This window comes from Conger conger, chromosome 1, assembly GCF_963514075.1.
Source record: "Conger conger chromosome 1, fConCon1.1, whole genome shotgun sequence".
Taxonomy (NCBI): domain Eukaryota; kingdom Metazoa; phylum Chordata; class Actinopteri; order Anguilliformes; family Congridae; genus Conger; species Conger conger.
The window spans coordinates 64,362,590-64,598,283 of record NC_083760.1 but is presented as its reverse complement, the minus strand read 5'-3'; the positions used below and the strand labels follow the sequence as shown (position 1 = coordinate 64,598,283).

General features: G+C 41.3%; 8 protein-coding genes and 1 pseudogene across 24 annotated transcripts in view; 5 read left to right on the top strand and 4 right to left on the bottom strand.

Annotated features, from left to right (window-relative positions):
• Positions 1 to 889: 889 nt before the first annotated feature.
• On the bottom strand, positions 890 to 33,213 carry ddc (dopa decarboxylase). Its single transcript, XM_061250540.1, has 14 exons — positions 33,180 to 33,213; positions 28,656 to 28,863; positions 17,078 to 17,191; positions 16,170 to 16,289; positions 13,384 to 13,518; positions 11,577 to 11,720; positions 10,244 to 10,310; positions 9,099 to 9,193; positions 7,984 to 8,051; positions 5,649 to 5,725; positions 4,571 to 4,590; positions 4,082 to 4,180; positions 3,493 to 3,594; positions 890 to 3,397 (listed from the first exon to the last, which is right to left on the bottom strand). The coding sequence occupies exons 1-14, from the start codon at positions 33,185 to 33,187 to the stop codon at positions 3,197 to 3,199; spliced, it is 1,458 nt and encodes a 485-aa protein (XP_061106524.1). The 5' UTR covers positions 33,188 to 33,213; the 3' UTR covers positions 890 to 3,196.
• Positions 33,214 to 38,218: 5,005 nt separating this feature from the next.
• Positions 38,219 to 103,663, bottom strand: grb10b (growth factor receptor-bound protein 10b). 4 transcript variants are annotated; one of them, XM_061218682.1, is made up of 18 exons: positions 103,100 to 103,662; positions 99,726 to 99,782; positions 81,740 to 81,857; positions 75,770 to 75,866; positions 66,229 to 66,424; positions 65,694 to 65,832; positions 51,298 to 51,454; positions 49,434 to 49,549; positions 48,274 to 48,348; positions 47,658 to 47,795; positions 47,256 to 47,366; positions 45,882 to 45,980; positions 45,362 to 45,439; positions 44,844 to 44,960; positions 44,118 to 44,184; positions 43,929 to 44,016; positions 43,727 to 43,820; positions 38,219 to 41,914 (listed from the first exon to the last, which is right to left on the bottom strand). In XM_061218682.1, exons 3-18 carry the CDS (start codon positions 81,788 to 81,790, stop codon positions 41,768 to 41,770), a joined length of 1,770 nt encoding a protein of 589 aa, XP_061074666.1. In that variant the 5' UTR covers positions 81,791 to 81,857; positions 99,726 to 99,782; positions 103,100 to 103,662; the 3' UTR covers positions 38,219 to 41,767. The 4 variants fall into 4 exon arrangements, with proteins under 4 accessions (XP_061074666.1, XP_061074674.1, XP_061074657.1 ...); XM_061218690.1 differs by lacking the exon at positions 99,726 to 99,782 and having other exon boundaries at positions 75,770 to 75,863; positions 103,100 to 103,663; XM_061218673.1 differs by lacking the exon at positions 99,726 to 99,782.
• A 3,697-nt stretch (positions 103,664 to 107,360) lies between these two features.
• Positions 107,361 to 161,911, bottom strand: cobl (cordon-bleu WH2 repeat protein). Of its 14 annotated transcripts, none has more exons than XM_061248072.1 (18): positions 161,873 to 161,911; positions 161,182 to 161,351; positions 148,966 to 149,163; positions 143,852 to 144,062; positions 143,192 to 143,233; positions 141,903 to 142,131; positions 141,268 to 141,312; positions 140,310 to 140,398; positions 139,378 to 139,452; positions 134,183 to 134,356; positions 127,353 to 127,911; positions 121,799 to 121,939; positions 116,477 to 116,774; positions 115,267 to 115,391; positions 113,366 to 115,137; positions 112,494 to 112,613; positions 110,570 to 110,908; positions 107,361 to 109,531 (listed from the first exon to the last, which is right to left on the bottom strand). In XM_061248072.1, exons 2-18 carry the CDS (start codon positions 161,226 to 161,228, stop codon positions 109,448 to 109,450), a joined length of 4,548 nt encoding a protein of 1,515 aa, XP_061104056.1. In that variant the 5' UTR covers positions 161,229 to 161,351; positions 161,873 to 161,911; the 3' UTR covers positions 107,361 to 109,447. The 14 variants fall into 14 exon arrangements, with proteins under 14 accessions (XP_061104056.1, XP_061104047.1, XP_061104037.1 ...); XM_061248063.1 differs by having other exon boundaries at positions 161,848 to 161,910; XM_061248053.1 differs by lacking the exon at positions 161,873 to 161,911 and adding an exon at positions 161,729 to 161,868.
• Positions 161,912 to 168,705: 6,794 nt separating this feature from the next.
• On the top strand, positions 168,706 to 170,995 carry LOC133140282 (C-C chemokine receptor type 1-like). The gene has a single exon (XM_061260086.1). It carries the CDS (start codon positions 168,717 to 168,719, stop codon positions 169,746 to 169,748), a length of 1,032 nt encoding a protein of 343 aa, XP_061116070.1. The 5' UTR covers positions 168,706 to 168,716; the 3' UTR covers positions 169,749 to 170,995.
• Positions 170,996 to 172,745: 1,750 nt separating this feature from the next.
• On the top strand, positions 172,746 to 179,241 carry LOC133140128 (C-C chemokine receptor type 1-like; annotated as a pseudogene).
• A 4,484-nt stretch (positions 179,242 to 183,725) lies between these two features.
• LOC133136652 (C-C chemokine receptor type 5-like) lies at positions 183,726 to 188,123 on the top strand. Its single transcript, XM_061254298.1, has 3 exons — positions 183,726 to 183,979; positions 184,330 to 184,394; positions 186,649 to 188,123. Exons 2-3 carry the CDS (start codon positions 184,373 to 184,375, stop codon positions 187,710 to 187,712), a joined length of 1,086 nt encoding a protein of 361 aa, XP_061110282.1. The 5' UTR covers positions 183,726 to 183,979; positions 184,330 to 184,372; the 3' UTR covers positions 187,713 to 188,123.
• Positions 188,124 to 189,571: 1,448 nt separating this feature from the next.
• On the top strand, positions 189,572 to 192,403 carry si:cabz01093077.1 (C-C chemokine receptor type 4). The gene is made up of 2 exons (XM_061262712.1): positions 189,572 to 189,768; positions 190,910 to 192,403. Exons 1-2 carry the CDS (start codon positions 189,764 to 189,766, stop codon positions 191,937 to 191,939), a joined length of 1,035 nt encoding a protein of 344 aa, XP_061118696.1. The 5' UTR covers positions 189,572 to 189,763; the 3' UTR covers positions 191,940 to 192,403.
• Positions 192,404 to 195,892: 3,489 nt separating this feature from the next.
• glb1 (galactosidase, beta 1) lies at positions 195,893 to 212,332 on the bottom strand. The gene is made up of 16 exons (XM_061262567.1): positions 212,221 to 212,332; positions 211,226 to 211,395; positions 210,867 to 211,017; positions 209,869 to 209,929; positions 209,615 to 209,709; positions 208,417 to 208,597; positions 207,690 to 207,748; positions 206,102 to 206,223; positions 205,522 to 205,562; positions 204,605 to 204,717; positions 203,876 to 203,950; positions 202,661 to 202,750; positions 202,192 to 202,305; positions 201,906 to 202,037; positions 200,299 to 200,526; positions 195,893 to 198,081 (listed from the first exon to the last, which is right to left on the bottom strand). The coding sequence occupies exons 1-16, from the start codon at positions 212,281 to 212,283 to the stop codon at positions 197,839 to 197,841; spliced, it is 1,938 nt and encodes a 645-aa protein (XP_061118551.1). The 5' UTR covers positions 212,284 to 212,332; the 3' UTR covers positions 195,893 to 197,838.
• Positions 212,333 to 222,479: 10,147 nt separating this feature from the next.
• dnah5 (dynein, axonemal, heavy chain 5) overlaps positions 222,480 to 235,694 on the top strand; it is a 70,268-nt gene continuing 57,053 nt past the window's right edge. Inside the window, exons 1-18 of the mRNA XM_061243308.1 lie at positions 222,480 to 222,536; positions 226,720 to 226,854; positions 227,679 to 227,768; positions 227,838 to 227,873; positions 228,750 to 228,757; positions 228,962 to 229,076; positions 229,357 to 229,575; positions 230,072 to 230,209; positions 230,298 to 230,474; positions 230,700 to 230,813; positions 231,031 to 231,138; positions 231,227 to 231,349; positions 231,581 to 231,796; positions 233,632 to 233,739; positions 233,826 to 233,911; positions 234,039 to 234,360; positions 234,905 to 235,111; positions 235,379 to 235,588. Of these exons, the coding sequence (XP_061099292.1) occupies positions 222,480 to 222,536; positions 226,720 to 226,854; positions 227,679 to 227,768; positions 227,838 to 227,873; positions 228,750 to 228,757; positions 228,962 to 229,076; positions 229,357 to 229,575; positions 230,072 to 230,209; positions 230,298 to 230,474; positions 230,700 to 230,813; positions 231,031 to 231,138; positions 231,227 to 231,349; positions 231,581 to 231,796; positions 233,632 to 233,739; positions 233,826 to 233,911; positions 234,039 to 234,360; positions 234,905 to 235,111; positions 235,379 to 235,588 (2,469 nt within the window). The remainder of the gene's footprint in view (positions 222,537 to 226,719; positions 226,855 to 227,678; positions 227,769 to 227,837; positions 227,874 to 228,749; positions 228,758 to 228,961; positions 229,077 to 229,356; positions 229,576 to 230,071; positions 230,210 to 230,297; positions 230,475 to 230,699; positions 230,814 to 231,030; positions 231,139 to 231,226; positions 231,350 to 231,580; positions 231,797 to 233,631; positions 233,740 to 233,825; positions 233,912 to 234,038; positions 234,361 to 234,904; positions 235,112 to 235,378; positions 235,589 to 235,694) is intronic.

Genomic DNA, 235,694 nt, shown 5'->3' with positions numbered 1-235,694 from the left:
ATTGTGGTATGCTAGTTTGGAAGTTGATTGTACTCTTCAAGGGTTCTGATTATCTGTATGTTTACACTAGGACTCGGAACTGTACTGTCCTCTCAGGTCCTCTTAGCACTTATACTTGTGTTTGATTTGCACTTCATTGTACGTCCCTCTGGATAACAGCGTCTGCTAAATGCCATGTAATGTAATGTAATGTATATAAACATTTTTACCTACATCATTTGAATTACATTTTTCAGATACAAAAGAAATGCTTCAGTTGGGTTAGCAATAAACGTGTTAGTTGTAGTCTCACACAGCTCTGTTTAAAGATGATCAAATAAGAGAGGTTACAATGTGTTTTATTATTATTATTATTATTATTATTATTATTATTATTACTATTATTATTATTATTACAACAATGGACAAGGACAAAGCAAAATAGCTACTCTGGCAGACCATATGGAAAAAAATGACTGCAGTTTAAAGACTTCACGATGCATGGTCTCATCGGTTTTTAGTACATTTAAAAATGTTATGTTTTAGCACCACCAAGTGTCTGATCAGTGTCATGCCTCTGATGAGCGTCTCCTCTCATCAGTCCTGTGACTCATAAGGACGTGATATTGGAGTATTCAGTTAAATATGTATTTCTTTTTGGAATTATGTGACAAAATTGTTTATGGTGAGACGGATGTTTATGATGTATGCTTTTAAAATAATTTTAGAGAAGCTTAAATAAAATTCACTCTTACAGTGCCTCTGGTGTTTCTGATCACACAGGTGGTGCATAGTATTGGAGTGGAGATTTATTTGTGATTTTTCATTATTCATATTTGTAAATACAACAGTTATAATCAATGTGTGTAATAATAACATTTTAATGAAGAAGTAGAAAATGATTGCACACTTTAAACATAACTTTCAGACTCAGGGTATGGACTGAAAGCACATTTATTCAGTCACAGGTAAGCAAGATGAGAAAACAGCAAAATGGCAGAACAATACTACAGTGAAAAACAAATAAATACACAGAACTTATCGCGCAGAAACAATCTAAGCATGTTCATCACCTTCAGCTACGTCACGCACACCACACACGCACGCAATGCACACAGAGCTGCCCTCGCAAGCTCATGCAGAATGAAGGAACCTCCATTTTAAAGAAGCATGGGGGCACGCCCCATCAAAAACAGCTGATCATTTCATGTGATTCAATTTAAATATGTCATCATGATTTCATTTGCATAACTCTAAATTCACTCCATTTTAGACACATTAAATAATGCTACATCTCTTCGCAGCATGTCGTCTTTGTTTATATTACAAGCTGAACCTGAATAAATTCACATGATAAAGGATTGTGACAGATCAACTGTATGATAAGTAGCTTTGAGACCTACACAGGCGGTAATAAAAGCAACTAGATTTCTCTTGAGGCTCAGATCTTTGGAATGTTTCAGAATGAACATTGTGATTTAAATGTCCATAACTTTGTGTTTATACGAGTTTATTACAGGGACCGTGGCCTTGTAACTTCATATATTTCATGAAAAGAAAGAAAAATACTGTTGTTTGGTCGACGCAAAATCCATAGACCTCCCATCAGGTATTCCCACACCAGTAGATTATATTTTTGATTACTGTGTTCATAACTCAGAATTATACCTCCATTTTATGTTGAGATTCATTTAGAAATAACCCTGAGTCTCTCAGATAGGACTGACACAGAGGCAAACTAGCTCTGAAAGGCAGTGTTGTGTGGGGGTTAGGGAACTGGGCTGGGAGGTTGCAAGCTTGAATCCCTGATGGCATGCTGCTGTAGTCCTCTTGCCAAAGGAACTAACTTAACCTTTTACCACATGGGCTACAGTGTAAAATTTATACTCACTATGACAGGAAGGGACAGATGAGTATTTATACTGAGAAATTGTGTTTGTATTCTTTCTGAATCGTGGACTTGTCTGGGACTGATGAGTATTAAAACGTATTACCTAAATCTTCCAAAGGGAACAATACACATACACTTTTCATTTTCACTAGAATTTCTCAACAATCTGTATTGACCACTTTGGCATATTATCATCCAGCTGTGTTCTTTTCCCCTTCTTTTTGGTTTTGAGATTCACAGAAAAATGCACAATAACAGACGTAGGATGTAGAAAATGTCTGTAGATATTAAATGTACTACAACACTGATTCAGTGTGTATGTGGGGTTACATTATTGGAACCTCTCTCCTACAGGATCATATTCCCATCCACCATTCCTCCTCGCTACCTGACAGGGTTATAGCCCTCTCTTCTCTTCCTGACCAGGTCATATCCCTCTCCTCTCTTCTTAAATCCTTCTCTTCTTTTCCTGACCAGGTCATATTCCTCTCCTCTCCTCTTAAATCCCTTTCTTCTCTCCCTGACCAGGTCATATTCCTCTCCCCTCTTCTTAAAACCCTCTCTTCTCTTTCTGACCAGGTCATATTCCTTTCCTCTCCTCTTAAATCCCTTTCTTCTCTCCCTGACCAGGTCATATCCCTTGCCTCTCTTCCTGAAAGTGTCGCAGCCAGACATGGTGATATCCATGTGAGAGGGGAAGGAGCAGCAGAAGTATTAAGGAGAAAGGGAGAGAGGCAGAGGGGTATGAGAGAGATGTATGATTCAGTGTAGGCTCCACACAAGTCCTGAGGGGAAGTGAGATGCGGTGCTGTCAGTACTCATAACCCTGGTCAGGTACACACAGAGAGGAAGCAGTGACAGAAATTCAGTCTGACAAGAATCACATGCTGCAATGAATCGCACTGATCTGGTCACATCCATCAACTGGGTCATAGCCCACCATTATAGGTAAGGCCTAAACAGAGCAGTCAAACACAGCTGGTCAGATAAGTGGGGAGGTATACAGCAGGAGTGTCAGTCTATGGAGTCAAAGGGGAATCACATCTCTAATGTCATTTCAAGCTCTGACTCTATCAGTCTGTGTTGAACTGGGCTCATCCTCAAATAATTAAGCAAAGTGCTATCAATCTAGACAAAATTCAATTGCATTTTATACCATAAACAAGAGGGTGACTGAACATATAGGACACCTTTCAGAGAAATGCACCCACAGACATTTACAAATGTACTTACTTGCACAGAGGCACACAAGCACACACACAGAGGCTGAGAGGCAAAATGTTTGGCATGTAACATTGCAGTGACAGGGCAGTGCCCTCTTGTGGGTTAGTTCGGCAGGTCCTGCAGAACCTTTGAGGCGATCTCAGAAATGTGAGACCAAGCCTCCTGAATGTGGCGGGACTCAGTGGTCCGGGCACAGATGGCGAAGCGTAGCACGAAACTGCCAGCCAGCTGACAGGGTACCAGGTGGATCTTGCGGGCTTCATTTATCCTTTTCAGCAGTGTCTTGTTCGTTTCATCTGAGCCCTTTAAGAAAATAACAACATGCAAGGTCAGTACAGCCTGGCCTGACAGTGCCCATGTCCTGATGCTAACAATTTGAACTGGGTGAACTGCATTACCTTCAGCCTGAAACAGACCAGGCCCAAGACAACGTCTGCACTGATCTCAAAGCGCTGGTCCTCTCGAACCCGCCTCTCAAACTCCTTGGCAAGCCCCACATGCTGTAACGTCAGAGAGGGAGAAAGAAGGTGAAGAACGGCAGATGTGGATTTCAGTTCTGGTGTGCAGCAGTGATATTGATATGTTCTTTATGGAAAATTCCAACTGTGGTCACTAGATGGCAGCCTGATCATTAAAACCCTGTAATTAGGTTTGCTCTGTTGACTGTAAGTGAGGCAGTTGGGTCAGCCCAGGGATGTATTAGTCACCTGCCATTCAGTAGAGCAGCTTTTCACAAGATAATCTCCACACATTTATAGAAACTGAATGCATGAAAGAAAGCATCCCGGGGGGAGATGTGCGATTCAGAAATGACAAATATAAACAGCAGTACTGTTTGTAGTGACGTGAATGTGGACAAATAAGGTAAAGAACCCTGGAGAAATATGGCCCATTGTGACATGGGTGGGCCTCATTGCTGTGTCTATTTAATGTGAGAAGCAGAGAGACATGGACTTGTGATTGACAGCAGACAGGAGGGCCCTTTACCTTTCGGATGTACGCCTGTAGACCCTTGAGTCCATACAGGCGGAACACAAACCACATCTTCAGAGAGCGGAACCTACGCCCCAGCGGGATCTGCCAGTGCTGTGGAGAGGAAATGATGTCATTAAACCTGACAGAACCCCCTGCCCCTCCATCTATAACAGATTAGCCTAAACCTCTTTATTATTTTCTGTAGGCTAAAACGTTGCTGGTTTCTCAGAGATTGGAGGACTGGTTTATATTCGCTGTCTGAACGCAACACCACACTGCCACATGCAGCCCCGGGCCATGGAAACAGACACTGGTCAATGTAACATGTCAAAATACTGTCTGTAGGTTACGCTACACGAAGAACACAATTCACCTAGGTCCAGCCTGAACAATAGCCACCCGCCAACCATTATAGACAAGGACTGCTTTTTTTACTCCTGATTAGACAGGCAGAAAGACACAACACACACAAAAAAAATGTAAAACTATCATTCGACTTACTCTGTAGTCTGTGACCAGCCCTGCGAATGAACAGAAAATTGTAAATATCCTTTATAAGACATGGTGACAATCATCCTTTTTAACACAAACTATAAAATAAGTTGTATTAATTAAACATAATTTGATATTCAGAGGACAGCAGCATCGGCCAAACTAAAGGTTTCACCATTAAAAACACCCCTTTCTCTCAGCTGGAATCGCCTGCAGCTCTTTGCTAATTTGACAGAAAAGCCTTGTGCAGTCGTAATACCCTGTAATTTGGTTTGGCTATTATTGCGCATCATTTGTCTGACGTGCAGTTACTGTGAGCAGAGTGAGGCAGAAGTACCGCACACAGACAGACAGAATGAAGCTCTCTCTGTCCTGCTGTCAGCACCATGATGGGCTATCAGCATAGACAAAAGAGACAGCTGTTTGCCGCTGTGCTCAGTACAGACAGAGCCGACTGCTTGCTTACAGAGAGAGGGAGACATTTTTGTTTTTTGTTTTTTGTTTGTTCGGACACTATGCGCACTGATATATGCGTGTGTGGAGAGATGGTGTGTCTATATTCAGCACAGATAGTGGGTTCAGCCTTGATCAGAAGAGTGAATGCATCTTAAATAGATAGAGGAACCATTCCTTCCCTTAAGGTCATTTTACATGATGGTTAAATTGCCAAAGGTCCTATTTGTCGATCTCCCTCTGAAACATAGACGATGTTGACAAGCTTCTGTGTACCGTTCAAACATGGGTCCAGGTTGCCTCAGTTTTGGCTTGATATAAAACAAGATGTGCTAATGTGTCCATGTGTGGTGAGTGCTTGCTATTGTTATTGGTGATCATGGTTAATTAATCCCACATCCAACCAGAAGGACACAGACAGCAGGGGAGCAAGATCAGCCATTTCTGAGAGGCAAGTAAAACCGTATGACGTGAGCTCTTACCTCAGAGCTCTTGCAATCCAGACAGGAGATTATGACCTGTTTAATTTACTTTAGGGGCACAGGGGGAGGCAGAGCGAAAGCTACAGACATCTGAGTGTGTAAAGTTCCCTATTATACCCCTATGTTTCAAGACAAGCGATGATGTGGCCCACCTGATTCCTGGTGATCGTGCTTTAGATACAGGGGATCCATTTTGAAAGCCCCGATGATATCAGCTCGTTTCTTTACCCTGCAGAGAGACAGACAGTGAGACAAAGATGCCATTTCATCTTAATGTGCTTGGCCCTTAAATAAATATTTCTATAAAGCAATTTTGTCATTTGTATTTGAGTTTGTAGTTCCTGTGTCCAGTCAGGCATCTGTGGGGTTCTTTCTTTACTGGAAGAGGGCTTAAGTCCAGATTTGGATGAGCTTTCCATAATTAGTACAGGGGATTTGGTGACATTGGAGTGCCACCACCCAGTGAAGTGCAAAAGCCTGACCAGACAAGTGGGAGCTCCCAGGTAAAACATCTACAGATTCACTTTTTCTTTTTCTGATATTATTCAACAAGAAAATGTAAACAGAATATTTTACAATTCCCCCTACCCCACCCCTCCTAGTTTCTCCTACCCAGCATGGCATGCCTTGCATGTGTGAGGAACTCGGTTTATCTACAGATTCACACTAGTAATCCTATTACTCCTGCACCAAACTGAGCAGAGCTTACTTTTTGAAGGGTCGCTGGGCACACGCTCTGTTCTGATAGCTGAACTGGAGTGCAAAGTGATCACTGTCATCACAAATTGACAGTGATCACTTTGCAACAGTAGAAACATTTCCCATCGAGGTGCCCGAACTCAAAGCTTTACTTCCAGTCTCCTCTTCACTCATTTTCAGGGCTGATCAACTGCAGCTCTTCCACAAAGATACATTAATTTTAGAGCTGAACGATCTGAAAGAACCTGATGACTTCAGAATGATCTGACATGATCTGATGAGCGATACTGTGAAAACACTTTTTCTTCTATTCATCAACAGATATATGGACAGCAATAACCAATTGCGCACCTCACTCATTTCCGAATAGATGTAGGTGAAGCAGTTCAGACCAGTGGGTATGAAATCAGGAAGTCATTCATCTGCGAGGGACAAAAGGAACCGACTCGCCCGGAAATTAAGTTTTTGAATCTGGGGCTTGCTCGAGGTCATGGAGACCCCTATAATGTTGATTAGTGGGGCAGCAATTAAGGTTTTTTTTTTTTAGGGAATGATTTACCTGGAGATGGAGATCTGGTCTGGAAAGGTGTTCTCCCACCCTAAAAAGTTGCTGCCTCCCCACCTTTCATAGCAGAGCTGTGTGCACAGCTTTGTCTCAAGATGTTCACAGTATGCACTGTACAGTGACGCATGCTATGCGAAGTGCTGAATATGCCTATCAGCCCGCAGAGCAGCCGATATGCTGAGCAGCTCTGATCGGTGCGATGGGTCTGACTGAACGTCCATTAAAATGGGCAAAGCTTTTTTCATTTGTAAGACTCACCACACCGGTCAGAGCTGCTCAACGAGCTCTTCGGATAAAGCAACTTCATAACCAAAGTTTATTGGGCCTGTTTCATCCTCCTGGTGAGTGTCTGCAGCCTCATCTGTGGGGGGATGTTTGGCTGCTTGGGTGACATTGTGTGGGTTAGGTCTTGTAACACCCACACATTGTGGGAGGGAGTGTCACGGTCCCCTCCATTCCCCGAGGTCTTTTCTTCTTGTCTCTGTGTTGCAGGGCATCAGGTGGCCAGTGAGTGATGGAAGGGAATGCAACTCCCTTATTTAAAACACCTAGCAGCGAGGGTTTAAAAGCCATATCTCTGACCTCCATCGGTGCTTTTTTTTAAGCATTCTTCATTTACCTCCCATTATTTTTAGAAGTATACAGTATGGCACTAAAGACTGCCCCCCGAAAAAAAAGGGAAAACATAGGGATAAAGAATAAAAAACACTGTGACAACATTACTGCCACCTTCCCAGGTCACATCCAACCACATGGCTTATTTTAGCCCAGCTGGCACTGTCTGAATGGCTGTGATGATGCATAAAGGAGTGGTGCGTGTGGGCCGGTGTTTGCAAGGTGATGAAAGGCCAGGCAGATGTGACAACGCCACTATTCTCCAAATAACCCTCTTCTGAATAAACAGAGGCACGGATGGTGCAGTGGGTAGCACTGCCGCCTCACAGCAAGGAGGTCCTGGGTTGGAATCCCCGTCGGCCCGGGGCCTCTCTGTGCGGAGTTTGCTTGTTCTCCCCGTGTCTGTGTGGGTTTCCTCCGGGTACTCCGGTTTCCTCCCACAGTCCAAAGACATGCAGGTTAGGCTGATTGGAGAGTCTAAATTGCCCATAGGTATGAGTGTGTGAGTGAATGGTGTGTGTGCCCTGCGATGGACTGGCGACCTGTCCAGGGTGTATTCCTGCCTTTCGCCCAATGTATGCTGGGATAACACTTCTCAGTTCACTCACCACATAGCAGAGCAGTCAAAGTTCACCAAAAGCCACTTGTGAGGATTGAAGTTGAAGGAATCTGCAAACTAAACCAGAAACAATTCCATTCCAACCAAATCATTGGCACAACAGAGTACTCTGTGAACCAATTACAGTTAATACATTTTATTAAATATAATATAAGTATAAATATAAGGAGGATTTTAGTTTGAATCCTCCACTGACTGTGGCGTGGAGTATTGTGGCTGCTATTTGTGTTTTGCCTCAATTCAAAAACAGAAAGATGAAATGTTTAGGGATGATGCCATGATTAAACACAGCACACCTGTACCAGCTTGTAAGCCACAGTCATTTTGCAACACCATCGGCTAAAATGCACGGCAGTGAGACAAAAATAGGACCACATTAATTTCAAGCATCTCAGATCTCAAATAACAAAACTATCACGCGTCTGATCTCTTTGCTCGCTATCGCATTCATAATATCCTCCTGGTCTGCCCACGTCGTCTGAGACACAACCAAGGCAGCGACAGGATGCAAGCCACATCACAGATGCACGGAGGACGGACGACCGGTTGCTATGCGGACGGATGCGAGGTCCTGTCCATCAGACATTTCCTAGCAACCGGCAGAACAGCAGGAAACCCCAGACTGCTGCCATTCTCCGAGGATAAAGAGCAGCTCTTTTACAGCCTCTCCACCTTTTCAAACATTGTTTGAACTCATGTTGTTAATAAAATGGGATATTTCTCTGACAAGGTGGGCAGAATTATCTAAAGGTCTATCGGCTCCTCAGGAAATGAGCTGTGCCTTATCTGCACACGGCCCGATCCACAGCGGAACAAACGCTGGCCTCAAAAGCAGTTTGACGTGTTTTCATTTAGCATTCTGCATATTATTCATGCCATATATCTATTGCCATTTAAATGCTGTGGGAATAATAATATTTATTAGCTCTTGATATGACAAACTGCCAGTGTAATAAAACACACCAATGGAACTGTGAAGACTAAGCATTGGCAGAAAAATACGTTTTGTTTTTTATAACATGATTTACAAATGATGGACATTGTAGTAAATGGAAGTCATTTGAATACTTGTTTGAGATTATGTGGAGTGTGCTGTTCACTGACCTCTACGCCGTTCAGAAGAGGTCTAAATTCTGGGCAAATGAAGGCACTCCCTGCATATGCAGCATCAATGTGCATCCATATATTCTCTGCATTACCTGGAGCAGACAGGACATAATGAGCTTAATGTCCACACATGGTGTCCTCTCACACTGGAACATACTATCCTGACACACACACACGCTTGCACGTGCACACACACACACACACACATACACATTATTATTGTTATTATTGTTAATATTATGATTATTATCTATCTGTGACCATGTATGGATAGCTACACTATCATTAGTATGTAGATATAGGTAGGCATCGAACATTTTGAGCATACATATTCACCGAAACAATTAGTTGTAACAATTCAAGTGTTACAACTACACTGTCTTAGAAGTGTAAGGGTAGTTTTCTTAATTGATTCTTAATTGACAATGTGTGTTAACATGAAGACAATAATATAAAATAAAAAAATAACCTTTTATTTTTAATCCTTATTACTATTAGACCACTTTCTGAATTAAGTGTGTCTTTCTCTGTCTCTCACCCAGCAGACAGCCTTTAATCTTAATGTCTCTGCTTCTCCTAGAAGGGAGTAGCTAGCACATTCTGGTCTTGCAGCAAGGTCAACAAGATTCAGAAAACAAAATACTGATAAATGTTAGTGGCCAGTTTCATGTCTTTTTGTTTTGGCAAAGCCCCCCCCTTCTGGAAAAGTGTGTGTTACTATGTCTGATTCAAATCAGAAAGCCTGCAAGCTTTCTCACTTTCTGTCCTTTCTTTGCAAATAAATACGAAAGTCAATTCAAGCATAGCTATTGTTATTTTTACTGGGATCTGTTTCATCAGACGATGCTCACCTGTGAAATGTTAGGGCATTTTTCCCTAACAGAAGAAAGACATATCTAATCTGTGTTCACAGAAAGCCACACAGTGTCCTCATACTAAGTGTTCTCAACAACACTGTAGGCACTCAAAATGAGCACACAGAGAAACCAAACACACAAACATACAACTACACAGTACACACATACTCACACAAACACACAGAGACACAGTATGAGGAACCACAGAGACACACAAAGAAACCAAAGGTTTTGAATATACACAAAAATATAGTACATTGCCACAAAATTTGAGGTTATACTTACATATGGGACCCAATTCAGTAATGCAATCAAAGGCACAGGATGGGGTGGTGCCAAGCGTGGCACAAAACTGAAGACCAAGAAGAATCAGCACCCAATTAATGACACTGCACCACAACCAGCACAAAATTCAGAACAAAGAAGAACACAAAGTGGTCTATTTAAACACAATGGTTAACAGAAATAACATAATGTCATTTTGTAATCCCTTTCAATATTGTCGGGTGTAAGAGGCCTTGTGCACAGCTACACATGGATTCTCTGGGCTTCTGTGGAAGGAGCAGGTGCAGAGCGACCTCTGTACCGTTTGTTTTCATTGCCCTCGTTATCTGAGAATGATCAACTTCAGAATCACCTTAGGTGATCCAGCTGATTTACACAGGCTTCTCCCTGCAGTCAATCTTCCTGGACGTTTGGCTAGATGTGAGGACTTGCAAGCCCGGCCACAAGGTAATAAGATTCAGATTTGTTCTGGAGCGACAGACACAGGCTTTGCAAACAAAATTAGTGGCCATAAAGACCTCAGGAGATGCAGGAGAAGAGAAGAAGAGAGTATTGTTCACAAGTGCATTTTTTGAAAGGCTGTTGCCACAGAGAGGTAGAGTGAATATTCATGCGACCTTTGCGCGGCTATTGTTCTTTGTAGGCTGTGGGCTTTCAGAGTACCTGGTCAGTGTCAGAGCTCTGGTGCTGACTCACATTTTGTGGAAGAAAACATCACAGCTTAAAGACAAGCTGAAATCTAAATTCACTTTTTCCTCAATGTAGCCAGTTCTTCAACACCATATGAACAAGTATATATTCCAAAAATATATAAAACTTTAATATTTTAATACAAAAGTTTTTTTCCATCCACTTCCTGGAAAAACTGATTTTACAAGACTTGATGTCATTGTGAACCATTGGGCTTGTATATGAAACAAATTTCCATCAGTTTTCTGTTCCCTGCCCCAGTCAATATCCTTTTCACACAGATCCTGATTTGACATCGCCCTCTTCATTTGAGATAAATTAAATTCCCCCAAAAGGGAAATTGAGTTTAACTTGTGTATACTGTACGTCATATCACGGAAGTGTTGCTCTAACCATTTCATCTTGTCTTCAAGACCACTGACATATTTTCTGCTAATTCTTTGTACCTGCTAGGCAATTGGGAATCGGACCGAAAAGCATCTTTCACTCATGCACAAAATAGGAACAGGAAATACTGAAGCCTTTTGGCAGCTTCTGTCTGGGGGCTTATAATATGTGTATGCTTCATACATGTATTTATCATTGTAACTGGACAGCAATATTAGAAATCTAACACACAATATGATTAGGTGAATGTCCTTACATAAAAAGGGATGAGTCCTGCCTCCTTGTCTTCCTTCAACATGGCGCTGAATGTTTCTCCTCGAACCGCAAATGTCTTATCTGCGGGTACCTTCTTCATCCTCACTCCAGCAATGAGCCCTGCCCTCTCCACTGATGAGTGGGCCTGTACAGACATCAATTCAGACAGACCCGTTTCAGGAAAGGCTATCCACACAGGGACATCTACCCATCACACTGAACATTTTGCGAGTAAACAGTGCCAATGCTCTTCAAAATACATAATTACATAATGCATAAAATACATAATATAACATCTATATTGTAGAGCAGGGCAGCACGGATGGTGCAGTGGGTAGCACTGCCGCCTCACAGCAAGGAGGTCCTGGGTTCGAATCCCCGTCGGCCGGGGCCTCTCTGTGCGGAGTTTGCATGTTCTCCCCGTGTCTGCATGGGTTTCCTCCGGGTACTCCGGTTTCCTCCCACAGTCCAAAGACATGCAGGTTAGGCTGATTGGAGAGTCTAAATTGCCCATAGGTATGAGTGTGTGAGTGAATGGTATGTGTGCCCTGTGATGGACTGGCGACCTGTCCAGGGTGTATTCCTGCCTTTCGCCCATTGTACACTGGGATAGGCTCCAGCTCCCCCTGCGACCCTGTTCAGGATAAGCGGGTTAAGATAATGGATGGATGGATGGATTGTAGAGCAGCATTATGAGATTATTTAAAGTACAATGTAAAGAGTAGTACAGTGGCAAAGGCTGTTAGGTTGAATCCATGAAGGTCAAGGAGTTTATGAAGTAGTATTTTACCCTTCAAAAAGAGTATGGAAATCCAGGTCTGATATAAACCCTTTTTTCCAGCATATGGGGGGACTTTGTATTTCCAAAAAAGGTTAACTCTGCGTGCTACTTAAAGGTCATCTCTGCCCGCAGGATAATTTACTCAGACCCAGATGAGCTGCAAGAGAGTACTGTCACTTTCCATCACTGATCAGCTCCTCTGCAGCAACACACACACACACCCACTCACACACAAACACACACACACACACACACACACACACGCACGCACACAGACACAGACACACACACATACATGCACACATACATTTTCATTCTTTATTTAGGTCCACATTTACAAAATACATTATAAAGGCCCAAATATATTTCAATTGCATTGTGATGTCCTTCACTTGAGTAGAAGAAAGGATACAAGTAGGGATCAGTATGCAGAATAAACATTAGAACATCATTTTGCAACTGACTACATTAGTGAGAGTGTGGAGTTAAATATTTACTTGTGCTTGCACATACAGCAAGGATCCACGCACACACTCACGATAATGTTTAGAACATTCTGGGTTCTAAAAGACTTTGATCCTCTGTTCTGACTGATTTTGTATGGATGCTACTATCAGATGCTGGAAAGGTTGAATTTAAAATAGCATGTGATTTAAAGCTTTAAGAATATTCTCAAAGTGAAAGCTTAACTGTATAAATATCATGGCATTAGAAATTCATTTGAACATCAACACCTACACTTTACCCTTACCTACTGTATATCCCCAACTGTGACTAAAACTCAATATACAATTTCTCAGAGGGCATCTTATAGTTTTGTTCTGTTGTTTTTCTTTTATCGCTTTATGAAGTTGATAGGCCTGATATGAATGGGTGAATGGAGAAGCATCAATTGTACAGCGCTTTGGAAAAAGGTGTGATATAAATGCCTGCCATTTACCATTTACACAAATTTTTACATTGATCTAATTAACAGGCCTGACTGAAAATGTCAGCTACTGAATAAATAAGTGAAATGCAGCCTCACCTGATCAGAGGAATAGGCTACCAGTCTGGATATGATGTCTAACTCTTGGCGGTCTGGATCGTCTTCTTGGATCTTTCGTACGATCCTGGAGCGAGCGGCCAGCAGAGCGACAAGAGTGGCCTCACTGGCGGTGCTCTGCAATGACGCAGTCAGTCAAAACTAATGTACTCTCAGGCCACCATTTTGTCTCTCACACTGTGCTTCAGTCCTCCGCCAGCCAGAGGTCACAATAACCTCTTTGTCAAGCCCCTTCTCAAACAATTATCCTATTTGTTCCACCTGAATAATCAAAGTTGATAAAATGAATTGGTAATTAATTAGAGATGATGATTGACTGCTATATTTACAAGTGACACTCGCATGAACTCGCGTTAAATTTAGTTCAATTAGTTACAACCCTCGACATGCTGCAGTATAAATGTACTGGGGCATGATAGGTTTTGTTTGTTTTTGTTAAAAAAGAGAGCAGTTAACATCATATAACATTGCAACTTGCATACAAAGGTTAAATTAAAAAAGATTCCTGGTCCAGAATCAGGGCCACATTCCACCCAGACAAAGCTTGCCAAAAGGTTTATTTAAACAGAAAGGGTGGTGCGTTGAGCATCCTGCTGCAAACAGGTTTGCTCCTATGGCATCTGAGAAGTCATTCTCCTTGCTTTGAAGTTTAAAGCATAGGCCTGTGTCAGTATGGATTCGGGCTACACCCCTCGACACACCCACCAAACGGGAGCAAAGTATCTGAGTGCTGGGCTCAAATCAAAACCTGCAGCAGACACTGGTCATTCTCAGAAAAGATTGGACTGCCCTGGTTATGTGGATGTGGAAGCTTTATGTTCACTCCGATGATACTCAGTCCTGGTACTGGAGAGCCACAGAGTCTGTGGGTCTTTGGTTTTTCCTTAAGATCAGTGATGGATTCAGACCCTAGAAACCAAGTGACCTGAGTTAACTGCGTAATCAATTACTTTAACTGATTGTTGTGTTCTATTCAAGTTCTGAGTAACCACGAAAGCCAGCAGACCCTTTGACTCTCCACTGGCTCAACAACATTTTCTTTCATGTTCACTTTCCTTCCTGACACATGAGATTAAGTCATTGTTTTTAAAACTATCTCAATTAGAAACACAATAATACAATTAGTCACTTCACTGTGCCGTTGGACTACCTATGGGTACCCCTAAGGTTAACCATTAAAATACAAGTTTAAATCCTTGCAGGTCACATGGTGGAGAGTGGATGACAGAGTGGTGGCCCTACCTATGAGACCCACATTTACTGCATTGTTCAGCCACAATCAAAAACGTTACACCAGCAAACAGAGAAAAGAACATACAACTAAACCTCAAAATAAGGAAATACATTTAAAAGCATGTATCCTGAGATATGATATAGCAATCACTCATGCACTTAACTGCAAATCAAATGAAGAATACGAAATGGGAAATACTGTTTTAGTCTGGCTTAGCTAATGTCATTCATCTGGAAATGTAGGCTACAGGCTGTATCTTACAAACAATAACTGAAGCCTACTTGTGTTCTTGCTTGGGCTGTATCAATAAGTGGGTCCAAAGAGATTTCTATTTACAAAACCTTCCAAAAAAAAACCAGCTTTGGGATCAATAGATCTCTGTCAATACTATTGATTCTCTAATCTCACACATTAGCAGGATAGCATGAAGCTCTGCACTGAATACGTAGTAAGACATTATTTCTGGCAGCAGGTGTTAACATGTCCGAGACCATAGGAAGAAACAAAAAATTCCCATATATTGGAAATTCTGAATTATCTACCTTTTCTTCTATTTATTATAACAATTCATGCGTGTGTCCTTATTTTGGACACATTTCATTTATAGGCTATCTGTATGTATGCATAGCCTTTTCCATCATGAGTTATATTTTACATGTTGCTCATTGCCATAAAATTATTTATCTTATCTATGTTGTATATACAAACCCAGGTAGTAATCAATGTCACAATTTCACCCTTAATGCTTGGGAGAAAAAATAATTTAAAAAATGGGAGTAAATAGACCAACGTGCTACAAAACTAGGTACATTCAGTGTTTCTCGTGACCTCAGTTTGTATTTGCTATAGTGCTCCGTTACTTTTAGCCTCAATTTTGAATGCGCGAATCTGTCAACACTGTCATTCATTCAGCAACAAGTGAGAGCTGCGTTTGTTGCCATAGTGAATGAACCTTAAAAGCATGACGGTAGCAACAATGAGAGAAAGCCAAGCTCCGCCTTATCCAAAAAGGACTGCCGTGAAACGATCCGCCGGCAGCCATTATTTGGCCTCATCAAACGGCCCGCGTGGAGTGCTCTCAGCAGCAGCACAGGACGCCGGTAATGAAGGGTGAGGCGTACTCAGCACACTTCTGCGTCACCTTCGCAACCACCAGCTCACGGCGTAGTGAAAGCAATTTCCTGCAGTTTTCCGACGTTGTGCAGGAGACCAGAAATCAATTTCTGACAAATTGCTGTCAGACATATCCACCATATGCCTTTTTATCCACCACCAAAACAGCAAGACAATGCCCACGCATACTAAAGTCAATCTCTGCTCGCGGGTGACATTCAGAGGCTCTGAATCATCTATTCTCATCCAGCCCTCTAATGATTTGTCAGGTTTACCGTAGTCCTACATGTTACACAGATTCTTGCATATAAATATTGAATAGCACTGTATATCTTAAAGGAACATAGCTATTATAAAAATGCAAAGAAAGCTTCAGTATCACAATATGAAAAATGTCCGTGTGGATCACCCTACAGCACACCTGTATAACACCCCCGCCCTGCCCGGTAGCTTCAGCCAGGAAGTCATCAGGGAGATGGAGCATTTTCCCCAGCCAGTCCAGCATGACCGTCTCCAACTCAGTGCAGGCTGGACTGGCAGCCTGCAGCAAGGGAACACCATTTTTTAATGAATCCTCCTCCAGTTCATTGCATTTAATTTAGCCTCAAAGTCTGATTGACTGGCATGGAAATATTATTATTTTGGCATATTGCATATACACTCAGTGAGCACTTTATTAGGTATTTATTAGACTTCTTTTCGGACTTATTGGTCTTCTGCTGCTGTAGCCTATTCATGTTTCATGGGTATGTGTTCAGAGATGCTCTTCTGCATACCACTGTTGTGTGGTTATTTGCGTTACAGTCACCTTCCTGTCAGTTTTGACCAGTCTGGCCCTTCTCCTCCAACCTCTCTCATTAGCAAGGTGTTTCTGCCCATAGAACTGCTGCTGACTGGGTTTTTTGTTTTTCGCACCATTCTCTGCAAACTCCAGAGTCTATTGTGTGTGAAAATCCCAGGAGATCAGCAGTTCCACCCTGTCTGGCACCAACAATCATTCCAAGCTCAAAGTTACTTAGATCACATTTCTTCTTCATTCTGGCATTTGGTCTGAAAATAGCTGAACCTCTTGACCATGTCTGCATGCTTTTTATGCATTTATTTGCTGCCACATGATTGGCTGATTAAATATCTGCATTAACAAGCTGGTGTACAGGCCTACCTAATAAAGTGTTCAGTGAGTGTATATTATTAGTTTACATACTTTCAATATTCATCTTTTAATCTATCTCTTTAATCTTTTTTTCCCTTAATCAAATCTTCATTATGCAATACAAAATTTGAACATTAGAGAGAGAGAGAGAGAGAGAGAGAGAGAGCGATACACACCCAGGAGAAGCCAATACAGCCAATACCAGTACAGAGCATGTCTGCCAGCATAGAAGGATAGGAGCTGGCTGTGGGGAAGTAGGCATAGAAGTAGGGGCTATGCCAATGTGTCACCTGCAAGACAAAGGCACCAGAGGTAAATGAATGCTTTGCTTTGAATGTACTTTGTCCAGGTTTTCATTGGTAAGTGATTATTGACAGATAATTCTGATAATTTCCGACAGTCCTGTATAAAATGAGAGGTTGGGGGAATATGCATACCGGGAAAAATGCTTTACTACTGATTGACTACTAATTTGGCCGTGAAATTATAAAAATGTCAATTGAGACCAGTGCTATGAAAAGTTTATCTGCTCAGTTTAATTATTACCTCAGCATGAGTGTTATGTCTCAGAACACAAACACAGACTTTGAACAGAAATAAATGTGAAGTGTTTTAAGACTTCTTTGTGAAAATAATTGGAAGCAGAACTAACTTGAAAGACGTGATTTTGGTACGCACGAAGACACATAGAAAACTTTTCTTTGAATGAATGAATCTCTTTATTTTCAAAGATTGGATTAGAAGGGATTTTGAATGAGACAATCAGCTTAATTCATAGTGGGCAGACAGAATGTAGCAGTGCTCCTAGAGTGTGTGCCTCAGTAGCAGCTGCAACCTTAATGCAGGTGAAGGCAATAGTATAGTAGAAACATACCCTGCGAAGTGGGAAAAGACACATTTTCCCAAATATTAAATGTTAGTGAAATGAACATTGTGAGCCTCCTCTGATGAGATGGGGCACAACTCTACATACATGTGCTCTGTATGAACTCTACATACGTACACCTCTGTATGAACTCTACATACATGTGCTCTGTATGAACTCTACATACATGTGCTCTGTATGAACTCTACATACAGTTGCAATCAAAATTATTCAACCCCCATTGCAGATTAGGTTTATTGGCAATTTCTCAGCTGTTTGCAATAAACAAATTACACAAGAACTGTTTAAGTAGTTCAATGAAACATAATATTACAAAATATTACAAGGGTTTTTATCCACATTCAACACAAAATGCTACTTTTAATCACTACTGCAGTCTCAAAATTATTCAACCCCCTGTCTCAAAATTATTCTACCCCCTGTCTCAAGCACACCTGATGCAACTAATCAAAATTACCCAACCCCCTGTTTCAAGCACACCTTGTGCAACTAATTAGTTCAGGTGTGCTTGAGATAAAACACATAAATACCTGGACTGGCTAGGGGTTTGTTGAGAGTGACTAAAGTGGCTAAGTCAAAAGAATTGTCCAAAAAGTTCAGATCAGGTCATTGCCTTGCACAAACAAGGAAAAGGATACAAAAAGATAGCAAAAGCACTGAATGTTCCTAGAGATACAGTTGGAAACATAGTTCACAAATTTAAAGTTAAAGGAACAGTGACTACACTACCTGGACGTGGCAGAAAGAGGAAGCTATCAGCGGCTGCCACCAGATTCCTGAGTAGGCAAGTGGTCAAAAACCCTAGAGTGACTGCAAACCACCTGCAGCAAGACTTGGTGGCAGCAGGCACTGAGGTTTCAGTTTGCACAGTAAGGCACTCCCCTGGACTCCAAGACGTACACCACTACTGACCCAAAAGCAGAAGAAAAGTCGGCTCCAATATGCTCAAAACCATCTAAATAAGCCACAGAAGTTTTGGAATTCTGTTCTGTGGAGCGATGAAACAAAACTGGAACTTTTCGGGCCTATGGATCAGCGGTATGTCTGGAGGAAGAAGAATGAAGCATATGCTGAAAAGAACACCCTGCCTACAGTGAAGCATGGTGGTGGCTCAGTGATGCTCTGGGGCTGCTTTGCTGCCTCTGGCACTGGAAACCTGCAGCGTGTGGAGGGCACGATGGATTCAGTCAAGTATCAGGAAATCTTAGGGAAAAACCTCATGCCGTCTGTGATGAAGCTGAAGCTTGGGCGTCGTTGGACCTTCCAGCAGGACAATGATCCCAAGCATACCTCAAAGTCCACCAAGGTTTGGTTTCAGAAGAAGAAATGGAAGATTCTAGAGTGGCCGTCACAGTCGCCTGACTTGAACCCCATAGAAAATCTCTGGTGGGATTTGAAGAAGGCGGTTGCCAAACGCACACCCAAGAATATTACTGAACTGGAGGCCATTGCCCATGAGGAATGGGCTAAGATTCCTCAGGAACGCTGTCAGAAGCTGGTGTCTGGCTATGCATCGTGTTTGCAGCAGGTCATAACAGCAAAAGGGTGCTCTACTAAGTACTGAAGATGCTTGTCATGAAGGGGTTGAATAATTTTGAGACTGCAGTAGTCATTAAAAGTAGCATTTTGTGTTGAATGTGGATAAAAATAATTAATAATATTTTGTAATATTATGTTTCATTGAACTACTTAAACAGTTCTTGTGTAATTTGTTTATTGCAAACAGCTGAGAAATTGTATATTTTGCCAATAAACCTAATGTGCAATGGGGGTTGAATCATTTTGATTGCAACTGTACACATACCTCTGTATGAACTCTACATATGTACACCTCTGTATGAACTCTACATATGTGTGCTCTGTATGAAATCTACGTACATGTGCTCTGTATGAACTCTACATATGTGTGCTCTGTATGAACTCTACATACATACACCTCTGTATGAACTCTACATACAGTTGCAATCAAAATTATTCAACCCCCATTGCAGATTAGGTTTATTGGCAATTTCTCAGCTGTTTGCAATAAACAAATTACACAAGAACTGTTTAAGTAGTTCAATGAAACATAATATTACAAAATATTACAAGGGTTTTTATCCACATTCAACACAAAATGCTACTTTTAATCACTACTGCAGTCTCAAAATTATTCAACCCCCTGTCTCAAAATTATTCTACCCCCTGTCTCAAGCACACCTGATGCAACTAATCAAAATTACCCAACCCCCTGTTTCAAGCACACCTTGTGCAACTAATTAGTTCAGGTGTGCTTGAGATAAAACACATAAATACCTGGACTGGCTAGGGGTTTGTTGAGAGTGACTAAAGTGGCTAAGTCAAAAGAATTGTCCAAAAAGTTCAGATCAGGTCATTGCCTTGCACAAACAAGGAAAAGGATACAAAAAGATAGCAAAAGCACTGAATGTTCCTAGAGATACAGTTGGAAACATAGTTCACAAATTTAAAGTTAAAGGAACAGTGACTACACTACCTGGACGTGGCAGAAAGAGGAAGCTATCAGCGGCTGCCACCAGATTCCTGAGTAGGCAAGTGGTCAAAAACCCTAGAGTGACTGCAAACCACCTGCAGCAAGACTTGGTGGCAGCAGGCACTGAGGTTTCAGTTTGCACAGTAAGGCACTCCCCTGGACTCCAAGACGTACACCACTACTGACCCAAAAGCAGAAGAAAAGTCGGCTCCAATATGCTCAAAACCATCTAAATAAGCCACAGAAGTTTTGGAATTCTGTTCTGTGGAGCGATGAAACAAAACTGGAACTTTTCGGGCCTATGGATCAGCGGTATGTCTGGAGGAAGAAGAATGAAGCATATGCTGAAAAGAACACCCTGCCTACAGTGAAGCATGGTGGTGGCTCAGTGATGCTCTGGGGCTGCTTTGCTGCCTCTGGCACTGGAAACCTGCAGCGTGTGGAGGGCACGATGGATTCAGTCAAGTATCAGGAAATCTTAGGGAAAAACCTCATGCCGTCTGTGATGAAGCTGAAGCTTGGGCGTCGTTGGACCTTCCAGCAGGACAATGATCCCAAGCATACCTCAAAGTCCACCAAGGTTTGGTTTCAGAAGAAGAAATGGAAGATTCTAGAGTGGCCGTCACAGTCGCCTGACTTGAACCCCATAGAAAATCTCTGGTGGGATTTGAAGAAGGCGGTTGCCAAACGCACACCCAAGAATATTACTGAACTGGAGGCCATTGCCCATGAGGAATGGGCTAAGATTCCTCAGGAACGCTGTCAGAAGCTGGTGTCTGGCTATGCATCGTGTTTGCAGCAGGTCATAACAGCAAAAGGGTGCTCTACTAAGTACTGAAGATGCTTGTCATGAAGGGGTTGAATAATTTTGAGACTGCAGTAGTCATTAAAAGTAGCATTTTGTGTTGAATGTGGATAAAAATAATTAATAATATTTTGTAATATTATGTTTCATTGAACTACTTAAACAGTTCTTGTGTAATTTGTTTATTGCAAACAGCTGAGAAATTGTATATTTTGCCAATAAACCTAATGTGCAATGGGGGTTGAATCATTTTGATTGCAACTGTACACATACCTCTGTATGAACTCTACATATGTACACCTCTGTATGAACTCTACATATGTGTGCTCTGTATGAAATCTACGTACATGTGCTCTGTATGAACTCTACATATGTGTGATCTGTATGAACTCTACATACATACACCTCTGTATGAACTCTACATACAGTTGCAATCAAAATTATTCAACCCCCATTGCAGATTAGGTTTATTGGCAATTTCTCAGCTGTTTGCAATAAACAAATTACACAAGAACTGTTTAAGTAGTTCAATGAAACATAATATTACAAAATATTACAAGGGTTTTTATCCACATTCAACACAAAATGCTACTTTTAATCACTACTGCAGTCTCAAAATTATTCAACCCCCTGTCTCAAAATTATTCTACCCCCTGTCTCAAGCACACCTGATGCAACTAATCAAAATTACCCAACCCCCTGTTTCAAGCACACCTTGTGCAACTAATTAGTTCAGGTGTGCTTGAGATAAAACACATAAATACCTGGACTGGCTAGGGGTTTGTTGAGAGTGACTAAAGTGGCTAAGTCAAAAGAATTGTCCAAAAAGTTCAGATCAGGTCATTGCCTTGCACAAACAAGGAAAAGGATACAAAAAGATAGCAAAAGCACTGAATGTTCCTAGAGATACAGTTGGAAACATAGTTCACAAATTTAAAGTTAAAGGAACAGTGACTACACTACCTGGACGTGGCAGAAAGAGGAAGCTATCAGCGGCTGCCACCAGATTCCTGAGTAGGCAAGTGGTCAAAAACCCTAGAGTGACTGCAAACCACCTGCAGCAAGACTTGGTGGCAGCAGGCACTGAGGTTTCAGTTTGCACAGTAAGGCACTCCCCTGGACTCCAAGACGTACACCACTACTGACCCAAAAGCAGAAGAAAAGTCGGCTCCAATATGCTCAAAACCATCTAAATAAGCCACAGAAGTTTTGGAATTCTGTTCTGTGGAGCGATGAAACAAAACTGGAACTTTTCGGGCCTATGGATCAGCGGTATGTCTGGAGGAAGAAGAATGAAGCATATGCTGAAAAGAACACCCTGCCTACAGTGAAGCATGGTGGTGGCTCAGTGATGCTCTGGGGCTGCTTTGCTGCCTCTGGCACTGGAAACCTGCAGCGTGTGGAGGGCACGATGGATTCAGTCAAGTATCAGGAAATCTTAGGGAAAAACCTCATGCCGTCTGTGATGAAGCTGAAGCTTGGGCGTCGTTGGACCTTCCAGCAGGACAATGATCCCAAGCATACCTCAAAGTCCACCAAGGTTTGGTTTCAGAAGAAGAAATGGAAGATTCTAGAGTGGCCGTCACAGTCGCCTGACTTGAACCCCATAGAAAATCTCTGGTGGGATTTGAAGAAGGCGGTTGCCAAACGCACACCCAAGAATATTACTGAACTGGAGGCCATTGCCCATGAGGAATGGGCTAAGATTCCTCAGGAACGCTGTCAGAAGCTGGTGTCTGGCTATGCATCGTGTTTGCAGCAGGTCATAACAGCAAAAGGGTGCTCTACTAAGTACTGAAGATGCTTGTCATGAAGGGGTTGAATAATTTTGAGACTGCAGTAGTCATTAAAAGTAGCATTTTGTGTTGAATGTGGATAAAAATAATTAATAATATTTTGTAATATTATGTTTCATTGAACTACTTAAACAGTTCTTGTGTAATTTGTTTATTGCAAACAGCTGAGAAATTGTATATTTTGCCAATAAACCTAATGTGCAATGGGGGTTGAATCATTTTGATTGCAACTGTACACATACCTCTGTATGAACTCTACATATGTACACCTCTGTATGAACTCTACATATGTGTGCTCTGTATGAAATCTACGTACATGTGCTCTGTATGAACTCTACATATGTGTGCTCTGTATGAACTCTACATACATACACCTCTGTATGAACTCTACATACAGTTGCAATCAAAATTATTCAACCCCCATTGCAGATTAGGTTTATTGGCAATTTCTCAGCTGTTTGCAATAAACAAATTACACAAGAACTGTTTAAGTAGTTCAATGAAACATAATATTACAAAATATTACAAGGGTTTTTATCCACATTCAACACAAAATGCTACTTTTAATCACTACTGCAGTCTCAAAATTATTCAACCCCCTGTCTCAAAATTATTCTACCCCCTGTCTCAAGCACACCTGATGCAACTAATCAAAATTACCCAACCCCCTGTTTCAAGCACACCTTGTGCAACTAATTAGTTCAGGTGTGCTTGAGATAAAACACATAAATACCTGGACTGGCTAGGGGTTTGTTGAGAGTGACTAAAGTGGCTAAGTCAAAAGAATTGTCCAAAAAGTTCAGATCAGGTCATTGCCTTGCACAAACAAGGAAAAGGATACAAAAAGATAGCAAAAGCACTGAATGTTCCTAGAGATACAGTTGGAAACATAGTTCACAAATTTAAAGTTAAAGGAACAGTGACTACACTACCTGGACGTGGCAGAAAGAGGAAGCTATCAGCGGCTGCCACCAGATTCCTGAGTAGGCAAGTGGTCAAAAACCCTAGAGTGACTGCAAACCACCTGCAGCAAGACTTGGTGGCAGCAGGCACTGAGGTTTCAGTTTGCACAGTAAGGCACTCCCCTGGACTCCAAGACGTACACCACTACTGACCCAAAAGCAGAAGAAAAGTCGGCTCCAATATGCTCAAAACCATCTAAATAAGCCACAGAAGTTTTGGAATTCTGTTCTGTGGAGCGATGAAACAAAACTGGAACTTTTCGGGCCTATGGATCAGCGGTATGTCTGGAGGAAGAAGAATGAAGCATATGCTGAAAAGAACACCCTGCCTACAGTGAAGCATGGTGGTGGCTCAGTGATGCTCTGGGGCTGCTTTGCTGCCTCTGGCACTGGAAACCTGCAGCGTGTGGAGGGCACGATGGATTCAGTCAAGTATCAGGAAATCTTAGGGAAAAACCTCATGCCGTCTGTGATGAAGCTGAAGCTTGGGCGTCGTTGGACCTTCCAGCAGGACAATGATCCCAAGCATACCTCAAAGTCCACCAAGGTTTGGTTTCAGAAGAAGAAATGGAAGATTCTAGAGTGGCCGTCACAGTCGCCTGACTTGAACCCCATAGAAAATCTCTGGTGGGATTTGAAGAAGGCGGTTGCCAAACGCACACCCAAGAATATTACTGAACTGGAGGCCATTGCCCATGAGGAATGGGCTAAGATTCCTCAGGAACGCTGTCAGAAGCTGGTGTCTGGCTATGCATCGTGTTTGCAGCAGGTCATAACAGCAAAAGGGTGCTCTACTAAGTACTGAAGATGCTTGTCATGAAGGGGTTGAATAATTTTGAGACTGCAGTAGTCATTAAAAGTAGCATTTTGTGTTGAATGTGGATAAAAATAATTAATAATATTTTGTAATATTATGTTTCATTGAACTACTTAAACAGTTCTTGTGTAATTTGTTTATTGCAAACAGCTGAGAAATTGTATATTTTGCCAATAAACCTAATGTGCAATGGGGGTTGAATCATTTTGATTGCAACTGTACACATACCTCTGTATGAACTCTACATATGTACACCTCTGTATGAACTCTACATATGTGTGCTCTGTATGAAATCTACGTACATGTGCTCTGTATGAACTCTACATATGTGTGCTCTGTATGAACTCTACATACATACACCTCTGTATGAACTCTACATACAGTTGCAATCAAAATTATTCAACCCCCATTGCAGATTAGGTTTATTGGCAATTTCTCAGCTGTTTGCAATAAACAAATTACACAAGAACTGTTTAAGTAGTTCAATGAAACATAATATTACAAAATATTACAAGGGTTTTTATCCACATTCAACACAAAATGCTACTTTTAATCACTACTGCAGTCTCAAAATTATTCAACCCCCTGTCTCAAAATTATTCTACCCCCTGTCTCAAGCACACCTGATGCAACTAATCAAAATTACCCAACCCCCTGTTTCAAGCACACCTTGTGCAACTAATTAGTTCAGGTGTGCTTGAGATAAAACACATAAATACCTGGACTGGCTAGGGGTTTGTTGAGAGTGACTAAAGTGGCTAAGTCAAAAGAATTGTCCAAAAAGTTCAGATCAGGTCATTGCCTTGCACAAACAAGGAAAAGGATACAAAAAGATAGCAAAAGCACTGAATGTTCCTAGAGATACAGTTGGAAACATAGTTCACAAATTTAAAGTTAAAGGAACAGTGACTACACTACCTGGACGTGGCAGAAAGAGGAAGCTATCAGCGGCTGCCACCAGATTCCTGAGTAGGCAAGTGGTCAAAAACCCTAGAGTGACTGCAAACCACCTGCAGCAAGACTTGGTGGCAGCAGGCACTGAGGTTTCAGTTTGCACAGTAAGGCACTCCCCTGGACTCCAAGACGTACACCACTACTGACCCAAAAGCAGAAGAAAAGTCGGCTCCAATATGCTCAAAACCATCTAAATAAGCCACAGAAGTTTTGGAATTCTGTTCTGTGGAGCGATGAAACAAAACTGGAACTTTTCGGGCCTATGGATCAGCGGTATGTCTGGAGGAAGAAGAATGAAGCATATGCTGAAAAGAACACCCTGCCTACAGTGAAGCATGGTGGTGGCTCAGTGATGCTCTGGGGCTGCTTTGCTGCCTCTGGCACTGGAAACCTGCAGCGTGTGGAGGGCACGATGGATTCAGTCAAGTATCAGGAAATCTTAGGGAAAAACCTCATGCCGTCTGTGATGAAGCTGAAGCTTGGGCGTCGTTGGACCTTCCAGCAGGACAATGATCCCAAGCATACCTCAAAGTCCACCAAGGTTTGGTTTCAGAAGAAGAAATGGAAGATTCTAGAGTGGCCGTCACAGTCGCCTGACTTGAACCCCATAGAAAATCTCTGGTGGGATTTGAAGAAGGCGGTTGCCAAACGCACACCCAAGAATATTACTGAACTGGAGGCCATTGCCCATGAGGAATGGGCTAAGATTCCTCAGGAACGCTGTCAGAAGCTGGTGTCTGGCTATGCATCGTGTTTGCAGCAGGTCATAACAGCAAAAGGGTGCTCTACTAAGTACTGAAGATGCTTGTCATGAAGGGGTTGAATAATTTTGAGACTGCAGTAGTCATTAAAAGTAGCATTTTGTGTTGAATGTGGATAAAAATAATTAATAATATTTTGTAATATTATGTTTCATTGAACTACTTAAACAGTTCTTGTGTAATTTGTTTATTGCAAACAGCTGAGAAATTGTATATTTTGCCAATAAACCTAATGTGCAATGGGGGTTGAATCATTTTGATTGCAACTGTACACATACCTCTGTATGAACTCTACATATGTACACCTCTGTATGAACTCTACATATGTGTGCTCTGTATGAAATCTACGTACATGTGCTCTGTATGAACTCTACATATGTGTGCTCTGTATGAACTCTACATACATACACCTCTGTATGAACTCTACATACAGTTGCAATCAAAATTATTCAACCCCCATTGCAGATTAGGTTTATTGGCAATTTCTCAGCTGTTTGCAATAAACAAATTACACAAGAACTGTTTAAGTAGTTCAATGAAACATAATATTACAAAATATTACAAGGGTTTTTATCCACATTCAACACAAAATGCTACTTTTAATCACTACTGCAGTCTCAAAATTATTCAACCCCCTGTCTCAAAATTATTCTACCCCCTGTCTCAAGCACACCTGATGCAACTAATCAAAATTACCCAACCCCCTGTTTCAAGCACACCTTGTGCAACTAATTAGTTCAGGTGTGCTTGAGATAAAACACATAAATACCTGGACTGGCTAGGGGTTTGTTGAGAGTGACTAAAGTGGCTAAGTCAAAAGAATTGTCCAAAAAGTTCAGATCAGGTCATTGCCTTGCACAAACAAGGAAAAGGATACAAAAAGATAGCAAAAGCACTGAATGTTCCTAGAGATACAGTTGGAAACATAGTTCACAAATTTAAAGTTAAAGGAACAGTGACTACACTACCTGGACGTGGCAGAAAGAGGAAGCTATCAGCGGCTGCCACCAGATTCCTGAGTAGGCAAGTGGTCAAAAACCCTAGAGTGACTGCAAACCACCTGCAGCAAGACTTAGTGGCAGCAGGCACTGAGGTTTCAGTTTGCACAGTAAGGCACTCCCCTGGACTCCAAGACGTACACCACTACTGACCCAAAAGCAGAAGAAAAGTCGGCTCCAATATGCTCAAAACCATCTAAATAAGCCACAGAAGTTTTGGAATTCTGTTCTGTGGAGCGATGAAACAAAACTGGAACTTTTCGGGCCTATGGATCAGCGGTATGTCTGGAGGAAGAAGAATGAAGCATATGCTGAAAAGAACACCCTGCCTACAGTGAAGCATGGTGGTGGCTCAGTGATGCTCTGGGGCTGCTTTGCTGCCTCTGGCACTGGAAACCTGCAGCGTGTGGAGGGCACGATGGATTCAGTCAAGTATCAGGAAATCTTAGGGAAAAACCTCATGCCGTCTGTGATGAAGCTGAAGCTTGGGCGTCGTTGGACCTTCCAGCAGGACAATGATCCCAAGCATACCTCAAAGTCCACCAAGGTTTGGTTTCAGAAGAAGAAATGGAAGATTCTAGAGTGGCCGTCACAGTCGCCTGACTTGAACCCCATAGAAAATCTCTGGTGGGATTTGAAGAAGGCGGTTGCCAAACGCACACCCAAGAATATTACTGAACTGGAGGCCATTGCCCATGAGGAATGGGCTAAGATTCCTCAGGAACGCTGTCAGAAGCTGGTGTCTGGCTATGCATCGTGTTTGCAGCAGGTCATAACAGCAAAAGGGTGCTCTACTAAGTACTGAAGATGCTTGTCATGAAGGGGTTGAATAATTTTGAGACTGCAGTAGTCATTAAAAGTAGCATTTTGTGTTGAATGTGGATAAAAATAATTAATAATATTTTGTAATATTATGTTTCATTGAACTACTTAAACAGTTCTTGTGTAATTTGTTTATTGCAAACAGCTGAGAAATTGTATATTTTGCCAATAAACCTAATGTGCAATGGGGGTTGAATCATTTTGATTGCAACTGTACACATACCTCTGTATGAACTCTACATATGTACACCTCTGTATGAACTCTACATATGTGTGCTCTGTATGAAATCTACGTACATGTGCTCTGTATGAACTCTACATATGTGTGCTCTGTATGAACTCTACATACATACACCTCTGTATGAACTCTACATACGTGTGCTCTATATAAACTCTACAAACATACACCTCTGTATGAGCTCTGTTTTGAAAAAGCCACAGAGAGTGGGATTAATCACTCACCCCAGGCATGATCACCCTCTCGATGTCCCTGATGACATCTTCATAGGCGTCGGGCTCCTCAGGGGCCTTGTTTGGGATGAGGGACCTCAGGTATCCTGGCTGCACATCAGGATATACATCCCTCTGCTCAATGTTTTCCAAGTAGTCAGCAATGTAGTCCACCATCTCCTTCCCTCTCCTTCTGAAATCTGCAGTGTCCATCCCACAACTGAAAAACAGGGTGCGTCTGAATTACTGCATTGCCTCACCAGATCTTCTGGATTCAAGACAAAAATTTTAAGATGAGATCTGGAATAATAGTATTGGATTAATTTGCCCCTACCAGGGTCAGGGTCAGAGGTGCCCCTAATGAGAATCTAGAGATATAAAGATATAAACCATGACATACCGTGCATATACAAGAATGTATGACACTTCAGGGTGGTTAACAGCCAGAGTCTGAAAGTATTTTATCAAGTACAAAACTAAAACCATTACGTACACCCTTAAATATAGTTCCTTTGGCAACGATAGATGGAACTAGAGTTATCAGCAATCAAAAACATAAGAAAAGACCTTTGCACAGTACTACGTGTGTAGGAATTATAGCCCTTTCCATACACAATCCTTATTAAAGTGCAAAGTTCAATTTATATTGCGGTTAATCATATTAAACCCCCTGACCTGTTGCAGAATCAGCTGTATGTACTGTATGTAATGATTTATTACCCCGGTTCTCAAACTCAATCCTGTTGTACCACTGTGTACCAATCACAATAGAAATCCCAGAATTATAACAAGCTTTCTTTCTTAATATGATGCTTGCCATATTTAGTGGTATTATTTACCCACTTAAGTCACTTTATGTCAGATATATCTATGCAGGTCATGAAGAATAAGTCACATATTCACATGGGCAGTACCCATATTACCATGCCGGATTGTGCCGCATCTAACTTACTGGTCATGACTCTCCCAAGAGCAGTCTCTGACCCTTGACCCATCACTGGCACCATGCTAACCTGGTCCTTCACGCTTCCTTGCAGACCACTCGCACCCTGTCCTTGCTCTCCGTTCTCTCAGGCTGAAAGTGCTCACCAGTCTTTGTGCTATAAACTGGATTATCCCTGTCTCCCACACCTGCTCCAGCTCATCCTCTTTGTGTTTGGCCTGCTGAAGAACTAGGGCATCTGGAGGCTCTCAATCAACAGTATACTGAACTTATGCTAGAGGTTACTTTTTACATTTAAACTCATAATCATTCTCTCTATGTTACACCACCTAATAATGTCTTACACCAGGGCTGCCAAATCCAGTTCCTGGGATCTACCATCCTCTATGTTTTCACTTCAACCCTAATGTGACACACCTGATTCTACTAATTAGGAGCTCAACAAGCTGATGAATATGATGTGCTTTATTAGGGTTGGAATGAAAACCTACAGGATGGTAGATCTCCAGAAATGGGGTTGGGCAGCCCTGCTGTAAACAATAAGGCCCGCTGTCCAACCTTTTACGGGAATTTCCTTACCCAGTAAATATTCAGCAGTATAAGATTATCCATCCATCCATCCATCCATTATCTGAACCCGCTTATCCTGAACAGGGTCGCAGGGGGGCTGGAGCTTATCCCAGCATACATTGGGCGAAAGGCAGGAATACACCCTGGACAGGTCGCCAGTCCATCGCAGGGCACACACACCATTCACTCACACACTCATACCTACGGGCAATTTAGACTCTCCAATCAGCCTAACCTGCATGTCTTTGGACTGTGGGAGGAAACCGGAGTACCCAGAGGAAACCCACGCAGACACGGGGAGAACATGCAAACTCCGCACAGAGAGGCCCCGGCCGACGGGGATTCGAACCCAGGACCTCCTTGCTGTGAGGCGGCAGTGCTACCCACTGCGCCATCCGTGCCGCCCAGTATAAGATTATGTTTATTATTATTATTATTATTATTATTATTATTATTATTATTATTATTATTATTATTATTATTATTATTATTATTATTATTATTATTATTATTGTGGTTGTTGTTGTTGTTGTCATAATCCTAATCCTCATTGTTATAATTATCTGTGTGAATTGTCCAAACATTAGGATAAAAATGTCCAATCACAGTCCCTGCTAAAATATAAATATGAATCAGTAATTGTAATCTTACTTATTTTGACAGTCAATCAGATATCATTTATACCAGGGCTGCCCAACCCCAATTCTGGAGATCTACCGTCCTGTAAGTTTTCATTCCAACCCTCATATTCACCAGCTTGTTGAGCTCCTAATTAGTAGAATCAGGTGTGTCACATTAGGGTTGAAGTGAAAACATAGAGGATGGTAGAGGAACTGGATTGGGCAGCCCTGTTTTACACAAATAGCTTGTTTAAATGGTACCACTATCACTAATATTAATAATAATAATAATAATAATAATAATAATAATAATAATAATAATAATAATACACAGTGTAACCTCAATCACTACTTCGGCTTTAAACAGAACTGTGTGAGACTAAAACTGATAGGTTTAATACTGTCACAGCCCAGCTGAAGCATGCCTTTGTTCTATAATGGAATTATAGAATTCCGTGAGACATTGGCCACAAATGTATCTTTAAGTTAGACAATGATCCCCAGCATACCTCAAAATCAACCAGGACAGGGTTTCCCTGACCACAAAATTACTGTTTTCAATGCCAAGTTCACCCTCTCACTGCCCACTTAACCCTTTTCCCTCTGCCTCTCTCCCTGTCACAGCTGCAGGGAGAGTGCTCCATAGGGGATGTTTTTTTGTTCCTACTTTTCAGGGCTGTGATAATGCACTTGTAGCTGTCATTGTAGTAAATGCAATAAATGTCCATGGCAATGAATGAAAATACAAGAACATTCTAAATGATACTGAACAATCTGAATTGTACGTATGTGTCCAATCTGTGACTATAACTTCATTGACATTGGATGTCAAGACAAAATAATTCATGTAAAAACAGCAATGATTTTATAATCATAATGCTTTGTGGCTTTTTTTCCTTTTCCCATTGAAATGTATCCATGTGATTATGTCTAATGATATATAGAAACACAAGCATGGTAAGAAATATTCATGGTCACCTCAAACAATATTTCTCCAGCAAGTAATGGATTTCTCCCTTTCTGTGTTTTTAATTATTAGCTCTATATTTGGTTTGCTTGCTTTTGTAACGCTTTATTGTAAAGTTAATGTTGCAGATTCAAGGCCCTTGTAAATGAGATGCATCTCAAAGGGGTATTTTGCTGATACAATTAGTAATGATGGTTGTGTAAAGCCGTACACATTACAGGAGATCGGAAGAGGCAAATCAGGTATCTCGAGAAAACATTGGAAAGTGCATACTGTACTGTGCTGGGTAAACATTTGCATTTCCTAATCTGGAATAATGCCTGCTAATTTAAATGTCAGTAATCTAACCATGTGGACAGGTTCAGTGTTTGATTGCCTGTCAGTACACAAAATTACATGTATAACATGTATTACAGCCTTATTGTGTCTGCAGGCTATTTAGAATCACAAAACACATTTTATTCTGTTTTACTGACATGAAAGGTCAGCCCACACCATATACAATAGTAGCAGGGCCATTCCATGCCAACTCCCTTCTTATGGGTATGCACTTTGCACTTTGTTGTACGTTGCTCTGGATAAGAGCGTCTGCCAAGTGCCAATAATGTATTGTAACTCCAGGAGGTTGCACCAGAGCACATCTTGGATTTTTCTCTTTTTCTGAATGTTGTTAGACAATTTCCTGCACTTCATTCCTTGCACATCATACTGTTTTCCTGGTAGAGCCATTTATAATTGGTCCCCAGAGAAAAAACATGCATTTTTAGGGCAAAATATCTCCCAATGAAAGTAGATGGACATGTTTTCTACATACAGAATTCATACTTTTCATCAACTTTTCCTTGCAAAGTTATGGCTCTTCTGGTAAAACAGAACTGAGTATGAATCTCACATTTACAGGAGTTCTATATCTCATCATTATCTACCAACACACCTAGCATTATTTACTGAAACCATTGAAAAAGAATGCAGTTCAAAGTGCAAGGTCTCTGTGAAAATAGAATTAAAACAATTATTTGCCTGCTACATTTAACCTTCTCTCTTGTCTGCAATGAAAATGTTGAATGTTGTCTGGGAAATGTGGAAAATGGAAGCAGTGTAGGCTTGTGCAACAACATAATTTCATTTCATTTCATCAACAAATGTTTGCTAGATGCCAGTTAGCATTCATGATTAAACACAATAAATCAACTCCGACAAACAAATAGTGTGCCTGTCATATCATATTAGTGGGAATGATAAAATACAGAAATATCAATACCAGTTGCATCTGTGACATCACCTACCATGATCCCCCATGTCAACAAGTGTCTCATCTACACTGCTACCAGGTGTCCCATGCAGCCCCTACGTACCCCAGGTTGTGCCGGGGGGCTGCCTTTCAGACCTCGCTCGCAGAAAGATCTGTCAGGAGAGCAGAGAGAGAAGGTACTCACGTTGTCATGGAGCACACGCAGTCCTGCTCCTCGTCAGTTCTCAGACAACAGTAGCGTGCACACAAGGCAGACCCACTTATATCTGCTGAGAGCCCTCTTCAGGCAGCCAATGGGAGCAGGGCATGCAGCAGGAGCAGCCAGTGCAGAGCAGCCAGTGCAGCAGATGCAGACAGCGCTATCTCACAAGGAGTTAATGAGAAACTGCTCACAGCACACACACTGTATTCCAAAGCCCCATAACTCAACACTGTGAGGGCAAACAGACAACCAATCACCCGGTCTCACAACAGGCATAGGCATACATAAACGCTATCTGCTCTCGGAAGCAGTGGGGGATCTTATCTGTCTTAACTTGTTGCCCAGAGACTCTTATAGGCATTGGAGCTGAAATTACCATGTTGATTTTACAATCAGCATAATTATATTTGAGAAAATATAGTGTAGGTATTAAATATTTTTTTAATAGTTTGATAGATAGTTTGTTCGTCGTTCATAGGTTTTAGTTCCTAATCTTAGTGAAATAATTATAATCAAGGAAAATGAATGTTTAACAGAATCATTTTCACAACTGATAAACTATATATGCATTATGAATGATTTAACTCTTTGATATATCTAACCATTCACTACATGCGATGTGCTTGGGAAAAATGAATACATTTCAATGACCCTTCAAAGCAGTAGCTCGCCACCTAGTGGCATTGATTTGCATCTGCATGCCTCTTTCAGTACATTCAGCCTTACAGTACACAAGTGATTTATCTGTTATGGGTGTCAAGGCAATCCATTTTACATGCCTTCCCCCTTTTTACTGAGATTTTCTAGAACAGACAGAATTTATGGTCTACACAAACAAATTGTTTAATCATAGGAGAAGCATGTTACAACAGTTTATTATTTTGCACCAACCAATGGCCAATGGTGGCAGATTCCTCTTAATAATGATTGTCCTGGACCACAGCTCTGCCTCTCATTTTCTCAGTTCGAAATTACTCCTGGAAGCAACCATGAAATAAAAAAGGAAAATATTTATTTATCAGCTAGGCATGAATTGTTGTCGGTCTTTGAAATTCTGAAATGCTTGTACTTTTGTTACAATATCAGTTGAAACTGACAAGGCCTAGGCTATAGTGCCTAGGTTGTGAGGTATACTTTTGTGTTTTGTCAATTTTATCAGGTAGTTAACATTGAATTCAGTTCAATCCAGTTTTATTTGTACAGTACTTTATTTGGACAGAAGACTGTCACAAAGACACTTACCAGAGTAGCACAAGTACAAACACCAGACCAGATCCCCAAACAAAGTACAGGTTCTTACCAGGGACCGGCAAGCAGGAAGTGAAGCTTCTCTGGAACATCAAAATTTACCAGCCCAAGATAATTTTTGAGAAAAGCTAGCTGATCATTTGTTTGGTGCTGAGAGCTACTTTGAAACTAGATCCCAGTGGTAAGTGATTTCACCAGTGGGCTTTATCATCTCCCAGCTTTGCCGGGTTTCACCATCTACTAGCGGTAGAAGGTTAGCAATTCCACTCATTTTAGAAAGGTACAGTACACCTATGGGGACATGATCCCATGTGTGCAGGGGTTTGATCCCTGCCATGGCACTTCTCAGTTGTGGTCTCATCTCTTATTGTCAGGGCTGTGCAGAGACATTTTGACCTTATTTGGAAGATTAACCTAGAGAAAGTTAATTTTTTTTTTAAATATTTTGTTTAGGCTATCAGTTATTGTAGAGAACATATTTTACCAAAACGAAAGAATGAAAATGAATGACAGCAAAACATAATACTAAGACAAAAATACAATAATCAAATGGGCACATTGGTCACTTAAGGCAAAAGGGGCAGGCACGCAGAGCCACCCTCTCTGCACGTGCTCATCTGTTACCCTCTGTGAATAAACCACTGGACTGTCCCAATCTCTCTTTGACGGATTTATTCTAAGTAAGTAGACCTAGAACAGGGGGGTGAAACTCCAGTTTAACCCTACTATTATTCTTCCAGCAACACCAGAAGGACAAGCATGCAAATACCTTCGGCCCGCACTAAATTCCGTCGTTGGGTTAGCGTGGGGTTTTACACCACAGTGTCTGCAGGTTTAACTCCAGTCCTGGAGGGCCACAGTGTCTGCAGGTTTAACTCCAGTCCTGGAGGGCCACAGTGTCTGCCCGTTTACGGTAACCCCAGTCCTGGAGGGCCATTGTAAGCCGGAAATCATTAACATTTGGTCTCATGCGGGAATACTGGAGACGGCATAAAGATGTTTCATCATAATCCCAGGTCAGAATATAGTAATGTTTGGTGTTATTCTGATTAGTTCAGTGCGACTGGTGTAATGGTCTAGTTTTTGTAACAGTCTACCTTTAATATCATAACCGTCCATGAGCCAAGGGGAAACTGGGCAAACGCTGTCTCTATAGAAGCCATTTGTTTTAGCCCCCTGACCACTGCCTGGTGGGGGTTTGGCTCTAAATTCCAGATGGATGGCCCATTATTAGGGTCAAGAACTAAGGCCTGGATTTTGGAGATAAGGAGAAGAAACCAAGCAATCTGGGGTTTTGTCTCCTTTTGTCTCCTTTCCTTTAATTCACCCAAATCAGGTTTATCCATGAGAGGCACAAAATTTACAGCATAATGCAGTTATCATGAAAACTTCCAACTACATTCATAGATATAATATCTTGCAACCTTTTCCCCCCAACCATCCGACATCTGATCCGCTCCTTACAGAACACACCTCAACCCACAGTCAGCCCTACGACCCTGGGTATCCAAAGGCAAAATGGGACTCAGGAAGGGCTGCCTTGTGTGAGAAACCTGAGAGCTGGGGCTTATGGTATGTGTCAAAGGAACAGAGGACAAACTATTTGGACTAACTTTGGGGGAGTCAGACCATTGGCTCCCAAGAATGTCTGCATCTAGAGAGACTGAGATATGGGGAAGATGGACTGTGGCTGTGGTGTGGGGGTGTTTTGGTTGAGGGGTCAGTAAGTTATGGGAAAAGAATGCTCCATGACTCACCACCTGGACACTATGGGAAAGGCTCAGGACACTCCCACAGTGCCCCTATTTGGACACTTCTGTCTTTACACCCTACACTTCTCCCCTGGGTTAATGGTGGACATTTCATGATAACTGCACCATAATAAGACATTAGGATAATCTGTTTGGTATGGATGTGATCCAGTAAAATCAAAGAATCGGATGAGATACATTTCATACCAAATGGAGTTTAATAAACCATAGTTTCAGTAACTCAAGGGAAAACCTACATATCCTCTCTGGTAATCATCTCATTTTCCCTACTTAACAACCCCCAAGGGTGGGGGTCTAAATTCCAGATTTGACCACCCCTCCAGGTTAATTTATGGCACTGCCGCCTGGTTTCAAACGTATGATTTGGCATAAAAGCAAGGGAGACAGACCAATCTGGGAAGATCGCATTTCCCACACGGCATATTCTATGTATGTGTAGCAGCGGAAGATCGCAATCGACTTCCCACACTGCAGATTCTGTGTATGTATATGTGTATGTATGTATAGGGAAGACCGTAACCGCCTTCCCACACTATGCACGTTCTACTGTATATACATTCTGTGTTTGTGTGTAGCCAAAGCAGGCTAGGTATGATTATTTACTCTATCTCTATTCTTAATTTGTGTATTTTGTAATTGACTATTGGTATTCTAAAGCTAATAACCTACCTGACTGCGAATAAATTAATTTATTTGTAACTTGGGTGATCTCCATGACTCTAATTCATCTTGTACTTTTTCAGCCTAAATTACAACTGAATACTCAGGGGGACAATATTGACCAAAAACCAACTGATCAGTGGCTTGGTACTTTAGTGGTGTTTCCAAGCTGGGAAAGGCAGCCAAGTTCGGCCCATAAAAAGGATTGGTGGTGCATGGCTCTTGTAATTTGATGCGAAGGGAACCCATGGGCGTTTCTACGCTGGTTCCTGTCAAATTAGCTCTAAGGAGCCCTCTAAATGCACACCGACCTGGGCTCGCAACCATCATGTCAATATAGTGCATGTATTGTGTTGGCTAGACCCTCAGCCTCTGAGTTCTCCACCGAACTGAGATTCAGCAATAATGCTAATCCCGGGAGCATATATTGAGTAATGGTGGCGCAGGTAAGAGACGAGTGTAATCACTCCCGAGGTTTCAAACCCAAATTTCTAAATTATACCTTAAATGGAGTCAGATAATGAAGGTAAATGTATTGGCCCTACTGTGGAGATTCTTGGTCAGCCCGGACCAGTAAAGAGCGGAAGGCAGAGTGGTACTACTGTTTTTGTAACGTGGCTTATTCATTGGCTGATCTAGACTCTCCGCATAGCGGCCATTATTATTTAACCCTACTATTATTTTTCCAGCAACACCAGAAGGACAAGCATGCAAATACCTTCGGCCCGCACTAAATTCCGTCGTTGGGTTAGCGTGGGGTTTTACACTGCAGTGTCTGCAGATTTAACTCCAGTCCTGGAGGGCCGCAGTGTCTGCAGGTTTAACTCCAGTTCTGGAGGGCCACAGTGTCTGCAGGTTTAACTCAAGTCCTGGAGGGCCACAGTGTCTGCAGGTTTAACTCCAGTGCTGGAGGGCCGCAGTGTCTGCAGGTTTAACTCCAGTCCTGAAGGGCCGCAGTGTCTGCAGGTTTAACTCTAGGCCTGGAGGGCCGCATAATCTGTGGGTTTAACTCCAGGCCTGAAGGGCCGCAGAGTCTGCAGGTACAATGAAGTTACAGAGAACAATGTGTGTGAAATCTGTAGCCAATCAATTACTTAAATTAATAACTCATGGAGAAATGAAGGTTGAATTGAAAAAGTTGCAGACTGGCAGACTTAATGTGTTCTCTCTTACCTACTTCAATTCATCAAGTAGGTAAGAGAGCTCACATGGACATTCATACAGTCTTCCAGAGTCCACCTGGGTGCAGACTTGACCGGATTTTGCCAGAAATCATGTACAGTACCGACTATAGATGCAGCCAATATTGAACGATTCTCTCCAAGAACAACAAACATAAAGCAATGTATTAATGTTTTATTCTAATTACAATAAACAGAATATATCAGTCCCTTGTTTGTACAAAAATACCGGAAAAGGTTACAATTAAGATTCATAAGCCATTCAGCTATTTACAGAATGAAGCAAAGCACATTATGAATACAGGATTTACCTCTTTAAAAAAAAAAAAAAAAAAAATCTTTTTTTTATTTCACATTCCCTGAAATTATATTATACATGTCTTGCTATTTTCCTTTTTACAGTGGCAAAGTCTTGCATTGTGACCGTGTATGCAAAGACCAGGACTGGGAAAAGATCAGGATTGGCGGAATTGTAGAATAAAAGTCAGTGTAGGGCGAGGTGTGGTAATGGGTGACCTGCTAAGATTAGGCTCCATTCAACTATACAGTAAAGAAAAATTAACTGTAAAAACCACAGTGATTTCTGGGAAATGTTTTCAAAGAAAACTGTGCGTCAAAACAAAAAAGGTATCTTAACAAAAAGTAATTAGCAGTTTGGTGTATTGTCAACTCAAATTCACCATGATGTGTGGATCACAAACAAAAAATGACACTGTTCAAAAAGACCAGTTTTCAACAGGCCCAATGTTCAACCCTGAGCAACCCAGTTCCATTCATGTCACTTAGAATTAGTCCATTCTTTTGCACTGGGTTTTCACTTCAGAACCAGTGAGTGATGTGTTGAGGTGATATGCATGAACAGTGAACTGTAACAAAACATATCTGAGGGTAGTGTTATGACTGGAAGTTGTGAAACAAATAAAACCTGTTAAGTTTAATAATGCTAAGATAAACATTTCAAAACTTTTATGAAAATGAGCTTATAAATTGAATTGTAGCTGAAGATAATCTTAAATAGCTTGTAACAATGTAGGCCCTATGCCTAGGGTCCAGTTTGTGATTTATAAACCAGCTTAATCAGCACAGATATACTCTTAAACAGTCATTTTATGTGACAAATGCCAAAAGTAATCAAATACAATAATCTTACTATGTACACATAACCAAAATCTTTAAAAAATGCACTAAAATAAATCAAGTTTCTTCATTTTATATGCAGTTATGATAAAAATTCAGTAAATAGTGATCTGTAACTTAAAATACAGTGTTGCATCTAATGTTACACATTTTACCATGTATTTATAATGTTCAAGAGTCATAAGGAGGGAGCATTTAACATTATAAAGCTCTGCATGATTCCAAGCTGGAAGACCATCACATATTTCATTGAAATAATTCTGAAGAATGGTGAGTATCAATGACTAACCTGGTGGGATGGAATTTTCAGGGTGAGAGCAACTGTGCATACACAGTGTATGAACAGACCTCTTAAAACAATACCTAGTGCTAACAATGACACCATACACATAATTCAGAGAAATTCTCATTTTTAAGCAAACACAAAAACAGATTATAGCCTGTTCCAAACTCAAAACATGGGTCTTGACTAAAGGCATATATAATGACTTGAATAGCAGGTGCCGAGTCACCTGCATCACACAATTCCAGCATGAAGCATAAAACAGATTGCCTTAATACTTTCAGAAGGCCACGGGTCTGAGAGTGAGCATGTGCATGCGTGTTTATGATATGTGTATGTAGTTCTCTAAATGGATGTAATTCAACATCACTTAATGAATAACAAAGATCTGAACTTTCTTCCTTTCTGAAACAAAAGCGTAGAAATGTACTGACATGCTGAAGGTCATCTGGCCAGAACAGCCTGTTAAGACACACCAGAGAATGATCAGGACATTTACAAAACATGTGCTTAACAAGTGAACAGTCGCAGAATATTTTGAAACTCAATCCATTTGAACAGTAACAACAACCCAACATTTCCCAACCCAACCCAACGTTTTGTTTAAAGGGTATGTGATTTGGTTAACATTTAGAAAAGACGTAGGGGTCTACACATAGTTTTCTGAGGGGTACTCTTTAAGTGCAGACCTGCCGAGAAATTCAATTGTACTGAACCACGTGAGACATGACTGTGAGCTCTGGCAGCTGAAATACTAGCCATTACCATCAACTGAAAAGATACATTTTAAATTTTGCTTCATTGCTGAAACATGGGCCACAAATGGTGTATCTTGGATTGTTTCAACTAAAGAGGACATAATCTGCTTAGCCTATTCTACAAATGAAACTAGAAAATTAAGCATGTGTGTGTGTGTGTGTGTGTGTGTGTGGGTGTGTGTGTGCATACGTGCATGCGTGTGCATGAACTGACGTTCAATAAATCGCTGGAAACAAAAAAGAGAAAAAAACCCTACATTTCAAGTAATTATTTAAATCCAGGTAAATAAATACAATTACTGAAACAATACTTAAAAATTGTTGAGTCATTTGCATTTCATTTAAATAATTTCACCCAAAGGAGCACTTTGTTAGTGTGGCTACTATAGTTCTCTCACTAGATGGCTCTTTCATCACGGTCTCAGTCAGAGGTTCCTTCCCGCTCAGTCCACCAGGCCCCACAGCACACTGCACTGCTGCTGTGTCTGACTTACAAGTAACTCAATCAGAGGAACACAAGATGTGAACAAACATCCATACTAGGCATTCACAGCAGTTCCAGTGGATTTCCCATTTCACCAGTTAAACCCAAAGTGGCCGTCTGCACGTCCCACAAATCCGTTCTGTCTTTCCTAACAAACTGAGGTCACAGCAGTGTGTTAGCGGGGATGTAGTGGTTATAGAGTAACTCAACATCCTGTGACAGAGGGATGGGGGGGGGGCCTCAGATTACCACCCACCCTCCACCCTCACTGGAGAACAGGGTCACCTGCTCTCCCGGATCACAGCAGACCAAGTGATTACCTTGCGGGGGATGGGGAGGCTGCTACAGGAATTGTCTGAGAGATGAAGATAAAATATTCCTGAATGGGAAATGTCATAAAGAGAACATTTTACCCACATAACTGAGCGAGTGAGGAGGAAGTGGAATGAGCACACTGTAACACTGCAGCAGAGAGCGGCGGGCTGAGAGAGAGACTCCTCCTCCCATCCAATCTGGGGAGCAGCTCTACAGACGGCTCACTGCCCAGGGAGTCGCCCCATACTTTCCCTGGGATCGAGGATTAGTCTCAGCCCAGATTTTCTCACAATCCAATTAACCGAGAGGGCTTTCTCATGGAAGGTGAAGAATGTCACTTAGTTTGCAGAATGTCATTTTCAGCTCCACGGAGACTGTTCTCGAGCCAGCAGGGGGAAACTTAATACTAAATGTCTAACAGATAAAAAAAACTTTAAAACGTAAACAACTTTGCATCTAGAAGAAATGGAGAACGGTTAAAAAATCCTATTGCTATTGGATTGTTGTGCATTTCCTGCCAGGGCCAAAGCAGTAGCTTGCCGATAATGCGGTCCCTGTATTGACACCACTCTGCTCAGTTTAACAAAACCAAAAACATACATTTTAATGAAATTTAAGACCCACCCCCCACTCATCCCAAAGGCAGGTCCCCACTGCTCATGATCAGGGGACTGTCAAGCTTTCAGAAAAAGGAAAAGAAAATTCAGTTTGTTGTTTGTAGGCAAAGTCAGGTCATAAGGCCACTATGGTGCACGGGTGTTTCAGCCTGCAAGGCAGAACTCCCCTGTTGAGCTGGTAAAACTCCACCAGCTGGATCAAGTCGGTGAATTTGGTGGAGCCATCATCAAGACTGAAGAAGATCTGTCCATCCTCTTCACACTGAAGTGCCAACAAAAGAACAGAGCAAAGCAGAGAGGGATTATCAAAGGAAACTCCAAATTTGATATTTTATCAGATTCAAAAAGCAAACCATTTCATGTAATGATTTTCTTTCTGAATCATATGGCAAAGAAGAAACATTTGTGCAAAGAAAGTTGTATTTCATACTTGATGCATAGAAAATCATCATCAAACATCCAGCATGACAAGAAATGCTGCATCACTTTTTATCCCATATGGCTAAAATGGACATGTTCTTTCCAACTTTTAAATGCCAATGCAACATTCACAACTGCCACAACCTGACATAATTAAGAGAACAGTAAATATGTGAATACAGTGAGCTCCATAATGTTTTAGACATATTGTTTTTCTGGATTTGGCTCTGTATTCCACAATTTGAGACATGTGATCAAACAATTGCACACACTTGGTATTTGTATATAGAGGTTTCACTAGATTACATTACCTTACAGCACTTGTTATACTTAGCCCCCATTTCAAGGCATCATAATGTTTGGGACATATTAATGTCATGTAAATTAAAGTATTTATGTTGCTTGAACCCACCAGGTGCAACTGTATCTTCTCAGGTGATGCTCTGCCAGGCCTGTACTACAGCCACCTTCAGCACCTGCTTGTTTTCTCTTGCATATGAAATGCAATTGGATTCAGGTCAGGTGAATTACCAGTCAAGAATATTTCAGCTTTGGGCATTGAAAAACTTGCTTTAGGAGTGTTTTTGGGATCATTGTCTTGATGTAGAATGAAGCACTGTCCAATGAGTTTAGAGGAATTTGCTTGAACTAGTGCAGATAATATGTTCCTGTACACTTCAAAATTCATTCTGCTAGTTATCAGCACTTATATCATCAAGAGAATTGAGCCAGTCCATGTTGCGCCATACATACCAAAACTTTAACACCCACACAACCGTATTTCACAGATTAGGGGGATGCTTTGAAACTTGGGCAGTTCCTTTTGGTCTCCAGAAAGTGAATTTTGGTCTCACCTATCTACAAGCCTTTTTTTCCAGAACACTGCAGGCTCTCTGAGAAACAGACTTAGCAGACTAACCTGGCCATCCTGTTTTTGTAACTTTTGTTTGTGAAGTCACCTGCAGACAGTAGTCACAGACACATCCATACCTCTCTCCTGAAGTGTTTCTGATCAGACAAGTGTTTGTGGCTTTTTCTTAATTATGGTCATCAACTGTAGTTGTATGGTCATCAACTGTAGAGGTCTTGCTTGGCCTACCAGGCCCTTTACTGAGCGTACCAGCGCTCTCTCTTCTTACTGATATTCCAAATAGTTGATTTTGGTAAGCCTATTCTTCTCTTTTTCTTACTTTGTCTCAGCCTCATAATGGCTTCCTTGGCTTTCACTACCTCAACCCTGGTCCTTATGTTGACAAAAGCCAATAAAGGCAATCAAAAGCCTAGAATCAAGGCTAGATGCACAAAGCTCTCTTATATCTACACTGTGTGATTGACACACAGTGACACACCTGACTAGTCAGAAACACCCATGAAGTCATTTGTCCCAAACACTGTAGCAGTGTTACAGTCGGTGAAATAAAAATACTCTGCAATAAAAGCTGAGAGTGCAGAGCCAAATCAAGAAAATACCTTTGTCCCAACCATTATGGAGCTCTAAGTGCTAAACGAATTAAATATGTTGCTAGTGAGTTTAAAAACATCTAAAAAAAAAAATTATTAGGTACGGTTCAATTCAAGTGACAGTAAATATATATTTACACACATGCACACACAGAGTACTGTTTTTACAAAAGTTCCGAGCGGGGGAACTCACCGGCAAGATCTGGAAATGTTTGATTTTCTGGTGATGGCACAGTGTGAGCACAAAAGCCTTGGGATTACTCTGGCTGTCCCGTAGGAGGAATAACCTGGCTCAGAAACACAGAGAACACAGCCATGAAAACCCCTGTAAACTGAGCTTTCATGCATTCCCAGTGTTGTCCCCCCTAGCGTGTGAGTGCAGAGGCTCCTCTCACCCGTCCACTTGGCCCTGCTGCATGGCCATCCGGTGCGACTCTTCTCTAGTGATGCGGCCGTGAAACCACAGCTGGGTCCTGTGAATGACTGAGCCCACAGAGACAGAAACCACTCAGAAAGCTGTTCAGAAAGGCAGCGTACGCCCCTCTGCATGAGAAGCTGGAGCATGACTCAGAAGGCAAGCTCACCTGTGCTCAGAGAAGAGGGGTGGAGCGGACTGGGGCTCCCGAGGATGTTCATTCTCTGGCTCCGCTTCTGAAACAGACAGAAGTTCATATTACTCAAATCACACCATAGCGTGTCATGGGGATACTGTGAAGTAGGAGACTGTCTATCAGATGAGACGTTGAAACAAGAGGTTCTGACTCACTGTGGTCATTACAGATCGCATGGCGCTCTTCACAAAGAGTAGGGGGTTCACCAATAATGTCCTGGCTAAATTCCCAACCCTGGCTCTTTCAACCTGCCACCAAATTATCCCCTGATTCAATTGGCAAGAAAACATTGTTCTCTCCCTCTCCACCTCAGCTTGTGCGTGGTGAGTGTTCTGGTGTAAAATAGCAGCCGTACATCACCCAGGTGGGTGCTACACATTGACGGTGATTGCGAGTTTCCCTCTCATCACTGGAAGCTCTTTGAGTGTCTAAAAATGGTTATAAAATATAATGTAATTATCTATCTATCGATCTATGCCACAGCCCCTGGAGTACTGCTCTTTCCGTCTTACACTGTAGGTTGTAATAGTGGTTACCCTGCATTTGTACCAGCTGCCACATACCAACATGAACACTGAAACATATTCTCCTCCACATAACCCCTGACCTGCTACAGCTCAGTACATTACAGTTATTTAGCTGACCCTCCACAGTTGAGTGGTGGGTGTGATTATATGGTGTCAGGCTGGTAAGACTCACCCTCCATGCATGTCCTTCCTCCATGGCAGCACTCTGAGCCTCCAGAGGGTTGGCGATCACCCGCCCTATTCTCCCTGAGAAATCCATGGCAACCAGAGAATTCTCTGAGACACTCCGCTAGGAAGATACGCAACATAAGTAACAGCACACTTAGAACACTGGAATAACAGTTGGTGTACTGGAGCAAAAACCACCAGCATGCCACACGCAGGACCTAGAAACATAATTAACACATTTTTGAATCAGTATAGCAGACAAAATGAACCAGAGTGACTTATGATTCACTTTTATAAATACACGCTTTCCATTTATTTTTATTTGAATGTGTTTTTCAAAAGAATATTTACAGAAGCAATTCATGCCATCTCTTGCTAACAGGCTAATAGGAACAGCAGCAGTGTCTTACCAATCACAAAATGCCTACCAGCTGTTGAGCGGTTTATGTTAATATGATCTGGAAACATTGCCCTGCAGCCCTCATATACTGTATACACTGGGAATCAAAAACAGGATCTTACCACCGGTGTGGAAAAGTGGGACAACAGTGCCTTTCTCTGCTGCGGGATCTTGTAGTTCTGATAGAGCAAAATGCCATACTAGAAAAGGGGAAGATCAACCAGAGAGAGATTATTAATTTTCTTTATTGATGTATGAATTTCAGATTTTCTTTACTACCAAGTATAATACCATTCAGTCAGTATACAACAGTATGAGACAAGGCAAAAAGAAAAACATACAGGGATGATTTCAAAAGCCTTATAAAAAAGGCATTACTTTTCAAACATACTTTATACTGAGAGTGGTATTCTGCATTTGACAAGCACAAAGACGCATTGGATTGGAGGAAGAAATTACAAGTGAAACAGAACTCAGAAATACCACACTTACCTATAGGGGGAGCAATGCCCCACAAACACAGATGGCGGACTCTTTAACACAAAAGACTTCTTTATAGAGGGGAATGTCTGAGCCCTTATAAAAGACTGTAAATATTTGTCTTCCTCCCAGTATGAGCGTGATTGGGTTTACTCCGTATACCTTGAAGAGCCTGAATGCGGTCATCCAGCAGGTCCGACTCTGCTCATCCTCCGCACACAGCATCCGCGACTCCTTTCCCTCATTCCGCACCTTATTGGGCTGTCAATCAATAGGGAAATGTTTCAAAAATTACATTGTAGTTCTTATATTCCAACATATTCCCGTATTCCAACTGCTATTCGAATAGTCAATGCAAATCTGCAGGTTGAATCATATTTATTTTAGCATAGACAAGGTAGCATAGACAGTATGCTTAATAGTTTGTTGCATTTAGCATTTTATTTTCTGCTACTTTATTTTACTTGTATTTAAAGGTATTCAGTAAAGTATGTGCTCATTTTTATTTATGTATTTTATGTTCTTGGATGCGTCATAGTACAGCAATGCTGATGATCATGTTAATGTTAATCTCTGCACACTTCTCCCTATTATTGCACTGCTGCTTTTTAGTGCTGTTGTCTAACTGCTACATACTGGAAGTTCTCCCGTTTTCTCTGCAGTTTGACATGCTCGACCTCAGCAGGCCTATGTGCTGTCAGTTGGACCCAATCCTGAAACCAATCCTACCTCTGATATTGCTGGCAAGTGACAACTATACAACCTAGCACTGTCCCCACAGGTTAGCATGGTGTTCTGGCATGCTACTCAGATGTCACCAGATCACCGTTTCCAAAACCTGGTTTTACCACACAACCTAACGCTCCTTGCCTAGTGGCCTTGGTCAGCTCTGTAACAGCAAGTGTAACTTTGTCATATGTCTTTTGCGTAACAAAAGCTGGAGAAAATAAATTAATAAATTAATAAATACATGAATTAATGAAGCAACCATTATGTTCCCACACCTAAATGCCACCTGGCTCCTCCCCACAGCCCCACTGAGGAGGATTGTGGGATTTGGTAGGTGGGGTGATGCAGGAAGGTCAAACACCCTGACCCCACTGAAGCTGATCCCAATCCTGAGGGATAAGGGCTTCAACAGGACAGGTCTTGGATTTGAGGAGGGGGGCCCCCATTTTAAGAGACAATTTGTTTTTGATTAATTTGAAATCTGAAAGTGGGTTGATGGAGAAGGATGACCACAAAAGCCCCATGCAGGCGTGTGAGATTAATCTGGCTGAGCTGAAAATAAGAGGCTCTTCAATCACCGCCGATAGCTAACAGGTTCTCCAGGGGATAATACAGAGGAACGGAGGGAAAACCTCCACTTCAGAAGTGTGACAGTAGCCCTGTCATCTGCATTGACACTGAAGTGAAACATCAAACAGGCAGATTCCATGTATAGCAGGCCAGAGAGAGCAGGGCACGTTCCCATCAGAACATGCATCAGAACCCCCACTCCTATGATGTTTAAACTGAGCAATACCACAAACTCACCTTTATACAGAACTCATAGTCAGTTGGTGCACTGTGCAGCTTCCTGCCGGTTATGACAGTGAAGATGTTGCTGTCCTCGAAGTCTGATAGCAATTGCAGATGCCTGGGCTCCTGTAAGTCAGCAGCTACATCGTTTTACAGCAAACAGAGGAAATAACATAGCTAATAGCTACTACTAAGACCAAGCCAAGGCTAATGCTTATAACAGACTGTGCAGAGGTCTGTTGGAGAGCACACTGTATTTCCTGCAGGAGACAAAAATAATTTTCCCACTGTGCCTATGAAGCAAAAATTCACATGCCGTACACATTGTTAAATCCCATGCAACATAAAACATGAGCTGTTTGATGGGGAATCAATTCAGTAAGAGAAAGAATGTATCAAAAAAGGCAAAGTTTGTACCTTTGATGTTCCTTTTGTTGAATAGTACAACCCTGACCGTCTGAGAAACATATACATCTTCTTCCAGGACCTCCTGCCCATCTCCTTCACATAAAGGAAGCCCTGAATTTCAGGACAACTGCTGGAGTTCAAGAAATTCTGAAAAGGAAGAGATGTTGGTAATACAGTTCTGATTATGTGAGCTCATCATATGACTGGATCCAAGGAGCTGAATCTGTAGAGATAAACTAGACAGCCATTTGAATTTCACCGCAAATGTAGTTTTTTCATCTATCTAGTACTGCAGAAAAGACAGAATTCTTTCTGACAGGAATTCAACAAGGAGCTGGAAACATTCCGGAGGGATTTTGGTTCATGCGGACTCATTTGGAGTCAGCAGAACTCAATTTGGAGATAGCCAAGGCCAAACGTGTTCCAGCTGTTCAGTGGTAAGGGGCTTTTATGACCCAGCCTGGTCCCAGTTGTACAGTGGAAAGGTGGTATTATAACCCAGCCTGGTCCCAGCTGTACAGTGGAAATGGGGTAGTATGACTCAACCTGGTATTATGACCCAGCACAGATTGGTTATTTTGAGGACTGTGCCAGCGGTACAGTGTGCTAGTATGTGTGATCATACCTGTAGAAGCTGTGAAGGGGGGATTGGGCTGCTAGTCTCCTGACTCCACGCAATCATCTGGTCTGGGAAGAAGTTCTGTTAATAAAACAATAGACGTTTACCAGGAAATATGGATTATTAATGGTCCCCACATATACCAAGCTTGTAGTAAAGGGCACACTTTTTAAAATGGTTTAAAATACTCATATACGGTAGAGAGACCTAAATTCATGAAGGTAGTACTAAGACGTCATGACCCTAAACACTGTGGCCCTGTCTTGATCCTAGTTACCATGACCACAACCCTCCTGGTCCTCTCGGGTCACTGTAACTAGTCACTGTAACCACAACCAATCTTCTTCAATATCAGTCATTGTGACGGGAAACAGGGATGACTTCCTTCCAGCAATACAACAAATATAAGTGAAAATATTATTATAATTTCGCTGATACCACAATCACAAAATATGCAAACAATAGAGTCCAAAAAACATAATCAGAAAAGAACAGATGACAAGTGTAAAGGGGATAAATGACCATTGGTGTGTGGTTCTGAGCAGATCTATCTGTAAGTTTCTTACAGATGCTAAATTAAATGACTTTTTGCAGTCAGTCACTGGTTACATAACATTAAGCCATTTTGCACCATTGAACTGAAGCAAGCTGCCAGTTCACACACCACACCCCTTTGGAGAGCGACACCCCCTTGACTCAATGATACATTCCTCTTCTCTGTGTTGATGAATCACTTTCTGCTTCTGCCCATTTCAGAAAGTTGTAATTTTCTATACTGACACTTTTCTTAAAGATCTGTATCATGCTTTATCAGAATTCTTCAGGCATGTTCCACAGTAATTGAAAAGACAAGCAACAAGAGCAACCAAGTCTTGGCAGGTACTTAGTACTCCAGTAATAGTCTGAATACATTAGCCTTTCAATTTCTTTTCTCAATTTATTCTCTTAAATTGAAAGAAGTAATTGTCTTAAATCTGGAAGTAGGGTATTTTTGTAGCCCATACTCACATTCATTGTGTGGAAACAAACAGGGAGCACACAAAGTGGCAAAAATGCATGAAATTCTTGACCAAATTGCTTACACGTGTGCACACACAAATGAAGCAATTGCTCATTTCCTTGGACAGGCAAGGACATTTTAGGAAATGCAAGGAGAGAAAACTCACCAAGGGATTTGTAAAGAATTCGTATTTGGCGTAGTTCTTCCTGAAGAGAAACCTGCTTTCGCTTGTCATCGCTGCCTGAACGTGTGCCACCATCTCGTGGTCTTCAAGACACCTCTCTGTGGTGGAGAGAGCACTCAGCTAGGGACAGAACCTACACAGAGCCTACAGTGCACACACAGCCATGCACAGCATGTCCGTGCTGTTCAGCACTCCAGTATAAAACAATATAAAAGTGATTTTTCAACCGCAAAAATTCCGCAATCTCAATGACATTTCACAGGTGGACAACAATTGCCACAGGCTTGTCAAATACTGAAGTTGGCATAGCTACATTACACCATTACACAGTGTTCTGCTTCACTTATGCACTTCCACTACCACTTTATGTCTTCCATCCTTCCAAGCAGAGGAACAAAAGTTGTTACCAAAACTGCAGATGACATTATGTTTGCCTTCAAAAGTTACTAACATTCAAACAAGCAACTACCCAAACAAACTTTGGCTGCATCGGAGATATTGTTGGAACTCCAAAATGGCTAAAGGAGATATTTTTTGACGATGAGACAAGATGATTCAACGGCACAATTTTTTAAAGGAGAGAAGCCCACCGATTTTCTTCCCATTTTTTACTCTATCCAGACAGGGGAAAAGCCAAAAACATAAGCGACAGAGAACGGATCACAGATTAGATGCAGCTGCATGAGGAAAGTGAAAGTGAAAGGAAAATAATTGCTCGAAAACAACTATCAAAATCACACAGGCACTTAAAGATTTATGTTTGAGGAAAAGTAAAATGAAGCTCCACAAGTGTTTCTGTCAATCCTTTCGCTGTCAGAAAACAGCCCAATGTGATGGGTCCGAATGGATATGCAGCTGTGAAAAGGCTACTACTGAGAAAAGAGAAAATAAACTAAATGGAAGAAAATTTGCACTAGTACACGGAAACCGGACTGAGTAAGGCCTTATGGGCCGATGAGTATATTAGCAGTTCATGCTTGAAAATCTACCACTTTGTCAGAATTAAGGCAGTTCTGCAAAGAAAAGTGGGCTAAAACCCCTCCACAATGATTTCAATTTTTGATATCAAGTTATAGGAAGCGTTTAAGTTTAAGAGGGCAATTACTTTTTCACATGGGTTATATGCATTTCATGTTCTCAGTGTAGGTGCTCAGTATTTGGACAGCGGTACAACTTTGTGTTCTTTTGGCTTTGTACTCCAGCACATTGGATTTGAAATGAAGCAACGAGTAATGAGGTTAAATAATGAGGTTAAAATTCAGCATGTCACCTTTAATTTGAGGGTATTTACATCCATATGAGGTCAATAGTGTAGGAATCACATCCCTTTCTATACAAAGTCCCTAGATTTTAGGGAACCAAAAGTAATTGGACAGTTGGCTTCTCAGTTGTTTCTGATTAGTCAGGTATGCTTCTTTAGTGCAGGTATAACCTCATATTCAGTTTAATTTTAAATCCAATGTGCTGGAGCACAGAGCCCAAAGCACGGAAATTGTACCACTGTCCAAATACTTACGGATGGCACTGCCTTGGAAACGGGGCTGGGTAATGCGGTTTACAGTTTCACTTCCATCTGGGGCACTGCAGATGTACCCCTGAGCAAGGTACGTGATCTGTATAAAGGGACTGCAAGTACAAATGTGAGCATGTAAATCACAATGGAGATGAAATTACCTCAAGCAGACAATGCGCTTTTGTTTTAAAATGGCACTCTAAATGCCCCCCTCTCTCCCCACCACAACAGCAGCTCCAGAGAGGCTCAGAGCCCGCCTCTCCTCCGCCCACCAGACGCATCCGCCCCGTTAGCGTAGCGAAGCAGGCGCAGTGTGAGCTGCTGGGCCCTTACCTAGCCCCAGGACGGGGTGCTGCTCCACCAGTGCCCAGCTGCTGTCGTTCAGACAGTGGCTCTTGTACACCAGCAGCTGGCAGAGGTCGCGCGCTGTCATGTCTGCCGGGATTTCCACCACTTTCCGCGTACCGTCTTCGCTGAAAACTTTAATGATCTACAATGGACAGAAACGAAGAGTCAGAGTGTATCCAGCCTGCGTTCAGCGATCACACAACAGACAATATGTAGGGCTCGACTTGCAGTACATACACAGAACATGCGCGGAACGCGAGACACATTCTGGAAATGCGGAGAACATTCTACGTGTATGTAGATCGCACACAGAACAATGGGCACGCACACAGGACATGTTTGATCACTCGTAGAAGAATCGAGCACAATGTTGGAGAGGTGGAGCTGGTCCGCTCTGCGGAAATATCCACATTCCTTAAAGGACGTTATTCCCTTCAGCTTTTTTCTCCACCCCCCCATCACAAACAGTCACTTCTCAAACTACTGAAAGCACTGCGTTCCCTCGAATAAAGCCCTGAATTTAGACCTGCAGCTCTCATCAGAGTCCTGTTTCCGGTTCAGACAGCACAGGCTGCGTCTGAAACCGGGATCGAAGACCACCTGTTCCTGTCCTGCTTCTAAACAATCCCGGCCCTGATAAAACCAGGCATGGCAAACAGCCCCTTTAATGAAAAATAAACAGAAATAAGCACAGCGTCCGAGAAAGCCCTTTTTCACCACCCCCCCCCCCCACCCACAGCACACTCATTTCCTCTGCTCTCAGAGCCTCTCAAAATCTACTGCTCTCCCTCTTTCCCTCTCTCTCTCACTCCTTCTCGCTTCTCTTCAACTACAGGAATTTCCCAAAAATAAAAGTCTCTTTAAAGTAAAAGGCAAAGCTTACCTCTACAGCCCGCAACAGACAGCAGTCAGGAGAACAGGATGGCATTTTCACAGTGAGTTTCTCCAGAGAGACAGACAGAGAGGAAAAAAGACAGCGAAAGAGAGAACGTTTCTCCACTGCCTGCAGAAACACGGATCCCACACAGCTCCACAGCGTTGGTGTCGCGTTCCTGTCACATCATTTCCCTCCGTCTTACTTCACAGACAGAAGAGCTGACACAGGCCACTGCTTTAGCCAGAGCCCCTCACAAACGGCTCCCAGCAGAGGCTCTTAGGTGCTGAATCAAACCACACCTCCTTGACCAATCACATGGCTCACTCACGCTGATGTAATCATCTCCCACATTGGCCGGGAGACTCCCACTCACTCACACACTCACACACACACACACACACACACACACACACACACTCACTCACACACATACACACACTCTCACACACACACACACACACACACACACACACACACACACACACACACACATATGCGCGCACCCACACACACTCACTCATACACACAAAGTTTGACTATCACTGGCAGAAACATAGCTTCATTTGCTTTCTACAACAGCTCTATTTATTTTAGCAGATCATTTTAAAAATGGAAAGGGAAAAAGCTCTTTAATTTTATTGATGTCTCAAGCTAGTTTCAAGTAAGGACTTGTTTCATTTTTCGACCGCCCCAGCCCCACCCCCAAGTTCAGCTTTGAACTTGGCAGCCAAAAAGCTTGCTGACAACTGGCCAGTGCTCATTACAGGAGAGGGGGAACAGACCTGGGGGGCCTGTCCCCTGCCCCCGCCTGTACTAAGCCAACATTCTCCCTCTGAAAACAAAAAACCTAGAAACCCCCCTCGAACCTATAGCAGACTCACCAGGAGTCAGACCCACCCCCCGCCCCCCAAACATTCAAACATTCCTGGAATAGAAACACACCATCTGCTGTTTAAACTACCTGCACACAGCTTTCCAGATACTACTTTCCAGCTGTTTCCAGCTACACCAACTGCTTACCTTTATCAAAGTAGAGTCTTCAGCAAAGTAGAGATCCAAAAAATGCACAGGCATGCATTTGGAGGAAGGCACAAATGTGGGTTAATCTCAAATATTTTAGAGAGCAAGAGAAGAGGAGACTGTCTGCATGTGAGCGCACATGAATGGCTATTATAGTTTACGACCCAGGCAGGAAATGCATGAAAGCTCTGCATTACCATTATACAGCAAAATCTCCCTCATCCAGGATCTAAAGGGTCAAGAACTATACTAAAGAGGACATAACTATATGTCTGTGCTCTCAACTAGAGAGAATATACTACTATTGTTCTATATTTAATGGTAATGTCTAATAATCAAAACCAATCTGAGTGCTGGTATCCACATAAGACAGACCAATAGCCAGCAAAGACTATGAGACTCAACTATCAAGAAAAGGTCCATAATTCACATCTAGGCTACAACCAGTAATTATGTTTACAAATGGCAAATCTATACAAATAAATAGGTCAAGAAACAGTAAGACAATTCAATAAACCACAAAAGACATAACAGCATATAATTATTCTGTATTTATGTGCCTTGTTACAAAAAGTACCACAGTAGAATTGAATGAGTATTTCAGGCTTGTCTGTTAAAATGGGTTTCACAGCTGCTGCCTCAAGTGTCTGAGAGTTTAAACATGACCACTGGCTGTTCAGGGGCCATACACAGCCGTTACTCCAGGGTCTATTAAAAATACCCAAAAGCAGAGGGAAAAAGTGAGGGGGAGGGGTTTACAGTAACAAGGTTAACCGTGCCCTCCTCAACAGCGCTCCCTGATCGCGCCCCACTTCCTGTTCACACCCCCGCTCCTCAGCCTTCCTCATGACTCAGCTTTAAGGTCTCCTGAGCGGGCAGCAAACAGCACTGACACTCTGATTAATGCCAGGCCAAAAACCTGAGCTAACAGGCTGCAACTCCGACTGGGAGCCAACGTGGACTACTACTCCAACACAGAGCCAACATGGACTACTACTCCAACACAGAGCCAACATGGACTGACTACTACTCCAACACAGAGCCAACATGGACAACTACTCCAACACAGAGCTAATACGTCACCATTCCAACATGGAGCCAGCATGGACTACTATTCCAATGCCACTACTCCAAAATGGAGCTAAAATAGGCCACTAATCCATCATCCACCTAACTTTAGATTAAAGTGCGGGAGCAGAATCCATTCTCTGTTATTCTAAGATCTAAGGTGCTTGTTTTGAGTAAGGCTAATCCAGTGATTAATTCCTTTCTGAATTAATGAGTTCAGAAAGGATCAAAAAGTCAGATTATATTATTGATCATGGTCTATGGGACCTTGAATTCATTGTGCAAATGACCAATGATTAGGCTAATTGGAATGCAATCAACATTTGATGCCATTTCTAGACTTTATAGCATAAATAATATAAAACATTGCAAATTGAAATTGTGTCAGTGAATGTAATATGACACTCGCAACACAAAGTATTAATCCAACAACAAACAAAAGCTATTGGCAGGTGACAGTTTGTATGCCAAAAATACAGTGCCTCAACACAGTAATCTAACTTTAACAGAGCTTTCTTTGTGAGTGAAACATAATTCCTTTATTCAATATAATGATGATTCCAACACAAAATGGTTAGGCCAGGTAGTTAAATCGGCAGTGGTTACATGGCAGTGGTTTACTGTACATGTACTATAAAATAGCTCATAAAAAAGGATGTAGGATGTAGTTAATTTACCGTCATGACAACCCCATTTATGTGTTCATTGAGGTTTCCACATTAAACATGTAAACCTGTTTATGAGTCATGGGCTATCAAGCACAACATGTGGTGCCAATTTAACTGGTTAGATCCCCGAAAGCTGACCTATGACCCATCAGATGAATGACCAGGGGGTGGTCCCTGAACTACTGAACTGCTTTTACTCATATTTCAAAGATGAAATACCATATACTTACAAACTACTACTTGAAATTCATTTTCAAAACAAAATCTCCAAATAGAAATAATTTCAAATTTACCTCCAAGTAATTTGCTAGCTAAGCATTTAAACACTTTATAGAGTTAACAGAGTGGTCCCCACATTACAGGGAATAAAAACCCCGCCCAAGAAATCCCAAGGCAAAACTGCATGATGGTTAGGACACAGACTAGTACAGAAGCAGGGACTAAAAATGTCAATCAAGACAGTGTCAGATCTCATTAATACTGCAATTTATATTAATAGACCGCACTGCATGTGGTGCCATGAAGCATATTTCAAGACAGATTTTCTTCTTCACTTGTTCAGCCCGTTCTTTGTGCTCTGTTAAAAGATCAAAAGAGAGGCCTAAATAACGGCATGATATTGATGTGACAGAAATAATAGTATTATGCAAATTGAAAACTATAACAGAAGCATATGAACATTCATATAATTGCTTAGAGTAATGATGCACTTTGAATCAGCACCAACATAACCACAAAAAAGTGGAGGAAGATAGTTTTAAAGACAGGAACCAGTGACACACCAATGCTTTTATGTCAGCACTGATCGGAAGCATATCACACAAAAAAGACCTGTGAAGACCTGCATCCGTAAGAAAGAACGCACTCCAAAAGCCTGTCACCAAACGGTGGAGACTGCAGCCGGGGTAGACCTGAGGTGTGGAGAGGTTTATTTAAAAACAAAGAATGAACCGCAAGATATATGGAAGGCAACGGTTTTCAGTTCTGACCTTTTTTTCCTTCTTGTTCTTAAACTATATGGGGATTTGTTACTTGCAGCTTCCAGCCCAGTCGAGCGGCTTTATTGACCCTACTGGGCATGGACACTTATCCATGACAGAGGCGAGGGTCAGGGTTCTGAGACATTAGCTCATCTTCATTCAATCAGCTCAGACCATAAGCCCAGCTGATGGAATGCCGCAGTCTGGCTCAATGACAGAAAACAGAGATGGGGGCACTGGCATATGAGATAGGAAACTCTTTTCTGTGGCCATCTGTAGATATCTGCTGCCTTTGTGAGCGGGAGAGGGAAGATAGAAGGGAAGATAGAAGGTATTCACAGCAAAGGGACCACTCTTTCAATAAGACCCAGACAGACGAATGGGGAGCATGGAACCCGAGGCACAACCCAGAACATTCCGTCAAGAGTTGAACCTGAAGCAGGAGAATGAGGGGGATTGTAGGAAAAAGAAGTAGGGATGTACCAAGATATTGACCAAATATCAGTATCGGCTGATAATAGCAAAATTGTATGTCGTCGATCATCAGACGATGATTTTAAATCGCCGATGGGTAACACCAAAGATTAACGTTTCGTTTAACAGTAGACTGTGATCCACATAAGTCACACTGCTGAAGATGTTTGTACATACTTACGCACCAAGCATAGTCACAACAGGCACTGCAAGCTTGCATCCACGGGTGGTGTGGAATTACTTCAAGCCGTCAGATGAGGATTCTAAGATGCCATTCCGTAAAAGTTTTACAAGGTGCTAGTGCTGAAAAATGAACACTACAAGTTGTAGAGGAAGGTGGACCAACCTGCCAAAACAGCTATAATGCAGAATCGGTGATGACTTCTAAACTCATCCGTAGCTTTGGGGAGAATGCAGCGGTGCTCTTTGTCTCCCTCCCTATAATGCAAAATCCTGGCTGTATTACTGAGGACTCGGAACTCCAATAAGCACAGAGCCATGAGGCTGGTCTGCAATAGTCGGCTTGTTTGTGGTCACCTGGGTTCCATACCACGTGGTGGTTTTCTTGATCAAATTAAGGGCGCAGGATGTTGAGAACCATTGTGGGGCATTGAGATGGACAGATGTGGCCCTGGACGTAACGGAGAGCATCACCTTGGCACACTGCTGTGTGAACCCAATCATCTACGCTTTTGTGGGAGAGAAGTTCCGGATGCATGTGCTGTCCAGAATACCAATCTGTGCAGCTTGGTGCCAGTTTTCAGTGATCCACAGCAAGGTGTCTGAGAATGATAGGTCCAACACGACGGGTTGACAGCAGTCCAACAGTACAACATCCCAGAAACAAGAGAACTGTTCTGTTGAGCTCCCACTTTCATCAACCATTTCCTGCATTTGTGGACATGTGATATTTGCTCTCATTATCATGTGATCTCAGTGCACGGCTTGTAATTTGCATTGGAATTTATATTTCCATGTACAAACGTTGAATATCCAATGGACACACAGTCTTTTAAAAGGTCTTATACTGTAGGTCCAAGAACAGCCAATTATATCAGCTGAAATAACAAAGGGGCATGAACGCATGTTGGTAAGAATATTGGGGGTCTATTCATTCAGTGCATAAAGTGCATATTGTCTATTGAAATATCATAAGTAAATGGAATATTGCTCATTTCCTTGATAGCTCCAAAAGTTCCCAAGTAATCTAAAGTAAAGCCCTCATAGATACTGCTGGATTAAAATCATATTCTTAAATATGAAATGAAACTGAACAATAACTGGAAGTAGTCATCACTACCTCAGTTAAATACCTTATTTACAATTGCTAATAGTAAGGTACTGTAAGCATTCTTTTTCTTGTAAATTGCCATGCAAAGGATTCAGAAATAAATCTATTTAAATGCAGCATGTTTTTTCTAATACTATGCAATTTCAATTAAATGTAATTAGATGCTTGCTTTAATTATCCTTAAGATGAGTCTAGAACTTGATTGGAGTCCACATGTGGCAAATTGAATTGATTGGACATAGTTTAGATATACGCACGCGTGTGCCTATATAAGGTCCGACAAGTCACACTACATGTCAGGACAAAAAACAAGCCATGAAGTCCAAGGAGCTCTCTGTGGTGAGGCATATATCAGGGCAAGGGCATAACACTGAGTGTTCCCAGGAGCACTGTGGCCTCAATAATTCTGAAATGGAAGATGTTTGGAAGCACCTCTTCCAAGACTGAGTAACTGAGCAAGAAGGGCCTTGGTCAGGGTAGCGAAGAACCCAACAGTCACTCTACCAGAGTTTCGGAAGTCCGCCACAGAGATGAGAGAACCTGCCGGAAGGACGACCATCTCAGCAGCACTCCATCAATCCGGCCTGGATAGACGGAATGGATAGACGGAAGGCACTACAAAGGATAGAAAGGATACAAAAGCCCGCTTGGAGTAAAAGCAACTCTGAGAGCATGAGGAAAAAGATTCTCTGGTCTGATGAGACTAAAATTTAACTCTTTGGGCAGAACTCCAAGCATTATGTCTGACTATGTCACTTGGCTAATACAGAGAGGTACTTGAAGAAAACCTGCTCCAGAAATGAAAATGAAGCATACAGTCAAGACAACACTGGAGTGGCTTCAGGACAAGTCTCTCACTGTCCTTGAGTCCTAGCCAAAGCCCAGACTTGAACCCCATAGAACATCTGTGGAGAGACCTGAAGATGGCAGTTCACAGATGCTTTCCATCCAATCTGACAGAGCTTGAGAGGATCCGCCAGGAAGAATGGGATAAATGGGCCTGAATACATGAATAAATTAGATAAAATCACAAACATTTAATACATTAAAAATGCCCAAAATTCATTTTGTCAGCATGGGTTATGGTGTAGATTGATGGGCTAAAATGGCAATTTTATCTATTTAAAATAAATCTACAGCACAGTAAAGGGTGCAAAAGTGAAGGGGTCTGAACACTTTCTGAGGCCACTATATGACTCTTTAGGTCTTCACCAGATCTATCTAACTCAGTGAGAACTTTATTAGGACTTTTTTTTTTTTTAGACAAATTGGTCTTCTGCTGCTATAGCCTATCCACTTAGAGGTTTGATACATTATGTGTTCAGAGATGCTGTTGTGCATACCACTGTTGCAATGTGTGGTTATTTGCATTACTGTCACCTTCGACCAGTCTGGCCCTTCTCCTCTGACCTCTCTCATGAACAACATGTTTTTGCCCAGAGAACTGCTGCTCAGTGGATGTATTTATTTATTCATTTATTTATTTTTAATTCTCTGTAAACTCTAGAGGCTGTTGTGTGTGCAAATCCCAGAAGATCAGCCATTTCTTTAATACTCAAACCACCCTCTCTGGCACCAACAATCATTCCATGGTCAAAGTCACTTAGATCACATTTCTTCCCCATTCTGACATTTGGTCTGAAAAAAAAGGTTAACTTCGTGACCAACTTCTGTTAGTGTACAGGTCTACCTAATAAAGTGTTCACTGAGTGTATAGATTATGTTCGCTCCAAAATGATAGGTAACAGAGTGATTATATCCATGAACTCTGATTTGTGTAAAAAAAAAAAAAAAAAGGTTACAATGTCAAGACTATTCTGAAAAGAAAATTCTGACTTGGATATGGGAGTCATTGCCAAGATATCATTACTCATCTGAAGCAGCATCACACAGTTTTGAGTAACTAATTCCTGGTTTTCCACCCTCCCTTTACCTGGGAGTCACATGTGAAGACAGTCTGACAAAGCAGTAATAGTAATAAATTACCCAGGAGAAAAGAAAACCAGGGTGCGGAAGCTAAACAGCTATATTTCTACACAGCGAATCTATGTAAAGCATGATTATTATTGGCACCCAAAGGCCTACTGTCTGTCACCCTTCCATCATTACACTAATCTGCATGTTTTCTCAGCCATGCAGAACATGTTTTGCTTGCCAATATGTTAAAAAAGGTACAGTAACATACACCCAGCTCCAGAATTGGCATCCTTCATAAAAAATAAGTAAAAAGGCTGCATATGATAGACAATAAGAATTTTTTTCATTAAATTTTTATTAACCCCCCTAAGTCTCACGCAGGGCTGGGCCGGTGTGCATTCTATCTTTTTTTCACAGAGCAATTTTCAATCAATATGGTAACAGGATATACCATCTGAAAGAGTTCAAACTAACGGTTCCATCTGTGTAACCTATTTTAAGATGCCATTGCTTTAGCAACAACAGTATCTTATTTTGTATCATTTTGAGAGTTTATATTAAAGTAGTAACATAGTAGTTGATCATACTATGTTTTTTTTATACAATTTGCATAAGAGTGCATTGGAGAAACACGACAAAATGACTTCTGATAAAAACCAGCAATCTGGGGGATTTGAACAGGCGATCTGGTTAGTCGGCCTGTTGATCACATCACTCAAAAAGATCATTGTCAGTGTTCATTTGGGCCACAAAAAGATTCCCTATCTTTTTCTTCATTTTCTGATTCCAGCAGCAGCCAAACTGACACTCACTCCAGCCCCCACCAGTGATGTCACACTGAGTGTCCCTGGTGCTGGTGCTGCCTCTGACGTGCTACGCTAGCAGAATCAGTCACAGCTGACCCTTTAACTTACAATCCATAGCTTGGTCTTAAATGTGAATGGGCAAAAGAGCACATTTTTATTATTTTAACCAAAAGCAAATTACAAAAAACACAACCATACACCGTTCCAACCATCAGTGAGTTATCTACACCCCAGAAACACCCTCTTCTCCACTTACATCTATTCCTGGAGTCCTCATGCCAAACAGTTCCCTACCACACACAGACATGGAGGCACAAAGCACTTTTCAATTGCCAAGTTCTCTCCGACTGAGATCAAAGGAGACGTGGCCCAGTATCTTCCCAATCGGCGATTCCGTACGACCCGGCGGGGGCAGAACAGAACCACTCAGCTCCACTGAGCACAAACAAAGGATGAGATAATTACATTTTGGTGAAACAATAAAACGGGCCAAAGCAGCACCGAACTGCACCGACTCCAGCTGCCCATCTCTGCAGTGTTCACGTGGACCAGCACATGGATATCGCATGGAACACGGACCAGATTATGCAGTAAACCTGCTCTCGTTTCTCAGCCCACAGAAGCAATGTCTCTTACTTAGACATTTACACACAGTATATCCGCATAATCACATGCACACACAGATATACATACGTACAGATGCACACAAAACAGTCTCTTTGTCCTGACCTCGTCTTCCTGTGTGAGGCAAATGTTCTGGTATGAAATAAATAAGCACTAATCACTGGCTAAAGATGATAAAACACAAAACGGAACAGTAAAGTTCGATGAAAATTGTCAATGAGCCAATAATAGCAGGACTGAATCAAATCTTCCTAATGAGGATAGAGGGCCAAACTGTAAAGGCCAATGTCAGGGATTCCACTTCAAATTTAAGGGAGTACACTGGGATTTACAGTTCCCACAATGTTGAGAGCCAAAAATTCACAACCCATGCATAATTACTGCCCTCTGAATCAGCTTGCCCGTCTGTATTCATTTTCCCGTTCCAAAAGTACAACTTGTAAAAAAAAAAAAAAGAAAAAAAAGAAAAAGGAAGAAAACTGGAAAGAATATCAGAATGCTTCTGCCAGGAAGACATACTGCACGTCGTGCTTGTTCTCTCTCTCTCACATGAGAAAGTCAGCTGTCCTACTTTCCTGTCTGAAAGCAGGGCCCAGCCTGAGCTCAGTGGCGCAGTGTAGCTCATACAGTTTCAGTGACCTACATGAAGCCATTGCGCAGACTAAAATTACCTGGTCAGATGGACAGTCTGACAGCACAGGCCACTGCAGAGAACATACATCTACAGTCCCCTCCAAAAGTATTGGAACAGCAAGGCCAATTCCTTTGTTATGCAATACACTAAATATGTTTGGGGTTGAGATAAGATGAACACGAGACGAGTTCAGAATTTCTGCTTTTATTTACATTTTATTTAAACTACTTAGACCATAGCATCTTTTGTATCAAGTATTGGAACAGAGATAATTTATGTAAATGAAAGTAAATAACATTAATATTTGGTAGCATATCCCTTTCTTGCAATAACTGCATGAAGCATGCGACCCATGGACATCAACAAACTGTTGCATTCTTCTTTTGTGATGCTTTTTCAGGCATTTACTGCAGCCTCTTTCAGTTGTGTTAAGGTCTGGTGATTGACTTGGCCAGTCTAAAACCTTCCACTCTTTCTCCCTAATGAAGTCCTATGTTGTGTTGGCAGTGTGTTTGTTGTCATCGTCTTGGTGCATGATGAAGTTCCTCCCAATTAATTTGGACACATTTCTCTGTAAGTTGGCAGACAGAATGTTTTTGTACACTTCTTAATTCATCATGCTGCTACCATCCTGAGTTACATCATCAATAAAGATTAGTGATCCCACTCCAGAAGCAGCCGTGCAAGCCCAAGCCATGAAACTTCCACCATGTTTCACAGATGAGCTTGTATGTTTTGGATCATGAGCAGATCCCTTCTTTCTCCACACTTTTGCCTTTCCATCGCTTTGGTAGAGGTAAATCTCAGTCTCATCAGTCCATAAAACTTTGTTCTTGAACTTTTCAAGCTGTACTTCTTTTCAAATTGTAATCTCACCTTCCGATAACTTACTAATGATGAGTGGTTTGTGTCTTGTGGTATAGCCCCTATATTGCAGCTCCTTTGAACGGTTGATTTGACATACCTTCACCCGTGCCTTGTGGAGATTGTTTGTGATGTCACGGACTGATATTTTGGGGGTTTTCTTCACAGCTCTTACAATTATTCTGTCAAACTGCTGTTGTTTTTCCTTGGTCGACCTGTTCAATGTCTGCTTCTCAGTAAAGCAGCAGTTTCTTTCTTTTTCAATCTCCAATGCTTGTGCAATGGCTCTGATCGATTTCCCCTCTTTTCTAAGCTTCAAAATGGCTTGTTTTTCTCCCAAAGACAGCTCTCTGGTGTTCATGTTTTCCAACACAAATGCAGTCTTCACAGGCAAAACCCAAGGTTAAACCAAGAGTAGACATTCAGCACTATTTCTTGTTTAACCAATCAATCTAACAGGACACATCTGGGCAACACCTGTCAGTCACACGTTCCAATACTTTTGCTGACCTAAAAATTGAGTGGTCTGATAAAAAAACTTTTGTAACAAATCTTTAAACAAATACCACCTTACAATGCTGTATGAGTAAAATGTATATGCACACACGCACACAGGCAGGGATACACACAGATGTGTGCACACACATACACAAACATGCATATGCATACACACACATGCACAAGCATACAAACGGCAAGCACAATTAAGCCTTCATTGCATGAATACTGCATTGTATAAAATATATTTCTTTATGAAAAAAGAATTTGTATAAAATATTAATACAATAAATGCAAGAGGAAATCCTACCCTTAGCAGCTGATACCATAAGATTTGGGTCAGAGACTAAAGATCAGAAATTCCTCAGTATCAGCCAGGAGGAAGTGGGCTGCACTCATGTCCTGTCTGCAGACCCCAGCCAGAGCAAACAGCCCCACAGAGAGCAGACACTCACAGTCCTGCCCTCATACTCACCGCAAAAATCTTTATAGCGTTTGCATTAACAAGCGTTTCTGTCTGCAGAACTGCTGCCCACTGGATTTTTTTTTGTTTTTTGCACAATTCTTTGAAAACTCTAGAGAGTGCATGTGAAAATCCCAGGAGATCAGTAGTTTCTGAGATACTCGAACCATCCTCTCTGCCACCAACAATCATTCCATGGTCAAAGTCACTTAGATCACATGATGGTTGATGGGAACATTAACTGAAGCTCCTGACCTGTATCTACATGATTGTATGAATTGCACTGCTGCCACACAATTGGTATTCATTGCACTGCTGCCAGACAATCGCATGACTAAGTAGGTGTAATAAGGTAAAAATGTTCCTAATAAAGTATTTGGTGAGTGTATGTACTGAATGCATTCAGGCCTAAAGAATCTTTCTTAATGTGCGATTACCTACATCTGCCTGCTCTAGGGGGCACCAAACACCAGTAATCCCCAGAATGAGAAAATTACCCATAGGGACACGTGCTGTAATATTTCACATGCAACTATTTATTTGTGCACCATATAGTTGCAGCAGGGATGATATTGTGAGTATTGATTGTGAGGCTGATCAATAAATTTGGTTCCTTTGCTGAGGATATATAAAAAAAAAGCAAAATGGATATCATTACTTATATCATGGATATCATGACTTTGATCATGACTGTCAAATAAAAGCTTATGAGAATGGCTAGACGGGATGGATCATAGACACAAATTTGACTCAAAAATCAGCAGCATTCAACTGGCTTCAGAGTAGTGCTGCAACCGCTGCCACAACCCATGCTGAATGTCTGAATGAGGAACAGATCGTCTTTCGTACATACAGTATGTGTAACAAAAGCAAAGAACACAGCTGTAGCCACTGCTAGGAGTTTGGGGACCCACACTCACGTTTTATGGAATCACAATATTCTTACGCAGAGGAACTGAGGAACTCATCTCTGCTGTATAGTAATGTTCCGCTACCAGTCACACAAGGTTATCGCTTAGCACACCAGTCATATTGTGATCATTTAGCACATAAGTCATCAGATTACACCTATCACAGCTATTATGAGATAATCAATTTGCATGCCAGGTTTGGAAAGTAATCCCTTTATACAGCAGTCATACAAGGTCTTTGTATAGCGCGGCATTCAGACGAGGTAATCACTACGCACGGCAGTTAAATAAGGCAGGCACAGAAAACAAGCTGCAGTCGAAACACTGACATACATCCGTCACAGAAGCCACAGGGAAAATATTCAAACTGTTAAAATCACTGATATCTTAAATGACATAACAATTTATTAGCTTAGCTAGTTTATCAAATAAATTGTAATAATGCAGACAAAGGCCTTAAAAGAAGCCAAGCCCTGCTGTACTACTGGCAAATCCTATCTCTCTGGGTTGGGTTTATCAGAGGGGCATGGCACGCTGATCCTCCAGAAAGCTGGGGAAAGTTCAGCCTGTCTGTGGGAAAGCCTGGCCTCAGCAGACAGGGAAACAGAATGCTGGGATGAGTAGGCATGTAGTGACGTGCTCGGGTCAGCAGAGGACAAAGAGCGGGAAAGAGGGAGAGGGGAAGCTTCTTGAGGGGAAAAGGCATTTCTTCTCAAGATTAATTCTCAGGAGATCACTGATAGGCATGAACCACCGTGCGTAACTGGACCATAGAGTACACAGACTATTACGTGTGTGCGTAGGACTGAAATACAGACTTAACAGTGTACGGTGCATCGAGTGCCTGCCTGGGCAGGATTCTAAAAATTAATTCTCAGAGATGCAGAGACAAAATTCCTGAGGAAAACTCCCATGGAAAAGTTCAATATGTCCCGGAAATTCCACCGCAACCCTACTTCAGATAAAAGGTCAGAAAACACAGACCAGCTCCTGTGTTATGTCAGTAAATCAGCTAATCAAATCATAATGGCCATTACATAAAGAGCGTTATGACACTCTCAGGTCTAAGCCCTGCCCAGTCTGAACTTCAACACTGACCTCTGATGAGAGCCTAGAGGTTGATGACCACCAAAACATTTCATTTTCTGTCCAACATACTCTTACACACACAGTCACTCACACACACACACACACTAATGTACAGAAATGCCGCGTGGATGACCTTGGGCGACCCCAACATTCCCTGACTTGGCACAGGTGTGAGAATGGCGAGAGGCGAAGCTTACGCGATTGTCAGAGGGCTGGCACTTGGGCAGAGAGCCAGGACTGAGGACAGGGGAACTGGCCGGGCTGCAGAGCTCTGGGAACGGGTTTGGGATCGCAGGCAGCGATGACGTCCTCAGCTGCTGCTCTTCCTGAAGTCTCCTGTAGGGGGAGCCAAAGGCACATGCCAGAGAGAATGAGTGCAGTTCAGAAGGGGGCACATTTCACCATGAAAGGCCAGGAGAGGCCTTTTTCTGAACTAAGAAATGAGCAATTAACCATCGTGTTTCTTGACTTTATACTGACAAATCAGCATGAAAAAAATAAATACAAAAAAAAAAGTTTTAGTTCTTGACAGTCATACAAACAGTTCCATTAATCACTTTTTTAAACCATATAGTTACTGCACTGTGGATTTACTAAGCACTTTCGGACAGAATGATCACTCTTCACCACCTTCTGCATGTAGAAAAGCAATGTGGCTATGGACTTATATATGAACAAATATTCCTAAATGTTAAGGCGGCGTTAGAGAGCAGTGTGGATGGGAGGCCGCACCTCACAGCGAGAATGTGCACGGGCTGTGAGCGTCGCACGTTCTGGTGTGGGGACGTGGGCGGCAGCGGGGCGGGGCGCTGCGCCTGCCCGTTCTGCAGGAGGGGGGCGGACTCCGACGGTGCGCTGCACGCCGAATACAGGTTCTCAAAGGACGAGTTCATGTCATTCACCAAAGCCTCCAGGTCGACATCGTCCTCTGCAGGAAGAGACACAACGCACAGCATAACTTAAAGGTAAAAAAAGGTAAGATTTTCGTGTTTAAAACACTGGTACAATCCCTTCCTATCATTGAAAAAGGGTCACTGACATGTTGACTCACCCTCTGCCTGCGTTTATAGTCCTTAAATTCAGGTTTCAAAATATGCAGCTGACGGCCGTCACTCTGTACCAAAACATTGTATAGCTGTACAATAATTCAAGCTCATTGGTAGAAAATTGGTTCTAATTGCCAGAGCCAATGGCATTTCAACGTCAGTGCGTTCACAGAGAAGGGACACACTCAGGAATTCTTGAAGCTGTTAAACCATCTCCAATAGTCTGCAAGTAATCATTACTGCAGAAGAATATTGAATACAGAGACCAAAATCCCTATATTTATTCAACAGGATACCTGTGAGACTTGTGAAAACTTTACATTTAATGGAAGAAAGCTGAACAGCATTTCATTTCTTATTAAAAACATTTCACTTTCACACTTTCATTTTCCAAATAAATGGGAAAAATCTGAGAAACAAAATTGTCTCTGGCAAACGTACAGTAAAGATTCCCATTTTCAGTGCATATGTATATTTTCAGTGCATTCAGTGCACTGGCTTTAGAAAATCAACAGAAATGAGCATTTCTGTCTAGAAAAAAAGAATGTATTATTTGAGTGTAGAGCTGTGACTACCAAACCTTTACCCCCAATTACTCCCCCATAACTCCCTCCGAGCAATGCTTCAAAATGCAGAAAACATTTTAAATACTAGCGACATAAAAAAACAGCAGAAAGTAAATATATATATATGCATATAAAAGTATATACAAGTTTGTTCTGAACATTTATATTTTTCTGGAGAGGCATCTTGATTCTTATATAAAATTGAACAAATGTCCACAATTATGGGAACAAAATGAGCTAAAATGTAGGCTTAAGGTAAAGCTGCTACCTATCTATAAGACATAACTACAATTCACACAAGTACAACTTGCACACATACATGCACACACACACACTTACTGTGCCCCTTAATCCTGGGCAAAAATTCACATGATTCACATGGGATGGGTATATTCAGAACATCAACAGCTTATATACAGTCAGAGAGCTACAAACACAACAACATCATCAGGGTCAGGAATATTTCACCATCCAAAGAATAGTGAGTTATTGTTCAGGGAATACCACTTGACCAGTCAGGACTGACATGCAATACCGCCATGTCCCACAAGAGGGCAGAGTATTTGCTATTTCTCCTGGCACTCTTTACAGTTACCATGGCCACAGGTGAGTTCTGTCATTGGCTGAAACAGTGAGAGGACATTGGTGGTCTCTCATATTCCAACATTGAACCACTGACCCACTTCCATTTTGGAAATTCTGTACGGAAAACTACAGCAAACAGTGAGTCAGCAGTTACCCAGGACTCAGATGGGAAAGCTGTTTCTGTGGAGCCCTTTCCAAACTTCATACAGTGAAAGTGCTTTTCTACTGCTAGCAATAACATCAAAAAAAGAAAGAAGAAAATTCTATATTCACAACTTAGAAAAAGCTTCAATATTCCCAAAAGATCAACTCACTGAACATAACTATTTCCACCTCAGACACATGACATAAGCATTGCCTAGTTTTTGTTAACCTCTCACATCTTTCTACATCAATGCCTGAAACAACAATAAGTGATAATGCTCTATAATTACCTGACTTGACAGCTTTTTTTAAATAGAAACTGCCCACTGCAATTCAAAATCATATCACAAGGGGCCACTCATTTTGAACATCCACATAGGTTTCCCTGAGAACTGAATTCATTTTCAGGAAATAAATGAATGAACTTTTTTGAGGGTCTTCATCCGCACAAAGACATGGTGCAGCAAACTGAGCATGTCCCTGCTTACATGTGTAATAAAAGCAAACACTGACAGTACCGACATTTTAACAGCTCAGGCTGTGAATATGTTGAGATACCTCACTGAGGCACAAAGTAAATAAAATTACAAAGCCTCCTCAAGGCTGCAGCGAAAATGCATATCGGTACTTGTACTGCAAACTCAATCCGGGAGAGCACAGACAGCCACGCACTCTTCTGTGAGCCATGTGATGCCAAACTACCTTTTCGGATCACACAGCGATCCGTCAGACAAGCTCGCACAGACAGACACGCAGAGTCGGAAAGACACCTCAAACGCAGCGAAGCAGGCGAACATGCGAGCCATGGTAGAGCCAATTATGCGTCAACCTGAAGTGCCGCAGGGCACAGTCGGCCCTGGCACAGTTCTGACTCAATGCCAGAATGTGGGGCCACAAACTAGAGCAGCATCTTAACCGGATGGGCCACACCACAGCCGCTTTGTAAACCCCACAGTATTCACCAACAGCAGTGACCATATAACTGCATGGCTGCACACCACAGCCACTTTATAAACCCCACAGTATTCACCAACAGCAGTGACCATATAACTGCATGGCTGCACACCAAAGACGCACGAGGCAAAATGGCATGGATGAAGTTCAGAGATATCGAATTTGAATATTGCCTATAGATTAACTTATACCGAATATGTTCAAAAAATGGGTTTGTTTGTGTGCCTATATGAAGGTGTATTTGAAATCGGTCCACTTGAGTTTGTGAGCAGGTCCCCCATTATGGGCCTTTGCAATCCAAACATTCACAGGGCACTTCACCCTGCACCACAGCTTGCAAATAAATGATGGCCTGAAGCAAGGGAATCCACTCTCTAGTTCTAGACCCAGCTGAATTAAAGGGACAGACACCAGCAAATACATTTTCATTGTCAGAAAAGCTTTCAAAATAGATATGATGCTGGATTTCATCAAATTGCATATGACCTTAAACAGCCTAAATGTGCTCCACTGAATCAGCTCCTTGGTCTCAGCCACTTCAAGGAGGGGGTGGATGTTCTGAGTTTTCCTGGTTTTAACAATGAACCTTCGGATTTGAATAGACGGCACGGTGAAGTAGATAAGTAGCCGCAGAGTAGGAAACAAAGGTTTGTGTCGATATTTAAGCAAACAGGCTAAGCAGTTTGCTTCCTTCAACTTCTGATATGTGATGAAATAATAACTACTGTATCACCCCCTTATATACTCTCCCCTTAAAGTTTTAAAAATAAGATGAAAAATGCCCTGAAAACATTCACGTCCATCTATGGAGGAGAACGTGTCTGATGAAAGAATTGCTTCACTACACCGGCACCATGTTGTGTGACTTTAACCACCTGCCTGTTTAAGCAAACAGATAAGGTTTGACTTGTCTTTGTTGCACAATTTTGAAGGGATGGCCAACAGAAGGGGTTGGCAGGAGATTTGGGATTTGAGAACTACAATGATATGTTGATTGAGAGTAGGCGGTTATGTGCCGTGACTGCAGGAAGCGCTGTATACCGCAGCCTTGCAGGATCAAGACTGAATAACCATAAAGACACTGCAGCCAGTTTAAAATGTCAGCCTCAGATTTGCTATTACCTAAACATAGCTTTCAAAACTACACTCCATTCTTGGAATGTACTCTATAGCAGTAGAGCTCAACCAGAGTTTGCAATAGCCATCCATACCGTCATAACTTCAAACTGACACATCACAAAATTATTGGGGGAAAAAGCAAAAACATCTATACCTTTCAGATGTAATTTACACTAAATCTTAAGGTCAAATAGACCTGATCCTAGTTTGTCTTCAATGATATTTACACATATGCTGCTAATAAAATGTGTATCGCTTATACAAGAATGGCATGGTACTTTCAGCCACATTTTCTACATGTTCCTTATTCCAAAATCATACACATTATAATAAAACAAACACTTGCACAAGACCAACAAGCAACTGCAAGTTATATCTGTAAACATATTTACTTGACTTTGCTTCTTTATTATGCTAATAGTAATGGCCAGTGACACAGATTTGTTTTGCGTAGAAATGCAGCACATGAGAAAAACAGAACGGCTCAGTCACACGCCTGTCTGTAGCAGGCCTTAAACATGACGGTTACGGTTGACAATTCTGTCGGGCAGGGCCGGGGCCAGTCAACTTCTAGCCCCTATACGTTTTCAGGGGTCAGCCATCATTTAAGAAGACAATAAAACACAAACCGTTGTTCTTAATAGCATCGTCCTGGCACGCCATGGGTCAGGTGCAACTGAAAGCAGCCAGTGGGAGCGAGGAATTCCAGTGACTCCGAGTCCAAACCCCCCCTGCATTCCATCTCAAACTCCACACTGCCCTATTGTTAAAACAAGGCTACATATTTGTCTACTGTAAAGAAAAGGCAAGACTGTCCATAATCTGCATAAAGGCTGTTGTGGATGTTTCGAATCATCGCAGAACGAGACAATGCCAAACAGCCCATTTATATTCAGTGAGGTCCATACGGCCCTTTACAAAACAAGAATGACTGCATACATTAAGCCTTAATACTATTTGCATCAGCAATGGCAAAGCTGGCCCTTCAAAGCGTGTGGACTGCTGTAAACTTCAAATGGGATTCAGAAAATGTAGGCTAGGAAAACACCCAGTACCAACTGTGTCACCAGTTGATCAGATTAGTAGCCTTATGATTTTTTCCTTTCAGAAGAAGTTCACCCTCACTGATCACTCTTGTTTGTAATTCTTTACAGAGAATAGAAAAAAAAAAAAACAGACCCCTGAAATTCTGCACTGAACTCGCACTGAAAAGTTGGAAAAGTGTTTTTCATATCCGAGCCGGACCAAAACAGGCTGAACCGCAGCAACAAATGCCCCCCCCCTCCAGCTGCCAGCAATTAACATGCAAATGTGGCGGAGACAAAAGCGGCGCAGAGGAGAAGCGAGACCCCCCCTCCCCGCACACGGCGGGCCGGACGCGAGGAATGCGCGGGGACCAGGGAAGCTTCGCTCTGAAAGGAATCACTGGACCCATTCTGTCATCCAGACACCTCCCACTCCCAGCGCCGCAGTTCACCAGGGGACACCAACGTGGGGGGGGGGGGGGCGGGCGGAGTTGCCCGTACCCCCGGGGTGTCCCAACATGCCCAGAGACGCAGAGCGACACAGGGAAAGAACGGCCTGTTCAGTTTGAAATGAAGGTCTCAGTCTGCACGCTTGCCTACTCCAGAGTGTACGAGGTGTACACGACTGGTATGCGACTTGTATATTCAAGAGTAGGCAAGTGTGCGGATTCGGACATGGCATATGTCGCCAAGATTGTAAATGCTGTTTGGTTGCTAGGCAATATATTACATGGCACAGTAAGCAAGCAATCACAGCTGAAATAAATTTCCCTTCTGCACAAATTATGGGGTAAGACATGACGTTCACATTCAGGGTATTAAAAGTACGTTCACAAATTTAAAAGGAAAAAAGTTCATACTTGTATTTGCTACCATCTTGTTATTACACAATACACTCAGTGAGCACTTTATCAGGTATTTATTAGACTTCTTTTTTTTACTTATTGGCCTTCTGCTGCTGTAGCATATCCACTTGAGATTTGACGCATTGTGTGTTCAGAGATGCTCATCTGCATACCACTGTTGTAATGTGTGGTTATTTGCATTACGGTCACCTTCCTGTCAGCTTTGACCAGTCTGGCCCTTCTCCTCAGACCTCTCTCATTAGCAAGGTGTTTTTGCCCGCGGAACTGACTGTTGACTGTTGTGCGTGAAAATCCCAGGAGATCAGAAGTTTCTGAGATACACAACCCACCCTGTCTGGCACCAATAAGCATTCCAGGCACTTAGATCATATTTTTTCCCCATTCTGATGGTTGATGTGAACATTAAGTGAAGCTCCTGACCCGTAACTACATGATTGTATGCATTGCACTGCTGCCACACAACTGGCTGATTAGATAATCGCATGAAAATGAAGGTGCACAGGTAAAGTTCTCAGTGAGTGTAATGAAGTGCTCAGTGAATGTATATCAATATCATGGTTTACACAATATACTTGTGTCAGTGGCACCTCTAAGATGGATACAGACAGAATATGGGCTAATCAGTTTTTAGAAGTTTTCATAGAAGTCTCTACTTTCACGTTTACCTATCTGTAGGAAAACTGGGAGAACAAGCATTGGCACCAGTACATCCATGTACATGATCTCCTTTCAGATTAACTATGTCACCTTGGGATGGGGGAGGGGAGGCTGTGCTCATTCTGTAATGACCAAGCGCACCGTTGCCCCATGGAGCCAACAATACCACAGGTTACCAGGTTATTACGAGTCATATAAAGCAGTCAAAACAGTAGTAGTAAGGTCTTCGCAGAAGCTGTTTTTTTGCACCGACAAATAAACCCTGTTCAGAAGCCAACACTGAAGTAAAATGGAAACATGATGGTTCAAAGAGCTCCCTGTGCAGCGACGTGGGCTGTGAGAAGTGAACGGAATAACAAAAGAATGTGGTGAGGCTGGAAGGAGAAGGGAATGAGCAGAAATCAAAGAGCGATCGTGGTCAGGGGGAAGACTGTTCCAGACCAAACCACTTAAATCAGTTTAATCACTGCAAATCATTTACACCAAGTCATTTTATCTCCACCCCCAGAGCCACTTCTTTGATCTGAGTAATTCTCACAGATCTGGGTGAAGCCCACAGTGAACCTGCAGGTCAATGGCCGGGGGCCAAATTTATAAATGGTGCGTATGCACAAAAGGTTGCATACGCCCCTTTCCCTGTGGATTTGGGATTCATAAAAATAAACTCGACATCAAAACATGCAGTTTGCACATATTTATGTCACTGTGACCCATATGGATGCAGAATTTGGAACTGCTGAATCCAAAGGCAAAGTAGTGAAACACAGAGAAATGCCCTACAGACCCGTGACATGCAATTCCTTTCCAATTTGGCATTGTATCATTATTGAATAAATAATATATGTGACTTAATTTTCCTTGTAGCTGTTCTTAACCAAAATATCAAACAGCCAGAAGTTTGAGAGTCATACACCAAGTGGTGCTATTGTTGAAATTATTGAAAATTCCACTCCAAAGTCACTTTCTGGGTAACAACACCCATTTAAAGAGCCAATATCTCTAGAATTTCAAATCCAATGAGGCCAATGTTTTGGATGTTCTTTATTTAATACATAAAGAACACGAAGTTTGAGCAAAATTGGAGTGGTCAACTCCCACACCTCATGGAGTGACAGTGATAACCATCAGCATGTACAGAAAGATGCAGAACAAAGATTTAGCCACAGGTATATTCTTCTGATACAGGTTCTGTCTTTATAAAAATGCACCGTGAGTCGAACTGTGGGTTGACAACAAACGAGTCACCTAAAGACAAAGATTTAATGCTCAGATTGAAGCCAACTTCCTTATTTTAAAGCAGTGTTTATCCTTTACTGCTGTTGAATTCCTATGTTCAGCATACTGCATGGTAATTGCAGGCTGGTCTTATCGCTGCAACGTCCCCTGTAGATTTCGAAGTGCACAGTACCAGTGGCCGCCTGAAGCAGCTGGTCACCATCTCCGCAATCCAGCGCCTCAGCTGCGCAGTTACTGCAGTTAAGGACTGTCCGACTGGCATAAGCAAGTCACACGTGATCATACAAATGAGATATTGTGGCATTAGTCGCAGGCACTATCATCCTGACTGAAACTCTGCATTACACCGTGGCTAATGCATTGCCCTGCAGGGTTGCAGTCAGTGAGGATCTTAAGAAGTATTGTCTCAGCTGGCTACATCACCCACTAGACACATATAGCAACTTCTTCATAATTCACATGGATGACAACAATACATGTTGTGACTTAATGTCTATGCTAAAGAATCAGCCTAGAATAGGGTCCTTTTAAAAGGCTCTTCATAGGGGGATGTGATTTATTGCCGTTTCGACACAGTATTTTCCCATCAGATCTTATTGCCGGATGAAATGGCCAATAAACTGCAAAGTTCAGCCTGCAAACATCAAACAATGCAGCCATTATAAAAATCTCCTGCCAGGCTCCAACAAAAACACTCAGTCTGATGGTTTCAAAGATGAAGTCAATGTATGTGGGGGTCACCATTCCCATTCTAACACTATATTATGACAAAAGTAATGGTGATAATGCATACAGTACTACAGAAGGAAGACAAACTATTCAGAGAACAAAATGATATAATGGAATAACTTTATTTATAAAAGGGTGTATTGCTTAAATATCCTTAGATATCTAACTCATCAGATTTCCCATCCCCATTGATGCTCCCGTTGTATGATGAACTTCACCCATTGTTCTATGATAACTATGCACCTACAGATACTTAGCATTAGTCTGTGTAATGTGTACCTCATTGAAATGGCACTGGCAAGACTGAATCATCGAATAGAGTTTTAGTACAGCAACAGAGAGAGTACATGGTTTTTATTGGCAGGATAATGAATATTCACTTGTCACGACCTTGCTATAATCATGGGGAGAACTTCCAGCACACCAGAAGGATTGAAATAGAGTGAAAATTCTGTCTGTCAGAAACATAGGAAAGGAGTACTTGCTGTTTTAAATCTAAAAAAAAACTAAAGAACTTAAAAGTGAGTTTTTCTCCTGGGAGGGTTTTTATATTTTGGGCCACCCAATAAATGAAAAAAATTAATATGTAATTTCTGCTCCATTTATTTCCATGACAGCACCAAGCTTTCACATCCATGTCCAGACATTGGAACATCCTTCAGGCTCTCCCTCCCATGCTGGGTCAATATTGTGCTTAAATCTCATGCTTGGATTACCTTGGATGAATTCTCTATGGAATAATTAGATTGAAAGCTTAATTATAATGGCACCCTGTGTCTTTTCAAAACCAACCCTTTGAACTGCTGAAATGTTTACAGCAGAGGAGTGCATAATACACATCCCAGTTTGAACCTAATGAGAGGAACATAAAAGGAGTCTATTCCAACCTTGCCATCTCTACAAAACACACTCTCTTCCCTCTCTCTTGCTCCAAGTGTAAAAAGCACTGAGATAAGCAATATCAAACTTTCAGGTCACACGAGAAGAGCTTTTCACAAGAAAACATGGTTACTATAGTTACAAATATGTCATGTTTATTTCAGAAACCATTTAGGAGTGTAGTGTCATTAAAGGCCTTAGAATACTCAAACAATGTGGCATTAGTATTCCGCAGAGACATGGTATTCAAAAGGCCTTTTATATAATCTACACTTCATACTGCCTGAAATCGCATGCATACATTCACACAATGCTTGATAGGACAAGCAGCAACCATTCAGTAACATAATGCCTGTCAAAATATTAACATTTATGAATAGTGACTTGGGCATTAAGTAACTGCAGGATATGCACAACCTGCTATGCAAGCAAAAACCATGGAATGTGGATGCTGTGAGGACACCTACCTTGATGGTTGGGAGAGTTCCGATTGGATGACTGTTGGAAACTTGGCCCAATTAGATCCGCTGGTCTGTGATTGGAGGCCCGGTCTACATTGTCCTGCTGGGACATAAGCCGACAGAACCGTCATGCCAAGACCATTAAATCAGAAATTCAGGGACGCCACATTCTTTCCCTGATCTCCTGTTCTAACCACTAGAGAGAGGACTGGCCAAAACAGACTTTAAAATGCAAACCACACTCCATTACTTTTACTGTACAATATAACAAACTTCTAAAACAGATACACATTTAACATACTTAAGAGGCTTTTCTACCTCTTCATGCAAAGACATCCTCAAGCATTTACTGATGAATCACACTGTTCAATAGTAAATAGACAAAGGTGTGTGTGTGTGTGTATGTGTTCGCGCATGCATGTGCTCGCATGTGTATACAAATGTAAATTCACGTTAATGTGGGAATTCCCACAGAGATGCTGTGGTCTGAATGAGCGGATTCCCTCTCATGGCTCTCAAAGACACAACTAAAGGAGTCTGGAACATAAAATTTTCTCAGGAACATTACACCTTAAAGTAGAGGAAACAACACAACACAAAAGCCATATGTAAACCACACACATGTACAGAACATGGCATGGAAACCTAGATTTACACTCTATAGAGGAACACAGACTTATAAAAATGCAGTCAGTTTGCACGAAAAGTTTGTTAAATGTGACAGAATCAACACAGAGCAGATGTAAGCCCTCAGAGTTTGATTAAAGAATAGAATGGGATTTTTGTGCCTTTAGATTTTATAAAGAAAATTCAGTCTGTCTTCATGTACTGGTCATTAAAAAAACAGCTTAAACATTAGGCTATATTTGTAAACACAAACACATTTGACCTTGTCATAGCAATGTTTTATGTGGTTACCATGGTTTCACCTTATGCAACAATAAACAGTGAGCAATAGAACAACAAAAACAGACGGACTAAATGTCATTCCTTAATTCATTCATCAACTCATTTATTTTTTATTACATTACCAGGGTGGAAGAAAGTAACTGTCCGTTTCTCCATGGAGTGATACAGTGCAGACCGTAAGTATTTGGATAGTGGTACGATTTCTGTTCTTTGGCTCTGGATTCCATCACATTGGATTTGAAATTCAACCATGAATATGAGGTTAACATTCAGACTGTGATCTTTAATTTGAGAGTATTTGCATCCATATCAGGGGATCCATGCAGGAATTAAATCCTTTTTATACATTGTCCCCACATTTTAAGGGACTAAAAGTAATTGGACAGTGGCCCCTCAGCAGTTTCTGATTAGTCAAGTGTGTTCATTCCTTAGTAGGTACAAGAACGCTTCCAGCATCAAGACTTGACTATTTGAGGGCCAGAGCTTCTGCCAATTAAAGTGAGTTATAGGCCAAACAATAGGCTTACTGAAACAAACGGTTTGGAACATCAATAAGAAGAACGAGAGCACTGATGTAGGTTTGGAAAATACCGTCCAATTAGTCTGGATGCATTTGATTGAACTTGAGAAGATAAGATGCTTCTGTATACTTCAGAATTAATTCTGCTGCTGCTGCAGCAGTAACATTATCAATGAAGGCAAGGGAGCCAGCTCCTGTGGCAGCCATACCAAACACCCCCCAACCTCATGTTTCACAGAAGAGGCGGCGAGCTTTGATTCTGAGCTCACCAGTGTTCCCTTTCTTCTGAATGATTGAATTTATTTTGATAGGCATATTGCTTGGTGTATATGTCTCTGACTGTCAGCCTCATATGGCTTCCATGACCGTCACTGGCACAACTGATGTTGAGAACTCTGGTCCTTATGTTGAGTAACACCAATAACAGACTCTCAATCCTAGACTCAGGACTAGATAATGAAAGCTTTCTTATAACTGCACTATGGAACCAATTGAATATACCTGACGAATCAGAAACAGCTAAGAAGCCATCCAATGGATGTGGCAGTGGATTAATATGGTAGGAGTTCACTTCATAACTTCCCTTCTCTCATTCTGCAGATGGGACCATAGGCTGAAACAGCCATATGAATCAATTCTCATCAAACCCTCATTCATTGGCATAGTGTGCCAGGATGCCCTTGAAAATGAAAGCCAGAGAACAGGGCTCCATAGCTCACTGGGGTCCTCTGCCAGTAAGCTGCCTCAGTTCCGTCAGTCATCCAGCATTCCAGTCCAGTTTGCCAGCACCACAGCTGCTGTGGCATCAGAGGATGCACATTTCCCTCAAAAACGTCAGGGATGTTTTCTAGTAATGAAACAGGCCTATAGTTGCAACTGAGCATTAAACGTGGATACAGTATAAATGGTGAAAAAACGCTGCAATGAGAGATTACTGGGACAAGGCTCATGCCAAGGTGCATAAAGTTTACTACCCTGTCAACAGTTTAAAAATCCACCAAAAAAAGTACATTTTTAGTACTACCAGTTAGTAGTGAAGCAGAGGCACCGACTTTCCTACGCAACTTAGACTGAGCACACACTACTGTATATACCATGTTACGGTCCATTTGGTGTTGGTGTCCATTTGGTGTTGTCTAAATGACTGATGGATATTGGAAGATGTCAGTGAGAGAACTTTTTGAATCGGTGACAACTACTTTAGTGATTAATCTTAATAAGGCTCCGGGTATGACTAACACAGGGGTGCAATCCAGAGACTTGGAGTGAAGGACTCACTTGGGAGTGGACTCAAGGTCCTATGTGATCCAGAAACAAAATGCCTGAAATAGACCCACCCAGATCTGGCTCTGCTTTGACTAGATCAGTGGACAGACTTTAAATCTAACTTAAAATTAGCCTACATCAAACTGCCAGCAAAATATCAAAATTGTGTGGGTATCAATTATGTTTGCTCAGGGTAAAAAAAACAACAACAACACACACACACAACCAAAAAAAAAAACTGTGGATAAAATCTCAATCAAAGCTCCTGGTCCAGAAAGTGCAGTATTATGTTATGCCATCAGAATGCAAACACAACAGAAAAACAGCGCCCCCTGCTGAGAAAAAAATACAAAACAAATACAATCATGACCGACTACCAAAGCCCACGACAAACAACTGACAGCAATATTTCACCTCAAAAAATAGAACCAATTAAGAAATTAATAGAAATTATATATGAAATAAACAAATATTTTTTTAACAGGATTATTCCATCACCTTTTCAAGTACTCATAATTTCTTATTTGCGAGTTCAGGCTCAGACATTGAGCCAATGCTGTCTATGGAGCAACACATTAGTCATCCCCTTCGCATTTCTCAAATGTTTCTGATTGAAAACAAAGTAACTGAGCTTTTCAAGAGATTGAAAAATAATAAACCCGAATTTTCAATCTGCCACTTCCAAGAAATCCTAGAACACAGAGCTTGACTTCCAGGAACATGAACTTTAGGCAGCCAAAAGTCCCACTTGAATCACACTGTAAACATCGATAAAACTCAAAAAAATTTATAGCTCTGAGAATACTGCCAGGCGTCAGGGAACAGCAGGTTTAATGGCTATAGCAGCACAGAAAGCAAAGTCAACATAGCAGCACAGTTGGCGATACAGACTCTTTTCAGCTGCACTGCAGAAACCAAAAGAAAGTATGTAATCCCTATCTGTTCTGCTTCACCATTTCATCAGTTCCCATTTGTTGAACCCAGATGTTGTGCCAAAAATTATTTTATCACTACACCAGTAATACCACAATTATACTGATCGCTGATGGTTCATGTTTAAAACAGAAAACACATTTAAAAATAAATAAAGGTTTACTTGACAAAAACGTATCGTCATCAAGAGATGTTGGATTGTGACACTTTTCTAAGCCCAAGCCATCCTCCTGGGTTCCTAGAAAGTCACACACATAATTTTGTCTCGCTTTGGTAATTTGCTATAAAGATAGAAACCTCATTATTGTATAGTAATGTTATATTACAGTGAAATTACTATTTTTCTACTTTTTAAAAGGAATTTGGTAAGGTCGAATTTCAGGCAGAGGTTAAAGCCAATTATAAAACACTGTGTCTGAAAAATTAGTGTCACCAGCAGACACAGCAGGGTCGAATTTACACACTGCTGGAATTTAATGACAAACGTGGGCTTTTGGTTTTCTCCGTCGCACCTATACATGCAAACGGGCACGGACACAGCACACACACATGAACACACACAAACAGGTATTTGGACACCTGTGACGACATCCGGCTCAAACTGTTGCACAATGTTGCACAATTCTAAATGGCAAAGTCATACTGAAAGTCCCCCCCAAACCCCAACAACAGTATTTCACTCTTTTCTGGGGAGGGGGCCTTTGGTGGACAGTTAGTGCCGTACACTGAATGCTACTCCACTGCCAACAATACTCCCACAGACCAGCACATAAATCTTTGCTGAGCACCTCAGCTTCAAACTGCTTATGTCATTACAGCGTTCGGAAGGTTTTCCGCTCTTCTTCAGCAGACGGGAGAAAAGGCCGAGCTGAGGGCCGGGAGATCCGGTGAGGACAGCAGAGACAGAGAGCTCATCCCAGCGCCCTGGCTCTGCTCCAAAAGGCTGTGGACTCAGGATCCCATAACATTTACTAGAGTTATATAACCCCATACAAAGAGGCCTTTTCGCCCTCTTATTTTATGTGCAAAAAAAGCTGTGGCAGTTTAAATGGATCGGAAAAATACACATGTACAATGTCAGACTCCCATACTGTTCCAGTTAGATTTAGGAGTTTTAATTTGGTGCCACCGAGCAGCCCGTTTGACATAAGCACGGCAGTGCCCTTTTTTACCCTGAGCTACAGGTACACAGGAACAGGGGGGCTACAGGGGCCACCAGCTGGCTCCCACAGGGAGTCCCTTAGCAGAGCAAGCTTCACTGAAATGCCTGCCCAGACGGACGTTTCCTCCTGCTGCACGTGGTAACAAACAATGACAAAAAAAAAGGCTCTTCAAAACAAGCCAGTTAATCCTTTGATTGAGGCCACGGTTTCAGTTGCGTGAAGTTGCACCTCGTGAGGCCTGATGCGGTCAGCTGAAAGGAATGTGCGTCTGTGTCACTGACATTCATTCTGCCTTGGGCTTCATTCATGCCCTACTCCTAAATCTATTTGTCCTGACAGGTACATTCAAACACAAAATTGTGTATTCTCAAGGTCCATGAAGAAGTATCGCTCACTCGCTCACACACACACTTTAGAGGGCTTCATTCACTACTTGCCTAATTGGCTTTTCTATTAAGTAGACCGTAGATGAAATCGGCTGTATTTGAAATAATGCTGATGTTCTTACCAGTAGGGACATTCACATTCTTTCACTTAACTCGAATAAGGCCTTGTCCAATCCTTCAATAAATATAAATATTTTTCACTGTCTTCACTAATTGTTATTAAAGACTTCTGTGCTTCTTCTTTAATCAATTTTATTTGAGGCCCTTTTCAGTGTTTTAAAAGTACTGGTTTCTAAGAGGGGTAAGGACAAAAACCAGTTTACCATTGAGTAAAATATTCACATTGACCATTTTCAGAAATGTTTTCAAAGCAAATTCAACATCAGCCTACATATGGTTTAGATCAGCCTACATGTGGTTCTAATCACATCTTCAATGGGAGATGGGTCACATTAACACATGCGTGGCTCAGTAGTGCTTGACCACTGCATCCTATAACATGTACTGCACAGTACAATTGTAGCACAGACAAAAATCCCTTTTTCCTAGTACCATGCTGAGAGAAGCCTGTCTAGCATTTAATCTAAATTGTTTGATTTGATCTAACTGGCTGCTCTGATAGCATGAGCACAAACAGAAATCCAAACGATTTACCAGTAGCATGATACCTGGGTAAAAGCTAAACAATAGAAATGAAAAAAACTTTTTTTTCAATCTTGGATTTGTAATTTTGTAAGATGGATTTTGTTTCCCTTGAGACTGACGAGGCTGTGCGGTGGAGGGCAGGCAGGCGTATTACCTGGTAATTTGGATGGTGCAGAAAATAATCCGGACATCCAGCCACAGCCATGTTAGACGCTTTAAAATTCTGTCTCTCTCTCGGATATCACATTCACTTTTGATTGTTGCCACAAATCCTGCAAGAAAAAATAAGTATTAATTGAAAAACACCAGACCAATCAAACCACATTCACATTTCAATTCTAAGATCACTCATATAAATTTGAGCTGGGGATAAAATGGCATATTAACACCCATTAACCCAAGTCTACAGGATAGCAAAGAAGAAGTCAGTCCTCTCACCATTATGAAAGGATTGAGGATAACTTATTTTAACTGTCAAACAGTACTTTCAGTCATTTAGAAAAAGGCCTGCAGTTCCTACACAGTTCACCCGATGGCTGTACATACTCGCAAATTAAAGCTGATTTTAACCTCATATCCGTTTTATTCAAATCTAAGGTGCAGCAGTATAGAGCCGAAACAACCAAAAATGGTATCCATGCATCAATATAAAAGGAGGAGGCACTATCCAGCATGTGCATGTACTAAAAGCAACGGGGATCCGGCACTTTAATGAACTGACAGGACTCTGGAAGCCATCAGTGAACTTGTACACAGAGTACACGCTGAAATATTTTATGTAGATAAATATGACTTTTTCTGAGCTGAGCTCATCTTGGTATTAAATTGTTTTAAGTAACACCAGCTTATCTCACAATGAGGAAGTCTATTGGGGCAGCACTTATGTTTTGGTCTGAGTGTACAGAACATTTTGACTTGTACCTTTTATTCCATACCATAGCCATCCCCCACCTACCACACACGGCCCCCATAGTCACTCCCTCAGGCTCAAAAGCAGGACTTATGCCACATGAAAGACTCAACTTCTACTGAAACTCACAACTCCCCAGGACATCTAAAAGAGTCATAAAAACATGGATTGGCAAAAGGCTAAATATAGATGTTTTGACCTTGCTCTGAAATACTCCCAAGACACACTTCTGCAAACACTCTGAATGTCATTTGGGATGCTACTGTGTCCCAATGCTGCACAACATTCAGTCAACTCTCAAGAGAGCAAATCCCATAAAAATCACTTCAATAAAAATGTTATTTAAGACTATGCACTGGGAATGCTGTAAAAATACATGGCTGACCAGGAACAGGTGATTTAAAAATCTGTGCTGCACCCTACCATCCCACAGACAGTCACTCGTGAAATTTTGGAAAAATGTTACTTAATGACACTTCGAACATTTCCCACATGCAGTTGCCCCAAAACTGGCATGTGAACAATTCATGGTGATGGAAAATTATTAAGAAAGTGAAGTTAATGAAGTTATTATTAATTCACCAGTATACATATAGTGAAATGAAACTTCAGTCCACATGAAACTTTGAGCCATCTTGGCATATCCAGCCAAGTGAATACATGGAACATTAGTGTGTTGGCACGATCTAGCTCGCTGTGGCAACTAGATTTTTGTGGTTCTCCTTTCCATATATCTTTACCCTAGTTAGCATGCCAAGTTATGTGGCAACAGTATGTGTCATCCACTTTACATATTTTACTAGATTCTTATCTCTTTTATATTAAAGCAGTTTCACTGATAGCCAATTCTGCACAAAGAAAGTGAATTACAGTGGTTACACCTGTTTTCTTGGCCTACAAGTTACATCCTGCAGTACCTGGGACCAGGCAGGCACACCTGGCGCTATTCACCTTCTCCATTTACCCAAGACTGTGTGAGATCAGCTTCAGGTCCTGACTGCTACCTCCAATTCTACCTCAGCGATTGCATTTGTGTAGAAGGAGGTAATCATTGAGTACATTGAAACATGCACACCATGATAGCCTCTCTCTGGGAATGACTGGTTTCACAATTGGTAAACAATCGTACCCACATTTTTAGGGAGTAAATGGAAAATGCTTAGGTGCCGTTGTGAGTTAAGAGACCAGAGAATATAATCCAAAAAAAGAAAGTTTGAAAAGGATTTGGCACAGTAAACGGACAGAACGTGAGGATGAGTTCCACTGCATGCCATGCAATGCTGGTTATGTCTCTTTAGTCGGAGCTGCCTTCACCTCATTCGCACATACAGAGATATTTCGGTTGGGTGACATATTTTAGCATGTGTACTAAAATACGGAATATGTAATCGCTCATTCACGGGATACCATAAAGACCAAGTAGAGGATTATATTAAGGTTTGGATTTGACCGCCACCTTAAAAGAGCAATTAGCTGTGTGCATATCAGCTACAGTCAAGCCAGTAGTACAGAATGTACCAGCTCCATTACCACTGTGCTCATTAAACCCATTTATACTTAAGCTTACATGAACAAGTATGCAACATCAAACAGTGTTCACACAATGGAGAACATCTGAGCTCTTAATAGCAGCCTAAAGCCAACAGGGTAAGGGTACATGTTGATACGCTTACCGGCATTAATAACAATAATCGGGGGTTCTCAACTACGGTGAATGTCAACGATTCAAGCATTGGTACAATACTGGACCAGGACTCAGGCCTCATGAGGTACAGGCCCTAAAATTGCAAAAAATGTAATTAAAGGACAAGGGAATTGCAGCAGTACTAGACAAATAAGAATAAATTCTCATGTGCCCTTTTTTGAATACTACAAAGTCTCTGTAATCACTTTATCCTTATATATCCTATTAACTAAGAAATGTAAGGAAGTAGAGTACAGCTGTGGAGTCATGCAGAATAACTTAGAAAAACCTAGTAAGCCTAACCAATCAGAAAAGCCAACCACACAACATCATCCAACGGGAAAGCACTGTTTTCAGTTCAGTCTTAGTGACAAAATGCCATTTCCCACCCATATAGACTACCAAAGGCAAAGTAGCACCAACAAGGATTTACAAACAAAAAGGGGAAGAAACAATGTTTTGACTTCTGTTTCAATGCTGGAACAGGTTCTTCTGGGTCAATACACCTTCCCTATTTACAGTAAAGTATGAACACTGCTAAGCTGACCACTTTGGACAGTACATGAAGCCCACTAAAGACGGTCTGCTCATTGTTTTGGTATTTGGTCTTCTTTTTTTTTTTTTAATTGGGTGGGGTGGGTACATGCATATAAAAAACAATGCTAAGAATGGTAAAGTGAATTTGCCCAAGGGATTATAAAAAAAAAATCTGTAAACATTGTACACAGTAGTACACAATGTTTAGAATAACATACTGTGTTTATGACAAAAAGTGTATTATTTACAATATTACACTCTGCATACCCTTTACAGTTCAGTAATACACTATGTTCATCATAGTTCAGTATTTCTACACTAAACCACATACTTTTCTAGAGCTGCATGTACTGTAAATATTTTAATCGTTCATTAGAATGATAACTAATAATCAAACAGGCTTTCAGCGGGGTCCGATAGGAACATCATGTCTTTCTGCATCTGCTTTGAGAAATATGAAGAATAATAAGATACAGCCTAATATGCTATATGCATGACAGCCGGTCTGATAACTAATGAATAACTGCTCTGGTTATTTGTCTTTTTTCATGTGGCTGCTGTGTTGGCCCCACTGGTCCTCGCTCAGACTTCAGCAGTGTTTTCTCTCACTGGGTGAGCTTTAATGTTTGAGAGCGATTATGGAGCTTAACGAGAAAAGAGGGCTAGGATCACCATGAGCAACGGCTATTTAAAGTAAATCTTAATTGAAACTGTACCTACATTCCTCTGAAGAGAACTATTCTTCAGCATGGCAAGCCTTTAGCAAGAGCAGACATACTGGCTAATTCAGTTCTAACACCACACTGAGACAGGATGGCCTTTCTAAAATGCTGCCATTTCAAGCAGGTTATTTATTTAAAGCATAGAGCATATAGAGAACCACGTGTAAGAACCACTTTCTTTTATCATTTCCCACCCCTCCACCTCACCCCCACTTAAAATTACACAAACCGTTTTCTCATGCACTGAAGTGCAATTATCCTCATTTTCAAATCAAAGAAATTCACATATTTTAGCAGATCTCATTGAGTCTCTTCTTTAAAAAAAAGTACAGTATAGAAGAGATAAGTGGCTCATTCAACCTTAAACTTGGCATAAACCTCTGGGACTCATTTATGGTGCTTAAGAACAGTACATTTTCCATATTATTCAGACAAGATGGGGATATCCTATTTATGATTATGCAGTAGACATGTGCTGGGGATACAAAAAATTCCACAAACTGCAATTTGAATGAACATTAAAATAGAATACATTTATTACATTTTCATGAATTTATGATTAAGTTTTACAGAAAACCTTGGGCATGTTGCAGTTGCAGTTGCAGATACTGACACATTTACCACCAATCAAAACTGGGGCTATTGACACAATCAAATGAATTCAACGCTCTCATTCAGCATAGGAATAAAAAATCTCACCAGAAGATCAACATTTGGAATGACATCACATGCAACATAATTCATTACACTAGAGCAGCGCTACTCAACTCCAAATCCGGTGGGCTGCAGCGTGTGCTGGCATTTACTTCTACTGTGTGCTACACCAATTTCACAATTAGCTTATTACCTGAAACAAGCAGGTAAAATAATGAGTGAAATCAGGCAGCGCAAAGTAGGAGTAAATACCTGCGGCCCACAGGACCTGGATCTGAGTAACACTGCACTAGAGGATGTAAAGAAAGATGGCATGATGTTAGGGTATAGCGTATAAAAACACTTTCAGACAACTTTAAAAGTGCAAAAGACACAGGTGGTGGAAAGAAACAATGATCGAACAAGTAGAAAATCCCTGCAAAATGAGCACAAAAAGTTGTTGGGGTGAAAGGAATAGGCAAGGATTAACCACAGGGTGCCTGAAGGCAAAAATGCATTCAATCTGTTATACACACTCCTGAAGGCATACATAGAACAGCAGTTTAAATAGTTTCAATTCAGAACAGTTTTTATGCCAACTGCCTGCGGATGATTTGAACAGAAGTCTGAAAAGAAATGAGCAGTGATTGGTATAAACATGCGGGAAACACGATTTAAATCAGGGCTCCTTTCCAGAGTGTTATGCATCGGAAGAAGCATCCGTTCATCTCCACCCAATGCAGTCCACAAGGGAAGCCGATTTCACTGCCAAGGATGTGTGAACAGCCCAACACCCACCTCAGGCATCCTGTGTTTGAGTGATAGGCTATGTCACTGCAAATGACCACGCAAAGAGGGAAAGAGGGAAGTCGCAATTCAAGCAGTTTTAGTAAATTAGTCGGAATACTTAATTAGCCAAATTTACATAATCTCCATGCTGTTTTAGCACATTCACTCCAAGTATATATATGATAGCACAGATTTACCTATGCATCAATAAAGTTGCAAATATGCAGAATACCTCCTAATAGCGGGACAGTTAATTAAGTGCACATGAACACGAACATGCAAAGTAGGTAGCCTACTTACGACCACACAAACTTCTTATCCTTTAGATCTACAAGAACACCATTTTACTAGACACTCCTGACAGTTAAACCCACAACACACAAAAGCAGAAGCAGCAGTCGCGTGGGTGGACTTGGTGAAACGGGATGTGGTTCAGAAAACTGTATGAAGATGTTATGATGACAACATAAAAAGGGATATCTACTTAATCCCAGGCAAGAGTTTAAACCTCTGAAGTTACTCTGAATTTTGAGGAAACAACGAGTAGCATCACTCAAAAGGCTCAACATGTATGATGTTGACTTGAACAATGTCTAGACCAGGCAATACAGCAATGACGCACTGCGGACCGTGACTGCTAAACTACGGATCAACTTTAAAAGGGTGTTTGTTTGAAACATGGGGCTGATCTAGCACTGCAAGCCACCCGCCATGTAGCTAGCTTATTCTGATGATAGTCAAAAAACAGCAACACGGGAAACAAAACCATGCCTATAATCCCGAGACACCCGATTCTCCTCCGGTGTGAGGTCATTCCGTGCCAGGAACACTGTGACCCCACGCTGGTCCAGGGCCAGACTATTGGAGAACAGCCAGTCAACATCAACACCAGCAGCTGTCATAAATCCTGCTTTCACTAAATAAAGAGCACCCCCCCCCCCCCCCCCCCAAGCCCCCTGGAAAACAGACACTGCAGAGAGAGAGGGCCAAACACCAGGTTGCATTCAGTTTTCCATGACCAGCCACAGCCATCTGTGTCATCATCTGACCACAGGTAATAGGGATATCCGTACTCTAACCGCCCGGCGAGTGAATTAATTTGCCTTAGTGCATGTTTGATCTGTCTAGGGGGAAAAAAACCTCAATGATTTTAATCCTCAGCTACAGATTGAAAAAAGAGTTTTTCTTCCCCCCCGGTGACATTCAAACATCTTCTAAGGCAAATGTATTCGCTTTCCAGGTAGCTAGAGCATGAATATCCCAATAAGCTTTGGTCAGATGACACAACCAGTTCATGGGCAACCAGTTCATGGGCAACATACAGACAGCTGATCAACGTTTAGGCCTTCACTACAGAAAATAATCCTTAATGTAGTTAGAAGATCATCACACCCTCTGAGAAATTTCAGTGCGGTTTTTATTGGAGGCCAAAATAAAGTACTTGGATGTCCCGAATGGAAGGTTACAAGCTAGCCTTTTATGCTCAATTTGCCTCAATAGAGAAGTCACAAGAACAATCACTAAAAATCAACTGACAGCAGGTGGTGTGTCACTTTGGAAAATCCAAATGTATATTGGGCCTGACTGAAATAAAAATCAGGGTTAAATATTTCCCTCTGCCCTCATGCTGGTAATCCCTCAGGATACTTTTTTTATTGAGTGTAATTCCAGGAGTAATTCAAACTGACCTCAGATGATTGATTCCAGGATTGCACAAGATGCATGGTAAATTAATAAGACGTTTCCTGGAACAGTAAATATTGCCTTCTCATATATTAGAATCATATTACTTTGCTTCCAGGCATCTGGTCTTATTATTATGAAGGTAAACTCTGTTAACTGAATTTTTTTTCTACCAGGCTACTTGAATCATACAATCGGCTCATAGAGTCAGCTCATCACAAGGCACGATTATCAGTAGGTCACCAGACTGAGACCACTAGTGGAAATGCTTCTATCTTGCATTCTTTTCTCATTTAATTTTTTTTTTTAACTATCAGCATAACAATTAGAGTGAAAAGTTGAATCTTTGGAAAAATTACATTAATTTCAGAATGTCTACCTTTTGCTTTAATGGCAACGTGCATTCAAGCTGGCATGGACTCCACACATTTGTGCAAAACCTGATGATTCATGTTATTCCAGAATTATTTGGCAATGTTCTGAAAATCTTGTGATGCTACTGAATGTCTTCAAGGGCCCCCATATATGTTCAATGGGGATGAGGTGATGATTGACCAGCACTTGCTCCATCTTCGAAGCAAAGCCTTGAAGTAATTTTGATTTGTTAGAATGTTTTTTAAATCCTAAAACTTTCTGTTTCCAGGATTACATGAAAAAATAACCCCAGATTCTCAATGTGGTCTCACTTTTGGACCCCACTGTATCTGTAACCCACTGAGCAAAACTATGCAACCAGGGATACTTAACCCATGTCCACACTATTCTGATCCAACATTTCCAACTTAAGTTTGTAAAAACAGGCAAATGTGTGCCCACTCACATGCACACGCACACAGAAATACCGGTGGTTCTGTGTGTTCAGACATTTATCTCTGCACTTCCAAGAAAACCTAAATATTAACAGACAGAATACTTTAATACTATGTCTCCATAGCTAAAGGCAACAATAGCTGCTAATCAGGACAACTTACCGTTTGAAAAAGAGCAAGAACAGAATGTTTCCTCTGCATTAAATAGACCACAACTATCACTTTATGTGTGTGTGCGTGTGTGAGTGCGTGTGCATTTTAACTGTTGTTGTGTACTGATGAATGCTATACAGATCAAAGTGTAATTGCAGATATCATACTTAGTATCACTACACATCTTATAGCTTCATAAAACATAGGGTTTCCGACTGCAACCAAAGCAGAAAACTGAGATTTGTATTCCTGGTTCAGACCCCTCTCCACGCTGTTGGTCCCACCCACTGACCCTCCAGAAGACACGTACGCCCAGCCTTCACAGGGACATAAACTCCCATCTCCTCCTAATTGGGCTACACTTGAAAATAGCGCCACCTATTTATAGCTTCAAAACAGGAGCTTGTGAAATCCCACGAACGACACAGACCCCTCAAAACCCCAGCCAATGCTGCGGACTCCTCCCCCAAAGCAGGAAGACATGCTCCTACATTAAGCAAACTGGTTCACCAGACTCTCAGCTCAGCAGCAAAGTACACATTTAATCAGATAACAGAAATTGACATAAAACTATCCACGCACTGTGGCATTCCAAGGAAACGATTTACCTTCCTTGTGTGAATGTACACAGTAATCTGGCTCTGCAAGCGGATTAGTCGGCGTGTAATATGCTGTAACTTTCTGTTGGTGAAAATGGAAAGAGTTTTTCACTGGAGCGTTTGCATGAATAAATCTAAGAATGTGAATAGTAGAAATTGCATTTACTTTGAAAAGGAGTACCTAGAAGTTCCTTTCATTATCTAATCTTTACTCTTAAATCAGTTTATTTTTATTTTTTATATGATTAGAAAAACAAATGTCTATAGAAATATACATCTACATCATTAACACGCCATTCTGCAGATTTAGAAGTTCCTTCTTTTGATGAATTTACACATCCATCACAGAAACATCTCTTCCACAAAATCTTTCTTTCTTTCTTTCTTTCTTGATGGTTGCATCAGCAATGGGCTCACTTTAGTCACTGGCCCTAGGGGTTGCAGGTGTTCACACCCACTGCCTCTGTATGCCTCATCAAATCATAGCCTTTTTATCTTACAGCCAGGGGAGTAGTGTAGTCAGTCAATAAATGATAGATCCTGGAATGAGTGCAATCTTCCGGGTGCAGCAGGCTGAATGTTCAGATGGGTACACTAAGGTGTGGGGTCAGAGGTTCAACTCTGATCCTCCCTCTCTGTGATAAGAAGATCAGGAGCTCACAGACGTGCGAGATAACCAGTCCTGAGCAAGCACCATGGGCTCCATGTTGCACACAAAGAATATGCAGCAGAATGTTTGTGTGTATAGCTCCTATTGTTTGTGTGTATAGTTCTGTGCAGCACGGAGCCCATTGTGCTTGCCCAGGATTGGATATCTCTCACTCCGGTGAGCTCCTGATCTTGGGTTTGTGTGTATAGTTTCTAAAGACACAAACCCAATATGGCTTCTCTGGACCACCTGCAGGGAACAAAGTGGTGATTGACTCAATAGATAGATAAACAATGAGACAGACAGATGGGGTGAAGTGATGTTTCTGAAGTGCAGTTTTCAGATGCATCCTTACTGAGTACAGCAGGCATTAAGAATAAATAAATGAATATCAAAAAGTCCATCATGTCTAGCATGGGTTCTGCTTCACTTAAAGACACAGGCAGCACTCATGTTTCCAGCTCCTCTTACCGCACATGTCACAATGTCAAACATTACTGAGTATTAGAGAACCTGAAGAGAGTTCTCAGTCAGACATAATGTTGAGAGTATGAAATGTTATCACAGATTACTGTCAACTGCAATTTACAATGGCATGCGTCCCGATCAGATCAGGTGAGGAATAGCCTGTAATAACATATCGGATTTATTTTTCAGGGATCCGTAACTGCTTGCCTTGTGTTACAGAGAGAAAAGTGATGATTCAGACAAAGCGAGAGGGAGGAAGGGAGTGAGAGAATCAAGGCAGCTGTGATCAACATCTCTGACGCATTCCATTCCCTGGAAGCAATGCAAGCCTGCACAAGTCCACAGACAATGCTTAAGTTTCCAGTATTTCTGTTACATATTTCCACACAATTCCGTAAAGACAATGACAAACCTGTTCTTGAAAATAAATCTGCAGACGCTGTCAAAGTGAAACACGATTGCATAATTAGAGACACGGGGCAACGTACTTTATGAAAATAAGCCGTTAATATGCACATTTCTAAAAGTAAACACTAAAGTTATTTTTAAGACTGTTTGCATTGACGATTTAACACTAACAGTTATATAAAGCATCAGAACAAAGGGCATTAAAAACTGCAGCAGTTGTGTGAATGTATGTGCGTGACTGCATTACCCCATGTGACCTCACTCGTGTTGCGTTGGGGTCAGAGCTTAAGGCCAAGTTGAGAGAGATGAGACTCCGACTGGTTCAGACAGATCATAGGCCTCTGGAAGACTCACACAGAGCCTGCACTGCCGTGGGGGTGAGATGGGGAGGAGGAAGAGGTGGGGGGGGGGGGGGGGGCAATTTCTCTTGAGACCCCCCCCCAACCACTTGTCTGTCCTGGGGAAAAGAAGTTCCTTCACATCATGCTTCCAGAACTCCTGCTAGCACTATGATCAACAATCTTTAAATGCAGATGTGGATCAGAGGCAGAAATGCAGGCCTTGCTGTAGGTAATGATGAGAAATTAAATTCAGGACATCTACGCTGCCACAAGTGCCCGAAAGGACCCCGCTCTGTCCAGTTTATGTGCACAGCCGAACCTGCACCCTGCATTCTGCGATACAGCTGGTGTCCAAAGGCTGCCGTAAAGACAGCTGTGACCCTGGCTGGAATGTTCTTCACATCTGACAACACCATCTCGTTAAATCCCACATGTAGAACTGCTTTTTACAACTGCAAAAACACGCGTTATGCATTTGAATTATGTTTTTAAAAATGCCATAAAGATAATGTAAGTGGGCAAAGTACTTCATGTAAAGTTAAAATATTTTTTAGCAGTTTAAGACTGAATGGGTTCAAGCTAATTTAAATTAATAACCAGCGATAATCTGCAGCCATTACACTCCAGAAAGAACACACTCATGAGCCGAAAAACCACATAGAGCCCATCTCTTACTTGCATAAATGCACACCCAATTTATAAGAGTGAGTATAGATACTCTAACATGCAATCGTTCCGTCCACTGTTGAAGTAGGTCCAAGTATGCCGAAAGACTGACTTCCAGCACAAGCGCACAGCTGAAGAGTCTCCTATCCTTTTATATTTAGTATGAGGCTGACAGCTGAAAGACTGCATCTCGCCTACTCTGACACCTGCATGACACATGTCACACACCAGTGACAGTGACACACAGACACACAGAAAAGTGTGCTTCCTTCATCACGAGCGGGGAGTTCAACACGTCTCACTCTCCCAGGAAATCTCCATTTCTCTAAATACGTACAGAAAAAAGTTAACTAACTCCATAGGTTTGTTGCGCCACTAGTAGCAATAACATGACGACCTGGTGAGGTTCTGTTACTGTACAGAGCAATTGTGCGAAACAGAATCAATGTGGAAAGAGTGATTTGTGGCTACTACTATGCTACAGAAATGAAGGCTGCACAAGTGAGAAATGTTGCCAGGATACAAAGCCCCCTTCAGAATGTCACACAACCCTTGTTCACCGGATTGGAAGCCACTTGAACCAGTCATTCAATGGAAAACAAATCTAGTGAGAAATATCTCCTAGGTCATTCACAGGGCATAAGCAGACACTCAGGTTATCACTCATTCACAAAATTCAGGCTGTCAAATTGTAATGCCAGTTTTCTACTATTGTACCAGGGTTAGGTGTGCTGAACCCACCGTGGAAAACCCGCCATGAAACCTGCCTGGACCTGGTCAGGTTATGAACAAACTGGAGGGATAACTACAGGTGTAGGCCTAGACGCAAGCAAGCCAGGGGTGAACTACCAAGTAAATGTGTGGCTGATATCAGTAAGAGGACTACAGCTGTATCAGAGTCATGGGGGGCACGAATCGGAGGAATCGGTCTCCGCCAGTTTGTTTGTTCATTCGTTCATTCGACCGCATGAAAGGTTCATTCATGCGTGCTTTCGTCCATCTCACTGTAGTATTATGGCTCAGCCACATGGTGGCAACATAGTAAATATAGCCAAAAACTGTAAATAACATAAGAATTTAGCTCAGTCTCAGTTTGACGTACAGCATGTACTGCTTTCGATTTTGAGTCTTGGTTACACATCTAGCATCTAGTAAGTCATTTATTGATTTCAATTTTTAAATATTTATTTACTTAGTTTAGCCGTCATGGCTGGGTGATGACGCGCTAGGCCAGAAGAGACGTAGAGGCTACACCATTCTGGTTAGCTTCAGTTTTCAAAAACTCAAAACAGATAATCAAAATGTGCCTTCTTCAAAACGCTAAACACTTTTTTTAATTGCCTGAATACATTACACCCAAAATAATTTGTTCGCTAAAGCCAGGTAGACTCCCCATTACTTTTGCCCCAATTTCGAAGTCAACAAATTCCCGACTAATGCTGCGTTCACATGCATGATGGTTCACAGCAAACCAGATGTCATTATACTGGACGAGAGCACTAACAGCCTTAGCAAAATCGGTTGCTAATGTGTCAGTATCTGAGACTGCAAACAAGTCACAATAAAGCAAATATTTTTGCATAGTTACTATTTCCTTAGTAACTTAAATCAGGCCCATAATATTATATACACTGCTGACATACAAAATGAGAGCAATCTTTCATGACCCCTTACACGGTAGATTTCTCATAATGGTCACATCAGTGAGGATACGATGGCTCTTCCCATTTTGTATGTGAAGTCACACTACCTATGTAAATCAGCTATGCAACATGTAAGCACATAAGGTGGTGTGTATTTTTAGAACAAGCTAACCAACTGCACTCCGTATTTTGTTCCACCCGGGTCACCGATGGCATGTTAGATCATACAACTAACACATGACAAAGATTTATTTGTGCATGAAATTCTCACGCTGCGACTTCAAATAATCACCGTTGCCCATTACTGTAAAGTGTGCTCACGAGTATAAGCTTCATTAACTTAATGGTTGAAAATATTAGCCTCATGAAAACACACATTGGAGTTGTTGCACAGGGCTTATGCTGTACTTAAGTCACGTGAACCAATAAGCATATGAGGCAGCAGCAGGGCCGCAGGACGGGGTGCATGTTTCCTATGGTTGAGCCCCAAAACTCACAGCTTCCTGGTTATAATCCAGTTCCTAATGAAGTGTATCATGCCACTTCATTAAATTAGGCTACGTAAAAAGAGATGGAAGACTGGACATAGCAACTGCTTAAATTTCAAGTGGGAATAATGGTAAAAGCAAGAAATTCTGGTATTAACACAATATTATTTTACAGGAAAAAGACATTATATAACTGTATCTCAATGTCTTAATGTATTTCAGGCTAGGTGGCATTGTGTTAAATTCACTTAAGTAATAGAATAAACTAAGCAGAAGCAAAATACTCTGAAAACAATGAAAACACCATTAAATAAATGAGATGTTTTTGAAAAAAATGCTGGGGTGGACAAACTCCAAAGCCCACCAAGAAATTTTTCAAACCCATGACTTTCAGCTGAAAATCACTGGATGAACTCAGAGTGCCCGCCACACTCCTGCACCACACTTTTGTGCAGGACTGACATTCCAGCTGGGTGTTGGGTTACCTGCAGTATAAAGACAGCATTCCTGCTTTGCAGCTTTAGGTTTCAGCCAAATTTGGACCGGCTCCAGACAGCAACAGACATAATCCAACACACGGAGCTATTGCATCAGCCTCCTTTCAGAGTCAGCTGGGAGACAAAACCCAGCTACTCTGTTGATGAGCTTCATCTATACACAGGTGCTGTTCCTCACACAGAAAAAAATGAATCCCCTCGAAAACATAACCACAACATTGGTTGACAATTCCTTTTCCAGTGGGATGAACTGGGCCTTTTTTAGCAGAAAATATAGCTGCAGCAATAATCCAAAAAAATAAATGCTCTGTTAATGCCAGTGAGTACAATTTTTCCTAGCATAAAAAAGATTGCACAGGCAGCTATCATTCATGCGCAGTTAGTTTTCAGTGCAGGTGCTGCCAGCTTGGAAGCACAAGCTGCCCAGAGCACCACTGCTCATTTTGCAATAATCAGTCACAGCCTAATTGTGGTTGTGCTTTATAATCAATTATATAAATAGTATTTAAACCAAACTAGTTTTTATGGCATGCATGGTTAGTGATCCAACAATTACAGTAACAGGAGGCAATTTAATGTTGAAGGGGTAATTATTCCAAATGATCTGGATCTCACATTCTGGAAAAGTCTGTTACTTAAGCTCTGATATTGGTATTTGGTCAGTAAGGCTTAGTTGGGAAAGCTCCTGAGAAGAGTTGTTTCTGCAAGCATTAGTGGTGTGAAGGGGACAGTCGGGACACTGTCCTGTAGGAGATGCCATCTTCCAGATGAGATTATAAACTAAATGCCTGACTCACTGTGGGCAGTCAAGATCCCATGGCACTTATCAAACAGAGAAGAAGGCTCCACTGTGTCCTGGTCAAATGCCCAACCCGGTTCTTTCAAAAACCTGCCCATCTAAGGTGGGTGCCAAATGTTGGCGGTCGTTGAGGTAAACGACCCTCACCCTGTAACCATGTGCCATCAATGACTGGCTTAATGACTCAGATCATATCGTGTTCCAGTGAGGAGGACATCTATTCTACGCAGAACTTCCATCTACAGTGTAGGGCACGAATACCAACTGCGCCATTACTCACAATCTTAAATTTTAAATAGTGCTTTTGATACCAATTCATGTTATTTTGTTTCAATTTCACATTTCACAACTGTGAAACTGAGTGCACGCCAAATTAAGTGCACTGAAATGAAAACAATTCAGGTTTCAATTAATTTGCCAATTTTTGGTTGTTCATTACAACCAGAGTCAAAGATATCAATCAGATTGTAAATTATCATCTTTTCTCAAAAAATGGTATTGGCCCATTATAACCCAATATATCCAATATTCAACATAGCCTCTGGTATAACAGAAGAGCTATAAAAAAAAGCACTATTTAAGAGTGAGATTCCTTCATCGCAAAGTTATATCCAGAAATGAAACGGATCTGATCAAAGGTCCCTTTCCACACTCTAAGTTGGCCACAAAAATTGAAAAGCTACACAGGTTATGACAACAGAGATTCTGTGCTGAATGGACGTTTCACATGGCAGTGTGCCAGACAGTTGAACCAAAGGGGCGTTCCAAGAGGCATGTAGTGTGCACACTCCTGATTCCCACAGAGTCCTGGGCCATGGCATCACAGTCCTGCCCACTGCGACGGGTATTAGGGCCTGTATAGTGAGGGCTGAATGACTGCTAACTGACGCAATGCAGAATGGAATGCAACTGAAACAGTGGATGGCAGAGAGAAAGAGGAAGAGAGGGGGCAGAGAGAGAGAGAGAGAGAGAGAGAGAGAGAGAGAGAGAGAGAGAGAGAGAGAGGAAGGGCAGTAGGAGCACTATCCACTTCAGATGAACCATTTTCCATCTACTTGAAGGGGGGGGGAGGTAGCCGATAATAACTGCTGTTTATTTATAATTAATGTTAAAATTCTGAGGTGGCACTATGGAAGTTTCCTTGAAAAGGTTTATCCGCAGGCTGTGTAGAAACAAGGGAGAAGCAGAGCAGCAAGATACCTCAGAAAATAATGTTTTAATACATAGATAAAGACGATAAATAACTAGGATATGAAATTCAGAATATCTCACATAATTTTGAGGGTTTGTCACAAAAAGGGCATTAGTCCAAACCCAAATGAAAATACTATAATGTTACCTTGCCTCGAGATTCAATGTCAGATATTCTCGGCTATTCTTGAACTACTTAGCCATGGGCTTTTAAAATGCTTTAAACATTTGAATGAAAGTTTCTAAAATTATCTTACAGATCTAGAAGGCATTGTGGACGGAACCAAATGTGAGACCACTCACCAACAGGCTACAACATAATTCTGGCACCATGCACTCCCAGTGAAAAAGGGTTTGCGGTACCCTTGGTTTGGAAGGCCATACTTGTTCATCCCATGAATTCTGTGTCTATATGAATCTGCATGGTTCTATGCCTTTTAAAACTCCTCCCCTTGTCCCTTCCAGTTTAGAATGGCTAGTTGTGTTCACCAGCCATTCAGACTGCAGCTGCCTCCACTATTCATTAGGACGGTGCTTTCTACCAAACCATGTGATGTCAAGAAGCTTCTTCCATAGTCCACAAATTTAGCTTAAACAGACATGAGTCGGAACTTCGAAGAAGGCAATTTATACGCAGCAAGAGCGTGCAGAGGTGAATGGTTAGCAGTGAGTCAGGGCCATCCTAGCAAACAGAATATTTGAAAGCATGCTGTACACTTTTTTAACAAGTGCTCCAAACAATGCAGATTTTAGAGCAGTTAAGAGCAGTTTGGAGCATTGTAATGCCACTTCACCAACAAACGTAATAAAACCCCAATATTCATCACCACAGAATCTTAAGAAGCATACATTCCTGCCAAAGCATCCTGGATTGAACATCTTATTCCTGAGGTATTCTGTAATCAAGGGGAGCACTTTTAGCATTACTGCCATCCAGGTTAAATGAGCACCTTACTTCTTTCATTCCTGGTGGGACTACAGCCCAGCATGAGAAGGATGAATGGATCAGATTTAATGGTTGTCAGTGAATAACTCTTAGCACTTGGATATAGTCCCAAGAATTATCACTGTTTTGCAAAGAATAATATTAGCTGTATTCAGACTAGGCCTGGGGCCTGTATCATGAAGGACGATTGCCGGGTTAGCTAAATAATGGCACTGCATACAACCCAGAATGGCTTCAGTCCATGCTCCAGATTTAGGAGGGTTCCAGGTTTTACTCAGTGCAGTTATCCAGCTAACTCAGCAATGCATGATACATGATTTACACGGATACAATTCATGCCTCTAGGCAATATACTGCAATGATAATTAGGAAATATTCTCTAGCACAATAATGAGCATCACCACCATGTGGTGCATTGCCTTCTGTTCCTCTTTTTTTCCTTTAATTATGCCCCATACTGCACTCAAACTTCAGAGGTCACGCTAAAAGCTTGCAGAAAAAACATCACCACTGATACACACGCAGTGATCAGTTTATTACATTACATGTCATTTGGCAATTTATTAGGTACATCTGCACACCTGCTTGTTAATGGAAATATTTTATCAGCCAATCATGTGGCAGCAACTAAATGCATAAAGCACACAGACATTACATTACATTACATTATAGGCATTTGGCAGATGCTCTTATCCAGAGCGACGTACAGTTGATTAGACTAAGCAGGAGACAATCCTCCCCTGGAGCATTGCAGGGTTAAGGGCCTTGCTCAAGGGCCCAACGGCTGTGCGGATCTTATTGTGGCACCGGGATTAGAACCACCAACCTTGCGTGTCCCAGTCATTTATCTTAACCACTACGCTACAGGCCGCCCCTACATGGTCAAGAGGTTCAGCTGTTTTTCAGACCGAATGTCAGAATGGGGAAGAAATGTGATCTAAGTAACCGTGGAATGATTGGTGGCAGATAGTGTGGTTTGAGTATCTCAGAAACTGCTGATCTCCTGGGATTTTCACGCACAACAGTCTATAGTTTGCAGAAAATGGTGCGGAAAAACAAAAAATATCCATTGAGCAGCAGTTCTGCGGGTAGAAACACGTTGTGAATGAGAAAGGTCAGAGGAGAAGGGCCAGACTGGTCGAAGGTGACAGTAACGCAAATAACCACACATTACAAAACTGATATGTAGAACACCATCTCTGAATACACAACGTCTCAAACCTCTAAGTGCATAGGCTACAGCAGAAGACTTAAGTCTTCTATAATAATACCTAATAAAGTGCTCACTGAGTGTATATTGGGTGTTGATAAGACAGCTAATTAGTAGCAAGATTACAGCTTCCGTGTGATCATGTGCTATATGTTTTTTTCAATCAAATGGCAGCCCCTTAGGTTTGTATGGCTACTACCGCATGACATAAAGAAAAAAGACAAAAAAGAAGAAGAAAATGATGGTGGTAATCCAACATGGTGGCGATGATTGTTATTATTATTATGCTTGAAAAACATCTGAAAACGAATCTACCTTTTAATCTGGAGTTCACTCTGTCCTGCAGGGGCAACTTTGACCAGGACTGAATCCCTGTAACACAGGGCATAAGGAGGCAGGTGCAGGATGTCACTCCTTCACAGGGCACACACAGACACACACTCATACTTGCAAATACATGGCTTGGACACACATGTGGTTACATGTGTAAATCCAGCCCATATATGGGGAACAATTTAGAGATGTCAATCAACGCAGCACGTCTTTGGATAGTAGGATGACACCTGATCAAATGCAAGAAGAACATACGGACATAGGACACTGATTCAAATCCTGGACCTTGAGGCAAGAAGAAGAAAGGACTGCGCACGGCAGCAACAAGAACCCTTTACCGACAGAAAAAGTTTAAATTTAAGCAGCGTTGCAGCTTGTTGGCATCTGAAGCCCAGGTACTTTAAAAAAAATTCCCTTTTTTACTACTTATTCCAGACTTTTCCATTATTCCCAGGCCCCTTTTCTGAGAGTTTGTGTAATTGTCCATCAAAAGAATTCACAAATATTCGTAATTAATTATTCCCGGAGTCTCTTCTAGCTCTTCGATCGCACCTGTAGCCATGATCAGCTCTTGATTTTCACTCAACCTACCCACAAACAGAAGACTTGAGGAAAGTAGCATTACAGCAACCATCCTCAAGACAACACATCCCTGGCATTATGTGGACTCCACCAGTAATGCTGCTGACGACCTCACCCAAGGCATGGCCTCAATTCAGCAGGCTACACAAAGTGGACCCAAAGCCCGCATTTCTTGTGAAACCCCTATGTCATAGCCCAAAGCAGCTCACATTGGTGATGCAGCAGAGGTAAATGAGCATGAGAAGAATATATTCTGTGGTGCTATCAGTCTCACGTACTCTTGTCATTGGATCCACACCATCCAACTTCAAAGTTGCTGATCCAAGACAACTCACCTAGGTCTTAAGCGAGATCATGTAAACGTACCCAATCCCAAAAATATCAGTCAAACTGCACAAGCGGTTGAATGTGGTAAGCAAACCCAACTCAGCTGAAAATGGCCGACCAGCCACCAGCACCCCTGCCTACAGACCAGCATGGACCATTTTGCGCCATTCGAAGTAAAGATTGGAAGACGCACTGAGAAGCGGTCGGGCATTATCGTAAAGTGCATTACCACAAGGCGTGCGCAGCTGTGTCTTCGTGCTGCCAACATTCTTTCTTGATGGACCTCATTTCATCAGGCACACCATTTGAGCCAATTTAAGAGCAGGGCACTAATTTCAATGGTGGGGAAAGGAAGATATGAGAGGCATTTGCAGAACTCAATGCTGACCTACAGTTGTCCAAGCAGAAAATTGCCTTGTGCTTCAAGGCTCCAGGTGCACCATACTTTTGGACGTCTACTGGAATTCTCATTGTCTGGGTTTATGGCCTAGTTAAGTTTTACTTGGCACCAAATGGCAGCTAGAGTATTCCAGTAAGTGGCTAGCCTACATGTTAATCTTTGATTGTTAACTTTACATTCATCAAGAGAGTATGCTGGCATTTAACTAAATCAGACCCGAAGTTTAAATTATTTCATTATATTAATTTTCTAAAAGTGTGCGACTATTCCATAGCTGGAGAAACACAGAAAGCTCATGGTGCAGCATTTCACCCATTGCAGTCTTATGTACATGGAATTTATTGTTTATTTTCCATTGCAGATCACACAAACCCATACCCGCCAACCAGATATCTTCATCCATATGTATAACCAAATTGCAGAAAATGTAACTTGCCATCCAATGCCTTGTGCTGTGCTGTCCATTAAAGAAAGGACAAATTGATGCCGACTCCTGTTTTAGTGTTCCTACTGATACTCTAGGGCAAACAGTACTCCACCTGCACCAGCCTAAAATAACTTATCCATACAAGTGCTCTGAATGAATCCCATGTTCTGACACTAAGCATTCGCTTTATTGTTTAAGTTGCAGATGCGTCAACTTAATGATTGGATGTGTTTTAGGTTATGAAAATTGTATTGCCTAACATTTTTCTTCCACCCTTAAGACGGTCGACAAGACATAATGACAACTGCAATTGTGTTAGTTAACACCTCCATCCACATTAAACTGACCCACGTGATTTTTGTGTGTCGAGGCTTGAAAATTGCAATCCTTAAGTACAGTGTGTTCTTTTTTTTTTTAATAGTCAACAACCTTCTGTCGTAACAAGTCAATGATACGGCGTTTGGGAACCGTAGTATTCTCTGTATTGAATGCAACTTCATTTGTGATGCGCGAAGTATACGTGCTTATAAAAAATGACTAGCTTGTATTCGGGTAATATAGTGATCATCTTACACGTTTCTCTAAAGTTTGATGATTTCGACGGTCCAACGCCTTAATTATAAACCGGCAGATCAATGTTCCCACCAATAATAGCGCTGCAGAACGCTTCCAAAAAAAACTGCTGATTCAGCAACGCCAAAGTAAACATCTGCCTTCCCCAAATTGAGCAAATCTCTAAATCTTCATGTAAATCGGATGTACGTATAATCAATACCAGATTGGGAATGTAGCGCAAGCGGCACTCGGTTTATTCATCGTCTGGTTATATTATAGTGCCAAAACGTCCATAGATAAATAGCCTACAACTTTTGAAGAGAAGTTCATTTGGAACTTCGACCGTTTAACCCAAGTAAACATTTAAACGCACCAAGAGATAATAATGGCTATTAAAGGCTCAGCCATCTATACCCAGCGCACAAGCACACAGCATGTAGGTTGTAACAAAATTATATAGCCGTGTCTACAGTAGCCTACTTGTGTTGTGGGGTTACGTGCTCGACTTTACCATACATTGCACAACAACCGTGTACACTTATCTGGAACAGAATAACATAATCTTTCGTAAAAACGCAACTGACCTAAAACATTAGTGGATTTAAAGATAGTCCCTGGATCTTCGCACGTAGACTACAAAAGCCCCAAACCACCTATTTAAGATTTTAACTTGGATAGCCAACTAGCTAAGAAGCACCCTTCAAAACATTATCATCAACATTTTGTAGGTAGCCTTTGACTTCATAGTTTATCAATTAACAGCAATCCCTAGTAATTTCTGAAACATCTACAACCATGTGCATGAAATTAATAATGGTCGACTTAATTATATAGTCAATACACAGAAATGTGGCAAACAGGTAGATGGGCAGTTCATACAACCCACCCGACTCCTAAACCCCCCGCTGAACTTTCAACCAGCCGCAACTTGCACAACCAAACTGCGTTTCATCTCCACAGACAAATTCACAGCAATCAAAACTTTCGCGCTGTAGATAGGGATCGTTGCAGTTTCTTCCCATTTAAAACATAGGACAAACCTCTAACTCGAGAAGGAAGACTCACCTTGAAGTCTTTCCGTGTGCAAACGATTAAACCACAGTAGACAAGCGTTTTTACTCGCGATGCAGCCTTCGACGAACGTAACTTCGAGCTGAACTCCTGTAGTCTCCCACGGCCAGATTCCCGCTGGACACAGGCAGCGTCCACAAGGTCCTCGCCCAGCTGACTCTCCGACACACGCGAGAGAACTCCACCTACTCCACAGGCACCTCCCCCCTCTTCACGCACACCCGCCAGCGGTCTCACCACTACGCTCTGTGGGTCTCACTGGCACCTCCCGGTCGGGTATCCAGGCTTCAACACCGGTCAACTGAACACTGCTTGAAAAACTGTACTTCGGTATCGTTCATTGCAAACCCCACCCATTCAATTTGAATGATGATTCGTAAAGAGTGCAAAAGGCCTCCCTGGGATCCAACACGCTCAAAATAATGAACCCACTTAAACGTGTTATAATGTATGCTATATTTTCCCAGTAAGTTAGTCTGGATAAAATGTACAGCTTTGCATAGTCGGGCAAATGGCACACTCCGCCTACCGCAAGCACACACCCCTAGTTATAACCACTGAGGTCCCGGCATCCTCTCACTCCAGAAGTAAACGGGGCATGTACAATTGTAGAACTGAACTTAAACGCACAAAGCGCGTGACAGTATTGGGCAAGCACTGCACGGCGTTACAAAACAAAAACAGTGCGAGGTACTGACGTCACTTTTTTGATAAGGTTGTCCTAAATCCTCCTAAAAATGACAGCCAGACTGACTTTAGTCATAACTCTTGTGTTTGTAAGCAAGATTTCATAAAATGATAGGCCTACTGAATGTGCATGGAATTTGACTTATGCTGGTATGTATATTTCATATTGACCATAAATTACTCCCTAGATTATTCACCCATGACTATAAAATACATTTCAAGGTATACATGAAAAATGCGTCTTTCTACAAACAAGATCGAAGATAGAATGTAGATCAATTGACAACAATCCAGTTTACTCTGATGTGCAAGTGGTGTTATTGATTTATTTATATTTGTCTGTTTTCACCAGCAAAGCTATTTCTGTTATGTTTACAGACAAAAAGAGAGCATGTGCTTCTGGGAAAGTGAGAGAAAGCAAGACAGTAGCTCTGTCTGAGAGACAAAGCAAAAGTGAAAGATAATAGTCTGAATTAAAGATAATCTGAATTAAAATCATCCCTGGTTCAAGTATGCTTAATTCATGTTATTTTTTTTAATAATAGGAAACCTTCCTGTATTCTGCTTTGCAAAGGGTTAATGGTCTGGAACTTTCTACAACTAAGGAAGGAGTGAGCCTGCCATCTGACAGTGATGGGTGAGAACAACAGCATCCCCATGGTGTGATCTTCCCCCAGAGCTGCAGGGCATTAAAGGGCTTTGTACACACAGTGCACCAAACCTCTCATTCCCTCTACTTAACATCATTTTTGCATCAATCCCATATGAACATGGTTTTGATCAACCTGCATGTGGTATACATTGATTGGGCACAGATGAGGGTTTCCCACCACTAGGGGAGTAAGTTAAGGACAGCACATTAAATATACATGATCTGCATAGAATTAGTACATACACAAGGTGTTTCTGTCTGCAGAACTGCTGCTCACTGGATGTTTTTTTGTTTTTTGCACCAGTCTTTGCAAACTCTAGAGACTATTGTGTGTGAAAATCCCAGGAGTTTCTGAGATACTCAAACCACCCTGTCTGTCACCAACAATCAATCCACTGTCACTTAGATCACATTTTTTCCCCATTCTGATGGTTGATGTGAACATTAACTTAAGCTCCTGACCCATATCTACATGATTGTTTTGCATTGCACTGCTGCCACACAATTGCTTGATTAGATAATCGCATGAATAAGTAGGTGTAATAAAGTAAAAAATTCCAAATAAAGTGATTGGTGAGTACATTCCTATGTTATGATTAATCCTACTTGTATGTTAACATTCTACACTATGGATTTCTTTACAATATGAATACACTTATGCATTATTTATGAAGGTGGGTGTTCTGCATTTCAATGTGCTGGCAGAAACAACTTCCTCTGTGGCTGATGTGTGGCCAGTCTTTTTAGCCGTAAATGATTACACAGAAGAGCGATGGCAACCTGTCCTACTGACACAGAGGAAATCACAGGCTATCATGTGAGGTGACTCACTGCGCTTGGATTCACAGCCTCCACAATAGACATCTTCTCATTTACTTTCTTTTCAGGAACTGACACACAGGAAGCCGTTTTACCCCTAATGTAATTCTGTGTTAATCTAGGTGGTATCTAAGCAATATCATACCAGCTATCTTTTCACTTTGAACAGCCTTTACACCTTTCAGATCAGTCCAAATGTTTTCATTGGTGCAGTGCACATTTTGAGGGCCAGAGTAATGGCATGCCCTTCGGTCATGTGTGAACAGGGTTATCTGTGTCCAGGAGCGACTCCTTTCACCGAGATCCTTCCCCCACACCATTGTGCATGCAGGGCATGTTCCACCCATGTTCTCAGTGGGAATAAATGTGATTTCCCTGAAATGTTTCTGTCTGTGGCTAAACATAGTTGCTCAGACCTGCAGCCCTGTCAGAGACAGGTTAACAGTTACAGTTGCAACTGCACTTTTGGAATGGAACCACTGACGACAGACGGGGCTCTCCTCCACATTCCTGAATGTTTAAGATAGGTAACGTACAAGCCCCATTTTCTTCTTCTGCACCTTGGCTCACTCATGGGCTGTCCTTTAACGGGGCGACTTCTGCCGAGATTTGCAGAGGAAGAATTGGTTGGCTAACTAGCAGTTCTATTTTTGGGCAGAAGCCAGTTCTGTTCTTGTAATCATTTTATGCGAGTTAAGATAAATAGGTCTAATTACTTTAGCAAACTCTTACAAGGCTTTCTGATCGATTGTCTGGACAGTTATTTATGTAGCTTGTCTGTTAATAATATAATTTGAAATAGATGTTCTGAAAAATCAAAGATCTAGTGCTGTTCCTTGTTTATGAAGCCACTGTTTGGGCAAGACTATGGAACAGTTAAAAAAATGGAGAGAACTGCACTGCATTTGTTGCAGTGCAATGCAACAATGCACATTGCTCTTGTGTCAAACTAGTCAAGCAAGGCAGGCTGATGTTTAATAAGCTGAATGTAAATGGAACAGAGCAGGAATGACTCCATTACGGTCTTCAGTGTTGGCTGTTATGTGCATACATCACTGAATACCACACTGCAGGAAGAAAGTCATAATAAATTCCAGAGTTAGAGTTATGGAGCTGTTGTGCTCTATAACTATAGCTGGGCTTTAATATAAGAAATCATTGAATGTTAATAACATGCATGTACTGGGCCAATCTGTGGTAAATGTTTGAGCCCATTCTGAAAGCCCTGTCCAGTTTTATCTCACCTCGTGGGCTGACATATCTAAGCAATGCATGGCTGTTGTGTGAGAAAAGTAGGAGCTGGTTGTAAAAACAGAATGTGCTGTACTGGGGCGGCAAGGCTAGCAGACTCTCTTCTTCCCACACTCTACACAGATGAAAGCAACAACAAACATCCCTACACAAAGTATTCAACACCCCCTGCAGCTTCCTCAAAGGAAGCAGCAACAGGAACCATTTCAAGCAGAAACTACACACTTGTGGTGTCAGAGAAAAGGCAGTCAAAGACATCCATAGCACAGATGGAGTCATAATGTACACTATAAAACAAATGTCTTAGGGCCGCTTTCATGGACTTTCATGAACTTAAGCTTAGTCCTGGACTAAATTGAGTTTGTATGGATAATCTCTCAAATCAAGGAATGGGCCTATTCTGTGTCTGAGAAACTGGCCCTTAATCTTCGAGAAATTTACTATATGCTTATGATAATACACATGGGGAATGCTGGCTAGCTGTTCACATCATTTCTCCTAATGTGGAAACATGACTGCCAATGCTTCAATTAGGTAAATTGTTGCCAAGCAGACCTTTAGATTGAGTAGTATCATGAGGATGTAGCAATGTCTTGGTATAGTACATTGAGGACGTACAGTAATTGTCATTGTAAAGTAGGGTGGTATGTTCCAGGATTGGAGAGTGGTGTAATAGTTGTAGAGTGATTGCGTCACCGGAATATGCAGTATGCATTCCCACAGAACCAATGGGCCTAAGGTTTATTATCTTATCACCTCCTATGAGTGGGTGCAGTCACACAAAGGTTGAGAGCAGGAACTAGGGTCACCTTTTGAGTTCAGTCAGTGATTTGTGTCACAACATGCTTTTGCGATTACAAAAAGGATTTATTGATTTCATAATTAGAAAGTGTAATTCTTCCACGTCCATTCAGTACCTAACAAAAAGCAATGCCCCGTATGATTTATAAAACAAAATTTAGCCCTTCAATTGATTTAACACTATTCTGTTACATCTTCAAGACCCTACATGTACATGTCATATAACTGAAAGCAATATATTATTCTTTTACAAAATATACATAATCTCAGGATATATCACCACATTCTGGTATAATCAATGAACATTTTTTTAGGCTATATGCAAACATAAAGTGTCCAAGCAGAATGGCTGGGGATTTTTATCAAGGCTATATTCAACAGTGCATATACAGACAGATGTGTGGCAAGCATTAGTATAGCTGAATGAGTGAATTCTCGTAGTGCTTTCTGAAAGTTTCAAATGTGAGCAGAATTAGTAGAAGCTGTAAAAAGTTACCGATGTGTACTTATGCAGAATAATAATTTAGCTGAGAACATGTAATAACATAAAAGTTTGAGCTTATGCCTAAGATAATTATATTGAGATGATGAAAGCAGCACAATAAATGCAACAACTGTACTCTAAGCCCAATCATGAAATCTGGTCATACTGGGCCTACCAGGGGCAACCCAGGGCCAAGATTCACAACAAGCATTTAGTAATTCATGCCTAATAACATGCCAAAGCATGAGTCATGTTTTTTCCCAGGTTCATTCAGTGTGCAATATCAATTCGACATCCACCAACTCCTGTGCAGACAGCCAGTGCTTCTTTTCACTCTGTGATCCAACAGGTGATCTGCACCATTACTGTGCTAGAGGTCAATGTTGGCAACTCAGGATTGAGTCTTTGATGTAGTTTTTGATGTATCAAAAATTAGCTTCATGGCCATATATTTGTGGCCAATTACCTCGGACAAGAAATAGCTTTTTATGCAGGTAAACATGGTAAACAGGAAGAAAGAAAGATGAAAAAAACGGGGCCAAAACAAGCCATCCATCTTGACATTAAATTCTAATGAAACCTAGCCTTGAAGAACCCCACAATTAATGTTCTCTTATGAAAGACCCCTCTAAGGCCAATCTGGCCTGTCATATAGCCTTCCGTTTTTACAAGTTTTATTAATGTGCCGATTCTAACTCAAACACTTCTATAGTCAATCTATAGTTACACTTCTTCATATCCATTCATCACTTCAATTTCAGACACATTATTTCAATACTCAAATAATGGCATGAGTAAATGCATTAGTAAGAACTCACCTACCAGTAATACTGCAATAGGCAAACTACACCACCCTGCCTACAACCAGGCAAAGTAATAGTTTACATAAATAGACAAAATTGATTCAATACTTAAGTCAAATGTACAACAAAAAAAAATCTCTAAATTGGAGCAAATGTTTCACATAAATAGTAAAACATTTAACTTCCATCAAATAGAGCAAGTAATGTGAAACGTGCAGATTTTCTCCATTCCCCCTTAAAAGAAATGCTTAACAAAAATAGCGCCAGAAAAACTTTTGCCGTACCCAACTACCAATTCGTTGCTGGACTTTTAGAGATTAGGTAATATATTGTACAAGATCACACATAAGTCTGACACCTTTTCTAAAGAAACGGATTTCAGCACTAGCTCTCCAACCATTTCTCTCATTCCCAGTATTAGCCAGTTTAAAAGGCATTCTTTCATCTGCTTCAGAAAATCTAAAGACTAAAGTATAACAGCACTGTATGTTTGGGCCCATTAGACTTGTAGTGTCATGATGCTGTGATTGGCAGGCAGATTATCAACCCATCTTTGGAGTTGCAATCATAAAACTGTAGATGTGAATATCCCTTGAGCAGGAAACACCTTGCACAAAATCAACATCAATTCTAAACCAGAAAAGAAAAAAATATGTTTTTTGCGCAATCATATATGCACAATCATTGGCACATGCGCTGCACAGCATTTCTATGACCAGAAGAGAAGATATACTCAAGGACACATACACAAGAATACAAAAAGGTTATTCATTGCTTCATTTGGCGTGTAGAGCTCCTCTTGGATGGCTGGGCTGGTGGCTGCAGATGAAACTCCAGAACAATCTTTAGTGCTCCTGTGGGGCAGGAGCAGCGGTCTGTATTATACCAAGTCTCCCATTGACCATCACTGTTTTAGTGGGAATAGGGACCTAAAGGGAGGACACAAATAAATAGTTACATAAAACCACTTCACAGCCTATTTACATAAACCTCTAAATTGCACTTGGAACATAACAATGTGCAAGAATTCCTTGTTCCTTTTAGTGTATTTTTCTGATGACAGAAAGATTCCTAACAAAGATTCATGATAGTCCCTTTCAGGAATCATGCAAAATGAACACAGGCCACCACAAAGAAAAGACGATGGTGTGAAATGTAAACAGTTCTCTTATTTTCTAGGGCTGCTGGGGGAACAGGCCCAGAAGCCTTTGTGAATGTTGTCCTTTCATGGGCACTGTGGCCTGTACACGGCCTCCAGTGAACCAACACCAGCTCTGAATTCATTCAATAATCTCCAGAGTGCATCTCTCCACTGAGGGAGTTTGAAATCTGCCCCAGCACACAGCCTTTCATTGGACAGGAGGTAGAGTAGGTTCTCTGGGGGTGAACATGTTGCGGCAGTGCGTGGGAGTACACGTGAGGAGCAGGAAATAGGCAGAGCCTTTGGGCCACTGTCTCCTGGAAATGCAGAGGAGACTGTATTATTTATGACCGGCTGTCTGCTGCACCAATATGAAACTTTTATGTCCAGCAGGCCATGTTAGGATAAGACGACTGCAAATGCAGAAGTTGAACCTCTACTTTCTTCAAGACCTAAATCCAGTTATTACATACTGACCTGGAAAGTCCTCTTTCCATTTAAGGCAGAAAAAACCTTCCTTTCACCCGTCTCCTCCGATCTACCTGTCTACCTCTGCCACCTATTTTGTCAGGCAATATTAATAAATAAATGGTCAATTATGAGTTAAGTAGGCCATCTCGATAGAGGACAGTCGGCAAGAAAATGAAAATGACATCGACATCTTTGGGTTTGTCACTGGAGGAAACGGAAGTGGAAATGATGCTAGTTCTGTACTGGGCTCAGAGATGTAGACCAGACAGTGGGAGCTTTGGGGAAATAGAGCAGACACAGCACTGGGTTCATGGGAGTGATGTAACAGCACTGGACTCATCAGGGCCTACGGTACCTTCTTCAGACGCTGGGCACCTGATCCGGACCGAATGGCCTCCAGCATGGCTTCACGGGCCTGCTCGGGGTTCACTGAGCTTCTCAGGGCAAGGCCAGGCTCGGGCCGAGAAGAGAGAGCGGGAGGAGGAGGGGGAGGAGCAGAGGGAGGGGGAGGGGGGGGAGCAGAGGGAGGAGGTGGAGGAGGAGGGGCAAAGAGAGGAGGAGGAGGGGGAGAGAAAGCAGGAGGAGGAAGAGGAGGGGCTAGGAGAGGAGGAGGGGATGTATCCCCGCTCTCTGAGCTGGTTTTCAGCTGGGTCTTCCTGTACTTCTCCAGCTCAGAGGCTGCTTCAGACTGGACCTGCACAGAAGAGCGGGGTCAGTGCAGCCTCAGATCGCAATCACCGCTGGCCTAACGCATCCCATCTGCTACGCCTGATCTCTGCACTCCTGTTCGCAGTGCAAGTCACTCCGGGTAAAAGCATCTGTTAAAAGTCAGTGAACTGAAGTAATGTAAAGCAGGACAGGAGAACATAAAGTAGACTGAAGACAAGAACAGGCCGTTCTGCTTAAGCTTGTCATGTTGCCCAATATCCCGGGTGTATCTACAACTCTCTAGAATTAACCCTGGTGTTGAACACCCCAAACGTCTCTATACGTACTACATTACACGGCGAGCTATTCCTCAACAACTCTGCCTGTGGAAAAACACACCCCAATATCAGTGTAGTTTACCAGTATAGAAAAATCTATAAGGTAGACCTCTTCACAGGGCCCCTCATTCCCCACACATAGGGTCTTTCACTGATTAACTCACAATTTATTAAAGCAGACTTTGGGATTGAGTAATAGATGAGCCATTCAGTCCTAGATTTTCAGAAAAATACCCCCATTAAAAACAATGGCAAACCAAGACAGGAAATGGTTACATGTGAAAGGGAGCTTCAAGAAAGTAAAAGTATTCAATCAGGGATTTCATATGATTATACATGGGATGACCACTTTATTCCATATTTAAAATATATTTCAGCCCTCGAATGCATAACTTTGCTGAGAGCCAATTACGACATCAAATGGCTGATAATCGACATTCTTGTTTAACTTTAAAAGTTTTTCATTTCTAAAACTGTAGAGCACATGAATGGAACAATGAGTAATCAAACAGCAGGAAATGCTCTGAATTCCAAATGCACATAAAGCCTGTTTTAAACAGGAAATCAAATGTTTACTGGCATTTCAAGAGAAAACACCATGCAACAATATGCTGTATCTAGAAGATCTGGAGGAACCTCTCTCTGTAAAAACTTAAAACATCAAATTTTAACTGTTTTTATTACATGACTGATTGCTAAGTTTCAACTTATCAGTTTGGATGAAATAAAAAAATAATAAGTCCGCAGTGTGGGCTCGTTTGTCTTCTTGGGACAAACTTGCATACAAAGCACTTTCTGGACATTTGACTATGCTTGTGAGGTTGCAAAAATGAAATATGCAGAGTCAGTAAAGTCAAGGCAATGCAATAGTATAGCTACCCTCTAAAGAATGTGTGTACAAGTGCAGACAGACAGGGGCCTTAAAATTGAAACAATATTTGAAAACTATTGTCACTGATTTATAAATGTTTATTCTCACAAAAGAGTCATTTGAGAACATCTGTGATGTTCATTGTGGGACATGAAATGACTGAATGAATTTTAAAAGCACTTATAGTACAGACCACATATCAATACACAATGCTCATATAAAAATGCCCCCCCCCCCCCCCCCAATCTGCAGAAACATGTGTGTCATGTGATTCATATATTCATATCCACTACAATTTATTATTTTCAACATTTAACAAAAATCACATGTCTGTCCAGTGAGAATATATGGTTATTTATAAAACACAGCTGAGAATGTTCTGTACATGTTTTTCTGGACAACAAAACTGCCCTTAAACTTACCTTCCTGAGTCTTGAGGTGTTGTTTTGAGCTCGGATTGCTGATAAAAGTGCTGAGTGTTCATTTTCAGGTTCAACAAAGGATGGTTTTTTCAAAGTGCTCTCTCTTGTAGTGTCAACTATCTAACAGAGGGTCAGATGGATAAGCGAAACATTAGTGAAGAACCCTTAAACTCATCCAAAATGACATACATCTGTACCAGAGAGCCCCCCTGATCCCCCTGAAACAGACAAGAACTGAAGGACACACTGCTGTCTTAACAAGTGTTTTAGTCTTGAAATTAGTCAAATTGTCTTGCCTCATTTGCAATCATTGTGTCTAGTTTAGCAAAGAAATATGATTTAAAGTCTAAATATGAAACAACAATCCTTGTTAAGATTGACTTATTTATTGGTGTTTGCAGAGCATCATCAGGGAAGATACTCATCATTCTGGTGATGTCTTTGAGTCTCAGACTTTAGGCAGTCATCGAATGCAATAGATTCACTATAGAAGTATTAAAAACAAAAACGTATTTAAGATTGTTAATTTTCCTATTATATTTGGTCCCCTAAAATGAGGGAACTATGTGTAAAATGGACTGTAATTCCTACATGGTTCTCCCAATGGATGTAAATACCCTGAAATAAAAGCGTTTAACCTTTTATCTGTAGTGGGACATAAAAGATGAGGAGCTATCTTTTAGACTCTCAAAATATGCCAAAGAACAAGAAATTAGCGGGGGAGGGGGGGGGGGGGGCACAAATATACACACAGAGTGCTGTGAAAATATATCATCTCTGTACTCCATTGCTCTAGTCTCTGTCTCTCAGATCTCTATCTCCCCGGCTCAGCTGTAGTCTGTGGTCTCTATGAAGTCTGTCTATTCATTTACCCTTTTCAGCCTCTCCTTCCCCTCGCCCATCTGGATTTGCTCCATCAGGGAGCTGTGCAGAGACGTCTCCTTCTGAGCCGACTTCAGAACCACGGGTTTAAACTTCTTCACCGGCCCGAATGGCCCAACCACTTCCGGTTCTGGCGGTCCGCAGGTGGCTGGCAAAGGGCCCGGTTTCTTCGCAAGATCTGGACGCACCCCGTCTCTGCCTCTTTGTGGAGGACACAAGTTATGGAGCGGTCTGGGGGGTCTGGTGAGGGATGCATCTGGTCGAGTGGGGGATGCTGGTATCTGCGCAGATGCACCAAGTCGCTTTGGGGGTACAGTGTTGCTGGACTGGGATACCTTTTGGGGTAAAGTGTTGCTGGACTGGGATACTCTGCTGGTTGGATTTGTGTCTTGGGAGCTGGCGTTTGTGGAGTCCTGTTTCGGCTCAGCAGCACTCTCTGGTTTCACTGAAGAGTAGTCTGGGAAGCTCAGGGAGCGTTTAGGATTCACCAACATGGTGGACTTGGTCTGTTTTGTTTGGAAGATCTCTGAAGACGTGCGAGTGTACGTGCCGCGTGTTTCTGCTCCATGTGAAAAGGCTTGATTGCCAGCAGGCTTTTGTTCGGACACAGAGAATCCGGTAGTGTTGTTAGTTTCCTGAATGCTCTCAGCTTTCCAAGCCGGCTTCCCAGTGTATTTAGCAATGGCAGAGGCCACATACTGACTGGACGTCCTCCTGGAGGGCTTCAGAAAGGACAGGTCCCTCCTCTGGTCCAGTTCAGTGGGCTTCATAGGCTGCTGTGTGGACTCTTGACTGGAAGGTTCTTTCTTGGCTAGCTGGTCGACAGCTGCCTCCACAACATCCCCCAAAGTTACTTCAGGTCTTTCCCTCCCTTTCCCACCAGTCGGAGGTGCTTTTATGATTTCAGGTTCTCGGTTTTTGGGAGCATGCCCCCTGCTGGAGGTGGCCGATTCCTGCTTCTCTGTGGAGCTCCAGAAGGCCTTGGCTTTCCCCAGCAGCGGCAGCTCGGAGTCACTCCCAGACTCCAGTGTTTTGCGATACTGGTTTTGGGAACTGTAATTATTCACCATGTTACCTTGTGCATCAATTCTAATGGCACCCATGACCAGGGAGCCTGCTGGCTTTTGGACCAGGGCAGGTTTGGGTGGAACGACAGTGAAGGTCTTCATGCCGAATCGAGAGGTGGTGCTCTGTGTGATTTTACTCTGGGCTGTTTGGATTGAGGCTGCAGCCTCATTTTCTCCAGAGCTCTCTGCAGGCTCCTTTGGAGTCAGCCCCAGGCTGCCGGGAATGTTCTGGAATGGCGTTTGTGTATCCGCAGGACAGACCTTCTCTTGGAGACTGCTTCCTCTCTGGGGCTTTGACTGGGTGTCAGTAGCCTGGCTCACAGAGCTCCTGTCCTTCTGCTCCCGGCTGCAGTTCAGACCTTTCTCAGGCAAAGAGACGCCCTGCACCTCATGGGAAGGGGCCTTGCTGGCTCTGCCCTGCCTGTCAAACGTGCAGGCATTGTTGTTCCTGTTTTCACTATGGCCATTGGGCTGATAAGAGCAGTTCTGATTTTCGCCGTTTGAGACTTGCGTGCTTTGCAGCAGTGCTGCTTCATATTCGGTCATGCTGTTCCTGTAGTCCTCAAGCACTTCGTCTATTGTTGTCACGGGAACCTCACAATCCACAACGGACACAGGGATGTCATTGAGGGGGGACCTGTCCATGGAAGGCGCACAGAGCTCACTGACTGACACGCTCGTTGTGCGGTCAATATCTGTGTTTCAGAAATGCAAAAGCAGGGAATAGGTCACTTGAGCAGTATCATATTTATACAGATATATTTATTCATGTTTATTTATTGGCCATATAAAACACTGATATCACAGATAAAACAGTAACATGCCTGCACCTTCCAAGTCAGCTTCAAGGTCAGCCAGAGTCTGGTGAAGTTGAGCAGTGAGTTCTGGGTCTTCACAGCTATCCTCTGTTCTGCCCGACAAGCTTTTGTGGTAAATATCGCTGCTGTGTCTATGAAAGGCAAAGATAAACAGACCAAAAACTGACACAAAAATATGGCCACCACCCATCTCACCCCCTTATCAACATCTAAGTACGTACTGGAAGGATCAGTCCGTGGAGAACAGTCAATGACTTCATACTACATTACATTCACAAATACAGTTTGCAATAATTAGCAGCCAAGTTTCAAAGGCAGCCAAAGTGGAAAGATGAGCCCTTAGAATTGTTTCAAGTCTTTCACAAAGGAAAAAAGGCCACACATTTAATATATAAACATTCCTAATTCTCAAACGAGTTCTCATGAAAACCAGAATTTTTTTAAACTTGGAAGAAGTTCTTGGGAGTTCCTGGAGAGTTAAAGAAAATAAAGTTTAACGACCCTTTCTTAGAAAACCAAGAACGCTATAAAAAAGCCCATCCAAATGCCCAGTCCACATTACAGTATCACTGAGAGTTCAGTCTACATTATAGTATCACTGAGAGTTCAGTCTACATTATGATTGGGAGTTAAATGGTAAATGGCAGGCATTTATATAGTGCCTTTATCCAAAGCGCTGTACAATTGATGCTTCTCCATTCACCCATTCATACACACACTCACACACCGACGGCGATTGGCTGCCATGCAAGGTACCGACCAGCTCGTCAGGAGCATTTGGGGGCTAGGCGTCTTGCTCAGGGACACTTCGACACAGCCCGGGTGGGGGATCGAACCGGCAACCCTCCGACTGCCAGATGACTGCTCTTACTGCCTGAGCCATGTCGCCCCCGTCTACCGAGTTCAGTCTACATTACAGTATCATTGAGAGTTCAGTCTACATTACAGTATCACTGAGAGTTCAGTCTACATTACAGTATCACTGAGAGTTCAGCCTGTAGTATCACTGGGACTCACTGCGAATGGGTATCTGGAGGCAGTGGTTAGGCTTTTAATGGAATTGTTTTCTGCATGTCTAGCACCTAAGCAGGACTTTGCTTGCATGGCCTGCACTTTTTCACCCATATGTGAAATTCCTTTCCAGAAAAGATTTGCCTTTAACGTGACCCTTGTGCAAAGCGGTGCGCCCTGAGCCAGCGCACAAGTCCCGCCTTACTTGTGCCGGGAACCCCAGGTGGCACAGCCTTCGTCACTGTCGCTGGAGCTGTCCTTGGGCATGGCCTGGGCGTGGCTGGAACCCTGCTCCAGGGAGATGCTGCCGTCAGGAGAAGCCGGCTGGGCCAGGTCAGACGGGGAGCTGATGACGCCGGAGTCCTCCGCCATGCCCTCGGAGGCTGCGTAGCCCTGGTCAGGGCAGCTGCTGCTGCTGTCCATGGACACGGTTTCAGATTCCACCTCCAGCTCCACTCCTGCGGCCGGCTGCGACATACACCCCTGCAGAGAATGCAGCCAGGCTAGGAGGAACAAGACCAGGTAGGGGCAGAGGCACGGGGTGGGTCACGTTATCCGCACATAATAAAGACTGCGGTACTCCATCCACATACTTTTCACAAGACTTGTAAGTTGGTTTATAAAATGAAATGGAATGGAACGTTTTTAAATGGTTTCACCAGATTAAACATATTATATTTTTAAATGATAGTTTTGAAAATAACAATCAGTATTTATTATTGATATTAGTATTAGTATCACTATGGGGGGTAATATGATACAAGCGTGACAAAAGGCAAAAGAACGAGAATGGGAAAAGAAAATTTCAAGAGTCATGAAAGAAGATGTTAGCTGTTTCAAATGCTTTGCACACACACACATGCGGATGCACACACACATGTGCATGCGCGAACACACACACACACACACTCACACTCACACACTCACACACACACACACACACACACACACACACACACACACACACACACACACACACACACTGACCAAAAACTTGAAAAAGAGATTCACTTTAGTCTCTTCACTGTGTATAACAAGTATTTCAACTATGGGCATCAATGCTAAATTAACTTGTTACCTTAATATCAAATATATAATTCACAATATTCCACTCCTTGGTGCATACTATACTGTAACTATGTCATGCTTACTCACTTCAAACTACTGTAAATACAAAACATACACAGGTCCCCAACTCCCTCCCTCGTTAGTCGACAAGCAACAACATTTTTATGTAAATGGTTACACTGTTTTGCTTTGGCAGTAGGTTACAGTAACTACCAAAGTAACCATTTCACTTGGAATCATTTAATTGATTACAGATAAAATATTTAAAAAACTATATATTTTAGTGATGTGCAATTGTAACAGCAGGATACTATTATTTAGCATACTTTCTTTAACTCAATATAATGGGACAATGGCAGATTCGGCTAATACACAAACTCAACAGGGCGTATCAGGGTTTTACGCTTCTGATATTTACATGATAAAACCACAATGAGGATCTTTTCAAAGATCAAAGCCCCAGAACTCCACACTGAAAATGATGTTTGCTGTTGAAGGAAGAACGTCTAATAGACACTTTAATGGGCAAGACACTGACATAGTAAATTCCGCCCCCTCCCGAACACCTAAACACTCCCAGAGTTTAAGTGGGGTTGTAAGCCGCATGCACCACAGGGAAATCCACCCCACCAGAGCGCTGAGGCTGGCACCATTAAAAGCCTCTTTATGACGCACAGTTCAGGGGCTGTGGTCTTTGTGCCAGCGTGCTCCCCTGATGCTTCAGGGGAATCATCTGCTATAAACTCTCACCATTATGGAAATATATTCACTTAACATTCCATCAACACTATAGTCATGTTAATGGACAATATTTGCCCTCATTTATAACCCTGTCCCCTTCTCTTTCTGAGTGACTGATAAGATGTAATCATGGTGACCGTTTATTATGCAGATGCCATGGCATAAGGCAGCTGCATAACTGAGACCCAGCAAATGCTGATGTCTAGCAGCACTGATTTTACGCTAAGACGGCCCTGACAAGGAATGGCAGAGATACCAGTGACTGAATAAAATACTGTAGGGAACACTGAGCGGGTATTCAAAGCGACATAAGAGCAGGTTTTTCTTGGAGTCATTGAGCTGAGCACATGGTGTTGGGAGAAGGTAATGACAATGTATCGATCATTTTAATGGTTTTTTATGGAGCTGCGTGTGAATTAATATGGTTTTAAAGAAACTGACTGTTTTTGCTGCAGTTAGAGTCAGACCTTTTTGTCACATTCTGTCTTACTACATGTCTCTGGAACATGTACTCAGAGATCGTTTTTACCGGCAGTGAAGTACATAAAACATAAATTGTTTTCCAGGAAAAAGGTTCTCCCTGGAAGAAACCTTACTGGACCAGGGCTTGTGAATGAAAAAGCAAGAGCAAAAATCCAAGTTCATATAATTCTTCAAAGATTTGATTTTTAAAGAAACCATAGTTACTGTTAACTGTCATTCGCTATTTTGTGAAACTGATTTAATCCTAAGATCCAGAAGACCGTGTCTACAAAGACCTGCCTGATCATGGCTGAAATGCGTCCTGAGGAGACCCATTACACATGCTATGTTCCAGTCAGACTTGTTTCGCTCACATTTGGATGGTGGGCTGTTGGAGGGGAGGGGGGTGGGGGGGGGGGGGGTGGGGGTGTTGTTCCTGTAGAGACGGTGACTCATACTGTTTCCAAACTCTGTCCCAGACAGCTGTGGTCATGTCACACACACACTGCCACTCCAAGGTCACACGGTCACACTCCGTTCCCCCTGTGACATTCCAGCTGAGGTCTCTCTGTGCCAATTCAGAGCTATGCGGTGTGCTGTTGCAAGGGCGCGGTTTGTGTTTTTACTTCCCGCAAACTGCACCCTTGCCACATGGCCATGTTGGCAACTTCAGAGACGAAAGAGAGTTTCAGCTCCTCTACAGAAACTACCTGAATTTGTATTTATTTCTAACAGAGGAGCAAAGCTGCAGACAGCCAGATTTGCTTTGAATAATTAGTCATCTAAGAGACCTACTGTAGAGAATTTAGCCATAAATCTCATGTGAAATAGAGATATTAATTACAGATTTTTTTTCTGATTCCTAGTTTGATCTGATGCAGCAGAGCTAGATTGTTCATATTCCATTGTGCTTGAAGAATGCAATTAAATGACATAACTAGACATTTTGGGCAAAATATCAAAGAGTGTATTTAATTATCCTTTGATATGCAGCAGACATATTAAGACATATCTTTATTGATCTGGAACTAGTTTCCTTATAAAGCTGCTGAAATTTGCACACACAAACAAACTATATAAGATGAAGGCACACAAAATGTAAGTAGTAGGAAACACAAAAAATGAAGCAGAGCCATGTGCAGAAATTTATCATGATACAAATGAAATGAAAATGAAATGAAAAAAAGCAATGCAATTTGCTGTATTCTTTTAAAATATCAACAAATATATCCCATTTTAATACATCTTGTGGTTTTCATGATACCTCTTGAGAGGAAGCCACGACAATGTATGCCCTTGTGAAAGACACCTTTTAAAGTGCTATGTATAAATTATCAATAACAAGGCACTTCTAGCTAATAACCTATAAAGGCACTGCAGGGGTAATTGTCAAGTTAAAAAAGCTAATGAGGCAAACCCACAATTCAACCAATAGAGAATCTCATCCTCAAAAAATTTGTACTCAAAAAGTGTAAAACATTTTTTCTTTTTCTTTTTTCCCCTCCTATGACTCTCCTGACATGGTACTGCAAAGAACTCCATATCCCTGAGCCCAAGCCTGTTCCCTGTGCTGTCTAGAGCTACAGTATCTGCTGAAAGGCAACACGTGGAACCCATGGAGCTGTTTATCGCTCATTTGGACAAAAACATACAACCCCCTCCTCATTAGAACTGATGAGTGATGTTTTCACATTGTTTATACATTCTTTTCTTTTCATTTCCAAACATTCAAATCCTTCAGTCCTCCACTTTCTCCACTTAGCATAGCATAGCGTACAGATGACGCTGAGTGCAGTCCTTGTCTCCACACAGGAACACCATTATCCTCCATTCCCTTCTCAGCCAGGTATAAATACAAAAGGTTTTATTTACAGAGCATTAAATCGCATAAAAAGGAGAGAGGAAAAGACAGAAAATTTCTTCACAAAGGGATGAGCTAGGGTAGAGAGAGGTGGACATCAGAGAGCAGTTCAGGAGAGGGAGGTTTGGCAGAGGAGAGAGCAGTTCCAGCAGAGAAGGGTGGAGGGCAGAGAGTTGAGAGAGGAGAGGATGATGGGAAGGCAGCAGGACGGAAAGGAGGGCCAGGTGTCTGGTCGCTCACCGACGGTTGACCCGGAGGGAGACAGGTGCACAACAGTAAACTGTCAGAAAGAGGCAGACAGGCAAGGAGTTTAGAAACCAGGAACAACAGGAAAGGGTTTCCTGTACACGGAAAAGAGTGGAGCCATCATATCCAAGCTTTGAGGAATTTATATCCTGGGTGTACTAAAGCACAAACCATGTGTAAACAACAACAACAAGCGGAAACTATAGCAACTGTGCGTCATAGAGCCTGAATCAGGAACAGTTGACCACCGGGTGCAGTTTCCATTGAGCTGTTAGTTTACCATTCTGAAGTGAAATGGTGCACATAGACACCCTTTGTTACTGACTTTTCATGTTATGGGGCAACATTAACATGTTATTCAACATTCAAAAACTTTCTGGTAGAAATTATTATTCTACCAAACTTGGCCAGAATTACCAGAGAATAACCAAAGAAAGATTGCTTAAAACCATCTATATGGCTACAAAAGATATATATTACCGGATTACACACAGTATGGCAATTGATTGAAGGCCCCTTTACTATAAATAGGCAATATACTTCAGAAGATTGTCACTGTAAGTAATCTTGGTGCATCTTGATTGAACTATTTAATCTTACCTTACAAAACCAGGAAATTAGCAATTTTCTGCAAACAATCATATACAAGCAAAACCTCTTCACTCAGGAAAATCACTGTCATCACTGAGAAAAACTAGAGAAAACAAAATACCCGGAATGAAATGAAACCACTGTCATCATGTAATAAAGTGTCATTGTCATCAATGGAAAAACAAATAGTTGAGAAATTATCGTCAAAGAAAAAACAATGTAATAAAATGACTATAATCATTGAGTAAAATTTCCGTAATCACTAAACAAAACCATCACTATTGCCAAGTACAACCAGTGTAATCACCTCGTAAAAACATGGTAATCATTGAGTAAAGCCACCACCTGCCATTGAGCAAAATGTTCACTCATGGAGGATACATTCACACACACACACAACCATGAACACTCGAACCCATGAACCACCATACACACAAACACAGCCATGCACACAGTACTCAGAGGGGAAAAATATGCAATAGTAAAAAGCTACAGCAGAAGAAAGAGTGGAACTGAGGCAGCCACGGAGGAAGAGGTCAGAGGTCATACGAGACCTACATTGGGCTGCCTCCAACTGAGCATGATGGGAATCCTGGTCTGTGGGAGGGGGGGGGTATGGCGGAGGAGGGGGGATCTCTAACTGGGGCGGGTCCCGGGGCGGAGCTCGCCGAGGTTTGAGTGGCACTTGACGCCCAGCACCTAAAGAGAATAATCCAGCATCTTTTAACATTAGAGGGGAGAAAGTAGGCAATCAAATCAGCGTTTGCATCCTCTGGGAGATGAAGTCTCTCTGCATTGTTTCATCCAAAGAGAGCACTAAATATAACGGCACCGTGTCACTGCAGCAGGACATGGTCCTCTCTCACACAGCTGCCCTTTCCTGTGCATTTAAGAGCAGGATAGCAGCCAGCAAAGAGGGATGTACGGACCTATTCCTACAAAAAAAGGGCTGAGAGCTGCAAATAAATCCTTAGAGATTGATTTCAGTGCCTGAAATCTGACTTTAGTTGGGTTTGTCTACAGTGAGAAAGCTGGCCTGAGATCAGTGAGTTTTGATCCTTGGCTGGATCAGTCAACAGTAAGTCGGTATTGGAATTACACCCAATCCATCGCCTAATCCATGTCATAGTTAAATATTTGAAACAAAGACAGGATTATGGTTGTAAATGCTGCAGTTTGTAAACTGTATGAGGCGAAAGCTCATACAGTTGAATAGAACTTAATAGAACTTAATTCCCACAATCCACGTACTCATGAAACATATTGAATGCATAATTTCCTTCCTTGCAGCAGATGTGCTGCAGATGATTCATGCAGTTCAGGTGACGCTCCACACTGGCTTTTTTAAAGTGAGCTGACCTGAGATCAGGGCATTGGCCCCTCCACTGTGTGAGTGAGGGGCCTCTGGGGAGAGCATTAGGGCGCGGTTCTCATCTGGAGAACACAGTGGTCAGACCAGGCTTGGTGTGGTGCTAGATACCATTTAGCTTTTAAGCAGTAGGTATATTTTAGTGGTAGTAAAAGGAGAGCATTACTGGGCTGAATGGCCTGTTCGTCATTAAGTTATGTTATGGCTCTCTGGCCCGTGACCAAAGGCTTGCCACCGCAGACAAGCAGGAACACCAGGCACCATGCTCACTCATTCCCAGTACCACCATCTCTCTCTCCATTTCTGATATACAAATAACATAGCAACTGTTTAATTCAGCATGTATCTTCATAGAGATGATCATCATTTCTGTCGTGGTGAAAGTGCGTCGGGGTCGGATGTGAAGCCCTAGGGTGTGGTGGATTGGTGTGTGGTGAGGAGGGGGCAGGAGGTGACGTAATGGTGACGCTGCGTCACAGGAAAGATGCTGTGACAAGTAAAGCAGATCTCTCTCTCCGCTGACTCAGCAAGCCGGAGAGCAGCTCAAATCATTCAGAGCAGGCCTGAGAGAAACAATTCCACTGGGGCCCAATGATGAAGATTATGATGGTAAAGAAGTACGTGGCAGTGGCAGCCCTATGAAGAGAGATGTAACTATAGCTGGTTTGAAATGACATACTCCCTGTTGTCAGCAGTCTACTGGAAAGCAAATAATCTTAAAATGAGTTTTTTCATCACACTGCACAGCCCACAGCAATCCCATAATTTTGGAGAGCGTGAAAGAGTTAATCATCAGGTTTCCTCTACAGATCAACTCAAATTCTGTCACAATTGGTAAAACCAATTACTTTCTTAATTTACTTTTGAAAGGTGTTCATTCATTCACAATTACTGTGATATCCTCATACACTCTCCGAAAAACAATGGATACATTAAAAAGCACTGTGGGAAAGGCCAGCCCCAGGAAATTATGTGTAACAGGCAATAGGTCCTCTCAATTCAGTAATGCTTATCCTCCATTTACACAGGGATGGCGATGAGCACTGCTCCCAAACTGACTGCATTTCAGCTCATTTGTTTGCCGTAGCCGGGGATGGTCGCACAGTGTCTCTAGAGGATTTTATCTCTAAAAGATGGGAAGCTGAATTGTCCTTGCATTTCCTTTATTTATTTGGATTTTTTTTTTTTTGCGTGCCTAAAACTGAGCAGAGCAGTTTAAAGACTTAACAGAGCATTTTCTCCAGTGTGGACCAGCATGCCTGCAAATGCTCTTTGATAAGGTATCAGCCTGTTTTGAATTGTTGACGTTTGAAACAGTTTATTTTGGTAAGCCTGTTGTTTGGGCTATGACTCGGACAGTTTTTTTTTTTCACATTTCTCAGCCTCCGCTGGTATAAAATCCAGCTATGTCCAACTTGAAATACCAGCTCCCAGCTGTTTTAAAACAAAGCTTGAGCTGGTCAAATCATGTTCAGTATGGAGCTGGTCTAACTGCCCAACCAGCTACCAGGTGTTTCAAAATCTTGAGCTGTTTTTTTCAGCAGGGTCATAATGGCTTCCTTGACTTCCATTGGCACAACTCTGACATTCATGTTGAAAAACACCACTAACAGGCTCCATAATAGACCAGATACTGAAATCTCTCTTTTCCCTGCACTAAGGAAACAACTGACTAATCAGGAACAGCTGTGAAGCCATTTGTCTCAAATATAATGGTACCTGTAAATGGAGGGATTATGTATAAAAAGGGCTATAATTCATAAATGGATCACCCAATATTAATGTAAATATCCTCACATTAAAGGTGGCAGTCTGCACCTTAACCTCATATTCATTGTCTCAAATCCAATGCACTGGAGTTGAGCCAAAATAGCAGAAACTGTACCACTGTCCAAGTACTTATGGATTGCACTGTATGTGCACATATGACCACTGTTCTGCACACTTAAGTAACAAACTAAAACCAAAGAAATTGAATCCACTGAAAGAGGATCAAATCTGCTAAAAATAATGACTCATTATTTATTGATGTGACTAAAAAAATGCTACTGACTTCATTACAATGAGAGAAAGTGTGGACACAGCACCTCTAAATCCTGTTCAGAAAGCCTTAAGCTTTCCCTGCTGGGTTTAAGAATAGCTGGACTGCCCATCTCTCTAACCCTAAAGCAGTACGTAAATGAATCACAAAAGATTGTTGTCACTGGCCTCTAATCCCCTCCCCACAGATTAACACAACAGGCCTCAACTAGTCTCTATGGAGGAGTACAGAGGGGGGGAAGAAGGTGATGATTAACACACAGGCACACGTACACACACACGCGCGCGCACATATACACGCACACGCTCCCAGTGCCCATTACCTGTTCGGGGATTCCTACATCCCTCCGGACTTTTAAGTATGCAACATTTTTGTAAACACTCCCTGGAAGCCCATGTAACAGCAGTTCAGTTATAAAACATTAAAGTGAAAAGCAGCAAACCCCGTGGCTCTCCAGGCGAGGTTGATATGACATGACGACTGAGGTCAGCCTAATTTTGCAGACCAGCTCCTTTGGGAGGCCGACATACACTTTTAGAAATGGCTTGACTAAAATCAGATAGTTAAGGTCAAAGAAATACTGAATTGCAATTGTATTTATTTAGATACAATTGCATTATAGATTAAAATGTATGTTCAGCATTGCTTACACTTTTCTGGCAGTCCTACATGCGCTGTGGAGAATTTCCAAGGCCTTCTAGAAGCTATAGACCCAGTTTGCTGATTGAGAGTAGTCTGGAGGTGAACAGGCTTTCTCACTGCCTCAGAAAAAATGGTACAGTATGGGGTAATCCCTGTTATACTATTACACACTCCTTTAGCTCCTGAAAGTGCCAGTACAGCAGGACCTGACGGGATATGTGCGAACACGCAGTATACAGCTCAGGGGTGGGGGAGCCGTGGTTTCGCCCGCTTTACTGGGAACGTACTGTTCCAAATGCCAGTGGTGCGATCAGCAGCCAAGCGCCCTGACCCCTGTGTGAACAGGAGCAGGCTGTGCCCAGCAGAGGGATTCTGTGTCTCTCAGGTCATGAGTCATTCCGTTCAGTCAGCCAGCAACTGGGACAGATCCAGACGGCTGTTTGTGACCCAGATTTGGAAGGGCGAGGCGAATATGCTTAGACTGGACCGGGTACAGGGTGTCAGGAGTAAGACACACATTGATAACAGTCTACCAGCCACTGTGAGCAAAGGGAAAGAGGAATCCCCCAATGCCCAAAAGCAGTAAGCTCAGGGGAAGTGTCTGTCTGTTCTTATACACTGGGTAAGTCTCACTGTGATCTCTCAGGGTGAAAAGGGTTTCTGAAATCTCTACTCTTGGAATTCTTTATTTTATGAACATCGAGCCAACACAAGGTAAACAGGCTGAATAAATTAAATATCAGATGAACATGAGGTGAACATGAGGTGAACTGTGAATTGATATAGACAGGCAGGACTATGAGAACTGAAAAATAGTACAGAACAAACCCAAAACTACAGTGAGGTCTGTAAGTATTTGGACAGTTGTATAATGTTTGTTCTTTTTGACTGTACTCCAGCACACTGAATTTTAAATGAAACAATGGATATGAGGTTAAGTTGCAACCTGCCACCTGTAATTTGAGAGTATTTTCATCCATATCAGGTTATACGATGTGTAGGAATCCCATCACTTTTTATACATAGCCCATGTAAGGGGGCCAAAAGTAACTGGACAGTTGATTTCTCAGTGGATTCTGTATTTAGTCCAGTTTATTCAATTGCACCCTTAGTGCAGGTATAAGAAAGTGTTCAGTATCTACTCTTGATTCTAGTCTTTTGATTGCCTTTGGAGTCTGTTACTGTCATTTGGCCACATGAGGACCTGCCAAAGACAGTAACAGAAGCCATTATGAAGCAGAGAAATAAGAAAAAAACTATAGGGTGTATCAAAATAAACTGTTTCTTCTAAACATCATTAAGAAGAAAGAAGAAAGCACTGTTTGCTCAGTAATTGCAAAGGGGCTGGTAGGCCAAGGAAGACCTCGATAGTTGATGGCCGAAGAATTCTCACCATAATAAAGAAAAACCCCTAAACACCTGTCAAACTGATCAGAAACACTCTTCAGGAGGCAGGTGTGGATGTGTCAGTGACTACTCTCTGTAGAAGACACAAAAAAACAGATCTACAGAGGCTACACTGCAAGATGCAAACCACTCGTTAGCTGAAAAAAACTGCATGGCCAGGTTACAGTTTGCTAAGTAGACCTAAAAGAGCCTGGAAAACGGTCTTCTGGAAACAACTGAGAAACCAAATATCCAATTACTTTTTGTCCCCTAAAACTGGGGGACTATGTACAATACAAACAGGGATGTAAGTCCTATAGTGATCACCCAATATGGATGTAAACACCATCAAATTAAAGGTGAGAGACTGCACTTTAACCTAATATGTATCGTTTCATTTCAAATTCAATGTGCTGGAGTACAGATGTAAAAGAACAAAAATTGTAGCACTGTCCAAAAACATACAGATCTCACTGTAGATTGAAGGTCCATTTGTAACCAAAAATCACAATGAATCTGCGAGTATAATCCCAGGTTAAATGACGGTCTAGAATGGTAAATACAGTACATATGGGGAAACTCACAGGTGAGAGCTTTGCACATTACAGTACAGGGAGCATACAGTCGGCATGGGCCCTGCACACACTGGTACAGGTGAGGCAGACCAGGCTTACCCATGGTGCTGTGCCGGTTGTTCTCCATCTCCTCCAGTTTGAGGTTGAGAGCGGACTCGGTCTCCTCCGGGGCAGGTGCGCTGGGTTCGGCCTTGCGTGTGGTGCTGCAGGCGGGCTCTGCTTTAGGCGTAGTGTTGTGGGCGGGTTCTGTCTTGGGTGCGGTAAAACAGGCTGGTTCCCCCTTGGGGGTGGTGCTAGGGGCAGGGGCAGCTTCAGGGGTGGTGCTGGGGGTGGGTTCTCCCTCGGGGGTGGTGCTGGGGGCAGGTTCTCCCTCGGGGGTGGTGCTGGGGGCAGGTTCTCCCTCGGGGGTGGTGCTGGGGGCGGGTTCTCCCTCGGGGGTGGTGCTGGGAGAGGATTCTCCCTCGGGGGTGGTGCTGGGGGAGGGTTCTGTGACCTCCATACAGCTGCTGCTGCTGCTGCAGATGGAGCCAACAGGCTCCGAGTCCTCCGTGCTGTGACTCATCTCCGACGCCGTGTCCTCCGCCGGGAGGCTCGGGTCTGGGGTCGGGGGCGGGGCTGGAGCCTTCCTCTTCTTCTGCTGGGCGGAGCTGGAGCTCATCTTGGAGAAGAACATGCAGAAGGGTCATGGGTCAACGGTCACAGATTCAAGGTAATGGTTGCACATTGGGTTTCAGTACAAAACTAATGTTATTAATGGCATTGCATACAGAGGCAATGGTTAAAAAGCTGCATGGTGCTGCTAAATTGCCTCATTAAGTCATCAATAAAGTCTTTGTCTTTTTCTTAGTTTTAAAATTTGTTGCATTCATGAATCTATTCCCATGTCTATTCCCATGTTCCAAAGATCCACTTGTGAAGAAATGTCTTTAAATACCATTTTTTTTGCTGCGAATAATGACACGTTTAAAACCGCTCTCCATTAAAAGTGTCATTATTCGTGGCAAAGGAATGGAATTAAAAATAAATAAATAAACATGTCAGTTACATTAAATATTTAAATATGCTTATTGTAAATGTGTTAATGTCAGCCATATCTAATGTCTTCTGTGACCAGTAATCACTGAACTTCCACCAAATAAGTGAAAGATTTGATTTCATTTTCAGTAAATAATTATTCAGTGCAAAAAGCACATTTAACAGATGGACTACACATTTATGCTAGCAAAAGACAGCATGTCTTTTATTCTTCACCACTGTACTACTGTACCTCCATGTTATGTACTTATGTACTTCAACTTGTCTGAATAAGCAGGACAGGCTAAATGACTGCAATGTCAGCTAACCACACAGGCCCACCACAAACTGCATGAAGGCCTACAGTTAATAGAACAACAGTCTTCATAAGTCCTCTGTTGGGAGAGGGCCTTTATCAGCTTCAGAATCACACTGATCCAATGGCAAAGAAATCGTCTTGCAATGCCCTTTCTCTTCAGCCCACCAAATAGAAAGCAGGAAATCCAAGTGTTCACAATAAGGAAAATGACACGACAACCACCAAACTTCATTTGAAAGAGAAGGGTTGCCATTCATTAGGATGACTACTCAATCACAGGAAACTTCAATAGATTGCATTGGACAGCTGGTCTCACTTTGTTTAATACTCTGGATATCACTTATGAATTAATTTTTTTCTTTTACTGAAGTTCAAGCCAAGGTAAGAATTACCTTTATTGAATTAAATACAAAATATGTTTTAAATATAAAACAGATATATAATATATAAATATAAAACAGACTGTATTTTACATACAAAAAAACAACAGAATCTATGAATAATTTGTTTTGGCCTCTTGCCTCTTATTGAGAGCAGAATATTAAAAAAACAGAATGGAGAACAGGACAGACATCCACTGCAGGTCAAATTTCCCTTTGAAATGGAGGGGAAATTTATATCTTCTTCCAAGCAAAAGAAACAGCCTGATAAGCACTCTGATTGTTCCGTAATACAAACACTCCTGGCAGTGGACAAAAGTAAGAGAAAGGGATGGCTCGGGATGATGACATGCGATTAATATATAGATTTTTTCCTGCTGATTAATATATATCCCTGGGGTGGTGTTAGTTTGGGTGGTGCCTGCAATTCCAATCCATCATGAGACTGACTGGGGCGTGCTGACGGAAAGCTGACAGATGTGCGGCGGAGCCCTTCCCAGGAAAACACGGGGGATAGAAAGTGCAGCGTTTCGTTTGGGGAGGTTTGGCAGCGTTCCTCTAATGCAGGGCCAAGAGTCCATATATCATAGCAAATCAGACCTGGGGAGCCAGTTATTGCATTGTGCGGAGATATTACGCAATCTGTGGCATGACTAGGTTTCTACATGACGGGAGATCCACGAAAGAAATGAGGATAGCCAAAAGGTTCACTGCGAGGCAAACTGCAGAAGTTGCAGATGTGGCAGTTGTAGTAGCAAGTTCTTTGGCTTGAACAAGAGGAAAGAAAATTGAATGTACATGTAGAAAATAAATTATGTTGCAGGGGTGTTCTGATTTTTGATTCTGGTAAAAAAAAAAACTATCACAATATAGCTTTAAGAGCAGTAGTTTTAATTAATTTGAAGCCAAGAATACAAAATAACATTTCAAGTTCACTTGAGAAAAGTAACTTTCCTTGCATCATGTTAGCTGCCATTTAGGCGGGACAATTCTCTTTACCCAGTTTAGTTTACACTTATTTCAAATGCCTCACAAAATCCGTAGTTGTACCTCGCACAATTCTTATTTGGTAATTGCACATATACTGCTCTCTCATATTTAGCACCCTTTGTTGGGACACCAACACTTACAGGCACATGAAGGCAGGAGTGAGCAAAAGGAAAATGCAGTTCTCTGATAATTTGCCTTTCATACATACCAACACCACTGTGCATGCATAGTAAGTATACTCACATACTCTTACTGTATGTACCCTACATTGCTTTCTGTTGGGCCCATGTGCATGCAGGGTACAAGAGCCTTCAGGCTCAGATAAAGGAATATGGGGCATACATGATTGTGCCATTCACAAGTTGCAATCCAAGATGGGCTGTTCTCATCATAGAATAATTTGTTTTGTTCAATCTTATAAGAACTCTCAATGGAAATAAGCAAGTATTCACCCTCTGGTCTATCAACTTTGTGCACACAACACTTTGTATTTCAAGTTAAGAAGGAAATTGCTATATTTCAAATATAGTAAACTTAACCCATATTCTGCATATCTACTACCACAGTCCTTCATAGTACATGATTGCGTCTACTTATACTCAGCATGTCTGCCCAATTGTAAATATCATTGTAAACAGGAAGAAGGATATTATCATATTTTATAAATACTGCTACATGTGTTCAGTGTGTACCAATTGTAAAAAGGATAGGGCCCAGAATAGGGAAATGCCTTTAGAGACCTCAAGGAATTGTGATTGCATACCATCAACCACGATACATTGTGTTCTGTCCGAGACACAGTTATGAAACCAATTGCATGCAAAGTGATCTGATCCAACTAAAGATAGCTTTTGCAATATGAGGGAATGATTAACATGGATTTAAGGCAGCACAGCAATTTTTGTTATGTAAAGTCAAGTCATTTATTACCAGAGAAGTGACAGAGATAGTACTATGACGAGCTTCAAACCCAGACTGATGTGTCGACAAAATACAGTTCCCACCTAAAAATGCATGGCGTTGGATACTTGCGACAACTTTAAGAATTCTAACTGAACGGGAGTCTTGAGATCGGATGACCATTACACAGATTACCAGGTTACCAAATGTTTGGGATAATTCCAGAGTGTAATGTTACATAAAAAATGTGGGCCACAGAACTCACTGCAAGTTTTAAAAGACTCAAGCAGGTCAGCCCTGTTCGTTATTTTGTGTCTATGTTATACAGAGCACCAAACACATCAGTGTCAATCTGGGCAAATCAGATTGAAAACAGGAGGCAGGCATCCTCCACTCCACCAAAACACACCAATGTTCAACTCAACTCTCCTGGTATATTATTTTAATCACCTGGATATGATAATTGGCATAATTCTTCAGCCAGGAAGTATAACCATTTTGTGAAATCAGCACACTGAGTTCATAGATGAAAGTGACACGATTCTGACCCCTGGGCTTTCCAGCTGTTTGCTCACAGGAGGGTGTAGGAGGGTGTAGGCTATTAGTGTGAAGATTTAGCATCGTTCATATTCTGGTCTTGGTCAAAACTGAATGGCATTTACTTTGTCATGTTAAAATGAATTCCACGTGGAACATGTTCTCCAGAGATATTGCACGTTATAGCAGCCCACCCCGGAGGACTTTAGGTGACCTCGCTGAGGACCACTGTCTGCTCCTTGTCCTGGCCTGCTCACTTCCAGGTCACCCCAGGCTAAAGAGGCCCCCTATCAGACTGAGACTGAACAGAAGCAGTTCCCCAAAACACATGCCATGTTCCAGTACCTTCTGGACACCGTCAGCTCTTATCAAATAGCAAAGCTGCTGATAAGGAAGTTTCATGTGTATTTGCAAGAGGCAGCGTTTCAGGCCAGCACGTCCGTCAAACACTTTGGGGGTAGGTGCACAGAGCAATGAGTGACTATTTCTTTCTGGCATGATGAACACATGCTCTTTGGCAATGATTAACCACACAGCCAACCCTGTGATTATAAAAAGCCACAACAGTTTAAAATGTGCTCCAGGCTAAAATATTCTGATGTAAGAGTTTGGCAGTTATTGCCTCTGTTGCCCCGGAGACTACTGTGTATAGGGCAGAATTATTGTCCCATGATTGCCCTGAAGGGAAGACAGTTTGATACGATTCTGAAAGGGGGTTCTGTTCGGTCTAATAATTTAGACACACAAACAAGTGTTTTCACACATCAATACACTTGGGCTTTGTGGGGGACACCAGACCTGCTACTGCCTGTGAATCATATGATCGCAGCCACTAACCAAAACAATTCCCCATGGTTTGTGCCTAAGGAATGAAACTTCTAAAATCTTGAACAGATACCGTATATCGGTGTAACATAGCTTCATCAGAATTAAAGCTACAATAGGTATGATTTTTATGTTCAATTATTGTTACAAGACCATAGTAAATCCCTTCCTATCAGATTCTTTTGGATGTGCCCTTCATGGAGTGAACAATATAACTCACTAGGTAGCAAGTGCATGTATACATATTTTTCTAATTATGTTACATACAGTACTGTGCAGAAGTCTTAGGCACCCTAGACTTTATTATACACACACACATATATATATATATATATATATATATTTTTTTTTTAGTATAAAAGAACACATTTGAGATTTCCAAATATTCATTTTCCAAAAGATTTAATTTTACAGAGACATTTGTATATTTAATTTAAAAAAGTAGCATATTACTGTAAGCAATTGACTTGAATTGAATTACTTTTTACATAAAAACTTGTTCAAGGCTGTCTGAGATCAGAAGTAAGGAGCCAACCAAAGTCTGCAGAAGAACTGTGGCATGTTCTCCAACATGCATGGAACAACCTCCCTGCTGACTGTCTTATAGAACTGCAGGACAGCGTTGGCTATCTCAGAGAAGTGATGCAGTTTTAACGTCGAAGTGTGGTCACAAAAAATGATTTGATTCAGTTTTGAACTAGTCTGCCAAATTACTAAAATGTAGTGTCAAATGTATAGTACATTTAATTAGGACCTTTCATTGAAATATTATTGAAAGAATCTTCTCTGTAAAGAATGTTATACAGGTGCCTAAGACTTCTGCAAAGTACCGTATATCGGTGTAACATAGCTTCATTAGAATTAAAGCTACAATAGGTATGATTTTTATGTTCAATTATTGTTACAAGACCATAGTAAATCCCTTCCTATCATAGAAAAAGGCTCCCTGACATGTTGACTCACCCTCTGCCAGTGTTTATAGTCCTTAAATTCAGGTTTAAAAATATGCAGTTGACAGGCCATCACTCTGTACCAAAACATCTATAGGTGTACAATAATTCCAGCTCATTGGTTCTAATTGCCACAGCCAATGGCGTTTAACTTCAGCGCGTTCACAGAGAAGGGGTGGGATAAACAGTGTTGTGGTTTGAGCGTATTTGTTGCTGCAATTCCTCTCTTGACCGTTAGAAGTCCCAAATGACCTATTGTACCTTTAATAAACACAGGACATAATGTACAAATGCAAAATAATACATATGGGTAAACAAGAAATACTTTGATGTCTTCTGGAAACTAGACAGATTCAGGTTCTAATGGCCAATGGGGCTGTCTCTGTCGAGACAAGGAGGACATAAAAGGGCCAATCGGCTGTCCCTGTGTTTATACATAGGAGGTGAAAGAACCAGTCGGCTGTTGCTGTAAAGGTGAAGTCAGGTGAAATGGAAACGGGAAAGGTGGATTTGACAACCTGCTTGTTTTTCATACCAATTGCAGGTTCAGGCAGAATGCACAAAAATGCAAATCAGTGCGTTTTAGGGGCAAGGCATTTGAGAAGGACAAAAGCAGACCGCTTGTGTTTTTGGGGACAGGAAGTCAGACTCCTTTGTTCCTTCCCATGTGTAACACTAGTGCACTGACTCAGCCACACTTTCGCTGTATTCAGACATAAGAACATTACCATTTACAGTATAGCACTTCCTTCTGAATAGATTCCCCATTCCCAGGAATGCCAACAGCAAAGTAGGATAATGTGTGGGATTATCATCCCAGTACAGCAGTGGGGAATATACCTCTCTAATTTAGAAAATAGAATACACAGATTTAGTAAAACACTGATAAGAGAAAAGAATAGAAGGAACATATCCAAGAAAGCTCTCCTTGGGCTCAGTGAGGTGTGAACTCCCACCTCGGTGAGCACCAGGTTAGAGTTAGAAATGTGAAACACTGAGCTGTTGCCCTCTCACCTGGAAACCATCCAATGAGGCTGGAGCCAGCAGGGCCTGGGGAGGCGGGGGAGCCTGCCGCTTCTTCACTTCCACTTTGGGAGACATCCTGGGGATGTTCATGACAGACTGGGACTGTCCCAGCGTGCTGGGCCGAGCTTCCACAAACAGCCTGGAGGGGGCAGCAGGGACACCCTGCAAGGCGAAGGAGCGGTCACTACCTATCCATGCACACTCTCACAATCAGGTGAAGATATAATCTCTGTTTCTCTCACACACTTACTTACACACACACACACACACGTATACAAACATATGTAGTTTATTTGATTATATTTGACTTCATGGCACATAGCTTGCATGGCCAGAAACCCTGGGCCGGGGGAGTGGACAGGAAGGTTAAGGTATTTCCTGGTATTTACACACCCCTGTTGGCGGGCTCTCTACTCGGTGCGTTTAAAGGTCAGGTGATTTAAAGGTGCTGGCCAGGGCTCAGACAGGACTGTGATTTCCTGCTCTTACTCCTGGTGGAGAATAAAGGTCTGTGTGTAAATGTCAGGGGCCAGGCTCATCAGGCGGCCCGACTGACTGCAGCCACACTTTAATCACAGCCTTCTAGAAATAAGCAGATGGCACAATTACCTTCAAACACACTGCTGTTAAAGATGGACTAGGAGCAGTTACCAAAACGTCTTTTATTTAGAAGCAGTAAAAACCTTCCTGTAGCAGTGTTTTTCTGTTGTTTCCCAGAGAAAGGAAGTGATGTCACAATCAAGACACTTCCTCCAATTATTCAGACACTTGCCCCTCTCCCTCCAATGGGAAACTAAACACAGCGGCATTTTAAAAGGACGCAAAAGCAGATAAGCTCTTAAATGTGCAACAGCCACACTGTCGACTATCTGTTCACAAATCCACACATACCCAGGTACCCCACATGAAAATACATGGGCTCTCAGCTACACAGGTATCCTCCTGTCACAGCAGCTCACAGGGAGTCTCCAGCACTGCTATGCCTGGCTCTGTTCTGCAGGGGGCTTTCAGACTGACCCCTGCTCCTGGCCCTTCGGCTCGAACAGGGCCCAGCTTCTACACCTCCTCTCGGAGACCGAGGAGGACTATTGGTGCGTTCACTGCTTGTGTCAGAAGGTTGCGTGACCTAAAAGGCACAATCTGATTGGAATAACTTACCTTCTTTATCTCATTTTTTTTTTAAATCCTACTTTATTTTCATATCATGAATGTACACATTTCTTGAATGTATTGTTTTTTTTTGATGATGCATCACCGGAATTGTTGAGTTGCCTATTTAACTGTAACTTTGTGCATTGCAGGACCCCCTCAAAAACAAGACGTGTCACCTCAAGGAGTTTATCCTGCAAAAATAGTGTCACTCTGACCATACCATGTTCATGCATGCTCAGAATAGCGGGTATTACCTAAAAAATGTTTTTAGAACAGTCAAGAAATTGGAATTGCGGCAACAAACACGCTCAAACCACAACACTGTTTATCCCACCCTTTCTCTGTGAACGCGGTGACATTGAAACGCCATTGGCGCCTTACCTATTGTATCTTTAAAAACCCACAATGTTCAGCTTTATCGTCATCTCAGAAACTTGGGTAAACTTGGGAGATGCCAGAGATTCGTACTCAGCATGACGAGATCTATAGCTGTTCAAGAGGGCATGTCCTAATTGGAAATTGGAAACTGCCGACTTCCGAGATGCCATGAACACACCATTACATCACGGCCCCCTAAATACACATATCATCATGACACTGCAGTCTATCGATGACATCACTGCGATCGCTTCCTCACATATGTAACCGTAGCCCTTCCTCAGTGACACACATGGGTTATTTCAGACACAACAATGACCAAGACTGGGTCAGAGATGACAATAACTGCCATCCCCTCTTCCCAGTAAGAAAACAGAGAACCTTCAGATCAACTGATGCATCAGGGGGCATTCTATCCAAAATCACTTTCTGACCTCACCCTTTTAGATTAGAACAATCTTTTTCATATAGGTCATATAGGTAACAAGGATTTAAGAGGTTCGATTAACCAGAATGACCAACCATTCAGGAAACAGGGACCTCAAAGTTGACCCGTATTTGACCCCTCACCCTACCAAAATACAGTCATGAGAGCTCTGATCTCATCTGCCGTTATGCAAAAGACAATGGATCTTTCTCCATCACACACCACACCGAAAGGCAGACTCGTATCACAACGGGAGCCAATCATACCTATCTGCAGGGGCTGATGGAAAAAGTTAAGGGACGGTTTCCATGCAGTCTGAGCAAAACCAGAGAAAGGGCCTGTGTCTGCCAACAGAGCCGGGCTTTGGGGAAGGCCTGGCCTGCCAAAGGCTTATGTAACCTTGCATAAGCGCGCAGTCACTGCGGAGGGAAGAGGGCTTGGCTGCACACACCACACAGCTGGAACCTGTTCCGTCAGCTTGAGTTTGAGTCTGTGCTATCTGCCCAAAAACGCCAAGCCAATACCATGTACAGCCGAGTCTTCGACCAGCACGCCACTATAGTCCAAAAGTGCACACTGCATCAGTGTTGATTTAACAGTTTCTGAGTGACAGCTGGTCTTCTCTTTGGACCATGTACAGCACTGATGCCCCAAGGTGTGCAGAAGACGACATACAGGCACGGTATTTGCCATTTTAGGGCTCTGGCATGGTGTGTGCCCTTTTTCTTTCTGCCCGTCTGTTATTCTGTAAAGCATATTAGTGACAGTCCTCTGTAAAACGTGCTATACAAATAAAAGCCCCCCTCTTTGAAATGAGATGAAAACCAATGTTCTGTGCTGACTGCATTACTAAAGTGGAGTCTACATATTGGTGTGGACTTATTTGAAAATGTCCTCACTTTAAAATACCTTGTGATCCTTTAGAGGTGCTGTAATATGAATGTAGATCCACCCTCTTTTACACGTGCGCAGACATACACGCACAGTGCTCAGTCATCAGGCTTGGTCACTGCATTACTTAAATCTAATTCAGTTTTTATACTCTGGCTCTCATCTGGGTGATGTCTGGAGATATGCCAGCATTTCACTCTGAACTGTTCAAACTGTGCCCTTTCCTGCCTCTCCTGCTGGTTATGCGCAGCAATTAATAAAGGCAAGCCGTTAATATTCTCAGCGTTGCACTACATACTTCCCATCTCCTGGCTCCATATTTGGTTCCTGGAAGCTAAAACAAACAGACCTCCCAAATTAAAGAGCTTTCCAATCACGGACATTGGTCAGAGTACATTTGTGTTGCTATTGGAACGGAATGTACAAATAAGTAACTGCCATGCACAAGTTATATAATCCAACCTTTCATGCGGTTTAGAAAACAGATGAGCAAGAAAATGCCTCTGGTCCTTTGTGATTACATTTGAGAGGGTTCATCAAAATATATGCAATTATTTGCTAAATCTTTACAAAAGACAACCAAGTATGATCCTTCACAATGAAAATCAGCAACAGGCATAGCATCTTTCCCGAACTCTCTGCACAATACAACAGCTATCCCAATCTCAATGAAGTTTCCTCCAGTTGAACAGGTCCCTAAAGGTTTGTGTGAAAAAAGAATTCTGAACAATTATGCGTAGAAACTCTTTTTTTCAGCTCTTTACATTTACATTTCACATGACTCTACACCTTTTCATTTAAAATAACAGTTCTCTTCTTCTTTCTCTCTGTCAAAAGAACACTTCTCACCATCAATCTGTGTAGAAGCATAGGTCTTGTACACACAGCTTGCCCAAGGCTGGCCCAAACATTTTAATCAGGAAGACGTGACCAACTGGTCATTTTAGATGTATCCAATTGTGCACCAGTGCTGGTAGTTGACATACGGCAAATTTGTTCCTGCCATATGTTTAACTGTTCACATAAAATTATATCTGTTCGGGGGAAATTGCTTTGAGACTGTCATAAAGGAATAACTGGCTACTGATTACATAACAACCAACCATGTGCCGAAGATGGACTTTTATGATCCTCCCGCATCCAGCAATAGAGCAGCCAGGTTCCCTTACATTTGCATCTCTATCTCAGGAACAACTGAAACACTCTATGTGAAACGAAAGCTCTCCATATCCAACCATGTAACGCCACTCATTGACTTCTCTTGCACTGATACTGGAGAGGCCCTTTCAGAGAACGTAGGCGAAAAGAAGCCTTCAGGTGGTGGAGACGAAGAATGATGAAGAGAGAGGATGCCCAAAGGGTGCATTGACAAAGAGAGATGTCCAACTACACCAGGAGCAGAACCAGGGCTATAAGGTAACTCTGGGAGAGATTCACAGCTGCGTGAATTGAAATGAATTGAAATGAACAGAATGTTCAGAAATGCACTGAAGGCAGTCACCTCCCACCGCCATTAGGAATTGTGGAACAAATACATTAAATGCAGAAACATGTTAACGGCAAGACTTGTGTCACGTCTACACTGAAACTTGAGAAATTCAAGAAAAGTTGTGCAGAACGATGCATGTGGGATCTCGTTGAGTATACTGCCATCTAGGGGATCAAGAGGAAAATGTAAAAGTACTGAGGTCTACCAGGAGGGGGTGCTCACAGCATTAATGTACTGTGCTTTGCCAAATTTTTCAGCTGCTGTGTGGGGATACAATGCAACATTGTGCATTTTGGCCAACACAAGTTGCAGTGTTTCCCTGGTTACAGACGTCTACAGAAAATGTGAGCTATACACTTCAGACACATGAACATTTGAACATAAACATCAACTATTAGTCTTACAATGAAAAATATCCCATTTTTACTTTGTGTTGATAAAAATGTTCGGTCCTGACCACATGAATACATTTTTTTTATTGATATAAAGTTGCAGTATGGATGTCTTAATATAAACAAGACGTGTCAAGACACATGGGAGCTATATCGAGGTTAAGTTTTCAGACAGGGCAGCCAAATGCAGATCAAGTCACTATACAAAGACCAGCATCTGTTGTCAGAATGTTTGTACCATGTCTTCTACCAAAGATCTAAACAGATCACTTGAAAATTATAACCAGCTATACAAAATGAAACAGACCCACTGGTTAGTGAAAGACAGCCATCTTGTGGGACTGACTGAATAGGTTAATATCCCTGAATCTAAAACACTGATGTTACATTCAATAATGGTTGGCCAGCAAACTGGATGCAAGTTTAGGAAGCAGACTCAGGAGTTAGTACTCACATTGCAGTTGCTCTCTGAGCTTTCAACATTTTTATCATCATTAGTATCCATGTCCACAGATGTGTGTTCGTCAGTCTGAAAGAGGAACACACTGCTAATATGCAGGGCAAGCACACAGCTACATGCGCGTTAAAGCTGCACTGGCCCCAAACATGCAAACACAATCACAGACTGCACTTAAGCTGCTGATCTACCATGCAGAATTACCAGGGTTATTGATACAGATGAAATTGACACAGCCAATACAAATGTGTCTCCGTATTTCAGGGTTAGGCCGGACACAAATAAAAGATGAAATTCACTTGCACTTCTCGGTTAACTGGGTTTTACTGAAAACCATTTCATTTTTTGATCCATTTCAAAATAGAGTAAGGTGAGATAAATATGTAACACATACATGCATATTACATCTTATCTACATGGCCATTTTTTATAAATAATGTGACATGTATCCTTTGCACGCATACAGAACTCTTAATACAATTAGTAACAAAATATTACCACTTATTCCACTTTTATAAAATAAAGTTTATTCCACTTTCGCACAATGAGCTAAGCTGACCATCCAACAGGTGTTTCATGTCACTACATGCCACGAGAACACTCCGGCTGAACACCTGATAACAGAAATGTGACCAAAACTTTTGGAAACAATTTGGAATTTATACACACAAAATCAGGAAAACTTGAAACACCAGGAAAATGTAGAAAATACAGAGCTGCTGAAGTACTGGTGTTGCAATTGGTTTTTACTAACAACCTTATTACCCAAACAAGTGCTGCTGCTATGGCCAACTCAAAGCCTGCTTTTAACTGCATTTCTAAAATCCAGTCCAGTGGACTGTAGGCTGAGGGAATTGCATTCTGTGAAGATGGCGTGTGCCCAGGGAGAGATTGCGTGGGCCAGCAACGGATGACTGAGGGTTCTGTACCTTTGTTTTCCTCCTGTTGAACTTGAAGAATCCCAGAAGGCCTCTCTTCTGGGCTCTGCCAATACTTAAGGTGTTGGAGTCTATCGATTCTGTGGGAGGGATTGCAGGAAATGTCATGGTCATGGTCTATCGGAATCAAACCGAGTAGCGCTACAGTTTGTCATCCCACATTTGCCCTTTAGTCTGTATTCCTCCAGTCAAATGTCAGCTAAATCAAGAGGAATTCTTCACATAGACAGGACACCGACAGCTGCTACATAATATAACATTTCCATTAGATCAAGTCTAGTCTATACTGTATAATAGAAGCCACGGAGACTTCAGTCCCAATATTAACAATATTAGAGCTAGCTAAGACTGCCTAATAACCACCCATTCAAGGTGCTGCTTCATGACATTAGATGGGGCCATAACTAAAGCAGTTCTACATGCTACAACATTAGCAGTGCACTACTAGAGTTTACAACAGCAGACATATACACTCCTACTACTGCTTGCAGAGCAGGGAGGGGGGGCAGCCGGAGTTCAAGCAATTAAATACGACTGTTTACTACATCTCTGCCAAATCACACGGAACAATCTGTTCTGACGTTCCATTTTAGTTTCAGTTAATGAATATCATAACCATATAAAAAAAGCAAAGACACATAAATAAGTATGGGAAGTCTTAGTGTTGTTATATGGATGCTGGAAAAACATTTTACATAAAAAAACAATTAATATAGATGTATTTTTATATATGTGTTTATATATAAATACATACATACGGTACATATAAACAAGAGCAAGCCATTGCCATGTTTTAATAAACACCTTTAATAAACATAGGCATGTCCTATGCAAAGGTGAGTGCAGGCAGAGCAGCAAAGCAGGGTTATTCTGAGGAGAGTGGCTGTGGTCACCACCAGGCCACATGGCTACAGAGATTCAGCAAATCTAGCTTCATACAGGACTATACCTGAGTAATTAAGAACAGGTGCGGAAGCCATTTTAGGTTGAAGAACTGGAAACAATCACATGATTTCAACAATATTTAGCACACTGCACAGTTACTGAATTATCCAGGAGAAAACAGTATCTTCTCTAAACTCATTCTCTATCAGGATTAACTAACTTTTAACATAATTTGGTCACCAATATCAGCTTGCGAATGTTCAAAGATGCATTGCAAAAGAAAGTGAAACTGTCTTGTGATTGCCATGTAATGCAATTCCTTTCTGGTGGGCTGTTGTTTTAAGGGCCACTGGAAATGGCAGGAAGAACCTACTGTCAAAGATGCTTCAATCACAATAAACATGACAAACACAACAGTTTTCCATTTCTCTCTCTGTAAAATGGCCTAACCAATATTCACTGATCAAATGAAGAACTAGAGCATTCTATAATAACGACTGATATACAGAAAATTGATGCAGAATTATAATTTTTTTGGCAGGACCACAAGCCAGGTAATTGATTAAATGTTCTACAAACATCTAAAATTTTTCATTTCAAAATGTTACCTATCTAAGGGTAAGCAAGCTAGTCGTGAGACATTGAAAGATCATTTTTGGTTAAACTCCACACAGTGAAGTCGGGTGGAGCAGACCGTACCCAGACTCTGGTCCAGCACGTAGAGCTCCTTGATGCCCAGTTCGCTCAGGGACTGGTTCAGGTCCAGCTCGCGGTTGCTGACGTTGTCCTGCAGCAGTAGGACGTGGCTGGGCTCAAACTCACACTTGTCACAGATCACAGGCACCAGGCTGCCCAGCGGAACCAGGGGGTTCACCCGCAGCACGGCCTTCTGGGTCCCGTGGAAGTTCACCACCAGACGCACCGACTTCTGTTAGACACAAACACCAACACGTGTACAGCGCATATACTGTGTATACTGTACAAGAGCACCTGCAGAGGGATGAGGCCTCAAGAAACGACACACAGCACCCAGCATCCGGGCTAATCACAGGCCCTGATAGGGTGTGATGAAGCCTTAGACTGGAGACCGCATGGAGTGGGCTCCAGGTCCAGAGAAGAATCAGAGTACCAGAGCAGATAGAATGGATATAGGATAACCCCAAGTGGAGAAAGAGTGGGGGTATATGACTGTTGGTGTCAGCAACAGCAACTGCCCAGTGGCTATGACCAATGGCTCAACACAACTTCAGGTTGGTCCTCAGTGGCAAACATGGGAGCATGTGCCTTATTGGAGTTGAAGCATTTGGCCATAGTAGGCATATCCAATAGTTGACAGAGGGCCTATTTGACCCTGCAATAGGTTATCAGTTGTTGGTCAAATTGATTGGGACCTTCAGAATGCCAACGTTAGCTGTAGAATATTGAGATGTTGGGGAAATGCACTGTAGCCATTTGCAAACTAACACTGGCAGCTGATTAGATGGTCGATTACCTCAAAACCAATAATATGCCAGACATGGCACAGACTACACCCACTGATACAAAGTGGGTGTGTATAACCAAAATTATCTTTATTTCCTAGAGATGCAAGCACAGTATTTTGAATAAACACAAAGGACAGATGCTATGATATTGATGTGTGAAACTCTGGATAATAGCCAGGGGACCGGGGGGAGAAACAGTGACTGAGACAGAGAGGGGGGGGGCAGGAAAGCCAGCAGAGAGAGGAGTGCAGAAATAATGCATGGTAACTAAAGGTAAGAGAGTCATGAAAAATTCAACCTGTGAGAACAGAAGGGCAAGAGAAACTGGAGAGAGCGAGAGAGAGAGAGAGAGAGAGAGAGAGAGGCAGAGGGGGGAGGGAGAGAGAGAAGCATAGAGGGGGAGAGAGAGAGAGAGAGAGAGAAAGAGGCACAGAGAATAAGGGAGAGATAACACTCATTTCACTGCAACCTCCATAACCCTCGAGCTTCAGAGCACAAGCCTACCTTCCCCCGGATTCTGTCCTGTGTGACAGGCGTTTCCTGCTGCTACCATACAGTATCAGGGAACAAAATAACGCCGTTACAGGACTAATTACAATGTAGTTCATCAAGCCATTACAAGGACAAGAACAACTCTTCTCATGAGTCGTAACAGTACCAATCACAGAATCACACCACTGTGGCCGATATAGGACAAATCAAAGCACTACAGTCCCTGTAACAAGATGCTTCACGTCATGCAGCACAATGTCACTACGGTCACACAACACTGATTGCATGAGATCTCCCAACAGATATGAAAGGAAACAGCAGTGGATTCACTTCCTCAGACACAAGGTTCCAACGTTTCCTACAGGAAAATTACAATAAAGCAATGCATACAAGATAGGCAATCATTTTCTTACACATTATTATTGAAGCAAAGCCAGTTGCAGCCTATCGCACATTCAGTCAACAATGAAACACTGCTGACTCTACAGAAAGCAAAATGAAATGGTACAATTAAAAAAAATTTTGAGACATTCACAATACTTACATGTTACTACCTGCAGCAGTAAGACCTGACCTCACATGTTTTAGAGGTTGTGATGTCATGTGATTAAGGGAACCATGCCTTTCAGACAGGGGAGAGAAGGCAGACTAGGCTCCGTATTTAACGCTTACCTCTGGCACTTTTGGTGGGGGCCTCCGGACCACTTTCTCCTCTGCCACCTTCTCCCGAATGTGGACGTGGTGCACGTCTAGCGCCCCAAGCAGGGTGTTGGGCTTGAAGGCGAGCGGCTGGCCGTTGGCAGACAGCAGCTCCAGGGTGTGGTGCGCTGGGCTGAGGTGGTGCTGGCTGCATAGGTCCACCAGCAGGTCCAGGAGCGCTTTACTGGGGAGAAAGCAGCAGAGGCTCCTGAGCCACAGACAGTGGGCGATAGGGTTACCTCTTTAGCTCCGAGAGGACCACCTGTAATTACAGCAGGGTAATGCGCACATGCATGTGTGCTTGCGTACGCTTTACGCATTACCGACACATGCGCACACGCTCACACACAAACGCACACACACGGATACATGTGCACTCACACACCATATTACAGAATTATATAACCCCCAGCCAACTGGAACTGGACTGGATTTGATTCCCATTACACCCATTACAGTTTTCAAACAGTTATTCAGCTGTCTAATGCTTAAAGTCATATACTTGTCAAACACTGCAAAATATTCAATGATACTACACTGCAAATTAGAACCCCCATGCAGACAGCCCAAAGAAATGTAGATATGCTAGAATAAGCTAGTGCTTAAAAAGAACAGAGGAACACTACCATGGTTGTGATGCTGGGGGTTAGGGTTTCAGAGATGCATTCACAGAAAAGCTAGCCAGTGAACTACTGAAATGAAAAGGCTAAATGTCATTCCCAGGAGAAACCTAAGAATGCTCTCTGTCCCTTTCAGTGAAAAGCCAGCTCACATAACAGTGCAAAGAGAAGCACACGTAACCAATACAGCGCCCTGAGACAGGAGAAACCTACTGCCGTACTTCTACCAAACAGGGCCCTCTTCACAATGTGGATTCCATTTAATGCCTACTCGATCTTAATAATGAACTGCAAATGATGCAGTTAAGAACAGTGTTACTAGTATACAATGATAATACAGACTAAAATAAACATTTAGCAAATTATTCCAGCAGTTACTACCTTCTCAGGTGCAAGGGACAAGTCAAAATATATTGCAGACTGATTGTGTGTGTAATGCAAATACTAGTAAAACATTTTTTTTTATAACTGCATTTAATTGTTAATATATAATATGTATACGCATATATGTAAATGCGCATATGCTATAGCTCCTACTAGATTTTGGAGGGCTTATTATTTAACTACCAACCCAGGCTATCTGGGAAATTAAGGGCTGGTTTCATGGACAGATTCAGTTAGTCCTGGACTACATTGGAGATTCTCCATACAAAACTTCTCCAACCGAAAGTCTAGGACTAGGCTTAATCAATGTCAGTGAAATTTGCCCAATGTGTTCCACCATGTTTCCACTTCTGGCAGCATAATGGCAAATGCTTCAACTCAAATAAGGTACACACTCTTTTCAGGTGTAATGAAAGAGACAGATCACAGAGAAACAGAGATGTCATATAACTATAACCACAAAAGCTGCTTGAACCCTGCCATCAGCCCAAGCCTTGGTGGTGTAAAAGGGCTGAACGTGTGAACTTTGAGTCCTGACTATAACAGCACAGGTGAAGTAATAAAAATGCACGCAACATGAACAGACAGTAAACAACCACAGGACATGTGACACAGACTAACATCCAGTGACAGTCCTAGAAAACAACTAGAATACATGAAGACAATATTTATCATATAAAAACATCTGTTTCCCAAGCAGTGCTATAACATCAGGAAATCGCTTCAACCTTGTTGGGGTACAATCACTATCAGCTAACGGGAGGAAAACCAACAGAGAGCAGAAACATCCCAAAACAGCATAGAAATCAAGCTCTTGAGTCCACATGACTGGCTGCTCAGGGCTTCCGGCAGCAGTGAAGCCATGAGAGCATTCCACGGGACCAGGCTAGTGTGGCTTCAGCTGCTACAATAAAACACACAGCTGTAAAAAACAAAACAAACAAAAAAACATGCATTTTAAGTGGTCTGTGGGAACAACAATAGGTTGTCTGAGATCTTTTCAGAAAATAAGCCATTACTTGAATTTTTTAGCTGCATGTGCTCCTCAGCATAGCAGGTGAAATCACCCATGCAAGCAACGGGCTGATGAAACACATTCCATTCTACAGTCCAAAGGTGCATGTAGTATGATTCTATTATCATTTTGCCTAAAAAATGGTCTCCACTCCCACATAATTGATCTCAACAGTTTGAACTGGTGTACTGCAGCATAAACCTTTGACTACTCAGTAGCTATTGTGCTAGTTAATAATCACTCACGAGATATAAGTGCATAACATTTCACAGAAGCACATGTAGACATAACAGCCAAGTTCCACTTCATAGTAGACGATGTACATAAATATATTTATGTACAAGTAAACAAAAGAATAAATACAAATTATTCAGGTGTTGCTACAAGAGCTCTCAGGTAGAAATTGACCTTTTGCATGATGGAATTTATGTTCGTCAATAGTACAACAGCCAATTATCAAACAGAGCCCAGAGCCTGGAACGGTCCCTTACTATTACTAAATATGAGCCAGTAAAAGTACACACTGAATGCTATAAAAAATAATTGTGCTTCATGGTTGGAGTTTCATTTAGAGATAACGTTTTATTCATTAGTTCATTGGGCAGGTACTTACGAAATGCTATAAATCTGACAAACTGGCTTATCCAACTTATTCACTGTCAATAAAATCACGAAATATTAGAGCACCATTTTGTGCCAAAAACAGAGATAAGCACTATCTATGTATATAAAAAAAACAGTGTTGAATTGAGTACAATACATCATTAAATGCTGACAAAGAAAGAAAGGAAGTTAAAATAGACAGCCTATTAAATTGTTGCAATGCTTTTGAAAGGAAATAATTCCTGCTAACAACTTTCTCGACATTTGCAGACATTGTATGTGGACATTCATGCTATTCGTAAAATCAACTGAAGTAAGGGCATAAAAAAGAAACAAAATTTCCCATTTCCTCAGAGGTGCACATACATCACAGCACTCAAATTCATCTCTGAATGATATAAACAATATTACATGTATACTTTCAAATGCTTAAAATGAACACATCTGTGCAGTTCAAAATAAACCAACCACCCTATCAGCTGATTCCTTTCACTTTCAAAGAAGGGAGCAGCGAAATAAAGTTTATAAAGAGCCATTGTTTTTATTTCAAAGAGCGGTGCAGATTATATTTTTGGTCACGTGACTCTGGAACATGACAGCTAGATGAGCTGGGCATCAAATGCAGAAGTCAGGAAGTTTCTCAGGAATTTCAGTCAGGTCAGTCTGTGCACAGCACTGGGAATAAGATACAGTCAATGTACTTGTCTAATACAGCTTTTAACTTCTGTTTTAAAACGTATGTTTATCATTTGCCACGTTCTGTATAGTATTATGCTTCTGAGATCATGTTTTAAGCCTTATTTGTTAATGTGGCGTTGTTTTTGTTCTTACAGGCTGTGAAACATTAGCAGATGCAGTCAAATAAACATTATTATTATAAAATAAACTATTCTAATTGCCATATGAACTCCAGAGCCTGAGTCATTAATTGTCACTTGAGAACAGAGGCCGAAAAAGGAAAAAGGAAGTGTAAATAAAACCTGTTTGGTTTCCCCTGATCATGAAACCAAAGCTCATTAGCTGTCCTTTTGGGTCGGCAGCACCAGATCCGAGCTCTCATTTGCACAAACGAAACCCTTATGCGGTAAATAGCAGTGGCTTCAGATAAATAATTATATTAGTTGAGAGCCCCTTGATCTACACGGAGCACATTTTCGAAAATGAACCACAGCTGGGAAACAGTTGGTGCAAGAATGACATCCGAAAGTGGCTGTCAATTTGTGTGCACAGAGGGGGCGCAGGATAGGGGCACGTTTTGAGCACTGCTGATTAACAGACACTTGTTTACGCATGGAGGGGTGTCCTGGATTCCTCGCTCCAGTGGAGAGTGAGGCAGAAAGGGACCTGAATGCCAGCAGGTCTTCTCTTCACAGTCAGTTTCTCAAACCCTGCCTACACTAAAGGGACACTCAATTTTAGAGTCAGCACTGAAGCACGGTGCAGCACAATTCTCATACTGGCATGTTCATGCAGGCCAGTAACAGCACTACCTTGGTGCAAACTAAATGTTCCAGAAAAGACTAATATATTCCATAGTTCTTATACCTTCCATTAACTATTCAAGCAGCATGAGTCACACAGACACACACACACACACACACACACACATTATTCCAGTTCAGGGACCCTGCGTGCACACACACAGGATTCCAGTTCAGGGACCCTGCATGCACACACACAGTATTCCAGTTCAGGGACCATGCGCGTACACACACACACACACACACACACAGTATTCCAGTTCAGGGACCCTGCATGCACACACACAGTATTCCAGTTCAGGGACTATGCGTGTACGCGTACACACACACACACACACACCCACCCACACCCACCCACACCCACCCACCCACACACCCACCCACACACGATTTCAGTTCAGGGACCCTGCACACACACACACACACACACACACATGATTCCAGTTCCAGCGAGTCCCTGGCTCGCTTTCAGAGGACATTCATACCAATCTCAATTCATCATTAAGATATTAATAGATATTAATAGCCCATTGTAATTCTCATGTGGAAAGCCATGTCAGAGTCTTAGTGCCTCCAGCAACAGTGCATGTGCCTGGATGAGAGGGCATGAGACCTCAGTGACAGCAAAATACTACAGGTATACTATATATGGAACAGACATAACCCTGCACTCTGTTCAAGCTTAGGGAGCAGCAATACCGTCACTGCTGCTATATTAGCTATGGATATTCCGCCTTCAACCGCACCCTTACAGAAAAACTCATAGGGACAGTTTCACAGACACAGAATAAACCGAGCCCTAGACTAAATTCAATTTAGAATTCTCCATGCAAAACTCAATTTAGCCCAGGACTAACTGAATCTGCATCAGTGAAACTGGCCCACAGTGAGGCAGAAAATCAGCATGACGCGGCAGAGACTGAATTCTCGATGTCAAGCGCACACGCGTAAAATAAAGGCCGAAGGCCTGAGAGAGGCACTGACCGGCCGTCTACAGAGCCTGAGGTCTGGTGGCCCTCGGGCAGGGTGATGAGCAGGTCCACAGACGGCCGGAACACGTTCTCCTTGGTGTCGTCGCCGCCCAGTCCTCCATCGGGCACTGCGTTTCTGGCGCTGAAGATCCTCCGCGGGGCGGGCTGGGGGGCGTGGGGTGGAGGGGGGGCACGGCCCTTCATCCTCCTGCTGAAGGAGAGGGAGACAGAGACAGGCCGCGCATTAGACCACTCGCCTGCCGGCAATGCAATTACTGCTTTTCCGTTACTGAAATAAATGCTTTTATAATGTAATAATATAATGAGCATTCATACAAAATGGCGCCACATTGAGTTGTCATACTTGAACCAAGTGAGTAATATTTTGTTTTTTTTAAATAAGCCAAGAAGTGATCATAGAGAGAAGAATAGCTGAGGGGGCAGCAAAACCCCTCAAAGATTGTAACATACAGGACATCGGCTGTATCTGCACAACTGACAGGGACTGACATTAGGACCACAGTAACAGACTCTTAACAGCAGGGTGGCACACGCCAGCTTTCCCCTACAGGTCATCTCTTCATGTCCTCTCAGGAGGCAAGATAAGGCTGACACGAGGACTGTCTGGCTGCTGTCGCAGTGAGGTTAGCTTTTTATAGGACTCATCTGAAAGGATTCCTTATCAAAACACGCCAAGGACACTGGCTGCCGCCCTGTCCAACGCACCAACACACAATAAGGAAACAGACAAAGTTGGTTACATTACAAAAAGATACACCCAGAAATAAATTAAATACAGCTTTGTATTCTGCAATTACTCTGCTTTTGGGTGGAATTCATGTCTTTGGGTTCACTATACCAGCTCTACAACACAAAACAATGTATTCGACACAGAAAAGCCACCTGACGGACAGCATATTAAGAGCCTGTCAGACTGTGAGGAAGCCAGCGGTATGGCGCCGAGTAATAACTTGCCTTTACAAATTCAGTCTTGTAGTTTATCCTATTTTCTAGTTATGAGTCATACTCACATTCGCTCAGTCACTGGGTACTGATAAAGCCCCCCAAATCAGCGGTGTAATCAATAGTGCCGAATCTTCCCATCCGAGGGTTAAGCAGACTTGGTATATCCACTATATCAGGCAGGTACAGACTCCTCAGATCCGCTGGCGTTAGGCATGCACACATTCCGTGCGCATCTTAAACACACCCTCGCCTATGAGGAGGGTTCACAGCACCTGGTGTATGCACTGGGAACTTTGAACCCAGCCGCAGTTAATGATTTGACAGAGAAGCCCGAAAGTATCCGTCACACTGATCCATTGAGAAACACCTCCAAAAAGTGCTATGAGGGCCACTTGAAAAACAAAGTCACGCGTGGCAAAATGAGAGGGGAAAAATCCAAGAGGCTCCAAAAGCAAAAGGAGGCGTTTGGGTTTGAATTAGGATCTGGAGCTCCCAGAAGGCTCCGCTTGCATGGCTCACCACAGTTGACATTGTGGAGAGTAAACAGGGAAGCTGAGATTTAGTCCTGCCCGACCACTGACCTTCAGCTCACTCTTGCTGCACTCCTCAGACAAAGAGCCCTTTAGGAGGGGAACAGGTGACCCTGCAGAAAGGAAATTCTGCTTAATTCCTACCAGAGTCTGTGACTGTATTACTGAATGAATTATTCTGTGTTACAAAATGACTGGCTCAGTGTGTTTCTGTGTTACAGAATGACTGGCTCAGTGTTTCTGTGTTACAGAATGACTGGCTCAGGTTCTGTGTTACAGAATGACTGGCTCAGGTTCTGTGTTACAGAATGACTGGCTCAGGTTCTGTGTTACAGAATGACTGGCTCAGGTTCTGTGTTACAGAATGACTGGCTCAGTGTGTTTCTGTGTTACAGAATGACTGGCTCAGTGTGGTTCTGTGTTACAGAATGACTGGCTCAGTGTGTTTCTGTGTTACAGAATGACTGGCTCAGGTTCTGTGTTACAGAATGACTGGCTCAGGTTCTGTGTTACAGAATGACTGGCTCAGTGTGGTTCTGTGTTACAGAATGACTGGCTCAGTGTGGTTCTGTGTTACAGAATGACTGGCTCAGTGTGTTTCTGTGTTACAGAATGACTGGCTCAGGCAAATTTCCTTTTTTTTTTTTTTTTTTTTTCCATAGTCAAAGAAGTGCCACATTCCAGGTCATATGGCCACATCTAAACCAAACCTGCCCCAATATGAGTGCTGCATGTCATGACATGAATTTGTTAAAACCACAAGAGTTTGCTATAAAAAGTGCAACAATCCAGGTCATATGGCCACATCCTGTTTTGTTAAATTAAAACTGCCGCAATACGTCAGCTGCAACATACACCAGTTTCAGGTTTCTATTAATTACTTGAGAAGAGATCTAAATGAATGTAAAAAAAATACTCAGTGAGCACTTATTTTAATACATTTATTTAAGATTTTTCCCTTTTTTGGTAGCCAATTGTACCCCGTCTGATTCAATTAGAGCCAGTATTAGATACACCGCCCACACCCTGTCCCTCGGCGGCCCGAAGGAGAGTGACACGCCTTCTTCAAGCCGTCTCGTCTCATGCTCGTGACCGTGATTCCGAGGCGCCTGAGGTGCTTCTTATGTGGTGATCTACTAACCCTGCCAAGTCCTTCCCTCTGGAGCAGCGAGCCAATTGTGCTGCTCCACGAGAGCCGGCCAAACTTGGCTTTTGGCAGGACCGGGAATTTTATCACTTATTTTTTTAGACTTCTACTGCTGTAGCCTATCCACTTACAGTTATGATGCGTTGTGTTCAGAGATGCTCTTTTGCATACTAATGTGTGGTTATTTGCATTGCTGTCACCTTCCTGTCAGCTGTGACCAGTCTGGCCATTCTCCTCTTATGTCTCTCATTAACAATCAAACAATCACAATTGACTGATTAGATAATCACATAAGTAGGTGTAAAAAAAATGTTCCTAATAAAGTGCTCGGTGAGTGTATATATTTTCCAACATTCCACATCTAGACCTCACTACCACCAATGAAAAGCTTCTCTCTGGTCAGGATGGAAGGGAATGGCACAGTGCTTTATCAGAGAAGGAAGGGCTCCAAGACCCTCGTATTTAAATGAAGTAAATTACCTTGCTCAAAGTACAACGGAAGTGCTCCACCTGCAGTAGGAACTGAACCGGAGTGTTGTGTAACAAGCCTTGTTCCTTAGTGACTGTAGCATGCTGATGACATGCACTATGAGTACACTTTTACTGGACCTGCAGCTGTTAATGACTTAAGCTGATTGGAAAGCTCATTAATATGTAAATATATACAAGAAACACTTCTAAAATGCAACTGCCATTTTAACTGCCACAGTGGTCTCTATGAAGTAACGCATTGTCCAAATCCAGTCATGCAAATATAAATATGCACAGAGCCACAGACACACACACCAAAACACGAGTCCACACACACATCATACATACATCCCATATGCACCTCTCTGAAACCCAGGAAAATGTAAAATAACAATACACACTACACTTTTGAATGTGAAGCAAACAGAGAAGTACAACATCAGTTTCTGAAGCATCAACCTTCTATAATCAACGATAATCAGCCTTGATATAAATTAGATTCAGTAAGTTACTGAGCTTTACTTCTCACGGTGAATTCAGCAGAATTTGTAAATGAGAGTCCGGATAACAGGACTAACATCCCCCCGCTGCCAACAAACAAAGCTCCCTTTCATTTATTTAAAGTTCACAGCAGACATCCAAGCTTTCAGATGCGTTTTCTGAATTTCTCAGAACGGCTCAATATACTGGATGCAGTACCTACATCAAAATGGCTGCCATTTACAATAACAAATGCTCCTCCACTTCAAGATAAATTACCAACTGTCAATGCACTTTAAAGGATGTTGTGAAATGTATAATCTTGCCCATGACATGCTTTTATGCTTCAGAGAACATTCTAGGGGAATTTCTGGATCTTGTAGAATAAACGCATCTTGCATCAAGTACCCACACTGCTGTGCTACCAACACTGATTTCAACACATAGTGAAAAAGCCAGAAAAATGCCACAACTTTATCCAGGTAAATATTCCTTTTAAGTAAATGTCATTATCCTCTGTGGTAGCCTATAACAAGTGGCACCCATGTTTTTCACCTGTTGTGAGTGAATGCAGAAAACACGTAGCATGGATAAATACAAAATAAGAAGGTATCTGACCGCTGGGGTGCATCCCAGAACCAAGAGAGAGAGAGGGCACTGTCAATGCTGCCTGCCCAGGGGACACCCCCCATCCCCCACAGGAAACAATCCCTCCACTTTAAAGGGCTATAATCCTTCCTTCATTCCAGTCTTTCTGTTCTTTGTCATTGAAAAATGGCCGTGTTCAAACTCCAGGTCTTTTATTCAAGCCATACCGCCAAACCTTGCCAGGAATACAAACCCAGGCCAGAGTTACACAAACCCAATCCTTAGGAAACATCAAAGCCCTTTGCAGAGGTCTGCTTTGAAAACAGCAACCTTAAAGCTACTTGACTGTGCATTAAGGCTCATGACTAAATACACTTGACAACAGTGCTAAATATAGAATACATGGCAGAGAATAATGTAGAAATTATTAGATTATACAGCCAGATCACCATAATATTAAAGTACAGTGGTGATCTAGAAGCAGAATTTCTCACAGAACAAAATCCGGGATTTGGACTAAATGCAAACCTAAATAAAAAAATGGCCTTTAAATCAAATGCAGTCAATTTTTTTCACATACCAGCCAAGCTCAAAGCAGAGGTATTAATTTCTTCCACTTCAGGATGGTTTCGGAGGGCAAGGTACTACCACAATAGAACACGCATTTACCAGAGGAGGTAAAAACTCAAGATACACAACCTTCCCTTCTTGTATACAGTGAGATCACAAGGAACTATGACAACATGGAAAAAAAGCCAAAGCTACCCCTTATTGCTCATTAAAATCTGCTTTTGTAAATTGGTTAAGAAAAACAAACAAGTTATCCTCTCAACTTCCATTTTGTTTTGCCCTTCTGCGTGGCAGATAAACCGTGAATACACACTCAATGGGCTACAGGACGAGGGGGGCAGGGGGTAACGTGAACATGCCATTCAGGGGCCGTGGTGTTCTCATAGCAACCTAAATATACACAGTGGGGCGGGCGAAGCGGCAGCAGATTTAGGATTGAAGTTGCACGCGAGAAGTGAGTGGCCCAGACGTATCCCGGGACACCGGACTCTGGGCAGGCATTTGTTTGCCGTCGCCAGGCACCGTTGCTAGGCATGCCGCTTCCTAATTCAGCATCTGCCCCCTGCTCTCGGGTTACAGACCCCGCCCTTTCCCACAGCTGACAGGCCACTGCGCCTATCGCAGCTCAGTGGAACAGCCCCTCCTGGGAATGCCCAGAACTTCATAGCAAAGAACCACAGCAGAGAAGACTACATTATAATTAACTGCATTCTGATTGCCTTCATCTGAACTGAAGGCTTCTGGCAAAAAAAAAAGAAAAAAGAAGCATAACACTCATCTACAGTGAGGTCGTATTTGGACAGTGGCACACTTTTAAAGGGCTGGAAGTCCTACACAGTTCACTCACTATTGATTTGCATACACTCAAGTTAAAGCTGGCAGTCTAAATTTGAGGGTATGGGGGTATTCGTGGGTATCCACACGGAGTGAATAGTGTAGGAATTACAGCCCGTTAAAATTATGCCACGGACATCACTGTATACCAGGAGCCAGCAGGCTAGGTTGTGAGGTCGATGTTTGAAATGTTTCAAAGCGCTCCGGTGTCAGACGATGATGGGGTTCTTGCCAGTTGGATACTCTGATCGTGTGTCTCGGTCCTCGCCCACGTGGGTTTACAGAACCGCGCCCACCTTCCCGAAATACTTCCCTCTAGCATTACATACCCAGGCGTCATGCTCAGAATACCCACACACTTTGAAAGCTCCAGAACGCACGACTGTCTGAGCCTGTGGCATAAAATGCACCTGTTCTGAGATCGGTGATTTACCTCGAAGAACTGACGAGACAGGTGAATAAGACCTTTCTTCAGACCCCTCCACTTGGGGAGATAATGACAGACATCCTAAATCTGAGCTCAGCCACACCCTGAGCCACACCCTAAGACACCCCCCTCTCCACCACACCAACACATTCCTTAGTTTCCATGGGGTGTGAGAATGGGTGGAGTTTTGGATCAAAGAAGGGGTGCAGAAAGAACACTAGGTTATGTGGTGTAAGAATGGGTGGAGCTTCAGTTATGTAGTAGTAGAGGACGGACAGCCCTTCAACTCACATCTAATCCATCATACCTTTTAAACAACCACACTGTGAAAACACAATACGCAATGCTCAACAACTATCAATGGTCTGCCTTTCTGTAAACCCAAACATACATGACAGCGAACCTAAGTGTAACATTTGAGAATAATATCAAGGTAAATTCTCTTAAATCACTTGCACTAGATACAATTCCTGTTTATAGATTATATCGACATTATAAACATTTTCTTTCGCACCAAACTTTACTCTTTTTTCATAATATATCCGCGTAGGAAAGTAAAAGCCAAACCTGCCGTCTAATCCCTAGGGCTATAAATATATTGTCACAAAACACAAAAAACTTCAGCTCCACTGCATGCAGAGCTCTCTGTTGACAGGAGTCAATGTCCACTAATCCATGGAGGACTCACCAGTCTCCCAGTGCAGTGCGTCACACACAGCCCTTCCCAGCCCTGGAGAAGATTATGATTAAGGGCTGTGAGCGGTTTTAACCTACTGTGTCTCAGACTTATAATCAGGGTCTTTCTATAGCCAACTCAGGAAAGCATCTGAAGAACACCAGAGTCCATTAATTAATGCCCATAGCTCAAACCTTCCGATTATACACTATGATGATGAGTAGAAGCAACATTTGTACATTACTGACACGTTGTTCTGAAATACTCTGGTCTTAAAGGCAAGGATATTGAAGTCCAGTTGGAAGTCCACAACAATTTTTACTTTTGTAAATGAAACTGTTCAACGCTGAAAAGTTTTTGGGAATTATCAATATATATCAAATATATCAAATTGATTTGGGAAATTTTCCCAAATTGATTTGGGAAAATCAATATATATTGTATAAAAGCCTGTTATTTGAAGGCAGAAGGGATCTACTTAACACACTCATACTCAAGAAATATAATGAGGTAATCGGTGTGCCTATGATGTGTTTGAAAAGACAACGTCAGTAAGGCCAATAGGCTAATGCCATGTCCGAGGCTGTTTGAAATAGCCTGTGTTCAACATATGGCCGCTAGCTGTGTCCACACATCAGCTTAACTACACGCCTGCAGAGACTGTCACTCATTACTAAATGCAGATTATTTGTTTATAAATCAAACAGGTGAACCAACTAGCAATTGGTGTTTACTCAGCTTCCAAGCTTTTCTCCTTGTCCAGAAGAAGGACAGTTCTTGTATTAAAGGCATTTTGTCCTATACCTTGTACAAGACAGGAACAGATATAACATAGCATGTGCTGAATCAACCTAATTAGCTTCAAATGGATCGAATAGTAACATGAAACTTGCTTTCCTTTCAATGGTCTGAGCAAATACCATTGTCTTGGCATCATGAATGAGGAAATATGGACAATTTTACAGGTAGGTCCAGGAAGGTAACACATTCTGAACCAATAAAAGAAAATGCCCCCCCCCCCCCCCAATTCTCCTCCTGCAAATTTGCACTTGAACAGAGTATTGAAAGCTTAAGCAGTGTTTTGGGAAAGGTTTATCCACCACACCTCGGGTTCTCCGGAGCACTGGGGTGTGTTGAGTTAGAGCCAGCAGTCAGCTCTTAGGCCAGCATTCTGCAGAGACTCAGGTGTCTCAGCCAGCAGGAAAGAAAGTAAACAACAGCCAGAGCAAGGCCAGCTGGGACACAGTCCCTGTGGGCGGGCGGGGGTGGGGGGGCAGCAGGAAATAACAATTAACCGGCAGCGTATTCCCTCATCAGTTTCATACAGGACCAAGCCATGCACGGCAATGCGATCACCAAAGAGTGCATTGCCATCACCATCTCTGTCAATAGAGACAGCGCAGCAAATCCATTCTATACCAGCACGTGACACTGTCGGCTACAGCTTGAAAATTGCTTCAAGCCCATTTGTACCTCATACTGTACCATAATAAATAGAACGTTAAAAGATCAAATCTACTTTCAAATCCCACATAGGTCACAAAATATGAAGTGTAACCAAACCAAGTGACAATCCCTATGAACGGTCAGATTGTTCAAAACATTAAAAAATCTGAGACCTCTTCCATCCAACATTTTATGAGATTTATTAGTTACAGAAATTACAGAAATTGTAATCAGTTTGCTATGGCGAGGATTCAAACTTTGTGTGAATGTTGCACAGTATTTAGATGGCATACTTATTTAGCCGTGATATGAACTTTCAGAAAACATTTTAAAGATATTTCAACCAGAAAATGAGATTACAAAAACAAAAATGAGAAACATATGTCTATTCCATACAGAGCTGTAATATGCCATGTAAACTGGGAAGAAGAGAAAAATGGCTATTCTTAGGATGAATCCAAAACTGCCAATTACATTTTGGTCATTTTAACCACATTGTAGTCCAATGTTGCATCAGCATAATTTGTTACAAGGCTCTAGCGTCAGTCACTGGTGGTGTGTTAAAAAAAAAAGCAGGATCCAAATCATATGGAAACCAAATTCATGTTGTGAGCTTTTCTGACCCGAAACACTGATATAGCCATGCTTTATTTATCTCAGCTCCCCAACCCCACACTGATCTTGCTTCATGTCCCAAACGCCATACCACACACCCTCACTCTCCTAAAACGACAGCCTCTGTCAGCAAGCCCAAAATAGACTCTCAACAAGAACAGCCTCCCAGTGTCACAACTAAACCAAAAGCTTTGTTCCCAAACTTTATCCTTTCATAATTCATGTGATTAGGACCTGCTACTGCTACCATCTTCACACTGTAAGCACTAAACAGCTCGCTGTTCTGTTTGTACCACCAGGGATTCAGGTCATTTTAAATGAAGCAGTTGCATTTTAATCCGCAGTTCTTCAGAGCACATGCATGGCCTCTCCACTTTCCGCAGGTCTACAATTATCCATATTTATGGAATCTACATTTTAGTAAAACATGTTCAAATAGCACACCGTTTTATTTTCATTATTGGTTAGGCTATTGCTTTAGCATATTTGCAGCAACCAAGCATTGTTTTTGAGGCTGAGGCCCCTGCTGTGTCGAGTGTTTGCCCACCTCCCACTCTGACCTGAGAGTCAGCTGGGAAGCAGAGGTCTGACTAAATGTTGGAGAGACAGAGTGTTTTCCATGAGCAGAAAGATGGGGTGGTAGTGATACAGAGATCCTGAGCTGTTCGGACAGCAGTCACAGAAATGACTCATGGAATGAAATAAGAGTGAGATGTTGAGCTCACCAGGGAAAGACAAACACCAGGGTAAATAATGTTGACTCACAACTAACTGTAAAATCAGTAAATCAAACACTCGCAAGTCCCCTTCAAACTGTATCAGTGGTAGTGTTTCTTAGTTATGTCCGATATGGAAAAATGAAACATGATGTTCTTCCTCCATACGCCTACATACATGCCTATTATTTTATTATTAAATAATTGCATTGCCAAAATAATAAAGTTATCTGTCTTTTAATGGGCTGTCATTGTCCATTTCCTTAGACCACAGCTGCAATGTCAGAAATTAGGCTGTAGCAACACTTATGCAGGGAAATTCATATACATTCCCCTCCAAAAGTATTAGATCTTCAAGGTCAAGGTTTTTGCTATACAAAAGGTCAAAAGATCTACATGAGATGACTTTTTTCCTGGTATTTTTCTCTATATTTGTTAAACACCTAAAAATTGGGTGGTCTGATACCAAAGGTGCTATGTTCTAAGTAGTTTAACACATCTAGGTGTAAAGACCAGGAAATAAAAGCTGAAATTCTGCACTCTGTCTCTGTTTATCTTTTTATCTCTACCCCAAATGTATTCCGTGAATTGCAGAAAAAAGGAATTAGCCTTGCTGTTCCAATACTTTTGGAGGGGACAGTACATACAGAGAGAAAGCGAGGGAGAGGGAAAGAGAGAGATAAACAAAGACACAATATAGAGCATAGTGATTGCAGTGCACGTTTGCATGGGCACACTCACCCAGACAGACACACATAAGCATATGGACAGACACAGCCACACCTACACCTACACATAACCCATTAATTACAGATGTGTATTCAGCCAACTACCATGCCTCAGACTGAAGTCCAAACTTTTTGTATGCGCCTACAAAAAAAGAAACCATTGCAAATTTGCATTCCAAGTTCATTAACCGTTATCCTGGCTAGTTCCCCATAAGGGGGTGCAACAGTAGTCACATTAGCAGGTGTAACATGTACTGCTGAACATTTAATATCAACTTCTATACATTTCCAAAAGATTTTCTGGAAACCTTTAACAAATTGTAGCCTATTTTCTGTTTTGCAAAACTGTTGGGGGATGATTCATTACACAGACAGACCCTTCAGCTGAGCTACAATATAAGCATTACATGTTACATATTAAAAAAAAAATAAAAATAAAAAAAAATAAAAAAATTAAAAAAAATTATAAAGTGTAGCTAAGGCCAAGCATTTTAAAGGTTTTTTTCCCCCTCCTACATCAATTATAGCCTTGCTGCATGCCCAAACATCACATTTCATTGCCTAAAAACTTCCATCATCTTGATACAACAGGCTTCTTCCGAGGCTCCACTGAAAATGCCAGCTCAGGCACCAAGCTACAGAAGCAACAGGTACATTGATGTTCCGTAGGAATCACAACTGCCAAAGTGATTGTTAATGACTCTGTTGTTACTCTGTTTCTCTGTGCTGAAAGAGATTAACTGGGAGAAGCTTGTGTTGCTCACCTAACAGCTGATTACATGTGGGGGCTGCAAGGGCGCAGGGCCACAGGCACAAGGCAGTAGGAATGTTCAGCAACTGCTGCCTTTAAATAACCAGAGAGAATCAAACACCTCTGCCTGGCCTCCAAGTGCCATTTTGTGCAATCCTCCCATCTGAGCAACTGGGTGCCCTGTGATAGATTGGCAAACTGTCCAGGGTGCATTCCTGCCTTTAACCAAATGCACACTGGGATAGGCTCCCCCTGCGACTCTGACCAGGAATAAATGGGTATAGATGGATGGATGAGCAACTGGAGGTCTGTGGTAGAATCATAAGGTGCTCACAGAGGAAAAACTAGGGCCAATTATGTCCACCCTGGTACAGTAAGGTGCTAAAGTCCTGAATAAACAATCTCTGTGTGTTTAGAGCTGGAAGAATGTGTACGCTGAGTGAGAGTGCTTTAAAGCTGCATCCTCTCTGAGCACTGAAAGGAAAATGAGAGGCACCTGCACTAGGAGTGCACTCCCACTTAAGCTGCAGCTGCATCTGCAGCTGCAGACACATTCTGCAGAACCTTCTATGTCAAAGAAATCTCATCATAGGCGCCACTTGGATTAAAACAATAACATTAGAGCACTTCACTGAGTAACACACATTCACACACGATTCCGTCATGCTACTTTTGTGAGAACATTGTTGTCTAACCTTGGTGAACACTTTCTCAGAATGACATCTAACTGCTCTTGAAAACCACTTTTGAAAATAATCACGATTCACCAAATCATTTCCCAAACAAAAGCGAATGGCATCGCGCATGCGTCCAAAATCAATGGCATCAATTGAAAAGTAAGCCGGTAAAGATCCCTCTCTAAGTTCCACGATCGTCCATGAAAAACATAAACAGAATGGAGAAGCAGAATAGTCGTACTCCAGCAAAATAAAGCCTTCATTGACAGGATGCTCATTCTTATGTGACTGTTGAACGTTATGTCAGAATGTTGAATCGAGGTGCTAAAATTAACACTGACAACAGCAGATGGATTTGAACGCCAGACTCCGCAGAGCAGAGTAACTTAGCTACATCAAGAGATTTGAACAGCATCCAAATGAAAACGGCTGGTCCATAAATTAGCCTGCGCTCTTCATGAAGATCAAAGAAAGTTACCATAAATAGACTGACTTGGTGGGATATCTTACTATGTTACTTGAGCCAGTGTGTTATCGATAATAGGAAGCGTTTTGAAAATCATAAACCAAGTAACACATAGCTTAATGAAAAAAATAATGAACTTACCCGGTCGGTGGTTTTGCGGTTGCGTTGAATTCTGAAATGTCCATCATGTCTTGTTTGTTGTAACGCTTACTGTAATATCCACTTTCAAATGTCGCTGTAGTTATTTTTCGTACGGGACCAGCCCACGGGAACGCTGACTCGCGTTACAATCCCCATTAGGACCGGATTCGCTGCAAATGGAGAATAACATACTTTACATTATTAGTTCGGTAGGATGGTCGAACAGTAAACGTCGAGCAGGCAATGTTTTTAATAAGACCATTACTTTTTAATTACACACGGACGTCGACCCTACATATGTTTATGAAGCCTACCAGTGTTTAAACGAGTAAAACACTGGGAAAAATGCACAGCCAGCCGACACTACATAAAATACCATAAAGCCAGTTTGATTCTAGCACAGGTAATTTATGAAAATGACTTATAGACTGGGCACTTGCCACTTTCATGCAAAATAAATCGTAGCTAGCAACAACGGTAGCCTACAAATGTATAGCTGACCAACTACAACAAGTAGCCAACTCATCAAAAGAAAGAAACTGCAAACCTTTTTAAAAATACAAAACTATATCGTACACGCACGCCCCTCAAATTCATGCATAACTTCAGTGAAATATATTAAAGTATGCTAGCTAACATTTGAGCAAGTCGAGTCGACCGGCTCACTAATTCAGATGATTGTTCCACACACCCGCCTGTTCTTTCTTCTGTTGATCCAGTTATATTCCCAGCCCGCCCTCCTCAGTGCTTCACTGTCAATCAGGCTCGGAGGGACTTCATTAGGAGCGCCAACCGGGCTACAAACAGACGTTGCCTCACGGAAATTAACGGTTCAAGTAAATTAACACTGAATCATTCCAAATTAGGGTGTGAATTGGATCTACAGCCAAATTATTAAATTAAAGAAAATTTACACAAGACAGTGCTCTGCTTGCTCCTGATATTGTGGCAGATATGGATCATAAAGAGGCAATTCTCATATCCTGACCTAGACATTCTCTGCAGCTTTACCATGGTCTTTACATGAGTAAATTTAACAATTTGACTCAGTACCCAGACCATGTTGAAGTTTATGTAATTAAGTGTATTTTAATATGACTCCTTAGGCTTTCATACTACAGTATGGCCAATAGCATAGCAGAGTTACCAACTTCGGTCAGCTGAGTGAATAGAGATTTAATAGCAGACGATAGCGGACCGGGAGGGGGGGGGGGGGGGGATTGCTTTAAGAATTGTTTTAATCAGGGCGTGGAAATGTATTTTGTATTTGGCGTGGGATGTGTTTGGAGTGGCGCGAGAGCCTGTATGAGACAAAGCCGCAATGCATACGTCTCACGCCAAAAGCGTTGGTAACCATCAGTTGAGTTCGCCATGGCTACCCTTTTGTACTTTTTATACCATGCTTTCCTCTACCTTCCAGAATATCCTGACCAGGTTCCAGAACATAAGGTGAGACTGAGTCACTGAGCAACAGTCTTGAGGTGAAATTTAAGATGGCCCCTCCCCTCCATCCAGCACCACAGTGATGTAAAGAGATCCCTGCTGCTCAGACAGAGGGCAGAGATCAGTGGAATTCCAGTTTGATCTTCAGGAGATCAGGTCTGTCCTGCTCTCTTCACCCCTGCCATGCTGTAAACACCACTATGCCCAGATTATGTGTTCATTGCACCTGTCAAGACATCTGTTGCCTTTGTAGACCACGCCCTGCATAAGGTATTGTCAGTGAGAGAAGTGAGGGTTGTGATGATGAAATATTAATGCTTATTCAGGTAAACGTGTGATACTCTCTTGGAGATCAAAACCCCTTTGTGTAGTTTAACAACAACAACACATCTGTCCTGCCTGAGAGCAAAGGAAGTAGACATTTGGTTGCAAGATGCCAGATATTTGTTGCAAGTTGAAGATGTACACAATTTCTCAATGAGAAAATGGGCCTTTAACAAGTTTATGTCTTGGCCTTGTGGATTGTGACAACAGTATCATTGCTGCACCAGTATTTAAGGCATAGTTTTTTACCTTTTACTGGAATGACCACAAATCTTGTGATGTTAATTTGGCACTACATGCTTACTCAAAGTCGTTGCTTACTGATATCTATTTATGGTACATAGGTTGGCATTGTTAACTCGATTAAGGCTGGGTGTTCCTAACAGCATCCAAAGAAGATATGATCTACATCTTTCTCAATATACCTGAGAAACGAACCTATATTTTGTTCAGGTAATGCATTAGGTAATGGGCCTTAGCCATAGTGATTGCGATGAATCACCGCTGTGGCCATCCCTGTGAGTGGGACTGGTGCTACCAGTTGGTGGACAGCAACCAAATTTTCTTCCTGACACCACAGCACCTACTTTTGCAGGAGTTACCCATTGCAATGAAGTGTCAGAATGTCCTATATAATTCACATAGCAAGGGCAACTGTTCAGAGCAAAATGACACACCAAATACATGTTAGGCAAGTATTATATAAACCATGCAGACATGGTGAAGAGTTTGAGTTTTTTGTTTGGCCAGATATGAGAATGGCCGTGATGTGTGATCTAAGAGAGTTTGACCTTGCTGTGATGTGGTGGAGGAAGCATCTCAGAAGCAGCTTGGATTTTTATGCCCTACAGTTGGTACAATAAACAAAAAACATTCAGTGAGTGGCAGTTCTGTGGCCTAAAACACTTTGTTAATGAAAGAGGTCAGTAGAGAATAGGCAGATACACTATATGGCCAAATGTATCTGGACACCCGACCATCACACCTATATGTTGGACATCCCATTCCAAAACCATGGGTGTTAATATGGATTTACTATAGCCCCCTTTGTGGCTATAGCAGCCGCCACTCTTCTGGGAAGGCTTTCCACAAGATTTTTGAGCGGATCTATGGGAATTTGTGCCCATTCAGCCAAAAGAGCATTTGTGATGTCAGGCACCGATGTTGGACGAGAAGGCCTGGCTCGCAAACGGTGTTCCAATTCATCCCAAAGGTATTCAATGGTGTTGAGGTCGGGGTTCTGTGCAGGCCAGTCGAGTTCCTCCACACCAAACCTGTCAAACCATGTCTTTATGGACCTCGCTTTGTGCACAGGGGCACAGTCAAGCTGGCACAGGAATGAGCCTTCCCCAAACTGTTGCCACAAAGTTGGAAGCACCCAATTGTCTAAAATGTCTTTGTATCCTGTAACATTAAGATGACCCATTATTGGCATTTGGCAGACGCTCTTATCCAGAGCGATGTACAGTTGATTAGACTAAGCAGGAGACAATCCTCCCCTGGAGCAATGCAGGGTTAAGGGCCATGCTCAAGGGCCCAACGGCTGTGCGGATCTTATTGTGGCTACACCAGGATTAGAACCACCAACCTTGTGTGTCCCAGTGATTTACCTTAACCACTACACTACAGGCCGTCCCTTACCGATAGGAAATTGTTATTGTTTACTAACTAGATAAGCAATAGAGTTTCAGTGATCGCTTGTCTAGAGTGCAATTTGGGCAGCTACACGTTCCTTTTATCGCTTTATTTCTCTCAAACTGTAAATTACAGTTGCATTGCTTGTGGTATACTATCATATCTTAACTATATAGCCAGCTAGTTACATAGCCAAATAACTTGCTTGCTCATATTGGTTAGCTAAAGGGGGGTGTTTCAATGTCAGCATGTCCACAGAGAAGGGGGACGGATTAACAGTGTTGTGGTTTTAGGGTGTTTGTTGCTGCAATTCCTCTCTTGGCCGTTAGGAGTCTGAAATGACCTATTTTACCTTTAAAATGTAAAATGCTAACTTGTTTAAATTACTTATTACTTGTCAAGTGAAAATGGTCTTTCCCCATTAAACGGTCTCACCTCATTGGCAACCTTATGAGTCTTTAGCAACAAACTATGGTACTTCTTAAGTTTGACTTTTTTTTTTGTAGTGTGGTGACTAAAATGTAAGATTTTACTCTGGAGATCAAAGTGAGCCCCTTTGATTGGGGCTAAATGAAATCTGCCTGATGTTATAGGTATGATCCAAAAAATTATATTCATAGAAATGTGATCATCAGTGTTTGAAATTCTGTTCATATTGTAACGACCAAATGTAGCTTTTGTGGACACAGATATACACAATATCGGTCATTATTTTCACAAAAGTGTAGTAGGACCTGGATAAATGCCTGAGGTAATGCCATGAAAAATTAAACACAAGTTGTGCCACCACTTTTCTTAGATCTTGAAAATAAATACAAAATGTTTGCAGGCTTGTTTGGCTGACGAAGTACATAAAGACAGACATCACAGGGGAAGACGAGTGCAATGAAAATTGTAATGTAAACAGAAAACCAGATAAGAATTTGAAAAATAAGAAATATACAAGAATAACAAATCAAACTAACAGACAAAATCCAGGATCATGACATTCACTGCATACTGCATCACATAAATTACATTTGAGTATGTTTAAAAGTAGTCCAATAATTAGAACAGAAGAGATCTTCCCCTTTTTTGGCAAGCAGGAAATGATCTGTGTCTTACTCTTTGCAGAAAGAAATTCTCACACATTTCTGAGCCAACCAGACCTACAACTGTACATGATCAGCAACATGGAAACAGGCAAGTTCAGTTGAAGTTACTGTTTCATAAAAACCTTAAAAATATTTGAAACAACAAAGATTGAAGGGAAAATATAAATTCCTTGCAAAACATTCTTGCAACTACTTTGACTCACCTTATAAATATTAAAATGTGAAATCAGATAATATACATTTTTTGTGTGATATTGTCTTCGCTTATTGTCAAGATCATTTTAAATAATCAATAGTAATTTCAGAAATATATGCAAGATTGAAAGGAAACAGATATTTTTAAGCAAAGTTCTGTCTCCTCAAGCTACCTGTTGAGGGTATAGCAACATAGTCACCCCCTACTCGACCCAGCTCCTGGTCCAAGCGATGGTTCTGTCCCGCCTGGACTACTGCAATTCCCTCTTGGCTGGCCTCCCAGCGTCTGCCATCAGACCCCTCCAACTCATCCAGAATGCAGCAGCTCGTCTGGTCTTCAACCTTCCCAAATACTCACACGTCACCCCCCTGCTTACTTCCCTCCACTGGCTGCCTGTCATGGCTCGCATCAAATTCAAAACATTGGTGCTAGCCTTCCAAGCAGTTAAAGGGTCTTCCCCAGCTTATCTGCAAAAAATCATCAGACCCTACACCCCTGCCAGACCTCTTCGTTCAGCCTCCACAGGCCGCTTGGCACCTCCCCCTCTCAGAACCTCCACCTCACGCTCACGACTACTGTCTGTTCTGGCTCCACGGTGGTGGAACGAACTCCCCGTTGAGGTCAGAACTATAGAATCCCTCCCCACCTTCAAGCGCAAGCTGAAGACACACCTCTTCAAACAGCACCTCTCCCCATCCCTCCCTACCTCCCTGTGAACCTTAATTGTTGTCTCTGTGACTTGTGTATCAGTATTTTAGTTGGCTAGGTAAGCAGTGTTTGGATAGTTAACTTTGGTGACTTTTGCTCTGTTTGTTTGTTTGTTCAAAAAAAAAAAAAAAAAAAGAAAAAAAAAAAAAAAAATTGCCCCTTGCCCTTATCTTTGTTGTACAAGTAGCAGTTGAAATTGTACTTACCTCTAGGGTCTTTCAGCGAACTTATCCCTGGTTATGGGTATGCACTTTGTTGTACGTCGCTCTGGATAAGAGCGTCTGCCAAATGCCAATAATGTAAATATGTTTCCCTATGTAAATAAACTATGAGTTTTTACTGGGAATAAGAATGTAAAAAGAATATTGGGAATTTTGGCTTATCATATACAGTACACTCAGTAAGCACTTTATTCTGTAGACCTGTACACCAGCTTGTAAATGCAAATATTTAATCAGCCAATTATGTGGCAGCAACTAAATGCATACAAGCAAATACATTGTCTAGTAGTTCAGCTGTTTTTCAGACCAAATGTCAGAATGGGGTAGAAATGTGATCTAAGTGATTTTGACTGTGGAATGATTGTTGGTGCCAGACAGGCTGGTTGGAGTATCTCAGAAACTGCTGATCTCCTGGGATTTCCACACACATCAGCCTCTAGAATGGTGCAAAAAACTAGCAAAAAAAAACAAAAAACAAAACAGTGAGAAGCAGTTCTGCAGACAGAAATGCCTTGTAAATGAGAGAGGTCAGTGGAGAATGGCCAGACTGGTCAAAGCTGACAGGAAGGTGACAGTAATGCATATAACCACACATTACAACAGTGGTATGCAGAGGTGCATCTCTGAACACACAACACATCATAAGTCTAAGTGGATAGGCTACAGCCGTCGAAGTCTAAAAAAGAAGTCAAATAAATACCTAATAGTGCTTTAAAAGTAGTCCAATAATTAGAACAGAAGAGATCTTCCCCTTTTTTGGCAAGCAGGAAATGATCTGTGTCTTAGTCTTTGCAAAAAGGAAATCTCACACATTTCTGAGACAACCAGACCTACAACTGTACATGAGCAGCAACATGGAAACAGGCAAGTTCAGTTGAAGTTACTGTTTCATAAAAACCTTAAAAATATTTGAAACAACAAAGATTGAAGGGAAAATATAAATTCCTTGCAAAACATTCTTGCAACTACTTTGACTCACCTTATAAATATTAAAATGTGAAATCAGATAATATACATTTTTTGTGTGATATTGTCTTTGCTTATTGTCAAGATCATTTTAAATAATCAATAGTAATTTCAGAAATATATGCAAGATTGAAAGGAAACAGATATTTTTAAGCACAGTTCTGTCTCCTCAAGCTACCTGTTGAGGGTATAGCAACATAGTCTGTATATATTTTTCCCTATGTAAATAAATTATGAGTTTTTACTGGGAATAAGAATGTAAAAAGAATCTTGGGAATTTTGGCTTATCATATACAGTACAGTCAGTGAGCACTTTATTCGGTAGACCTGTACACGAGCTTGTCAATGCAAATATTTAATCAGCCAATTATGTGGCAGCAACTAAATGCATACAAGCAAATACATTGTCTAGCAGTTTTCAGACCAAATGTCAGAATGGGGTAGAAATGTGATCTAAGTGATTTTGACTGTGGAATAATTGTTGGTGCCAGACAGGCTGGTTGGAGTATCTCAGAAACTGCTGATCTCCTGGGATTTCCACACACATCAGCCTCTAGAATGGTGCAAAAAACTAGCAAAAAAAAACAAAACAAAAAACAGTGAGAAGCAGTTCTGCAGACAGAAATGCCTTGTTAATGAGAGAGGTCAGTGGAGAATGGCCAGACTGGTCAAAGCTGACAGGAAGGTGACAGTAATGCATATAACCACACATTACAACAGTGGTATGCAGAAGCGCATCTCTGAACACACAACATATCATAACTCTAAGTGGATAGGCTACAGCAGTCGAAGTCTAAAAAAGAAGTCAAATAAATACCTAATAGTGCTCTGTGAGTGTTTAACCAACATTGTATTATGCACAGCCATAAAAAAATTAAATACAATGAAGTAAAATTGACCTTTGTCCCACTTTAATTTTGGCATTTTACAGGGGAGGGGAAAACAGAAATGGAAGATTACAGTGAATATTACTATCTAGATGATAATGACATTCAACCGTGTAACAATGGCAATGTTCGGGAGTTTGGTCGCATCTTCCTCCCCACCCTCTACAGTCTGGTCTTCATCGTGGGCCTCATGGGAAATGGACTGGTGGCTCATGTGCTGGTGGCTTACCACAGGAGGGCCATGACTATGACCGACTTCTGTCTCCTCCACTTGGCCGTGTCCGACCTGCTCTTCATTATTTCTCTGCCCTTCTGGTCCTACTATGCAGCAACAGAAGACTGGCCCTTTGGGGACTTCTTGTGCAAAACTGTGACTGGTCTGTACCTGCTGGGCTTTTATGCCAGCATCTTTTTCATGGTGCTGATGAGTGTGGATCGCTATGTGGTCATCGTCCACGCTGTCACCACTGCCCGACACAGATCCATGCATGTGGGCATGGCCCTGTGTGGAGTGATCTGGGTCATCAGTCTCTGTGCCTCTCTCCCAACCATCATCTTCACACAAGCGGTGAACGAGTCTGCTTCTTTCACCTGTAAGGAGGAGTTTCCTCAGGACAGCAAATGGAAGGAGGTCACATATTTTCAAATTAACCTGTTAGGGTTATTGCTTCCTCTCTGTATTATGGTGTTCTGTTACTCCAGAATAATCCCCACTTTAGTCACACTGAGATCTGTCCAAAAGCACAAAGCCATCAGATTAATTTTCATTATTGTGATTTTGTTCTTCCTTTTCTGGACTCCATACAATATCTCCATATTCCTGCTTGCTCTGCAAACTTTAGGCTACTTCAGTGACTGTGATTTCAGCCAGAATCTAGTTCTTTCTCTGCATTGGACTGAGACCATTGCGTTCACTCACTGCTGTTTGAATCCAATCATCTATGCTTTGGTGGGACAGAAGTTTCAGAGAAGGGTCCTCAAATTGCTTAGGAAATGGTTTCCATGCATTTTCTCATGTAATTCCTTAAATTCTTCTCCTGTGGACCTGTCTGACAGAATATCCTCATATTCCAGATCAACAGAGCATAAATAGTACAAGGGTTATGTGACTGGGTTTGAAAATACATCTTTATTTTTTCATGTTTAGCTATTGCTTATTATTAATATAATTAGATGTATAATAAATATAATTTGATATAAATATATGATATATATGTAAAAAAGCCAAATGTATTGAGCCTTTACAAGAAATGTATTTTAAAAATGAATGATATTGAAGGGTTAATTTGAGGAATATAGGTAAGGCCTGTAGCGTAGTGATTAAGGTGCATGACTGGGACACACAAGGTTGGTGGTTCGATCCCCGGTGTAGCCACAATAAGATCCGCACAGCCGTCAGGCCCTGCTTTGCTCCAGGGGAGGATTGTCTCCTGTTTAGTCTAATCAACTGTATGTTGCTCTGGATAAGAGTATCTGCCAAATGCCATTCATGTAATTAATATAACACATACAAACTGAATTTCTGAAATATAAATGATTATGAAATGGAAACACCAAAATATAGAATGTTCACACTTCAGCTGAAAAAGTAATCAATTTATTTAATGTGTTATTGCTTTACTGTTTGACATTTTGACAGACACGTCCAAAGAGAAAATAAAAAAATATGGAGATAATGCAAAAAGACCAATAATAGTTCAGAATAAATGACCTGGTGTTATGGTATTGGAAGCAACAAGATGTACATCTCATAGTGTCATGTAATACAGTATTGCATATTCTTTGGTTCCAAGAAATACTAAGAAAATACAAGAAATACAAAAAAGTGAAAGTGAAAATGTGTCCCATTAAGCCTGAAGTACACCAAAGCAGAAATGATACTGTGTAGGTCAGATAGTATCATTTCTGCTTTGTTTTTTCAGCCTTCCAGCTGCACACTCCAATTAGTATGGCATGCTTTTGATCACTGCACTGGTAGAATTTCCTCTGGTTTCCGAGAGAAATTAACATATTACTGCTATTAAGAGAAAAGCAGATGTCTGAGAACATATAGCCTTGTGGTACATTCATCTGCTTTGCTGCCTATGTATTTTAAAGCAGCTGCCTACACTGCAAAAAAAGTGTTTTATTCTTGTAAGTGCCGTAATTATTATTACGTTTTATTATTCAAGCGCTGTTGCCTAAAATTGTTATTGAGAATGTGTTAGTTGACTAGGGAACGATGTCAGCATTTAATAACATTTAATGTGCATGTATGTTAAAAGTGCACGTTACCCTGTGTGGGGTTTGGGGGCGGCTGGGGGGCTATCGGCCAGCCGCCATTAAAACGTTGCGTTGAAATCTGACTGCATGATCACGTGTTTCCTGAGCAATAAAACTATTGAGCTTGAATTCCTGGTCTGTCATTTTCATGATGTGCGAATGAGCGATAGAAAACTGATAGCGCAAATGTCACCATTCCGATTTGTTTGGTGCAGGCGCCCTGTGCCGCCCCTGGCAAGATGCCGCCCTGGCTGCCCAATGCCGCCCTAGCTGCCCATGTCGCCCATACCAAAATCAATGCCTGATGACACATGAAGCTTCTGGAGACCATCCCAGACAAGCACATGGTGAGTTTCTCACTGGAGACCATCCCAGACAAGCACATGGTGAGTTTCACACTGGAGACCATCCCAGACAAGCACATGGTGAGTTTCACACTGGAGACCATCCCAGACAAGCACATGGTGAGTTTCACACTGGAGACCATCCCAGACAAGCACGTGGTGAGTTTCACACTGGAGACCATCCCAAAGAGAAAATAATATGGAGATGATGTAAAAAGACCAACAATAGTTCAGAATAAATCACCTGGAGTTATGGTATAGGAAGCGACAACATGTTAATCTCATAGTGTCATATAATACTGTATTGCATATCTCTCACAAATGCCCTTGAAAATGTGTCCCATTAAGTCTGAAATATGCCATCTTGTTACAGAGCTGTCTGGGACCATGGCAGCATCATTTCTGCTTCGTTAGAAATGAGTAAACCAATATTTTCTTCAGTCATCCAGTTACACACTCATATTAGTATGGCATCATGCTGTGCAACAACCTCTCCCAGGGTTGTGAAGTCCCCCTGACCTCACCACACCCACCCCTGCGTCCCGGCGCCCCTTTGCTTTGCACGCCGACGGGCTGCTACCAAGGAGGCCTGGCTCAAGGCCAGATAGAAAGACCGGTGGACATCTGCTGAATCATCAAGACTCCACCGCTTCATAAGTAACCCTGCAGAGATCCGGGGGCAAGACCAGTCCAAAACCAGTGGATGACACTCAACTGTACGAGGACTGGCAACGGATGCTACTATGCTGCCATGAAGAAATGGGGTGGAGGAATAGAGCTGTGTGGAGGAATAGAGCCAGGCTGCAGTTTGATAGCACAATCATAAGGTCTATGCAGTGGCAGGGTGGTGACCTTTTATTTGCTAAATACCTCACTGAGGTCTGAATAGACGGAATCATCAAGCTCCATTTTGTTGGGGAATTTCTTTCGTGTTTGTTTAGGTGGGGATGAAGACAGGACACTTGAGACCAAATTCAATGATAAACTATTTAATGAGACAACTTAGTAAGCAAGGAATACAGATAACAACTGAGCAGACTCTCAACCAATTTGCTCAGCTGACATCCAGGAGCTCACACTTCTTCCAACTTCAAACCACTCTTTATTCCCTCATGAGCCTATGCTGATTGGTCGGCATCCGTGATGGACTGACAACATCTGCTTCTCCTCCAATCAGGAGGCATCCTTATCCTTAATTTCAAGAAGTCACAGTATTTTCTTGTGACTTCAAGACAGTTATTTTCATCTGTTAAGAGCAATCTGAGCAAACTAGGTCACCCGCCTAAAAGTTCCTGTTCTTCCTAACAGTTCTCAATTTTTTAAGCTTGCGGTTAACACCATCTGGTTGAAACTTCCTGCATGCAGCATTTGTGCAGTTGCAAACACTTTTGATTAATAGCTCTATGGAACTTCAGGTCTGGGTCAAGTTCAGGCCTGGGTCAAGACATTTTAAAATAATTCCACAATTTCCAAGGAGGCCTGGCTGAAGACCAGCTCATAAGCAACCCTGCAGACCTCTGGGGGCAAGACCTGCCCCAAAACCAGTGTACGAGGACTGGCAACGGATGCTACTATGCTGCCATGAAGAAATGGGGCCTGATGGACAGTGCCTCTATGGGGAATGTGGCCTGATTGACTTGAATGATGACACTATCACTTGACTTGCTATGACAGAGCTGGAAATCTAATGACATACGAAAGAAGAAGTAATGGCACTTAAAGGTAAGATTGTGTTAAAACATTGTTACAAGGCCATTAAATCACTTCCTATCATTGAAAAAGCCTCGCTGACATGTTGACTCACCCTCTGCCTGTGTTTATAGTCCTTAAATTCGGTTTCAAAATATACAGTTGATGGACCGCCACTCTGTATCAAAACAATGTACAGCTGCACAATAATTCAAGCTCATTGGTTGAAAATTGGTTCTCACTGCCACAGCCAATGGTGTGGGGGCTAATTCTGATTGTTCGCATGTACAGTAAATCCTCAAATTGTGTCCGGGATTCTATTTGAAGCCGGGCCTCGGATAATAGCCGGGGGCGTGGCCGATTCGGACAAATAAAGGCCGGCCCCCAAATACAAGCCGGGGTAATATTGCCTACAAGTAGGGCTATCAGTCCATGAGCACTAGAAGACATTGTTTTGATTTAACTGAATTAAATAAAAGAGCTCTTCTTAATATTTTATATTGTTGGTTGGTTTAATACTGTTGCCAATGAAAAGTCGTTGTCCTACACCATGGGTCTCCAACACGTTGCTCTCAAGCTACCAGTCGCTTGCCGCCCACTTCTAAGTAGCTTGCCAAAGGCTGAAGCAGTATACATTTAAACACAATTGTTGCCGCAAGGCATTCCAGCCTACGAATTTAATAAAAAGTAAATCAGGCAAAATAAAAAATTTACTCAATTTAGGCTACTTGGCAACGCAATAAGGTTTCCATGTATTTACAGCACAGCGCACATTCAATGAATGAATGAAAGCGGCTTCCTTGGCTCGCAATAAACAGACGGGTGGAAATCCCGACACTCTTTCAACTACATAAAACTTAACAGTGAACCATCAAATACCCCCCAGATTTCAGTGCCCATCAGTCCCAACATTTAGCAATAGAATCAAAAGTAAATTAAATCCCAAACCAAAGCGAAAATCTTTTGATAGCCTACCGGTATGCTGCTCCAAAAGAAACACATGTCTCACAATAAAACACACTTTAGGAAAAAAAGATCCTTAACTTGCTGTTATCTACACTAATTTGTTATTGTTATTGAAGGCGTGTCTGGCAAGTTGTTATTTCATGGATTCTGGACTTCTATGTGATTTATTGTGTTTGAGAATATTTGCAATAAACTAAGTCTGTTAAGACTGACACTATGACTTAGCAAATGGTGTTTCCTGATTAGCCTACACTAATTGATTTCTGAACGGTTACAGGAAGTGTTGAACAGTGTTGGCCCACTTTAAGTGTAGCCTTTTACTTTATTTCTAAGAATAAAATTCTACAACAGAAGCCTAATAATAAATAAAGGCCTGCCTCGAATACAAGCCTGCCCCAAATAAAGGCCTGTGCTTTGTGCAGCCTAAGTAAATAAAAGACCCCGGACACAATTTGAGGATTTACGGTAGCTCCCCAAATTGCACTCCAGACATGCGATCACTGAAACTCTGTATACTATTGCTTATTATCCAGAGAAGACTACATATCTAGATATAAAACAATACCAGTTAGCAACAAGCAAATTAGCGATAGTTAGCTTGACAAATTCACAATCTCCACCTGAGGCAATACGAACATAGTAGGTATACAGAGTTTCAGTGATCGCTTGTCAGGAGTGCAATTTGGGCAGCAACATGTTCCTTTTATCTCTTTACGTGTTCAATCATCGGTGTTTAGCTAAACCTTTATTTCTCTCAAACTGCAAGTTACAGTTGCATCGCTTGTGGTAGACTATCATATCTTAATTATATAGCCAGCTAGTTACATCGCCAAATAACTTGCTTGCTTGTGTAGCACACCAAAGTCAATATTTCATAGAGTCACCTGTTCGGCAAACATTTTCTGACTAGAACACTAGAAAAGACCGCAGGCTCTGGGGGAGGGATAAACAGTGTTGTGGTTTGAGGTTGTTTGTTTGTCTCTTGACCATTAGGAGTCTGAAATTAACTATTATATCTTTAAAATCTAAAGTAGAAAATATTAACTTGTTTAAATGACTTATTTCTTGTCAAGTGAAAATGGTCTTTCCCCATTGGCATATCTTATGAGTGAAACGGTCTCACCTCACTGGCAACCTTATGAGCCTTTAGCAACAACTACTGTACTTCTTAAGTTTAATATATATATATATATATATTTATTTTCTTTTTTTTGGTGACTAAACCGTATTTTCACAAAAGTAGTTTCTGTAGTAGGACCTGGAGAAATGCCTGAGCTAATGCCATGAAAAATGAAATAACAAAAGTTGTGCCACCACTTTTATTAGATCTTTAAAATAAATCAGAAATGTTTGCAGGCTTGTTTGCTGGATGACTTTACTGCATACTGTATTTAGGGTTGCCAGATTTGATTTGTGGAAAACCGGGACATTTGACGCGCGAGGCGGGGCGTTAAACCATATTTGCAAATATACTATGTTAACAGTTGTTGGACAGTTATTGCCTCTCTTACCTGTATTTGTCCTGACATAGATGCGCGCTGGGGCAAGCAGAGGAGGAATCAGGGAGCTGTGTATATAATTTAGAGTGAGACACAAGACCGTAAGCGCTCAAGGGTGCGTTTATTCACAAAAAAATAAATCCGAAGTATTAGGCGATATGTCTATGCGATTACTTCTAGGCTAGTTGCTAGCTGAACTTTCCCACGCTGAGGTCGTTGAAGTGAATGCACGCGCCAGACTGACAGCCTGCGCAGCAGTTGCTAGGTGATAAGTATAACTTTCGTATTTCTGATACCAATTAAAGTTTTACTGATTTTTACCTGTTTACAGACACGGGATTGGATGTCTAAACGTAAAGAGGATAAAATAGAATAGCAGGAGAAAAATCCAGTTTTATTTGGAACTCTGACATTTAGAATACCAAAAAACTGGGACAATTCATTTTCCGAGGCAGTCGCTCAAGAAAGAGATCAATCCGGGGAAAACCTGAACGTGTGGCAACACTAACTGTATTAAGTAAATTTCATTTGAGTAATTTTAAAAGTAGCAAAGAGACTACTTGTCCTTTTTTGGCAAGCAGGAAATGATCTGTGCGTCTAAATCTTTGCACATAGGAAATCTCACGCATTTCTGAGACAGCCAGACCTACAACTGTACATGATCAGCAACATGGAAACAGGTGAGTTGAGTTGACGTTACTGTTTCATAAAAACCTTTAAAATATTTGAGACAAAGATTGAAGGGAAAATATTAATGCCTTGCAATTGCTACTTTGACATCGCCTATAAATATTAAAACGTGAAATCAGATAATATACTTTTTTTTGTGTGTGATATTGTTTTTGCTTAATGCCAAGATCATTTTAAATAATGAATAGTGATTTCAGAAATATATGCAAGATTGAAAGGAAACACTTATTTTTAAGCAAAGTGCTGTCTCCTCAAGCTACCCGTTGATGGCAGTGCAATATAGTCTGTATATATTTTTCCCGATGTAAATAAATTATGAGTTTTTACTGGGAATAAGAATGTAAAAAGAATCTCTGGAATGTTGCCTTATCATATACAGTACACTCAGTAAGCACTTTATTTGGTAGACCTGTACACCAGCTTGTAAATGCAAATATTTAATCAGCCAATTATGTGGCAGCAACTAAATGCATACAAGCAAATACATTGTCTAGCAGTTCAGCTGTTTTTCAGACCAAATGTCAGAATGGGGTAGAAATGTGATCTAAGTGATTTTGACTGTGGAATAATTGTTGGTGCCAGACAGGCTGGTTGGAGTATCTCAGAAACTGCTGATCTCCTGGGATTTCCACACACATCAGCCTCTAGAATGGTGCAAAAAACAAGCAAAAAAAAACAAAAAAAAAAACAGTGAGAAGCAGTTCTGCAGACAGAAATGCCTTGTTAATGAGAGAGGTCAGTGGAGAATGGCCAGACTGGTCAAAGCTGACAGGAAGGTGACAGTAATGCATATAACCACACATTACAACAGTGGTATGCAGAAGCGCATCTCTGAACACACAACATATCATAACTCTAAGTGGATAGGCTACAGCAGTCGAAGTCTAAAAAAGAAGTCAAATAAATACCTAATAGTGCTCTGTGAGTGTTTAACCAACATTGTATTATGCACAGCCATAAAAAAATTAAATACAATGAAGTAAAATTGACCTTTGTCCCACTTTAATTTTGGCATTTTACAGGGGAGGGGAAAACAGAAATGGAAGATTACAGTGAATATTACTATCTAGATGATAATGACATTCAACCGTGTAACAATGGCAATGTTCGGGAGTTTGGTCGCATCTTCCTCCCCACCCTCTACAGTCTGGTCTTCATCGTGGGCCTCATGGGAAATGGACTGGTGGCTCATGTGCTGGTGGCTTACCACAGGAGGGCCATGACTATGACCGACTTCTGTCTCCTCCACTTGGCCGTGTCCGACCTGCTCTTCATTATTTCTCTGCCCTTCTGGTCCTACTATGCAGCAACAGAAGACTGGCCCTTTGGGGACTTCTTGTGCAAAACTGTGACTGGTCTGTACCTGCTGGGCTTTTATGCCAGCACCTTTTTCATGGTGCTGATGAGTGTGGATCGCTATGTGGTCATCGTCCACGCTGTCACCACTGCCCGACACAGATCCATGCATGTGGGCATGGCCCTGTGTGGAGTGATCTGGTCATCAGTCTCTGTGCCTCTCTCCCAACCATCATCTTCACACAAGCGGTGAACGAGTCTGCTTCTTTCACCTGTAAGGAGGAGTTTCCTCAGGACAGCAAATGGAAGGAGGTCACATATTTTCAAATTAACCTGTTAGGGTTATTGCTTCCTCTCTGTATTATGGTGTTCTGTTACTCCAGAATAATCCCCACTTTAGTCACACTGAGATCTGTCCAAAAGCACAAAGCCATCAGATTAATTTTCATTATTGTGATTTTGTTCTTCCTTTTCTGGACTCCATACAATATCTCCATATTCCTGCTTGCTCTGCAAACTTTAGGCTACTTCAGTGACTGTGATTTCAGCCAGAATCTAGTTCTTTCTCTGCATTGGACTGAGACCATTGCGTTCACTCACTGCTGTTTGAATCCAATCATCTATGCTTTGGTGGGACAGAAGTTTCAGAGAAGGGTACTCAAATTGCTTAGGAAATGGTTTCCATGCATTTTCTCATGTAATTCCTTAAATTCCTTAAACCTGTCTGACAGAATATCCTCATATTCCAGATCAACAGAGCATAAATAGTACAAGGGTTATGTGACTGGGTTTGAAAATACATCTTTATTTTTTCATGTTTAGCTATTGCTTATTATTAATATAATTAGATGTATAATAAATATAATTTGATATAAATATATGATATATATGTAAAAAAGCCAAATGTATTGAGCCTTTACAAGAAATGTATTTCAAAAATGAATGATATTGAAGGGTTAATTTGAGGAATATAGGTAAGGCCTGTAGCGTAGTGATTAAGGTGCATGACTGGGACACACAAGGTTGGTAGTTCGATCCCCGGTGTAGCCACAATAAGATTCGCACAGCCATCGGGCCCTGCTTTGCTCCAGGGGAGGATTGTCTCTTGCTTAGTCTAATCAACTGTATGTTGCTCTGGATAAGAGCGTCTGCCAAATGCCATTCATGTAATTAATATAACACATACAAACTGAATTTCTGAAATATAAATGATTATGAAATGGCAACACCAAAATATAGAAGAAAAAGTGAAAATGTGTCCCATTAAGCCTGAACTACACCAAAGCAGAAATCATACTGTCTAGGTCAGATAGTATAATTTCTGCTTTGTTAAAAATTAGTGAACCAATATTTTTTTCAGCCTTCCAGCTGCACACTCCAATTAGTATGGCATGCTTTTGATCACTGAACTGGTAGAACTTCCTCTGGTTTCAGAGAGAAATGAATATATTACTGCTATTAAGAGAAAAGCAGATGTCTAAGAACATATAGCCTTATGGTAAAATCAATCAAAAACCATCTGCTTTGCTGCCTATGTGTTTTAAAGCAGCTGCCTACACTGCAAAAAAAGTGTTTTATTCTTGTAAGTGCTGTAATTATTATTACGTTTTATTATTCAAGCGCTGTTGCCTAAAATTGTTATTGAGAATGTGTTAGTTGACTAGCGAACGATGTCAGCATTTAATAACATTTAATGTGCATGTATGTTAAAAGTGCACGTTACCCTGTGTGGGGTTTGGGGGCGGCTGGGGGGCTATCGGCCAGCCGCCATTAAAACGTTGCGTTGAAATCTGACTGCATGATCACGTGTTTCCTGAGCAATAAAACTATTGAGCTTGAATTCCTGGTCTGTCATTTTCATGATGGAGCCCCCCCACGCTACAATATCATTGACCTGATGTGCGAATGAGCGATAGAAAACTGATAGCGCAAATGTCACCATTCCGATTTGTTTGGTGCAGGCGCCCTGTGCCGCCCCTGGCAAGATGCCGCCCTGGCTGCCCAATGCCGCCCTAGCTGCCCATGTTGCCCATACCAAAATCAATGCCTGATGACACATGAAGCTTCTGGAGACCATCCCAGACAAGCACATGGTGAGTTTCTCACTGGAGACCATCCCAGACAAGCACATGGTGAGTTTCACACTGGAGACCATCCCAGACAAGCACATGGTGAGTTTCACACTGGAGACCATCCCAGACAAGCACATGGTGAGTTTCACACTGGAGACCATCCCAGACAAGCACGTGGTGAGTTTCACACTGGAGACCATCCCAGACAAGCACATGGTGAGTTTCACACTGGAGACCATCCCAGACAAGCACATGGTGAGTTTCACACTGGAGACCATCCCAGACAAGCACATGGTGAGTTTCACACTGGAGACCATCCCAGACAAGCACATGGTGAGTTTCACACTGGAGACCATCCCAGACAAGCACGTGGTGAGTTTCACACTGGAGATGCTGAGGAACCACAGTTTCTGGCTACACACCAGCGATGGCCAACGCAGCAGGGTACGGAATCTCAAGAACCATCTTCAGCTCCTTGCGAGCCACACCGGTAAGCCAACTGCCTATACTTGCTGGCATCGCCCCTCCCGATGTGAGGCGAGAAGCAGCCATGTTGGCCCTCTCCCAAAAGGCACTGTTGAGTGTAGACCACCTCCTCCACAAGGTTGTCATGGGGATCCCACAATGCCCACACCTCAAGCCCCTTTGCTTTGCACGCCCACGAGCTGCTACGCATGGCACTGGCAGACGTGTCCAAGGAGGCCTGACTCAAGACCAGATAGAAAGACCGGTGGACTTCTGCTGAACCATCAAGACTCCACTGCTTCATAAGTAACCTTGCAGACCTCCGGGACCTTGCCCCAAAACCAGTGGATGACACTCAACTGTATGAGGACTGGCAACGGATGCTACAATGCTCTAACCGAGAAAAGCTGTCCGCTAAATTGTGCATGGAACTTGTCATGCTTCTCCCCATGTTGTTTCTCAATGTCTGACTGATGCTGATGCAGCTGTTGAATAGCTCCTGCATGGGAAGTCAAGGCCGCCTGCTGCACAGCAAGCACAGCTTGTTATCCGCAGGCCCTAACATGTTGGGGTTTTTGCGTACTGTGAGGGGGGGTGTGGGGTGTAAGGCCACACACAGACACCAGGGTTTCTAAAAGCTATTTCCAAGCAAAGAACCACTAAATCTGTTGCTAAAGGAACAGGAAAATGAAAGTTTTAAAAGAGGAATAACTGAAAGCTATCCAGAAATACTTTTACTATGCAAAAATACTTCACCCAATATGAAGGAAACTGAAAACTACCCCACTGGTTCTCTCAAAGGGAAGTATCAAGGGGGCAATCTGAAATATATTCAAAACGGGTGGGAAGACAAATAAATCTAACCCCAGTACAGAGACTGACACAGGATCAAAGATACAGGTGAAAATAAACAAATAAACAAACAAAGGGAGTCATACTCCCACAAATACTTCTCTCAGTGAAAATAAACTAATAATCCAACAAAGGGAGAGTTAGACTCCCACTAACTCTACTCTCAGTGAAAATGAACTAATACTCTCACAAAGGGAGAGTTAGACTCCCACAAACATTTCTCTCAGAGAAACAGCGATACCGTTTACTGACTTGAGAATTACGTAGAAGCACCTGAGTGCTGTGAGATGAGGGTATGGGCTGATGATGCACCTGTGAGAAAATAGGCTGAAAAGGCTGTCAACGGACCACACCACCGTCCAGTGGTCCAAACAGGTACTGCACTGTGAGAGAGTTGGCTTCTTTCACATTATTACATTACATTACATTACGTGGCATTTAGCAGACACTCTTATCCAGAGCGACGTACAACAAAGTGCAAATCAAACACAATCAATCAAACACCTGAAAGGTACGATTTCCTGAAGGCAGTGAATGGATGCAGGTCACATATTTTCAAATGAAACTTTTATTGATATAATTAGATATAAATATATGATATAATTTGTGTGTCCTGGTCAATTTATTATACCCTTGAACATAATTGTAAGTACCTATTTTATCTGTTATTTGTTTGAATTTATTAGTTTTTTCCATTCCATCTCAATAACATCTTTTATTTTCCTGAATTTTTTTTAGCCTTTACAAGAATTGTTTTAAAAATGTATTTTAGAAATGTGCATCTTTTCACCTGAAGAATATTAATGGGTTAATTTGGGGATTTAACATATACAAACTGAATATATTCAATATAAAAAAATAGCAAATGGCAGCACCAAAACACTTCAATTTAAAAAAAGTCATATATTATTTAATGTGTTATTGCATTACTGTTATAAAATATACTTTGACAGACTGGTCCAAAGAGAAAATAATATGGAGATGATGTAAAAAGACCAACAATAGTTCAGAATAAATAACCTGGAGTTATGGTATAGGAAGTAACAACATGTTAATCTCATAGTGTCATATAATACTGTATTGCATATCTCTAACAAATGCCCTTGAAAATGTGTCCCATTAAGCCTGAAATATGCCATCTTGATACAGAGCTGTCTGGGACCATAGCAGCATCATCTCTGCTTCGTTAGAAATTAGTAAACCAATATTTTCTTCAGTCATCCAGTTACACACTAATATTAGTATGGCATCATGCTGTGCAACAACCTCTCCCAGGGTTGTGAAGTCCCCCTGACCCCACCACACCCATGCCTGCGTCCTGACGCCCCTTTGCTTTGCACTCCGACGGGCTGCTACGCAAGGCACCGGCAGATGTGTCCAAGGAGGCCTGGCTCAAGACCAGATAGAAAGACCGGTGGACTTCTGCTGAACCATCAAGGCTCCACCGCTTCATAAGTAACCAGAGCTCCGGGGGCAAGACCAGTCCAAAACCAGTGGATGACACTCAACTGTACGAGGACTGGCAACGGATGCTACTATGCTGCCATGAAGAAATGGGGCCTGATGGACAGTGCCTCTATGGGGAATGTGGCCTGATTGACTTGAATGATGACACTATCACTTGACTTGCTATGACAGAGCTGGAAATCTAATGACATATGAAAGAAGTAATGGCACATAAATGTAAGATTGTGTTAAAACATTGTTACAAGGCCATTAAATCACTTCCTATCATTGAAAAAGCCTCGCTGACATGTTGACTCACCCTCTGCCTGTGTTCATAGTCCTTAAATTCGGTTTCAAAATATACAGTTGATGGACCACCACTCTGTATCAAAACAATGTACAGCTGCACAATAATTCAAGCTCATTGATTGAAAATTGGTTCTCACTGCCACAGCCAATGGTGTGGGGGCTAATTCTGATTGTTTGCATGTAGCTGCCCAAATTGCACTCCAGACATGCGATCACTGAAACTCTGTATACTATTGCTTATTATCCAGACGAAGACTACATATCTAGTTATAAAACAATACCAGTTAGCAACAAGTAAATTAGCGATAGTTAGCCTGACGAATTCACAATCTCCACCTGAGGCAATACAAACATAATAGGTATACAGTGTTTCAGTGATCGCTTGTCAGGAGTGCAATTTGGGCAGCGTTCCTTTTATCTCTTTACGTGTTCAATCATCGGTGTTTAGCTAAACCTTTATTTCTCTCAAACTGCAAGTTACAGTTGCATCGTTCATATCATATCATATCTTAATTATATAGCCAGCTAGTTACATCGCCAAATAACTTGCTTGCTTGTGTAGCACACCAAAGTCAATATTTCATAGAGTCACCTGTTCGGCGAACATTTTCTGACTAGAACACTAGAAAAGACCGCAGGCTCTGGGGGAGGGATAAACAGTGTTGTGGTTTGAGGTAGAAAATATTAACTTGTTTAAATTAAATTACTTATTTCTTGTCAAGTGAAAATGGTCTTTCCCCATTGGCATATCTTATGAGTGAAATGGTCTCACCTCACTGGCAACCTTATGGTAAATGGTAAATGGTAAGCATTTATATAGTGCCTTTATCCAAAGCGCTGTACAATTTTTTTTTTTTGTAGTGTGGTGACTAAGCCGTATTTTCACAAAAGTAGTTTCTGTAGTAGGACCTGGAGAAATGCCTGAGCTAATGCCATGAAAAATGAAATAACAAAAGTTGTGCCACCACTTTTTTAGATTTTATTAGATCTTTAAAATAAATAAGAAATGTTTGCAGGCTTGTTTGCTGGATGGCTTTACTGCATACTGTATTTAGGGTTGCCACATTTGATTTGTGGAAAACCGGGACATTTGACGCGCGAGGCGGGGCGTTCAACCATATTTGCAAATATACTATGTTAACAGTTGTTGGACTCCCTATTGCCTCTCTTACCTGTATTTGTCCTGACGTAGATGCGCGCTGTGGCAACCAGAGGAGGGATCAGGGAGCTGTGCATGTAATTTAGAGTGAGACACAAGACCGTTGCAGTTTTAAGCGCTCAAGGGTGCGTTTATTCACAAAAAAATAAATCAGAAGTATTAGGCGATATGTCTATGCGATTACTTCTAGGCTAGTAGCTAGCTGAACTTTCCCACGCTGGGGTCGTTGAAGTGAATGCACGCGCCAGACTGACAGCCTGCGCAGCAGTTGCTAGGTGATAAGTATAACTTTCGTATTTCTGATACCAATTAAAGTTTTACTGATTTTTACCTGTTTACAGACACGGGATTGGATGTCTAAACGTAAAGAGGATAAAACAGAATAGCAGGAGAAGAATCCAGTTTTATTTGGAACTCTGACATTTAGAATAACAAAAAACTGGGACAATTCATTTTCCGAGGCAGTCGCTCAAAAAAGAGATCAATCCCGGGAAAACCTGAACGTGTGGCAACACTAACTGTATTAAGTAAATTTCATTTGAGTAATTTTAAAAGTAGCAAAGAGACTACTTGTCCTTTTTTGGCAAGCAGGAAATGATCTGTGCGTCTAAATCTTTGCATATAGGAAATCTCACGCATTTCTGAGACAGCTAGACCTACAACTGTACATGAGCAGCAACATGGAAACAGGTGAGTTGAGTTGACGTTACTGTTTAATAAAAACCTTAAAAATATTTGAAACAACAAAGATTGAAGGGAAAATATTAATTCCTTGCAATTACTACTTTGACATCGCCTTATAAATATTAAAACGTGAAATCAGATAATATACTTTTTTTTTGTGTGATATTGTTTTTGCTTAATGCCAAGATCCTTTTAAATAATGAATAGTGATTTCAGAAATATATGCAAGATTGAAAGGAAACACTTATTTTTAAGCAAAGTGCTGTCTCCTCAACCTACCTGTTGATGGCAGTGCAACATAGTCTGTATATATTTTTCCCTATGTAAATAAATTATGAGTTTTTACTGGGAATAAGAATGTAAAAAGAATCTCTGGAATTTTGCCTTATCATATACAGTACACTCAGTAAGCACTTTATTCGGTAGACCTGTACACCAGCTTGTAAATGCAAATATTTAATCAGCCAATCATGTGGCAGCAACTAAATGCATACAAGCATGTAGACATTGTCAAGAGGTTCAGCTGTTTTTCAGACCAAATGTCAGAATGGGGTAGAAATGTGATCTAAGTGATTTTGACTGTGGAATGATTGTTGGTGCCAGACAGGGTGCTTTGAGTATCTCAGAAACTGCTGATCTCCTGTGATTTCCACACACATCAGCCTCTAGAGTTTGCAGAGAATGGTGTGAAAAAACAAAATAATCTGGTGAGCAGCAGTTCTGTGGGCAAAAACGCTATGTTAATGTTAATGAGAAAAGTCGGAGGAGAATAGCCAGAATGAACATACAGTGCATTCCTCAAGTATTTTGACAGTGGGACAATTTCTGTTCTTTTGGCTCTGTAATCCAGGACCTTGGATTTAAAATGAAACAATGAATAGGAGGTTAAATTGCTGAAGACCAAAAAGGGATGTAATTCCTACACGGATCACCCGGTATGAATGTAAATACCCTCAAATTCAAGGTGACAGTCCGCACTCTAACCTATTCATTGTTCCTATTCATTTCTAGTTTTTACATTCTTATTCCCAGTAAAAAACTATTTACAGGGAAATAAATGTAATGGGAATAAGAATGTATTTCAGGTTTTTAAACTATTAGCAGGCGGCACAGATGGTGCAGTGGGTAGCACTGCCGCCTCACAGCAAGGAGGTCCTGGGTTAGAATCCCCGTCGGCCGGGCCCTCTCTGTGTGGAGTTTGCATGTTTTCCCCGTGTCTGCGTGGGTTTCCTCCGGGTACTCCGGTTTCCTCCCACAGTCCAAAGACATGCATGTTAGGCTGATTGGAGAGTCTAAATTGCCCGTAGGTATGAGTGTGTGAGTGAATGGTGTGTGTGCCCTGGGATGGACTGGCGACCTGTCCAGGGTGTATTCCTGCCTTTCGCCCCAATGTATGCTGGGATAGACTCCAGCCCCCCTGCGACCCTGTTCAGGATAAGCAGGTTCAGATAATGGATGGATGGATGGAAACAATTAGCATTAACCTCATGTTCATTGTTTTATTTCAAATCCAATGTGCTGGAGTACAGAGTCAAAAGAGCAGAAATTATACCCCGGTCCTTATTCATGCAATTATCTAATCAGACAATTGTGTGGCAGCAGTGCAATGCATACAGTCATGTAGATACAGGTCAGGAGCTTCAGTTAATGTTCACATCAACCATCAGAAGGGGGAAAGAAATTTGTTCTAAGTGACTTTGACTGTGGAATGATTGTTGGTGGCAGACCGGGTAGTTTGAGTATCTCAGAAACTGCTGATCTCCTGGGTTTTCACACACACACTAGTCTCTAGAGTTTGCAGAGAATGGTGCGAAAAATAAAAGAAAAAAAAATCCAGTGAGCAGCAGTTCTGCAGACAGAAATGCCTTGTTAATGAGAGACGTCAGATGAGAATGGCCAGACTGGTCAAAGCTGACAGGAAGGTGACAGTAACGCAAATAACCACACATTACAACAGTGGTATGCAGAAGAATGCACTAAACACACAGGGCATCATAACTCAAAGTGGATAGGCTACAGCAATCAAAGTCTAAAAAATAAGTCAAATAAATACCTAATAAAGTGCTCTGTTAGTGTTTAACCAACATTGTATTATACACAGCCATAAAAAAAACAATACAATGGATTTGACAGTATTTGTACATCTGGGGAAATTAGTATGTTTTTGAATGTTTAATTTGTTCTTGTGAAATCCAAGGTTAATGGTGAAGCAATGAAGTAAAATTGACCTTTGTCCCACTTTAATTTTGGCATTTTACAGGGGAGGGGCAAACAGAAATGGAAGATTACACTGAATATTACAATCTAGATGATAATGACAGTCAACCGTGTAACAATGGCAATGTTCGGGAGTTTGGTCGCATCTTCCTCCCCACCCTCTACAGTCTGGTCTTCATCGTGGGCCTCATGGGAAATGGACTGGTGGCTTATGTGCTGGCGGCGTACCACAGGAGGGCCATGACTATGACCGACTTCTGTCTCCTCCACTTGGCCGTGTCCGACCTGCTCTTCATTATTTCTCTGCCCTTCTGGTCCTACTATGCAGCAACACAAGACTGGCCCTTTGGGGACTTCCTGTGCAAAACTGTGACTGGTCTGTACCAGCTGGGCTTTTATGCCAGCACCTTTTTTATGGTGCTGTTGAGTGTGGATCGCTATGTAGTCATCGTCCACGCTGTCACCATTGCCCGACACAGATCCATGCATGTGGGCATGGCCCTGTGTGGAGTGATCTGGGTCATCAGTCTCTGTGCCTCTCTCCCAACCATCATCTTCACACAAGCGGTGAACGAGTCTGCTTCTTTCACCTGTAAGGAGGAGTTTCCTCAGGACAGCAAATGGAAGCAGGTCACATATTTTAAAATTAACCTGTTAGGGTTATTGCTTCCTCTCTGTATTATGGTGTTCTGTTACTCCAGAATAATCCCCACTTTAGTCACACTGAAATCTGTCCAAAAGCACAAAGCCATCAGATTAATTGTCATTATTGTGATTTTGTTCTTCCTTTTCTGGGCTCCATACAATATCTCCATATTCCTGCTTGCTCTGCAAACTTTAGGCTACTTCAGTGACTGTGATATCAGCCAGAATCTAAGTCTTTCTCTGCATTGGACTGAGACCATTGCGTTCACTCACTGCTGTTTGAATCCAATCATCTATGCTTTGGTGGGACAGAAGTTTCAGAGAAGGGTACTCAAGTTGCTTAGAAAATGGCTGTCAATTTTTTCATGTTATGTCTCCAATTCTTCCACTGCAGAGCTGTCTCAGAGAAGGAGTTCAACCTTTTCTAGATCTTCTGAGATTACCTCTGCTCGGTTTATGTAGGTGAATTAAGTAGAATGTGCCAATATGGTCTTATTAGGTCTTATATTAAACACACTTATTAGTAGCATTAAGAATAACATCTTAGATCTTACACACACACACACACACACACACACACATACACATTTGACTATTTCCAAGTTGCCTGAGGAGGAAGAGTTTTTAATGCAAACATAACTTTAAACGCATTCAAATAAGTTCAATGATTTACTAAATTAGTTATTTTTTTATGATTTATGTTCACATTTTCTGATTGAATTGCCTAATTTCCTCATTGTTAGATTAGTAGATTTCATGCTGTATTTGTCTTCTGTGGACTTGAAATCAACATATTTCCTGTAAATTGTTGAATATGTATGCATTTTATTTGGACATTAAAGATTGTATCAATAATATGAAATGTATGTAATACATGGTGTCATCTTCATTCATTCACATTTCCCTGTAGCTTACTGTTGCATGCAGCAAAGGTGTTGCATACATACTTAGGATAAAATATGTTGCATACATTTTCAATGGTAGCACATGCGTGGCATGTTGCAAAATCCTTAGCTTTTTCTACCTAGGCTAGTTTTCCAGGTCATACTTGCAGAAGAGAAGTGAGAAGTCATCTGCCTGTTTAGATAACAGGTAAATAGAGCTGATGTGCCTCAGCAGCGCTGGGCTCGAGCTGCAGCCGAGGCTGCTTGTATTGCAGGAGCCGGGCGCAGCACAGAGAGAAACTCTTCAGATGAGGAAGTGAGAGCCTGTCACCCATGCGGGTTTCAAGGAAATGAAATTGCTCAACAGTTTTCTGCTTGTACTTTCTTGTACAAAGCTACCACTATTGATTCACATCAGTTGGCTTTTTCCGAGCCTATCCTTCCATCAATAACGACACCTTTAAGAGATCTTTAAGATGTGTATATATCCAAAAGTGTGGTAACAGTAGTGTTATTTTTGCGATATACTCAAGGCATTTAAATCAAAAGATGAATATAAGAAAAGTACAATCAGCTTTAATTTCTTGGTACTTAGATGTTTTCTATTTTCCAGAAACCTTTAGTCCACCTATGCTCAGCCATTATGCAGCAAAGTAGTGCAGCAGATTTAGCTTAGTCACTGTAACCATCTCCATATGGCTCAGAGAAAGCCAAAAATGTACAGTCTGAGACCACTTGTGAAATTGGTTTTTACATTATTTTCAATTTATTTTATTCTAATTTGCATAACATATTTGTGAAAAAATACACTCAAGCTGTCTTGGACTCCACACAGCAAAACTTGATGATCCATGTTATCCTAGAATTATGTGACACTGTTCCAAAGAGCATAAGTGATGTTACTGAATTTTGACTGGCATTTGTCTTCAAGTGCCCCCATAAATATTCAATGGGATTGAGGTCATTTGATTGTGGGTTTGTGCAGCGCTCCTTGGTCTTCTTTAGTCTTCAAGTAGTTCTCACCTGAAAGTACTAGTTCTCACCTAGTAATGAAAGGGACCCACTCCTCTACAATAACAAAAGTAAAGTGTTTTTCAGACATTCACAACTTAAAAACTAAGTACTATAAATAAATAAAAATTACATTTCCTGTAGATAAGACACGCTTTTCATGCTTCAAACTTCTGTTTGTGGTAATTCCTTGATCTAAAGGTGAGCAATATGCAAAAAAAAAAAAAAAGAATCATGAAAATAAAATGGAGAAACCACCAAACTCTTGTTTAATAGCAATAGTGAGTCATGGTAAAGCTTTTGATGTTCGCCACAACACTCTTGCGGGGACAGATAAACTTACTCAAGCATGCGGATGACGATCATGCTCAACAATGAACAAGTGAGAGATTACAGGAAAACCTTCTTCACACATTGTGTTTCCTTGAAAAAGTGCGCAGGAACAATTCTATGAAACAATTTTTACCAGTGTCATCAAAAAAAAAAAAAAAAAAGCAAAGACAAAAGAAATACCACACCTTCACAAAATCCAAAAGCATGCATTATAACATATGCTGTGAGAGAAGGAAACTTTACAGTGCTTTCTTCTGAAGCAGAGAAAGGAGAGACACACAAGGGATGAGGTAAGCAACACATCAAACTGAGTATATGGGTGTGCATAGAAATGTGTAGACCACAGATATAAATGACAGACACTTGTCAGGTTTCAGGGGTTACCATTGATATGTGGCGGGGAGGGGGTTAATGTGATACAAGTCTGTCGGTGGGTTTCTCAGGTGGATGTGACATACTCTAAAAATTCTGTTTAGATTGCCAGCAACAAACATAAAGCAACAAACAGCAGAGCACCAATCTAATTAGCAAAACACCCTCAATCAATGCATGTGCTCAGTAAATATACACATGGGGCTGGTGGTGGGTAAAATGGCATCTTTTAATAAAAATGTTCTAAGGAACCAAAATATTCAATCAATTTTTCGGAATTATAATACAGTGGCAAGACTTTCATGATTAGAATAAATTATGATAAATTCCACAGCCTCGGCGACCGGTAATGAAATTGTAAGTAAGTTAAAGCACAAATGCCAGTGCTTACATATCAATGTTTGACCATTGTAAATACAATAAAAATACATACAAAATTTACTCATCTGGACACAAAGGAAAAAGGGTTATCAGGGGTATCATGTCTCGGTCATGTTCAGGATTCCATTGCTCTTAAGAACCCCAGACCCAGCAAAACAACACCGTGATACCAAAGATATCCCATCATATTTCACCATATGTGCTTTTCAGTATAACCTGCCTTCTTTTGATGCCAACCTAAGAACTGTTTGATTTTGAGTTTAATCTAGCGTTTTTTAAGATGCTTCCAAATCAAGTTCAGTGCTGGAACTTGGAAAAAATATCCTCAAAATTATTCAGACAGTAAGTGCACTGCTTTCAATTTTATTCACCTAATTTTAATAAATATGTATCCACTTTCAATAAAAAGTTCAATGGTACCAAAAAGCCAAGACATTGCATATGTGAACGCAGTTGGTTTCAGATATTTCTTTCAATAGTAGAACAGTATGAATTGTCATTGCACCAAGGCCAGCATTTTAATCCTGTTTTTAGTTCTGGCACTGAGTCGACAGGACCTGATCTGGGCAGGCAGTTTGAAGATTATGGATTAATGCTAATTAATGACACAGTAATATTTTAACAAATTCAACAGACATAGTTTGTAAGCCATTATGTCCCTTTATCTTTCACTTTCAGAATGAATGACACAGAGAATACCACCTACGATTACTTCTATCACAATTATGAAGCCAGCAGCCCCTGCAGCACAGATGCCACCCTAACCATGGGCCCTGGATTTCGGTCAGCACTTTTTCTGACCATCTTCGTCCTCGGTATCATTGGTAACTTTGTTGTTCTGTGGGTCCTCATCCGGTTCATCAAGCTGAAAAGCCTTACAGATGTCTGCCTCCTGAACCTGGCCATCTCTGACCTGTTGGTGGTGCTCTCACTGCCCCTGTGGGTATACCGTGCTACAGAGCAGGGGCTAAACAACAACAGCTTTTGTAAAATCACTGTAGGTGTCTACCGGATAGGGCTCTACAGCGGGTTCCTGTTTGTGTGCCTGATGAGTGTCGATCGCTACCTGGCCATTGTCCATGCTGTGGCTGCAATGCGTGCCAGGACCCTTCGGTATGGGGTAATCGCAAGTGTGATCATCTGGACCACGTCCATTTGTGGCGCACTGCCAGATATAATATTCACTGTAGTTTTTGAAGAGGAAGGTGTGCTATCCTGCCAAATTGGCTATAATACAGAATCGGTGACGACTTTTAAACTCATCCGTAGCTTTGCGGAGAATGCAGTGGTGCTCTTTGTCTTCCTCCCTATAATGCTGTTTTGCTACAGCAAAATCCTGGCTGTATTACTGAGGACTCGGAACTCCAATAAGCACAGAGCCATGAGGCTGGTCTTTGCAATTGTCGGCTTGTTTGTGGTCACCTGGGTTCCATACCACATGGTGGTTTTCGTGATCGATTTAAGGGCTCTGGATGTTGAGAACCATTGTGGGGCATCGAGATGGACAGATATGGCCCTGGACGTAACGGAGAGCATCACCTTGGCACACTGCTGCGTGAACCCAATCATCTACGCTTTTGTGGGAGAGAAGTTCCGGATGCACCTGAAACACGTGCTGTCCAGAATACCAATCTGTGGAGCTTTCTGCCAGTTTTCAGTGATCCACAGCAAGGTGTCTGAGAACGATACGTCCAACATGACGGTTTGACAGCAGTCCAACAGTACAACATCCCAGAAACAAGAGAGCTGTTCTGTTGAGCTCCCACTTTCATCAACCATTTCCTGCATTTGTGGACATTATCGTATGATCTCAGTGCACGGCTTATAATTTGCAGGTGGGAAAATGGAATTTATATTTCCATGTACAATATTGAATATCCAATGGACACACAGTCTTTTAAAAGGTCTTATACTGTAGGTCTAAGAACAGCCAATTATATCAGCTGAAATAACAAAGGGGCATGAATGCATGTTGGTAAGAATATTGGGGGTCTATTCATTCAGTGCATAAAGTGCATATTGCCTATTGAAATATCATAAATAAATGGAATATTGCTAATTTCCTTGATAGCTCCAAAAGTTCCCAAGTAATCCAAAGTAAAGCCTTGAAAGATACTGCTGGATTAAAATCATATTCCTGAATATGAAATAAAACTGCACAATAACTGGAAATAGTCATCACTACCTCACTTATTTACCTTATTTACAATTGCTAATAGCAAGGTACTGTAAGCATTCTTTTTCTTGTAAATTGCCATGCAAAGGATTTAGAAATAATACTATTAAAATGTTGCATGTTTTTTCTAATACTATGCAATTTCAGGTAATTACATGCTTGCTTTAATTATCCTTAAGATGTGAAACGTGGCAAATTGAATTGATTGGACATAGTTTAGAAAGGCACACACGTGCGTATATAAGGTCTGACAATTCACATGGCATGTCAGGACAAAAAACAAGCCATGAAGTTCCAGGAGCTCTCTGTGGTGAGGCATCGATCAGGGCAAGGGCATAACAATTTGAGTGTTCCCAGGAGCACAGTGGCCTCAATAATTGTGAAATGGAAGATGTTTGGAACCACCAGGACCCATCTAAGACTGAGTAACCGGGTGAGAAGGGCCTTGGTCAGGGTGACCAAGAACCCGACAGTTTCGGAAGTCCTCCGCAGAGATGGGAGAACCTGCCGGAAGGACGACCATCTCAGCAGCACTCCATCAATCCGGCCTGGATAGACGGAATGGATAGATGGAAGGCACTCGAGTAGAAAGGATGCAAAAGCCCGCTTGTAGTAAAAGCAACTCTGAGAGCATGAGGAAAAAGATTCTCTGGTCTGATGAGACTAAAATTTAACTCTTTGGGCAGAACTCCAAGCATTATGTCTGACTATGTCACTTGGCTAATACAGAGAGGTACTTGAAGAAAACCTGCTCCAGAAATGAAAATGAAGCATACAGTCAAGACAACGCTGGAGTGGCTTCAGGACAAGTCTCTCACTGTCCTTGAGCCCTAGCCAAAGCCCAGACTTGAGCCCCATAGAACATCTGTGGAGAGACCTGTGTAAGATGGCAGTTCACAGATGCTTTCCATCCAATCTGACAGAGCTTGAGAGGATCCGCCAGGAAGAATAGGATAAATGGGTCTGAATACATAAATAAATGAGAGATAAATGTTTGTGATTTTATTACATTTGCTAAGATTTCTAAAAACCTGTTTTCACTTTGGCAGCATGGGTTATTGAGTGTAGATTGATGTGCAAAAATGGCAATTTTATCTATTTAAAATAAATCTACAACACAATAAAGTGTGCACAAAGTGAAGGGGTCTGAACAATTTCTGAGGCCACTATATGACTCACCTGCTCTATTGTATACACTCAGTGAGCACTTTATTAGGTATTTATTTATAATTGTTTTTTTTAGACGTATTGGTCTTCTGCTGCTGTAGCATTACTGTCACCTTCCTGTCAGCTTCGACCAGTCTGGCCCTTCTCCACTGACCTCTCTCATGAACACGTTTTTGCCCACAGAACTGCAGCTCAGTGATTGTATTTATTTATTTATTTATTTTTTTATTTTTTTATTCTCTGTAATCTCTAGAGGCTGTTGTGCGTGAAAATCCCAGGAGATCAGCCATTGCTGTGATACTCAAACCAGCCTCTCTGGCACCAACAATCACTCCATGGTCAAAGTCACTTAGATCACAGTTTTTCCCCATTCTGACATTTGGTCTGAAAAACAGCTGAACTTATTGACCACGTCTGCATGCTTTTATGCCTTTAGTTGCTGCCACATGATTGGCTGATTAGATATTTGCATTAACAAGTTGGTGTACAGGTCTACCTAATAAAGTGTTCACTGAGTGTATAGATTATGTTTGCTTCAAAATGAAAGGTAACAGAGTTATAAGTGATTATATTCTTGAAATCTGATTTGTAAAAAAAAAAAAAAAAAAGGATAAAAAAGGTTATCATGTCAAGACTATTTCCAGAAAATTCTGACTTGGATATGGGAGTCATTGCCGAAATATCATTACTTAATTGAAGCAACATCACACAGTTTTGAGTAACTAATTCCTAGTTTTCCACCCTCCCTTTGGGAGTCACATGTGAGGACAGTCTGACCAATCAGTAATAGTAATAAAAAAAAACCAGGGTTGAATTCCCTGTAACATTCTCTCTCAATCTGAATTTGATCTAGGGACAATCAAAGTGCTGCCACTGGGTCATTTTTATATTGTAGTTTTTTTGTTAAACATATAGCACATTCCACATATAGATACACTAGAATAAACACTGCGCCAATTTTCAGATGCATTGCATCAGACTTCATGTTTCCAGTCATATGGACCTTGAAAATAATTTCCTATGTTAAAGAATAAGAATTCCTAAGGTAAATATTAAGTCTAGCCCTTGACAACAGAAATGCCATATTATTTAATCATATCTTACAACATTCTCCAATTACAATGTATGTATATTAGAAGTACTATTTCATATTATGGCATATTGAGTGGGTCAGGAGCAGGACATTTACCATTTTTATGCAAAGCTACTCTATTTTTATGTTTAAAATTTCTAACTGTGCAGAAGCAAAACAGCTATATTTCTACACAGGAAATCTATGCAAAGCATGAATATTATTGGCACACAAAGGCCTACTGTCTGTCACCCTTCCATCATTACACTAATCTGCATGTTTTCTCAGCCATGCAGAACATGTTTTCTTCTGCTTGCATATATGAATTAAACAATACGTTAAAAAAGGTACAGTAATATACACCCAGAATTGGCACCCTTCATAAAAAGGCTGCATATGATAGACAATAATATGTTACATTCAGACATGGAAAACCATTTCAACATATTTACTGTCAGGTTAAAAAAAATGTATTTTATTAACCCCTTAAGTCTCACCCAGGGCTGGGCCGGCATGCTTTTTTTCCGGCATTCTTTCCTTTTTTCACAGAGCAATTTTCACTCACTAGGTAACAGTGATTCCTCCTTCTGTCTCGGAACTGCAACGTTGGGTGACGACGGGTGAAGTTGGGAGACAGAGGAACCGAACCACTATTCCTTTTCGATTACAGGGCTGAAGCTGTAATTATATAACACCCAGCTTAACAACTTAGCTGGTTTCTGCTGCAAAAACGAAGAGTTCTTAGGAATTTGCTTCCTTTCTTGCACCTAAGAAAATTACATTAACTCCCTCGTATGACCGGCTTTTTTCCGCGACCATGCTCTCTTTCAAAATGCCACACGATAACCAAAAACTCCACTCACTAACCCAGCGACCTCACACACACGGACCAAAACAGAAACAATCGCCATGATTCACACTCCTAAAGCTGCACACTCTCTTTTACCAACAACGGAAATGATCCAGAGAACCAAATCCATAATAGATTTTAATTCCAAAAACATATTGTCTAATAAATATCCAATACCCAATAATGTGGTCACTGAGTGTATAATTTACTCTTAAAAACTACTTGAATTCTATTTCTTGGTAATTTAGTGCATTTCCCTTCTTAAACAAGTTTGTACAGCCTTGGGTATACGCATGTTTGTTTTTTTAATGCCCAGTTTGAAGTGCATTTTCACATGCTTAGTATGTCTAAAGCCAAATGATCATTTGCTCTGAGAAACATAAGTCTGAGAATGCATTGAATAAAAATAAAATGATTTATTTCAATTATTCCCATGCACCATTACAAAGGATACACCATTACTATGGTAGTTATTTACAAACAGGATTGATTGTTTATAAAACCCAAAAAACAATAGTGAAAAATCTGATTGAGCCAATGGTCAACATAGACCTGTTCTTCTGTATAGACTGCACCTTACGAAGTCGGGACAAGATTGTGTCTGGTATGCAAACAATGGATATACAAATAAATTTAAAACACGTAAAAAACCACCCTCTAGAAGTGCAAAAGTTAAAATAAGGTGTGATATACATACATACATACATACATACATACATCACAAAAGTAAATACATTCACTCTGATGTGATGGAGATTTCTGATTTTAGGAAAGGGATTTCTATATGTACGTCATTAATGAGGCCGTGATCCATGAAACGTCTGATCTGTTAATGCGTTCTATTCTGTTAAATGCCGAATTTACCATTTCACTGTTATTTGTGAAATGCCACCAAAATAAACATACAATTTGCTTATGTTCATAGCAAGCAATAGGCTACACCCCAAATTAGTAAAAAATTATAGAAAAAATAAAACTCTGATTTGATGTAACACCATAAAGGCCGATATGAGACCGTGGAGACCCCAGACCACAGTCCTATTACTCTCACATCCCCACATGCAAAATACCCTTTCCTCCAGCTCTGTGGATTATAATAGTGCATACAGATGTGACATTTTAACAGGCACTTCCTTAATTGAATGGCAAAATAAAAAACAAAATCCCTTCGAACGTAAATCCACCATCCACCAGATAAGCTTTCACACATAAACATTTGCACGCCACGCCCTGAGTTAATTTCAATCTTCAGCAATCACAGTGGAACAACACACACATTTCCCTGAAACAGCATGGTCTCACACACAAGCATAGTTATAATTAAAAAAGACACCACTGATGCAGAAGAACTATGCTTAGGAAAAGGCTTGCAGTGCTGTTCTGCAGTGCTGTTGTGATGCGGTTCTTGCCGTTATCATGCTTGTGCTGTTGTTGAGATGTTGTCATTTTGTTTTGTGCAGTGGAGTTACATTACCATTTTTGCTGTTGTATAATGTGTTGTGTTGCTGCTGTTGTGCAGCAGTGGTTATACTGTAGAAGGTTGTGTTGCTACTGTTGTGTAGTGGTGCTTATATTGTAGAATGCTGTGTGGTGTTGCTGCTGTTGTGCAGTGGTGTTTCTGCTGTGCAATGCTGTGTGGTGTTGCTGCTGTTGTGCAGTGGTGTTTCTGCTGTGCAAAGCTGTGTGGTGTTGCCGCTGTTGTGCAGTGGTGTTTCAGCTGTGCAATGCTGTGTTGTGTTGCTGCTGTTGTGTAGTGGTGCTTATATTGTAGAAGGCTGTGTGGTGTTGCTGCTGTTGTGCAGTGGTGTTTCTACTGTAAAATGCTGTGTTGTGTTGCTGCTGTTGTGCAGTAGTGTTTCAACTGTGCAAGGCTGTGTGGTGTTGCTGCTGTTGTGCAGTGGTGTTTATACTGTAAAATGATGTGTTGTGTTGCTGCTGTTGTGCAGTGGTGTTTCAGCTGTGTGGTGTTGCTGCTGTTGTGCAGTGGTGTTTCTGCTGTGCAAAGCTGTGTGGTGTTGCTGCAGTTGTGCAGTGGTGTTTATACTGTAAAATGCTGTGTGGTGTTGCTGCTGTTGTGCAGTGGTGTTTCTGCTGTGCAAAGCTGTGTGGTGTTGCCGCTGTTGTGCAGTGGTGTTTATACTGTAAAATGCTGTGTGGTGTTGCCGCTGTTGTGCAGTGGTGTTTATACTGTAAAATGCTGTGTGGTGTTGCCGCTGTTGTGCAGTGGTGTTTCAGCTGTGTAAAGCTGGGTGGTGTTGCTGCTGTTGTGCAGTGGTGTTTATACTGTAAAATGCTGTGTTGCTGCTGTTGTGCAGTGGTGTTTCAGCTGTGCAAAGCTGTGTTCAGGACAGATCCTCCTTGTTGAAGAGCGGCCTCCCATCTGTGCCCATGGCGTTCAGGACGGGGGTGCATGTGAACTCCACCGTACAGGCTCCCTGGCTACAGGGCGCACCCTCCAGCTCCAGGACCGTCACGTTGTTCGGCGCGGAGGTGCTAAGCACGTGAACCGGCACGTACAGGGTTAACTGAGGCCCTCTACTGGGCCAGTACCGACCCAAATTGAAGCCATTGATCCACAACTGGCCCTGGATTAAAACAGAACAGAGTGGGGTATTTGGTCAACGATCACAGGTTACAGATTAAACAGGAAACACCATAGACAGACAACACCACAGCAGCGCAACTGGAGCGACCATGAATATCTAAGGTCCTCAGAGATTCTGACATGATACACACCTGTCATCATGTGCAGATAAGATATCTTTAAAGAGCCACCATTTGTGCTATCTGTCCCCAGGCGCTGGGCCCAACAGGCAATGTCATTTTTAAGTGATGCCTTCCTACCATCTTTTAAAAAAATGAGCAGCGACTACACATCCTGTGCTACTGCACCATCTGCAAAACAGTGGCAAGAGTGAAGACAAAATTAAACCAACCACATCCTCTGCATAATTACCATTATGAGCAACTCATCGCTGCTTTACGGAACAGGCTGTTTACTCGTCAATGTTTGCGCACTACCAAGGTGGCCAAACTTGATTTCAAAGCTTCATCAAACTTTTATTATACAGTGACTGTAGGGAACTTTCAAACAGGCAGACAGGTAGGTTTCACTGGGTTGTGTAGATACTTACATAGGCTCATCCCTGAACACTGAATGAAGGCTAAGGGGAGGAAAAAAACCAAACCTACAGAAATATTCTTAGTACATAGGTGTGAATAGATCTAAATGTATTTAAATGTTTAACTTCCCTCTGGTCTTACCATGATGTGGCAACAACTGCAGCAATGAGCAATAAGCAGGCTAGTGAGGGTAGGTCACTGAAATATCTGCTAATTCTGAAATGCAAGTAATAATTAGTGCCTAAAAGTATTTAACAGGCAATTACTTTTACATTATTTTATATTATTTTCATGTCTGTTTAGGTTTACCATTATTAGGTTTATGCCAGTGAAATAATATAAAATAATGTAAAAGTAATAGCCTGTTCATTTTTTTGCCATCAAACATCTTCAGCTTGGTAAGGAGATAGCATAGTTATAATTAGAACCAAAGTCAGATAACCGTTTGTTAGTTAGCTGAAGAATATAATGCTTGAAACAAAATGTTTAAAAATACCCTTTGATAAAAGCTTTGAGTCTGCTCTTTAAACTGCACTCATGATGACAGTCTTTTTGTTTAGAACAGCCCTTCATGTATATTTTACTAGTCACGGATTTGATGCTTTAACTTGTGGAAGAACCTCTGCACTTGTAAGTCGTTTTGGATTAAAAGCATCTGCCAAATGACTAAAAATGTAAAAATATAAATTACAAACATTAAATCAGAAAAAGTAAGAAAAGGTCAGGTTATTCCAAACTTTTGAGCGTGGTTTATAACAATCCATTTACAATAGCATTAGTACTATTATAAGAGACATAGTTGCGGATTACAAAGTATCACAATGATTTTTGAGCAAGTTCTCCGTGTTACTTTATAGTGGTAAAAAGCTGTCACATGATGTCATGTGAGCTAATTAGGGCTACATCTCAAGTTCAGCTTAACGTGTCTTCTGATACAGGACTGCAGCTCTAGTATCAAAAGACGTTATATACTCTCCTCTACTCTATAAATATATTTTTTTAAATTCATACCTAAAACATTTTTATTACTTAAAATGTGAAGTGCCTTTTTTTCTTTCTTTTTTTTTTACAGTGAAAAAGGAGAAACATAAGAAAACTATCCTCACCTCAGCATGACTTTGACCACATGTAAACAGAATGTTGACATCACAAAATGGCTATTCAATTTTTTAGGTACTGCCTCTTGTTTTTGAAGAAATTAACAGTGTGACAACTTACCCATGTAACTTACCCGCTCTCCACTACTTAACTCCTTTACTAGAGTTGTTTCTAAATTGAGAATCTTGATTTAACTCAAGTATAGCTTTTGGCTACCATTTACACAACTGGTAAAATGCATGTTTAGTCTGGCAGGCAAATCAATACTAAACCCCACTGATAGAAGTCACACTGCTTTCTCTTCAGGTCAGTCAGTACTGAACCCCACCCTTCACCCTGCTCTGCCTTCTCTACCCCTGCGGCCCAAGGCCTACATTACATTATATTATTGGCATTTGGCATTTATCCAGAGCGACGTACAGTTGATTAGACTAAGCAGGAGACATTCCTCCCCTGGAGGGCCCAAGGGCCCAATGGCTGTGCGGATCTTATTGCGGCTACACCGGGATTAGAACCACCGACCTTGCGTGTCCCAGTCATTTACCTTAACCACTACGCTACAGGCCGCCCTACAGGCCTACCTTCCCCCAGTCAGGAAACTGGATGTAGGTGTCCTGAGGAAGCTGTGGGATTCCAGAGGGAATGCTGAAGCTGCCAGTGTAGAAGGCTGGAGTGGAGAGCTGGGAGGAGGGCACCTGGGACGCCCCTGCACGGAGGAGGCCTTTACTCACAGCCTCATCAACAGACAGGCTATACACCAGCCAGTTCCTCAGCACCTCTGAGCCCAGGGTCAGGTTGGATACCAGGCCCTTGAGGGGGAGGAGTGGATGCAGTGTTGAAGCTTTAGCACAGTAAAGACATCAGTACCAAAGAATGAGACACAAACGCGTATGCTGCTAAAATAAATAAGGACAAAGGGCTTTTTCTTGACTGCATTTGCATCCCAAAATAGTGCACACTGACTGAGAAAAATACGTTTATAAATGCATGGAATCCAGAGCGATGACAAAGTAGTACAGCCACACTCAACACTGTCAAAAATGAGAGTGGTAAGTGCATCGACGGTAAGGAACATACTACAAAGCACAAATATACATCTAGTACAAAGAAAAAGGCAGAGCTAACAGCTAAATGTATACAAAGCAAGCAAAAGGAGTGCAGCGTCATCATAACACTTAGGTTAATAGTGGTTAGGATGGAGCTAGCCAGGTGCTGTGAGTATATGGTTGAGGCAGGGCCGCTGCTTTAAGCCATGCATTTTCAGTTTGCAATGGAAACAGTAGGAAGGGATCACATGTCCTTTAAATAGACATTTGCTGAAGCATCATATCTTTTCTTATATGAAACACTGTATGTACCTGCCGGCTTTATAATGGTTTGTGTCAAAAGCAAGAAAATATGCTTCAAGTAACACTTTGTATGCAATGTCTGAAAGATTTTCATGGAAACACAAACACGGTTTTATTTATTACAATTAATCTGTTAATTAATACTGCTGTCAGTACTTCAATCAATGGACATCTCCATTAGATCTTTTTAATTTTTTAGCAGTTTTAGCAGAATTTAACCACTTGTATTCATTCATAAAGTAGATACAGTGTGTATAGCCAGTTTCCTCTGTATCCAAGTTTATCGTTTTTATACATGGCATTTTATTTATATTCAGTTTTTGTTTCCTAATGAAATCTGCACGCCCCTGCATTCGTGTGTAAAATTCATGCCTTGATGTGGTCAAACTAGCATTTACACTGGCCTGCCTCTCTGTAGCTCAAAATACAGACTGCTTAAAATAGAGATGTTCCCTAACACAGGAAGTGATGTGACATTAGATCTAATCAACATTTCTCTTAACTGAAGAGCAGCAGAACGCTCTACAGTAAATGCCTGTAAGACTGTTTGATCTGTTTGTCAGATATCCAAAGGAACTGTGGAACCACAAAGCAGTTGAACAGTCCACCCTGACCAAGAAGGGAATTCCAAGTTATTCTAAATTTGGGTGAGATGGAAAAAGATCGTAGCCAGATGATGTATGGAATCATCCTGTAACACTGGGACACTTACAGACTGCATTCCTGCTCAATAAGCAACACATTCACACAATACACAACATAGAAGAGTTCATACTATTATTTGTCCAGGTTCACCCACCAACTTCTCATACCCAGAATTTCCCTGAAAACCAGCTCACCTTGAAGTCATTGATGCCCTTCCCATAATTGACTCGTCCCATGTTCTCCACGAGTATGTCAACCTGACTCCCCGCCGTGCCAGTGATGTTAATGGTAATGGACTTATCTCTCTCAAGGATACCACTTGCGACCTGTCGGGACAGTCACACATATATATTCAGAAGACCGCAGTTTCAAAAAAAAAAAAAAAAACCCTACTTCCGTCCTAAAACTATGGCTGCCACGGCCAATGTGGCTAAAACATTAGGACAAAGAGAGGACAGGGAGAAGGAGAAACTTGCTCACCCCATTGATGGAAACATAGGCGCGGTCATGCACCCCGTTGAGGGGGGAGGACAGGGGCACAGGCTTGCTGCAATCCACAGGAAGTTTGGTCCGATACAGGATGAACCCAAAGTACTTTCATAATACAAAAGAAATCAAAGAGTTACTTCAGACTAAATAAAAGAAACAGTCACTTCAATCATGGCAGTAAATGCAGATTTGGAGACCAAAGGCCTTACTTGGGCTCATTTGAAAAATGTGTAAAGAAGAGTCCACAGAAATAGTGGTGATCATTGCCCTTGGTTCAATGAACCTTTCCTCTTTGACTTTACAGGCTTGTAGTCAAGTTCACACTTTTGTCTTCACAATTACAGTAAGGAGAATTAATTTTCATCACCTGTTGCACTGCTTTTTTTTAAGAAAAAATTACACACGCAAGTAAAAGTTAGGGAATAGGGACATTTGTTGATTGAATCCCTCAGGCCCATACCTGGTCCATCTCAGAGAAGCTCAGAGGAAAGGTGCTTTTAACAGGCCCAGAGTGAGACAGAACGTCCACAGCCTCGGACACAGTCTGGAGCTGGGAGGGACACACAGGCACAGGTTCTTCAGCTCTCTTGACTGTGCTACATGCAGGGAACTTATTTTAAACAGGATCACAGCTATATCCCAGGCATCGGTCATAAAAAGAAATGAATGGTAAATGGTAAATGGTAAATGGTTGGCATTTATATAGCGCTGTACAATTGATGCTTTTCATTCACCCATTCATACACACACTCGTACACCAGTGGCTATCATGCCATGCAGGGCACCAACTGCCTGAGCCGAAGCCAATGTCACCTCTCATGAAATGAGATGATCAGCTGTATTCTGACAGTATTACCTTACCTAAAAATGGCATCTAGTACGAGTGTACTGTACGTGAGAAAATCTGTCCATGATTCTGCAACTAAATTCTGTTCTCAGAGGCATGCGAACTCACAAAGTTTGCGTTTCACACAGTTGCCCACCTTTACAAGATTCAGACTAGCGCAGCAGGACTCCTAGCGTTAACAGAAAGAATGCTTCTAAATGAATCACTTGATCAGATAAGGGTCTGATCAAGGATGGTTCTGTTCAGCCTCAAACACCCTCTCATTGCAGGTGAAAATCTCTTGCTAACTAGCTTGCAGAAATTACCACAGGACTACAGACTGCATGCTTTCAGCTGTTTACATACTTGCAAGACAACCTGATTTCACACCTGATCTCACACATGCAGACCATAGCTTACATTTATATCTGTTTAGCTGGTAACTGAATCCCAGTTACAAGAACATGTAAATGCATGGCAACAACAGAAAACATACACATATGTTAAAGGGTGGTTTGGCTGGTGTTTTTTGCAGCCAGAGCACTTCACGGGTTCTTAGGGCTGAACTGTTCTGTTAATTGTAAAGCGATTTGGATAATTGGACTATATAATTGCACCATGTCACCAAATATTAATCATGCAATAGTACTGGCATGAATCAACTACTAAAGGAAGATGAATTTTCACTGACTGCAGTCTAGCACTGATAAAATTGCAAATATGAATAACACAATCTACATTCTGTGTTCTGATGTGGGCCTGAAGAAATACCAGATCTGTTTTCAATTGAACCGATTGTATACAGTTTTTTTATTTACACTTGAATGAAAGCACAGGAATGAAACTCACCTTGGTCATTTTCACCGATGCATAAGCATATTTTGGTGTGGAAGGAGGAAGTGGTCCCTCAGGAATCTTATTGTACTGTCCAAAATACAAAATTTGGCATGAATTTAAACATTTATCAGATTCAGAATGATCAGAAGACTTCCTGGCCAGATTTTCTTTTAAATAAGATTACAATTCAATCAGGTTCATCAGTAGTTCTTATAACTACTAATGACCAAATGCATTTTGAATGTTCTTCGCATACTTTTCACCCCTATTTGAAATGCTCAAGCATGCTCAAGCTGGCTCTTCTCACCCTCCATTGTAGATTCAGGTCAATAAGTCGTGCCTAAACAGACATGAGTTTGAGGAAGACACTTCATGAGCGGCTGAACAGGTAAACCGCCAGTGCCCAATTGACCAGGGCCATTTGTGTGCATCATCTCGGCTGGCAGAAACACTCTCTCTCTGGGCAACACTATTGCCAATAACATGTTGCCCTGCAGCCACAGTTAGCACTGGCATAGTTTGGACTGCATACCACAATATTGGGCTCATGCATGTACTGGAATGGTTGCTCAACAAGATGAGCAACTCCGCAGCCCCCCACCCAGTACATTTTTGCATAAAAAAGGTTTTTAGACATTACAAGCAAAATAATACTATCATAACATGAAATAACAAAACGGCAAACACAATTTTAAAAAGGTGCTTCCTGACGCAGTAAATAAAGCGCAGTGCTGTTCTAACCATTCTGATCACGTCACGGATGGAGAAGTACTTGTCAGTGAGATCGCCCGCCTCACTGAGAGGGGCGTCGTAGTCATAGCTGGTTGGCTGGGGGGCGTAGGGAGAGTTGGCTCCTATGCACAGAGAGAGGTGCACAGACAGTTACATTACAGTTACAAAACTCAGCACATATCATCACTACTTTAAATGTTGATACTTAAAGGCATACTATGCAGGATTTGGACAGGGTTTGCTGTCAGGTGCTTTGTCACGGTTGAGTCTTTCCAAGCCATCCATGCATACGCTTTCTCTCTTCTGCAATCAACTTTTGTGTTTATAAGCCATTTTAACTCATTTCTTGCCACATCTACACTATGTAGTCGCTAACTAACCTTAATTTCACTACCAAAACTAGCAATCAGTTACATCTTTCTGTACATAGACTGTAGAAAGGTTCTTGCATCGCCACTTGATAACAACATAACACAGCCATATTTTCTAAAGAAATTGTGGCAGTTCAAGCACAGATCTGCTGAACAGCAGTATTGAGACTTAATTATGCGGTATATTTTTATAACTGTTCTCGACAGACTAGTTTCACTTCTTGTTTTTTCTAGGTGTTTTTTTTCTATATTGTAATAAAAAAAAACAGGACACAGTTTTATGTAAATAAGAACTGCACCAATCAAAACACACTGTTCAGGAGATCTTTCTGAAGGCTTGCAGGGAAATGAAATGTCTAACGTCTGAAATACATAACAGTTTGAAATCTTAATAGTCTACTGTAGAGGAGCTGAATGCTTGTTCTAGCAAGTTTTACAGCAGTTCTGAACTCACAGATCAAGAAAATTGTGACCCGTCAAAGCCATCAAAAAACATGCACTGACGTGTCGTAGAAAAGGGACAAATGCAGCTTTTAAACAGCCAGCCTCACCCACCATTCCAGTATCCAAAGTTTGTTCCTCCAATAAACATGTACCTACAAAAAAATAAAAAATACTAAGAAACAATAAAACACCACACTTCAATATCACACAGACCACTCCAAACTTATGGTACACGGAAGGATCTCTGAACAAATTGCAATGAATGATTTATAAATATTTTGTAAGAAGATATCACAAGGGCACATTAATATAACAGACATGGGGAAATCTAGTATGGACATACGACTGTTATGGTATCACAGATCATCACCCACTCATGTTCCAGAACACAAATGTCAGAATTAGAATGCAGAACATGGAAAAATTTGCTTCTTTCGATTCTTTAAAACAACAGGATCTTTGAGATGGAAATAGATTGTTTTACATCACAGTTGAACTCAACGAGCATTTTTGAAAGTTTAGCGGAAATGAATAGAAATTGGACTGTAAACAAGAATACCCGAATAGAACAATTGTTCATGAGAAAAGAGAAATACAAGACTGAAAATCTGGTTTTGCTGAATGAGGTCTCTAGACTCAGATCGACTGATGAGGTTAGAACACTCTGATTAAATGATGTCTGTATGCTTACAGATTAACATTGGCCCCCACTGCCAGGATTTCATTGAGAGACTTGGCCACAATAGCCGAGGACACAGTGGAATGGCGTTCCCCCCAGTGGTCAAGCCAGCCAGTGTAGAACTCTGAATTAACCTGCAACAGAGAAAGAAATGGGTCTACACACATACTCAAGGAAAGACGCACATGTACTTGTACATACAGTCACACACGCGCGGCTAAGTAATTAACAAAGCAAGTCACTTAGAAACCTGTGATAGAGATAGGGATTTGACTCATTAGATATGAAACACCCTCTTTGGGTGTTTCTGTCTCCACGGCCCTTTCTGAAAGAGCAGAAACATTTCAGAAGTCATTTTTCTCCCTAATGACTATTTGAACTACTGTATGAATCATACTGTAATCACACAAATAAGTGAGAAGAAATTGAATTCGTAGAAAGCGTTCTGAAAAAAATGGGGAAGTTGGAGGGATTTTTCTGACAACGGCACTTAATTAGTGGTAAATTTCATATTATCTAGTTACAGAATGCAGATTTGGTTGAACTAGGGCTGCACTGATGAATATACTAAATCGGACCACTTAACCAAACACTGTTTTAACTTTAACTTCAGATAAAATTTCCTTCATCTTTAATGCAAATTTTATATATCCAGCAAAAAGGAAGATGTACAAATTCATCAACATTGGGGTAACTAACCAACTAGCATTACGAAAAAGTAACGCCAACCCCAGGAGGGGAATTAACAAACATTTTACTTGCTGAAGGAATGACTAAAAATGACCAAAAAAAATAATAAAAAAGAAAATGAAGTGCACAAACCACAATGAAAACAAAACTCAGGTTATGGAAATGAATAATTTATATTAAAATACATGAAAAGATACTTTCGAGTCATTTCAAAATCACATGTGCGAGTCCATCATATTCAAGTTGTGTAGTGGGCAATATCACAAGGGTTACAGATCATCAATAAAACAATAAATGGCTTCAGTATCCTTGGAAAGAAATTCATGATTCAGAAATATTATAAACTAGAAATTTGTGTCCATCTCTCAACATCGACGTCCCTGCAGTTTAAATAACCTAAGAATAATATGTTATTCTAAAAAAAAGATCAGGGTGCGTTTCCCGAAGCCTTCTTAACGCTACGTAATTCGTAAGTTGTACCTTAACGTTTCTCTAAACATTCTTCGCTAAGTATAACTTTTGTATGTCATACTTTCGTAAGGTTGGTCTGGACCACTCTTAGCTATACCTTAGCAATGTTGTACATCGTTGTACAATACAGTTATCTAATGTAATACAGTGTAAAAATACAAATAAAATTATATAAATAAAGTAACAGGTGTAGTTTAAAAAATAAAAGAAATAATTAATAATAAAAAACAAATATAAAACAAACAAAAAGGATAATACTACTGTATTAGAAATGCAAGTTGAAAAAAAGTGGGCTTTCAAAAGTTTTTTGAAATGCAAAACAGACTCTGCAGATCTAATGATTTTTGTACATATTGCACATATCCTTAGGTGGAAATGGGGGAAAGTTTACACGCTGCTGTTGTGTCTACCTGCACTAATAAAGATCCTGTGCTCTTACCAGGGGGCCATGAGGTTCAACATATCTCTGAGCAGCAAAGGAGGCAGACACATTCCCACCTGCAAAAGACACAAGGGTCAGAGTCAAACACGCACACGCACACACACACACAAACACAAACACAAGCACACGCACACACACGCACACATGCACACACGCAAACACAAACTCTCCATGAACCTAACTCTCCATGAACCTAACTCTCCATGAACCTAACTCTCCATGAACCTAACCTGCACATTATGACTTCAAATGACTCAATTTGACCAGTCATAAACACACGGGGGGGACTGTATGGCAAAAACCCCCACCGGCCACATCCTGGAAACCAGAGACACATGAAAGCAAAGATCGCACCTTCCATTTTCCCTCTGAAGATTTTCTCTTGCAGTGTTCTTTCAGAAACAAGGTATGTATACTTATCCATATAATTAAACAGAAAGATATTAACATGCCCCTTTGATGTAAAATTCTCTTCTGAAAATCCACTAAATAGTAATTCATTTTGTTGCTTTCAGGATTTAAAACACACTCAGAGTCACACACCAACGGCTATTGGCTGCCATGCAAGGCACCAACCTGAACTTTGGATCTGTACCTGTATGTACAACTATTAAACAGGACTGTTTAAATTACACAGGGACTTTAAGTATGAATACATATTTCATAAAAGCCCATTTCAATGGAGGGGAAGACTGGGATTTATATGCTCTTTGGGCAGACAGACCTGGTCCAAAGTCAACGGTGGCGTAGAGGCCCTGCAGGGCCCCACATCGCAGGTACCCCAGCCCTGCTCCATCTGTGGTGAACAGCACCACTTCCGGCCCCAGGTGAGAGCGGAACAGCTGGGTGAGATGGCGAAGATAGTTGTAGTCACATGCAAAGTAGCTGCCATACTCATTTTCCACCTGAGAGAGAGAGAGCGAGAGAGAGAGAGAGAGAGGGGGGGAAAGGGAGAGGGAGAGGGAGAGAGAGAGAGGGATGAGGGGGATGGAGAGGGGGGGAGGAAGGGGAGAGAGAGAGTGAGTGAGAGAGAGAGAGAGAGAGAGAGAGAGTGAGGGAGGGGATGGAGAGAGGGGGGAGGAAGGGGGAGAGAGAGAGAGTGAGAGAGAGAGAGAGAGACAGAGACCGAGAGGGAGAGAGAGAAGAAGAGAGATTAACACCTGATAAGAATGCTGTGCAGGTGTGAGTTTCACAGACAGTTCCAAAATAAAGGCCACCACCCCAAACAGCAGCAAAACTAATTTTGCAGCATCTCCCATTTTCTGTTACAATGTAAAGTATGCCAATAAACCTATTCAATTAAATTCACAAAAAACCTTTACATTTTGTGTTAGCTGGGCAAGCCTTTACTCATAACAGCTACAGGGGGTTTCAAAATTAATGCTCTTGTCTATAATGAGCAAACTTTCTCCGGATGTTTTTGTTCAGTTAACAGTAAACCTTGCATAGTTCTGTGCACATAAATTGTGTGAAGATTATTTTCACACCGATTCAAATGTGATAAAAGCTTTCTATTGTGAAAAAGTAAAAAAGAATTGTTTTTAGAGGTGTCTACGGATGGTGCATTTTTAGACACATGATCCAAAGGTTACACAAGCATTTTAAATGTCATATTCATCAGCACATTACATTACATTACATTACATGGCATTAGGCAGACGCTCTTATCCAGAGCGACGTACAACAAAGTGCAAATCAAACACAAGAACAAGTGCAAAAGTGGACCTGAGAGGACAGTACAGTTCTGAGTCCTAGTGTACCACCCATAGCAAGAGAGCAGAAGTGATCTTGAAAGAAAACACTTCACTTAGGTTGAAAAGTAATGAAATTATCTGACTTCATAACTTTTTTTACTCACATATACTGTAATGAAAGCACACCCGTCCTTAAATGTGTAGTAATAATGGTAAACCTGTCCTCACCTGTACTGTAATGATGGGCCCTCCATTTTGATAGAGGAAAGGTTTGATCATTGGGAGTAGCTTCCCCATCCATTTATCCACTGCAGCAATGTAATCTACAACAAAGGGGTGTGATTTCAGGATAAACACAGCACTGTGCAACACACATATTATATGGCCAAACAGTGTACACATCGACTGAACCAAAGGCATATATTTATAGACAGCACAGGCTGCACTACAGTGAGCCGACAGCCAATCACTCTATCACTGACCTGTATCAGAGGTGCGTAGTACTATATCTTTCTTTTTGAGAAGCCAGGCAGGAAGACCTCCCTGAGATAGCAGACCACAGAATTACACACTTATCTTCGGATCTACTGCGTAAAATACAACTGCAATACTTGCTGAATAATATTCCTCAAGAGCTTCAGAAAATAATATTTATCCAAAAAGTGGAGTTAGCACACACTATCTCCACAATGAGTTAAACATTGCCCTCTAGTGGCCACTTTTGCAAGTTGCCTTTGAGTGTGGGGTTCAGCATTATCTCAGTTATTTGTGAATATTGGAAAGTGTGACTTGCTTAAGATCCATTGTTGTCATCTATGCAACACAAGGGGACATGCACAGCAACAGGACCTTTGCAGCCTGAATTGTGGAGTAGTTATTTCTCAACAAAAGTACAGACGAAGACATCACTCCAAAGTGTCAAAAAAGTTACAAATAGATCACTTTGTTATCAGACATGTCTACAATATATCAATCACAAAGAACTATGTTTTAAGTACAAGGTTTGCATTTGCTGAAAGCCTCAAAAGACAGGAAATTAAATTGATCCGGCTGCTCTCCATATATAAGGTATGAGCACAGATCTCTGACAACTGTTTAATGCCCATTGCCATCGTAGCGAAATGGCAGTGATTGTGGTTCAGGAACAAATGGGATATTGAGGGTAACATTTTGCCATTTTCAATGTAAGATCCAAACAACGCAAAAATACCGCGCTCACTATAATTTCAGCTAAACTCAAGCCTTTTAGCAGAGCAATGAGGCGATACATTTCTCCTTTTTGCTATACAATATGGAGTATCACCACTTTCAAACACCTAGTTATAATAACGAAAGAACACTCATACAGCCACCTTTACAGGCCATTTATTACATCTTACACTTGTTTATTACATTACAGCATGTGACCAGTGAATGATTCACAGATGTCATCTGTACTGTTCCAGTGTGATGTGACCCCACTTCCTTTCTCTCCACTCACCATGTCCCATTCTGCGCATATGTATGGTCCTGGTCGAAGAATGACCAGCAGGCCCACCTCCTGCGCCAGGTGGAGGAAGTTTCCCAGGTCCCGGTCTCCGCTAAAGTCGTATTGGTCAGGAACAGGCTCATGGTAGTTCCATGGAATGTACCTGAACACCAGAAAACAGGAACCTGTGTGAGGAAACACGCTGTACTGTGCTAGTCTTGTGACAAGATGAATGACTATATTGTACAGCTTGTTTGCTTCTTTATCCATGTCTCACAATGTCAAATACAAGGCTTCAGCAGTAAGAATGGTGTGTGACAAGAATAAACTTTGTGAATTGAGTATTGTGATGGACATGGTAATATACTCACGTCTGGATGGCATTCAGCCCAGCCATGTACATCTTGAGCAGCCTGTCTTTCCAGTATATCTGGGGAATGCGGCTGTAGTGAATGCTGCCAGAGATGTAGCGAAATGACTCTCCATCTTTGAGGAAGCAGTCGTTCTTGTAGTCTATGCTGAACGTGCCAGGTGAAGTACACTAGCAGAAAAAAGATGGCAGTCTGGTCTGAACAGTCTCATGGTGTGAACTGCAGTATTTCGGCAAGGTTTGTTTTTTAGAGTTATGTGTGTTCTGTGCATCTCAGAAGACTGCACACTAAACTACTTTAGTTTTTATGATTAACAGGCTAAAATGTAAAATAAAATAAAAAACAGCTAAGGAAACTGTTATATGGCGTACTTTCTTTAACCTAGACGTATAGAAAATACAGAAAACGTGTTCATTTGATTGACGTCCGACAAAAAGAGAGCAACACCATAATAAAGAACTACACTAGCCATTTTTCTCACCAAGACAAATTAGACCTAACATTATCATATTGTTCATATTGTTTTACATTTTGACATCGTATTAACAAGAACAGTAAAATCACTTGAATCTGATATACGTATGAAAGGATAACAATTGGTCTATCTATGTCTGGGCTGTAGCTACTAACATTAGTCTGCTGACAAACTTAACGTTAATGCTATCATGTTAGCTAGCTAGTTTAAACTCAATTCGACTAGGCTAGCTACCTAAAAGTTATGGTAACATAAGTTAACGTTACTTCCTCGTCTAGAAAATACTCCACAGACGTTATGCTTGGTACATTTAAACAGCTTAAAAAGTTATAAATTCGGAGTACGCCACTGGCAAACCATTTCCTTAGGGGTTCCATTGATCTGACAGTTAGCTACATCTTTGCTGACGTTAGCGCCCTGGGAAAAGCTAAACTATTGGTACAAGTATAGTCCGCAGAAAATACAAAAACAAGACACGATGATAAAAATCATATTAATGACATTAAAACTGTGCACTTACTGTTATCTGGGTAGTTAACGCGAGAGAACACACCAAAACAATCCGCACACTGCTGAAAGCCATGTTGAAACTCGTGACCGTTTCATTTTGTCAGCTGATTGGGCAACGTGACTTGTGCATATCATGACAGGACCAGCTGACAGGAGCTTCATACTGACCGATGGATTTCATGCAATGGCAGTGGTCCTGCTTGAATCCTGGCTTGAATGTTCTTCATGCGTGTGATGAAGATACCCTTTCGTTGGAGACGGTTATAATTGAACCAACACAAAAAACGAGCATTTCTATGCTGAACCAGCAGTTTAAAATGTAATCGACAAAACACACTATTCTCTTGATAAACCCTCATGCCACATTTCAGGTACATTAGTGCTACGCTTTATACGCTTATCTTGGATAAGAAAAAGTTAACGTTTTAAGCTTTATACGGAACCGACTTAACTTTGACAGTGCAGCCAGCTGGTCCTTTGCTGCCATCTACTGCAAAAGAGCGAGAGGTGTGAACAAGTAGGTCTATGTGTCCTATGCTATGACTGAGAGGTGTCCAGGGTTGGGAATTCACATACCGTAAGCAGGTTGTGTGTATCTTTCAAAATAAGGCATGTCAACATCTGCTGCTCCATCAATTGCCCTAAAAACTTTTATTGATAGAAAGAATAGTTTTTGTTTTTGATTTAATGCAGATTTCACTTCAGTCACCGTTCCTATTGAAACACTAGCCAATTGAGTACTTTCTTTTTGGGAAGGTGTATTTTTTTCGTGGATACTACTATACAAATAGAATTTATACAAATAAATAAAAATAAAATACAATTAACACCAGCCAAAAAAGGGCACTTTTTGACGCGGAGGGCGAAAGGGCAGGGGCTCAGGCCGCCATTGGGCCCTATCTGTGCACGTGCCTGTTTACTCTTATAACACCTGTGGTAACTAAACATTGTCATGTAACCGACAATGTCTCATTGATGAGTCAAAGTAAACACATGCGTAAACAAATCACAGCAATGGCGACGGCCATGTCTTATTTATTCACTGAAAATATCAAATTACATTATTTAATAAAAACATCAAATTACGTCAGTTTTACAACATATAGTTTAAACTAGCAATGCTATAGCCTCACTGAGCAGATATAAAGTTGATATGATTTAGTGACGTTATCACAAGTGTTGAGTAAAATAAGGTAGCTAACGTTAAAATAAAATAAAACAGTTAACTTACACATTTTGCAAGCAAACATATATCAAATATATAAACAAATATTTGATATAATAAACGTCGTGACTAACGTCACAGAGTTAGCTAGCGTTAACTATAAACTAACTCTAACGTTAGCCTAGGCTAGGCTATTTAGCCACACGCCATGGTCCATACTTTCAGTCCCGGCCAACGGATGAATTAGTCATTTACCCACCATTCACATTGAAAATTTTATTTTGTGTAAGACGAGAAAACTTGATCCAAGATCAGTTATTTCGTAGTGGGGTATTAACGACGAAAAGCCATTTTTCTTATTTGACAGGAATGGTGGGACATTGTTCCTGAAAAGACCTATGTCAGCGTCTCCGTGGCAACCAGGGACAACAAATTGGCGAGAAAGTGCAGCGTGAGAGGAGGACCTCGAGGCACAAATTCTGGAAGGTCCCAAATTAGCACTTGTCGTAGAATCGGATAATTAACTGCACATCAGGATGGAAAAACACAGTGGCGATTCTGAATGGATGTCTAACAGTGCGAATCCTGTATTAACATTTTTAGCTAAAAGTCGACAAAGTGAAAATACAGATTTCAACTCACATTCAACAAAATCCACCTTTAGGACCAGACCGATCCAGCAAACAGCTCCAGTGGAGAATGTGAAAGAAATCCAGGTTTGTGTATCTTTTCATCTTCATTGCTTTAGTAGTTTTCATGTGCTTTGATAACCGTTGCTTACCCCGGGTTAACATAATTTACCTAGCCTTTGTGAGAATTATCCGTAGCATGGGATATTGACATGCATTGAAGGACATGCTAAGTAATCGTGATATTTTAACCACCGAGTGTGTGTGTGTGTGTGTGTGTGTGTGTGTGTGTGTTCGGCACTTCGGTGTATTCAGAACTTGTGCGTGTCACCGTGTGTTCGGCACTTGGGTGTGTTACCCTGGTGTCACCGAACGTAACCCTGAACCGCTATGCTAGTGCATTATTCAACAGCAGTGGTTCCCCAACTCAGTCCTGGGTTCCCTATGTATTCTGGTTTTCCAACCTTAATTGCATTCTCAGATTTTTAACAAGCAGTTAACTTTGCTTAATTATGTGCTTCATGTTTAGAGGTATTATGTAAGCCACCTTATGTCAGAAATAGCGATGTATGCCGTGAATAATACAATTCCAATGCTAGCATACGCAGGGGGCCCCCAGGACTGAGTTTGAGAACCACTCCATTGCTCTCCAGCAATTTACTAGTAAATATATCGTGAATATTATCCCTTGACTTACTGTTACTTTTCTTACTCCAGTTAGATGGACTGACTCCAGACAGTTGAATAAATGCTGTTAAGTATTAACATGTGTTTGAGGAATCTTGTAGCGTAATGACACTTCCCTGAGGGTTTTATGTTTGCATCACTGATGCGGCGGGTGCAGCCGTAAACCTATGGCTTTGTAATAAGAATAGAATTTTAACCACGTAAATGTACTACATTTTTATTTATTGTTGTGTATTTTAGTCATGCAGAAATTAATTAATTTAAAAAAGGTATTTATTGTAGTAATTGTGCGCTCTTGATGGTGGCAATAGCCTTTCCAACTGAAATTCAGCTGTGCTACATACTTCACCAATATGAATTTAGGAGCATGAAATTATTTTTTTCATGCGCTGGTCAAAGTGGCTTGTGGATTCTAAAAAATCACCAGCCATTTTCAACATGTTACCTAGGATTACATAACCTAGAGGTGAAAATCTTTTCAGCCACAATCAAAATTCTGGCAGAATTTTGCTGGTGGTGGGTGTTAATTTTCACACCCTGGACTTGGAGTGACCTGCTATGACTGTTGGTCAGTTACACTTAGCTACAGTAAAGTGAGATAGAGGGATTGGCACATAATGGTCAATGACTGAAATGAATGGATAATGGCACAGACTGAAGACACACCTCATTAGGCAGCATTTTTTTTCTCTGAGTCTTGGCTGCAGGATTTCCTCCTTTATCATGCACTAAAGGTTACACACCTATCCACCAGTTTAAATGGATTATGAGTGACCCAATTTGGCCAATATTATGTTACTCTGTGAAAGATATTGTTGATAAGGACTTCCTTCAAATACCAATGCAGTAATAAGGTGTCTGCAGCTGCTTAAACAGTTTTGCACTAGAAAGCTCAACTACCAGCTTCTATCCTCTCTTTAGTGTAGCCATACAAGAGGCCGGGAAGTGCAATGTGCATAATTACGTACGTCTACTGTTCCTCTCTGGGAGAAACCAAATAAACCTTCCATTTTGTACCTGACTATCGAGGCTATCCACGTCTCGTGCAATCCCAATAAGGATTCAGAAAGTAGGGATGAACAGCTCATCGTAAGAATCTTTCCCATAGGTACCCACTGTAAAAGCAGCACTGAGGTCTGCATAAGCAGATTTAAAAGCGGAGCCTCTGGGTTGGATATCTCAATGTTGTTCTCTATCTGGTATTTTAATTTAGAGCACATCAGTGACACTGTTGCACTGAATGTGATTCTGAGCTGTGCACTCTGGCTCCCTCTTCTGTTAATTCAGGGTCACTGTACATGATGATGGTTTAATTACATACCAGCAGGTGGAAACATTGCTCCATACAGCTGGATTCATGTCTTTCAGAAACATATCTTCACACATTTTGCCTACAATAAATGGAACATTATAGCATATGTTACAAATGATATGTTCACAAATGATCATGATAGCAGAGTTATTTATTATGAATGAGGCTGAAGTCCCATGATGATATAATAGTGAAACATGTTATGGTGTAAAATATTAATTTAAAAATGCATCGCACCAAGAAAGTATATTGTTTATTTATTTGCCTCTGTACTCCACAATTGGTTTCACCATATAGAAATGACAGCAGTGTTTATACATAGTTCCCTCCATTTGAGGGCACTATAATACTTGGGACACTGCAATAGTATGTCAATGAAAGTTGTCTTGTAGTTTAATGTTTTGTTACCTTTGCATGCTATGAAGTCTGCAATTCATGGACATCACCAGTTGCTGGATTTCCTCTTTGGTGATGCTCTGCCAGGCCAGTGAACACTTTATTAGGTATTTATTAGACTTATTCTTTAGACTTAAGTCTTCTACTCCTGTAACCTATCCACCTAGAGGTTTGACATGTGTTCAGAGATGCTCTTCTGCATACCACTGTTGTAACGTGTGCTTATTTGCATTACTGCCATCGTCCTGTCAGCTTTGACCAGTCGGGCCATTCTCCTCTGTTGTCTCTAATTAACAAGGCGTTTTATCTTCTGCAGAACTGCTGCTCACTGGATTTATACATTTTTTTGTTCCTGCCATCACTCTGATCAAAGTTCATCTTCATCTCATTTGTCCACAAGACAGTTTCCAGAACCGTGGTTGCTCTTTTCAGTACTTCTTGGCAAACTGTAACCTGGCCATCCTGTTTTATTGTGGCTAACCAGTGGATTGTATCTTGCAGCGCAGCCTCTGTATTTCTGTTCTCGAAGACTTCTGCAGACATTGGACGTTGACAAATTCACAGCTCACTTCTGCTCTGTCGGACAAGTGCTTTTCTTTATAATGCAGAGAATTCTTCTGTCATCAGCTGTGGAAATCTTCCTTGGCCTAACCATCCCTTTAAGAGTAGTAAGCTCACCAGTGCTCTCTTTCTTATTAATTATATTCAAAAGGGTTGATTTTGGTAAGCCTAAGGTTTAGCTGATGTCTCTAACCATTTTATTCTTGTTTCTCAGTCTCATACTGGCTTCTTTGACTTTCATTGGCACAACTCTGGTCCTCATGTTGATAAACAGCAATAATAGTCTCCAAGGGGGATCGAAACACTAGAGGAAGGACTAGGTGCTGAGAGTTCTTTTATACCTGCATTAAGGAGGCAATTAAACACACCTGAGCAATTACAATCACCAGTGAAGCCGTGTGTCCCAAATATTATGGTGCCCTGAAATGGGGGGACTATGTATAAACACCTCTGTAATTTCTACATGGTGAAACAAAAATGTATAAAAATACACTTTAATAAGATATTTTTTAATAAGATAGTTACTGACTGTGATATTAAAAACATGATCACATAGCCTAATTTTGTTATTGACTATGACATTAAAAACAAGGTCACATAGCCTTGTTCTGTTACTAACTGTAACATTAAAAACACAGTCACATAGCCTAGTTCAGTTACCCTCCATGACATTAAAAAGACAATCAGATAGCCTAATTCTGTTACTAACTGTGACATGAAAAACACGATCACATAGGTTAATTCTGTTACTGACTGTGAAATTATACTGTAAACACAACCACATAGCCTAGTTCTGTTACTGACAGTGTCATTAAAAACACAATCACATAGCCTAGTTTTGTTAATGACAGTGACATTAAAAACACAATAGCCAAGTTCTGTTAGTGACTGTGACATTAAAAACATGATCACATAGCCTAATTCTGTTACTGACTGTGACATTATAAACACAACCACATGGCCTAATTCTGTTACTGATTGTGACATTATAAACACAACCACATAGCCTAATTCTGTTACTGACTGTGACTTGAAAAACACGATCACATAGCCTAGTTTTGTTCATGACTGTGACATTAAAAACACAATAGCCAAGTTCTGTTACTGACTGTGACATGAAAAACAAGATCACATAGCTTCATTCTGTTACTGACTGTGTCTTGAAAAACATGATCACATAGGTTAATTCTGTTACTGACTGTGACATTATACTGTACACAACCACATAGCCTAGTTCTGTTACTGAGTGTCATTAAAAACACAATCACATGGCCTAGTTCTGTTGCTAAATGTGACATTAAAAATACTTTCCTTCTGTACATTCACAGGGAATCTTTGTACATTGCATGCTTCTCTCCCCAGGAAGAGATGGTTTACCAACCTCATGGCTCTAATGTATTATTCATTTGAGTCTCCTGTTACTCCAGCTCTGCTGCAGGAATCATTCATGTCTATATCCATAATTGATGACCAAACTGCTTTTAAATGCAAAGGTGGTAATTGTTTATCTTATACAGTATCAAACATCCTAAGAGGTACAGCTTCCCCTTTCTATCAGTATATCTTTATGAATATACCATATGGAATGATTCAGTAGTGTTACACCTATGATACAGGCTTGGCAATTACCTCTTAGCAGAATACTGTGCATGCCAGATCAAAGTTTTCGATTGCTGTTAACATTTTTTTGCTTTTTCAAAATTAAATATAATTCATAATGCACCTTTGGATTGGAACTGATTAGTAGCATTAATGTCCAATTTCCCTTTATTTGTGCCTCCTTATTTACTGTATTATATTTCTGTATTTTTTACTGTGTCATATTGTGTAATAATTTTTAATATGCACATCTTTAAACATAAACTGCGTCTTCTCAATGCTGTATATGGGCAATTCCAGCTTTATGGGTGTGACATTTGGACACAAAATGACAAATAAAATCCCTCAGAAAAATTGCTCTTCTTTCATGATAAAAAAATGTTAATGCATATTATCATAGCACCTACTTGGCTGAGGAAAAGGGTCAAAAATAAATAAATAACTTCCGTTATGGAGGTAATTTTGGGGAGACTATACACTTTCTAAAAACTCTGATTTTTTGTCTAATGCAGAAAGTTTTGATATCCATGTAATGCAGGAGGCTTGGCTGAACATAAAAATAGCAATTTTGAATATCTTCGTCTTGATTTTTATGAGGAGATTCCAGCATTATGGATGTGACACCATTGCGTTATGGATGTGACATGTTTGAAATGCACATTGTTTGACAATCTACTTCCTAATTTTATGACAATGTTTTCAAGATGGCTGGCAAATAGCATTGATTTCAATGGTAATGGGACTAATAAATACATTTTTAAGCATTTTGTTGTTAGCCTACATTTAATCAGATTTCCAAATGGTTACAATCAACTGTTGGGGACATAATATGTTTAATTGGGAAGTAAGTAAGTTCATTTTTTCATGCTTAGGTTGACATTACTGTGGAATCTCCCATATTATGTTTTTATGGCTTTAATTGACCAGATTCCCATGAATTATCTATGTTGTAAGTCGTTGGATTTCCCCCTCTTGTGTTATGATATTCTGCCTTTCACTTTCTACTCCTTAACTTGGCTTTAATTGTGATCTGTATTTAGAATTGTGCAGCATATGATGTCATTGCCTATAGTAATTATATTTGGCCAATTTGCAAGTAGTTGGAAAGCAGTGGGTTTATGGGACTTTAAGCAATGTGACAGGGATGCTCCCTTATTGTTTTTCTACACTTTCACCCCCACATGCTGTATTTTAGATGCAGTCACAAAGGCTTTATCTTGTTAAGGCCTTGTGTATCATGAACAGCTCAATGGCATTAGTTTACATTTCAAATTGCAGAGACGCTCTAGGATTACTCCTTCAAAGGGGTAATAAGCCCCCTACATTCTCTGTCCCCAGGCCCACATCTGCAGGATAATAGGACAAGTGCAAATAATTACCTCGCTGACAGGTGGACACTTGATACCTGACATGCCAGGTAGGGAGCTTGCAGGGAGAAAACAATGTTTGCATTTTGGATGCAGGATTACTGCGTTATCTTTGACTGGATACGTCTCCGTAGATGCTGATTGCCCTATGCGCTTTTTGTAAGCTACAAAGGAGTGATCTCCTATTATTAATTAAGAGGGGGAATTGTGGGAAGGGCTGATGGATTAGGGAAGATGCTGCACTTTAACCCTGACCATCCCAACAAGGTAAGCTGAGCCAAACTGAGCTGCGTAGCCCCTTCTAAACTGGAGACTCATATCCACATCACATTCGCCAGCAGGCAAAACTTTTATTCATTATTTTAACACTGTAAACTGGACTGGACATAAATCTGTTATAGTTGAATTAACTCATTCACATGAATATTTTACTGTGTAAATCCTTGTGACTGCTACATATTGTGTTTGTTTTATTTTACATAAGAAAGTGATTAAGGCATGGGGTTAAAATTAGTTGCAAAATCTGACTTTGGAGAAGCTATTATTATGGTAGAATGACATACTATTAATTTAGATTAGGCAACTGCAGTCCTTGTTCTCTGTCTCTATCTTAGTTGATTGCATACATTAAAGTTTCAGTTAATCCAAGTTTTGGGAGTATGGTAGTGGCCACTTTGTCACCTCATTTTTGGCCATATTTATATAATATAATTTTGGCCAGTTGTAACTGCAGCCCTGGCTATGTTCACAGTGACATCCATGGTTGCTGTCTGCTTGGGCACCTTTGTTTCACATAGGAAACCTTTTATCTCCTTTATTATTATTAGAAGCTTGAGTAGAGCTTAACTAAGCATCCATTAATGTAATTGTAAAAACATTCAATTTAACAGTGAAAATGAAATGAAAGGGAAACTCATGGTGGAAGTTGAATTTGCGGTTGTGCAAAACCATCTATGCAGGCATAACTCGAAATGAAATTAAAGTAAAAATGTTTTCAACATACTTGAAAAATAATCTGGAAACAAAAGTAGTTTGTGCTGGGGAATCTGCCATGGACAGCTGGTGAACTGCAGGAGTCTCTCTCTCTCTGAACTAAATGCTCCCTTTCAATACTGTATTTATTTCAGAAAATCCCTATGTATATGAAAATATATGTTGTTACATATCTCCAGGTGAAGGGTAGGATTTGCAGTTCATCTGTCCATCTCTCAGTACAGCCCTTTGCTTGCCTGTGTGGGTCTGCAACGTGCCAGGCAGCAGCACTTCCTGAGCTGAAAAATGAGACGGCAGAAAACCTTTCCCTAAACTGATTATACATCTCAGTGTTTAAAATAATTTTCCTGGATTAACAATAGGCTTCAGCCACAAAGTACTAATACCATCAAGTGTAGCCAGTTCTCCCCAATTAGGTAAAACAAAAAATAAAACGTTTTATTTGCGCACAAAATTGTGCAAATTTCAATCAACGTTATGCAAAACTGTGAATACATGTAGCTACTTTTCGTTTTCGTGAATAAGACTTTTTTAATTGAATTTATTAGGCTACTTAATCTCCCTAGTATGACGTGAAAAAAGAAAGCTGTGTGTTTACCTGCCAATGGATCATTCAGGTTCCTTGGTAAACTTGTTAATCAAGGAAAATGATTGAAATAGGTATTTGTTCAAGGGGATGTTTTCTGCCTCCTCGTTTTTTAGCTCAACAGCCGCCGATGGTCCCCGGATGTTTGGCACAGGTGGGCCTATTTCTAGGCCATGGGGAAACCAAAGTATTGCATTACATTGCAAGCATTTGGCAGACGCTCTTATCCAGAGCGACATACAACAAAGTGCATAACCATAACAAGTACAGTTAAGTGATTGTCTTGTGAAAAGTGCATTGTGTTATTTGGGTACATTATTAGATTGTGGCAATGTTTTCATTTCTAAGAGTACCAGAGTCAGATAAGGCTGTGCTGAGGCTGCAGGCTCATTAGCCTTACTCCATCATTTTAGGGATTGTGGGTTACATTCTCATATTGTAAATCATATGAAATTTACATTTACATTAGCTAGAAATATTACCTCACTTTATACTGAAGGAATTTATTACACATAAAAAAAAAACAACGCCTGGTGTCTCATACAGTGGCCTCTATGATTATCTGATTAAATGTAATTTATCCAGGGAGATCCCTGAAGCCCTGAAGCTATCAGGTGAGCGGGGCTGAACAGGTACAGGGTGTAGTGGCAGACAGCGTAGGGATTATAAGTCTTCTTTTATACCTGGCTGTCCCCTGAACAAAGGCGCCGTGTAGACGGGCTAAAAGAGCTTCTGATGCGGGATGCAGGCTGTGACGTCGTGATGGACACTTTTTGTGGATGGGCTTGCCTGTTTGCCCATATTTAAGATGTTTGAATAGTTCAGAGTAGGCACTGAGAGCCATGTAAAAACATTACATGTAGTCAAGGAGTGAGGATTGCAGTCTCATCCTTCTGAATGTGAACGTTCAGACATCATTTCTGAAGTTGCGGTGGGGAGGGGGTCACTTGATTTTGGATTTAAGAGTACACAGAATGTCCCGGGCTTTTAAAAGCCAACTCTGGAAGCAGAGTGTCGCCCGAGTGTTGAAGGTAAGAGATACTGATCTTCAAATGACACTAGTGACTCTTTACTCTGGACTCAGTTGATAAACAGTGGTCAGTGTAATGATCAAAGTGACAAAAACGTATTTTATTGTTGTGGACTCATTTCCATGTAATTTGCTTGTAATTCACAAGTGGCTTTAATTTTAAAAAACTTTCGTTAATGAAGTCAAAGAAATTAAAAAGACATGCTTGCTATTTCATTTGTTATAAGACTGTCGAAACATCTATATTTAATCAGAGGACAAGCAAGTACCTTTTTTGTCCTCTAAACATAAAAGATGAGTAATAATTGCTGTGCTATTTAATGCTATCTTCTGCGATAATATGTGGGAAGAGGCAATGTTCTGTACATAATTCTTTCTGTACAGAGCAATGTTTGATTGGGTGCCACATTGGAATATCAGATTACTTGTAATCAACATGAATGTGCTGAGAAAATCAGGAGAAAACTACATTTTTTGCTAATGCTAATGTCTTGAAATGCACTCATGGGAGCATTCTGTGTGGAGAGATACACGCACCATCAATCTAAAGGGACATTAGTGCTGTCACAAAAACTGTTCCTTTCAGGACTATTCAAACATTTCAGTGACAGATATTCATCTACTTACCTCCCCGAAGCTAGAATTATTGATATATACCTATACAATTCCTTTATTTTGACAAAAGTACCGAAACTTTTCTAAAAACTAAAAAAATCTAACCAGATAAAACCTGCAGGCAATGAAAGATATGGATGTCAAACCCTTTTAGTTTTAATGCTGATGCTGCAGCTTTACTGTTGAGTAGTTTGGATTGTGTTTTTGTTGGCGGTTAACAGTCACCGAGCAACCGGCAGGTTTCAGTTTTATTATTTAATCCAGTTGTTTGCTGGTCGTGACTCGCATGTATGTATGTGGACAGTTTCCCACACCAACGGAGCGCTTGTGTTTGTTACAGGGATCACTAACTCTGTTTGTCCCCTCATGCCCAGACATGTTTCTTCTCTCTTCTAATGGCAGACTTCAAGGAACTGATAAAACTTTACTGTCCGTAAGGAAATGAGCCAACCTAATGTCCACTGATGTGGGGAGCTTTCAGTGTGTTTATCAGGGAAGAGATTGTCAATTCTGTTCACAATCCTCGTGTAAAGTGCAAAAGCCCTGAACTCGCCTGTTGAGTTCCAGGTGGAGCGCGCTATGAGGTGCACCAGAACTCTTCAGGAGCCAAATAAAGGAGAGTTAATGACTAACTAAAGCTAAAGCAAATCAATAGTATTCCTATCTAATGTCAAATCCTATACCAACATGGTTAAAACCTTGTGATTCACATGCATCTTCTACATTTCAGGACTGTCAGACTGCAGAAAACAATGGGGAGTGTCACTCACTCAAATAGGCAGCACATCCTGAACACTGATCAAACGCACACACACAGATACACACGCACACACACACACACACACACACACACACACACACACACCATCTGTGGGGTGCCAAAGAAGTGTGAAACCTAAAACAAATCTAAAATAATTAGTTGTGAATTTGAAATTTGATAGATTTAATAATACAGTATGGGTACCTAGGCAAAAAATATTTAGTTCATGTCAACCATTACTTAAACAATTTGTAATTATTTGCCGGCTAGTTTCTATGGCTGGTGTTATCATAGTTTGTCTTCTTAGAAAAAATGTTATTTGATCAAATTTATTTAGACGGTTTTTATATTTAGGCGATTTTTATATTTAGGCGGTTCTTATATTGAGGCAAGCATCACATTCTAATCACACAGAATTGAATAATAGTGACAACTACTATGCAGGTAACAAAGAGCCAGACCTCTGCCGTTTTAAAGGTCTTCATCCAGAGTGAGCTGTGGCTGCTGCTGTTAAATCTGTGCTCTTTTGAAATGTAACAGAAAGCACAATGGCATGACATTTGCTGAAAGGGGAGGCCAAGGTGTAGACAACTGTGTTTCTGCCGATAAACTAAGAGAACCTTATTATGTCAAAAGTGTATTTAAAGTGTCACTTCCTTGGGATGTGGCTGGGAAAAAATTGCCTTTTTGCTTTTTTCTTCTTGATTCTAGCTTTATAAAATGAATTCTGGAGCCTATTGTAAAAATATATCTATCAAGCTCTCTGTCTGTCTTTATCATTGGGCCATTGTTTGACTGTAGTGTAACATTGTTTAGAGCCTGCCCAGTCAGGACATTTCCTTCCCTGTCTGTTCTATCTATTGTGTTTGATAATGTACTTGTAAATGTATACTTGCAAATTATTGCCTTTTGGCCTTTCGTGACAGTCTGGCTGCTTTTTTGTTTGTTGTGCTACAGGAAACTTGCATGTGACATTAGCTAGTACATTTAATTGTTGAACAGACATTGGCTCTTGATCATACCGCTTCTAAGGCTGTAAATTGGTACAGATGTAATAACAGCTCTTAGGTTCATGTAAGAGCAGTAGAAGTAGCTCATAAGGTCATGATGACTCACTGCATAGCCTATGCTAAGGAGATTATGGAGAATGTAAGCTGGCATACGCTGAGGATATATTGGGGATAAACAGTATTAGGACGGTGGCTTCTAGACCTTTGAAGTTTAACTTTTTTTTGTCTGTCTGTCATACAACAAATTGATATCTTTCTTTGTCTGTATAAAAACTGTAGTTATTTGAAAAGGGCAGTGTGAGAAGAATTACGTGCAGCATTAGCATACACTTGCGTCTGTGATCGTTGCCAGCAAAATTCAGCTTGTTTGAGATTAATGGTCCTACACCCAAAACTTGCTGATAAAAATGGGGAGGAGTGAGTGTGTGTGTGTGTGTGTGTGTCTGGTTCTGGGCCGGGGGGGCAAAGCATCTGCTTGTGCCACAGGAAGCTCTCTGCATAGAGCGGGTGCCAGTTATTTGTCCTTTGATTGTGTTACCAGGCAGCACCTCTGAACAACTCACTGCTGGAACTTTTACTGTCTGGCTTGTGTTTAATAGGGGGCCCCCTCCATTTTCTCCGGACAACATTCATTCTTTAACCGCTAACTTCTGGGTCCTGGTATGTCCTACTCTTGATGAAACCTGCAGACAGTTTTTTGGTCTACTCTGGTATAGCATTCCCAGGAGAGGAACAAGTAGAGGATAGAAAGACATACGGACAGCATCTTGTTTTTTTGGAATTTTAAGGACCATTTTGGGAGTGCAATTTATTGTTTTTTCAATTTACTTTTGATTTGTTTTGGATGAAGCTGCAGCTAAAACTGGGCATTGTACATTTTCTATTTTTTAAAATAATAGTTTGAACTTGTATTTTGCTGAACAGGATTATTTTAATTATGGTTGTGGAGATCATACTCTGGATGTGATTTCTTGATCTTTTTGGGGGGGAAATGGCTGACTCAAAATCTTCAAACAGTAAAGGAGAAACATACTCATCTGTCATATCCAACAGCCAGATCACTGCCTTTAAAGTATGTATAAGTCTCTGAATCCCAACACATTTAAAATAGAATTAATGATTGATGGATTGGTGGATTTATTGATTCAGTAATTATTTCAGGACTCAATGCTGGCATTTATGTGCATGTTTACAGCTTAGTGTCTATATATTTTTATATATTTCAATGAAAGTTTTGTTTATGGTTTTAGTATGTGAAATACAGGTTCAGTGGCAGGAGAGATTTTTAATTATTATTTAAAGAAAATAAAACAGTAAAGCCAGACAGAATATCACATGTCATAAGGACCATGGGGGTGGCATCCCTTTGATTCTGTCTATTGCCTCAGATTAGGGAAAGGAGACAATGCATGCGGGATAAACACTGTCAGTGCACAGCTCTGTCAGACAGCGCAGATAACTTTTGAAAACATGCGTCAGATGTTGTTCAGTTGCAAATGTAAGGTACAGGTAGTTTTTCAGCCTTTAACTGAACTTTTTAAATGCTTTATTCATTGTGGTTGAGACTATGGGAATACTGTTGGAGTTCTAACAACCCCCTTTGAAGACTTTACTGAGTATCTCTGTGGAGAAACATGTTTGTCTGAGGGTGATAGTCGCTCTAGGCACAGGGAGAACACTGAGTTCCCATGTGTTGCAGACTCAAACGTCTCTCTCTCTCTCTCTCTCTCTCTCTCTCTCCCTCTCTCTCCCTCTCTCTTGCTCTCTCTCTGACTGTGGCATCCTATTGGCTTTTTTAGCAAAAATTGAAGGAGGAGCGGGAGGCCAAACGCGCCCAGCTGGACGGCAGACATGACTACGTCCTCAGCATTGTGGCATCCTGCCTGGACCTGGAGAAGGCTGATGTCGAGGATGCTATTCTGGAAGGCACACAGGTGATGTCACTCCACTTAATTCAGTTCCATGTTATCGTGCTGCATGTTCTTCCCTGGGTGCATTCAGCCCAGCTGAGCAAAAGGGAAGCTTCTGGTAAAACGGCTGTCTGTGGGAACTCTTCATTTCTGTTTGCACATCACTTTATTCCCCTAATTTAATAATTCCTGAACACAATTTTTTTTAGCTCACCTCAGCTATAAGCTTTCCCTATTAATTCTGCAGACCAGCACTTGTGTCATCCAAATAAAGGCGGGATGACACAAGTGCTGGATGACGCATTCTGTTGACGCACTGTTCAAGTGGGTGGATGGGCCTCAGTGTAGGCAACATCATGCTTTTGAGGAGAGTACATACACAATCCTATATCAGGTGTGGAGATCGCAGCATACGTGCCACTCGGGCATTCCAAAAATGAAAATGGGGGAAACGCTTCCAAGAGAAACAGTCAAAGAGTGAGAATTCATATTCTTTTCAGGACTTTTTTATCACTCATATCAGTTAGACACCAAATGCTTTCATTATCTGTAATCTGTTGTGGTAAATACTTGTGGTTTAAATCGTTGTCTGCTCATCACAAAACAAAGGAACTTCAACAGTGTTTTCAGTAGTATTAATTATTGAAGTAATCGATCGGAATGAACAGTGGCATGCCCACAATCAACAATAGTGTAGTCAGAATTCACTTCCAAACAGTCAAGCTCAAGAATTCACTGTAGTTCTTGGACTTAATATGCCACCTAACAGTCCCCAGTCTCTCTTCTTGATAATTTGTGTGTAATAAGTGATCACATCTAAGGGATTCTCTCTGTGACCTCCTTCTCAGATTGATCGAATGGAACACTTCTTTGCTGCTGGAGGACTTTCACACATCATGTTCTACTACCAGGAGGTGGAGCCAGCTGAAGCAGGTACAGTAAGAGAGACACCCCCATTATTATGTGAAATGAAATCACTAATATAAAACCATGAAATCTATTTTCAGATGAAGGTCTCAGGAGGGCATTTAAACCTCATTAACGTCTTTGAAAATACAGAGATAAGGCTTTGTATACAGATTCTTATCAAACCTGACTAGTGATATTCAATATTTGGAAGGTGAGAATAGAGGGAAAAGTGAGCATTTAAGAAAATTCAGTATAACTTCAGCTCATCAAAGAACAGACTGCGAACATGTTATTAAAGTGACGACTAAAAAGCATTTTAGCTAATGACATTACGATTCCAACGGTGTATAATTTGTTAGGCGTGCATAAAACAACACAGAAATGTTTCGCCTGCATAACGAAACTTGTTGATGGGAGTTGGGTATTTCATAAAAACTTCAATCAGTGGACCTCAATGAGTATATTAGTATACAAGATGGTATTATTGTGATCATTGTACTTATTTTTTATGATCTTTACCTGTTGCTTTCTGAGGAGAGCTGCAAGGAGAGGGAGATTGAAACAGACAGGTCGAGGGAGGGTGGGAAACACTTTTTTAATAGTTTAATAAGCAAAATTCTGTATTTTACACCTCATAAGACCCATAATATAATTTAGTTTCTATGTGTCCTTTTCCGAAAACTGCCTAGAATATAGATGAGATAAAACAATGCTGAACAATTTCAAATGTGAAAGGGGATTTGTGTTTTGAATTGGCTACATTGTGTTTCTAAGCACACCAGCCACAGCTACAATAATCTGTATCCAGTCAAAAACTGAAAAAAAGAGTTAGTAATATTTAGAGTAATTCTGGAAAACAAACACCAAATGGTACCTTTCAGAAGGGCCAGACTTATGCCTGTAGTCAAAAGGGTTCAAGTATAGTAGCCATTTTATTTTGGGTATGTCATTCTCAAAATGGGGTGATACTTTAGGGGATTGGCATAATTGATACATATGTGTCCTAACAGTCCAAGATGTACAGATATGGCTGACATTTTGGCAGCAAATGGCACTCAACCCTCACCTTGACAGTTTTGCCGAATACAGATATGCAGATCTGTATCTTTTGGTTGAACAAATGCAAATGTTTGGTCCTGGTTATGGTACAAGTGAATGTTGCAAATTATAACTGGCTTTACTATGTCCTGACCCTGACAGCGGCTGCCTCCCTTAGCCGGAGTAAGAAGCCCAAAGTGTTTGTAACAGAGGGCCGTGATGTGGCTTTGAATGGAGTGTGTGTGTTTTTCATACGAGCAAACATCTCCAAAGCCATCACCGCAGAGAATGTACACAGGGTGAGTCTCAACCCAGCCTTCTTTTATTTCAGTGATACACAGATCCTGGTTCCCAACACAGTTTTGGCTTCAGAGGGAATCAGAAGGGATCATGAACTGACTGATTGATATCATCATTCATAGCTATCACACGCACAGTTCCAAATCCATGCAGAGTAATAAAAAATCACCCAACTTCTATATAATCCTAATTAACAAGAAAACTATTAACTGTAAATATTAACTTAAAAAAATACGGATAACTAATTTTTGCTTGTTGTGGTTGTGGGTTGACCTGCAGGATGTGAACTTTAACATGCTGGACACCACGGAAGTGGGTCTGTTGAAAAGTGTGGAACAGCTTCTCTCTGAGATCTTCATCCCCACACTGAAGAAGATGCACCATGGCTGGGGGGAGCTGGCCACCCCCCAGGCCCTGGCAGTCAGGCAGGATTTTCTCTGCTCCCTGGAGAGCTTTGTGGCAGTGCTCGGAGGGGCACAAGAGAGTCTTATGGAGAAGGTAACCCAGAGATTCCCGAAGCTGATCATTAAAATTCCTGTGTATAATATTTACGGTCTATCCAGAGGGACGCACATCAAAGTGTATCTACCTAAAGGCTAATTTCATAATCAAGGTCAGGGTAAATTAAATCATGGCTTGAGGTATCATTATCTTTGCAAAGAGTGATCTGAGGCAGTGATGGAGCATGCAAATGCTTAGGGAAGGAATGAAGAAGAGTAAACTGTTTGGAAACCTGAATAACAGATAGATTTATAGATAGATCTTTACTGTCTTCTGTATACAGAATTATTGCATTGCCATAATATGAGCAATAAAATACATATATTTTAAAACAAGCACTGTTCCAAATGACAAGGAGGTACATGAGAAGCATACATACAACACATATATTCTAGCTGTAATGTTGGAATTGATATTTCATTTAATTCATTATGACATAGTGATAAAATAAATGTACAGGATTTAACAACAATCGATTATGATCACCTTCCAGGTCACCTTAAAAGAATGTGACACATATGACTTAAAGACCCTTAAAGGACCATCTGACTACATGGCTGTCGCTAACAGCACAGAAGCTCTGGAGAAGATAGAAGCCTGCATGAAAGTATGGACCAAACAGATTGAGCAGGTGAGGAGCGATGGGAGGTGCTAGGGAGGTCAGCAGGAGGGAGAGTTTCCTCCTGTTGACAAACACTCACTCTGGGATTGGTGCCCAGGTACTGGCAGAAAGCAATCAGCTTAGGAAGGAGGCAGATGACCTGGGCCCACGGGCTGAGCTCGACCACTGGAAAAAGAGAATGTCCCGCTTCAACTACTTGCTGGACCAGCTGAAGAGTCCTGATGTGAAGGCAGTGCTGGGAGTCCTTATGGTAGCCAAGTCCAAACTCATAAAGGTGAGACCCAACACACACAGTCACATGTTGCACACAAACCTTTTTTTAAGCTATTAAAAGTCATTATGATGACAACTCTTCGCCTGAATCTTAATATTATTGCTTAGCATGGAGCATATGGGGCTGTTCTGTTTTTAAGAGATGCCTGCTGTTCTATGGCTGTTGTTTACCTACCTGTAAAAGCCTTCTATTTCTGTATGCTCTGATCTCATCTTTAACCTTCAGTCTTGGCGAGAACTGGACATCAGAATCACAGACTCAGCAAATGAAGCCAAGGATAATGTGAAGTACCTGTACACTCTGGAGAAGTTCTGTGACCCATTGTACAACAGCGACCCTGTAAGTGAAATCTAATGGAGCTAATGGAAATCTACAAGCATGAAAATATATTTAAGTAGATGTAATTACTGCCATTTGAATTTCTGCTCTTTAATCTCCATGATGTAGAAACCTCATGATGTTATTCATGTTCTCATACATAGCTGGATAATGGCTGACATTAATAATTCTGCGGTCTGGCCCATTCAGTTTGATTTTATGTGGTTACTGACTGCAGGTCTCCATGGTAGAGGCAATCCCTGGGCTCATCAATGCCATCAGGATGATTCACAGCATCTCTCGCTACTACAACACCTCAGAGAAAATCACCTCCCTTTTTGTGAAAGTAAGTACAGTATAGCTCCGTTCATGTGTAGTGAGGTAGGAGGAAATTCATTTCATTCTTACATTGGTGTTGTATTTGTTTTCTGCAGGTTACAAACCAAATGATTACAGCATGCAAGGCCTACATCACTAACAATGGCACTGCCACGATCTGGCAGCAGTCCCAGGATGTTGTTGCTGTGAAACTAAAGGCTGCTATCCACTTGAACAAGGTAAAGACAAAGCTATTCACTTAGACAGTGAACATACACTCAGTGAGCACTTTATTAGGTATTAGACTTGTGTATTAGACTTATGGGTCTTATGGTCTATGGCCTGGGTGTGGAACTTAAACATTCTAATTTTTGAACAACACAGGCCTATAAAAATCGAGTTGGATTCAAGATTCAAAATGTGTCAGCAACAGTTTCTGAGTGACTGCAACATGTTTTTTCACTTGGCAGGAGTACCAGAACTGTTTTCACAAAACAAAACAAAAGCTGGAACAGAATCCATCAGAGAGACAGTTTGACTTCAGTGAGATGTACATCTTTGGGAAGTTTGATACTTTTGAAAAGCGCCTCAACAAGATACTTAGCATGTTCAGCACCATCAGCATATACTCAGCCCTGCAGGACTCCCAGATTGAGGGCTTGGAGACCCTGGCTACAAGATTTCAGGTGAGTACCTGATGTCTCATATATAAGTGCGATGAAATCCGATTCCTATACAGGGTGATTTCCAGTATGCTGATGGAATAGCCAAAGCTGTGGTTCATATTTAGTTAATCAAAAATGCAAGCAATTATTATGTATGTTTGGCAATTTTACAGAGATTTAGCTAGAAGATAGAGAGTTATTGAATGAACCGTTTAATTCTCAGTTGTCGATGTTTAGCCTTTACAGCCTGACAAACTACCTTTGTTGATGAAGGGTGGCTGACTACTGTATGTGTAACATGCAATAACTAGCAATTATTTAATTAATAAGGAGATGCATATGCATCTGTTACAGACAAGGCCATACAATTTCTGACAGTCATGATTGGTTGAAACCATAGACCGGTTGAAACACGCTGCAAAAGTGACGGTGCTAAGATGGTGCTAAGTGAAAGCAGTTATAGCTGATATTGTTTGTTCTCCTGTGTAGAGCACTTATTGGGCAGTTATGGCATTACATGTGTCTGATTCCACAGGACATTAATGACATATTGTGGCATTTAATTGCATGTCATATCAAAATATTTGAAACTAGCCAATACAGTCAGAAATAAGCTTTAAGATTGCTGTGGATTTTCTATATATTCTTACTAGGTCTTATTTCCAATGTTCTGGAATTTTAATTACAGCAATATATTTTCCGTCTTAGTGTATCTGCCGTGTTTTTTTGGTTATCTATTTTAGGAAACTGTATTTTGCAGTAATGGTAAAAGTTATAGAATCCTTCAATCATAATTTTCTGTCATTCTTTGCATCTGAGACTTTCTGTCTAACAGGTGTTTTATGCTATTGCCATGTGGCACTACCAGCAATCTTACTGAAGTGGGAATTACATATACAAACTCCTAAAAATGTATAAACTAGAATGACTTCCTGAAAGTACATTATTTTACTTTTATGCTTTTGATTAAATCTTAGAATGTCTGGTATGATTCCTTGGGAATGAGATGTTCAGTATTTGGACATATTGACTGACTGCATTAGGGCATAGCACTTTGACATTTTATGGAAATGGTACAGTAGGTATTGCCTGGTAATGGCATCGATAGTATGGTGAGCAAGATGCATATTAGCCCTGTGATTAACTGGAATTGTTTGACCTTTCTTCTGTGCCTGCTGGACAGACTGCAGAAATGCAGGAAAAATGGGAGGTAATCATGTAGTTTTAGTTAAATTCCTTTTTTGTGTTTTTTGTCTCTTTTCATAAATGCATGATTCATCATTTATCTGCATGCGTTCAACTGAGTTTCTGCCATTTATTGGAGCTTTTGTAATAGAGGCTTGAGTTAACCTTTACAGTACATGTCAATCAATTGAATTTACTGCGCAGGTGTGCATATCCCCTCGCAATGACTTTTATTTTTTATTACTGCTGGGATGAGGTTCTCGGAGTACCTTCAGTGTGTTCTGCATTGCGGACTTGGTGATCTGTTCTTGTTACATAATTCATCAAAAGCTGGTCAAGATTAGCTGGTAATTCTGGGACTTTGTAAAGCTATAAATATTTTATGGCAAGCTGTTCAGAGGAACAGGTACTGCTGTTTTATACTTTATACACCTGCTTCATTTTAGTATTTTCAGAACCGGTCAATGTCAAATTCAGAAGCAAGTGCTTGCAGTCCCATCTGTCCTATACCACAGCCTGAATGTACATTGTGCTTAAACTGTATTAATTAACCGATTCATTTTATTTATGAAGCCACTTCAGATATAATTATTTCTAAACATTTATTCGGTTGAGTTTAATATAATGTCCTACCAAAAAATTGGTTGATATTATTTCTGTATGCGCTTCAGGGCATTGTCTTAACTGTGAAGAAGAAACAGTACAGTTTTCTTGACCAAAGACGGATGGACTTCGATCAAGATTATGAGGAGTTCTGTAGAAACACCAACGAACTGCATGTAAGTCCCTCCCTGTTTCTGTAGCAGAAATGAATGAAAGTTAAATTGATTATTTACTGTATCTGTCTTTTGTTATGTTGCTCCAGAATCAGTTGAGGACTTTCATGGAAAGCACATTTGATAAAATTCACAATACAGAAAGAGCCTTGAGTGTGCTGAAGAAATTTGAAAGGTATTTCAAAACAAACATGCAATGGAGATTTAGTAACCACTCTGCAAGCCGAAGCATAGGATTCATTTTTGTACACTAACTTTATGAACTTTATGAATTTTTTTAAAACCACCTCCAACCTTTCTAGACTTGGCATTCCTGATCTAGGAATCAACGAGAAGTACCAGAGAATTCTTCAGAACTATGGCAGGGACATTGAGATGGTGTCCAGGATTTACTCCAAGCAGAAAGGCGATCCACCCATTGCTCGGGACCTCCCGCCCGTAGCGGGCCGGATCATGTGGGCTCGGCAGCTCTTCCGTCGACTGCAGCAGCCCATGGACCTCTTCCAGGAGCACCCTGGGGCTCTCTCCACGCCAGAGGCCAAGCGCATCGTCCGTAACTACAATAGGGTGGCCTCAGTCCTGCTGGAGTATGAGGTACTCTACCACCGTGGCTGGCTCAGACAGGTAGGAGCTCATACCCCTATCTTTTCGGGCCTGAGGCACACTCAAACAGAGGATGTGCCTGCACCTGTATCTGTTTGCATCTAAAGCTGGTTCAAACAGAAGTTTTACAGCTTAAATGCAACATATGCTCACCGCTTCAGTGGGTTCACTCTGGGGTTGTAGATAAAGCTGTTAAATATGGCTTATGTAAACCGAAACATTCACAGCTTCTGGCACTGGGGGTAGGAAACAGCTGCATCCAAATACTTGCCATCTTCCCTGGAACATCTGTTACTTTTTCAGTGTCTGGGGTTTTTATCCATGTTTTTATCCTGTACTTAAAATAAAAAATGATACTATGTTTGTGCATACAGGTATGGTGTTGAGGGATATTTTAGATGATCGCTCACACAGTATTTCAAACAGTATTAATGCATTCATTTAGATTATTAATTGCATGTAAATGCAATTATTGTAGGATACTGACACTGTGTCAAAAATATGAGGCATTATGGCATTATGTTTTGCAAATCCTATGCGATGTTCTGGAACTCTTTGTCCCCAGATCGAGGTGGCCAAAGGAGGCTTGCAGGCCTCTCTGCTGGTCAAGTCCTCAGAGACAGGGGAGCTGTTTGTGAACTTTGACCCCCAGATCTTGACCCAGATTCGGGAGACAGATTGCATGACGCGGATGGGGCTAGAGACCCCACCATTTGCTTCTGTTCTGCAGCAGAAACAGGATGCCCTCAAGAGGAACTACAACAAACTGCAGGTGACTGCTGACTTGTCATATCAGACACTGCAAACTTTTGCTGTACTTTGGCATAGATTTTAAGATATTACTTTTAACATATTAAGTTATTACTTTTGATGAATCAGTTGAGTGAGTAATCAGTGAGCTGTTACTTTGTCTCAGAATACTCTGAAAAGTGAACGTGTGTATAAATCTCCTCAGGTGGGATGCTGTGATAGTTTGAGGATGAATTCAGTCCGGTGATGAGTGCCGTCTGATGCTGACCACACTTTTTTCCATTGGCAGCTGGTCCTCACAGAGAACACCAGGGTAAGGGGAAAGATTCAGCCTGCCTTCCTGCAGCTGGCCACCCCCCACCTGGTCAAAGTGGATGATGCCATCCTACCAGGCTTGACATCCCTCAACTGGACCTCCATGAACACAGAAAAGTACATCAACCGTATAACGACTGCACTCGGTAAGCTGATTAACAACCTTGTTAAGTCCACTCTAAAGGTGGGATTAGAAACTTCTATGAATATCTAAAATGTCATTCGTTGTACACCAGATGGGAAATTGAAAATATACATTAAGATGTAATTAATGACAAATAATTAATGTT

Coding starts and splice junctions, on each gene's coding strand:
- ddc (XM_061250540.1), bottom strand. Junction 3,595..4,081: donor TACAGGCGTACATCCGAAAG/GTAAAGGGCCCT, acceptor CTGACGTTACAG/CATGTGGGGCTTGCCAAGGA. Junction 3,398..3,492: donor TGGTCTGTTTCAGGCTGAAG/GTAATGCAGTTC, acceptor ATTTTCTTAAAG/GGCTCAGATGAAACGAACAA.
- LOC133140282 (XM_061260086.1), top strand. CDS start 168,717: ATGGAAGATTACAGTGAATATTACTATCTAGATGATAATGACATTCAA.
- glb1 (XM_061262567.1), bottom strand. CDS start 212,283: ATGGCTTTCAGCAGTGTGCGGATTGTTTTGGTGTGTTCTCTCGCGTTA. Junction 209,930..210,866: donor TATGCGCAGAATGGGACATG/GTGAGTGGAGAG, acceptor CTGCTATCTCAG/GGAGGTCTTCCTGCCTGGCT. Junction 200,527..201,905: donor AGGGCATCAATGACTTCAAG/GTGAGCTGGTTT, acceptor CTCCCCCTCAAG/GGCCTGGTATCCAACCTGAC.
- LOC133136652 (XM_061254298.1), top strand. CDS start 184,373: ATGAGCAGCAACATGGAAACAG. Junction 184,395..186,648: donor GAGCAGCAACATGGAAACAG/GTGAGTTGAGTT, acceptor GGCATTTTACAG/GGGAGGGGCAAACAGAAATG.
- cobl (XM_061248072.1), bottom strand. CDS start 161,228: ATGATGGACATTTCAGAATTCAACGCAACCGCAAAACCACCGACCGG. Junction 143,234..143,851: donor CCCCACCAAAAGTGCCAGAG/GTAAGCGTTAAA, acceptor ACTGTATGGTAG/CAGCAGGAAACGCCTGTCAC. Junction 121,940..127,352: donor CAACCGGCACAGCACCATGG/GTAAGCCTGGTC, acceptor TATTCTCTTTAG/GTGCTGGGCGTCAAGTGCCA.
- grb10b (XM_061218682.1), bottom strand. CDS start 81,790: ATGGCTGTGGCTGGATGTCCGGATTATTTTCTGCACCATCCAAATTAC. Junction 66,425..75,769: donor GAACTCTCCCAACCATCAAG/GTAGGTGTCCTC, acceptor CTCTTCCTGCAG/AGGACGATGTCGACCTGGAG. Junction 44,185..44,843: donor AGGAAGGACATGCATGGAGG/GTGAGTCTTACC, acceptor TGTCTGTTTCAG/AAGCGGAGCCAGAGAATGAA.